Source organism: Urocitellus parryii, chromosome 5 (genome assembly GCF_045843805.1).
Source record: "Urocitellus parryii isolate mUroPar1 chromosome 5, mUroPar1.hap1, whole genome shotgun sequence".
NCBI classification, from domain to species: Eukaryota; Metazoa; Chordata; class Mammalia; order Rodentia; family Sciuridae; genus Urocitellus; species Urocitellus parryii.
In genome coordinates, this window is record NC_135535.1 from 88,893,805 (window position 1) to 89,159,879 (window position 266,075).

At 36.4% G+C, this 266,075-nt stretch overlaps 2 protein-coding genes across 11 annotated transcripts; both read left to right on the forward strand.

Annotated features, from left to right (window-relative positions):
- Positions 1-17,417: 17,417 nt before the first annotated feature.
- On the forward strand, positions 17,418-150,555 carry Abcc9 (ATP binding cassette subfamily C member 9). Of its 10 annotated transcripts, XM_026392352.2 has the most exons (43): positions 17,418-21,337; positions 21,611-22,099; positions 22,446-22,555; positions 24,874-24,933; positions 26,363-26,524; positions 29,113-29,254; positions 33,006-33,127; positions 39,349-39,515; positions 40,460-40,702; positions 42,887-43,081; positions 45,135-45,287; positions 45,830-45,985; positions 47,844-47,978; positions 49,778-49,940; positions 53,750-53,790; positions 54,694-54,836; positions 61,433-61,541; positions 65,510-65,617; positions 72,881-72,953; positions 75,720-75,825; positions 84,176-84,214; positions 85,727-85,828; positions 87,519-87,603; positions 88,859-88,939; positions 96,281-96,418; positions 96,551-96,676; positions 100,830-100,926; positions 103,056-103,285; positions 103,942-104,090; positions 104,303-104,372; positions 106,305-106,462; positions 111,002-111,094; positions 120,300-120,402; positions 129,979-130,080; positions 130,677-130,797; positions 132,233-132,363; positions 133,097-133,175; positions 135,075-135,183; positions 137,318-137,421; positions 139,902-140,035; positions 143,424-143,486; positions 144,147-144,321; positions 148,246-148,332. In XM_026392352.2, the coding sequence occupies exons 5-42, from the start codon at positions 26,383-26,385 to the stop codon at positions 144,282-144,284; spliced, it is 4,650 nt and encodes a 1,549-aa protein (XP_026248137.1). In that variant the 5' UTR covers positions 17,418-21,337; positions 21,611-22,099; positions 22,446-22,555; positions 24,874-24,933; positions 26,363-26,382; the 3' UTR covers positions 144,285-144,321; positions 148,246-148,332. The 10 variants fall into 10 exon arrangements, with proteins under 10 accessions (XP_026248137.1, XP_077654468.1, XP_026248142.1 ...); XM_077798342.1 differs by having other exon boundaries at positions 17,418-22,099; XM_026392357.2 differs by having other exon boundaries at positions 17,418-22,099; positions 40,487-40,702.
- Positions 150,556-164,585: 14,030 nt separating this feature from the next.
- Positions 164,586-171,985, forward strand: Kcnj8 (potassium inwardly rectifying channel subfamily J member 8). The gene is made up of 3 exons (XM_026392377.2): positions 164,586-164,963; positions 165,779-166,221; positions 170,369-171,985. The coding sequence occupies exons 2-3, from the start codon at positions 165,848-165,850 to the stop codon at positions 171,267-171,269; spliced, it is 1,275 nt and encodes a 424-aa protein (XP_026248162.1). The 5' UTR covers positions 164,586-164,963; positions 165,779-165,847; the 3' UTR covers positions 171,270-171,985.
- Positions 171,986-266,075: the final 94,090 nt, after the last annotated feature.

A 266,075-nucleotide genomic window follows, 5' to 3' on the forward strand; every position in this document is an offset into this window, starting at 1 on the left:
GTGTGTGTGTATGGGGGCACAGAGACTGAGAGAAAGGAAATTCAAATTAAAACTGGTCTGGTTCCAACCCTGGGAGGTTTGAGGAAGTTTCAATGAGCTCCCTGAGTGTTGAGATGAGCCGTGCAGGGGAACTGGAGAGAGGGTGCGAAGATTGCTGTGAGATCAAAGAGTTCCAGGAACTGAAGTGGAGGAAAGTTGATGTCTTCAAGGATAAACAGGAAGAACGCATCACTACCATAATCAGAAGATGAAGTGAACATATTTGTGTGTTCTACGGTCTACAGATGTATTTTATTCCAGTAGCCTGAGGAATTGATAGGAAGAATTGCAGGAAAACAGCTTCACTAAAGAAGCCTATGAGAAGTATGTCATAGGTTATATGAAATCAGTTTATACTTTTTTTCCCTAGAAATAATATGGGATATCTAGAATAAACAACAGAAATGTGACTTTCCTTAGTTTTCATTTTATTCCAAAGAAACTGAAAAAAAATCTGATGAATGGTGACAGAAAATGAGACTAAAGTCTTCAATTCTAATTTCACCCCCTGTAATGCTGTCCTTGAATTACTGACTCAATATGACCCCTCTTCATGGTTATTATTAAAAATTTCTATTTTTTCTGTATAACAGTCCAAATACAGCTATATAAGAAGCATTTAGGTTTTCAGTGAGTAAAATTTTAAATGAATGATTCAGATGCAAAAAAATGTGGGATGAACATTGAATTCTTCAAGCTATAGCTCCAAAATATTACAGATTATTTTGACTCTCTTATATGCAAGTAACTGGACTGGAGACAAGCTAGATTGGTATCAGAGTAATAAATAACAAAAACAAATATAGAGAAGGCTCTAGACTCTAAAGAGTATTACATGCCAATTCTCTCCAGTTTAGGCAACAGACTTTTAAGATATAATGGCCACGTAGGGCCTCCCAGCCTCTCAGAAAAAGTTCTTTAATTCTTTATAAAGACAGGAGAAGGACTGGCTGATACACTATTCACCCTGTAGATCATAGTTGTATTCAGTTTTGTAGAGAGATGAACATGATTATTGGTGGTGTTGCTGCTCTTGAGAGTGAAGGTACTGAAAACACAATAATCACTAGTGTTAATTTTGTCATGGACCATCACTTGCAGGAAAACAGCTTCACTAAAGAAGCCCAGGAGAAGTATATCATAGGTTATATGAAGTCAGTTGAAGATGAACTTGAAGAAAGAGTAACCACCTATTATGGCAGCGGCAACAGAACCATTAGATCCCATTTTAAAAAATTTGAAAATGTTTGCTAATTTGAAAAACTACCATTTCTTTTTTTTTTTCTGGTGAAAAACATGAAACCAGACGGCACGATTGCTTTGCTGGAATACCATAAGGATGGAGTGACCTCACACACAAGTTCTTTAAGGATAGTTTAGGAATAGAAAATGTTACACTTGACAGTTCCTTTAATTTATCACCTGGCACATAACTGACAGCTGCTTGTTATCCACACAATACATGTGTTTAGACAAACGGGACTCATGTCATCTTGAGCTCTTCATTTATTTTGACTTTGATTTATTTGGAATGGAGGCATTTTTTTTCTCTTTAAAAAAACCATGAATGCTGTCTAAAAATAAAACATATTTAAGCTCATTTGAAAAAATGCCTCTTGGCTTAGTGCACATTTAAACTAAAAGCATCCTGTAGTGATCCTGGCAAAGCTGGATCCTGGCTAGAGTACTACTAGAATGCTAAGGCAGTCTTCAAATAATGTCTCAGTGAAAACTAATTCTGGAACAGGAATAGAAATCAAAAGTCTTAATTCTGAGTTGAAGTAAAGGGAAAGATCATATTCATAGTAGTGACAACATTTGAAGTGAATCCTGGTACATTTCATCACCTGCAAATAAGAACAACTCTGGAAAAGTGAAGAAAACACATTAAAAAAAAAAAAAAAGACCAGTGCATTTGGAAAATAGAGTTTTGTATATTTTCCTGTCCTTTGACTAAATTTTGTTGTTGTTATTTCTTTTATTTCCTAACTAGGAGGGGTATTAAATATTGGCCTTTATAATTAATAGGTCAATTTCAAAGATGCATTCTGTCCATTGTACTATTTACTGTTTCTTAAAAAGGAGGTGTCACTCCATTTAATTTCCTTTTTGTCTTTTAAAATAATTACTTGAAATATTTTCCCAGGTGTTTTTCCATTGAAACAAAAAAAAATGAGGAAAAAAAAAAAAGAAAGAAAGAAAGGGTGAATTGGAAAAAAAATGTTTTAAGTGAAATTAGTTGTTTTTATGCTTTTTACTTTCCTGGCCGACTTTAAACTCATGAAATCTTGACTAGAGCCTAAATACAGGAAAGCTCCAAACAAACAGAACCTAGTTTAAATACGGTTACACATTCCTATAATATATTTTGAGAAGGGAGCTTTTCCAGCCAAAAGTAGAGTAATAAATAAATATCAAATAAACTAATGTCGTACAATATTATGGTGATTTACAGTTTGCCAGGGGCTTTTACTTTATCTTATGCTAATCTTGTTTAAAGATATCCAAAAGGTAGAGGTTTTAGTCTTTTGATAACAATAGTGAGGAAGGCTGGAAAAGGAAGTTAATGGAATGTTAAAGTGAATCTTTGAATCTTGTTTGAAACCTGAAGACAGTGGAGGCCCGCTGTCCTCCTGGCCTTTCTGGGTGGGTGGGTAACTCCTGAGTAGTCACTAATGGTTGAGTAAACACAGTCAAAGGAGGGAAGCTACTATATTTCTCAAACTTCACCTCTTGATCCAACCTCTCACCCTCCTAATTTATCAAGCATGACGGTTCTTGACTTAGTCCCTCAAACTGCAGGGGACATACCAAACTCACCGACTGATCTCCTTATATCCTCTCTCATGACATGAAGCCGAGAGCAAACATTTCCATTCTTCCCCCTTGGGAGAAGTCTATTTAAAGACTCTTCTTCAAAAGTCTCCTTCAGAAATCATCTTTCACTCACTAGTTCCTGACTCTTGTTGCCTCTGTAGGCCGGGAGACTTAAAGGATGATTTAACTGGTTTCGTTCATCTCATTTTTGCAAATACAGGTTGTTCTGCCTCACGTTGGTACCTGGTATCAGTTGGTCTGAGTCAAAGCTTCTATTTTGGTACACAATGTTTTTGAACAACAGTGGTATGCACGTACTACTTATAGAGGTAAATATATGCCATAAGACCGGGTCCTCTAACAAAATTGATGGACTGTGCTTCAGAATTTATTCCTGATACTAAATAAATGATTTCACATCCCATGAGACCATCACTCAGCATTTTTGAAGACCTATTTATACGTTAACTAATATGACAAAATTCATCACATATTCACTACTATCTGGGTGCCAGAATCAGACAAAACAAAAAATATTTGAAACTATTTCAAATATTTTTAGTAAATATTTGAAGTAATTTCATTTTTTAAATCTTTTTCTTTGTAGTTATATATAACAATAGAATGTATTTTGACATATTATACATACAAGAAATATATCTTTCCATTCTTGTGGTTGTACATGATGTAGAGTTATACTGTTTATATAGTCATATATGAACATAGGAAAGTTATATCTGATTCATTCTACGATTTTTCTTATTCCTCCAATTCCTTCATTCCCCTTTGTCTAATCCAATGAACTTCTATTCTTCCCTACTACCTCCCCTTATTGTGTGTTATATCTGTATATCAGACAGAACATTCAGCCTTTGGTTTTGGGGGATTGCTAATTTCACTGAGCATGATAGTCTCCAGTTCCATCCATTTACCAGCAAATGCCATAATTTCATTTTTCTTTATTTGAAAAGAGCCTGATAGTCACATTTGATAGTCATAAAAAATGGGACTCGGGCAATAACAACATGTGAGGGTTTTTTTTTATGCTTTCTGTGGGAAGACTGTTAGCTGTTCCTCTCTCTATGGCTAGATTATATTTTCTAGCCTCACTTGCAGATACACATGACTGTGCACCTAGTTCTACCCAATGCGACACATGTCCCTTCTGAGATAAGACATTTAGGACGCATGCATCCCGTTCATTCTTTTTTCCTGTCATTACTCAAATCCCTTGCTCCTATCCCAGACATTTTGATTTAACTCATACGAGATACAACCTTGACATTGGGATATTTAAAAGCTCCCAAGTGATTCTGAAGTGCAGTGAAGCTTGGGAATCTCTGTCCTAGGGGGAGACCAGGGCCACCAGCTGGAGGAAATGTGAGACCTTGAGTTACCACACTGAAGCAAGCCCATTCCTGTTCATCAGGAACGTAGGCCTTGAACTATGATATAAATAAAAGATAAACTTTGGGGATCTTTGTGAGAGTATTACAACAATTAATATACACAATGAAAAAGCAAAATGTATAAGAGAAAAATTGTAACACTTTTCAGTTACAGTGAAAATAGTCTGCTCATATGTAGTTGTTTGCATTGATTTTGTTTCTGAAAAGCTATATTAATATATATATATATAGTATAAGAAATTTTATATATATATATATATATATATATATATATATATTTCCATAATTTAAATCAGTAAGTCTATTCTAGTAGTGGCTTCACAGAAAATAATTCAATACAAGATAGTAGATGAGTATAAAGGATCTCTATATAGGTTTATATAAAGTAGAAAAAGAAAGAAAAATAACTGTTTACCTGCTGTCTGGTTGATCTTAAAATAAAACTTAAAATCTTTATTATGGCCAAGGCCTTGCCTGTTCTGTCTCATTGCGTCTTGCTCTCCTACTGAGAACCTATTGGTATCTCAGAGACATGCAATTCCTTTTACTGCAGGGTCTTTGCATGTGTTCTCTTGACTTATGATATGATTCTCTTCCCTAAACGTTCTCACTCCTTCTTACCCTTCAAACCACAGCTCAAATATCATTTCCAGAGGAAAACTTCTCTACTTCTTTCCCATCTTGCAGTAATACTATCATCGCATTCTTTTCTATTCCCTTCTAGTTCTTGTGACAACTTTGAAGTTGGTTTAATGGCTTTATTCTTTATTAGACTTAACGTTTTACAAAGATAAGAGACATGTCTATCCTGCTCAATGCTATCTTCTCTTACCATGTGTGAAGTACATAGTAAGTGCTCAATAAATATTTGTAGAGAAAAGGAGTTGATCCAAGTCTTAATACCTTTGTTTCAAGAAACAAATGTATCGTGAGGCTTGTGGCTGATGGAGCCCAAAACCCCAACCTGTGGATTTTGACTACTTTATTTTCATCAAGATCTGATGAATTGTATTTTTCCTGGCTATAACTGCTATTTGTTTTCCCAAATGAATCATTAAAGAAGGAAATGCACTCTTTAGATGGTTCACATTTGCAATAGAATAAAAAAAATGTTATTACGTGACTGAGCCAATGTAGTCTTCAGTGCTTATCTAAGCTTATTAAATGACCTCAGGATCTGTTTCCCAGATTAGCCTCTGTGATCTGCTATTCCAGGAACAGCATCGTGTTCTTTTTTTTTTTTTTTTTCACTTTAGCCCTATGTCCTTTTATAGCATTTCCTAAGGAAGTTTATCTGTATTCACATCCTCAAGAGGAGCTTTTGAATATTCAGCATTATATGCACGTATATAAGTCTGTATTTCAGGCTTATAAGATATATAATAATGAGGATCTAGATCTTACTTATTTTTTGTTTGTCTTATGTAAATATTATGATAATCTTTTTTTCCCATGAACTGTGATCTTTGGAGAAATTGCTCTCTGGTGTCTTCTGCTTGACTCGCATGACTGTCGCATGATTTGGAACAAAGTGAACTGCTTTAAAAGTAATCCCCCCGGCTCAGAATCCTATTGGATCCTACCTAGAAGAGGTGTCCTCGCTGACGTCTCTTTAGGGCCACAACTCAACTCTTCTACAGTCTCCCCACTTGGATGTCTGCTCTCATTTAAAAAAGACGTAAAGGCAGGAGACTGTCAAGTATTCCATGAAAGTTGCTGTGGGTCAGTGCCAGACAAGACATGATTTGACCAGAGCCCATTAACATCTTGCCTTGTGTCTTCTGGGTTATCTATGCTTTGCACCTGAAGGGGGAAGGTGCAGCAGGCACAGAGATTCCTGCCTTCTAGACTGGGTTGATTTGGGGAGAAGTCTGCTCACGGTACCTGGAATCTATGCTGTGGGGGCAACACTGCAACATCCACATTGAACAGGACTGCTACAGCTGCAGTTACAGAAACAATGGACTGTTGCATCAATTTATAGGGCTTTTTTTTTTTTTCATTATGGTTACATGTAGTAGTTGGGTTTATCTATACAAACTCACATATGCTTGGAAATTGATTTCAGTTCATGATCCCCTCTTTTGCCTCCCCTTTTTCCCTCATGTCCACCCTGCCTCCTCTTCTCCTTCCTCTAGGCTACTAGACTTCCTTTCACTCCTCTATTAATTTGTATTTGATTGAGTCTGTCTGATTGGTTCTTTATGTAACTTTATCCTTTCCTCCCCCTTTCCCTTATTTTATTCTAGCTTCCATGTATGAGAAAAAACATTCAACCACTGAGTTTCTGAGTTTGGCTAATTTCATTTAGCATGATATTCTCCATTTCCACCCATTGCCATCCATTGCCATGATTTCATTCTTTTCTATGGTGAGTAGAACTCCATTTTGTGTGTCTGTGTGTGTGTGTGTGTGCACGTGCATCACAATTTCTTTACCCATTCATCTATTGACAGGCATCTGGATTGATTCCAGAATTTAGCTATTGTGAATTGTGCTGCTACAAATATTCATGTGGCGATAGTATGTTAATTTTAGATTTTTTGGATATATACCAAGGAGTGGGATAGCTGGGTCATATGGTGGTTCCATCCCTAGTTTTTTGGGGACTAGCCTTACTGCTTTTCAGAGTGGTTGTACTAGACTCCAGTCCCACCAACAATGTGCAAGTTTCCTCTTTCCCCAAAACCTTGTCAACATTTATTGTTACTCATATTCTTACTCATCACTATTCTGACTGAAGTGAGATAGAATCTTATTGTAGTTTTGATTTGCATTCCCTCATTGCTAGAGATTTTGAACATTTTTTTTTTCATATATTTGTTGGCCATTAGTGTTACTTCTTTTGAGAAGTTTCTGTTTGGTTCTTTTGCCTATATCTTTTTTTTTGATGTTACATTTTTTGAGTTCTTTGTATATTCTAGATATTAATCTCCTATTGGAGAGGTGGCTGGCCTCTCTGTTACACTGTAGGCTCCCTCTTTATGCTCAGAATCATTTCCTTGACTGTGCAGAAGCATCTTAGTTTGATGGCATCCCATTTATTGATTCTTGGTTTTATTTCTTGACCTTTGGGGTCTTGATGGAGTGTTTACCTTATGTTTTCTTCTAGCAATTGTAAGGTTTCTGGTTTGATTAGTAAGTCTTTGATCCATTCATATTTGAGTTTTATATAGGGTGAAAGATAGGGGTCTAATTTCATCTTTCTACATATAGCTATCCAATTTTCCCAGTTCCATTTGTTCAAAAGACTGTCTTTTCTCCAAGATATATTTTTGGCACTTTTGTTAAATAGAAGATAGCTGTAGGTTTTTGGATTTGTCTCTGTGTCTTCTATTTTATTCCATTGATCTCTATGTCTATTTTGATGCCAATATCAGGTGGCATCAATTTAATACCTATTATATATGGTAGCCACCACTAGACCTGCAGCTGGGTAATGCCTTAAAACAGGACAGAACTCGGAGAGGGTAAAACAGGAAAGTGATCATTTAGGCAGATGGATGAACAAAAATAAGATTATTGAGGGGGTTGGAGGAGGGATGTGCCAGGACTGTAAGTAAGAGAGTTTGGCTAGAATATGAGGAGTCAGTGAGGATGAGGTAAACTTTGTGAGGACTTTAAAGAGCAGAATGACAACATCAGTGAGTCCTGAGAGGTTGGTGATTATGGGAATGCTGTAATGGGAGCTGTATCTTTGGAAGATGAATATACTATGAATATGTAAGTGGTTCAGACATGAGAGACTGATCAAAAGGATGATATAATTACTAGTAAAAATCCAAATGAGAAGGGAGGCAGGGAGAATGGGAAGGAAGAGGTAGAGACAAGTCACTGTTGAGTGTAGCATAACTGATTTAATAACTGTTCGAGAAGAAAGGAGGAGTAAGAGAAAATGAGCAAATGAGTTCAAGGGTTGAACACTGAGTAACCAGTGCAAATAAGTAGGGAAGGAGGGAGTGGTTTAGGAACAGGGAAAGACTCGGGAAAGAGGAGGAATGTATTATGAATAGTTTAAATTTTTATTATGGCACTCTAATAACATATCTTTTGTTCCAGAAAAATTTAGATTTTACCTTAGTCCTAAAGATAGGGGGAAATTTTTTCCTGACTAATACCCATATTCTGAGTTTCTTTCTTCCCCTCCAAAATTATGCCTAACCTTTACTGTAATTCTGAAGCAAACATATTATAATTGCTTGTTTATTTATCTCAAATCTACAATGTTCTCTACATTCCTCAAGGGCATCAGGGAAAATCCTGATCCTATCCCCAACTTGTATTCGTAGTAGGGATGGGGAGGAATATGATTATTTATATTTTAATTAGTTTCTTCACTGACATCAAAGGGGTTATTAAATATTTAGTCTATAGAATAAGTTGAGTACAATACTTTGCCTAGTGTGTGGCACTTGGTATTTGCTCAGATTACCTGCCATTATTGTTACTTTTCATGAGTAGGGAATCCTCATGCCTTCCAGGCACAAAATAGGATTTTCTATTCTCCCTTCTAGGTCCTTCTCCAAATAAATTATGTCATATCTTAACTTTCAACTTTTACTTACGTTATGAGAATTACTGCTTTAGCTTTCAACTTCACAATCTGGGCAAACAAATAAACAAAAAACTAAACTAAAATAAAATGGATTTCCCTAGCTCTTGGCCAACAGAGTAAAGAAACGGAGATCACATTTAAATTGTTTTTACTTTGGCCCAAGAGCTGTATTTGACACCATAACTTAGCACCATTACCTGTATTTTAAAAGTATTTCTGGAAGTTATTCTAGCAAAAATGTTAAGAAGCCATTATGCCACCATGGTTCTAAGTTGGGATGGTTTGCATTGGACAGGTGACACAAAAGGGTAATCATGAAGTGGGTTCTTGGTACATTGATTTTTTAAATTAATTAACTTATTTGTTTGCTCTAATTTGTTATATATGACAGCAGATGCATTTCAATTCATAGTACACATATGGTGCACAATTTTTCATTTTTCTGGTTGTGTTCAAAGTAGAGTCACATCAATCGTGTCTTCATACATGTACCTAGGGTAATGATGTCCATCTCATTCCACCATCTTTCCTACTCCCATGCCCCCTCCCTCCCACTCTTTCCCCTTTACTTGAAGATGTAGGAAGATCTGACTATAAGGTGAGTGGCAATATGAACAGAGAAGGGAAATCAGTGTCATTTGCTGGTGGAAACAATAAGTTTAATTATAGACACAGGAAGTTTAAGGTATTGTATTAGGATTTTTTTTTCTACTAATATTGATAGCAGAATTCCTGTCTGGTAAGGTTGAACAAAATTTGGAATCCATAGGTATCCTGGGACAATTTAAGGAATTTAGGAAGAGTGATTCGAATGCAAATGCTAACTGTACTCTCTTCTGTTTCTAGTTTCTGCAGATCTTCTTCCCTTATTTTGGTATTTTATCTCTCAGATTCAGTCACCTAGAGAGGAGACTGAGCATTCTTTTTATCACTATTTCTACCCCTCCTCCATTTCAAAATATTTTGGGAAGACTGATTGATCTATCTTTGGCCATGTAAGCATTACTTGTCAAATGAACTATGTTTAAGAACCTGGAGTTACAGACCAGCTTTGCAATACCTACAGAAATCATGTAGATCAAGAGAGGCAAAAAGGCCTAAGATAAAGATTTGGGACAGATATATTGTAGTATTTTACCAGAGGTGCTTGTAGAACATCCACTTAGAGAAGTCAAGCTTGACAGAAGAATATCTTAGGAAGATGTAATTTATTGGGTATCTTCAGAATGGCACATATTTTGCTTGAAATATATCTCAACAATTCATCCTCACAATCCCCTGAGGTGGAGAAAAACCCACATTTAAAGTGTAAACATCGAAACAGGAGTCATTGAAGGAACCTACTACTAAACAAACTACTAGAGAAGAAGAGTTTGATGTGTTCAAACTAAAGGAAGCAAAACTTCCCCCCAGAATAACTTAATCAAGAGCATAATGTGGTAGAGAGAAACCAGGGCAAAAAAGCTGCAATAGTGGCAACTGAGAACCTGTTTGGTGTAGTTATGTGTTGAAGAATGTTCTGCACCCTGTCCTACTGCGACGGTTAGTTGAGGCCCTCCCATCCTTCTTTGGGATGATTGTTAAACCTTCTGGTCCCCATCTTATCCCTACTAGTCCATCTTCCACAACCACTGCAGAGCGATCACCTAAAGGCTGAGACCTGATTATAGCATCTTGTTCTTCCTTAGAAAACCTTGGGAAGACATCCTCTAATGTTTGCTTGAAAGATATACCCAGTGTCTAGAAATCCTTTTAGCTCACTGTATTTTCATTTATCACATTAAGCTACTTAGAACCCTTTCAAGTTCTGTTCTTTAGCATATAATATTATTCCTGCTGGAGAGACTTTTTGAAACTTCTTTCCCAACGTTGGCTCGTGATGGAATGATATTCATGTGGAAGAATACATCCACCAGAACTCATAGAACTATCAATCTAACATGGTTAGATTTTACTGTATGTAAATTTTACCTATATAAATCTTACTTTTAAAGAAGACATCTAGATAATCTCCAAATACTTGGTAATTAAATATTTCTAAATAATCAATGACTCAAAAAAGAAATTACAAATAAAAATAAAGAGTTAATTAAACCAAAAGTATTTTTCAGCTAAACAAAATTGATAAATCTCTAACTAAACTTATATATACAAAATAAGGGACAAAGGGCAAATTACCAATATTGGTAATGAAAGAATATCAATAAAAATCCTAGAAACATCAAAATTATGCTAAAGAAACATTCTGAGCAACCTTATGTCCAGACATTAAGTAAATTAAAATAAATGTACAAATTTATTTTTAACCACATTATCTAAACTAACAATAATAAAAAATAGAAAATTTGAGGACCAACATATCTAGTAAAGAAAATATTCTTAAATAATGAGAACTCCAGGCCCAGATAACTTTAGCATTGATCCTATCAAAAATTTAAGGAAGAAACAATAATTTTACAAAATTCTTTCAGAAAACAAAGGAAGAGAGAATACTTTGAATTCATTTTATGAGGACAGCAAAATTCTGATATCAACCAAAATCACAAAAGAAAACTAACAAAAAATAGCCAAGAAGCAGGGGGGAAAAAACTAGACTAATGCCCCTAATTGAGATAAATGCAAAAATTCTAAGTAAGATATTAATAAATTGAATTCAAGAATATATAAAAAAAGCTATGATATCATCACCAGAAAGAATTTATGTCTACTTTGCAAGGTTGATTTAATATGAAAATGTCAAATAATTCATTCAGGCTGATTAAACAGAAAATTCGTGTAATAAATGCAGAATAAACCATCTTAGAAATTCAATACCTATTGGTCATAAACTCTTTCACCAAACTATGATTATCGAGAAAAGTCCTCATCCTGATAAAAATTATATCAAGAAAGTGTGCACATAATATCATACTTCTTAGAGAAAGATGATGTTGTTTCATTACCCATATTGAGAAAAAAAATAATGTGTTCACTGTCATTATAACTATTCAACATCATCCAAAGATGCTAGCTAGTGTTTTAAGACAAGAAAAATAAACAGAACACAGATAAGTAGATGACATGGTCATCTACAAAAGTCCTAGAACTTCTGTTTATTTAGCAATCTATAGGATACAAAGGCATTTCTGTATGCCAATAATGAATAATTTAAAGATGACATTTTAATATACCACTTACAGTAGCAAGTATAAGATAAAATATTTGGGGATAGACTTAATGAACTATATACAAGACCAACATACTGAAAAGATCAAAGTATATCTGAGATATAAAAGAAAATGAAGATAAAAAGAGAGATGCTGTGTTCATGAATTGCAAGATAATATTGCAAAGATGTTTGAATTCTTCTTAAACCAATAATAGATTTTGATACAATCATAGTACAAAAATGTCAACAGGATTTTAAAAAGATAACAAGCTAATTTAAAAATTTATGCAGAAATAAAAGGTGTGTGGAATATCACAAATGATCTTGAAATGAAGATGAACAAAGTTAGAGAACTTATTCCCATGGTTTGAAGGCTTACTGCAAAGCTGCTATGCAAAGCAGATTGTTAATGGTTATGGCAAGAAGACAGACCTATGGAAAAGTGGATAAAAACGTCCAAGAGGGAATGTATGTGTAGGTCCAAGTGATTTTTTAACAAAGGTGCAAAGTAATTCAGTAGGGGAGCAGATCATCTTTTCAACAAAATTTGTATGTGAAAAAATGAAACTTACCCTCTACTTTATCCTATACACAAAGTAAACGCAAAGTAGACCATAGAACCAAATGCAAAAACCAAGGACATAATTTCTAGAAATAGACTGGAGGAGACAATATTCATGATCTTAGAGTAGGCATAGATTTCTTAGAAGTCAGTGCACTAACTAGTAAATCAACAAATAAAAATTGATCACTGTGATGTTGAGCATTTTTTTTAAGTTTAAGTACCCATTAGCTATTTGTAAATTTTCTTCCTTCATGGAAATTTCTGTTATATGTGGGTATTTTTGGCTACATTGTTCCTTACATATTTAGATTATCTATCTATGTATCTATGTATCTATCTATCTATCTGAAACAACTTAACTATAAGGAACCATAATATGTAAAGAACAACTAAATGGTTTGCAGATATTTTCTCCCATTTCATAGTTTCTTTTCTCATTCACTGGTTGTTCTTTTTTTGTGTGTGGGCAGAAGACTTTTAATTTGATGCAATCCTACTTATTTATTTTTGCCCTTAATGTCTGTGGTTTGGAGTCATACTAAAAAAACAACCGTTGCCAGGAGCACTATCAAGGATTCAAGAAGATTTTGCCTTGTTTTCTTCTAGGAGTTTTACAGTTTCAGGTCCTATATTTAATTTTTTAAACATTTTAAGTTAATTTTTGTAAGCAATTCAAGACAAGGATTTCATTTCTTCCCTTTCTTCCTTCCCTTCCTTGCTTCCCTCCCTTCCTCCTTTCTTCCTTTCTTTCTGTTATCTTTTTGGTTTGCATGTGGATATGTCATTTCCCTGGTACCATTTACTAAAGATCCTGTTCTTTCTGCAGGGAGTGCTGTTTACAGCTTGTGGAAGATCAGTTGATCAGTTAACTCTATGGATTTGCTTCTGGGCTTTCTATCTTGTCCATTGACTATTTTGACTAATAATATAATATATTTTAAAATCAAGGAGTGTGGCTCATGTCTGTAATCCCTGATACTCAGGAGGCTGAGATAGGAGGATGGCAAGTTCAAGGCCAACCTTGACTACTTGCTGAGACCCAGACTCAAAATAAAACACAATAGGCTGGGAATGTTACTCAGTTGGTGGAGTCCTTCTGGAGTCAACCGCCACAACTACCTCCACCCCCATTTTTGTTTTTTTGATGCCTCCATCTTTTTTCCTTCTCCAGTCCACCTCAACTATTTGGGATATTTTGTGATTCCAAGCATATTTTATAATTATTTTTTTCTATTTCTGTGAAATGCCATTGGAATTTGATCAGAATTGCATTGAATTAGTGTATTACTTTGGGTAATATGGACATGTTTACAATATTAGTTCTTCCAACCCAAGAACATGCGATATCCTTCCATTATTAGTGTTTTCTTCAATTTCTTTCATCAGTGTTTTAGTTTTCAGTATGCAGATCTTTCACATCTTTGGTTATATTTAGAACTAAATATTTTATTTTATTTTTTTGATGCTGTTACAAATGGGATTGCTTTTGTAATTTCCATTTCAGGTAGTTCATCATTAGTGTATAGAAACCCAACTGATATTTGTATGTTTATCCTGAAACTTTATTGAGTTCTTTTGTCAATTCTAACAGATTTGTTGGTCTCATCTTTGATGTTTTCTACATAAAAGATTACAGCATATGCAAATAGACAATTTTTTCTTAGTTTCTTATGATGTATAGGCTTTATATTTATTTTTCTTGTATAATTGTTCTGGCTAGGCCTTCCAGTATTATTTGCAATAGAGGTGGAAAGAGTGAGCACCCTTGTCTAGTTCCTGATTTTAGAGGAAAAACTTCCAGTTGATTATGATATGAGCTGAAGATTTGTCTTAAATGGATTTTACCCTTTATTTAATCAATGTAGTGAAAAAGCAATGTGCTTTTTCCTGATGGCGAAACATCATTGTATTCTAGTAATAAATTATGTATGATCATTGTGTCTGGTTCTTTTATTTTGCTGTTAAATTCGGTTTACTATTATTTTGATGAGTATTTTTGCATCTATATTTATCAGGATACTTACACCATAATTTTCCTTTCTTAGAGCATCCTTGTCTGACTTTTATATTGGGGTAATGCTAGCCTAGCCTCATAATGAATTTAAAAGTGCTATTTCCTCATCAATTTCTAAAGAAGATTTTAAGAAGCAGTAGCATTATTTTTCTTTAAATGTTTAGTTAATTTCCCTCACAAAGCCATCTGGTCATGAGATTATTATTTTGGGGAAATTTTGATTTCTAATTCAATCTCCTTACTATTTATAGTTCTGTTTTAGGCTTTCCATTCCTTCTTAATTTAGTCCTGGAATGTTGTATGTGTTTAGGAATGTATTTCTTTTAGGTTATCTAAGTTGTAGGCATATAATTATTTGTAGTTGTTTCATGATCCTGAATATTTGTTTGGTATCAATTATGGTGTCTCCTCTTTCATTTCTAATTTTATTTGGGTCATTTCTTTTTCTTAATCTAGCTAAAGATTTGTTATTTTGTTATCTTTTCAAAAAAAAATCAGCTCTTAGTTTTTGTTGTTCTTTTCTATTGTTTTTCCAGACTGGTTTTAATTTATTTCTGCTCTGATCACTATTATTTTCTTCCTTCTGTTAAATTTTGGCTTAGTTTATTCTTCCTTTTACTAATTCCCTGAGGTATAATATTAGACTGTTTATTTTAAATATTTTTTTCCTAATGAAGATGTTCATCACTATAAGTTTTTTTGTCAGTGCTGCTTTTGTTGCAACCCATAAGTTTTGGTGTGTTGTATTCCTATTTTCCATTGTCTCACAAAGTCTTTGGGTTCCCATTTGATTCCTTATTTGATTTGTTGACTGTTTAGGAATGAGTTGTTTCATTTTGACGCTGTTTGAATTTTCCAAGCACCCTCCTGTTGTGGATTCCCTCTTGCTATTTGTACCATTATGATCAGAAAAGATACTTGATGTGATTTTGATCTTCTTAAACTCATTTTTAAAACTTGTTCTTGACTTAATATAATCTCCCCTGGAGAATGTAACGTGTGCTTGAGAATACCTTGCATTCTCCTGCTGTTGGGTGGAGTATTCTGGATATGTCTGTTAGATCCATTTCACTTAATGTAGTTCAATTCCAATGCTCTCTGATTTTCTGTCTGGATGATCTATCTATTGTTGAAAGTGAAACATAGAAATCTTCTACTATTATTATACTACTGTTTATTCTGTCTTCAGATCTATTATCATTTGATCAACATATGATCAAATAATAATTTATATATATATTTACAATTGTTATATTTCTTGAAGAATTTACCACTTTAACAAAATGGCTTTATTTGTCTCTTATTCCAGTGTTTTTTAAGGGAAAGTGCATTTTGTCTACCTCTGCCCTGTTTTGGTTATGATTTGCATGAAATCTCTTTTTCAGCTTAAATGTATACTTGAAGCAAAGTGACTCGTTAATAGAGAATAAACAATTAGGTCTTTTTTTAAAAGTCCAGTTAGTTACTCTATTTTATATTTGGAGAAATTAATTTATTTCCAATTAAAGTAACTAGTGATTGATGGGGACTTACCATTGCTGTCTTGTTTTCTAAATCTTGTGTGAGCCTTTTATTCAAATCTTTCTCTCTTGCTTTCTTTAAAATTTAGTGATTTTCCATATGCTATGTTTTAGTCATTTTCTCTTTCTTTTTATTGTGTATCTACCATAGGTTTTTGATGCATCCTTACAAAAGGATTTAGAAAAAGTATTTCATAATTGTAACAGTCTATTTTAAGTGATTACAACTTAACTTCAACCACATACCCAAACTATGATTTTACTCTCTTCCTATCACACACAACTTATGTTTTAATATCACAATTTATACCTTTTTATACTGTGTATCAGTTAAGAAATTATTGTGGGGGTTGGGGATGTGGCTCAAGTGGTAGCGCACTCACTTAGCATGCGTGAGGCACTGGGTTTGATTCTCAGCACCACATAAAATTAAATAAAGATATTGTGTCCACCTAAAACTAAAAAAAATAAATATTTTTAAAAAAGAAATTATTGTGCCAGGTATGGAGGCATGCACCTGTAATCCCAGAGACTTGGGAACCTGAGGCAGGATGGTCATAAGTATGCGGCCAGCCTCAGCAACTTAGTGAGGCCCTGTCTTAAAATGAAAGTAAAAAAAAAAAAAAAAAAAAAAAAAGGGCTGGGGATGTGGCTCAGGGGTTAAGTGCCCCTGGATTTAACACCTGTTATCATTTAAAAAGTTATTGTACCTATATTTATGTTTCATACTTTTGTCTTTTAATTTTAGATTAAAGTTAAATGATCTACTCGGTACCATTACAGTATTTGAAAATTCTTAATTTGACTATATACTTTCCTTTGTAAGTTTTATAATGTCATGTTAATAATTAGTCTGCTTTCTTTTCATATTAAAGATTCCCTTTAATATTTCTTATAAGGAAATTGAATGGTGATTAACTCATTTAGCATTTCTTTGGGAAATTCTTTATAGCTCCATAATTTCTGAAAGACAGATTTTCTGGTTAAATATTCTTGGTTGGAAGTTTTATTATTATTATTTTATTATTTTAAAATATTATTATTTTTTTCTTTGTTAAGTGCTCCACTCTTCTCTGTTCCTAACGATCTTCAGTTATCATTTAATTGATATCCTCAATGACCCTTCCAGTGCAATTGTTCTCCATTTTTTTCTTCTCTATGTTGTTGGTGTAGGTTATTAACCAAACTTTTGAGCCGTTTCTAAATCATAGATAGCTGTCTAAATGTTGTTTCTTTAGGGAAGGATGAAGGCTGGCCTCTCCTAATTTTGCCTTCAAGCTGATTTAACTCCTAATCAGCCTATTTTAAAGTCAACTGATAAATAATCCTATTCTCATTTGCAAATTTTCTTTTACCATGTAGCATAATGTCAGGATGGGAATAATTATACAGAATGGGAGCCATTTTAATATTATACCTACCACAAGAAGATATACAAATGACCAGTAAACCTATGAAAACATATGCTCAAAGTGATTAGTTATAAGACAGATCCAAATTAAAGTCATAATCAAGAACCAGGCTATACTTAGATCCAATAGGAGAATTAAATCACAAAAATAAAACAATGAAACCAAAGATCTTAAACATTGGTAAACTATGGCATAACTGGAACTGTCACATTTCTGGAGAAAATACAAAATGTTTCAATTGCTTTGGACATCATTTTGGAATTTCTGCGATGTTAAATGTGCAAATACCATATAACCCAGAAAATCCACTGCTTGACATTTATTCAAGAGAAAAGAAAATCTATATGTATAAGGCTGTTCATTGAAGTTTTATTAATTGTTTCCCAAAGTAGAAATAACCCATATGGATATGGACACTTGAATGGATACATATTATGGTATATTTAGTGCACTGAAATACTTCTCAATAATAAAAGACTAGTGATACATGCAACAACATGAATTGATCTAAAAATATTATGCTTACATAAAAAAGCAAGACATAGCAGATTATGTATGACTACATTTATGTGACATTTGTGAACTGATCTCTAGTAATAAACCTCAGATTAATAATTATTCTAGGTGTGAAATGGTTAGATTGACTAGTGAGTGACACGTGGGTTTCCTGGGGAGACAGAAACATTCTTTATCTTTAGGGATCATGGTTATGTCAACACACTTTGAATTTTACACATATGATGAATGTTTTTTATTTAATAAAAATTTTGCTTAACAAAGTTGATTTAAAATAAATTATATATTTCCGACAGAAGTGTTCTTTAATTTAGTAGTGTTCTTTAATTTAGTAGAGAAATACAAATAAGCCATGAGTATTTAAAAGGGAAAAGGAAATGTATCACTGTTGGCAGAAAAAAATCCAAATTTTCTGCAAAGTCAAGGTAATGGGGCTTATTGAGAAACTAGTAAAGTGTGTGGGTATAAGATAAATAAATAGATAATCTATTAGAAAGTATAAATAAATAGTGCATTATTAATAGCGGTATAAAATATGAAAATAAAAATGTGAAATTTGTATGATCAGTCTTTACAATAAATGTACTTATAAATTTAATTTTGAGATAAAAAAGAAGTCTTAAATTGGAAATCACATCTCTGACAGAAAGACTGAACACTAAAAATATTGCAATTCTTTATAAATGCTATTTCTTAAATTTCATAAAATTCCAATAAAATAACAAAACAAGAGTAGCTGAGAAAAATTTAAAGAATAAGAAGTGGACTGGTACTACCAGGGTTAAAATATACAAACATACTTTAAAGCTATAATAATAAAATCAGTCTGATCATAGTAATAGAATTTTAAAAATTGAAAAATAAATCAATTAAAGAAAATAAGTAGCTTAGAAACAGATCTTATTGTAAAGTGATTATAGGTATATGAAAAAGATGGCATTGCACATTAAGACAAAAGAAAAACATTCTTAGTAAATGATGTTGGTATAACAGATATTTACATAGATTCTCACCCATGGCATATGCAAAATAAATTCTAGAATCAAATTTTTTTAAAAAGAAAACCTTTGACAAATATAAACAGAGGTTATTAACTAAAGCTTTGGAATATTGCAGTGACAAAAAGTAACAGATTTGTCTGCGTAAACTTTCCCTTAGGAAGAAGTGCCATGAAAACATAAACTCTGGAGGTCTTTCTCTGGCCTCTGTGTAAATCACATGTGTACTCTTAATAAATCTTTACAAAATGAAAGAAAACAATATTTTTTTAAAATTTTAAAGATGATGGCATTATCATTGTTTTAAAATGATATATGGGGGAAACCTTTGTCATATATATAGGACAGAATTAAAATATTTTCTTATTAAAAGTTCAAAGGAATACAAAGATTAATGGAGAGTTGAAAAAAATGTTGACTTAATGACAAAAAAAATTGTCTATTATCTGTCAAATTATAAAATTTTTATGAGGTGGATACCAGGGATTAAACCAAGAGGGGCTTAATCACTGATTCACATCCCAGCCCATTTATTTTTTATTTTCAGACAGGGTCTAGCTAAGTTGCTGAGGCTAGCTTTGAACTTATGGTTCCTCCTGCCTCAGCCTCTGGAGCTGTTATGATTACAGGCCTGTGTCACTACACCTGGCAAATTTTAAGATTTTTTTTTAAGTGAAAATATCCAATACTGGTTGGGTATAAAATGTAATGTTATCTCACACAGTTGAGAGGATTTAATACAAACTCTTTAGAACAGTTATTTAAGGTTATATCTCTAGCTTTAAAAATATTTACCACTTTTTGTGCTATAATTACTCTTTGGAGTATTCTAAAGAAATTACCTGCTAGAAAGAAAGTTATACAAAATGTTCATCATAAGATCACACATGCTAGTGTAAATTTGGAATTATATATCTAACAAAAGAAAATGCATTTTAAATTGTGGGATAACAACACGATGGAATATTATGCAACCATTTTAATAATTTCTATGAACATTTTAAAGTATCATTGGAAGAAAATTATTTTAAAAGATGCTGTGAGGAGACAAATTATGTTATGAAGCCAATAATACAAATATGCATATAAAGAACCAGAATAGGGGCTGGGGCTATAGCTCAGTGGACGAGAGCTTTCCTAGCATGTGTGAGGCACTGGGTTCTAAACATAAAATAAACATAAAAATAAACAAATAAAATAAAGTCATTCTGTCCTTCTACAATATATATGAATACATATATATTGTGTATAGTCATTATTCTGGATATATATATCCAGAATAATGACTACATACACATTAATGTTTGCCGAAGTGGCAGCGACTCTCTGCACTGAGCAGATGTGATCTCATATATACTCACAGCAAACCTTTAAGACACATGAACCATTACTTGTCTCATTGTACAAAAGAGGGAATTGTTCAAAGTCATTGTGCAGGATTTGAATCAAACAGGGCTGGCTTCCTCGTCCATGTGCTTAATTAATCAATATACTATAAGGCCTGTGTTTGCTAAAATAAAACAAAATATTTTCAGTAGTTTTATGGGTTGTGAGAGGCTCATTGCTATCTCATACTTTCCCACTTCTTCCAAAGTTTCTCCAATAATGATGCTTTCTTATTATTATAAATGACCTTAATAATAGTGATTTTTAAAACTCCTCAAGTTCATTTTGAGTAGCCACACTTCTTGTTTTGGGATTATCTGCAACTCCTTTCTCTCCTCACACGCCCTGGAGAGATTCTGATTCCTCTTCTGACTTGTGCGCGGGCTCTCCCGGTGTTCCACCCACCCTACCCTGATCCCCACTCTTGAGCCACACTCCTTTCTCCCTGCTCCTGAGTCGGGGCAAACAGCTCCAAGGTGCAGTTTCCCGGCCTTCAAAGGCCGCAGGACCAGTCTTCCGGACCCTCCTGGGTGCTGCCTCTAAGTGGCTTGCAGGCCCCTAGCGGCAGGCAAGTTCTGGCCACCGACGCTGGCCAAGGCAGGCACTCACCCGGGAACGCAGCGACTTCCCGGGAGAGAGGCCCTGGCGGGGAAATCCCCTGGGGCTTGCAGGACTGACTGCCCACAAGGTCCGCGAGGCCAGGGGCCACTAGGGTGTAGGGTTCAGGTCCCGGGACCCATGCCCCTTGGGGATCGCGCGCGGAACTTGGGAGGCACCAGCCCGCCTGGCTGACCATCCTTGATTAGATTAGGGCAGTTGCTGAAAACGATGATGATTTCAAGTTGACTCAGAACTGGCCCTTGAGAAAATGGAGTGTTAATTTAAAAGTTGTCGGGGTCAACATTCTCAGCCTGCGATCTTGGAGGAAGTAATGGTGGAGTGACCATATTTTAAACGGGTGATCTGGAGAGTTCATTACGACTCTGGTTGGGAGCAAGGGACCGGGGAGCTGTTCGGGTGGTTCGTGGGAACCACAGTCTCGCTTCCGGGGAGCTTGGGCAAGGGTCGCGGGTCTGCAGCGCGGTGACCCCTCGAGAGGAATGACCAGGTTTTCCAGGTCACTGGGGGAAACGTGCGACTAGAGCCTGCGTGGCGGATGGGAGACCTTCGCACGCACTTACACAGCCCCGCAGCGGGTTTTTATGCCTAAAATGAGCCCTTCGTTTCCCAGGTCCGCTTGGGGACAAATCGGTCAAACCCCCCAATCCGCTTCCTTATGTGGCCAATAAAAGGGTGCTTACAGAGTTCGCGGGGAAAACACAGGCGAGTACCTCCCGTGTTCTGACTTTTGAAAACCCGACTCCGGGGAATCGTCGCATCATTAATTGCAAGTTTCAGTGTCCGATCAAGTCGCGGGGGGTACGCAGATGACTTGGTTTTGTAAACTCTTTACCGCGCTCGCCCCAAGTCTCCTGATCCAGCGCGGAAAGTTGGGCCCAACTGGGGTGGGGAGGGTCCCCAGTCCCAGGCGACGCGCGCGCGGGGCTTCTGCCCAGTTTCCTGCCTCGCAGCCGAAGTGTCCGCCCCGGCCGGAGAAGTAGTTTGTGCAATTTAGAAACTCGATAGGAGGCAGCAGCTGATCTCCCACCACCCTAAAAATAATCTGCTGCGGCGCACTGCGTGCTTCGGCTAGGGGAGGAAAGCTCTGTCATCTGAATGAGTGAGTCCATGTCTTTTACATAACTCTCATTAAAAAAATTTTTAAGAGTAACTGTAAGCTGGTGATTTTTATCTGTTATTTCGGCAATTTAAAGGCGCCTTTGCCCTTTGCAGCGCTTTGCCTTCACATTCGCTATTTCTAGGATTAAGGGACAGGGCCCCATCGTGAGGAGGAGAGGGGGTGGGGATCAGGTTTCCAGTTTTTCTTACAAAACTGCCGGCTCCTACTTAAACCAACTGGAAACAGGAAAAGGTATATTAGTTTTTGTTTTTTCCCTCTTAGACATCTCTTGTATTATTCATGAAGTAGCTATTTCTGCTTAATTTTTGTGACTCTTTGCTTTTAGGAGTTCTGTGTCCTGGTTTGAAATTTACATCTTAAGACAGTGTAGGAAGTTCCTGTTTGGAAGGTAGTACAAGTGCATCCATAGGGGTTTGAAGCACCCTCAAGCCCAAGGTATTTATTTATTTATTTATTTATCTATCTATTTATTTATTTATTTATTTTGCTTTATTTGCTCAGTTTTCATTGCAATGTCTAAGAAATCTTATTTGCCAAGTGGTTCCAACATTTCCTTTCATGTGCGATAGAACTTCACAGTCCCTGAACAGTAAATGGGTGGATTTAAACCAAGCAGTAAATCAAAAGTTAGCCGTCATTTTTGTTAGTAAATTTCTTTTTGGGGGGTCTATGATAGTTGCTAGCCAACAGGTAGCTAGATACATAGCTATCTAGAGGTCTAGTTTTTATTTTATGAGCCATTGACTGAATAACTTCAAAGAAGTTATTGTAGCATTTGTTTTTGCAAGTGATATTTGCCCTGAAAATGTTCTAGATGATGATAAAGCCCTAAATTCTTTAAAATGGCATGTTTCTCTCAGAGCATAACTTAAATAACTAAAGAATGAGTTGTTCTACATGTGAGAACAAGAGGTTGCATATTGAGTCTAGCTTTTTTTTTTTTTTTTCTTCAGGTGTTTTTAGGACTTGAAGTTGGAATTGCTTTTCTGTCATAACTGACACTTTCTGCTTGGTGGACAGGAAAGTGCTAGTTTCCACTTAACTGATATCTACTTTCAGAGGAGAGAGCTGACATAAATAAATGAAGTACCTGATGCTTTAATATACTTTATAACTAAATCAGATAACTGTTCTCTCTTATAGATGAACTATAGGTCAATTATTACATTCATCAACCCAATCCAAATTTTATAAGTCCTAGGGGATGTGGGAATTCATATAAGATGCTTCAAGGAAAAAAGAATACTGATGACACTTTTTAACCATGAAATCCTGTTAGATCATCAAGAAATATTTTCATCATTATGTTTTCTATTCTGTAGACCATCCCTATAATCAAAGTTTCACTTTTGATCTTTGTCTTTATTCAATCAAGTTCTCCAACCCTGTTCACTGTCATAAATACTTGAATGTCTTTCAGAGGTTTATGCTTGTGGAGAAAAAAAAAAATGCTCCTTTCCCTGTGACCCCTCTTTCCTTTCCTTCCTTCTTGATACTAGGGCCTCTGTTAGGGCTTAGTTGAACTTCCACAGCTCCAGAAGGGGTGGCGCTGAAAGATGTCAGGTGACAGAGTTTAACCAGCAAGAGCAGTAGTTTATACATATCCCAGAGCACTCCTAATTTCTTAATGTGGGTTCTGGAAGAGAAACCTGAATGACAATAGGAAATTTAAAAGTTAGTAGCAATCTTGATTGAATAAAATGTCTTTGATGAGCACGGTAATTATTAATGTATTGGCAATAAGTTTACTACTTCCCTTTTTGTCCACGTTAGGTTGTAATGTGGGTTGATTGTTTGTTAGAAGGTACCACAGGCCAGTGGGTTTTGGGGAAGGATGCTAAGGGAGAGAGAGAAAGAATAGAGGAGGCAGTGAATTATGATGGAAGGAAGCAATCATTCTAAATCTCTTTCAGTTAAGAGTGGTTTTAAAGTCGTCCTTATCATTTCTACCAACTAAAGGAAGCAGTCTTAAAAATTCCATTACTATCTGGGTGTTTAAATTTTGTTTTTTTTTTTCATCTTTACCAGAAATATATCAAACATACACTAAGTGAAGTTAGCCAGTCCCAAAAAACCAAATGGCGAATGTTTTCTCTGATATAAGGAGGCTGATTCATAGTAGGGTAGGGAGGGGGAGCATGGGAGGAATAGAGGAACTCTAGATAGGGCAGAGGGGTGGGAAGGGAAGGGAGAGGGCATGGGATTATAAATGATGGTGGAATGTGATGATCATTATTATTCAAAGTACATTTATGAAGACATGAATTGGTGTGAATATACTTTGTATACAGCCAGAGATATGAAAAATTGTGCTCTATATATGTAACAAGAATGGTAATGCATTCTGCTGTTATATATAAATTTAAAAAATACTTTCCATTTTAGTGTTATTTAAAAATCTCAAGTCCTTTAAAAATATTTTATCCCATTTAGAATTCTAATAATTTGTAATAATATACCAAGTATATAACCACATTTTGGTTTTTTTTTTAAAAAAAAACCAACCTTTTTAAAGATGAGACAACATCTTAACTAGAGAGTATATCGAGGATTTTTGAGGAAAAAAAGGGTTTATCAGAAATAATATGTGAAAGGAATTACATACAAGCTTTTTAAATTGTAAATATAGTCTTCCTCACTAGTTATTATATTCATGTAATGCTCTATAAAACCTTTTATTAGAGTTGAATTTCTTCAATAATTAATCTACTTTTGCCAATATTTTCTTGGTAACATTCTTTCTTTTCTTCTAGGAAAAATATTTTTTGTGCCCAAGATTAAGTCAATTGTCCATGAAAGGAAAGAGAGAAAAGGTACTATGTTAATTGAATTTTTTGCCAGACTTTAGTAATCTAACTCAGAATCCAGTCTGACATAATATGGAAAGGAAGCAAAGTCCATTGAGGTTAAAATCTTAAATTGCTACTTGTTTTAATAAGAAGAGATAAGATCATTTATACAAAAAACAGATTGGAGACTGCATGATGCATTGGAAAGAACATGGTTTATGAATCAGACAAGTGGATGTGGATCCCGGATTCTCTGCTGGTTGACAAGTTACTGAAACCCAGTTAAACTCAGTATCTACTGCTGTGAAATGCAAATAACACCTCGATCCTAAAATTCTCCTGAGGCTATAAGATAATATATGCAAAGTTCCCAGAATTTAGTTAAGCTCTAAATAAATAGAAGGCATTATAGAAGAGGTTTTTGGAATGCTGAAACTCTTGCTGGAATTTCATAGTAGTATATTTTGATGGAGCAGTCTCTGGTTCCTCTACCATCTGTTTCAGTACAGCTTTAAGAGGCATCCAATTAAAATCTTAAGTCTGAGCATGTCATTCCCCTGCTCACAAACCCCAAGTGGTTCCATGTCACTCAGAGGAGAAGTCTCAAGGATGACTTCCAAAAAGCCCTGTATGATCTCTCCCTCTCTTTCTTCTCTAACCTTATCTACTTCTACTCTCATGGAATACAGATTTCCAACTTAAAGCTATCTTCTGTTTCAAAACTGGAGTAGAGTGCATTTTATTTAAGAATATTTCTGACTGAGACTGAGTGGTTTCATTGGTTTGTCACCTGAGTTACATGTATTGTATCTTAAGTATTGGAAGTTAATATACTTCAGAGAGATAATGATTACTATTTGCAGCCATGTTGGTCTTTTGAGTATTACTATTTCTTAAAAGTAATAAAATATTTCAACAAATTGTATCCAGCTAGAGTTGCTTAGTGATCATTTTGTTTTATGTATGAATATGGGAAACAATCTGATAATGCACCATTTTGACTTTTCTGTCACTGGATTTTTTTTCTCTCTCTCTCTTTTTGTTATATCACCATTTTTTGTTCTTTGATGTTAAAAAGTCATTCAGACACTCCTTTGAGGTATGTTTCAAATTGAAATAAAATAGTTTTCTGAAAAATAGCTCTGGAGAAAAGGCTTTACAGAATGCATAGGCCATTATAAGAAACCCTTGTGGTGATAGTGGCCAAATTATATTGTTATATTGTGTGCAAATATGATATGTGGCAACAAATCCCATCATTATGTACAACTATAGTGCGCCAATAAAAAATGTGGAGAAAACAAAAAGATGCTACTTGGCCATAGTTTTCTATTTTCTCAACTTCAAAAATAAGGGAGAATGATTTCATGCTAGAACTCCTTATTTGAGGCCATAATTTTATGACAGAAAGTTTAATAATAAAAGGCCGTTTTCTTTCTTCTATCTGTTTCAGAATAAGTCATATAAGAAGAAATGAGTCTTTCATTTTGTGGTAACAACATTTCCTCATATAATATCTATGATGGTGTATTACAAAATCCCTGCTTTGTGGATGCCCTCAACCTGGTCCCTCATGTGTTCCTGTTGTTTATCACTTTTCCAATATTGTTTATTGGTAAGTAAGTAATCTAATGTCTGGTATTATTTTGCTTGATGTTTGTATCTCTTATTAATGGCTGAGATTTGGGATAATGTTGTATGAATTTCAACATGAAAACTGATGTTAAGTCTGTGAGAAAGAAACAAGCAAGTATTTTTGTATTTTCCAATGATATATTTTTGGCATATGATATTCCATAGGCTAAACCGCAGTCGCCTGCCAGCTCAGCAGCAGTAGATTTTAAAAAGAGGAAGATGGCTCTATGAGAGAGATGTAAGGCATTGTTGAGTACTTGCTTTGTGCCAGGTAAAGGGACTAGGAACTGGGTTATACTGAGTGCATGCCTCCTGGGAATAGTGGAGTGGAGCGGATGTTTCAAGAGAAATGATGGCATCATATCGCCAGCCCACTCACAGGTGCAGGAATAAGTTAGCTTGGGCATCAACCTGCCAGGAAGTTGTGTACTTCTTAGGGCTAGTGGGACCTGCTTAGGGGACTTGTAAGAAATAAACCATGCAAGTTAAAATAGGAGTGATGAGTCATGTTTTAGGTAGAAAGAGTAGATGTGGAAACTATTTAGAAAGGAGTTAGTAATATAGTCCCCTATTATTTTACAGTTTACATACATATATAAAGATGCCAATAAATTAGGGAGATTATGTATAATTTATGTAAAACAACCAATAGATTCTTTAATGTTTTTGAAGTTGTGAAATATTTTGATACATAAAATGATTAATATAATAAACATCCATCAAACCTACCACCACTCATTTAAAGGAATATAACAGTAAGAATAAAAGGGACTCCTCGTGTGTACCATTTTCTGATACTTCCCACGCCTTATGTCCTTATCCCTTCTCAAGGTAACCACTATTTTTAATTATTTGGTATTTAATGTTCCCATGCATGATTTTGCCTACAAAGATAAGTTAAAAATTTACTGGGCAGATTTTCTTAGGAAAACTAACATATTTTAATAATCTGCTTTAAGAAGAGGTTTAAAAATAATTTTTGTGATTTTATTTATTCATTTAGCAAATATTGAGGGGAATACCATGTGCTTCATATTCTAAGTGAGATCAAAGTATTTCTGTCATATGGTATATACAGAGGCCAACATAACTCTTGGTACATTGTTATTTATGTTAAGCAAATGTATAGACACTAAATATATTGAGACCAGAGAAGCCATATGTGGAAATACTAGTCATGATTTATATAGCATTATTTGTAAGGCATTAAGAATGCTCCTTAACCAAAAGTAGAAAATGAGTATTTTCACTGCAAGTTTATAATTAAACATTCATTTCTAACATTCAGTAAACCTCTTGAGAGCCAGGACTGTGACATTCCTTTTTTTTTTTTTTTCCTATCCCTAACTTCCAGCACATACCCTGGCAATAAGGAAGGAATTGGAGTGGACACTGGCAGACGGAATTGGAGAAAGATGCAGACTGCTTATTTATGACTGGTTACTTGAGTTAGTGAGGGATCATATATTAGTCTTGAAGAAATATCAGAAAGTTAGGTTGTTGTAAAAAAAGACACACAACTGGCCTGCAAATGTTTATAGCATAAATTCTAGTAGAATACATTAAATGTAACTAACATTCCAATGATGAAGTACATTTGGAAACAAGTAAGATGTGAATCAATTTTCTTTTCAAAGGATGCTTTAGGGATCCCTTTTTTATCTATACAGAAATTTTTTCCTGCAATATTTCAAGCACAGATCTCCATTTATTCTTGAAGTATGTAGGACTTTTCTACAGTCAAAAAATGAGGAAAAGAGAGACAAAAGAAACAAAAGTTGGGTTCTTTCCTAATATCATACATGAGGTGATATTACTATGCCTGTAGTTTTGTAAGAAACACAAAATTTTACTGAAATTTCATCTTGAATTTTTTTTATCCAATAATGAACCGAAAGTGAACCCATAATGTGTTTGATTCTACTTTTGTTCATATAAATGAATACAATTTTAGCTTTCTTTGAGAAAAGTCTAAGTGTATTGAATAGTGGTGGTCCCACTCATAAGTAATCATTTTTCTCATATGTTTCAGAGTTAACTCAACTAACAAGTCCTATATTTTATCATGAATTGTGTCTTTTTTCATTTGATCCTACCCAGATTCCATGTTTTAAAAGAATGTAGACAACAAATTTCTTTTGTTGTTTACTATAATTATTGATTTGTTTGCTCTTGAGTGAATGAGGAAGCTGTGAGAGCTTCTGATGAGTGTAAGAAGGAGCCACATTCCTCAGTGCCTCAGAGTTAGTGTCATTCCTGAACAATGCAGTAAAAGCTCATGTGTCCATCTAGGCAGAGTGGTAAAAATTAATCGAAGTTGTTATTTTGCTTTTTTTTTTTTTTAAAGAGAGAGTTAGAGAGGGGAGAGAGAGAGAGAGAGAGAGAGAGAGAGAGAGAGAGAGAGAGAGAGAGAGAATTTTTAATATTTATTTTATTTAGTTCAAAAGAGACGAGAATTTCCATTGGTGTCCTAGGGAGCACTAAGGTTACAATAATGTAAATAATCTCCATGATTATAATTGATCCTTTTGTTTATCTCTTTTCTCCTTTCTTCTCTTTATTTTTCAGGGTGGGGGAGCCAAAGCTCAAAAGTGCAAATTCATCACAACACATGGCTTCATTTTCCTGGGCATAACCTGAGATGGATTCTTACTTTTGCTCTCCTGTTTGTGCATGTTTGTGAAATAGCAGAAGGCATCGTTTCAGATTCGTAAGTGTCTCAATGCACACAACACCAGTACAGAATACCAGTGGGTACACTACGACACTGATAGAAGTGAAGAGCATACCAAGCCAGGCTTAACTTTAGGGGCGTAACTCATTAGGAAAAAGAGATGTCTCCATCTTCTATGATGATGATGTGTTTCATCTCTACTTACGTGTCGATGCAGGCTTTCTCTGATAACACACGTTTAGATCTCTGTGACTTGTGCTCATTCATGTGTTTATATTTCTTTGCTCCCTGATCCTGGTAGCCCTTGCAGAAAGTTCTGAACTTTTAAACTTTTGATATTTACTTTATCTTTAAAAATAGGTATCAATAGAAAGATGCCTATTAATGATGTCTATCTCTATATAGCTCTAATACCTGTATACTTGTATATTAACATATTGATCAGTTCTCAGGTGTTTCAGTTCCTTCTGTAAAGAAGCAAAAGTAGATGAGGCAGGCATTAAGGCATTGTGAGAACCTGTGACAACAGAGCCACAAATTGAGGCTAAGCGTGAAATTATTTTAAAATCAGGATTTGTCAAAAGATTCATTTTAAAAAATATTTTTAGTTGTATGTGAACACAATATCTTTATTTTATTTATTTCTTGTATGTGATGCTCAGAATCAAACCCAGTGCCTCGCATATGCTAGACAAGCACTTAACCACTGAGCTCAACCCCAGCCCAGAAAAAGATCCATTTTTAAAAGGAATTTTGTCCTTCTTATAAAAAAGTTTTTATTAGGCAATTGGAATAGAGTAAGTTGTATTTGTAAACTTGAACAAAATCTGGGTAAATATTTTTCTCAGAATAAAAGAAAATAAACTCCAATAATAGGAAAATTCTGGTTATGAAATTGTGCTTAATGGTATAACCTAAAGAATTGACATGAGAAGACCTTTAAAGGTTTTGAAAAGAAAGCCTCAAAAATCATTTTCCTCTTATCTAATATAACTTCCCCTGACATCTGTTTATGTTTCTCTGCTGCAGTTAACAAGAAATGAAAACTTCTAAGCTTTGGTCGCGGGGCCAACTATTTTTTAATGTTTTATGATGGTTCTTTGCAGATATGTGCGTGTTTTAATTTCTGATAAAAAGAAAAATCAGAGATTCTAATTTATGGCCTCCCCCAAAGCACTTAGAAGTTTAATTGGCTATTATTGTATGATAGCTATTCAAAACCCCTTTGTGTATTTGTATTGACAGAGCCAATTCTAATCTTCACTTTTTTTTTACTTCCTGAATATATAGTTTGACCCTACATGTTTTTATGTATATTATGAAATGGAAGAAAGATGAACCAAGTATGTTCTAAAACATTGACATTTTTTTGGTTCACCTTTCTTCCCAGCCGCATAGTTGACGTGCAGCTTTAGTCGGAGACAGAAAACTCGAGCCAAGTTGTTATTAGAAGGAGGTGCACTGATGGCAGAAATGTGTTTCGTAGTGGTAGTGATACCAGAGACCCAGCCTAAAAACAAATGGGCAAAAATACAACCTGGGTCTTGTGCTATCCTACTCCTTAGCTATAGATTCCTTCTACAATCCTTTGTGGCCAGGCTTCTTGAAGAGTTAATCATCCAGTGACTTCTTTTTTAATTTGTTCTAATTAATTATACATGACAGTAGACTGCATTTTGATACATCATCAATAAATGGAGTATAACTTCTCATTCTTCTGAGTATACATGATATAGAGTTACATCAATTGTGTGATCACCTATGCACATAGGTTAATAATGTCCTATTCATTTTACTATCATTCCTCCCCCCATATTCCCTCCCCTCCCTTAACTCCCCTCTGTCTAATCCAGAGTATCTCTAGCCACCCCCCTTATTGTGAATTAGCATCCACATGTCAGAGAAAACATTCAGCCTTTGGTTCTTTGGGATTTGCTTATTTTGCTTAGCATGATATTCTCCAGCCCCATCCACTTACCAAATGCCATAATTTCATTCTTCTTTAAGGCAGAGTAATATTCCATTGTGCATATATACCACATTTTCTTTACCCATTCATTTGTTGAAGGACACTTAGCTTGGTTCCACAGTTTGGCCATTGTGAATTGAGCTGCTGTAAACATTGATGTGGATGCATCACTGTAGTATGCTGATTTTAAGTCCTTTAAACTCTTCCAGTGACTTCTAAAAAAATTTACTTTGCCTTTTCTCTTTCTGTATCATGACTGACACTGCCAGATCATTCCTTCCCTTTGTCTTCTTTAAACAAAATCTTCATGAAATATTCATTACTTAAAATATAACAAATACTCATTATAATTTGTGAAACAAGTTATGCAAAGGCTTTCCTAATCAAATCTTTGATTTCTTTTTACTAATGCAATCTCTACATACATGTACCTATGAGACAATTTTCTTTGCATGATTATTAGACACATTCACAGTCTACACATCCCTACTGAAACTTGTTAGCTCCCTTTCTCCTATCTGCTTACCCTCTTAAGGTCCCTCTTCCAGGACTTTGACCTCTTGGTCAAACAGTCATCCACCCGGACACACTAGGATTTGTTTCTACCTCTTCATCTTCATCAGTCTCCAACACCAACACTCTTAAAGTCCTGTCCATTTTAACAAGTAACCTCTTCCAGATACATTGTTTTCTCCCTGTACTGCTGACAAAGCTTGAATCAGGCCTTCACCATTGATATCCTGGCCCCCTACCCATTGTTTATACTTTTAAAAGTGCCTGTCTATCATTTTTCCAATTGGGACATTTCTTTTTGTATTTTAGTCTTCCCTGTCAACTATAGCTCTTCAGAAATGATTTCCTTTCCTTTTCCTGCACTCTTGAACAGGTCACTCTCTTCTCTTGACCCATTCTGTGTACTAATATATTGAAGTAATTTGAGAAAAGTTAAATTTCTTACCATGTGGCAACATGGATGCAGAGTTGAGAGCTTTCTACCATGTACATCTGGGGTCCAGTCATCTCTCCCACACACCTGGAGCTTTTTATTGCCCTCAGAATGAACTAGTCTTCTTGCAGTTGTACTAAATTGTTTGCAATATGCTCTATCACATCTGGATACTACCAGGAACAGTCTTCCTCCCTTCTTTCTCTGGGCAGCAATTCTTCATTCTTAGGGTCTCAGTTAAAAAGTCACTTCCTTCACAAAGCTTTCTCTGATCCAGACACCAATGTTGTATCCTTATGGTCTCTGTCTGTGTTGCTACTAATGTCCCCCAAAGACTCTTTATAACTGGACTCTGTAGCTTACCTTATTGTTACTGCATTCCAGAACCAATACAGCATCTGGACACCAACAAATGCACATACGTTGAAAGAATTAATAAGAATAGAGAAATCCCTGAAGACCACAGAGTTTAGGAAAACTGTCAAAGGAATAAACATACTTTTCACATGCTTTAGAGTTCCAATTTAGTTGATTATTTTAATCATTGAATTATTTCAGCAGTTCTACCCAGCTGAAATATATTTTGTATAGGTCCCTATGTATTATAGTGGTCATATATTTGTTTTGTTGCAAGCATTTTTAGATATCATGTAACTGTGTTTATCCATGCCTCTGTGGTAGAATAAGTCCATTCAGCAGAATCATATCATACAAGATAGTCTTCCTTTCCACATTCTCTTAGCAATTATGATTGCATTCTATATTTTAAATAACTTATAGTTAAAAGTGAGTTTTAATGAAAAAATTGTAAACAAAATGAGAAACTCCAGAGCTGTCATCCTCAGACACTGACCCTGTGACTCTCTCCACAGACGACGAGAGTCCAGGCATCTCCACCTCTTCATGCCGGCAGTAATGGGATTCGTCGCCACTACGACATCAATAGTGTATTATCATAACATTGAAACATCAAATTTCCCTAAACTACTTTTAGGCAAGTATGATCAAGGATATTTTGTTGTTGTTGTTGGGTTCCCCCACCCCAAAAAGAGCTATATTCATTTTTCTTTTCCCACACAGTATACTGGGTGGAGAGTGGGAAGCATGAAAAAAACACTATAATTAATCCCTGTGTCTCCAGGACATTGAGTCTCCAATAATTGGTCTTTGGGGTGTGTCAGCATGTGGCAGGAAAAAAAAAAGTGGATACGTATGTTGGATCTGGGGCTCCCAGGAGTTGTACTCTAAGAATCAGAGAACTTACAAAGAGCTGCTCCCTGTGAACAAGTCGTCTCATCTAGTTCCACATGTTTCTGCTTGTGGCTTGGAGTTCTGTGGCATCTTTCAAAGGCTCCAGCCTTGCCCTGATGCTGTGGGAATGCCACATTTCTTGATGTATGGAAGTGCACCAGGAGTCTTTCTGCAGCAGAGCATGCTGAAGAGTAGGCTGTTCTGAGAAGCAGCTGCCTCCAAAGCCCAGCTTCTCTCATTTGCATTGGGTCTTAGATTGTCCAGTTAACCTCTCTCACCTTCTTGTCCTGTAGAAATCAGAGTCTGTCCAAAATGTTCCTAAGTTCATTTTTGACTTAGGCTAAAGTAATATAACACATTCTTTTTCTTTTATTTATTTATTTTCACAGGAAAATGCATTTTGACATATAGTACACAAGTGGAGCGCAACTTCTCATTCCTCTGGCTGTACATGGTTCAGAGTTATTCCACTAGTGTAATCATATATGTATTTAGGGTAATAAAGTCTTTCTCTTTCTAATGAGATGTATCCAATACTCTTTGCCTCATCTTTGTATTCCATGATATATATTTTCATGAAGAGAGACTAGATGAAAATATAGACCATGGATCATGGATGAGCTGCAGGGGCCCATGAGCCTCCTAAAGTTGTAGGGAGAATTGTGTGTTGGTATGAGTGAAGGCTTACAATTGCTTAAGGTCCACAGATCTCATTCAATTGTTATAATTTTTATATGATGAAAATGATGTCACTGCTGATATAAAAATTAGAAAAAGAAATGATTACAGTGTATTAACAGAGTCTTATTTATTTCTCCATAAGATATTAAAATTTAAAATTGGTGCATGGAAAATAATGATCATTTAATTCTATGCTGTGTCCCACTATATGATTGGACAAGAGTCATTTAATAAAAAAAGGTAGTCAGGGTTAAATGTTAACTTACATGTATTGTCAAAATCTGAATTATCTTAACAAAAAACTCCCCAGTATAAAATGACATGCAGACATTATTGCAGAAATCTGAACATGCTAAAAAGTGAAATTTACAGCTGGCGATAGCCAAGGTTTGGTGATCTTGGTTTATCTGATGTAGCCATGTTGGTGGGTGTATACTAGCAACATATTATGATTTTAATTTGCATTCCCCTGATAACTAATGATGTTGAACATCTTATGATGACTTTACTGGTCATTTGTTATCTTTGTGAGATCTCTATTATCTTTGTGAATTGACTACTGACATATTTTGTGTCTTTTAAAAATTAGGTTTCATTTTATCATTGAGTTGTAGGAGAACTTTGTATATACAGATATTAATATGTCATTGCATATGTGTTCTGAGAATATTTTCTTCCTAGTCTCTGGCGTTCAAATTAATTATTTAAAGGAGTCTTGATGAACAGATGTTTTAATTTTGATGTAGTATAATTTACCTTTTTTGATCTTATGTTCAGTTCCATGTCTTAAGAAATCTTAACTTTTCTCCTGCTTTCTTTTAGAAGTTTTATAGTTTCAAAATTTTTAGGACTATGAGCCACTTTAAATCCATTGTATATGTGGTATAAAGTAAGGTACCATGGTTCTTTTTGTTCCAAATGGATATTAAGATAGTTTTAGCAGCATTTGTGAGATAGGCTTCCCATTTACCATCATCTTGTTTGGATAGCTCTATTGAAAATCAAATAAAAAAAGAAAATCAAATCAAATGACTGTTTAAATATAATCTATTTCTTGACTCTATTTTCTATTCCTTTGATAAATTCATGGATTTTTTATGCCACTGCCATTCTGTGTTGATCACTGTAGCTTTAGAAGTCTTAAAGCCATCCATGTATTGTAAGTTATACAATTTTTTTCCTCCAAATATTGCTTTGGATATTCTGACTCCTTTGCATTTCTTTATATAGCATAGAATCAAGTTGACAATTTGTAAAAAAAAAAAAAAAAAGTCCTGGTGGGGTACTGATGGGAATGATATTGAATGCATAGAACAATTTGGGAGAGAACTGACATCTTGATGACATATCTAGTCTCACAATGTGTTCTTCATTTATTAAGATATTCTTTCATTTCCCTTAGCAATGCTTTGTAGTATTCAGTGTAGAGGTCTTTCATACCTTGTTAAATTTATTATTAGTTTTTTTCCTTGCTGCTATTGTAAATGGAATTATAGTTCAGATATTGCTTTCCAATTACTTCTATCATTGTATTAAAATATAGTTGATTTTGTGACTCAGTCTTGTATCTTACAATCTTGGAAATTCACTTATTACTTCTGGTTATTGCTTGTAGGCTTCTTAGGATTTTCTATAGTAACAAAAATGCCATCTGCAAATAGAGACACTTATACTTACTTCTTTTGGGGGTGTGTGGAGGGTGTTACTCAGGGGCACTCAACCATTGAGCCACATCCAGGGCCTTGTATTTTATTTAGACACAAGGTCTCATTGAGTTGCTTAATGCCTCACTGTTGCTGAGGCTGGCTTTGAATTTGTGGTCCTCCTGTCTCAGCCTCCCCAGCTGCTGGGATTACAGGCGTGTGCCACTGTGTCCAGTTATACTTACTTCTGTTCAAACTTTTTATGCTTTCTTTTTCTTTTTAAACTTTTTTTTTGCCATATTACTTAATAGAACCTTCAGTAAAAAAGTCAGATGGGCATGGTAAGAGTAAAATTTTTGTCTAGTTCCTGATTTTAGGGGAAAAATAGTTTTTAATAGTCGTGATGTTAATTATAAGCTTTTCATAGAAAAACTTCATCTGCTTAGTTTTCTATTTAGAGCTTTCTTTAACGGTTTAAAAAATTATCATAAGGAGGAGTTGAATTGTATTGAATTGTTTTCTCCATCCTTTGGGAAAATTGTACTGTTATTATGCTAAATTGTGCCTATATATTTTTCAAATGATAAATAATGCATTCCTGGGATTGATCACACATATTCATGATATATTATCGCATTTTTAGATTTTGCTAGATTTTATTTGTTAAGACTTTTTACATCTATGTGGTGAAGGATACTGATCTGTTATTTTCTTGTTAATATCTTTGTCAAGTTTTCATATGCTGGGTTATACTGGCTTCATAGATTGAATTGAAAAATATTATATATATTACATATATATTAAGATTTTTGTAATTTTATTTGTTTCTTAGATATTGAATGTAATCACTACTGAAGTTATGAGAGCCTGTGGTTTTAATTCCAAATTAATTAATTTATTACGTATAGACTTCTCAGAGTATCTTTTTTTTTTAATGTCAGTTTTGGTAAGTCAACTTTTAAAGAAAGTTTCAATTTATCTAAGCTTTTGGATATGTTGTCATAAAGTTGTTCATGATATTACCTAGTTATCCTTTTAACATATGTAGAATATATAGAAATAGGTCCTTTTTCATTCCTAATATCAGTCACTTATATTCTCCTTTTCTTGATCAATCTAGCTAGGAATGTACCAGTTTTCTTGATCCTTTCAAATAATCAATCTAGTTGATTGTATTGAATTTATTCCTTTTATCAATTATTTGTTTTCTGTTTTATTGCTTTCTGCTCTTAGCTTTATTTCTTTTTCATCTTTTTATTTATTTTGTTTATTGTTCTTCTTTCCCTAACTTTTAACATAGAAATGTCGGCCATTGATTTTGGCCCTTTTTCTCAAATACATCTCTAAAGCTATATACTTTTCTCTGTATCTTATTTTAGTTGCATTCCTTAATTTTAGAACATAGCGTATTTTCATGATAATTTAGTTAAAATATTTTCTAACTTGCCTGATGATTTCTTCTTCAACATATGGATTATTAGAATGTGTTTTTGAATTTCCAAATATTTGGAAACCACTAGGTACCTTATTGTGTGGAAGGATCCAAAGGTTACCCCCATTATCTCTTGCCTGGTGTTCCTTCCGTGTTGTGCTGTCCCCTTGAGTGGAACCTGTGCCCTGCCTCTAGATGATAGAGTAAGGCAAGGGTGAGAGTGCCACATCACTGTGCCTCTGTTGAGACTACAGCCTCACTCCACACCTGGATTGCAGCCCAATGACACTGTGAAGCAGAGAGCTAAGCCATGATTAGACTTATGACCCATGAGAACTGTGAGATAAGAAATGAATACTAGTTTAAGTTGCTAAGTTTGTTATAGTCCATTAAGGAGCAACAGAAAATTAATAGACTTATTATTTTGATTTTTAAAATTTAATTTCATTTTTATCAGAATGTGATCATATTTTATATGTTTTATTTTAAACTTGTTCTTATTTCTTGAGAGAGCGTATAGTCTGTTAACTAGTACTATATGCAATTAACATGAATGTATGTTTGGAAGATGTTGGGTACATTTTTATAATACCAAAAAGTAAATAATTTAATAAATAGCAAATAGTATAGGTGGTTGCTAGTGTTTGGATCTTCTGAGTCTTCATTAGGCTTATGCATATTTTTAATTGCTTTCTGAGAAACTGACCCTTTTATTATTATTAAAAATATGTTTGTTTTTAAGTTTTACTTTGATACAAATTTAGCTGTTCTAGGATTCTTATACTTATTGTTTTTTGTCATATTTTTTTCTATTGTTTATTTTCAATCTAATTTTTATAATATTTAAGGCAAATCTCTTCAGTCTGCATAATTTGGTCCATTTTCCCCGTAAATACATTCTATTTCTGTATTTTAAGCTAAAACAAGATATATGTTTGAGTTTGTATGCCAAAGCTCAATTATTTTTCAAAAAGGAAGTTGTAATCACCCTTAGCTTTTCTGGCTCTGATAATGTTGTCCATACTGGATTATCTTATGTGTGCTTTAGATTTCCTTTTATCCCATATTCATTTGTACTGATCTTATTTAAAGGTCAATGTAGATTGAATCCTTGCCAACATGTCTCTAGGAATGTCACTGCTTCTAACTCATATTTGTTGAAAAATGTTGGCTATGTTTATGAGTTGGTGTAGATTCCTGCCTTTCTGGCCTGACTACTTGAGGTCTGGGTTTGCTTCGTTAGATCCTTGTTCTTTGCGTTTGTGTAGGGTATGGTGTTTTAAACTATCTGGGTGAAATGAGTCATTTATGCTGGCATGCTGGTCTGTAAAGCAGAAACTCTATTCAGTAGCTACATAACCATGGTAATTCCAGGGAAATAGCAATGGACATATTTATGGGAACTAAAACACACTTACCTATTGGATAACTAACATAGACACCAACTTGTGAATTCTTCACAAGATCAGGGCTCTTAGAAAACAAGGCCAGACATAAAACCACTACGTCTCTTTACAAGCTTCTTTATGACTTACCATCTGTCACATATGACCAGAATGGAAGTCTTCAACATTTTTGAGTTATTTTTAGATGTTCATGGATTAGAACAATTAATATTATTATTAAAATACCCAACACAATTTACAGTTCAATGTAATCTCCATCAAAATACCAATGATATTCTTCAGAACTAAAATTCATGTAGAAGCACAAAAGACACCAAGTGATGTTAAGTTAAAAAAACTAAGCAGGAGATATTAACACTGTGTGGCTTCAATATATACTACAAAGCTATAGTCATCAAAATAGCATGATGTTAACATAAAAACAGACACAGAGGCTAATAGTACAGAATAGTGAGGTTGGAAATAACCCCGCATATTTCCAACCAACTGAATCTAGACAGAGACTCCAATACATATATTGGAGAAAGAATAACCTCTTCAATAAATGGTTCTGGGAAAACTGGATATTCACATGTAGAAGATTAAAACTTTCACTCCATATCATAGTTTTGATTCAAAATCCCCAAAGCACATTAAAACATACACTTCTTTCTTATTAAATAAAATTATGTGCACATAGAATACTTAAAATTGTCATTGCTATTATAAAACATTTTATTTTATTGAAATGTTAGTCAAGTTTTTAAAAATATCAGGAAAAATTGCATCTTTTCTTTTTTTTTTTTTCCTTCTATTTCTGCAGCCTTATTCCTGTATTGGGTAATGGCCTTTATTACAAAAACAATAAAATTGGTCAAGTATTGGCAGTCTGGGTGGGGAGTATCAGACCTGCGTTTCTGCATCACTGGCATGATGGTCATCTTGAATGGGCTTCTGATGGCTGTGGAGATCAATGTCATTCGGGTCAGAGTAAGTATCTAATAATATGAGTTTACTTATTGTGATGCAGGGCCTCAACAATAGAGGTTAAGTCAGCCAGCAGTTATTAGTATTTAAGATGATAAACAAGTGTGTATGATCTGCATTTGTAAATATAAAGTTAAACTCATCACCAACCATCAGGATATTAAAGTTTCAGACATCTCAGTATGACCTCAGAATCTATACAGGTGTTGACTGTGTGCCTTTCCTATGCCAAACGTTAAACTCACTTCCTATTATAGATGACCTTTTCCCCATCATCGGTGATTAGTCCTAAACACAAAATATTGTATTCTAGAAATTTGTAATTGAAAAGAAAGTAGTTTTATCCTTTGTGCCCATTTCAACTGATGAAGCTTCTATGGTGATAACTTTAGGTATATATCCAAAGTAATGTGGTCAAAACTCATACTCGGCCTATAATTACAAATCTGTTGTCCTTTCCACTATCTAATGTTAGTTATGTTGTGTGAGATACTACTGACTGACTTTTCCATATTCATTTTCTATTAGAGAACTCTGAATTTGCTTTGAGTGGACAGTTCTGAGTGCTGCAGCGAATGTGGAGACCATCCAGTTAATAGATCACAGTTCAACAGAGCAACTCAACAATGGTGTTGATAGCACATTTTAAAATATTACTAATATAAAAATCTTAATGAAGGTGATGCTATCAAAGATAATGAAAGATAGGTTCTTTTAAAAGGCTACTTGATTTTTTTTTTTTTTTTTACAATTCTGGCATTTAACTAGTTAGTGAAAACAAAAAGGAAATATTTCAAAGAGTATTTCAGAAAGGGATGAAAAAAGTTATTAAAATATAAAATTTGGTGGCCTAGAATGAAAACATAGAAAAGGTTAAAATTAAATTTTTAATATATATAAAAAAAAATTGGGCTCACGTTACACTGTGGAATTCTTCTTGGCCACAGAGGTATGTATTCTTCATGAACCCTCAGAAAGTCAAGCCTCCTGAAGACCTCCAGGATCTGGGTGTGAGATTTCTTCAGCCATTTGTGAATTTGCTATCAAAAGCGACATACTGGTGGATGAACACCCTTATCATATCTGCACATAAAAAGCCTATTGATCTGAAGGCCATTGGAAAATTGCCAATAGCAATGAGGGCAGTAACAAATTATGTTTGCCTGAAAGATGCATATGAAGAACAAAAGGTAACTGCATGTCCATAATTATAGAGAATTGAATTAAATATAAAAGTGCAAAGCTTAGATAATACCCATGGTTAAGGAAGAGTAGATTTCCTCCATCTGTCTTGCTCAGTGGTTTTGAGTCATCTTAATTGGATCACTGAGGGAAGACTAGAAGAGCCAGTGAAATATAGGTATGTTATTTGCTCAGCCAGCACGTGAGGAAGGACTGAGAGCAGTGTCTTTTCTCTGGGACCTATGACCAAGTGGAAACTAAAAATTAAGTTCAATGAACTGTACAATTAATCTGTTGTACCACATCATATTTATAACTCATGGGATTTTTATTGTCTTTTCTCAAGCATCTTGTGAATAATTTTGTAATATATAGGTAAAATAGATCATATTCACTAGTAACTACTTTTAAGAAATTAAAATTCTTAAACTAATTATCAACTAAAATTTATATTCTGTAGTCTCAACTAGGGAGACTAAATTAAAGGGTGTCACCTACTTATTCCATGTATCATCTCGTATGTCTCCTAAAATTTTATTTCTTCTAATACTTTCCTTGTGCTTTAATAATTGTTTTAAAAATTTAAAGATAAGAGAGAGTCTTTGGATATATATATATATATATATATATATATATATATATATATACATATACACACACACATACACACACACACTTGTGTGTGTGTATCTATCTATATCTATAATTATATCTCTCTATATATATCCAAATTCTTCACTTTGCTTTATAAGGCAGATAGCAACCTGGAACCATGGATAGGCTGGGGTCTGTGTAGGCCTCCATATGGATATTTTCAATTTGACTGGTTATCAATCTGAATAGTCATGTGTGCTACCCACAGTTGTCAATATGGTATATATTGCAACCATTACAAATATCAGGGTCACTTAAAATATTAGTATTCCCAACATCACTGGAAGAGATTAGGTTAGAGTGAATCAATTAAAGAGTTTTTGGCTACTCTAAATCAAGACCAACAAAGCATTTATGGTAAATGATGAAAATGACCTCTTGTGTCAGAAATCTATTATGAAATTATCATTGCAGGAAATGATTACTACAAATGAACCTGAGTCATTTCTCTGGTTTTACCTCTGGGGGAAAGTATTGCATCAAAACTTCTCTGCTAGGAGTTGGAGTTGTGGCTCAGTGGCAGAGCTCTTGCCTAGCCATGTATGAGGCACTGGGTTTGATTCTCAGTACCACATAAAAATAAATAAATAAAATAAAGGTATTTTGTCCATCTATAACTAAAAACATTTAAAAAAACTTCTCTGCTAGAGAAAAAATTTACAATATAAACTAAGAATAGTTTAAGTTTTCTGTGTGTTCTCTACAACATAGACTAGCTTGAACTTGGTGTGTTAATGTCTTGCATCAACAAGATTAAGAAAATAATCAGATTATTCATTCAGAGGGGAATTGGATAGGAAACACAACTGAATTCTGTTTTATTGAGTTGGTTTCTTTGCCACAGTGGAAAAACTTTGTCCACCTCTTTATCAAGACAACTATCAATAGTTATTGTGATGTTTCAGGTCTTAGCATCTTTACAGTCAGCAACTGTAGATTTGTGAAGCCTTGAGTTAATGTAAGCATATATGCCATTCCTCACTTGGCATTTCTTTGATACTTGGCAACCAGAAGCCTACCATAATTTTTTAAAGTATTGGCAACCATTCATGAGGAAGGGGAAAATCTGGAGGAGAAACAAAGTTGAGGTTGGGTAATCTGAATGTGATAGGTAGATCATTACTTATGATCAAGTAATTTCAGAAATATTGACTAGTTTTTCAATAACCTTGATCCTGGTACTTTACAACATTCATGTCAGATGTGTATTTTCCAAATCAAAGGGAATTAAAAATAAATTTGGCCTTAAGAATTTTGTGTTTTCTTTTAACAAGTAAAAATAATACAGAGTCTCAGAAAATCTAGCCTGTGTATTTTTTATTCTATTTCATTAAAGTGCATTAAGTAACTACTATTTGCATGAAATTGCTATATATTATTAAAGGATACAAAATTATGCATGCTGTAATGAAATTTATACATTTGTTTTCAAGTCATTAAAATATCGTTGGAATTAATCAAAAGGAATTTATAGTTGCTGGATGACATTAATCACTACCCTAGGTGATTTCATTTTGTTTTCTTGGCTTTTCTTTCAGAAGAAAGTAGCAGATCATCCAAATCGAACTCCATCTATATGGCTTGCAATGTACAGAGCTTTTGGGCGGCCAATTCTACTGAGTAGCACGTTTCGTTATCTGGCTGATCTGCTGGGTTTTGCTGGACCTCTCTGTATTTCTGGAATAGTACAGCGTGTGAATGAAACTCAGAATATGACAAATAACACAACAGGTGTAAGTTCATGATGCTTTTGAAAAGAAACATATTGTTGACAGTTTTCACTTTAATTATCACTTAAAATTTTTTTTAGTTATTGATTAACCTTTATTTTTATTCGTTTATATCCAGTGTTGAGAATCAGACCCAGTGCCTCATACATTCGAGGCAAGTGCTCTACCACTGAGCCACAACCTCAGCCCTAACTGTCACTTTCTATCAATGCAGTTTTATGAATAATTCAAACAGACTTATTTACAGAGAACTGAAATAAAAAAATAGTAATTCTTGTAGAGAAAAGCATGTGCTCATTCAATGTATCTGTCCAAAAACTTATTTCTCAGATTCAGAGCTGGTAGATAGTTAATAAGCATCTCTCATGCGCTAGTAACGCTGAGCAGAGATTTTTATATTGATTATTTTATCTTTATGGCAATTTTTAAGAATTTTCAAAGTCATGTTTTAAAAAGCCTGTGACCAATAATATTTGCAATGCAGTTTGTAATAGTCTATATTTATGTAATGAAAGCTGTCACATCATTTCACAATGATCGAAACAAGTCTTATGATATTTTATTAGGTATTTTTCTACTGTTTGGGTGATCATATGATATAAAATGCTATGTGTGTTCTGTTATAAATACATAATTTAAAATTTTCTATTCTTCAGAAAGTGCACTATGAACTTCCTGGGTTGTTTTTAAAGATAAGATTCAACTTCCCCAGTTTCACAGATAGAAACTCTAGTTCAGGTGGATTGGCTTTCCTTTTCCATTTTCTCAGTCCTTTTTCTTCACCTATTAAAATTTTATGTGTTATCAAAGCCTACATTGAATGCTGCCTCCTCAGCAAAGCCTTCTCTGTTTGTTTTTGTTGGAATTGGACTCTTCCTGTTGGCAATGACTACATAAGCTGTTCATAAGGAAGCACATTACTGTGGATACTTATCCTTCTGAATCATAAGATCTTTAAGCAGGACTGTGAACTCTTCATACTTGTGCACACAATGGTTAGCCCAGATCTTTGATATGTCAGTGTCCAATTATTATTAAAATGAATCAGATATTTCTAACATTAAATACTTCTGTGATGTTTTGTGCCCACTTAGCTTAATGACATGCAGATATCTCAATTCCTCCCTTTTTCCTTACATGCATTAGCCATGTTGATTTTCTGAGATGGAACAGAACTTGTGTATTTTTATATATCCCCAAGACATATGAGGAATGGACCAGAAGTAGAATTTTATTAGCTCTCAATCATAAAAAGTGACAAGTGTCTTCATTACTAAAATTACTTTATCAAGTGTTATCTTTCCTTCTCTTCTAACAAGTTGCCACATGCTATTGTTACAAACAAAATCAATCTGTTTTGTATATCCAAATGGTGAATTCAGTTATATTTCCACTAAAACAATTTTTCTTAAGTTATGCTTTGTCTCTGGAAGTGTTGCATGGGTGAAATCAATAGTCAAATTGCTTACTTTATAATATATGGTTTGTTAATATAAATTAAGATATATGGAAATTAGAAAAAATGCTATATATTATTAAAGTAATACAATTTACAGGAATTATATTTTTGTACCATTGGTCTTGCTGACTAGTTATCAGTTTTGTGATTTCTACTTTTTTTTCTTCCATGTTTTTTATCGGTGCATTATAATTGTACAAAATGATGAGATTTGTTGTTGTGGTTTCTACATTTAAATTAGATTCTAAATTAATGTTTTTTTTTCACTACTACCCATTTAACTAATGAAAAATACATCTTTGCAAGAAATGAACTCAAAATTTTTTGAAATTAAAAGTTACCTTTTATTCCATAGTTAGGCATTGCAAGCAGTCTTAATAATCAACTAGGGATTTTGTGCATTGAATTAGTTTATATTTGGGTCTTTAGTTATTAGGGGGAAAGCAATACTTGCCTTATTGTGGCTTATTTATTAGCTGCATTATAAGCATTGAGTTTTCATATAGAAAAGTTATGTGTCCTTTTAAAAATTTAAAATATACAACTGATAGATGAAAGGACTCATTTTAATTTTTTCTTTCTTTCTCGTGGGACAAGATTTCAGAAACCCTCTCATCAAAAGAATTTCTTGAAAATGCTTATGTTCTAGCAGTTCTTCTCTTCTTGGCCCTTATTCTGCAAAGGACATTTCTTCAGGCTTCCTACTATGTGACCATAGAGACAGGCATTAATCTTCGTGGAGCTCTGCTGGTATGTACAGGATTTGGTGATTTTTGTTTCTTGAAAATTCCATGCACCAGCCAGTAATAGACACAGTAGTAGCTTCAGTTTTTATTTATTTATTTTCATTTTGTTTTCGCTTTTATATTGCAGCAACAAACATTTCTAAGATCTACTTACTGAAAAAAGAGCTAATTTTAAAAAACCATTGAATTTTTAAAAATTTTAAATTTTAAAAATTAAAAATTAAAATGTTATTTAAAATTACATCAAGAAGAATACTTAGAAACCTTGCACTTACTTTTTACTATTGCTAATTGCGCTTGAGCTTAGGTTTAAATTTGAGTATATATTTTGATTATTTGCTAGAAAAAATGTTTATATTTAATTGAGGACAAAAAGGAACTATACTAAAAAGGAAATTGTGGTTGATTTAAGAAACTGTTCATAGAGAATATTTTTTTACCCTTTCTCTCAAAAAAATCAAAATTGTTTTATTTTCCAATGAAAGTAAATAATTATGATATTGATTTTAAGTTTAGGGTTTCATGTGAATTTTTTTTTTCTTGTAGGCCATGATATACAATAAAATCCTTAGGCTGTCTACATCTAACTTATCCATGGGTGAGATGACTCTGGGACAGATCAATAACTTGGTTGCTATCGAAACCAATCAACTCATGTGGTTCTTATTCCTGTGTCCCAACCTATGGGCTATGCCTGTCCAGGTAAATTATCATAAGTAAGATTCTCATTTGCAGTAGAAAGAAAACAGAAGGAGCATCAGTCAATATTTAAGTAGATAAAGGTTATAATTTTTGCATGTGCTTGATGTTATTATATTCTTTTTGTAGACAAGGAAGCTGAGACTCAAAAATGTTATGGTACAGGTTAAGAAAGTGGAATTTGGAATTATACTGCTTAGGTTCAAACATCTGTTCCACCCCACATTTGCCCAAGTGCTTATCCCTTCAAAAGTGTTACTTCCCTTAACTCTACAATGGAGGTAATAAACATACTTGCCTCATAGATTTGTAGGAATTGTCAAGTTGAAATAATTTGACATATGTAAAGCATTTAGCAATGATACCTAGCATTTTGAGGGCACTTAGTAATTGTTATTTGTGCCGTTGCCCAAATTCATGCAAGTCACAGAGCCAAGATTTGACCCCTTTCATTTTGACAAATTCTCTAATAGCATTTATAAATTATAGCAATTTCTTTACTCCATTCCATGGTTTTGTTAGCTAGTATATTATGAAATGTCAAATTTTATAAGATGGTAGAAACACTGAGAAGCTGGAGGACTGTTTCGAATGTAAAATAGCATTTTCATGAAGACACATGATTATTATCCAATGGGGTAAAAATAACAGAAGAAATAAATTCAGCTTTTTCTTTGCTGTCACAATGGATATTTATACTAAATTTTGCATCCTGTATATGGAGCTTATACTGTGGATCTCATTAGATGTTACCTATCATATGTCCTTGTGCACTATTCCTAATAAAGAATATATGATAATTTTAAAAATTACTATTTGCATTTTTAATTCTTAATAGAAAGTCAAGTCAAATAAAAACATGCACATATTGCCTGTTACAAAAGTAAGATAAAGATATATTTTGTCTCATTTTATTAGGTAGCTGACTATACGGTATAATTTAAAGTGCACCAAAAATCCCAGATTGCACCAAATGATTATATCTTGGGTGATCTTAAGGAATATTTCGTTTGATTGGAATTCCCCAAATACCTAATTGATTATGTGTTGTGAAATTGCCACCAGAAAGCTGTTGTCACTGGCACACATGCATAGATTGAATGTTTGAATTGCATATATATGTTGCATCAGTTGACATTTTTGAGCTATGATAATGGAGCTGCTAAAAAAAAAAAATCAGGGGGAAGAAGAGAGCAGGGTTAAATCCCGAGTCTTCAAAGGAAAAAGAAGACAGTGGCAAACCAGAGAAGGTAGGCATGAATAGTTCAACCTTGAGTTTGGGGAAACATTTAGAAAGAGAAGTGAGTGAGATAAGATGGGGCACCAACGGAGGATTCTTAACAGTTTCAGTTAGTCTCAGTCTTCTTGACATCAAGTGACTTTTTGTATCATTAAGCAAGTGAGAAGCTTAATGATCTATACAGAATCATCGTATACTCACTTATGATGCTGTCCCCTACTTCCCATTCCCATTGCTTTGAAAAGCTAGGACAATCCCCAAAGAATATGGAATGGCAAATTTATGGTGAGTGTCAGCATTTCTGAAATTGTTTTTCATGTTCCTTTAAAAATTTAAGACTATTTTATAAGGTCAGAAGCATCATGGGGCCACTCTGCAACTTCATGCAATAAGTTGGTTTGACACCAATTTTACAAATCATCATACTAAAAATAAATTCTTAGTACTTAGCCTTCCCCAAATAAATCATAGTAAAACCCAACTGTCACAGTTGAGTTGACTTCCAAATAAACTTAATATGATAATTAAGAAATACTATATTTTCACTAAAAATATTTCCTTTCATGCAGTGGCTCCCACAGCTCCATTCATTTTCCATTTTCCATATGTTTTTCTTCCTAGATCATAATGGGAGTGATCCTGCTCTATAATTTACTTGGATCAAGTGCATTGGTTGGTGCAGCTGTCATTGTGCTGCTTGCGCCAATTCAGTACTTCATCGCTACAAAGTTGGCAGAGGCTCAGAAGAGCACTCTTGTAAGTATCATCTTTTGGAAAATTTATTAGGAAAATCTAGTAGTGCTGTTTTATTTTTATAATATAGGAAGTTAATGCATACCACTTGGGATAATTTAGAAATGATTGTATTTCATTTCATTTGTTAGGCAACAAATGTGTACTTTATATGTTGGAAAAACAATTTTTTAAAGTGAGATGGAAATTTGAAGAGTTGATTGTCTTTGACTCAAGATACCAGAATCACATACACACACACACAAATCTTGATCTTTTTAAGGACCACGAAGTGATGAAGCTTTAGATCTGCTATCACTTGTCCAAGAATATTCTTAAGAATGCTTTGAGACCTTTGGATGTCTGTTACTCATGTGGAATCAATAGACAAGTGAAGGGTGGGATTTGGTGCTTCTGAAATTGAATTTCCTTCGGGTTGATTCACACCATGTGCTGACCTATGGGGTTACGTGGAAATGTTTTAGTGGCAGGGGAGAACATTTGTGGTCAACTTGGTGAACAAGGAAAAGCCCAATTATTGACCCACTCTGGCTTCAATTTGCCATGCGATCTCTTTGAGTAAGAATTAGTTTCTTTTGAAAAAATATTTGCAAATAATAAAATTGTTGACAGCATGTTTAGAAGTGAAGTTTGATTAAACATGAGCAAGACTGTGTTAATCAGGTGTGAAATGTAGAGATGCAGCTGCTGATGGAATCCTTTCTCAAGCTGGTGTTTCCACTATGACAAGCAAGCTGTGTGCCACGCTCATGGATTTTATCACTTGTTTTTCTGCTGCTTCTGGTGAGGTTACTCATTATTTCTGTCTAAGCCATCTGCTCTTTTTATTTGAGCACACAAATATAGAAAGGTGTGGAATTGGACCTAAGCGTAGATATGACTATACTCAAACATCTGTCTTTCATTTAGTTGTTTATACCATATTCCTTCACTCATTTAACAATCATTTAATAGGCATTCAAGACCCTGTGGAGACAAAAAGATGATCAGAACACAGCCCATTTCCTACCTTTGCTTTTTCCTATCTGCCTTTTGGCCCCTCCACTATCCCTTTGGATAGTTGATAGGTCAAATTGTACCTTGCTAGAAATTCTACACCCACTCTTTGGTGGTGGAGGGAGCTCAACAGCTGATTAAATTTGGGCATTGGTATCTGCTGAAAATCTCTCTATAATTAATCCCAGTTGTTAGTAGCCGGGGAATCTAATTTAGACTTTAAACAAAAGCTTACAAAGAAGCATGAAGAAATTCCTGAAGTTAAAGACAATAGATTTGGTTTCCATAACCGTATGCTGAAGTTGTAATGTGAATGTCCACATCATTGTACCCTCACATCCCCAAATAAGAAGCAATCTAACTATTCCTAAATTCATTGTTTTTTTTTCTTGTATGTGTGAATGATAGAGTTGAAGAGAGAACAGAATAGTTTAGATGTTGGGAGCCTTTGTAAGTTTATTCATCATTTCTCAACATGTGTGTCAATGTTTTCTGCAGATATTATTCAAGGAAATCATATGAAACCCCAAAATTTCTTTTAATATAGTCTCAAGAAACAGAGACAGACATGTTTTTAGGTGGAGAGAAATTTTGAGGCCATCTCGTTAAACTCTTTCTTCAACAGTCTCCTCAAGTTGAAAAGACTGAAACCCAGAGAAAATTAACTACTTCTGGGAATTTCATAGCCTCATGAGTGGCAGAGATGGTCAGAAATTGAGACCTCCTCAATCTGTGTACACTATTTAGTCCTGCCTTTCTGAATTACGTGGATGAATTGCATTTTACTTTATTCCTCTGTTTTATAGGATTATTCCACTGAAAGACTCAAGAAAACGAATGAAATAATGAAAGGCATCAAGCTTCTCAAGTTGTATGCCTGGGAACACATCTTCTGCAAAAGTGTGGAAGAAACAAGAATGAAAGAATTGTCTAGTCTCAAAACCTTTGCACTTTATACATCACTCTCCAGTAAGTTGCTGTGGCTCTAAGAACCAGTGATGGGAAAAGTGATCAACGAACACAGTCTCCTCAGTTTCCATTACAATCAGTGAAACATTCTAGGCATTAAAGGAAGCCTGTGTATCTTCGAGGAGGCATGTGCTGTTCAGTAGCCCCTACCCATACGAAGCTGTTCACATTTAAATTAAAGACCAGGGCAAACACAAGGTTAGAGTCAAGTAGAACTGATTTTGATTCCTTGTAGTTTGTGTGTCCTGGGCCATTTTACTTTACACACTGAAATCCTTGGTTTCTTCCTCTGTGACATGAGGAAGGTGATGTTATTAGGACCTATGATTAAGACCTCTTATCAGTAAAATTGGTATGGCAAAACTGGTTTTCAGTAAACATTTCTGTAAGTTGATTTGACTACACTACTATTGCTATTTTTAGACCCAAAGATGCTTTGAAATTATCTACAAGATTTTTTTTATCTCTTTGAGAGCTTATGATATGTTTTCTTGAAGACTGTCCTTAAAATACCATTTTTCAAAATTGAGGGGAAAACTATCATTTTCAAGCAAAAGAAGTCAAACTTCATTCACATAAAACTCTTTTTTCCAATGCATTTCAAGAATTTTTAAATACAATGTTTTGTTCTCAAAGTATGATGCAGCACTCTCAAAAATAATGGGCTCATGTTAGTACAATTTACCAAACTTAGACTATCTCTGCTAATATTTTATTTGTGAGTCAGTTTTGCTCATCCCCATTTTCCCCAAAGACCTTTGACAACTGAAAATTTGGAAATTTACATGTTGTTTTTTCTTGAATTATAAATGTCTTCAGATCTTAGAGATGATGCATGCTTCTTTGTGAAATAGGTTTATTGAAATTATCGAGTGTACACTCTATTATAGGCCCTGTGTCAAGTGCTTTGTATTCATATAAACACTGGTAATGGCCTAGTGCTCAGTAGCCCATGTTCAGTTTCCTCATCTAAAAATTGGTGTAATATTAATACCTGCATCATAAGAATGTTGTGAGAACCAAATAAAGCCATAATGTGACACTGCTTAGGAAACGTTAAAGTGTTAGATGGATATTATTCGTAGAGCACCAGGCAAAGACCTTTTAAAAAGAAAGAAAGAAAAAGAAAAAAAACTGACAGTGTAGGATACTGGATACTTTTGGGTCCTTTAGGGCAACTTGACTTGAAATCACATCCAGACTTAGCAAACTGGCAGCTATCCAATCTTGGTCTGTTGCTTGGTGAAGCCTCAGTTTTCTCAATGATAAACTAGGATGTATTAATTCTTTCTTGGGGAATTAAATATGGTAGTATGTGTATAGTGTTTAGAAATGGTATCTGCAAGTATTAAAAAGCAAAGTTAAACAGAACAAATACTAGTAGAACTAAAGATCCATTTCTACTTGTACAATCAGTGCTTTTCTTGCTTGAAACACTAATTGAAGGGGAAAGAAACTGTTGAACAATTTTGTAGTCTCCATTGCCAAAGGTTCACATGCTATTTATGTGTTTAATTCATTGACAAAGGCAAAGAAGACTCTATTTTTCTCTTTCCACTTTGATACAGTTTTATAAGGAGAAGTAGAAAGAAGATGAAGATTTTTGACCAGAAAGATCTGAGTTTTATTCCAAACTCCGTCAGCTCTTAGTTTAGAATCATGCACGTGACTTTTCCTAAGCTATTTCCTCATTATTGTGAATTGTCATTGCAGACATTAAATATGAGAATGGAGAGAGAGAGAATTTTTTAATATTTATTTTTTGGCAGACAAAACATCTTTGTTTGTATGTGGTGCTGAGGATCGAACCCAGGCTGCACGCATGCCAGGCAAGCGCCCTACCGCTTGAGCCACAAATATGAGAATGGGGCCGGACACATTGGTGCATGCCTGTGATCCTAGTGACTTGGAAGGCTGAGGGAGGAGGATCAGAAATTCAAAGTCAGTCTCAGCAACTGCAAGGCACTAAGCAACTCAGTGAGACCCTGTCTCTAAATAAAATACAAAATAGAGCTGGGGATGTGGCTCAGTGGTTGAGTCCTTGAGTTCAATCCCTAATACCAAAAAAAAAAAAAAAAAAGAAAAGAAAAGAAAAAGAAAAAATGAGAATAGGTGTAAAATGACAATCACACCTTAGTTATTGGGAATTGTTTAAATTATAGCAGAGCAAAGTGGTGCCAAGCATAACACTGGGCCACCAGACTGCATGGGTTCAAATCCCAGCCTTGCCGCCATGAACTTATCCTCATCTACATAATGAGACACTAAGGTACCTGCTGCCTGTACCTTGGACAGATTGCTGTCTCAGAAGTTATCAGAAAAATGTTAGATATTTCTCACTCTTTCCCATGAGGAAATTATTTAAAGATGCAGAATTTAAATTAACTCAAAATAATAAGGAAGGTAAAAGAAATAGACTTAGAAATAGGGTAGCAGTAGAGAAAGAAGACTGAGGCAGAACCGTGGCTCCTTGTCTGTGCTAATATGAAACTCGGGTCAGTGTTAGAATCCTAAGTACTGCACAACAACTTATATTTGATAACTAATTTCAGGTTATACTTGAACCTGCAAAAGCAGTGTGATTCTGCTCTGTACAGTGGAAGGGACAGTTCATGAGCTAGGATGCTTTATTTTAAACCAAATCTTCTTCTCTTGAAAAATTGAATTGTAACACTCACTATGCCATTGCCTGGCTCTGTGACACTTCACTTAATCTTTTGGACCCTTGGACCCTAAAATTCTATGGCTTATGAACAATATCACCATAAATCACCAACTTGGCATTTTTATTTTTATTTATTTTTCTTAAAATATTTTTGACACAACACCTTCATTTTATTTATTTATCTTTATGTGGTGCTGAGGATCGAACTCAGTGCCTCACACATGCTAGGCAAGTGCTCTACCGCTGAGCCACAACCCCGGCCCAGGCATTTTTATTTTTACAATGACTTTCAAATGCTAGTATTTTAGCCTAAAATATGAGTTTTCCTTGTTTAAATTATACATACCATGCTCATCAATGATAATGGCATATTTTCTGGAGAGAGATTTAAATAAGCAGAAGGTCTAAGATATGGAGTTAGTTTATTTACTGAAAGATACATAAATAAAATTAATATCACTACTGGTAAGCAAACTTCCAAAGTTTTGTCAAATTCTTTATCTCTTTTTATTTTCATTTTTATTTTTTTTGGTACTGGAGATTGAACCGCAGAGCACTTAACCACTCAGTTACATCCCTAGCCCTTTTTATATTTTATTTAGCGACAGGGTCTCACTAAGTTGCTTAGGGCTTCACGAATTTGCTGAGTCTGGCTTTGAACTCCCAATCCTCCTGCTTCAAATTTCTGAGCTGCTGGGATTAGAGGTATGTGCTATGGTGCCTGGCCAAAATCTCATTTTTAAAATGCATAATAACCCAATTTTCATGTTTAAATTAGGTTAGTAAACCAAACAAAATAAAGTGTAAAGCCTCTCAAGAATGCACATTTGTTAAATTCTAATAATTTGCATCATTAAAGGATTATTTTATCTGAGTTCCATTGTTGTAACATTTCATAAGAAAAAATAATTCTTCAATAAAGAGAAAGAAATAGTTTCTGGTTAAGAATAATATGTGGGAGCTCAAATAACCATAGAAAAGGAGATGCCGACTGGGAAATGTTTGTGGACTCCAGACAAAGTGTTATTTAAACCGCTTTGTCTTCCTGTCTTCAAGGAATAAAGTAATAATAGATGATTAATTAAAATTACTGAAAATGTTTTCACAGCTCAATGAAACTAATGTATTTAATTTCTTTCCACAGTCTTCATGAATGCAGCAATTCCCATAGCAGCTGTTCTTGCTGTAAGACACTTTTTTTTGCTTGTAGAAATGGAACCAAGTCAGTGTTTATAAATGATGTAGGAACAAGAATGTGTGGGTGGTACCATATATTTCTTCACTTCTGCCATTTCCTTCTTTGAAATTTCCATTGCAACAGTTCTAGTCCTGGTTTTCGTAATCATGACACTGTAGACATTTTGGCCCATTTAATTCTTTATTGTAAGGGGGTGTTCTTGGCATTAGGATGTTTAAGAGCATCTCTGACTTCATCTATTGGGTGTCAGAAGCACTCTCAGTTATGACAATCAAAAATGTCCTCGAATGTTGGCAAATGTCCCCTAGGAAGCAAAATTGATAATGGTTGAGAACTGACTGTTCTAATCTCAATGACTTGGTTCCTATACATTTTTACAAAAGATGATGCAGAAAATGTTAAATAATTCCATTATATTGCATGCTAAAATAACAAACCCAACAACTGGTATTATTTTTAAAAATGTTAATAAGTCTTCGTTGGACACCAAAGCTGCAGGCTTAATACAGATCCATAAACCAGGAGAACATTCTTTTTTCTCTAAGAATGTTTAGTGTAGGTTGGAAAAAGCCTGAAAGGCTGTTAACGATTCTGAGTTTTCTATCAAGTTATTCCTCCTACTCAGTAATTTGACAGAAATCAGTTTCCTGTTCTGTAACTAGAATGTGTCCTGACTTCCTCACACATTTATTGCTAAGATGACATGAAAACCAGTAAAACTTCACCAATAGCAGGTATTGTTTCAGTTAGGGAGTTTGGGATAAGGTAATTGTTTTCATAGTTGCAGAGACATATGTTAGTTTTGTAAAATTTTATGTAAGCATGTGTGAAGCTTTCTCCAGCAATCACAAGAGAATTTTTTTTTTTTTTTTTTTTTTTTTTGGGCAAAGACATTTGTGACCCATGCATACGCCAGTGGGAACAACCTAAAACCTGCAGAGGCCTTTGCTTCACTGTCTCTCTTTCATATCCTTGTCACACCACTATTCCTGCTCTCCACTGTGGTCAGATTTGCAGTCAAAGCCATCATAAGGTATGCACTAAAATGTTTGGAATTCTTTGCTTGTTGAATATAGGAACAATATGTGCTCCTGGTAGTAAATTTGAAAAGATGTGAAAAATAACATTAAAATCACTACTCAGAGATAATCATTGTTAAAATGTTGGTATGGTATCTTTCAGTTCTTTATTTATTTCATATAAAAGTGATCATTTTAAAATTTGAAAAATGAACTTCTGTAACTTTTGGCTTCTTCTTTCAGTTGTTGTTTTTATTATGTTCCCTTAGTTTTAGAATACTTGAGGTTTACTGGTTATTCCATAGTCCATTGTTTGTAAGTATTCCTTAATGATGATCTTTATTTTATTTTTAAAAATTTGTTCTTTTTAAATATACATGACTATGTATTATTATACTCTGCTAGAGTGTAATATTCTGACATATTATATGTACATGGAATATAAATTATTGGAATTAGGATCCATTTTGTGGTTATATAATAAGTGGAATTTTATTGGTAGTATGTTCATATATGAACATAGGACAGTTATGTCTGATTGGAAAGACAATGGAATGAGATGACGATCTTTTTAATAGAGATTTAGAATGCTTCTGTTTTCTCCCTAACATATAGCATTGAGATAAACAACTTTGTTTGTCTTTGCACTTTTCCCTGATGGTTTTGGTTAGACTTATGGAAATGATGGTAGCAGTTCCCATAGTATGAACATCTTTAAGGTCCTTGCTGAACATGGCTATGTTGTTCCCACTGAGGAAGTGGTAGTAGGTCAAAAGGTGTGTGTGTATGTGTGTGTGTGTGTGTGTGTGAGAGAGAGAGAGAAGAGAGAGAGAGAGAGAGAGAGAGAATTTATTAATATGTTCATAATGTTTTCTACTGAAGCCATGCCAATTTATGTTGTACTGGCAGTGATGGAAGAAAATATTCCCATCTATACTTCATATTCTGTTTTAATTTTAGTTAAATCAGGCAAAGATACGCAGAACTATTTGGTGTTTTGCTCATTTTAATATGCTTTTAGAGTGTTTACAACCAGTGTATTCTTTGTCTTACTTTTATCTTCCCATAATGCATAACTGTGAATATGGATGTGATGTGATAATGCCCATTTCCTAACCATTTGAAAGCATGTTACCAAGCCATGTGTACTGTGTGTAGTGTAGCTACTATATTCTAGATTCTATTATAAGCAAGGAAGCCTTAAAGTGGTATTTTTACGTTTTGCTATACAATTTTTATAAACTTTATAAAATCTCAGTATGTTATGTAAACAGTCATTATATTTATATCTGGCCTTTGAAAAACATACCTAAATGTTAGAAAACTGGAAAACTGAGGCCTTAAATATATGGAGTATGCTTTTTGCCATTGACAGCAATGTAGATCATCTCTCATAAGATTTTAAAAATGAGATCATTTTCCTGGTATCTATGTATTAGTGAGAAAACTAGTATTTAGTGTTCAAAATACCAGAATCTCCAGTTTTAGGCAATAGTTTACATTGACTTACCAGGGGTTTAATTCTAGATAGCATTTAAATGCATATAAATTATCCTATTATAAATTAAGCTCTGCTAGAATACAGTAGTTATCATAACATAGCTTCAATCCTGTTCTCTAAGTTGTGTCATTAATAACATTTCGGAAGCTGTTAGAGTTTAAAGCTCAGGCCCTCTGGCCTCATCTGCCCTCATTTTCTTTTCTTATTGTTCTGTCTTCTGAACCACTTGCATAGATCACTAGCCGCACTGTGTAGCACCACTTCCAAATTAGGCAGTGCTCTGGAAGAGAAGCTACTTCAAACAATAAAATTGATAAATGGCCAGAGTCTGCTATTTTGGTCCTTATTTTCATTTTCTCCACTTAACTGCTATCCCTTTCATGGTTGCACTATTAATTGGAATTTGACTTTGCACTCTAAGTGGAGATAAAAAGCAGCTGATGACTTACAACAAAAAACTCCTCTGAAACCAGGAGGTTATCAAACATCAAAAGGACTCAAAGAGTTGATTTGAAAAAAAAAAAAGATAAAAGTAATCCAGGAGTGTTTCTCAAATCCACCGTATACGATTCTGCTGTAGTAAATCCTGGTACAGTTGTGAGTGGATAGTGTCCCTTGTGTATTTCTGCATAGCATTCTCCCTTCTGCACATCTCAGAGAAAAGGCATTTGCCAATTTGATAAAGACCAGTCTATGTTCAGGGCTCAGTTCCAGATTACCCAAGCCATAGGCCAAACAGACTCTGCTTATACAAACTTGCTTTTCTAAAATGACCTTCAGTGGTTGATTTACGGGTCCTACAGAGATGGCTGGTCAACAGAGGATGCCAATACTTTTTCCCACTGTGTGTTGGTTCTGGGAACCCAAATGAACATTTTCCTAGTGTTGATTGGGCTCAGCATTTTCCTCTGGGCCTGGGAACCCGTGATCAGTCTTTGATGCCAGTTGGCCCACAGTGAGTTGAAAGGCCTGTTTATAATCGGAGACTTTGGTCAGCTGATTTTGAAATCTCCTCTTCAGGACTGTGGAAGTCATAAGTTCTTTGATGCACTCTTAATATCTGGTGGGTTAGAATGGGCGAAGCATACTCCCAAACTTGTGTCATGCATGCATGTAAGAAACTTGGAATCTTTTTTACCAGAGGAAAATTCCATACCATGTAAAATTCTCTGCTCCCGGGAAATTTTATGTTTTCTTTTGAAAAAGTTTATAATATATTAAATGTATCAGAATATTACATATAGTAAATATATATTTAAATTTAAATAAATATTAAATAAATATTTATTATATACATATATCTGATAAAAGAAAGAGGCAAATATGCCTCAGGCTGTCTTCTTAAACCCACAGTATCCTGTGTTTGAGTTTTCTGGACATTTTATGGTACAGAGTTACAGTCTTTATTTGCAAAACAGACAGAATAAAAGCCACTATTATTTTTAAAACACTTGAACAAGAATGAGGTTTTGTTTATTGTTTTTTGTTTTCCATGATGCTGTCTTACTTCTCTATTTGTTTTATTTGTTAGGAAATAACTTATGTGTTGTGCTTTTCTGGAGGAGAATATGTTGTATCCCATAAAAGAAATTTGAGTTTAAGTATCTGGTACTTGATGTATAATTCAATATCTATGTCCAGAGATATTATTTGCCAAGGAAAAAAAGTATAAAACAAATTCCTCACTTTGTTGGGAAATGACTTTGTGTCCTTTCTCTCATGTACCTCCCAAAGGAATTTATGCTTGGCTTGTCTCCTGCATTACCTTCAGTCAAATAAATTGTTACTGATATTTATCAGATAGCATACTTATGCTTTGGCTGGGTCTCTATATTTCATTTTATAAAATTTCATAAATTCTATTGAAAAACATGCAACTGCCAGCAATGAAATCCATTATTTCTAATGAATAGACACTTGTCCAAAGTGCCCATGTTGTGTTAAACTCCCAAAGTAAACTTTGAGAATTGAAAAAGTAACATGTAAGACTAAAAATCCTTAAATATTTTTGTGAATAATCTAAACAAGTGAGAAATTAGTAAAATACTGACGTATAGTGGCTATGGAGGCAGGATAGCAAATTGGCAATGAATGTACTTGCTTTCCAATCACAACCATGGAATACTCATTGATCAATCACAAGTATATTGTTTAGTGTCTCTATAGTGTAGCTTCCTCTCTTATCAAATGAGAAGGATGATATCACCTGCTTATGGTGATTGAGAAAATTAAACTAGATAGTATATTAAAAAGTACCTAGTGCATTGCCTAAATATTTTAGATATTTTGCATATCTCCATTTATGCATTTACCACCACTGTGCTCATTTCTACTTCATGCCTCTGAGCATCTTCTATAGGTCGGCATTCATTTGCGAATGCTTTAGTTACATTGCTAGGCATTGGGAACTGCCAATGTACAACGAAAATGTACAGGGAGTGCACAGTTTGGTTGGAGAGACTAGGAAGGGAAAGTAATTCTGATACGTTGTGTTTTCTTATAAGCCTTACACAGAATGCCAAGAACCATGTGTGAGGACTCTTGTAGCTTACTGAGAAAGAAGGGAGGGTTAGTGAAGTTTTGAAGAAGATGGTAGCTCTTTCCCAGACTCCTAAAGAATACATAAGACTTGACCAGTTGGAGGAAAAGGGGAAAGGTAATTTATCAGAAGGAGCCAAGATTGAGTAATTAGGTGAGAAATCTTGGTATATTCAGAGGACTAAAAGTGGTTCTGTGTAGCTGGAGAAAAGATTCTGATATGAGAAGGGAAGCAGTGATGAGCTTTTAGATGATGTTAAAGATGCTGAGAGACAAAGGGTGCCATTTGTTATTTTAAGAGAAGGACTGTTACATGATTAGATTTGCATTTTTAAAATATAACCTTGGCAGTGTGGTGAAAATTACTTCACCCTTGGTCAGGATTCATGCATTTTCCATAGTTGTTTTGTCTCTGTGATTCCTGAAAAGATCTCATATGAACAGGAAATGCTTTTTGTATTACCCATTTATTCATTCATCAGGCATTACTTGAGGAATTGTTATGTTATATTTTAGAATTGGGCTAAATTCTAAAAATGAAAATCTTTGCTCGTAAGGAGTTCACAGTCTAATGGGAGATATAGATGTGAAACTAACAACAACAAAATAGCAGCACAGGGACTTTTCAGCCAGCCCTCCTAGGGAAAGGGAAAGGAGAGGCTTAGAGAATGGTTGGTATTGTTCATTGCAAATGGAGTTCCACCATGGTATGTTACCAAGAGGAGAGAAAGTTCTCTCCACCCCAAATTAAGGTCAGGGATCATTGTTTCCTGATGTTCAGCAAGATTGGGGCTCATTTATTCCATAAAAGCATTAGTAAGATTTGTGTGTATACTCAAAAAGTGAACTGAAGAATTGAATCAACCAGTTTTACTGTCTGAATCATTAATTTATTTCTTCTTTGATTCATTGAACAAGCATTCATGGAGAAATGTGTGCCAAATGCCGCTAGACTTAAAGATACAGTGGCACTCGAATTTGGCCTTCTCACTTCTCTTTCTGTGCAGGGGAATAGTGCAAGGTTGTTTACAGTCATGATTGACAAATCTGTGCTCCTTAAAACCAAATCTCTTCAAACCATTAGAACAGAATAACAACTAAAATCTATAAAAGTACAGAAGGGATTTCTGCCATTTAAGACAAATAAAATGCTATTTCAAAAGGCATTTCTAATGCTGAATCTTTCCAGTCTATATGGCCAGACTTTCCTAACAAAGACTCAAAGAGATTGTGCAACTCAAAGTTTTCCTTAATCATCTCTCTTAATTCCCTGGAAGTACAGTTTGGAAGCTAGTGATTAGACTGGCTCAATGGATGTTATCTATCTTTATATTTCTATGATATACAAAGTCAAGGCACTTGAAGATCATGGTTAGCAGACTGAATTAAACTTAATTTATTTTATTATCATGTCACAAAAGCAAACTTGGCAGACCTATCTGGAGGCAGTGAACTTGACTACAAGCTCAAGTGAAATTTTAAAAACCATAAATAAGTGAACCTTTTATTTTGAATATATATTTTCTAGTTTCCTATGAAGGCAACACTTCCCTGGTAGTTGATGCTGTGCCTACTAGTGAGTTTGTTCACTTTCAGTTAGCAAGCAGGCTGGAAGAGCCTTTCTTTTCCTTTGCAACTTCACAGGACTTAAAGTTCTTTTCTTTAGTATAATACTCACTTATAGGAGGATGTTTTCAAATCATGCTATTGTTTTTATTATTACTTATTTTTGTTCCTGATCCTATGATGTTGTTTGAGTAAATTACAGTGAAAAGGGTAAGTGAGTCTTATTCCTGGTTTAAGGAGACCACAGAAAAGAATGTTTGCAAAGTGTTTGCAAACTGTTTGCAAAATGTTTTTAGAACAGGGCCTTTCAAACTGTAAATGTACTTATGAAGCACCTCTGAATATTATTAAAATGCATATTTTGATTCACAGGTTGGAGAGGGACATAAGATTCTGTTTCTAATAAGTTCCCTGGTGATGTTGTTTCTGCAGGTCTTTGGCCAATGCTTCGAGTAAAAAGACTGTAAAAGGCCCACTCATTGCCAGGTTTAGAAAATATGTATAAAATAGTGCTTAAGCCGGATTCCTCAGTGGTCAGGGACCCTAAGTGATTTTTCAGTAGGTTACTTAACTGCTCTATGCTTCATTTCTCTCATGTGTAAAATTAGAATTATAAGAATATTTTCCTTATTGGTGGTATTATTTTTAATCACCCTATTCCGCATTCCTTTTTGGCCCCACTAGTTTTGACAGAGAATATAATTACAAACAACAACAACAATAAAAAGAAAGAAAGAAGTTCTATTAAATTTAGGATGATCAGGGTTCTTGTTTTTCCTGATATTTTTCTGATATTGGCATTGAAAGTCTTGTCCTAAGAATCACTCAGTCCTGGGCAATTTATAACATTTGGTCAATCTAGCTGAATTTCCAGATGTTCTTGAGAAATGATTTAGAGAGCCTGTTCACCAAGGTACTGAGTGAGAGGAAGGTTTGTTTGTTTAGGTATTTTTGTTGGTGGGAGTTTTACTGCTAATCCTTGTTCTGTTTGTTTGCTTTTTGCAGTGTTCAAAAGCTGAATGAGTTTCTCTTGAGTGATGAGATTGGTGACGACAGCTGGCGGACCGGCGAAAGTTCTTTGCCTTTTGAGTCCTGTAAGAAACATACCACAGTGGTAAGTGCTTTTCTCGCTGCAAAAGCTGTGAATGTTCTTGACAGAATGGATGGTTTGATGGGGATGCAATTAGAAAAGTTGTAAGCTTTATTTTTAATCTCTATGAAGAAAAAATTCTACCTGCTTCTACATTAAAAAAAATACCTCCCAAGTATAAAGTCAATAAACAATTGTATAAGGCTATAAAGCTTGTCTTTATATATCATGAAATAATTATCCCAAGAGGGACAACACGAGTTCAACTCAAAAGGAAATTAAGAGAGTGTTTGATCCAAGCTTTATATAAAAACAATATAAAATAAGCCTATACCATATTCTTATTTCTTTTAGTTATATTATACTTTTTAATTTAAAATATGCTTTCTGATCCATTATGTAGTTTTATCTACTTAATATATTACAATACATTGCTACTTTTGTCTACACATATTGAATTTGCACAGTTGTGTAGCTTGAACAAAGTCATAAGATTAGCAAGGGGTGGGATCAGAATTAAAACCTGAATCATTCATCCTTGACACATACATTTACTCAGTTTTACATAAAGTCTGTAAACCCTCAATATTAATTTGACATGTATTACATGCAATACAAATAAACCATTTATTATGTATTTGCCTGGTTTTACAGACTTATTGGCTGCCCTGTGCTTTGTGCCAGGACCTAAAGATGTGGCTATTAACAAGGCACCTGAGAGGCACTGAGATCTTTACTTTCCCAGAGTTTGCTGTCTTAGAGTCAAATCACAAGTTTAAAGCATTATATAAATGCACTGTGTGAAGAAAATAAAAGAACATTACACGAATGGGATACTCAAAACTGGGTGGTCATTTATAAAAGGGCTTCTCTGAAGAGCCATCATTTGAGTTGAGACCTGTGAGACCTGTAGGTACCTGTCCTACAACGGGATATTGGTAAACAAAAGGAACACTTCAGTCAGGAGAACAGGCATGTACAAAGATCTTGAGGTGGGAATTATTTCGACTTATTTTCAGGAGACAAAGATACACTCTGATTGGAGCCTCATGAAGAAGGGAAAGTGAGACAAAGTAATAATAATGACTGAGTCCTGTAGACTAGAAGAGTGTGGAGTTTAGTAGCATGCAAAAAGAAGTTATTGGCAAGGTTTAAAGTAGTGAGGTCAATTCAAAAGGTGTGTTTTATACATGGTTCTGAGACACAGACATCTAGAAAGAGGCATCAGCACTGGAGATGGAAATGTACAAATCACTAGCCATTAGAGAATATTGAAATCAGTGGGACTGGATTATATCACTTTCTTGAAGGGTGTGTCTGAAAAATTCTGAAGAAATTTTTAAAAGTTATATGTATATTTCATAACAGTAAAGTGGAGAGATTTTATTCCAAAATGAGTCATGTTATCAGCTCATATTAGTTACTTGTGTAATTATTGGAAAACTATGAATATATTTACCATTTATGTGGCCCAACAAAAATGTACTTGCTGTCTTCTGACTGGAGAACTTGGAAAGCCTTTACAAAAAAGTCAATCTATATTAAATTTTCTTTTGTATCATGTTTTAAGCTGCTAAAAATAGTTATGGCAGCACTTGGCTATATTTAGCCTTATTGTTTTTTTTTCCTACTTTTTTGCTTTCTTTCAAGTAGTTTTATTGAGCAGGTATGATTTTTGTGTAAGAAGGAACTACCACCGTGCTTACCTGTGGTGTAGTAACAATGCCTCAAAATGCATGTTTGCCATTGGGTGGACATAGACATAGGAACAAGAATACATTACAGAGTGACTGTAGTTTTAGGCATCAGGAAAGTCAAATATTTGATTAGAACCAGCCTCGTCACACTTTGGATGATCTTAGTCTACCAAAGAACCCATTAGATCATCTTTCAGAGATGTGGGGATAAGCAAAGTGAGATGACCTCAATAAAGGGGATGTAGAAGGTTGAGTTCACGAAATTAGGGAAATTTGAGTAATTTTTTTTTGTATGAGATGAAGAATAGGAGAAAAATTGAACTGAGATAGGTTTTTGGAAGGAAAATAGAATCCTCTTCAGATGCATCCAATATCTTCAGGGTTATTGAAACCAGACCGGACTTCTGATGTCTTTCAGGATCATTCATCACTGCTGATGGGCCAAACCACAAACGACCAGCTTTTTTAAATGGAGAGAAAAAAAAAATCTCTGTGTTTGAAAATAACACTCATGGAAACTCCTTCTTGAGCGCGCTTAACATTCTATGTATTCTGTAAAAGCTTAGAGCTAAGTGGTTTTGGCTGTAGAATCTCCATGGAGAGTTAGTGACATTCTAGAGCCAGAGCCTCTTCAAATTACATCTGTGGGACTCCAGCTCAAATCTCTGTCAACACATCTCCTCTTCCCACCCTCTCCTCAGTTTCGTGAAGAGCGTGAAGTCATTCCTCTTGAACCTCTGAGGGCAATGCTAGGATAGAATTAGTGACACCAGCAGACAGTGCATTTTACACATAGGTGGAGACCTGTTGTGTATGGAGAATATATGGATTCTAAAGAATAATGGCTTTCTGCAACATCTCAAGTAACACACTTCTAGAGCTATTTGTGATGGCTGTGGAAAAAAAGAGCAAAACTGGAATAAAATTTCATCAACACACACATACTCTCTTTTCTAAGTTAAATATGTTTAGTATTTTCTATGTGATGTAATCACTGCTAGTATTTTACTCTCAATTTGCTCAGTGACTTTTTAAACTGCGTATTTATTTGTATGAAGCCTGGGATTGTACTATTTGATAGTTTGATGGTCTATTGGGACACCAATTGATGGAAATTGGAAAAGCAATATCTTGTTTGGATTAAATTACTGATTTTTTAAAAGAACATTCCTAATTCCCATAGTAAAATTCAGTGGATTTTTCAAAAAACTAAATCTACAATTCCAAGTAAAAAAATTTTTTTTTAAAGTTTCACTATTCCAGAATCCTTTGCTTTTCTAGGTAATTTAAGTTTTAAAGTATATTACTGTTTAGTTTTCATAATTCCCATGAAGTATTTAAAAAAGGCAGATAGTCATTTATCTTGAAATACTTGTTTGCTAACTTCCTGGAACTAATTTTGAGCTTAGAACTTTTTCCAAGTTAGAGGTTTATGTAGCTAAATTTTTACCTTCTCTTTAGAAATTCATCTCTAGCTAGGTGAAATCAGCACTGGAGATGTAAACGTACAAGTCATTAGCCATGTGACTTTAAACATGTGAAATTAAACTCAAAATTAGAGAATGAGAAATTTCTAGTGAGACTTCAGTTTACTTCACATTTTTGAAGATGGTCTCTCTCACTACAGCAGTCTTCCTCTCTAGAAGGCTTCAGACCATTAACTAGAAATAGTGCAATAATATTGGACACAGAGTAGATCATCCTATAATATGTAGGTATCTCCTTATGAAACACTGGTTATCTTTCAGCAAAAGATCCTGGAGGTTTTTGCTTTTGCCAATCCACAGTAGATCCATGTGTAGAACATTCTGGTTTATGTGAGTGAATCAGACTCTAAATCCTCATGATTCCAAGAATGATCAACAGTACATTGCTGGAATGCTTACAAGCCCAGTGGGCCTAACTGATGTGGATTCTAATTTGACCTGAGTTAATCTGATAACGTTTTGGTAGGACACACAGGTTTTTACTCCCTAGATAGATTCATCCACATTGCTGGAGAAAAAATATCCAGATCCTTATTTGGGATTCAATACTTCACCTCCATCATTTGCAAGTACCACATCTTCTTTTCATTTTTTTTAATAAGAGGCTAGAGAATTAGGTTTCACATCATAGCTCAACATTTTTTCATGATTTGCTTTTATGGAGAAGCCACTGAAAAAATCATAACATGACATTCACTTTACTTGTTTCTTTTTCTTGGAATTGAAGTAGCAATGTGTTAATGTTCAGCAAAACCTCAATTTTTTTTCATAAAGCTTCAACTTGTGTTCTTTTCTATTTGCAATGTAGCAGCCAAAAACTATAAACAGGAAGCAGCCTGGGAGATACCACCTGGACAGCTATGAGCAATCAACAAGAAGACTTCGTCCTGCAGAGACAGAGGATATTGCAATAAAGGTTATTCTATTTCCTAGATTTGTACACAAAGAGAAACATTTATGTTACTCTTTTATGTTGAATTTCTGCAAAAGTGTCCCAAATTGTGTCCTCAAAATCTCTGTACAGTGGTAAGAATCATAATAGTACTTGGAAAAAAATCCCTAGATTTTTTTTCCCTGTTTTTCCTGTTTCCCTAGATGTTTTACTGTTCTCAGTTCTTCCTTGCCTTCCAACCACAGGTGTAGCTCCAGCAGTATGTTTTGGTACCTGGAAAATGAGCCTTTCTGATAAATCTGCATTAAAGCTAGTATCTAACATATCTCTGTGTTGTATGCTGTGGGGAGTGCTCTTGCATACATAGATTTATGGAGAACAGCAATATTATAAACCCAGTCTTTGAGGAAATAAATTGTAATTGTTTTCAACCCAAAAGGCTTAAGCCAGCGTTATATGCCTTCACTCAGCTTCCCATCACGCCATCCTGCCTGTGGTGATCTCATTTCACACTCAGCTCTTTATACCCTCCTTAGGCTTGTGTGCTTAGGTAAATGGAATAGGGGACCCCAGGAATGCAGGCTGAGGGACTGAGTCCCAGATAGAAGTCAGGAATGTGCAGGTCCTAGACCAGCTCCCTGCAGCAGCCAAGGGACTCTGGACATTAGAACCACCAGAGTCCTGGAACTAGCCCTCTTAGAAACCTACGTACCTTGGCTACTCCAAGTTTTCCAGCTCCCCTGCACTGTCCAAGGCAATCAGACAGCAAAGGAGCCTCAGTGGGGTGTATAGTAGAGCCAAGAGTTACATTTACTTCTTGCTCTCCTTGACACCTGACAATACCTGTACCACAATAGGTATGCCACAACTGTAGCAAGTCTGTCACTGGAGGAAGAAACTAGTGCTAATCCTACCTCTAGAGTTTACTGTGCTTCTGAATAGCCACCATAGTTTCAAACTCACCTTCAAACTCCAATTTTTTTATTCCTAGTAAAAACTCTTAGGTCCTAATAATTCATTTATCTTTTTGAGCTGTGTTTTATTGTGAAATACAATATACTAGAGATCATTACATATTTATATTTGCAAACTTCCTCGGAAATGCCTGGAATGTATATCTTCGCACTCTCTCATACCTGCCCCTGCAGATATAAATGCCATTTTGACTTTCATATGTCCTTTTAAAAAAAGCATATTTTTCGTTTTTTAAGTTTAAATAGGTGTGTATATGTGTGTTTTGCTTCTTTTGTTAAATATTATGTATGTCTAATATATTTGTGTTGCTGTGTGAAACCGTAATTCTTTTATTCTCATTACTGCGTAGAATTCCATTGTATGAATGTACCAGCACTTTCTCATCTGTTCTGCTTTGCTGACTTTGAGGTATCTCTCAGTCTGGAGGAACTATTATGAATGATTGCTGAATATTAGGGTACATGCATCTCCAACTTTCCTAGATAATGCAAAATTGTTTTCCAAAGTGATAATGCCAGTGAACATGTCTATCACTATGGACTGAGAGTTCCAGTTCCTCCATGTCTACAAATGCTTCTGATTTGCTGCCGTGTTGTATGCTAGGGGAGAGATGCAACTATATTTTACTGAGGTTTTAATTTGCATTTTTTGTTGTTGCTGCTGACTGTCAGGTAGAGCATTTTTTCATGTAGACGTGCACCTCAACTTATGATGGGGTTCTGTCCTGAAAAAACTATCATAGGTTGAACATATTGTAAGTCAAAAGTACAATTAACACACCTGACTGGCTAAATATTATAGCTTAGTTAGTGACATGGTGCACTGCAGACCATCAGATGTTTTCCCTCCTGATCACATGACTATGGCATGTGCCACGCTGCTGCTGCTGCTGCTGCTGCGTGGCATTGCAAGAAGGCATAGCACTGTGCTTCACTAGCCCAGGAGAAGACCAGATTCAAAGTACTGTTTCTACTGAATGTGTATGGTTTTACATCATCAAAAAGTAGAAAAATAATTATGTCAAACCATCATTAATGGGAGACTCTGTGTGTGTATGTGTGTGTGTGTGTGTGTGTGTGTGTGTGTGTGTGTGTCCCCATTTGGAGTTGGATTTCCTCTTTTGTGAATTGCCTCATTATATTTCCCTCCCCTTTAAAAAAAGAAATTGGCTTCTGCTATGTTGGCAATTATGTATGTGGCAATATTCTCCTACTCTGTAGCTTGGCTTTTCACTCTGTTGTAACTTTCAATGAACAGAAGTTCTTCATTTTTTTCCCCCGGTACCAGGGATTGAACTCAGGGGTACTAAACCACTGAGCCACATCCCCAGCCCTATTTGAATTTTATTAGCAACAGGGTCTCACTGAGTTGCTTAGCACCTCGCCATTGCTGAGGCTGGCTTTGAACTCGTGATTCTCCTGTCTCAACCTCCCAAGCAGCTGGGATTACAGGTGTGTGCCACCACGCCAGGCCAGAAGTTCTTAATTTTAACATAGTCTAGTTTATATAAGTTTCTCTTTATGGTTAATTCTTCTATTTATTTATTTATCTAGTAATTTATTTATTTATTCTCATTTAAGAAAACTTTTCCTACTCAGGGGCTATGGAGATAGTTTACATTAGGTCCTAAAATCTTTGAATCTACACCTTTCACTTTTAGTACTTTTCCCAGGAACACTTAAACAGAACCACATCTCAGCCCTTTTTTATACTTTATTTAGAGACAGGGTCTTGCTAGGTTGTTTTGGGCTTCCCTAAATTGCTGAGACTGGCTTTGAATTGCAGATCCTCCTGCCTTAGCCTCCTGAGCCGCTGGAATTACAGATTTGTGCCACCATGGTCAGATCACTTTTAGTCCTTTAATCCACTTATGATCAATTTTTGTGTTTAATATTAAGTAGGGATGTGATTAGTAGAAAAATTAGTAATAAATAAATTGTAAATTTTGCTGGGCATGGTGGGGCACGCCTGTAATCCCAGTGGCTCTGAAGACTAAAGCAGGAGGATTGTGAGTTCAAAGCCAGCCTCAACAATTTAGTGAGGCCCTATGCAACTTACCAAGAATCTGTCTCAAAATAAAAGCCAAAAAGGGCTGGGATGTCTCTCAGTATTTAAGTATCCCTGGGTTTAATCCCAGAAAAAAAAATCAGTAGGGAATTTAGTACTAGTTATTTCACTACTTTGGGTAATATATCAATAAGATCTTATTTAATTTTAAGTATAATAACTCATTTGCCCTGGCCTTATATATTAACCACTGTCCCTATCTATCTTCAAATACAAATCAAGGATCTATTCATGTATGTATCTATAGCATGCAGGTCTTCATTTTTCTATGGCCTATTTGCCCAGGTTTTCACTGTTTTGGTTATTATAGCTTTCTATTAAATACTGATATCTAGTAGAACCTTATTGCTTAGACCTTATTGCTATTCTTTTTCTTCTGTTTTGGGTTTTTTTTTTTTTTGGTGGGGGAGTGGGGTACTAGGAATTGAACTCAGGGGCACTCAACCACTGAACCACACCCCAGCCCTAATTTTATTTAGAGACAGGATCTCACTGAGTTGCTTAGTGCCTCAATGTTGCTGAGTCTGGCTTTGAACTTGAGATACTCCTGTCTCGGCTTCCTGAGCCACTGAGATTACAGGTGTACACCACCATGCGCAGCATTTTTGCTGTTCTTCTTAGTTATGCTTCACCCTGTGGAGGAAAGAAGTAGACCTCTGGGCCCACATCTCTAAATTTGTATTTTTCCTTATATTTTTGACTTTTGATATTTCCTTACCTCTTGCTTAAATGAGATTTTTCAGAAATTATATTTTATTCATAATTTTTACCCATTTCCAGCAGGAAGAAATAGACAAAGGTCTGTATAATTGCCCTGCCTTTAAAATTAAAAAAAAATCAGATGAAATCCACATATTAACAATTAATCATTTTAAAGTGAACAATTAAATGGCATTTAACATCCAGGATGTTGTGCAATCACCTGTGCCTAGTTCCAAAACATTTGCATCACCCCAAAAGGAGACCTTACACCCATTAAGCAGGTGCTCTCTAGTTCTGCCTGCCCCTTGGCACTGTCAACCACCAATCTGCATTCTGTCTTTATGGATTTGTCAGTTCTGGATAATTCATATAAATGGAAGCATACCATGGGTGACTTTTTTGAGCCTGTTTGGCTCCTGCCTTTAATGCTCCCAGATTTACCCTCCAGCGCCAATGTTGTGGTTCCAGCTCTAATATACTTGACACGAGTGCTTAAACAAGCGTATATCTTTGCAAAATAGGTAGTGTTGCCATAAGCATTTATGTGCTTTCAGCTTGCTTAAGCATTTAAATGTTGTTATGATAGTTTTAAGTGTTTTTATGATCCATCTAACTGCACCCTGGCATTCTGTAGCATGCATGACTGCATTTTACTTATCTTTCCTGATGGTCATGGCTGGCTGGGCAGAGGTTTGAAATCTCCTTCATCCTCCCTCTATCACAAACCCTAGTATAATGATCATTATTGTATCCATCCTTATGTGAAGCTCACATGCAAATTTGATGTGTTAACTGGTTTCCCAAGGTCAAACAGCTAGTTAGAAAGCCAATATTTTAACCCTGCTGGTAGAGAAATGAGTGCATTTTGTGCAAGGCAGGAGGAGATGAAAGTATAAATTTTAGCAGAGGAAATTGACACTGGCCTTCTTCCTGTCTTTCTGGAATGGAGGTTGTGTCCTCTTTTATTTCTGTGTAGCATCAGTACAGGAGGTGATGCTACATATTTAGCTCTTTGCTGTTATTTTCAGACCATGTCTTTCCCTCTGGTGAAGCTATGGCCTTTTTTACCCTTCTCACAGCTGTTAACAGAGGACCTCTCAGTCACTCCCCTACCTTGAATGAGATGTTAACACCTCTTGCTTATTCCATCCTTCTTCCTTTGTATGAACTCACATGGGTGTGATTTAAACTTCTAAATTCACAGCCTATCTTGCATCCAGCTCAGAAATCCTTTATCTACTGTTACTCCACTTGCAGGACCTCCCCTTTGTTCACCCTTGGTCACCACCTGAAACTGCTCCCCCTCTAACATCTTACTCCATGTCACTGACAACAAAATGTTACTAACCAGTCACTGAACAAAATCCTGATCTCGAGCTTTCCCAAGCATTCTCCTTCATACTTATTGTTTTTTGACTTCATTGAAATCTCCAACATCTTCAGCTCCCCCCGCTTTTTTCTTCCAGTCCTTTATTACACTTCTGTAGCCAACTAACTTCATGACTTCTGCACATCTATAACCAGGCTGCTGAGTGCCATGGATAAAATGACACAAAGGCACTGCTTGGCACAGATTTATTATCTCCAGTTTCAGTGACCTTCAGGAGTTCTTGTGATCCTTGCACATGCCTGTCTTCAGCATTATTTTCCACACCTACATTATCTATTCACCTGTCACCATGGTCCTCCCACCTCCTTCTCCCTCTTTTCCTCCTCTTTCTGCAGATAACCTTAGCTTCCAATGCACTGAAAACCTTGACAGTGTCACATGGAGCCTCTCAACTTCATGCTGGCTCTCTTCCAAATGCATCTATTTTGGTACCTCTTTTAGCTTCCTTGCCTGCTCTCTAACAAAGGGCTCCTCCACCTCTGAGGCTATATAATTTCTTTGCATGTCATTTGTCGTTTTGCTACAGAATCTTCAATGCCTGCACCAGCCAGCTCAGTCCCTAATTTCCCACAACATATTTCATTGTTTTCTGATCTTTGGTCAATTCTCACTGTAGTACTTTACCCAGAAATGCATTTGTTGACATTTAGTATGTTTTCCAAAACTAGCTAAAGGGCCTCTTCTTCCAAAATTTTTTTGACTCATCCTAGATAAATGATTTCTTTTCTGAACTGCTATTGCTCTTATTGTCTGTCCTATTTGGTACTGATCCTGTGCTGTCTTGTAGTACACTTATCATATGCATCTTGATGGTGGGATAAGTTTGGAGACATGCATCAAGCAGTTTTGTCCCTGTGGGGACATCATAGAGTATGCAAAACAAGGTGACTACAGCCTCACTAGGCATTATAATTTTACCAGGCTGCCCTTTTCTACACAACCCATCATTAACAGAAGCATCACTACACAGTGCATAACTTGTCTTTCCATGGTCTGTTTACTTAATCAATTGCAAGCTCCAAGGAAGCAGGGATGATGCATTCATTATAACTTCTTTGTAGCCTATACCAGTCCTCACACAAAGCCTCACACAGCAGGTGCATAGCCAATATCTGTAAGGTGATCAACTATTCTGCCTGTCTGTGCTCCCTCCTTCCATGACCAATCCATAAATAACTATGTGATGGTTATTAATGCTGTGCTATACATTGTACAAGCTATAGAAGACCTTCAGAGAAAACCCCAACCTTGCCTTTTCAAAGTTTTTCATCCTTTATTTTACAAAGATCTTTTCTAGGGCAATATTTAGTTACAATTTAGATGGCACCAATTCTTTTCAAAAAGTTCCTAAATAAGAGTGTGCTCAGAAATTTCATCATTTGTGGTTTTGAAATAAAATTCTAACTTAAGAGCTAGGCGTATCTTTAGTTCCCCCTGACTTTTCCAGCACCTTCTTTGCCCTCGTCTTTGTCTGTTTCACCCTCCTCGTCCTTGGGTTCTGTTACATCTCCTTTCATTTCCCATTTTTACAACTGTGAAGGTAATCAAGTCCACATGACCTACTAAAGCAAATAGACTGCTGGGATGAACGTTGGGTCTTGTGGACACTTATACCACCCAGCAGTGTTGCCTCATGTCTGTGTTTATCTCCTGCCCCCTTTACTCTTTATTTTAACTTCGATGAACAATGATCATTCTACATCTTTAGGAATTTCATTAATACAGAGTCTTCCTCAGCCCATAAAGTCATTTTGTGAGAAAAATCTGTGGTTATTTCTGTTCTTCATTTTATATCTTCAGGATTTGGGGAGTTGTCTAGTACTGAGAAAGTAATCGGTGTAAGGATTTCTTTGGATAATATTTGGGATGATTAATTTTAAAGACACTCAGATACAAATGATCCAGTAATCCTAAAATTTCAAAGAAAATCCCTGTAATTTTTAGCATTCTCCAAAATATCACTAATTGAAAGATCCTCCTTTCACTTTGATTCTTCTTTGTTTTTTATTTATACCATTAGTTACAACTTTCTACTAGAATTTTTACCATACCTCATTTTGAAAGTCTCAGCACTATAAAAAGAAAATGCATTGAAATTAGAAATATTCTGTAGTCCACATAGATGACTTAATTTCTGTATTCATATTCTCTAGGTCACAAATGGATACTTTTCATGGGGCAGTGGTTTAGCTACATTATCCAATATAGACATTCGAATTCCAACAGGTAAGAGTCCTTCGTTATACATTGTTATACTTTGTTATACACATGTACATTTGTAATTGTTATTTTTTTAAAAAAATTTATTTTTTTAGTTGTAGTTGGACACAATACCTTTATTTTTATCTATTTATTTTTATGTGGTGCTGAGGATCGAACCCAGGGTCTCACACGTGCAAAGCAAGCGCTCTACCACTGAGCCACAACCCCAGCCCCGTAATTGTTGTTTATAACAATCATAGTTTTCTGAGATAATTGAGCCTCACAAAAAAGGACTTTTAAAGGACACAAGCAGTTGGTTAGGATTATTTATTTGCACCATGTTGCTCATGAGCTGCTATATCACTGGAGGATGACTAGAATGATAAAGCCTGCCTTTCAACACAAAAGACAATCTTTGAACAAGTTATTTACTGCTGGTTAGTGCCACTTAAATAGTGGTATAATTGATTTCTCATTTTGTGTGCAAAAAGCTTTAAAGAAAACACACATGTAAAAAAACTATTTTCTATTTCTGAAGAATACTGATGAAGTTTTCAAGATATTTAAGACTCAGTTACCCCATAATTTTATTAATTTGCCATTTATTTGTTTATTTTTAAAGTAAAATAGAGAAAATGATATTTCTTTTTTTGGTATATTATTACTTGTTTATTACTTATACAGTGTCTTGTTCCAAGAGAAAATAATATTTATTTGTACATAAATACCACATTTTCTTTATCTATTCATCTGTCAGTAAACACCTAACTTGTTTCTCTATCTTGGATATTCTGAATAATGCTACAGTGAACATGGAGAGCAGATATATCTTTAAGGTCCTAATTGTAATTATTTTGCCTCTACACTGAGATCTGAGATTGCTGAATCATATAGTAGGTCTGTTTTTAAATTGAAGAACTGCCATTCTGCTTTCCATAGTGGCTGTACAGTTCTGCATTTCCAGTAACAGTCTATAGGGTTTCCATTTCCCCACATCCTTGCCAACACTTGTTATCTTGTTTTTTACAATAACTATACTAACAGGTGTGAAGTGATATCTCACTGTGATTTTGATCAGCATTTCCTTGATTAGTGGTGTTAAACCTCTTTTTATATACCTGGTTACAATTCCTGTGTCTTCATTGGAGAAATATGTATTAAACTCCTTTGATCATTTTTAAAATTGTGCTATTTTGCCCCCCCCTCCCGCCCAAATATTTTCTCCTATTTTGTCAGTGAATTTTCCCACTGTTGATCATTTCCTTTCCTGGGCAAAAGGTTTCTATTTTGATGTGGTTTTACTTTTCTACTTTTTGTTTTGTTGTTTTTGATTTTGATGTCAAATCCAAGAAATCATTGCCAAATCATTATCAAGAAGTTTTTCCCCTATTTGTCTTCAAGGATTTTTATATTTTTGTGTCTGGCAGTTTAGTCTTAGTGCATTTTGAACTGATTTTTGTGCATCATGCAATCTGTCAGTCTAATTTCATTTGTTTGTGTGTGAATTTTATTTTCCCAACATCACTAGTTGAAGAAACTATGCTTTCCCCATTTCATTATCCTGCTGTCTCTGTTGAGGATCTGTGGTATATGTGGTTTATTTCTGGGCTCTCTCTTTTGTTCCCTTGGTCTCTGTGTTTGTCTTCATGTAGCAAGTACCTCACTGTTTTGAATGCTGCAGCTTTGTAATTGTATTTTGAAGTAAAGAATTATGATGTTTCCAGATGAATTCTTATTTCTGAAGATGGCTTTGGCTATTTGGATCTATTGTGGTTCCATATGAGTTTTAGTTAATTTTTCAATTTTTGTTAAAAATGCCCTTGGGATTTTGATTGAGGTTACATTGAATCTCTAGTTTATGTTCTAAAGTATGGACATTTTAACAATATTAATTCTTCAAATGAGTGAACATGGGATATTTTTCCACTTATACTTGTGTTGTCTACAATTTTTTAAAATTACTGTTTTGTAGTTTTTAGTATATAAGCCTTTCTCCTTGTTGGCCATGTTTATTCCTAACAGTTATATAGGATCAACAAGCTGTCCATAAAGGAAATTTAGAAAACAATACCATTTATACCCGAGTATTAAAGAGAAAAAATAGAAATAAAGCCAATAAATTTATTTGAAATATCTGGATAATTGAATAGAGATATTTATTTGACATGACCTACTAGTCAGTAGGTTAGTACTTCTCCGTAACATCTGCAGGCCCAAGTGAGAATTTAGGGGGAATGTCTTAGTAACTTAGTTCAAATCACTTTCACCTCATTTATCTATTTTACTCAAAACTTCCTTTTTCTCCTGAGTGAATTGAATAATAAATTTAAAACTAATCTAGATGATTTAGGAAATTATTTCATTGCAATCTTTAACAATTTCAGCAATTCCTCATTTTAAGATAATAAGTTAAGACCTACATATTTTAATTTTTCTTTCCTTTTCAACAAAGACAGATACATCAAGAAAGGAGCTATTTAGATGACCTTATTGCTAGAAACCAGACCAGGCCCTTCTTAAATGTGTTTTTATAAATGTGTTTTTTCCCAGTTAGCTGAGTTTTTATTTTTTAATAAATTACAAATCCATTTTGAAATGTGTTTGCCGACTCTTACAACAAATGATGGCATCTGATAATAGTCAGTGGATTTCTAATTTCTGCTGTCAGGTTTGTCTCCTAGATTAAGTTGTCTCTCCTCTTGGGGGGCCATCATTTCTAAATGTGTCTTAATTTATTTTGCTGAAAGTTACCTTCCATCTTCTTTATTATCCTTCGTTTTGTCTCTCTAGGTCAGTTAACCATGATTGTGGGTCAAGTAGGATGTGGGAAGTCCTCTCTCCTCCTCGCCATCCTTGGTGAGATGCAGGCCTTGGAAGGGAAAGTGCACTGGAGCAAGTATGTGTATTTTTCAGTGGTTTCTGTTATATATCTGATAATCTTTCAAGGGAAAGACTTAGAGTAATAGACTCCCATGTTATGAGTGTGAGAACCCCTTACAAATAAGCACAGTTTCTAAAAAAAAATTAGTGGAAACCTTAAATGTCATAAAGAAAAATTTTTAAAATGATTATTATAGAGGTTTATAATGGTATAAACTAGTATGTTGTAGAGATAACAGTAAGGTTGGGGATAAAAAAGACCTTTTAAGGTAAATAAATGGGTAGTACTAAAAGAAAAAACTTAAAATTTTATTTTATAATAAAATAAGTTATGGGAAACTTGCATTATTTATAAAGCTTCTTTGCAAACAAAACTTGAGTGATTCAGTAGTTAGAGAAGAAATATTAAATGATGTTTCTCAGAATCTTCATAAGAGGCTATGAATTAGAAATTTCTCCTCATGCTTAATGTAGACACCAAAAGCATCTGATTAGAGATGTATAGGTCAGACGAGTATGTTGTGCAACTCTAAAAAGGTAAAAACTGAGATATGGTGTGTCATCTCACTATTGAAATGGTTAGTTTTGGGTCTTCAAAGAACATCATGGTAATATAAAATTATTTAGAACCATAATAACATAGAATTGAGTAATTTTAATTTTTTAAAAACTAAATCATATTTATTTACTTTGGCCTACATGGTAGACTTCCTATATGTAGAAACTGGTTATAGCTTATTTAAGAAATCAGACTCTCTGCTATTCACTCTAAATGAGGTGTAATTTGCCTCCAGGGATATTTGGCAGTATTTGGAGACATGCTTGGTTGTTAAACTGGGAAATTGGGCTGCTGTTGTTTAGCTAGTAGGCATCAGAGATGCTGCTAAACATCCTACAATATACAGGGAAGTCCCCACAGCCAGGAATTATCTTGCCCCAAAAGTCAGTTGTGCTGAAGTTGTAAAATTTTGCTCCTAACCTACAAGTATTCTTAGATGTCATTTTGTACCTACTATCATGAGTCCTATTGTGACTTAGTCTGCTGTTTACATATGTAGACATCCCTCAAGGAGTACAGATGATTTATAAGCCTATTTAGAACAGATTCCATTTTAAAGACTAAAGAAAAGAAAGAAATGCATAGATGTAAAATTTGCCCTGGAATCAGTGTAGAACCGTAAAGTTGATTTTTAGTGACTTTGACGGAAGAAAGAGGCTGAGAAACATTGAGTGGACATTGTATCCCTATTGTATAAATCTACAAGATTGTAGCAGTGAAACCGTTTACAGTATGTTCGGCAGAGAGCTCAGAAAGTAATTGCTACCTCAGTTTGCTTCATGGCAGTTTCCTGTCAATCACTAAATTCAGGCCCTCAGAGGTGTTTGCCCTGCCACTGTCATCTCCCTTCTTGGATGAGGAACAAACCCTACCAGATTAAATTGTATTGTGTGACAGAAAATGCTTGAGGTCACATTTTCATAGCTCTATGAAGTTCTCATAATCAGGTCTCCAGTGTTACTTTTATTTCCAGGTCCCAGTGCCAATTACACCAAATTGACTCCCCTTGTTATCATTACTTTATTAATGAATAAACAGATGACATGAGGATATGGAAAATATTTTATGCAATCTAGTTTTTTTTTTTTGCTTTCTTAAGCTTATGTGCCGTTTATTTCCTACCTTGTTTTAAAGATTATATATTTTTTAATTTAAAATACAGTGAACAAAATAAAGGTAAAGAAATCAAGAAGGAAAACAAGGTTTAAATAATAATCTGAGAGCTGTGGATATAGCCCAGTTTGTAGAGTGTTTGCCTCACATGCACAAGGCCCTGGGTGCAATCCCCCACATCAAATCATCATCATCATCATCATCATCATCATCTGATAAGTTAATAGAAATGTGTGAACTGGAGTTTTGTATAATTTAAAAAATGTGAACTACACATTCATTTGAGCTTCATGGAATGAAGCAAAGAAGAAAAGATGAAATAAAAATATACTCAATAAAGATTAAGAATTTTCTCGTTTTGTAAAGAACTATGAAAGAAATCTCTCCCATATTAATTTTTTTAAAGTCAATAAAAATTATTTAATGTTTAATGTTCTCAGTATTCCTAAAGAAATCATTCAAAACCAGATTTCATGTGTCAATTAACTTAAAAATTGAAAATATCACCATAGTTTATTTTGTAAATGCTTTTTGAGGGTTTAGAGGGCACATGGGAAGGAGTGAGGGATATGATAAGACATGTTTTTATATCAGGAATGTTCAGAGGATCCCAACTTTGTTTTAAAGAGTTATTTGTGATTACTCTTTTAATTCTAGAAAAAGAATAGTTATATGTCCAGTTCAATAAGCAAGGGCATATAAATATTAATTAGTATTAATATACAACTAATTTAGAAGTCATCAGTATTGACAAGTTGATGATTTAGATTTTTTAAAAGCTTAACACAAAATCAAGTGAAGCAATTAACTAAATTGTTCTTCTTTCACCATTTCACATATCTCTGATTGCATAAGTTTTATTTTCAATTGTGTCATTATAGAATGGCATCAGCAAACTCCAGCAAAGTTCTCTGACCTATTGCAGTGAGAAATATTTACATTGGCAGGAGAGAAGGCACTGCTGTTCATATAAGACCCATTTACATGGGTAGAACCTGGTACACCAAGACACTCTTAGATGCCTCTTAGATAACTTGGCCCAATCTGGAGTGTTGTAGACCCAGAGGAGAAAGATGAGAGAGAGGAGAGAGGAACTAAAATATTCTTTAACATTGCTGGAATGCCAGTTTGAACATCATTCTTGCATCTGGGTGTGCTTTACATTTGTTGAAAAGCAAGTGTTCTACCTGAATGAAGTTGTCATTTCCTGAGTGTCATGATATACTTTCATACCTAATATTTTTGGACATAGGACTAACATTCCTTATCTGATGGATGGTTCCAGTGAGAGAAACCAGAATGTGTAATAATCATGTGAGAAATAGCTGATGTTTCTGTTTGTTTTTCTTTTCCTTCTCATCCATGCCACCAGCCGTTCTATTCAAGACCCATCTATCCTGATGTTCTATCTTTTAGCACCTTGGTGCAATCTGCTTTATAACAGTGATTCAGCATTTGAAGACAGATGAATTAAAGAGTTATTCTTCTTTGTGTGACTTTGGCTGGCATGAAGGAGTAATAATTCAATAATATATTGAGTCAACTTTCCTGGATCATCATGTTTTTGTCAACATCTAGCTTTCCTTCTTCCAAATACTGTTCCTGACTTAAGTAAGCTTGAAAAAGTCACTTTCCATTCCATAATGTATCAACCATAATACTTGGAAGTTGCTAGTAAACCAACTTTAACTTTAACTTTTAGAAGAAAACACACACAAATTCTACATGGAGAGGCATTCAGAAGTGAAATCTTATTTTCCAGAAGGAGATTTTCCATTTGGCATCTTTGCTGTCTCTTATTGCCTTTGGCGCTGTTCACTACCCCACTATGGTGGAAGATGAGTCTAGACATGGAACAACTGATTTTCATGTTACCAAATAAGGTCCAATTTTGGAATTCAGAGCTGACTCTATTTCTTTGTTTTGGAAGGGGAAAAAATAACCTTCCACATGGATTTTGATTAACATATTGTCTTTTGAGAGGGTAGAAATAGGTGATCTCCAGAAGTAAAGGACTGTAATGTTACTCATGGAAAATGTGAGAGAATAGGATAATTTTTAATTTGCTCATGGAAGATGAATTCTTAGAAATGTATCTATATCTACCTTCTCTTTCTTCCTCTAAAAAGTAGTAGATGTATAGCACATTTTACTTTTATCCTCAAAGAAAAATATACACAGAACTTTGGAGGAAAGTTCTCAGAAATGAAGATCTCCTATGTGCTCTCTTGCCTTTTTAAGAACTGACTACTTTAATTATCACTTTTATCTTTACTTCTTGCTCTTCACACTCCATTATCCTCTATTAAAAAAATGGCTTTGCCTGTCTTTCAAGCAACTGGAACATTTCTCTTTTCAAAAGAGCAGTCTACCACACTCATCTCCTTTCTTTTCTTTCATTCTGTGAGTGGCCATCTGGACAAAGTTCTCACCAGTGCCTGCATAAGGGCTGGGTCCCACTTGTTAGTTCTCAAACCTACTAAACTTCTTCATAGCTTCTAACACTTCACCACTCACGACTCCTGGAAACCAATTCATTTCTTGATTTCCATGACACTTTCATTTATTCACTTACCAAAAATATTTATTGTATATCTATTACATGATATTAGTTGTTAGAGGACAAATAAGTGGATAAGGATAGCCAGGCCCCTATTTTCATGGAAATTTACTGTTTGCCAGAGAAGACCATGAGAAAATAAGAAAAAATATATATATTTAATTATTCTTTTATATAAATACCAAGAAGGAGAAGTACAAGATTTTATAAAAACAAAATGGGTGACCTAACTGAATAGGGAGAAGAAGGAATTTCTTAGGGGGAGGTGAATAAATTAATGACCATTTGACCTTGCATTTTAACTGTAAACCAAATCAATGAGTAAGAAAGTTGGGAGCTGCAATAAAAGTTGTGATGAAAGAAGTGGAAGAATACTCTAATTCTCCTTCCATCCTTTTGACTGCTTTTCTGAGTCTACTATAGACAACAGGAACTCCTTCAATTATCCTTTAAATTATGACTTTGATTCTGATATTCATTCTCTAAGTACTAATAATACCTACTATACATTTTGAGACAATCTTCCTTTTGAAGACCCAATAGCTCTCCAAAAAGGCTTATACAAGCTGCAGATTCAATACCTGCAAACTGAAATTCTATCCCTCATATCTCCAAATCCTGCTTCTCCTCCTGTTTCCTGATTAGGCTATATCCTTATCCCCTAAAATCAGTTGGTGGGGGCCTAAGTCAGAGCTCGATGCATCAACCTAGACTCCACTTTCCATCACCCTCAAAATCTAGCCAATTACTATCTCCATTCTTCCAATTTTCTGATGCCCATCCTTACATTTCTGTATCTATTTTAGTTTCCCTAGTTCAGGTACATACCACTTAATGTGGACTGCTTACTCTACTGGCTTCTTAATTTTTCTGCACACTGTTGGCAGATTTACCTTTCTGACATGAAACTCTAACTACTTCCCTCTAGCTTATAATCTTGTATTGACTGACAGAGAAAAGAATATGGGAAATGTCCCAAACACCTTTCATGACCTGGACCCTGTTTAACTTTTACAGCTGCTCTTCTGCCATTCATTCCACCCACCCTTGACACTGTGCTCCAGGCGCATGAACTGAGGGTAGTCCCTTCAAAGCACATATTCCAGCCTCCTTCTTTCTTCTGTTGTCAAGTCGGGTGTTTATTTCCTTAGCAAAGTCTTCTTTTATCCTACCAGGACTTGAAAATACTTCATTTTCTGGTCTTTCTGCTCCTGATTGAAATTATTAAAATGTAATGTGGTCTCCTTACTAGATTCTGAGACGCTGAAGCCACAGCTTGCTGTCTTTCTTTCCTTATCTGCTTCATACATGGTCCAGTTTCTAGCTTTTACCCCATTTCTGTTTGTAGCTAAGAAGACTCTTGCATCTATCTATCTATCTATCTATCTATCTATCTATCTATCTGTCATCTATCCACCTATCTACCATCTATCTTTTTAATTTTGACCCAAAGCCTACTGCAGCTACCCTCCATTCCTTTCCTTTGGTAGATAAAGCAACATCATATCCAATTCTTCATTTTCTATTTTCACCTTAGTCCACTGCAGTCTGTTTCTACTTCTACTACTCCAATAAAACTACTCTTATCCAAGCCATCAATGGCATCTTGGCATGTAGCTCATTGAAACCTTTCTAGCCATTATCTTCCTTGACCTCTGGCCACTGACATCATTACCAATACCTTTCTTCTCAAAAGGTCTCCTTGCTTCGTTTCCAATAAAATTTACAGTCCAATTTACCTCTTAAAATTTTGCCTACTCCTCTTGATTTCTTCTCCAGATTTCTCTTGGTGAGCCATTTTGATGAGCAGTGACATTTTTTCAGGATTCAGTATTTATCCTTTTCTACTTCTGCACATACTGGGTACACACACTTCCTCTGATTTTAGTTTTCACTCTCTGCTCCTGATCTTTTATTCTCTTATGAAACAAGAGCCATTACACGAGCTTTTTACTAATAAAGGATGGAATCCAAAGTTTTAGTATCCAAGATATATATTGTGAAAGAAAATCACTCCAAAGTTTTTCATTTGCCTCTCAGATCTCTTTCTTGAGTTTGAAATTCTGCTTCCCGGCAGTGGTCATTTGGTTGTTTCTTAGGCACTGAACAAGTTAAATGCTGCTCTATCACCTTCTCTTACCACCATGGATACTTTCTCTTTTTTCTCTTGACTCCTTGTTCTTCTTCAGTCTCTCCCTCCAATCAGTCGCAATGCTAGCTTTCTCAGTGTGGTCTCCCTCCCTCCATTGCTCTGATCAGGGGCACTGCCTTCTTATCCTCATACCCTGACAGCCTCCAGTGGTCTCTGCATCACCTCCAGTCTTATTCCCTCCAATTCACTTGTTACCTTCCGCAATGGGAGTAATGTCTCTCAACAGAACCTTTCTCTCTCTCTCCTGATTAAGCCTTTCCAGTGATTTACTGTTGCTCTGAGGAAAAGCTCAAGTCTTCTAAAATGGTTTAAAAGCACCTTCATTATCTGGCTTGCTTAACTTTTTAAGTTTATTAATTCCTTTTCTTTACTTAAACACACATTTTAGCCATGCTGAATTTATATCCATTCCTTGTCTGAGCAGGAAACCTGATGGCCATCCAATATGTATTTTCTCTAGCCTAAAGTACTATGGATCTTTTATTCATCTAACCCACTCTGAATTATTCCTCTGCCATTAGTTCTGCTATTTACCCTGATGAGTCAGAAGTGGCTTGGGTATCTGTGATCCAGTACTGCCCTGTACCTCACCTATCTTAGTGTTTCTTCCTTAGTGTTTGGAGGGAGTTGGACTTCCCCCCAAAAGTGAAATAGCAAGAAAGAAGGAATGGTCCTCCTAGCCCACTGTATTTCTAGTATTCTTTATACAAGGTGGAGATTAATAAATATTTTAATTAGTATTGAAAATAGCTGGACTTTAATCAGTCATTATTGAGTAAGTTCATGACTTTCAAATCCATGTCTCCAGCCTGGGATGACATTTTCAAATGTGGGATGAGCCTTTCTACCTGGTTAATCAATATGCAAACCAACCCATTAATTTCTGTTACACGCCTGCTCTTCCTCCTTACTTCTCTCTCTTCTTCAGATTAGCTAAAACTATTGAGGCTTTTTATAGCTTTTTAAAAAATAAAATCTAAATGTCTTTGTCTCTAAAGCATATTCTGTAGAAAATATTGCTAGGGAATTGAGTATTTCATTACTTGATTTTTTATGGATAACCTGAAAAAGGGAATAATCATTATTGATAGGAATTTTTAGTCTGAGATAGTTTCTTCCTGTCTCCATCATCTATACCAAGATGTCATTAGTAGTATGCAATAGGGAAAATAGTCCTTAAAAATTCTAAACCAAATATCACTACATAATGCCATTAGGTAAATTTTCATCACATAAAGCATATGATATTTTCCACAAATAGGATTTATTTTTGTAGTTCCTATAGGCTTAAACATATGTGTGATTATTAAATTCATATCCTTCAGAATGATACAACTCAACAGAATCTGTTATTAAAATTAGGATAATAAAACAAATAAATTTTTTCCTCATAGGTATAACTAAATGCAATTAGTCCGACCTGACTTTTTACATAAGTCATATAATTATGATATTCAGATATTGTAGTTAGACATACCATATATATCTGTTTTTCTTACAAGCTTCTGTGAGCCAGCTGTGTTTTTTTGTATCTTCTATGGTTAAACACCCCAAATATTTCTTCTATTCATGCCTTAAGGTAGTTACTTATAAATTTAAACATATTAAATTCAAAATTTAAAAGTAGGGGAATGCTGGAAATGTAGAGTCCTTATGAAACTAGAAACCTTTATTCTACAGAGATTACCCAAATTTCCACAACTAATTATAACAGAGTTGGAATTGTATGCACCAGAATTTTTACAAAGGATAACATTGTTATCTATGTTTTGGAAACTTATTAAATAGTTTTTTCCTAGCTGAAGAAGACATAAAAGAAGAAGTTTTTTTTTTGTTGTTGTTGTTGTTGTTGTTTTAAATCTGGTTTGTCTGTAAGCTGTTTAATATTTCCAATGTTTATTTTATCCCTTGCCTGATATGTACACATATTCATTCTGTATTTATACTTCATAATTAATGAACATTGTTTGCCATACTTGCAGTGTAAATGAATCTGAGCCTTCTTTTGAAGCAACCAGAAGGTATTATTTCTATTTTAACCTGAGTTTAATAAGAATAACTTCCTTCCTTAGTCTTTACTTTAATCCCTTACTCCTCGTCATTGTTCTTTCTGATGACATACAGTTCTTCTAATGTGCCAGCATATTTGCAACAGCAGTGGTTCCCAACCTTACAGGCTACTAAAAGAATTCACTGATGAAACAAAATGGCTCCTTGTGGCCTTGTTTTCATCTCAGTGAGCCACATGATGTCTACTTTGGCTAAAACTCAAACTGTCCTTGTTAAATTAGGTTTGAGAGTTCATAAAATAAAAATGTGGGAATTAATGCATATGTTGACTGTGGGAGTCAAACAATGATAAGGTCTGCCTAAAAGTAGAGATGTTGAGCAAGTGCTGTATCTACTTAAAAAACAAACTAAAAAGCCCCAGGAAGCTCAGGGCTGAGCTCAGTGCTGAAGTACATGCTTAGCATGCATGAGACTCTGGGTTTAATCCCCATCCAGGAAAAAAAAAAAAAACAAAATAAAACGAAAACTAAAACATACCTTGAAGACCAGGGGAAAGGGTGGCTGACATGTCAGAGTTTGGGAACCGCTGTTTCACTGTATATATAATCGTCTGAAAGACGGCTAGCATACCATGCATTATCATGTCTTCTAATCCTAAAATGGTCCATGATGATCACTGAGCATTTGTAATGTCTCTTTTTTAACCTTACTCTCCTTTAACTTTAATTCCTTCATTAGTACTTACAGATCATGAACTAACTGTGGAAGTCTGACTTGTAAGCTGATCTGATCCCTTCCCCACCTCGTCCCACCATCCTCTTTATCTTTAGCTCATATGTATTTTCCTAATTATTGCAAATTAAAGTCTGATGTATAGACATCTGGTACAATTTTCAAGCAAAAAAAAATGGAAAGGAGAGGAGGAAGTTATTTTTTAAAATAAACTATTTCAATATGTTTTGAAATATGTACTTTTAAAATGTATAATTTCAATGCTGAAATGGGCTCTTCAATCTATTATTCTTTATTATATATAACCTATTACCTTAAAATATGTTAGTGTAATTAAGCAACAAATACATACTATAATTATAACATTAATTAATGCCTTTTTAAAGGTCTACATATAAAATTCACAGTTCTATAAAGTACTTCTAATGTAAAGTAAAATATCTGTGGCTTTTGGAGAGTGAATTGTTATTAATCTTTTAATTATTTAAAAATTATAAGCATCTTAGAAAAGACAATTTCAATTAGTAGTTCATTCCTTAAAACACTTCATCAGTATAGTACAGTCAATTTTTATACATTAGATGACAATTTGGTTAAATTATAATCCCTTTAATTTAGGTGGCTTATTTAATCATATCTTCATAAGATTGGTGGTCTTTGAAATTTTCTCTTTTAAAAATTTCCCATTTCTGGGTCTGAGATGTTTTGTCAACTTTTCTTTTTCTTAGTTATGCTAAAATCTTTGCACCTTGCATAATTTCAGTGTTTTATTTTTCTTTTCCATTTTCCAGTAGGAACAGGTATTCTGTAGCTTATGCAGCACAAAAGCCTTGGTTATTAAATGCTACAGTAGAAGAAAATATTACCTTTGGAAGTCCTTTCAACAAACAGAGGTAATTTTGCATGTTTACAATTTAGAACTGAAAGTACAATTATTTCTAATCCATGCATTTGATCCATGGTTTCTAGAACCTTCTTGTTTGGGACTGCTTGCCCCACTTTCATTCCCACCAAAGTCTTTTGAATCAGTTCTTTTAAGAACATCCTCTTTGGAAGTTCCAACCTATCCTAGAACCTGATCAGGAACAGTTAATACACCAAGACTAAATAAAGATATTAAGTGTGTGTCGGATAGGGGACTTGCTTAGGTTATGGAAGCAAATAACAGTGAAGGGAAAATCCCGGTAAGGTGCAGAAGGGGAGTTAACAGTGGACAGAAGGGTTTGGGATGAGAATCTAGTGACAGGAACAGCCAGAATATTCTCTCTCTCAAACATATTCCCTGAAACATATAACCCTTTACTGAGTCACCTTCAGAGGTGAAGGTGGGTGGGTCTGAAGATAAGGGGAGGGAAGGAAAAGGCAGGCAGTGGAAGAACAAATTACATGGGTTTTCTGGGGGCCTGGGAGTAAGGCAGACAGATGGGGATTCCGAAGGCTGAGATTTGCTCCTAGAGGACATAAAAGCTAAGTGGCTATCATTGTGTGTATTCTGGGGAGGCTCCGTAAGCTTTAGGTAGGGGGATAGCAAGGTGAATATGATGTTTAATCTGGAAGTAAAACATGACAGATGCAGACACAGATTTATTCTGAACTGGAAGCAAGGAAACATTTCAAAATTAGTGGGAATAATCACCCAGGCATGCAGCGTGGCACCTGAATTTAGGGGTGATAAAAGAAATGTGAAAGAATGGATGGTTGAGAAAAAAACATTCTAGAGTAAGAATAGACAAACACGAGGAGACATGGGAGATGGAATAACCAAGAATGACCTAAATGTTTTAAGACTCGGGACTAAGAAAACAAAACAATCCATGTTTCCCCAACCATCTCCAACTCCCAGGCTCTCCTACCCTTCCAACTCATCCGCTTCCCTGTTGCAGCCTCAAATCAGCTTGAGTGCTATCTATCAATCCTCCTTGCTTTCTACTTCTGCTCCCTTCAGTGTACATGACAAACGCATGGACACCCACTTGCAGCCTCAGCTCTAGCCACAGTGACCCTCCTGTTGTCCCTAGTGTGTATCCGTAACCTTTTTACCTTATGAAATCCCTTGATCTTCCTTCACCACATTGTCTTCCTGGAGGATTACTGCTCACCTTTCTGGATATTGTTTAAGCGTTACTTCCTGTATCTTCTAAAATCATTTAGTTGTTTCTTCCTTATATTCTAGGAATGATAAGGACCCACCTCCACTAATTGTACTTCACAAGGCACATTTTATTAAGTTTTTGTGTCAGTCTTCTGCTCTGTACTCTAGCTTTGAACATTTTTTTTAATTAGCAGAGTTATATGTGCTTGTCGTGTACAACATGAAATCTCAAAGTATGTACATATTGTGGGATGACTAAATCTAACTATTTAACATATGCATTATTAATTCCATTGCTATTATTTTTGTGATGAGAAGAATAGGAACCTATGCCTGTTTATCTTTGTATCCACAAACCGTGCCTAGAGGCTAGTATATATTAAATTGTTCAGTAAATGGTCTATTATGGCTTCTACATTATTGAACCTGAGAGTTTGTTTATGGGCAATGTATTAAAAATGGTTAAAAATTCAAAACCATTTCCCCCAAAGGTACAAAGCTGTCACGGATGCCTGTTCTCTTCAGCCAGATATTGACTTATTACCATTTGGAGACCAAACTGAAATTGGAGAGAGGGTAAGCTATGTATAGTTTGTTTAATCAATGGACAAATTTCTAGAAAAGCCTTTTGTTTCTTAGTGGAGCATAATGAACTTTGAGAGCTTAGGAATTGCTTGTTGTCCTACTGACAAATTCCAAAATGTGAGGACAGGAATCCTTTGATGCCACTGTCCCTTAAGTATTTATTAAGTAACCAAACAATGTTGTGCTAACCACTCGGGAATTCTCAAGGAAAGTAAAAGACATCCCTGCTTTGACCAAATGTGTTTTTCCTTACTTGGAGTTTACTCTCATTGCTTTGGAAACTGAGATTGCTTCCGACAGCTTCTTCCACTCTTGTCAACATCTATTTATTCTTATTGAAGTGTTCTTTTTTCTTCCTGTAAACATACTTTACATTGACGTCATGCTATTTTGACCTCCTGAAAAATGTTTATACCTGCAATATTTGTGACATTATTGGCTAAAAGTTTTTAACCCTCAGAGGTATCAAGTGCTGGGTAAATGCATTATCAACTTTGACAACAAATCTGTGTTATGGGTGTTAATGTTCTCTACATTTTACAGCTGAGAAAACCAAGACTGAGAAGAGTTAAGGAACTTGCCCAAGTGCAAAGTTAGGAGTGCTGCCAGGATTATTGTAACTTTGTCATCTTTATTCTTAATGACTATTCTTTATTGCGGTATAATACAGTATTTAAGAGGATTGACTGAACTTTTCTGAGCCTCAGTTTCAACATGTGTAATGTGAGAACAAGATGTACATGTTGAAATTGCTATAAGGAAAAAAAGACATAGGAAATGTAAAGCCATTTATACAAGTCTGGTGCATACTAACTGCTAAATGAATGCAAGTTTTTTAAATGTTTATAATTAATACTTAATTATGAAAGAATGTTGATGTATAGTGCTGTTTAACATAACTTATAATATCAAATTTAAGAGGTATGTATTAAGTAGACTACAGAAACAACTCAGGAAACTAGAAAAAAATTTTGAAATGGCTTGTAATCTTTGGCACTTGCCAAGTGTTTTGGTTATTAATGCTTCTGTACAGCAGAGCTCTCTGTCAAGAGTGAAAGGAGGATTATAACAGTCAAAAACTATCTTGAAATAATTCAATCATTTACCACTAGGCAGTTTTCATTTTTTCTTACCAATGCAACCACAATTAAAATATTTAGAGGCTTTTGTATTCTAAGGATATTTTTTTGCTAACAAATTTTTTTTCTTTTTTTACTAATAAAAAAAATGGGTGTTTCTTCACTAGGGCATCAACCTGAGTGGGGGGCAGAGGCAAAGAATCTGTGTGGCACGAGCTCTCTATCAAAACACCAACATTGTCTTCTTGGTAAGAAAATAGTCCTATCTTTTATTTATATTTCATTTTTCCATCTAAACCAATGAGAGTCTTTGCAAAGAAAAGTCCAGTAACTTAAGAGAAAATGGTTTAACTTGTGAAATCATAGAGCATACAAGTGAACCAAATCCGTATGGCACAAATCAGTGCAAGATTGACATGGAGAGTTGAGATTTGGGAATTCAGCTTGGTGTCCAAGGACTGTGGTGCTCTAAGTGGGGTTTATCTGAGTTTCTTGACCAGGAGGATCATTAATGAGGGAATTTGAATGATATTGGATACACTGGGCAGAATCACACGTCTTCTCATTTATATTCAATGACAAAGAAAGAAAGGCTAAAAAATATATCCTTGATGGGCACGGGGTGATTAAGCACAGTACTGCATTCCAGTGGTATGCAACTCAGGCTATAGGTAAGATTGTCTTTGATGCCGCCTCAAACTATAGAAATCTTGGCTCTACCTGAATCATAAGCAGTAAAGGAAGAGTCTAAAATCTGTCTTTAAAAATCTCCGTGGATGATTCTCATGATTATCCTGGGTTCATAGTTTGTCTCTAACCACAGATTCTCAAAACTTTGTGATTATGTTGATTATAGTTTTGGTCTATTTTTGTTCCTCCAGGAGGCAGTAGGTAAAATAACTAAGTTGATAGGTAGTGAATATATGTTAGAGACAAGTAGAGTATGTAAATACATCCTTCCCTGGGCAACTGTTAACCATTTATAAATCTGAGTTTTAGACCTTATTTAGAGTCCTCATTCCATCTTATCTTTAGAACCTATTCAAAATGTAGATTAACTTTGGGGTTTCTCACTGAATTTACATTACTTGAGAGAGTTGAAGAATTGGGACACTCTGGATATTCATTTCAGCGTAAGCCTCTAAAAACACCTGTCTCTGAAATTTAAAATAAATAAATAAGTAAATGCCACAGCAGGATCTAGCAGCTACCTAGGTAGTTGTACATCCTTTGTATAATGGCTGGACCCACAATTGGAAATGAGTTTTTAAAACTTGGGATCAGTACCATATGAGGATTGCAGACTTGGAAATCAAAAGGTCCTCTGGGTATGATCTTATATCCCAGTTCATTCTATTGCCTGAAATTTAATAACACTGACATCAGTTGTCAAATTATTGAACTTAAAGTTGTCAAAAGGTTAATTTATTTTGGATTCCCAAACATTCATTGCAGGATACTTTTAGCATTCATCTTTACCAGCTTCTTGATCACTCTGAAGATACACTGCTTATCTTTCAGGCATCCTTTCCCTTGTTGGACAGTATATATATTTCCTAGTGATGCTATAACTAATTACTATAACGGATGACTTAAATAGCACAAATCTTGCATCTTACAGTTCTGTAGTGTAGAAGTCCAACCAAGTGTCAGCAGGTCTGTGTTCTTTCTGGAGGCTCTAGAAGAGAATTCGTTTCCTTGGCTTTTGTAGTGTCTAGAGGCCGCTTGTATTCTTCAGCTCATAGTTGCCTTCCTCTGGTTTCAAAGTCAGCATGATTGTATCTTGCTGACCACTCACATATCCCTCTCTCCCCATGCAGAAAAATTCTCTACTTTAAGGAATCCTGTAGTTGGTTTGGGTTCATCTGGATAATCTCCCTATCTTAAGGTCTTTCATCTTCATCACATCTATAATGTAGCCCCAGGTTTTAAGAAGTAGGACATGGGCATCGACAGGGGCCATTATCCCAAAACAGACAGTTCTTATTATTGGAAAGTTATAATGTGATTTAAATTTGCTTCTGAATATTTTCCATTTATTGATTCTCTTTATGCTTTTGCAATAACAAATGTAACAATTTCATGCAGCCATGGTTCAACATTTTAATATTCTTGTCATAGTTTGCCTTAATTTACATTCTTCTAGATTTACCTATTCCCTCTCTTCTTCCCTTCCTCCTTTCTCTTTTCCATCAATCAGTTTCATCTTCTATGCTGGGTGAGAGGAAACAAAGGCAATAAAGTCATTATTCTCTCTTTAAGGATCTTATTTGTAAAATAATCATTTAAATAGTTTTATATTTTTCTCTAAATAAACTGTGTCGTGTTAGCTTTAACACATCATCAAAGCCATATGAAAACATCTGAATTATGTATCTAGATTATTAGTTATTTTTGAAAACTTATGGCATCTGCAAATATGCTGTGTATATCAATTAATATATTTCATAAAAAAAATTTTAAAAATCCATATCCATAAAAATATTTTGCTTAAATATATTAATTGAATACTGAAGAGAATACATTTATAAAAAGTATATATATATATATATATATATATATATATATATATATATATATTAAAATAAAATACTCTTGGGCTGGGGTTGTGGCTCAGCCTTAGAGCACTTGCTAGCACATGTGAGGCCCTGGGTTCAATCCTCAGCACAACATAAAAAACAAATAAGTAAAAGCATTGTGTCTAACTACACCTAAAAAATAATCATTAAAAAACATTTTAAAAATACTCTTGAAAATGAAGAATGGGACATTCATAGAATTGGCCATTTAGCAAATTTCCTTGCCTTCTTTAAAGGAAGTATCTCCCCAAGATATGAATATACAGACAACCTTGAGATATGCTTCTCAATCCATCAAGCCTGAGTTTTCATTAAGTTGTTCAAAAGGTTACATTTGACTACAATGCCAAGATGTGCCACAATGAAGCCATGGAGTAGAGATGATACCTGTCATTACTAATGACTGTCTATCACCTGGGTATGATCCTCAGTACTTGATACACATTAGCTCACTTGATGTATGCAATAACCCCATTAGATTTGGTTATTATTTGTTGTCAGTATTGTTACTTCTCTGTATTGGTAATGGTAACAAGGCTTTTGGGGGTACATGTATCCAAGGTCACACAGATGGTAATAGTGATGCAGGGATATAAATCTGGGGGTGGGGGCTTGATTTCATGGTACATTTTAAAAAAGTTTTTTAAATTATATATTCATGGAGGTGAAAGTCCCTGTGGTATATTCACATATGTACCTAGAAAAGTTTGGTCAGGTTAATTCCAAAGTTCTTCCCTTTTCCTATCCCACCAGGCTCCCCTTCAGTCCCCTTCCTCTACTCCACTGATCTACTTTCTGTTTTCATGGGAACCTCCCACTTTTGTTTTTCCTTATTTTGGTCTAGATTTCACATATGAGAGAAAACATTCAACCCTTGACTGTATGAATCTAGCTTATTTCACTTAGCATAATGTTCTCCAATTCTATCCATTTATCAGCAAAGGACAATTTCATTTTTTTCTTTATAGCTGAGTAGAACTCTATTGTGTATACATACCACATTTTTAAATTCATTTATCTGTTGATGGGCACCTGGGCTGGTTTCATAACTTATCGTTATTGTGACTTGTGCTGCTTTAAACATTGATGTGGCTGCATCCCTATAGTATGCTGATTTTAGTTCTTTAGCATTAATAAAGAGTGGAGTAGTTAGGTCCTATGGTGGTTCTATTCTGAGCCTTTTGAGGAATCTCCATATTGCTTTCCAGAGTGATTATATTAATGTGCAGTCCCACCAAGAATGTATGAGTGTGCCTTTTCCCCCACCCACATCCTCACCAGCGTTTATTGTTATTTGTATTCTTGATGATTGCCATTCTAACAGGAGTGAGATGAAATCTCAATGTAGATTTGATTTGCATTTCCCTGATCGCTAAAGATGTTGAACGATTCTTTATATATTTGTCGGCCATTTCTATTTCTTCTTTTGAAAAGTGTCTGTTTAGTTGGGTTATTAGTTTTTTTTGTTGTTGTTGGACTTTTTGAATTCTTTTTATATTTTAGATATTAATCCCTTATCAGAGGATCAGCTGGCAAAGATCTTCTCTTCTCTAGGTTCTCTCTTCACTCTCTTATTATTTATTTCCTTCTCTGTTCAGGTCATAGCTTGTGCTCTTAATCACCACACTTTCTTTTTAAATGATTCTCAGAAGACAAAAGTCTTACTGTGATGCATTGAAGGAATAAGCACAATATTAATCCACTGTGGCTTTATTTATCAGAAAGTAAAACTAAAAAAAACAGTCTTAAAATTATTTGTAGAGACTTTTACTACAATATTTTATTGAATCTCTTTTTTTGTGGGGTGGAGGTACCAAGGATTGAACTCAGGGGCACTCAATCCCTGAACCACATTCCCCAGCCCATTTTTATATTTTATTTATAGACAGGGGCTCACTGAGTTGCTTAGTGCCTCTCTGTTGCTGAGGCTGGCTTTGAACTCTCAATCCTCCTATCTCAGCCCCCTGAGCCACTGGGATTTCAGGTGTATACCACCACACTACACTATTTTATTGGCTCTTTGTAGTGATCTGATGTACTTTCTCCCTAGTCTCTTCATTATTATTTGTTTGCATAATAATATATCTCTTATTCATTATACTAATGAAATGACAGTTTGAAGCATTACCCAGTGTAGAACTACAATTTAGGGTCCTTTAATTTAGAAATAATGAACTTTTCATTACCCCTTGCTAGCTTATAACATTTAAAGCCAGAATTTTATGAAAACCAAATTAAATTATAAAAACTCATTTATAATTCATGTCTTATTTTTAGTATATGTGAGAAATTCTCAGAAAGAATTATAGTTTGGCCTGTATCAACAAGGTTCCTAGGGTTTTTTTTTTTTAATGAGAAACTAAAATGTGTCTCAAAAGCAGTCAAGTTACCCCATGATGATTATCTGATTTCCTAAAAGCAGTAATTTGCTGTAAAACAAATCTTAGTAGCAAAACCTTGCTGCATTGTTGTGGATGGAGATGAATGCATTGTTTGAGCTTGAAACAGTGATAACTATTTTATACTGCTGTGAAAATATCTTACCCTGCAACACTTTGTACTGATGCCTGAATTTTCATTTTTAAGTAATTCAGAAGTTCCATTATGACTGCTGTGTTAAAAGAAAAGCCATATATTTAAGCAGTAGAATTCTATCACTTACCCAAAATCTAACAATAAGAAAATTCATATATTTTGTTTTCATCATAATTAGGAGTTAAATGATGAGGAGCTAGTGTCTGAGATGATTTTAAAAAGCAATGCACTGAGCAGTAAAAAGTCAACTCAATCTTTTATACATACTACTTCTTGGAACATTCTGAAGATAATTGATAACTGATATATCTAGAGGGTCTGATCTGTATCATCCAAATAAATTTCAGATCAAGATAACTGTCCTTAAGTCAATTTTGTTTTGTTATCATTTTTAAGTACAAAGAAAGTAAAATTATATATGTGTATGAGTGTGCAGCTATAATGACAATTTTCTTCAACTCTCACATTATCACAATAGTCCATGATATAAATGGATTAAATCAGCCAAATAATTACAAGTATCTCTCTGTTGCTAAATGTATTTCTTTATATATAATATTTTAATTTGTTATTTTTAGATATACATGACATTAGAGTATATTCAGACATATTATACATACATGGAACATACATATTCTAATTAGGATTTCATTCTTGTGGTTGTACATAATGTGGAGTTTCACTGGTCATGTATTCATATATGAACATAGGAAAGTTATGTCCAACTTCTGTTGCTGAATGTATTTCTATAAAAGCCTTTTGTGGACATTAGTTATGTCACCCATTTAACTAGCATTGTAACTATGATATCCAGTAGATTTGATTTTTTTTTCTGTCTGCAGTACTGGGGATCAAACCCAGAGATGCTCTACCAATGAGCCATATCCCCAGCCCTAGACAGACAGATTTTTAAAAGGCTATTATCAATTTTGAATCACCCTTTAACTATCTAAATGCTTTACTCCTATTTATTTTTATAAGGCTTCTCCTAAATACTTTAATAAGGCCACATTGCTTAAAGATTCTGTCTATACAGGCAGAGATTGGTGGAGAGTTGAAAAACTATTGAGCTGATTATGTCACTACCAGTAATGACCACCTGCATACATTTATTCTTTTTAAAAATATTTTTAGTTGTCAATGGACCTTCATTTTATTTATTTATATGCAGTGCTGAGATTCTAACCCAGTGCCTCACGCAGTACTCCACCACTGAGCCACAACCCCAGCCCCTACATAAATTTATACTAACTTCCAAATATCAATTTCCATCTAATTAGAAATTGCTTTTATTTGGCATTGTCTACATAATGAGCCAATAGTATCTATCTATATAGAGAATATACTGGTGCCAAATTGTTTCCAAATTTTTCCAGGATTATAATTTATAAATATTGAAATAGGTAACCTATCTGCATTAGAATGAAAATCCAACCACTATTTTCTTGGGACCACATGACAAAGTAGAAATTTGCATATTATTACAGCAATGAAATAGGTGTGAGGCGATGAAAAAGACAAGATTGCAGTCACTCTTCTCAGTTCCTTACCAAAAACCTCTCTCATTTTGTACTGCTCTGTTCCTTCAGCCACCCCTCAGCTTCCTTCATCCCTTTCCATTACTGGTGCTTCTGACAGTTAATTATATATTTCTGCACCATCATCCATCCATACAGATCATTTTGCTTTGCAATTCATTGTTTTGAGAAAACTAGAAAGTTTTCTTTAGAAAAAAAATGATTTAAAAAAAAAGAAGAAAGTTTTCTTCAGTGATTTCTAATTTTCTTCTTTTAAATTCCTCAACAAATGAAACCATGCAATCCAATGCTATCACATTATAGGAATAAAATGTTATTCATAGGTAACGTCATCACTAAAGTCAATAACCATAATTTCCTAAATCGTTTTTTAAATGTCTTTATCACTTAGTGCATGAAAACTCTTCCCCGTATGATTGGCATTAATTCAGTGTTAAGCATATTACTTTTGTACCTAATAATGACTGACATTTGTCTAGTGTTTATTATACTCTTAGTACAAAGAATTTAATGTGTATCACCTTATTTGGTCATAAAAGCAACCCCATTAAGTCCAGTTGTGTACAATTAGCATTTTCTATGCCCATCTTAATTATCTAGAACTCAGATGCTCCAATTATCTTTTCAGTCTTTGCTTTGGTCTATTGTTGTTGGTTGCTGAGTAATGTGGTTTTTTAACTTGAAGATTCTATCAGATATCAAATCACTTAGAACATCCTTGCTTACTTTTTAAGTGTTTTTTAAAGTGAAAGAGAAAATGAAAGCCCCGTTTGTAAGTTAATATATTTTTCTGACTAAAGTCATACAAGGTCTATTTTTTATAAATTTGCTTTGGAGATAATTGGTCCTTTGTTATTTGTATGTCTACTCTAGAGAGGAACTGAGTTACATAAAGAGTGTGGAAAATGTTCATCTTCCTCCATTTACTTGATTGCAGGATGACCCATTTTCTGCCCTGGACATTCACTTGAGTGATCACTTAATGCAGGAAGGGATTTTGAAATTTCTCCAAGATGACAAAAGGACACTTGTTCTCGTGACTCACAAATTACAATACCTGACACATGCTGACTGGGTGAGAATTGCGTTATATTCATATTACAGACACGTAACAGAGATGTGAAGAAATGCTTTCTGAAATAAAGCCATTTATGCGGTCATTTAAAGCTTTTTTCCTCCCATGTCTGCTTATATGCACTCTCCTTAGATCATAGCCATGAAGGATGGCAGTGTGCTGAGAGAAGGAACTTTGAAAGACATTCAGACCAAAGATGTTGAGCTTTATGAGCACTGGAAAACACTTATGAATCGGCAAGATCAAGAATTAGAAAAGGTAAATGCTCACTTGAGAAGAGTGAGACATGCACTGTATAATTACTAACACTGCTTTTAAAGTGGCATCACATTTAATGCTTGATATTATAATGGTTCCCATCTCATATCCCAAATAATTGTCTTTATCATTCATGAACAGGCTACTTTGAACCCATAAAATTTTAATGCTATCTTTTGGATGAAGCACTGTCAGGTTTGATAGGTTTTCATTTAAATTTGAATTGAGATGATTTTAAAAGGAAGAAAAGCTGTGAGCTGTGGGTGAGAGCTGAGAAATGTGGGAAGGTGATGAAAAGGAAATAAATTTTAAAAATTTTACTCTCAAAAATTGTTTACAGTCCACAAAATCTTTTATTTTAACACAATTTTACTTACCTTCACAAAACGCTGAGAAGTAAACATGGAAAAATGTTATCTCACTTTTACAGATGAGTAAACCAAGGCTCAGAGAGATCAAATAATCCGCCTAAATCTGTACAGCATGTGTAAGTGACACCAGTGAAATTTAAACTCAGGTCCCATATCCAAATTAATTGCCCTACAATGCTACAGCATTAAATGAAGCAATAAAAGAGGTGGGAACCAGATTGAGTACAACTAAGGTTAAGAGAAGAAATTGCAAATTAAATTTGTAAATTTTCAAAATGTTTTACTTTTTGAGTTTGGGTTAGAATGAATCCAGAATTTGGTATTGCTGATCAGAAATGAACTTTACCAAATGAAATATTTGTATCGGCAAATTTCTTTTTAAAATCAGGAAATTAAACTGAATTACTTTAGAAAGAAAAGAAAAACGATGTTTCCATAGAGAGGAAGAGAAGAAAATCAGACATATTTTGGATATTTCTCTTTCTTTGTGGATTTGCTGAAGAGCCCAGAGCAAACCACAATAAGAAGAAAAGATACATATAAAAATTTACACATGAGATAGGACAAATCACAGAGCCATTGAAATTTTCTGTGCTTATTTCTCAGAGTTTTGAGATTTAAGTGAGATTGTGTAAATCCATTACAGGGTACAGTCAGTAAGTGACCACTTAGGAATTGTGCTATGGGAAACTTGATTATAAACATACTGGGGATGGCTCCAAATGACATTTTTTCAGTGATCTAAATGCCAGGGACAAAGGAATATGATGTAAGCTTAAGGAGTGGGACAATTTATGGTTTACTTTGGAAAGAAGATCTGGAAAAAAAATGAGAGCTGTTGGCTTGATATTATAGTAATGCTGTTAAGCAAGCCAGGAAGAAAGTCCATTAAGTTGTATTTAGAATGAAGTGATCACTTGAGATAGAATAACTGTGTAATTAAAGACAGATAACAGGAGTATAAATCAACTGTGGGGCTATGCAGCAAGTGAGGGTATGGTCACGACAGATCCAGCTGTGAGATGGATAGCAGCTAGGAGAAGCTAGAATAACCAAGCACCTGCCCAGAGTCCCCATCTGGGCATGGAGGGAGATTACTGCCACATAATGAAAGGCAGGCACCTGAAGCCAGAGAAAGACATATTTGGAGAACAAGACCACTTCAGTTCCTCAGGGAAGGTTTTGTGGGCACAGCTTTCTGTTTAGCTTGGTATATGGTGGTACAGGGTGTTTACCTATCAGCCAGGGCCAGTTTTGCCTCCCAGGAGACACTTGGCAGCATCTGAAGACATTTTTGCTACTAGGATCTAGTGGGTGGGATACTGTTCAGCATTTTGCAGTGTGCAGAGCAATCCCACAACAAAGTCATCCATCCCAAATGGCAGCAGTGATAAGCTGAGCAAGCCTGGCCTGGAGGTGGAACAAGTGAAGCAAGTTCAGAAGGAACATGAGACCAAAGGACACGCAAAACCTCCTACTGCAGGGCTTGAGGAAGAACTGTCAGCTTAACAGCCAAGGGGTAAAATAAGAAGGAATGTTTAAAAGATAGTCGTAATGAAAACTACAAAGAAAGGCAAGGGGACAGCATGGCTAACTGGTTTAAATATTAAAACTTCTAGCATGGATGACATCCACCATCATTTTCATGATGTTATTAAGTAAAATCAACATTTTTTTGTGTGGGGGGTGCTGGGGATTGAACCCAGGGCCTTGTGCGTGGGAGGCAGGGACTCTACCAACTGCGCTATTACCCCAGCCCAAAATCAATATTTGATGTTCCCTCACTAGCTCTCCCCTACCCTCACCGTGGCTAGATCCAGTCAATATTTATTGGACAAATAAAACTGTATTTATTTAATCCAAACATCAACATAATTTAAAATATTTATCCTTCAATGAGCTTAATTTTGAGCATTTACTCTTAAGAAAATTTGCTTTAAAGGATTTTTGTGGTTTTAAGTCTCCAAGATAAAACTTATGCTCACACCTAGGAGGGAATCAAACCAGTCAAATCTGTTTTTCAGGATTCAGGTTGATTTCATTCCCTTACGTGCTACACAAAGGATAGGAATTCTTTTTTCACTTTGTGTTTTATTTAGACTCATTGACAAATGTTAGTTTTTATATCAAAGTTAATCTCTAATGTGGAATTGTCTTTGTAAAAATATTATTCAAGAAACACTTTTGCTTTTACCCTTTTTTAAAAAAATTCACTTTTTAGTTGTAGTTGGACACAATATCTTTATTTTATTTATTTATTTATTTATTTATTTATTTATTTATTTATTTATTTTTTATGTGGTGCTGAGGATCGAAAGAAACCAGGGTCTCACACATGCGAGGCGAGTCCTCTGCCGCTGAGCTATAACCCAGCCCTGCTTTTACCCTTTTGACTAAGAATCTGGAAGTAATAGAGACTTACAGAAGAGCAAGTTTCATAAATCCCACATGTGACATGAGGCCCAAAGAACCCAAGATCACTACCTATGTATTGAGTGCCAAAAGTTTATTGACCCACTGATGTAACAAACTGTGTTTTCTGTTGTTGGTGATAGTATTTGTATTTTTATGTACAGGAAGCTCACAATTTGTCATGGGTTCCAAAAGTTTGTGGGTAAGTTTTTTGAGACACAGAGTGCACTTGCCACACAAAAGCAGGGTGATGGTCATTTTTCCAGACTGGGCTACAGAACCTGGTTAAACCTACCAAGTAACTGAACCATTACTACCACCTCAGGTCTGAAGTTAGGGGACAGGAGCTGAGAGATTGGAAGCCAGGAAATGGAAAAAGTGGAATGCTTTCCCTTTCTTGGCCATAGGACATGTCTGAATCAACCCTTAAAAAATTAGTTTGGTTTTGTTACTTTTCCCTTCTCTTTCTCCATATTTCCTCTTCCGAAGTCCTTTTTCTCTTAAACTGCTAAGCACCTAATTTCTTGTTTCCTTCAAAATTACCTTCTTTCCTTCAAATCCTATTGAAGTCCCTTTCTTCTGTGCAACTCCCTCAATGAGATGCTAAAGAAATTCATTCTGATTTAATAACACATATTAATAGTAGATGCCTGATAGGAATTCAGCCAACCCAGAATGACATGCATTTTCTTTTTTTTTTTCCTTGATTTTTTAAATTTGTTCATTTTAGACATATATGACAGTAGAGTGCATTTTGACATATTATACATACATGGATTATAATTTCCCATCTTTGGTTGTACATGATTTAGAGTTACACTGGTTGTGTACATGCATTTTCTTTTTTAAAAAAATATTATTTTAGTTGTAGATGGACACAATATCTTTATTTTATTTATTTAATTTTATGTGACACTGAAGACTGAACCTAGGGCCTCATACATGCTAGGCAAGCGCTCTACCACTGAGCCACAACCACAACCCCTACACGCATTTTCTTAAGGAAGATATTTATGTTAATAAATATAAGTCCTTAGAAAAATGAGTGTGTTTGAAATTGATGTGAAAATAAAACAAGTAGCAGTGGTGAAGCTATGCTTTAGGGTGAGTGGAGTTACTTCCCTGCCCCTGGGATTGGTGCCATCAAATTGTTTCTGTTTTCCTGGCTCCCCGCTGCCCTCTGGGAGCTGAAGTGTTTTGTACAAACCTGACATTTCTACAACTGCTCCTGTGCCTGGAGTCCTGGGTCTCCAGAATGAGCAGAGAATCCTTGAGACTGGCATAAAACCATCTGCATGTGTCATTCATTGGAAAGTCAAAGCCCTCTTCTGCGGGGAGCTCCTTGAATGATGGCACAATGTTTGCTGTAGGATATGGAAACTGACCAGACCACTTTAGAGAGGAAAACTCTCCGAAGAGCCATGTACTCAAGAGAGGCTAAAGCCCAAATGGAGGATGAAGACGAAGGTAGATCTTTTCATTTTTAATAATTTTTCTTGTGTCTGAAATGTGCAAATGAGGTAATAGAATGTTAGGGGTTTACCTTGTCAGTTGATGTGTGAGTTCCTTCATAAGGAATGACAGGCCACTTGGTGTGGGGGGGGGGGGGGAGGGAAGCTAAATCAAATGCCCAATGCCAAAAATCAAAAGAATAAAAGTGAAGGAAAGGTGTACACAACCCATCCAAAAGCACTGTGAGGAGCTGCACACAGTGTGTCTTATTACATCTGTGCCATGTGTGACAGAGAACTGAAAGAAAAAGGCAGTGGTCTGTAAGCATTTCTGAACCTTTGTTCAGAAAAAAAATGGAATGGTCTAGCATAATAATCAAATCAAAATATTTATTTAATAGAATATCAACTCTTCAGAAATGTACAATTAGTGGGAAATATGGGAAAGATACTTTGGAAGTACCTACATTTGATTCACTCATTCATGATACTTTCATGGCAGTAAAACAATGAAAGATAAGAAAATTAGCCATTTGTCATGCTTCCCTATTCTGGATCTAATATGGGAAGCTGGGGAAAAGGATTCACTGTAAATCTGAATAACAAAATACAATAATTATATTATCTTGACATTTGCTGTCAAATAAGTAAGGACCACCTCACAAGACCACCTAGTAAACCCATCACCTATGTAGCTTTTACTTACAATTGCATTTCAATAAACCAATTAAGTAGTGAAGAAAAATTGAAATTGGAAGCCAGAGAACAGCAAAACATGCTTTCTTTATGTTTCATATGACTATTCAGTGTTTCAGCAGGTGTTCATGGAGTAAATGAATGAATGAAAAACTGAATTCTTCATTTCAGTTTCTAAGATTTAAAAAAAAAAGTGTTCTTAAAAACACTCATTAGTTTCTGGAATTCTAAGCCGATTATTTCTGATCCACTGTAAAAATGGAGCTATGCTGAGTTATTTCCTCCTTCTTTCCAGGGGGAAGTATACCACTGGGGAGGCTGATTCTGCTCTGGGCTTGCTGGCTTGATTCATTTTCTCAGATATAAAAAAATAATGTGCTACTTAGGAAAGGAGATGATATACATTAAAGAGCTCATTATAGTCCATGTTCCTTCCAAGGCTGCTGCTCAGGTCCTATGCCTGTTCAAGTAATCAGGAGAGGAAAAAGGAAACAGTGGGCACCTCCTTTCCTTTAAGGAACTTGGAGTTGCATGTACTGCTTGTACCACCTATTGGCCAGTTCATTACATGGACAGACTAGGTACTGGGAGAATCAAGAAATGTTGTCTTTATGTGCAACCTTGGGCAACCTGAAATTTCAGTTAATATAGAAGTAGAGAGTGGATGCTGGAGAGACAGCTAGCAGTGAGCAGATGTTCACCTTTTTGGTCGTGCAAACCTCCATTCCTGTCATCCACCCAGAGAACACACTTACTTGCTGCATTCAGTTCAAACATATTCATACTTGGATCCCTGTGGTCTGATAACCTGTAAAGCAGAGACATGTCATCTGTCCTTCTGACCCTGTGGAATATGCACAGAATAGGAGTAATGAAAACTGCCTTTGGAGAAGGAAAGGAGGGGAAATACTGCAGTCACTGGACCATACAGAAGACCAAATTTTGCTGGACAATAAAGTTCTTGCCCTAGCAGTGGAGTCCATTCTTAGGATAGCCCGACTTGAAGTACCCAAGCAGTTTCAATATTTGAAAGAACCCTTTTGACCATTGTTCTCTGTGGCCACCGACTTTACCTCTAGAAACTTCCTCTTTGTCAACTTATCACCATGACCATTCTAAAATGGAACAGAGAAAGCATGGGTTCCCCTTCCTGAGCTATACAAAACTTCTGTTTTAAACTTATAGTCAATTTGATCTGGAAATCAGCAAATGGTCCTATCCAAATATAGACTTTATGTTTATTTAGTCCTTCCTTCATTCATTTTTCACCTTTTTTTTTTTTAAATTGAGGTTTGTCTTGCTAAACACATTTAAAGCTTCCAAGACTAAATATATATCTATAAAGTTTGAGGGAAACTTATATATAGTTTTGTGTTACACAATAAAAATTCCATCCTTATGGTGCCCATCTAAAGCTTAAACAAGTTTCTTTTTGATGTCTGTGTGTAGAGGAAGAAGAGGAGGAAGATGAGGATGATAACATGTCTACTGTAATGAGGCTCAGAACGAAAATGCCATGGAAAACCTGTTGGTGGTACCTCACTTCTGGAGGATTCTTCTTACTCTGCCTGATGATTTTCTCTAAGCTTTTGAAGCATTCAGTTATTGTGGCTATAGACTATTGGCTGGCTACATGGACATCTGAGTATAATATAAACAATACTGGAAAAGCTGACCAGGTACAGTGGGTTCAGTTCTGCTCTAAAATCATCAGGAAACTATTGAGATTAAACAGTGATGCCAGTAGTTACATGCTAACAGCCCACATGCCAGTGGGTTTCTGCAATGATTTCATAAGTTAGTAATTAGAATAGAACCTGAAATAGAATGAACTCAGTAATGTAAAAATCACATCTATTAATACTACTTTTATCTTTAAAGTTTATCATAAGAAATATGAAAAGATGATGTTTGGATTTGGATTTAAGGAAGTTCTATAAACACAAATGTGCAGCACTTTTTGTTGTACTTGTGATGGTTATTTGATTTTAACTCCTTATTTCAGCGTCTTAGCTAATCATTCTGTGGATAGGGATGTGAAGAATGAACTCCACAAAAGTAGAAAACCAAGAATATGCTCAAAACTGAAAACTAACTCTCTATCTTCACTTGGCCTTAGACAAATCCTGAAAGAGAGTGAAGGAAGTGGACAGGCCCTTGGCCTAGTGGGACTGTGGTTGGGGTACTATCCTGGATCTGCAAAAACTGCTCTCCTTCAACTATTAAAGTGTGCAAGATGCCAACCATCTTGTCTGACTTTGACATTTGGTTTTCTAGTAAAAGAAAAACCAAATTGATGATTTCTTATGAAAGTTTCATGTTGGTTGCCTTGTAGACCTACTATGTGGCTGGATTTAGCATACTTTGTGGAGCAGGTATTTTCCTTTGCCTGGTTACATCTCTCACTGTAGAATGGATGGGTCTCACAGCTGCCAAAAATCTTCACCACAATCTTCTCAATAAGATAATTCTTGGACCAATAAGGTAAAGTGAGGTCTTTTTGCTCCTACAAAAAAAAAAAAATGATAAAATACGCATTTTTAAATTTTAAGTGAAATGTGAAAGTTTAAAGAATTTCTTCAGTCTGAGCAAATGAATAGGACAATGGCATTTTCCCGACTCTAGACATTCCTTAACACTGCTCAGGTTCCAGTTAGTTTAGTATTATCATGTTCTCCAATCTGTTCACTGCCTAGGTTCTTTGATACCACTCCCCTGGGGCTAATTCTCAATCGATTCTCAGCTGATACTAATATCATCGACCAGGTGAGTGCCTGAGTTACTTCCACGTTCAAAAATAAGCTTCTCTGTAAGCTGAACTACATTTTAAGATAAAGCATGATTACTATTAACAGTAAAGAATGCTAAAATGTAAAGCCTGTTTACAATGATTTGTAGCATAAAATCTTAATGGAAAACTTTAATTCAAACTAACTTGTGCATGTAGCAGAGGATACTTACAAACCAGTGTAATATGACATAGCAAAGAATGAACCAATATTTTAAAGTTTTTTATTATAAAAAGAATGATTTTGGTTAATGTTGTATAGCTATTCATAAAAAAAATATTTCTTAAAAGTTTAATATCCATGTAGAGTATCTCCCAGAAATGACAGGTGGAATGCCAAACTATCTTAGATGTTCTTTACTTTTATTAGATTGGCTCTTGGGGCTTTAGATGGCGTGATTCATATTCAGGGAATATTCTAAGAATTATAGTTTAGTGTAAGATCCTTAGGTCTCAAGAAGTTTGTCTTGAAATTAAAGATGTCAGATTCAACAGAGAATCATTGCAAGAGCAGAATCCTTAGGATAATTGAGGGAGGAATTCATTAAATCCAGATCTGGCCTTTCTGACATTCCAGAGTAGCATTGGAAACTCACAGATTATCTTAGATTTAAAAAAAAGAATGCTTGATGCATGTAGCTGACGAGAAGCATGCTGAGACATTTTGAGGGATACATGGCATACATGTTGGAAAAGAAGAGACAGAATAGTCACTAGTTAAAAGGTAATAAGATTGCTTCCTAGAAAATTCAAAATAATTAGCAAAATAAAAAGAAAAACAACTGGAAAGTTCAGCAGAATATCTGGATGAGACATATCGTATGAAGATTGGTAACTTTCTCTACATACCAATTAATAAATTGTGTGAAAAATAGATTCCATTTATAGTAACAACAAAAACTAGGAACTAGAAATCACCTAATATGAAGAAAAGATATCCAGGAATTTCAGAAGTCATTAAAATTCTGTGTGTGTTATATTCTGTGTATATTCCTTTGTCAGATATCTAAAAACTATAATAAAATTAAAATGCTCCATTGATTACAGAAGACAAGATGACCAAAAGAACAGAATGGAGAAATCAAAACCACTAGCATATATAGAAATTTAATGTAGAATAACTGTGGCATCTTGAATCAGTAAAAAGGACTTATTTTGATAAAGTATATTGTAATGATTAACTATTCATAATATACAAAACATATGCATATAGAATAAATATGGTGACATAAAGCCATAAATTATAAAATTAAATATAAATTAATAGTTTAGAATCTGGGGAAGAGAAAGATATAAAATTCAGAAACAATAAAACCCAATAGATTTGACTGTTTGAATTAACTTTTATAGAGCTAAAAGCATCAAAGACAAATTTAAAATGTAAAATCCCAAACAAAGCCACTCAAAGAATATAAGCAAGGAATTGTAGAGAACTAATTTTAATGTCTTCTAGCAGAAGTATACCTAAAAAAAAAGTATACTTTTAAAAGCTATTTAGCTTTTAAAAGTACTATACATCCATTAAAAGGAAATAGATTTATATACACTTTATATACCCTTACTTGGGAAGATTTATATACACTTACTTGGGAAGATTTACAATCCATCTTATCGGGCAAAGTAAAACAAGCACATGAATGAATAAAATTTATACTACAGTGCCATTTTACATAAAATACCAAGATAAATAGGTAGACAACTAATCAATGATATGTAGATATATAGGTAAATAGCTATACTAAACTATGGGTAGTGAGTAAAGAATTGCTTACAGTGAACATGAATGTATACTATTGTGTAACTGACTCTATAACTTACCATTAATATAAAATGAATATTTTTTGTTGCATTGTAATCAGTGCTTCATTTGAACTAAGATACATTTTTCTTTAAAATGACCTTTTCAATAGCATATCCCTCCAACTCTGGAATCTCTAACTCGCTCAACACTGCTTTGCCTGTCTGCCATTGGGATGATCTCCTATGCCACTCCCGTGTTCCTTGTTGCTCTTGTGCCTCTTGGAGTTGCCTTTTATTTCATCCAGAAATATTTCCGAGTTGCCTCTAAGTAAGTACAAGTGTTCTACTCATTTTCAAAAGCCTGTGTATTTGATTGACTGTGAATTACATTTGCTGCAGTGTTTTTTCAAGATAAGGTATGGAATTTAGAAATGCAGCCAATTTTTTATGTGCTTATGCCTATTCTTAGATGTAGTATAAATGTTCTTGCAAATTTTTGTTTGAGCCTTATACATAGCACTAGATATACACTAACATGTGTATTGATCTGTTGAGTTCCGAGTCTGCTAAATTTTTCATCTACTAGTTCTTTTTCTGAACATGACATTGGCAGAAAACTTACTAAATCAAACATAGTCCCCAAGAAAGTAATTTAATATCATTATATTCCAAAGTGTAGAAAAATTTAAAAATTTTTAAACTTTAAAGTAATGGTGTGAAATATTAGAAGTAAAAAAATCAAAGTGATAAATCAGCCCTGACTATAAATGTAGATAATCTTGAATGTCTGACAAGAGTGCTATAACTTTAAGAGGTTGGAAAATTTGGGGTTGGATCATTTTACCCACATTTGAATATCCAGATAAATAAATGAAGGGTAGCCACGAATTTAAAATTCTTCAATTAATATAGAAATTGTCATTTGCCAAGATCATGAATAGTTAATAAAATGTAATATCAGTGGTTTTAAAATTTGCAGTTTCACCATGAAGATTTGCTATAAATAGTATAGTAAAATCTGTTATTGCAAGAACCACTTTATTTCAACAAACACTTATTAAGCACTTACTGTGTTGCAAATATCTGTGCTAATCTAGGTGAGGCAACCAACATGAGAAAAACCTGTTCTCAAAGAAACTTAGTCTCCCCTTAATATAGAACCTATACAAAGTAATCCTAATATGTGGATTTAGTGATAGAATAAAAGGCAGATATTGAATTCATATAGAAAATCAAAAATATTTAATATGACTTGAATGCCCAGAAGATGAAGGAGAGCAGGGAAGGTAAGTAGAAAAATGAGGGGTTCCAGATGGGAACTTCTGAACATATATAACACTTCATAATTTAAAAAATATAATTGTGTCTTCCCCTAGCCTATGAGCAAGTGTCTTTTAAATATCACGTGTTCATAGTAAATAGATTTTTCTTTTTTTTGGTAGCAATTCAGACTGAAAGGGAGAAGTTAGTGATCAAATTCCCCTTTATTTCCTCTGATGTTGCTGGAGGACTTACCCATTTGAAAAAGTCCAGGGAACTTAACAGACTATTTTTGTATACATGAAAGAGAATGTAAGTGGGGAGCTAGCTACTGGAAATGCCTTGGGGTTTTGAATACCTAATTCAAAGGTCTAACAAACAGGTAGTTAGTTTTTTCTTCTTATAAGAATTATATTTGATAAAGGGGCTAAAAGCATGCAATGGAGGAAGGATAGCATCTTCAACAAATGGTGCTGGGAAAATTGGAAATCCATCTGCATCAAAATGAATCTGAATCCCTATCTCTCACCATGCACAAAAGTTAACTCAAAATGGATCAAGGAGCTTGATATTAAATCAGAGACACGGCATCTGATAGAAGAAAAAGTTGGTTATGATCTACATACTGTGGGATCAGCCTCCAAATTCCTCAATAGGACACCCATAGCGCAAGAGTTAACAACTAGAATCAACAAATGGGACTTACTCAAACTAAAAAGTTTTTTCTCAGCAAAAGAAACAATAAGAGAGATAAACAGGGAGCCTACATCCTGGGAACAAATCTTTACTCCACACACTTCAGATAGAGCCCTAATAACCAGAATATATAAAGAACTCAAAAAATTAGACAATAAGATAACAAATCAATCAATAAATGGGCAAAGGACCTAAACAGACACTTCTCAGAGGAGGACATACAATCAATCAATAAGTACATGAAAAAATGCTCACCATCGCTAGCAGTCAGAGAAATGCAAATCAAAACTACCCTAAGATACCATCTCACTCCAGTAAGATTGGCAGCCATTAGGAAGTCAAACAACAATAAGTGCTGGAGAGGATGTGGGGAAAAGGGCACTCTTGTTCATTGCTGGTGGGACTGCAAACTGGTGCAGCCAATTTGGAAAGCAGTATGGAAATTTCTTGGAAAGCTGGGAATGGAACCACCATTTGACCCAGCTATCCCCCTTCTCGGTCTATTCCCTAAAGACCTAATAAGAGCATGCTACAGGGACACTGCTACATCGATGTTCATAGCAGCACAATTCACGATAGCAAGATTGTGGAATCAGCCTAGATGCCCTTCAATAGATGAATGGATAAAAAAATGTGGCATTTATACACAATGGAGTATTACTCTGCATTAAAAAATGACAAAATCATAGAATTTGGAGGGAAATGGATGGCATTAGAGCAGATTATGCTAAGTGAAGCTAGTCAATCTTTAAAAAACAAATACCAAATGACTCCTTTGATATAAGGGGAGGAAACAAGGACAGGGTAGGGACGAAGAGCTTGAGAAGAAGATTTACATTAACAGGGTTGAGAGGTGGGAGGGAAAGGAAGTGAGAAGGGAAATCACATGGAAATGGAAGGCGATCCTCAGGGTTATACAAAATGACATATAAGAGGAAAGGAGGGGTAAGACAAGATAATACAAATGGAAGAAATGATTTACAGTAGAAGGGGTAGAGAGAGAAAAGGGGAGGGGAGGGGAGGGGAGGGGAGGGGAGGGGGGATAGTAGAGAGTAGAACGGGCAGCAGAATACATCAGACACTAGAAAGGCAATATGTCAATAAATGGAAGGGTAACTGATGTGATACAGCAATCTGTATATGGGGTATAATTGGGAGTTCATAACCCACTTGAATCAAACTGTGAAATATGATGTATTAAGAACTATGTAACGTTTTGAACGACCAACAATAAAAAAAAAAAGAATACAAGACAAGCTGTATCCTCACCTTTTTGATTCCACAAAACACATTCCTGTAAACAAAATTTACTCTGTCCTTTTTTTCTTCTCCACTAACCTCAATGTAGTGACCATTTCATTGCTTGTGTGAGATGTACCAATAGTCATTTGGTTTCATGTTTAAAAATAAGAAACTATTTACAAATCTTCATTTTTTTGGTTCTCCTTCCCTCTGTCTTTCCCTCCTCCACCTGTAATTTCTGAACTAAACAAGTCCATTTTAGAAATACCAAATTGCAAAGACTTTGCATTTGTTTGTGGGGTTACAGAGGAGCCAAGAACGGCCTAATTGTTGAACATTGTGTAACAGTGTTTATCAGTTCAGTTGACTCTGGCAGGTGAATGTTGATGCTGCTTCTCTAATGTTCTCTCAACCCTGATGACCCAAAGAAGGGCAGAAAAAAAGATGGAAATAAAATCTTTGAAATAAGTGCTTTGAAATAAGTGGTATAATTCTTGGCCTGTCTTCTAGAAATGCTAACTCATAAGGTTTAAAGAAAAGTTCTCAAAAGTATGCATCTTTTTGAAAAAAGTCAGATTCTAGCAATTCCATTCAGTGAATACTTTTCACATACATACACATACACACACACGCACGCACAATACCACACATTTATAAATGTATATGTCTATACATATAGTTCCTTGGGGAAGTCAATGGAAGCTCCATGAAGACATTATGTCCAAAGCCAAACTCTTGATCTATTTTCACCAAATCTCTTTCTCTTTGTCACCCCCACCCTGGTAAATAGCACTGTCATATTTTGATTATGCTAAACCACAAATAGCCATGCCATATTATATTTCACTTTTCTTTACCTTGATACAACTAATTAGTCATATTATATTTGACTCTTCTTTTCCTTGATACAACGAACTTTATATTCATTACAGAATATAAAGTTATTCTAGTAGGCTATCTCACAGTCTTGACCCCATCCTTTATTTTAAATCTAATCGGCATCATATTAACTTAGAATTTTAAATATCTGTTATGCAGACTATCCTAACTGTTCCCCGCTCACTCGTTTTCTTTTATCCCTCACACTCTGTCTCCAAGTAATGTTGATCAGGCACAGCTCTGGTCATTTCATCTGTAGTCTTCAGTGTTGTTGTTTTTTTTTTTTTTTTCTTCCCAATCTCTTAAGAATTCTCTGCAGTCTAGTCCAGGCTTACAAGGCCATTTCCCACTACAGAGCCCCAAGGCCTTCTGGGCCTCAGCCAGAGTGAACTGGCCAGGTTTTCCAGACTTCTGTGCTTGCTCTTGTTATTCCTTTAGCTAATATTCACTTGTCTACTCCGTTGAAGCCTTCATCATTCTTAAGGTTTGACCTAAATTTCACCTGCCTAAAAAAACATACCATTCATTTCTGAGGTATGAATTAACTGCTCTTTCCCTGGGTTCCTACAGCAGTTTACATCAGCTCTGACACAAAGCTGAGAGTTTTGTTCAAAACATGTTCCCATAATGTATCCATCTTTTTCTTCCTCTCTAATGTGTAAGCTATTGAAGTTTTTTGTTAATTGAGAGCTAGGGGAAATAAATATAATGACAAAGTGACCTTGATTTAGAAGCATGTGGCCCTTGAGCTGGGTAGCATGTGGAGCTTACAGTGGCTTGTCCTTCCTAGGGACCTCCAGGAACTTGATGACAGTACCCAGCTCCCTCTGCTCTGCCACTTCTCAGAAACCGCTGAAGGACTCACTACCATACGGGCCTTTAGGTGAGTAAATGTGCTCATGTTGCTGATTAGGAGATTGCATCAGCAACAGATGCTTATCTTCAAATAATACATAATAGCTGACATTTTTTGAATGCCTACTGTGTGCCAAATAGTGAACTAAACCAGGAGTAAGAATAATGTGGCCATAAATGATCAGAATCAGAGCTTAACCCTCTGAAATTTTAATAAGAGTAAAGAAAAGATGAAGCAACATATTGGAAAGGTGTTAGCTTTGCATCTTAGATGAGGTTTTCAAAATTCTCTGGCCTTTATTTACTCAGCTGTGAAATGGGGAAATCAGTCTTGCTCATTAGGGTGCTTGGACTGTTGAAGAAGCTCCCAATCAGCAAGTTAAAATAAATGTATGGATGATAACAGTAACAATAATTCTAACAAAAGTAATACTGTTGCACCAAAGTTATTTTAGAGTTGAATCAACATTTTTCAACGTTTGCAAACAGAGTAATAACACAGGTTTCTGAGGAACGCTGTTTCCTTGACCCTCAAATTTCTTGCCCTGTTTTCCTTTTCAAGTAAAATCAGAAAAGAAGACATTGCAGAATATTTCATTTGATCAGGAAAACTGACATTTTATAATGCTGTCTTTCTATCACCATTATTGCAAGTATGCTTTGATTTTTAACGAGAGATTTTTCTAACATAAGAAATTTATTTTAAAAATGCAGAATTGGGTGTGAGAGTAGAATATAAAGACACAACTTTCTGAAACATTATGTATCACAGAATTTCTGCATAAATCTGTGCAGGTTTCATCACACAGCATTCACACTTCCTGTCCTGAGATGCTTTCCCCTTTCATTGAGGATGTTAAACTGTTTATTGGCACCAAATATAGATTTTAACATAAAATTTATATTTGAATTATAGCTAGCAGTGACAACAATTAAAAGATTACCATTTTCACTAAAGTCCTTTCAAGTTAATTTACAAAAAAATATTTATTTAAAAACTGAACACATACCAAGAACTATTCTTTCTTTTCTTCTCCACATTTTTTATTGGTACATTATAGTTGTTCATAATGGTAGGATTTGTTGTCACATATTCATGCATGTACACAATATAACAATATATTTTGGCCAGTATCAGTACCCCAGTACTCCCGCCATGTACTATTCTTGTAGATAAAGACTGAAAATATATGGCCTTTTCATTTCCATCCCAGCTAAAGGGAACACTTTTGCCACCTACTTACCTGCCATGTTATCCTGTTTATTTCTCTTTTAGTGTTACCAGAGTATTTAAAAATTCAACTTTCTCTATTTTTAAATTGTTTACATGCTTATTATCCATCCTTTCCAACTAGAATGTAAGCTAAGAGCAGGCCTTTTTCTTCCCCCATTGTTATATCATCAATACCTGGGAAAAATGTCCAGCATTTAATAAGTACTTAAGAAATTTATATTGAATACTAGGAGACACGAGCTCTATCCTAAGGAGCTCATAGTCTAGAAGGAGAAATGATTTAAAAAAAAAAACAAAACATAGCAGGATAATAAGTTACACAGTCTAATATGCATACCACAAGAATCCATTGCATTAGAGAACAGGGTAGCATTTAGCCTCAAAACAGCTGGGAGATAATTATTAAAGAGTAAGTCTTTTAATAAATAGCTAACCTGGACTTAAAAGGGATAGAATATTCAGAGTGGAATAATACAAAAGCACAAAGATTTCTATTTTATGTAGAAATTGAAAGAATCCCATGTTGTAGGAATGGAGAGGGTGACTCTCACCATGAAGCTTAAAAGCATGAATGCAGAGTGTACATGAAGCATATTGGATCAGTACCTTAAGGAGCTTAGAGCTCGTTCTTTTCATGTTGGGGAGCCACTGAAGGATTCTTAAGAGAACAATGACACAACCAGAGTTATGTTCATCAGAATAACACTGCTGTACTGTGAAAAATGAATGAGGATGGTTGAGGCTAAAGGTAATAAGATGCTGTTGCAAGTGATCCAGATGATGTGGCCAGAGCTAGCTAGAGCAGGTACTAAGCATCTGGACAGAGAGTATATATTTTAGCAGGACGTGGGACCAGTGAGAGTTAGGGTTTGAACGTAAGGAGAATGAAGGAGAAATTGAATGAAGGAGAAATTGAAGATGATTCCTTCCAGGTCCCTGATCCCCATAAGTGAGTACAGTTTTCCAAGCTAGGAAATTGAAGACATTGTGGAGGATCGGGGAAGGAGATGGTGACTCTGGTTATGAGTAGATCAAGCTGCTGATGTGATACCCACTTAAGATTTGGGGAGTTACTTGTGTATATAGGTCTGGTGTTTAAAGAAATATCTCAGAGAAAAAGATTGAAGGTTTAAGTGTTATCCTCTTAACAGATATTATTTAACATTTTGGCTTTCTTCTTACGCGGGACAGCATGTAGACAAAGAAATGCTAGGGTAAATTCTTATATTACTAGCAAGTGGACAACAAAGGTATCATGGAAAATACTATCTGTCAAGCAAAGCTGATCCTCCTAGGTTCATGCTTCTGGGTAGGGCAGGCTCTATTGCCTGTCCCTCCTAACCTTCTTTTATTTTGGTGAATTAGTGCTTTTCTCATTGCTGAAATATCAGTGTTTATCATCTGCTCTGGGAAGCCTTCCCTGACTGTCAGAATCTAGATTCCATGCCTTCTTACTGTCTCTATACTAACTAGTATCCTAAACTTATTGCACTGTGTCAGATGCATCTGTTTTTTTTTTTTTAAGAGATGAGATGAGAGAGAGAGAGAGAAAGAAAGAGAGAGAGGATTTTTTAATATTTATTTTTTAGTTTTCGACGGACACAACATCTTTCTTTATATGTGGTGCTGAGGATCGAACCCGGGCCGCACGCATGCCAGGCGAGCGCCCTACCGCTTGAGCCACATCCCCAGCCCCAGATGCATCTGTTTCTGTGTTTGAATTGCTCCACAAGATTGGGAGTTCCTGGGGAGCTGGTAATGTGGTTTTTATATTTACCTTCAGAATACGAAGAGTCAGAAACATTGCAGGTGTTCAAAGGTTTCATGAATGATTAAAGGACGTTCCATTACTCTGTGTATTACTTCCTGCTAATATCTTCATGACTCTTTATCTCATATGCTTCCTTCCCTCTGCACTTGGGCAGCCTGCTTGAACTCTTTCTCCAGTCAACTTTCTCAGGAAGGGGAAGTGCTAGTATGGCTCCTTGTCATGGCTTTAGTCTTCTTGTTATGGTGATATTCTAAAATTCCCAAAAAATAAAAAACCTCTGGGTCTTTTTGATGAAAAAACAAAGGATTTATTCTGACTAGGGCCAAAGGAGCAGAAAGCAGACAGTTCTGCAGCCCAAGACCCTGAATACAGGTGGAGGGTCCATTTAAACAGAAAAAAAAAAAAAAAGCACAAAGAAGGGAGCCATAAAAGTCATAAAAGTGGAAAGTACCAACTAACAGAACATTCTGAGAGTTGACACTTCTTATATCTACTCAGAACAGCTCCATAGTTTAAAGGCATTGCGGTCAGGGTGCAAGTGGGTGAGGGTGTCAGCTTCTGTGCAAAAGTGGGCCCTTATAGGAAGGGGTCCAATTCCCCGTGCAGGGTGAGATGTCTGAGTCGAATGAAGTCAGCCTGGCTTAACTTTCAAATCAGCCCATAATAGTCTAACTAACAATCCCTTTGTGTGCTTCCTGATTCTGGCCAACCTCCACGTAAGCCAGCCTGATGCTACCAAATCCAAACCAACGCCTTCTGTATGGAAGAAGCAATCTTGATCTTGTGAGTGCTGGTTGAGCAAGTTGATTCCTGTAAAAATCAACTGCCCAATGAGTGAGAAGTTAATGGCAGTTTTAAAGACTGAATTTACGGAGACCTCCCGTCACGTTGGGTATATATGCAGATAGAAAAAGGCTAGCACACAAGCACTTTGTCTACCTGATGGCTTCCAAAGATGACTACTTAAGTAGTCAGCTGAAAGTTTTGATAGCCCTTCATTCAAATGACACCTACTAATAAGCAAACAGTTACTTTAATAACTCTACCCAGGTCAAGGACAGATCCAGAGGTCCGACTGTCACTGTCTGATCCAAATGTACCACAGACCACTTATTATAATGGACTTGGATTTAGCCTTATCCTCTTCTCAAGATTACAGTGATGTAATAGGGTCAGATGTTGCCACTTAGGAGAATAGACCTCACCTCCCACCAAGCAAGAAGAACCCAGACCAGTTAAGAAAACAAGCTATCTGAGTGGTAGTCAAAGAATCAGGGTGGAGTATAATCACCTGCAATTTCAATGAGAATGAAGAGTCATATTGAAAGTTCTAGCTGTGAACAAGGATAATGCTGTCATTGAAGTGAAACAACTGAGCATTTTAAGAAGAAATTAAATGGTCAAGGGGAATAAAAATGGAAATGAAAAGTTAATAAAATAAAAAGTTTCCTTTGTATATGGAAACCTTGAAGCTGTTGGTAACTTTACCAAGAACAGAAATGGTAAAGTGGAAGAGGGATTGAAGTCAGAATTCAAGGGGCTGAAGAATTAGCTGGAAATCAGGACCTGAAGGCAGCCAGGAAAATTACTCTTCAGTGAGCTTCACAGAGATAGGAAGGAGTGGAGGGGGCTGAATAATTAAAGGAAGGAGTTCTTAACTGTCTTTTTTTTATTTTTCAAGGGGGTAAAAAGCTAGACATTTTTAAAGGCTAAAGGGAAGAAGTGGAGATATAGGCAAAAATGGAATGATTAGTGGAGCAGATATTCATGGCAGGTGGCAGGGATGGGTTCAAGGGACCAAATAGAGAGAAGAACTCCACTTGAAGAGGATTTTTGACAGAGCTCCTCTGTGAAGGTAAGAAAAAGGATGTGTACAAATTCAGACAAGCCTCTGGGTGGATGTATTGGTCAGCTTTCTGTTGCTGTGACCAAAAGTCCTGACAAGAACAATGTAGCCAATCATTCAGTCCATGGTCACCTGACCCTAGTGCTCTGGGCCCAAGTGGTGGTGAAGGAAGGCTGCTCAGCTTCTGGTAGGCAGGAAGGGCAGGGAGAAGGAGAGGAGAGAGGGGACAGGGAGAGAGGGAAAGAAGAAGGAGGTTGGGGAAGGGAGAGAGGGAAAGCAAACCAGGCACCAGAAACAAAATATAAATCCCAAAGGCACGACCCCAGTGACCTGCTTCCTCCAACCACACCCTATCTGTCCACAGTTCAGATAGTGCAGTAGTCCTTTGAAGTTATTAATCCATCAAATGGATTAATCCACTGATTAGGTTATAGCTCTCATATTCTGATCATTTCAGTTCTGAACATTTCTTCATTAACACAGGAGCTTTTTGCAGAGGGTGGTAAGGAAAGGCTTATATCTAAACCATCACCATGAAGCAGCAAAAAGTTGCTGAATTCAACATATAACAGTCTTTATTTTCTCCCTGAAGGACAAGGTAAGGTCATCTTCTGACAGTGCTGGGGACAAGAAGTAGGTAGAGCATTTGAAGGGATTGAGGAAGATTTAGAATGAAAGAGGATATTGACCAAGAGTCAAGGTTCACATTTTCATTTACCTTCTTTACGAGGTATACAAACAGAATTTAGCACTAGCATTGGTAACTTTAAATTTTGGAAAATTCTAGGTAGCCATAAGAAGAACTACATATTACATGTGAACCTTCCATGCTTGCATTATAGTTGGAGGGAATAAAGAATTCAACTTCTAACTGGGAGTATACTGCCTATGTCTAGAACCAGATTTAGATCTTCAAGAACTCTTTAAAAAGTGAATATAAACATAATTTTCCCATATAGGTATATGAAAACAACAAAATGAATTTCACTATTTTGTATGTCCATAAGAATGGCATCCTAACTACTAGAATAATATATATTTCATGCTTGCATAATATATAAAAAATGGATTCTGCTGTCATATATAAATAAAAATTTTTAAAAAAAGAAAATGAAGAGAATAAATATAAAAGGCCAGGTGTGGTCTTGCACACCTATAATCCCAGCAACTCAGGAGGCTGAGGTAGATCACAAATTCAAAGCCAGCCTAAGTAACTAAGTGAGGCTTCAGCAAATTAGAAAGACCCTGTGTTCAAATAAAAAATAAAAAGGACTGGGGATGTTGCTCAGTGGTTAAGTGTCCCTGGGTTCAATCTCTAGTACAAAACAAACAAACAAACAAACAAACAAAAAATGTAATTATAAAATATCATAAATATCAGCTTTTTTTTAAAAAACCAGGACAAATCTTGAAAATGTGGGGATGGTCCTGCTGCCATGGATGAAATTCTAGAATCTGTATGTTTGGTATTTGTGGTCAAGAACCAAACATGTTCTTTTCCATCCATCTGTTCCTTTCTTTTGAGCTACTTGGAGTCCCTAGAGTCTTGAGCTCTTTTGGAAAGTTGGTAGTTACTGATTAGGTTGCTTTTCCCTCTCTGAGTTCAGGGTTCATGGTGTCCTCACTCAGAGCAATGAACTCCCTCAAGTAGTTCACCGCAAAAGTAACACAGTTAAATTGACTGAGATTTCAGTGACCTTTCCTTTCTTTTCTTTCTTTCCTTCTTCCTCCTCCTCCTCCTCCTCCTTTTTTTTTTTTTTTTTTTTTTTTTTTTTTTTTTTTTTGGTCTGACAGAATAAAGGTCTAAGAATGTTCAGAAGATGAGCTGGATGTGGATGAAAAGATACAGACTGAGTGTGTCAAAGTTTCCATTAGGAAAACAGAAGGTTTCTTGCCAAATAGAAACACACAGAAAGAATGTTCACTGCATTTCACCCCTCCCCGCTCACTGCGGCCTCAGACTCTTGCCAGCTCCATTTACAAACTCTCTAAGAGCACGTCTGAAACAGGACCCCACAAATGAGGGAAGAGGAGGAAGATTCCCCGACAAAACCCTGTGTCAGAATCAAGTGTTCCATGTTCCTCTCAAACGCAGTTCTCAGGCCATGCTCCAGCTGGCCTGGTCTCTGGACTCTCTCACCCCAAGTCCAACAGGGCGAAAACCTGTGTCCAGCCTCCGGAACATGCTGGGCTTTCTCATTTCTATGCTTTTGCTCTTGTTGTTCCTGCTCCTTAGAATGCTTGGTTCACCTGAAAACATTTAGCTCACTCCCTAAAACCATGCGCAGGTCATCTTTCCAGTCCTTTGGGAAACCTGGCCAGACACTCTGTCCCCTCCCACTCCCCATTCCCCACCTCTTGAGTAGTCTGCTCTGTAGGGGCCATCTGTTTCCTTTGTGTCCATGTGGCGTTTTCTTCATTATAACTAGATACTGTGCTTCACCATATTTACTGTTGAATACTCTTTTCCTCCTTCATTAGACTGGGGACTCCTCTAGGAAGGAGGGGTGCATCTTGTTGATATGCATGTGCCCAAAGTTTAGCTTAATGTCTCGCTTCGAGTCCTGCTTGCTAAATGTTTCTGAATGGACAGATGAACATGTGCCTAATATGTACCTAGCAGTTACAGAAAGAATGAGGCTCCCATGAATACTTACAGTTCACATCCACTATCTCAGTAAACCCTATTATCTTATAAGACCCTGTGCCCAATAGTTATTCAGTATTTTCCTTCCTCAGAGGATCACCTGGAGGGTCAATGTGTCCTTCACAGTGCTTAGCCCACACTATGTGTTGCCATTCAGCTCAGCAGTGTGCCTGTTGTCAAGGTCAAGGCTACATAACTAAAAGTGAAGCAATTATTTGGCTCTGATTGCCAAATCCTTGGTATTTGTAGATCAGATGTTGCTGTCTGATTAAATTATCTATTTGATTTGGCATATTAGAATGATCAGATTGACTGGAGAAGTATCAAGTATCTACTTTATATGGGTCTATATGGATTGTGGGCCATTTGAACACCCCACTCGGGATTTCTTTGTTCTTTGATACAACTGATGGTTTACTAAAAAGTTGTGCTATTTTATTTGAAGATTTTGGGGGGAATTGGGGCCCTCTTTTACCAAACAGGAATCAGTATCAGGCTGTCAGACGAAATTTGGCTCTTCTTTGCAAAAGGGTTATATAAGACAAGCCATGCCCACAGAGTGAATAAACTGCATTTGATTTGGCCTTTCCCCTAGTTTCAATCCAGTGATTTTCCAGCTTTCATTGTTTCTGTTATTCAGGGGAAATAACTGCAAAATGAAAATACACTTTTGGAATTTAGATAGGAGGTTCTGTGAGATAGTAGCTCGCATGTTCAAAGAGATAAAGTTTTTTTTAATTAGCAGTTTCACTTATAAAACATGTTTCATTTATAAAACACTTATAAATTGGTCTATTTTATAAGCACAGAGGCTGGGGATAAAACTCAGTAGTAGAGTGCTCACCCAGTATGCATGAAGCCCTGGGATCAATCCCCTAACACCACCAGAAAAATATTAATTTCTTTTTTTTTTTTTTTTTGCACAAGATTTGGTGATTTTGTAGAGCACTAAGAATGAACAAATTTAACTTGTCCAGGATAAATATCCAAACTAAATCTATGGATATAGAACTAAATATAGGTTCTAAATCAATGGATTATAGAACCCCTTAAGTACCAGAGACCAAGATCTCCTTTTATGCAGTGACCTTCCTTACAAATAGTTTAGAAATTTGGGGTGCACATATCTTAACTAACAGGTACATTTGCCATCTGCAAAACCCCTCCTCCTCTACTTCTTGCCACTCCACTTTCCTTCTTTAGTTCCCAGTAACACCAGGCAAAACAAAATTTTTGAAACTATCTATTCACCTGTTCCAAATGCATAGCTTCCTGTCTTCCCTGGTTCTCACCCAACACCATTCACTCAACCCTAGTCATGTCATTTGGAAAATTAAAATAAATGCCATAAAAGAAGGCAGAAAATATTGCATTTCTCTACCATTTATTAAGGTTTTCCTAGGGCCCTTACCACATAGGTCATGCCTTATTTTCCTGGCCACAATAATTAGGTGGAAATTCATGAAATGATGTTTAATGAAAATTTGTCATCAGAAAGACTCCTTTCCTAGGAGGGGTGTGAAAACCAAGCAAACACTTGGCCTCTGTGCCTCTACTAACAATGCAGCAGAGCAGCAGCAGCTGGTCTTTATTTTGAAGTGGGAGTCCATTTACCAGTCATCCTATCTTCTCAGTTTGTCACTGTTTTGAGTAAATTGTGTAGTAGTAAGTGTGACTGTTTTTTATTACTTCTTCTGTTGTGTGGCTAACATCATAATATTTTTGTTTTCTGCAGGCATGAAACCAGATTTAAGCAACGTATGCTGGAACTGACGGACACAAACAACATTGCCTACTTATTTCTCTCAGCTGCCAACAGATGGCTGGAGGTCAGGACGGTACGTTCATTTCATGATTTCGAAATGGAAACCAAGCCGAGGAGTCCTGATGCAGAGAGGCAGACAGTTGTAAAAATTAGTCTTCCACTGAGATTCAGTGCTAGCCTCACATTTTCTGGACTTTAAAATAGCTCAGGTTTGTTTATGTTACAGATGAAATTTGTCATAATGTTTTAGCTAATGGCAAGACAAATAGCCCCAAAAGCAAAAAATTCATTTTGTGTTCATTACGGTCTCTGGACTACATAGGTTAATGGAATGGCAAATATTTATATAACTGCCATTTTTTTTAAAGAACAAATCTTGTAAGTGTCCAGATGTATTCATTTTTTTCACTGAGTGGGATAGACCTGGAAGAGATGCAGCTTTCTATGTTTTAAGCCAGTGGAGGATCATATTAGCCCAAAATTTTAAAAAATTAAAAAAAAAATAACTTTAATTAGTCATCTACTACTTTCTCCTGTTTGATGTGAAAAAGCAAGCACAAATTTTGACCCTACACAGACTTGGTCCAGCAAATGAATTTATTTGAGTCCCAGTTCCTCATCTATAAAACAGGAATAAGAATATGTGCTTCATGGGAGTATTAGGATTGAAAATAATAAATATGCCCTTATATGCTGATTATCAAAGGCACTAAAAATGTCTTCTGAATGGAAGGATGAATGAATGGAGATAGTATTTACCCTGGTAAGTGTTTCATAAACTGATCAGCTAAAGGATGAAGTAGGAGAAAGTTGAGATAGTTGTTCTGGAGAAGAAGGAACACAGTCTGTGAGATTTGCAGCATGAATAAGTGACTTTTGGAGTAATGATGACATTAGATGGTGTTTTCTTATGGTTAACTCTCAGTTTTATTCTGTTGGAAGAACCTTACTCCAATGGATTGTCTCCACCCATGCAGACTTTTATTTTTTTATTGCTGCATTATAATTATACATAATAGTGGGATTCATGATGGCGTATTTGTACATGCACAAAACAGTCTGATTGCCCTAATTCCCTAGGAGCTTCCCTTTCTGTCCCTTCCTCTTTCTCCCATCTACTTGTTCTACTCTATGATTTCCTTTCTTTATTATTATTGTTACTTTAATTAGGGCATCATAATTGTACATGTACAATTATAATTGTGGAATTTTTTGGCATATTCATATGTAGCCAGTTATTTAAATTCAATAATCAGAGAGGACAGATGAAAATAGGAATTTTATAACATTGAAATGAAGTGTCCAAGTTAAAACCGGAGCTGTTGATTGGTGGATATGGATTGATATGGCATCTTGGATGCTTTTTTTTTTTTTTACATGTGTGTGCTTTAGTTATGATTTCTCAGTGGTTTACGGAGATTATCCACCCACTATTATTAGTTATTATGCAGAAACTATTCAGCAATATAACACAATTATATCTCCCAAGTTTTTGAAAGAAGCATTGGTTGTTGATAAAAAATTCCTTCTAGGTGACAGTGAAGGCAGATAGCAAGTTGCATAAGATCTGTAACAAAACCAAAACATTTTTTCTAGACTCCATCCAATCCATAAATCCTTGCTTTAAACTTCTGTTTGTTGTGTCTTTTTCAAATTTGCATTTTTCTCTAAGGGAAAACATTGTATCTGAATAATAGAATTAGCAATGGAATAGCTAAATGAAAGAATGTTGCAGAATCGTAAGGGGGAAATGGTCGTATTTGCCCATGTGTTTGATTTTCCTCCACTTGAAGAGCAAGCGTGTCTTTTAGGGGGCGAGTGCATTTACTTTGGACTTGAGGTGCAGTGCATGTCCGCCTGTGACTCCTGTTTCTGCTCTTTAGCACTTCCTACTGTCAGGTTCATGGACAAGTGTTGAACAAGAATCTTCAAACAAACCATATGTTCAGTTCTCATAGCCAAAACACAAGACTTCGGAGCCTTAAGGCTGCCAAGAAAGGGAAGGTCAGGACAAATTAGAAAGGAACAGCAGCCAAGCTCAAAGTGGTTTCATTTGACCCAATACTTTAACCCCCACTCGGAAAAGTAGCTAAACACACCTGTACTGACATTTTAAACAGGAAGAACAGAATCTGCCATTCATGCCATTATTTTATAGTACATTTGTTATTATACTTTCTCTGTGCTGTGTAATTATGATCCTTCCAAGATTTGCCAAACTAGTCTCACTGCTAGATCCCTCCTTTAAAAGTTGATACAAGCTGGGCACGATGGCACCCACCAGTAATCCCAGTGGCTCAGGAGGCTGAGGCAGGAGGATTGCAAATTCAAAGCCAGCCTCAACAATAGCAAGGCACTAAGAAACTCAGTGAGACCCTATTTCTAAATAAAATACAATATCGGGCTGGGGATGTGGCTCAGTGGTCAGGTGCCTCTGAGTTCAATCCCTGGTACAAAAAAAAAAAAAAAATACAAAACAATAAGGATAATTCACTCCTGAGTTTTGGTATCCTCCTCAAATTAAAACATCTTTTGCTTCTGTTTCTAACAGGTAAAGGGGAATTTTGGTAGAAACTTTTGTTTGTTTACTGAAAAGTTCCAGACACATCCATTACACTTAAGTGTCAATATGTTTATGTGGATATGTACATGCACACCACACACAACCCTCTAGACAACTCCAGAGATCCAACATAAGACCAGTTGGCTTCCCTCTCATTCTATTCTTCTGAATACACTGAGCATTTTCATTAAAACCAGATATATTAAAATGCAAGTGCTATCTTCTAAGAATATATGGCACAGTAAGAGCACTGAGTAAATTAAGTAGATGATTTCTGTTGGGAAATCATCTTCCCTTCTAATTGTGTACATATCCATGACCTTATTATTACCATGCTTCTGTGGATGTATCCACATCACTGGAGACATAAATTCAGTTGAAATGACTGATCTTTTGTCAGAAGTATGAATATTGAGATATAGGACCTTGGAGACTGGGGTGTGAACTATTCTCTGAACACTGCAGCTGCACATATCCTGCTATGTAAGTCATTTGGGGAAAAAAAAGTAATGAGAACTTCTATTTGACCCCCTAAATCAGCCATCAATCTTATTTGCAATATCAACAAACCTTCCCCTTATATATATATATATATATATATATATATATATATATATATATATATATACTATCAATTTTGCATTTCTTTATTACTGTACTATCCTTTGCCATATTACTCAGGAAATTAAAATATCTGCTCTTAGCAAATATTCTTAGAGTTCTTAGAGCAGAAACATGATGAAAATGATACAAGGAGGGTCACTGCCTTGGGCATCAAGTGGAAGAGGCAGCAGGATTTCCTGACGCAGATGCTGAGATTTCACAAACTCACATTCAGGGACTCAGAACCTCAATGGAAACAGAAGAAAACATAATTTTACAGCTTGCTGTGACTGTTTTTCTCTTCCCTTTCTCTTCATTTCCAGTTCTAGCTTTTTCAAACTAATGTCCCTGCTATTGACAGAAAATCCTAAAGAGAGAAAAGGAGGGAAACCAGAGCAAAACCAGCGTATTGAGTTTGGCAGGGTCTCTGAGCCCCATACAATGTGCGTTTGCTATCATTGTGGTTTGGGTTTGGGTTTGTAAACACGTGACTTTTGCATGGCAATCACAATACATTCTCTTTCTCTGGGTGAAGTTGTCCTCATGGAGGATTCACTCTTGCCTACCATATATATATATCCTATTTATTTTGAATTGGGAAAAAAAATAAGGGCCATAATAACACACTCACATCAACAAAGGACAAAGGTCTAAAAGGATAAAATTATTTGGCTGGTATAAAAGTAGCCAGACAGGGGCCACCCGGGTAGCTTTGGCAGCAGAGGGGACTGTTTTTCCCCCCGGGTGCCAAGTGAAGTGATCCTGTGCGATGTGTCGCTGCAGCCTAACCTTTGAGTGCTGCCTACGCTCTGGTTCAGCACAGCGTTTTTCTCTGCACTAAACAATTCCAGTTCTTTGGCACCAGTGTTTCCACTTGCAAAAGTTGTGTAATTCTATTTCAAGGCTGTCTTTCCAAGGCTTTGTCTTGCTATGTGGTGAAAGGATAAAAGAAAATTCACATCAGGAAGCCAAAAAGAAAAAAAAAGGCGGGGGGGATTGGAATCCGCATGCTAAAGTGAAAATAGTCTTCAGGGTGAACTTGCACAAGAGCATACTTTGTGAAATAGCACCGAGCTTTTTGTGTGTTCACAACTCCACAGTAGACAGGTGTGAAGTGATCTTTCAATTTGGAGGAAATATATTCTCCTCCACCTGCAGTGGTGCCATAAACATACTCCTGAGGGGTATATACATTTTGGTTACTGTTAACTTTTTGCAAGTCTGTTTTATAGAGATTTAGAATTCTCATTATAATCCCACATATAGACTGAATCACTTGTTAGGAATTTGACGAGAGGCTTCTCTTTTGACATGGAAATCCAAGGCTTCTATTCTGGGGGAGAGTGTTGGATTCATAAAATTGATAGAAGTTATAATTTAGCAATATACAAGTAAAATGTCCTATGATTGGTTTTTTGGGGGGAGTACTAATGTATTTAGGATTAATATACTAAGTTTCTTAAATTGAATCTTATGCCATTTTATCATTTTGACAGATGCTTGTCATTGAATAAATTGGTTAGGCTATATAAGGTCTTAATAGAAAAAGTGTTGTGCTTTCTAAGTATTTACTGTCCTATGGGTGAGTTGTTCAGTGTGCCTGCTTCCCACTTCTTAATTTATTGCTCTTAAGCCATTTTTCTGTTTATATATTTGCAGAGAAGTAGAAACCATAGGGCTATTTTGAAATTCATTAAACTTGTTAACACTAAAGGAAGTAGAAAATTGATAGCTAGTGTAAGTTTTTATATTATCTCTCAATTTCATATTTATATACCACTGTACTATTTGAAGGGAAGTAATTAAAATTTAGTGATTATGCTATGAAATTTTCTTGTTAAAAGTTGTGCACAAAGGAGCTTTGTCCCTTACATAGATCAAGATAAAATTCTGATCAAATGCTTCCCCCAAAATTCCAATTCCTTAGAAAACACATTTTTGTGCAGTAGTAATAATATAGAAGTGAGCTGGAAAATAGTATTAATTAAATGACATTGTGAACAGCACTTTCTAAAAAAGAGCATAATTGGGAATGGAACCACCATTTGACCCAGCTATTCCCCTTCTCGGTCTATTCCCTAAAGCCCTAACAAGAGCATGCTACAGGGACACTGCTACATCGATGTTCATAGCAGCTCAATTCACGATAGCAAGACTGTGGAACCAGCCTAGATGCCCTTCAATAGATGAATGGATAAAAAAAATGTGGCATTTATACACTATGGAGTATTACTCTGCATTAAAAAATGACAAAATTATAGAATTTGGAGGGAAATGGATGGCATTAGAGCAGATTATGCTAAGTGAAGCTAGTCAATCTTTAAAAAACAAATACCAAATGACTCCTTTGATATAAGGGGTGTAAACTAGGACAGGGTAGGGACGAAGAGCTTGAGAAGAATATTTACAGTAAACAGGGATGAGAGGTGGGAGGGAAAGGGAGTGAGAAGGGAAATTGCATGGAAATGGAAGGCGATCCTCAGGGTTATACAAAATGTCATATAAGAGGTAAGGAGGGGTAAGTCAAGAGAATACAAATGGAAGACATGATTTACAGTAGAAGGGGTAGAGAGAGAAAAGGGGAGGGGAGGGGAGGGGAGGGGAGGGGGGATAGTAGAGAATAGGACAGACAGCAGAATACATCAGACACTAGAAAGGCAATATGTCAATCAATGGAAGGGTAACTGATGTGATACAGCAATTTGTATACGGGGTAAAAGCGGGAGTTCATAATCCACTTGAATCAAACCGTGTAATATGATGTATTAAGAACTATGTAATGTTATGAACAACCAATTAAAAAAAAAATAAAAATAAAAAAAAAATAAAAAAGAACATAAAAGGAATATTTAATGATAAATAATTTTGTTACAGATCCTAGTGACATATTAGCTTTCAAGTTATATCTATTTGAATCTGACTATAAATTTTGATCATGGGTTCATCTGAAAATTTGCCTATAAAATGTACCTCAAAAAGCTATGCCTTCTTTTTACTGAAGTCTAAAAAACATTATCTCTATAATATCTTTACATTGGAGACTCATTAATTACTGAACTAATAACGCCTAGTCGTAACACTGACAAATTTCACAGGTCATTTTGAAAACATTAGCTATGTGGAAGCAGATTAGAAAATATATGACTATAATGTATTGATCAGCCTTCTCCCTTTACTTCCTTATTCTGGTTTCACTTCTCTTTCTGAATCTTTTCCCAGAGTAAGACTCTATGTGTTCCCAGAAGTTATTTTACTTCAAGAAAAAGTAATTAAAATTGTCATCTCGTCGAATCTGCCATTTAGTTCTATGCTGCGTGTGAATCCAGGAGCCCAAGATAGAATACAGAGTTTTCTGTATTAAACTAAATTGAGAGAGAGTGTGTGTCTCTGTGTGTGTAATGTTTTACATTTCCTTTGTCCTATTAATATTGGGCCTATGGCTTAATTTTCATTTATATAAACTCAGTGATTATTTTGTTGCTTCAGTATCTCGTATGTGGCCCTGTTCTATTTTAGCCCTGTTCTTATCTGCTCTCTGTAATGAATACAGCAACACAGCAATTTATGAGCCTCCCAATTGAAATAATAAAAAATAATAATGATTTGGAATTGAATGGTCAAGTAAGAGTGGTTTTCACTTTAGGAAAGCAAAGAACCCCTAACCCTTATGCCTGGCAAAGCTTAGTAGGAGATGGTCATAGCACAGTTCAAAATGGGGGCAAAAAGTTCATAAAACTTGGTGTAGAATTCCTTACTTCATCAAATATTGCATTCTTGTAGTAGCTTTCCATGTTCAACTCTAAAAATTGGGAAAAGAAGCTGGTAGAGAATTAAATGATTCACAGGATCTCTAAAAGCAAAGATGTTTGATGTCCTAATTTAGAAGATATTCGAGTCATAGAAATACTCAGTAAATGTTTTATGAAGAGGTGAATGTACCCAATCATTTCTTCCATAAAGAACCTCTAGACCTTTACAATGTACTTAGAATAGAAACTAATACACCAAGTGTCTTGCTCTTGCTAGATGTAATAAATGGAAAATATTGAAAGACCCTGTCCTTATGGAGCTTGGATTCTAGTGAGAGTAGATAGACAAAGAACTTTTTTAAAAATAAGCAAATAAGATCATTTCAGGTATCTCTAAGTTTTTTGAGGAAAATAAAACAGGGCAGTGAGATAGAGATCAGCTCTAAGGCTAGAGTTGGGGGCCAAGAAAGGAAGGCCTCTCCAAAGAGTTGTCATTTGATTGACACTTTAACAGTGAGGAGAAGCCAGGTGTCAGCGACCTGTGGACAAACATTCAAGGAAGCCATTAGCAGCAACAAAGTCGGTGGGTGTACTTCCAAGAACAGGAAACAGCTAGTGGGGTTGAAGCATGAAAGCAATTCAGATAGGGTCTGAGTAAGGAGGATATAGAATTCATACTTTATGTCATGTAAAGCTTTGTAATCCATCATTGTTTGAAGTTATTATAGGTGCTGTAGGAAGGCATTGATAGTTCTATAGAGAGAAGCGATATTATCTGACTTACACTTTTAGAAGAATATATGAATGAATGAGTGAGGCTGTTCTTCCCAAAGAAGTCAACACAAAAATCAGAGAATAGAAATTGATAACAAAGAGCCTTGCTCCTAACATTTAATGTATACATCCTCACAGAAATTTCTCAGGAGCTGAGTAATGTGTTTCTTTACATACTGCTAGGAATACCTTGTTGTAAATATCCTCTTGTACTCATTTACTTTTTACAACTTATCGCAGAAAATTCTTGTGAGTATTTTTGGGAAAGATAATATGGAAATAACAAATGTATCACATGATTTTGAAAGTATGCACTTTACATGAGGGCTAAGAAGGAAAAAAATCATTGCTACAAATGTTTTAGAAGTATTTGGGGGCTCATATAGACATTTATAAACCATGAAAAAAATAATCCAGACTGGTTAGATTCTGCCTCCATCCAGTTATTGCTTCAAATAAAGGGGAAAAGAAGAAGAACTGTCTGGTTGGAATGTGGTAAATCCTTAGCAATGACTACATCAAAAAAAGTGAATGAGTATTTACTACCTTTGTGGAACTCTTTATCTCAAGGGATGAACTCTACATGATTAATTTTTTTAATCCTTTATAACAATTACGGGAATCAATATAGAATTAAATGTTAGTGCCTCTTTTGATCTTTGATGTCTTATAATGGATGCACATGTTTAAGCTGGCTTCAAATGTTTGAAAATCATTCAGGAGAAGAAAGACATCTGATGAATGGAGATGAGGAAATCTAGCTGGTACTTAACTTATTTATTCTTTTAAAATCTCTGTGAATTAGGCACTATTTATATTTTTTGAAGAAAAATTGAGAATCAAGGGGGTTTAAATTACTTGTCTGAGTCCACTAGCTAGTAACTGGCAAAGCCAACATTTGAACCCAGGTTTGGATTCCAAGGCTGAGATACTGTTTGTTCTCCAACAGCTTGATCTTTAGAACTCTTTTTTCAAAGACTCAACAATGCACATGTGTGAACTGATTGGAGAAGTTTCATTCATTTATTTCAGCACATTAAACATTCCATTACTGTTAATAAAGTCTTATCACCAAGTTGCTAGTTTGTTTTGTTTTGTTTTGTTTTTTGAGGATCACAGATATGTCAAGCTAGAGAAGGGGTTCACCAGTGGGGTGAAACTTGAGATTATTCTAGGGAATCCAAGTCTGAAATTCTACCTGCTTCTGGGACTTGTGACACATCAGCATGAGAAGTTTTTTGGATTTATTTTTCAAATAAGAGGACAGACCAATACCTAAGAATATTGGGAAATGGGGAATGAAGAGGGTGTTAGGAAATAAACAGATGTCTGCTGACTCCCATTTGAGTCTAAGATTGACCTTCGTGAATTTTTAAAGTTTTGCAATAGAGTTTATCATTGAATCATGGAAAATTTAGGTACTCTGAGACATGTGCATACTTTATGAGCACATATAGAATTTATTCTCATTTACATAGATCAGCAGATCTAATGTCCCAGACTCTGAGCACAGTTGGCAAAAAGTTAAGATACAATTGCCAACAAGTTAAATAGAGGGACATTTCTGCAAGGATCTCACTCTACCATACAGAGAAGCTATTGCAATCCCGACAAAAGCACATGTGAAATATAAGCTAGAAAATCAGGTCCAAAAATGTGGCTTGTCTGGCAACACAATGTATATAAATGTGGGGTGGGGACAAGGTCTTGTTTCTGACACCAATTGCAGCTTAACTTCTGAGAAGGTAAAAGGTATTTAACTTCTGAAAACCCCTATCTTATATAATGAGAGTGTGGCACCACTCTCCTTTCCAGTTGTAATATTGCAAGTTCTCGTTATTCCATATCTTAGGTATCCTTCCTCTGAAATGTAACAGAACACATGGTGATCACCTTAGTTGAGATTTTTGGTTTAAGAACTTGGGAATAATTTTGTGACTTTTTGCTTGCTCTTTTTCAGGATTACCTGGGAGCTTGCATTGTCCTTACTGCATCTATTGCTTCCATTAGTGGGTCGTCCAATTCTGGATTGGTGGGCTTGGGTCTCCTCTATGCACTTACGGTAGGTATGAATATGAATGAAAATATCTCTTTCTGTGCAGCAGTGGAGGAACATTCTGTAGTTATTGCTAACTCTTATTCATGGACATAAGAGGATAAGTTTGAAATAGATAACAAAATGACATCTTACCAAGAATGATAGTTTGGAACCAAAATCTAACATTTTAGACAGGTTGGCTCCATTTTTGAAATTGCAAACTGATTTTTAAAAGCTTCTCAAGTTCTATGATGAGTGCTCTTCATGTTGCTTGAAATCCCTATCCTAAGTTGTTCACAATCCAGTTGGGGACACTAAAATGAGTGTGGAAATAAATGAGATTCATGCAAACAGTAATGTATACAATTACCCACTGTGTGAGGGATGTCAGAAGACAGTTCACAGAACAGTGACAAGGGAGAACCTTGAAGAAGAGCAGACATCTTCTTTGCCAACATCTCCCATGATGTCCTCCCTGGTCTCTGATGACTTACAGCAAGTACAGATTATACCACATGATGAACACCAGCATCTAAGTCATCCAGTCCCCAAATATCCTATAAATATGAAAATTGTTTACCTTAACTTTAAATATGTGAATTTTTTGTCACCTGACGCAGATTACCAATTATTTGAACTGGGTTGTGAGGAATTTGGCTGACCTAGAGGTGCAGATGGGTGCAGTCAAGAAAGTGAACAGCTTCTTGAGTATGGAGTCTGAGAACTATGAAGGCACCATGGGTATTTTTTTTCAATTAAATATTATTTTAAGCAAATATTACATGTGTGTCAGGCATATTGTTGTTTAGCTTTTGTTTACCACTTTAATATTCTTATCTTGATTTTGCTTGATTGAACACCTGAAAAAAGGACTGTTTAGACCTGAAAAGTCTTGGGCTCAATTAGAGTCCAAGTAGATGTTATTTTATAATATTTAAAGAGTTGTAAAAATATTGGGGCTTTATTGCATTAATTGCCAATCTAAACTACGAGTTCTTGAATTTTCTTCCTTAAGACCTTTTTAACTTAGAAGTCAAGAAACTTAGATCTTAAAATACTAAATGAGATTCTCAATTCTGTTGGAATAAAACTGGCAGGAAATTCAATACTGAGAACAGAATAATCTTTATTAAATGCAAATCTCAAACTTAAAATGCATATCTTTGTCTAAATCCTTTCATGACTTTATAGCTCTCCAAGGACAAAAACCTAGATAACTTAGCTAAGACCACCAGACCCTGCATAAGTTAACTCTTGCCACCAACCTAGTCTCATTTCTCATTGTCACTTGCACAACTTCTACTCTGGCCTCACTAGCATGCTATGCTTCCTTTTCATCTTTTTTCTTCTCTTAGACATATTTGAACAGAGCTCCCCATCTCTTATCTTCTAAGATTCTTATCTTCTTGGAGCCTCGTGGAATGCTCAGATTGCCACCATCTGTGCTCCCAGTGTGCCTTTGGTTTCCCTGCACCATGTGGCTCTCCATATAATAGTGTAAATGCCTCATGTCCCTCCCCAGGACACAGAAGGCACCTCAAGCCACATCTTTCATCTCCATATCCAGCACCATGCATAGCACTCTCACATCTTAAGCACTCCTATGTTTGATGATTAACTAACTGAACAAATAAATCAGTTCAAAAATAATCTCTCTGTATTCACTGTGAATAGAATTGAATGATGAAAGACTGAAGAGCCATGATCCTAGTTAATGCCCTAAAAACAAACATATAAAAAATTTTAAAATTCTTAACCAAGACATGTTTACTTCCAATGTGACTTAATTTTTAAAAATATAAACTATTATAGATTTGGATTCAATAATATTTTAAGTTTAGGAAAGATCATATATATTAAAATCATTATTAAAATTGCATATAGACAGGCCAGGCGTGGTGGCACACACCTGTAATTCCATCGGCTTAGGAGGTGAAGCAGGAGGATCATGAGTTCAAAGCTAGCCTCAGCAATGGCGAGGCATTAAGCAAATCAATGAGACCCTGTCTCTAAATAAAATGCAGAATAGGGCTGGGATGTGGCTCAGTGGTCGGGTGCCCCTGAATTCAATCCCCAGAACCAAAAAAAAACAATGCATATAGACATATTTAAGCTTGTGTATGTTTCTCCATATATATCTATTTACCTATTATCTATCTGTCCTTCCAACCCCTAGATCCTTCTCAGGTTCCAGAACATTGGCCACAGGAAGGAGAGATCAAGATTCATGATCTGTGTGTCAGATATGAAAACAATCTGAAGCCTGTTCTTAAACATGTCAAGGCTTACATCAAACCTGGGCAAAAGGTATGGAATTCAATGCTATTTGATTTGTTTTATACCTTAAAAACTTTGATGAAGCTCATTGTCACTCCTTAAGCTCTTTGAACATCGAAGCCTAGTAAATGTAGTCTCACTGGGCTCTGATCGTATTCCCTGCATGGTGTAGATACAAGAACCTGTAAAAGGAGAGAGGGAGAGACAGGATCAGAGTACAATACATGTTCTCTAGGTCAGATTGCCATTCATTCATCTCCCATGAAAATCAGAAATGTTAACAGTAGGTGTTTTGTTTAAAATCTATGGCTTCTGGCTATGACCATATCAGACATTTCCTTGGGAACCTTTGCCAAGGAAAAGGTCTTGCTCTAGTCCCCAAATGACCTCTTTCAATATTGTAAAAAGAATAAGTGTTCGGGGGGGAAAAAATGGACTCATTCTACTTTTTGTTATAAACTCATCATTTCTAAGATAAAATAAAATGACAGGCTATATGCAAAAATTGCATCATGAAGGAAAAACAATACAACCATGTGGAAAGGAAAAGAGTTTGAATGTATTCATTGAGGATCAGGTGAGGACTTCATGCTTTTATTTTAATAATGATAGCTCGTAAGATCTAAGGAGAAAATGAGATTGTAATGAGACTACTCAAATAGTCTGTGTTTTTGTCATATCGTTTCTAAGCCAATTATACTTTTGTCCATTTTCTGTTCTTTCTCTGAGTCCTCTTCTCTTTGAGTGACAGTTGTTTTTTCAGGTGGGCATCTGTGGTCGCACGGGCAGCGGAAAGTCTTCCTTATCTCTGGCTTTCTTCAGAATGGTTGACATATTTGATGGTAAGTTGTTAATTAATTTTTTAAATCAGTTATATGGTGCTTTCCTTTCAAAAACATTTTCAAGTTATCGAATTCTGCAAAAATAAAAAGCAAATATTTATAAGGACTTTGTGCCCTCACGTGGTTCAAAGCAGATGTCCCAAATAAATAACCCAAAGATAAAGAAAGAACATAGAATTGGGAAAATAAAATGATTAGCCCTAAGCCAAAGTGTAGAGATTGCTGCTAAAGAGTTCTAATGAACTGGTAAAATGAAGATGGCTGTCCACTTTGAAGAGCAGTAGATGTAGGTTGCATTTCAAGAGGAAGAAAGATGGAAATGTTGTCTTGCTTTCCTCAAACTAAAAATATATGTTTTTCTATCAAAGAAAGAAATTTTACAAGGAAATGAATAATGTGTATTTTAAATTTTGGTGCATGACTCGTGCCTCATCTTCTGACTAACATGGATTAATAACGTCAAATATCTTTGCTATGAAGTGCTGAGTTCATGTAAATAACATACAAAAATATTTATTCATCTATGGTAAGAGCATAGAAATAATTTAATTTAATCTGTATTTTAGAAAAAAATACGTCACACTATTTAGTTTGTCAAGTGGCCTATAAATAGGTCAGCAGAAAAGACATAGAAGACACCTCAAATTAAAGGGAATCTAAGAATGAACTTGACCCCCACCCCAAGGAAGAGCTTACTATTATTACCTACAATGACTGTGACGACTATAGTACTTTACATTTTTATTGTACTTGAAAGATTACAGTTTTTAATTTCATCTACATGACATAAAAAGATCTGCATATAAACAACAACATTCAACTGTGGTATCTGGAATTGGTGGTGGTGTGTTAAATTCCAGAGCAATGTAGGCATCCATCCCTGGGTTAGCAGTGTTACAAGACAAGTACACAATCAAAATGCCATTGACTGAAAGTTTTCATAAAAACCTGTGGTTCTGACCAATCATATTAGGACAGCCTGATGCCCACGTGTCTAGAACATGATTTCAGGCTCCATGTGAACTCTCAGTGACTTGTTCACTTTTTAGTAGCCCTAGGTAATTAATAGTTTAATAAATAACATATTATTCCTGAAAGACACAGTTTAAGCTTCTCACCCATACCTGCCCTCGAGTCTAGATCTAACCAGGTGAAAGGACTGCGCCTGCCATTTTGAGCTTAGCATACTTATCTCCCAGGGTGATGTTGTCTTTGCATACAAATGAGATGATAAAATAATTCTATCTAAAGTTGAGGAAAGAAGATCAAGATTGCATAATTTGCAAAGAAAAAATGATATCTCTATCATAGAATTCACTTTCCTATTTGTAATGCATTGTGCTAGTCAATCGATACAGGAGTGAATGAAGACAAAAAAAAGTCAAAAAAAGCTTTGTCTTCAAGAAAATTTTGTTTTAATTTGGAGAGAGAACATTAAAGAAATAAGTGAGTATATAATATATATACATACACACACACATACACATACACATAAATAATCATATATATATTATATATATATATATATTATATGGAGAGAGAAAGAGAGAATGAATATGAATATGTCAGATCAGATTCTGGTCAATCCCAAGAAGATAAATCAAGCAAGGAAGGGGTATAAGGGAACAGTAGAAAAGAAAGGGCCCTGAAAGTTATAAAACTATTTTGGGCTTATAAGGCCATATAAACTGAATAAAAACTGAAAATTTCCTTAAGAGAAGTACATATAAGAAAGGGAAACTATTACCCTTTTCAGAAACATGTCATAATGTTTCCTAAATGGAAAGCTTTATTTTCAGAATTTAATTGGTGCTAGGAAAAAACCTTTAATTTGTAAACAAATGAAAATTTTACTTGTGAGTTTACCACATGCCTGTAATTTTTGTTTCTCCTTCACAGGAAAGATTGTCATCGATGGGATAGACATTTCTAAACTGCCACTGCATACGCTACGTTCTAGGCTTTCTATCATTCTGCAGGATCCAATACTATTCAGTGGTTCTATTAGGTGGGTAACATTCAACAAAAATCTGTGGGCCTTAGTATTCCTCCTTCAGGTCATAGGTTGGTTTTGTTTTGTGAGTTATTTTTCAGGTAGATGTGAAAAAATTATCAAAATGTTAAAATCAAATAGACTGTCCAAAGATTTGAGTTGGGAAATCCTAGAGTTGGTAAATTAACCCATAAAAGCCAAATCCCTGTGTTTCCAAGAGCTCTTTTCTTTTAGTTTGATTATAGTTCAGAGGAAAAATTGGTAGCAGTGATTCTTGGAAGACATTTCTTAGGTATTCTAACCTACAGATACCTGCCTAACTCTTGTGTGCCTGGCCTATCCTGAACTGATAACTCTGAACTTATTTTCTTTGCTTGTCTCGCTATCCTTCACAACCTTACTTTCGGCCACAAACTAATGGGAAGAGGTTGCTACAGTCTTCTTTATTTCTGGATCATGGTTTAACACATACACACACAAAACAACAACAACAACAACAAACAACAATAACAACAACGAAAACTGGAAGTATTTTCTAACTGTTAAGTACTTTAAATAGACCTGTCCGATGAAGTTCGTAAAACGTTGTTCTAGATTGTTGTTATCCCCATTTTACAAATGAGTATTTTGAAACACAAAGAAGCTATAACTTGTTCATACATCTAGGAAGTGGTGAAACTGAGATCTCACCTGAAGTTTGCCTGATTTCCAAGCGCACCGGCCTGAGATCACATTTGTCATTTCATTCATCTTGTGTCCTTTCTTCTCTACCATTCACTAATCACAAAGAAGTACTTGCCACCTCCTTTTAATTGTTGTTTATATTGAAGAGAAAATGTATGTAAGATTTCTCAATACTCACCTGTAAAGTTACTTTGATATAAAGTTCTAGATTATCAAGCTGTTTAACAATACCATGGTCAATTTATATCTCTGAGTGTATTTATTCTGAATACCACTATTATTGTTGGTGCAACCCAGCTTATCTAAAGTTGCATATGTTCCCATATTGACTTATGTATTTAACATCATTTCTTCAGGAATATTAGTAAGACATTAATCAAGTTATACTAAGTATAATATAGAGTAGGTAAATCCAAGGAACAAAATTAATTGTATTTCAAATGGCTGACATGTGTATGAAAAAGTATTCAATATCTATAATAATCAGGGAAATGCAAATCAAAACTACATTGAGATGCCATCTCATTCCAGTTAGAATGGCAGTCATCAAGAACACAAATAATATGCTGGAGAGGATATGGGGGGAAGAACACTTCTACATTGCCGGTGTGATTGTAAATTAGTACCACCACTAAGGAAATTAATATGGAGGTTGCTCAAAAAACCAGGAATGGAACCACCATATGACCCAGATATATCCACTCCCTGGTATTTATACTAAAGTTAGCATACTATAGTGATATATGTGTACATGTGTTTATAGAGACACAATTCACAATAGCCAAATTATGGAACAAGCTTAGATCATCTGTCTGTCAGCAGATGAATAGATGAAGAAAATGTGGGATATATAAACAATGGAGTTTTATTCAGAAAAAAAAGAAGAATGAAATTATGTCATTTGTAGGAAAGTAGATGGAACTTGTGAATTTATTTTAAGTGAAATATTCCAGACTCAGAAAGTCAAGGGTTCTGTTTTCTCATATTGTAGAAGCTAGAGAGAAAAAAAAAGAAGTGTATGCCATGAAAATAAAAGGGGGATCAGTAGAGTAGAGAAAAGGGACCAGGATGGGGGAGGAAGGGAGAGAAAAGGAAGGTCCTAGGGAATGAAACTGACCAAATCATGTGCATGTATGAATATGTAAACAACAAACCCACTCTTGTGTAAAATTACAATGCACCAATAAAAATTTATATTAAAAATTGTAATTATGTATGCAAATCTACCTAATGATGTCATCAAAACGTTTTTGATAACCCTAAGTTTATTCATTCATTCATTCATTAAGCATGAATTCAGGGCTTGCTCTATCCTGAGCACTGTTCTAGGTGCTAAATAAAAAGCAGAAACAAAAACATATATGAAAATTGCATTTTAAGGAAAGTAAAGCAGTGGGCAAATATATATTGAAATTTCTCTTTTATTTTATATATTTTTATTATTTTAAACTATTTTTCCCTACAGGTTTAATTTAGATCCAGAGTGCAAATGCACAGATGACAGACTCTGGGAGGCTCTAGAAATTGCCCAGCTGAAGAATATGGTCAAATCTCTACCAGGAGGTCTAGGTATATTTTCTAAATTGTACATTTGCTTTTTCAATATGCAATTAATTCTGCATGCTAGAATCACATAATTAGTGTTAAATTCTCTCATTCATTGATGCTGAGTATTAAACCCAGGGCCTTGTGCATACTATGCACACACTTTACCACTAGGATACACCCCAAGCCCGATGTTAAATCCTCTTATACTTAAAATAATCTACTGAATGTCATTAAGACGTTTTAAAATCTAGTGAGCTATTTTGCATAGAATATAAGAGGATAAACCTTAGAATAAATTCTGTTCCAAGTGTGCAGTCCGAAATATCCCAATTAATATGTTTACCTCTTCAGTCTTCTCATTACCTTCACTTTAACCAGGTATTTCCTTGTGCTCATTCTTGTTCAGGACCACTTATCCTCAGAAAATGGATAAGTTATTTCAGAAGCTATTTAGAGTCCTTAATACCTCCTAAGAGAAGTTAATTTCCCAGCCATTTTCTTTGCTGCCAACAGGGAATATTAGTTTGATTTACATTACATAATTTTCATCTTGTTTGAAGACATTATTTTGCGTTATCTTGTTTAGTACTGGTTTGGGCCATTGTTGTGAGGAATGAAACATGTATTCAAATAATCATGGATAAAAACTCAATCCCAGCGGTAACATAATTTCTAACAAAGAATGATAATGAGATGAAAGAATAACCTGTTAATGAAACAACAGAGAATTCATATTGTCTCTATAAAACTGAACACCTATAGTTACAGACTTTTGTTTTATTAAATTCTGCACTAATATAGGAAAATAAAAGTTTAGTTTTTTGATATTCTAATTTTAATACACATTATGTAGTTTCCAAGTTGATTGTGTTGTTTGGCATCTAGGTTTTTTGTTGTTTTTAAGGAAGACTTCCTGAAAAGCAATACATTTTTTCTGATTTTAATTAAGTCCTAAATAGAAGCATCCCCAAAACAAAAATTAAGACAGCATGTTGTTTTTTTTTTTTAGTTGTTGACAGACCTTTATTTTATTCATTTATTTATATGCAGAGCTGAGAATTGAACCTAGTGCCTCACACATGCAAGGCAAGTGCTCTACCACTGAGTCAAATCCCAGCCCAGGATAGCATGTTTTTTGAAAAAAAGTTTTATTGACCTTGCCAGTATCAGGTTGCAAGAATAATTTCAGAAATTTGGATGAACTTTCCAATAATAATTCTTGATTATTTGTCCCCACCACCATTAATAGCTGGAAAGACAGACATTTAAAACCATATAATCCTTTTCACTAACATGAGAGCTGAATGCACCTACTCTAAATTGTGGCCATAGAGCTTGTAGGTTATGGTATGGTGTAAGCAACAAAGGATTATTTTTATACCATATAATTTATTGAACATTGTACTTATTATCTCAATATAGATGACACCAATTGCTTAATGAAGATCTGGTTCAGGCCAGCTCTGATAAAGAACATTCATCATCCTGAGAATCATTCTTATTTATTATGTAAATTAAAATTTGATGATTAAATACACAGCTTTCAAGCAGGGGGAGTATAAGAATTTGATGCATGGGAATAAAATAAATTGACATTTGGCCCAGGACCATACTAAAAAGTGTTTGAATTCTAATAAAAGAGATATTTTGGAAACAGGATTTTTATTATATTCATAGTAGCAGTTTATGAAACGTGGATGGAAATGAATAAAAAAGAAGTAAAGCACAATGAGACACATTCAGTTATCTGCACAGTGGTATTTTATTCAGCTGCTATCATCATACTAGAAATATACTGGCCAACAGAAACAAGCCCAGTCCTGTCCACTTGGTAGTTCCAGTCTATGGGAATGGTAGAATGGAAAGAGAACTGGAATTAGTATTGTGAATATTCTGTTTCTTATCAGGTCCTACTATATATTAGTTTGGACAAACCACGTCCTCTTTCTGAGCCTTAGATAATCATATTAAAGAATCATTTTAAAGAATTATAGTAAATAAATAATCCTCAAGGCCTTCTAGTCTTCAAAATGCTTAACAATATTTTATATTCTACTCTTAGTAGGTAATTCACCATATGTTGTCAAAATTAGGAATGACCTGCTGAGTGTGGTGACGTACCCTTGTAATACCAGCTACTCAGGAAGCTGAGGCAGGAGAACTACAAGTTTGAGGCAAACCTGGGCAACTTATCAAGCCCCGTCTTGAAGTAAAATAAGAATGGGCCAGGGGTGTATCTTAGTGGTTAAGCACTTGCCTAGCCCCTGCAAAGCTCTGGGTTCGATCCCCAGTATGACAAAAAAGGAAAAGGAAAAGAAAAACAGGATGCCTGCCATCATATTCACTTTCCAAAAGTCAAGTTCCACTTTGCGTTTCAGAAGGAAATACTTACACCAGCACAAAGTGATACCAGCATGATTTATTTTTTAATTACTTTTTTGTCCATGGAAAATATTAATATAATTTCTTCAATTAAATCTTTGCTTCTTCTTCTGACTTAGATGCAGTTGTCACTGAAGGTGGGGAGAACTTTAGCGTTGGACAGAGACAGCTGTTTTGCCTGGCTAGAGCCTTTGTCCGAAAGAGCAGCATTCTCATTATGGACGAAGCAACGGCTTCCATTGACATGGCGACAGTGAGTGCATATCCAAACTCTGAAAATAATGAATTGGAGAAGTGTGCATGAAAATTACATTTTTTGATTGGGTTCTGAATCCTCGATACTGTTGTTTTAAGTGATTCCTCAATCTCTTTGATCCACTGAGAATCATACTGAGATTTATGAGAAATGAGACACTGCGTATACTTTAAAGGAGTTTCCACTGCCATTAAACATAAATAAATTCACCTTTTTTTCCTTTTTATAACATTATAATTTTTTTAATTTTTTAATTTTTTTCAATATTTATTTTTTACTTGTAGTTGGACACAATACCTTTATTTCACTTATTTATTTTTTTTATGTGGTGCTGAGAATTGAACCCAGGGTCTCGTGCCTGCAAGGCAAGCGCTCTACCGCTGAGCTACTACCTCAGCCCCACATTTTTATTTTGACATAATTTCAGATATGCAGAAATTTTGTAAGGAAAGGAAAAATAAATTTCAGATACTCTTTACTATATTCCTTATTTATTTTGTTTCATTGCTTAATTATTTTTTGATGTTTAGTTGGTACATAGTAATGGTGTTTGTTTATGGGTTCAATGGTCAATGTGATGCTTTGCTCTGCATATACATTATAGAAAGACTCAATCAATGCAATTAACATATTGATAACCTCAGCAATTTATCATTTTTTGTAGTGAGAATATAAAAAAATATCTATTTTTACAGTTTTTAAATATATCGTACATTATGAGTGACCATGCTATTCTGCAGCATGATTTGGTTTTTAATTACTTCCTTGTCCAAGTTAAATGTTTGCTTGTTCTTTTGACTTACTAAAGTCACCATGCAGTACAATATATCTCTGCCACTTAATGATTATTATCAAAAAGACAAGAAATGGCAAGTGTTGGTGAGAATATGGGGGAAAGGGAATCTTTGTACATTATTGGGTGAAAATATAAACTAGTACAGTCATTTTGGAAAGAGTGTAAAGTTTCCTCAAAAACTAAAAATAGCCAGGTGCAGTGATGCATGTTTGTAATCCCAGCAGCTTGAGAGACTGAGGCAGGAGGATCACAAGTTCAAGGTCAATCTCAGCACCTTAGCAAAGACCTTAACAATTTAGTGAGACCCTGTCTAAAAATAAAAAATAAAAAAGTTGGGGATGTGACTCAGTGGTAAGTGCCCCTGAGTTCAGTCCCTGGTACCAACAACGAACAAACTCCCTAAAAATAGATCTACCATATGATCCAGCAATCCTTATACTGAATATATATCCAAAGAAATTTAAATCATTATGTCAAAGAGATATCTGCACTCTCATGTTCATTTTGGCATCATCCACAATAGCCAATATATGAACATAACTAAGTACCCAAGGTGATGGGGTAAAGAAAATATGATATATATAGATAATGGAATACTATAAAGCCTTTAAAAAGAAAGAAATTCTGTCATTTGTAACAACATAGATGGAACCAGAGGATGTTGTACTAAGTAAAATACTATATGATAACAGGAAGACAATTATGCTATGATCTCACTATATATTCAATATAAAAACATTAATCTTAGCCAAGTGTGGTGGCACACGCCTGTAATCCCAGCAGCTCAGGAGGCTGAGGCAGGAGGAATGAGTTCAAAGCCAACCTCAGCAACTATGAGGCACTAAATAACTCAGTGGGACCCTGTCTCTAAATAAAATACAAAATAGGGCTGGGGATATGGCTCAATGGTCAAGTGCCCCTGAGTTCAATCCCTGGTACCAAAAAATGAAACAAAAAAACATTGATCTCATAGAAACGGAGTAGAAGGCTGTTACTAGAGGCCAGGGGCAAGGGAGAGAAAAGGAATGGAGAAATAAAAGACATTAATCAAATCAGTTTAGACTGGAGGAATAAGTTTTAGTGATTTCTTACACTGTATGATGCCATCACTTTTTGATAAAGTTTCAAATCAGTGTAATTTTAGGGCTTGGCTGATGAGACCTCTGTACAGTGTTCAAGAACTAGGCCGTGGATGTTCATTTACAGAATGTAAATCTTTTTTGAATAAGCTATTTATAACCAAAACCAATCATTTTCTGAAGCAATTTGAAGAGAGATCTACTAGGATTAATAATGTCTAGAATTAATAATGGCTTTCTTCATGTGCTCATGGTACAAAGCTAGAAACTTTGCCATTTGAAAGGAATCATTTTAAAAAGTGTCAAATATGTCCAAGAAATATCTGTCTAGAAGGCTGTGATTAAATGAGGGCAGTGTCACATGAAACCAGAGACGATGTATTGAGTTAGCAATTGATGTTATTCTTTTGAAAGTCAATTTGATATTTAAAGTTTGGCATCAGAAAGGGCATCAATTAAAAAAAAATCAACAGCCTCATGTTACTTTCTTGCTGAACACTTTAGATTGAGTGAAGCTATCCAGAGAAGTGAAACAATTTCAAGAGTAAGAGCCAATTATAAATGGAGATGCTATTTCACATGTTTTCTATTAAGACTAATCAAAATACCTATCCAAAGGTAGATAACCTCAAAGTGAACATGATTTAAAGCTATCAAGTAGTCTCTAATGAATCCATTTCTCTAAGCACAAGTACATCAAAATTGGTATTAATTACTAAGGATTTAAAATATTGAAGGTTACTATAAAGATAATACTGCCTCTACAGAAAGAGAGAGGGACACGGAGAAAATATGAATTAAGCAGCAGTAAGTCAGTTGACTGGAAGAAAGAACTCCTCCACTGTTAAGATTTAGGTGAATCAAGTTTTCCCCTAGGAGAAAGGTGAAATCTTTACCCAGAACATCTTTTAAAATATTGGGTGGGGTTGTGGCTCAGTGATAGAGCACTTGCCTGGCATGTGTGCGGCTCTGGGTTTGATCTTCAGCACCGCATATAAATAAATAAATAAGTAAATAGAAGATACATTGACAACAAAAAATATTTTTAAAAAATATAATGATAATGCAGTTTGTTGTGGGAATTAATATAGTTTCTTTCTGATATATTGTATTATAGGTAAAAAATAAAATCTAAAATTTTGACATGGATTTCAGTTTTTCCATTTTCTGACTCAAAGGTTAACACCATTTGAGGGTTTGGTTAGTTTTGAATACATGAGCATTTTGATACCCAAGAGGTTGAATTTTCCTCTTTGGATTCCCTAGCAATAAATACATCAGTCACTTCAGGTTGATTGCTGAGCTTACCTGCATTTTGAAGACACCTTCAGAATCCAATAGGAGCTGGCTGCTGGGAACTGCTCCCTCCTATCTTCCACAGAAGACCTGGGGACAGAGCACTCTGAAGGGATTGGGCATAATGGGATATTGTTCTTGAGGGCAAGATATTATGGTAAGAGAAAGTAGTCCCAAGAAAATTTACACTTTATTTTTTAAATTCTTTTGCCAGGAAAATATCTTGCAGAAAGTCGTGATGACAGCCTTTGCAGACCGCACTGTTGTCACCATAGCTGTGAGTATGGGAGATGGGGTCACGTACTCCTCCTGAGTTCTTAGTCTAAGATTTTATGATCTTTAAACTTGTGCAGTTGAAATGTACTTATGATGAATTATGTATTTCTCTGATGTTTCTGTATCTGTGCAAAAGGAGACAAAATAATATCTATATTTCAAAAGCTTTGTTCTTTTCCACACTGTCTGCTCTACCCAGTGCTTCTGAGTTGCAGTGAAATCTAAGGATTTCAGCAGGTCATGGCCTGTGCTAATTCTGTTTTCAGTGATCTGATGATTTGATGAGAAGTTTCTGGAACCAAATTCCTAAATTTAGTTATCAATTCTGTTACTACTTATTTATTCTTATTTTCTATCATTCTATTCTTAATTTATCTGTTTTTAAGAGGAAGACAGATATATCACAGAAGGGGCAGGTCATTTCTCTGTTTTAGGTAGCACCAATCAAATAGAAGAGTTGCTGACACTCTTGTAATTCATGTTATGGCTTACTAAAACTAGGCCTTCGATTTCTGTCTCTTCCTCTTCGCACTTAGGTGCATTCCTGCTTACTTTTAAGTTTACAAATTAACAAAAACTATGAGTCACTTAGACATTTTAATGAGTCACTTAGACATTTTCCTCCTGCTGATCCTTCTTTTCTTTCTATTTTTCTCTCCAGCACCGTGTCTCCTCTATTATGGATGCAGGCCTTGTGTTAGTCTTTTCTGAGGGTATTTTAGTGGAGTGTGACAGTGGTCCAAACTTACTCGCCCACAAGAATGGCCTCTTTTCTACTTTGGTGATGACCAACAAGTAGACCGTCATGATCTACTCGCCAAGTATCTCATTCTCTGGTAGTTATCTTAGCAGTGTCCCCCCACAAAGCAAGGCCAATGCTGTGGTTCAGGGGGACAACTAAGGGAGGGAACTAACTACAGAACATTATTACTCAAAGCAGCTCAACCAAGTGCTTCTGTTATGGACAATACTGAAAAGAGGCATGTATATGTTTTCAAATATACATGTACCAGAGAGTGTTTATGAAACCCAAAAATCAGATTCACCTCTATCCTTAGAATCAATTTCATTATTCCTTGAGGGTGTTTTGTGGGAATCCTTTAAAAAACCCCGTAAGGCATCATCGTTACTGGTCCTGAAGAATGCATTGGTTAAAATAGTGACTTGAGTTTAGCTGCTGAGTAATGGGAATTACATGTGGAGTGCATTCTATGCTTCCATTTTTGTGAATGATGCATGGGAGAAAGAGCCCCCTCTGAAGTGCTGCTTTTTCAAGGTGACAGGAAAGGACTCTCCATCATGGTTCAGGTAAAGAAAGACGCACTTCTTTCATGTTCCCAGTGAATTCTTTGGTTTCTCTGCCCTGAGAGAGAGTCACCCAATTAATTCATTCACACTAACGTGTAAATGACTTGTGGGGGTGAGAGAATTGGCTAACTTGAACAACAGTTCTTGAAGATTTCAAAGATTTTTCTTGGGACTGGAGATGTGGCTCAATGGTATAGTGCTTGCCTAACATGCATGAGGCCCTGGCTTGGGTCCCAGCCCCCACAAAATTAAATAAATAAAAATTAAAAAGTAATTTTCTCACTGTGGCAAGTGGAGAAATCTTTGGGGAGAGAGATCTTGTTGCCCTTATATGAGATGGGGGTGGGGAGGTTTACTCAAAAGACTAATTGTCTCTGCTATGCATGAAGCATGATGTTGTTGAATGAATGATCTCATAGAGTCTACATCTGGATTATTTGAGAATAATTTACATATTTAACCAAAAAATTATATTCTTTGACCTGATTGCTATATTTATTGAACACTTTTCTATAAGTACTTTTCATCCATTCTTCAAGACTTCTAGTACAAAGTTGGCCACTGGGACACCTAGTAAAATACATACATAAAGCTTCCAGCAGTGCTGGGAAGAAGCATCGCTGGAGGATTCTCCTGAGGACCAATTTCTCATAAAAGGCTCATAAAAGAGAGAGTAGCAGCATATTTGTGGTGGACCCCTTGCAAGAGTGATCCTCAGCTCTATTGCTCTGTTATTTTGATTAACTGCCATTGAAAATTACAGAGTATCTTTTAAAAAGATAACTTTCTCCAGCTTCTAAAAAGAAGCTCTCACACCCCAAAACAGTCCATGGTGTTTATTTATGAAAATGGTTTCTTCTTCACTCTTGATTAGATTAGCTTCTCTTAAGAATTCTGAAAATTTCATCAACTCTGTTACATTGACACTGCACTTAGTCACAAAAGAAAATAATTTGGATTCATGAAATAAACACCAGTAATATTTATTTCTGTTGGCCACGATTTTTTGAATTTTTATTTAGTAAACATTATTTTAGAATATCAGCTCAATGTTTATGAGATTATACTTATGAATTTAGACATAAATTTGTTGTGTTATTGATTTAAACATCTATGATATGGTTATTAAAAAACTAATATTTCTCTGGAAAGAAAATGCACAGCAGATGTTAAACAATTCATTAAGCTTCTGTTTTTGTTTTTCTTTGTTTTTTGTTTGTTTGTTTGGGCACTAGGGATTGAACTCAGGGGTGCTTAATCACTAAGCCACATCCCCAACCCCTTTTCATTTTTTATTTTGAGACAGAGTCTGCCTGAATTATTTAGGGCCTCACTAAATTGCCGAGGCTGGCTGTGAACTTGCGATTCCCCTGCCTTAGCCTCCTAAGCTGCTGGGATTACAAGCATGCACCACCACACCTGCATGTTCATTTTTTTCTAAATGCACAGTATGCAAATGGCTCTGTTATGTTCTCAAAGATAAATAGACACTTTCCTCCAAGTTTTGATAATTCTTAAGTACCACTTGCTACCAATCTTCAGTGAATGGTAGCCTTGTCTATGGGTGATGAAAACAGTAGGGCAGACTCTCAGCTGGCTTCACTGTCACACTGCATGTGTGTGTTCCTTTTCCCCTCTAGTCATGAGTCACAACTATGACTACTTTCTCTTCTGAGTATATCAACACTGAGACTACTTCATCTTCCTGGCCTAGGTCTGGGGATGGCTTTAGATTGGACTTTTGATTGTTAGGGGAAAGAAAGACTGTGAATCAGCTGAGTAGATGGTCTTTATAGTTTTAGAGTTCTGGACAAGAATGCCCATCAGCACTCTAATGTTTTGACTTGCACAGCTACTGTCACATGGTAGCCCCAGCCATGTGTGTCTATAGAGCATTTGATATGTGGGGAGTATGAATTGCGAATTACTTTAAATGTAAAATACGTACTAGATTCCAAAACTTAGTACTAACAGAAGAGTGCAAAAGATCTCATGAATAATTTTATATTGGTTGCATGTCAAAATGATGAATTTTGGATATATTGGTTTAAAATATGTTATTATGATTGCTTTCACCTGCTTAATTTTACTTTCAAAATGTAGTCCCTAGAAAACTTTTAAAATTGAAAGTAGCTCATGTTTAATTGAACAGCACTGATCTCAGCAAGAGTATTAGCCTACCACACAGATTTTTTTCCCTTCTAAATTATAAAAAAAAATGAATAATAGTAGCTTATATGGATGAAAGTGCTGGGTTTGGTTCATGGATTATCTTATTTGATGCTTATCATCACTCTCCAAGACAGGTATTAATATTATGAAAGATAGGCTGCTCAAGATGCACAAATAATTGATGGGAAAGCCAAAATCTGACCCTAATCTAAGGTCCATGCCTGTGCTCTTAACCATAACACCAGTTGGACAGGTGAACTTTCCTCAGAGATCCCAAATCCTCCCTATGAAATGGTTCCTTAGCAAGGTGGAAGTATCTCACACTTTGGAGGTCACCTGATTTTATTTTTTTTTTCAAAAATTAAGGTAAATAATATTTTAATGCAATATTTTGAGAAATAAAAACTGACAAAAAATATGTGGCAAGCAAAATATCACAAATTTGAATAAAGTGGGATCTGGTAGAGCTGAGGTTACCTGATTTTGATGCTGGTTCGACTACTTATTATCTATGTGCTCTCTTGATTTTTCTTGCTCTCCATGAATCCCAGTGTTTCCCCCTTTGAAGTGGGCAGGAAAAACACCCATTGCTAAGGAAGGTTGCGGTGACTCACAAGTATGTGTGTGGAGCACTCAATGTATGGCAAATGCTCAATAAGTGGTAGCGTTAATTATTATCAATTACTAACACCAAAGCCTCTCTCCCAATAGCACCATGTGGAAAGAGAAAGAGTGAGTGGTAGTGATCCCCAACCTTCAGGACACTGCACGTCCAGAGACTGGAAACTCATTCTAATTCTGCTTGTTAGAGTGGACTTCCTCCTGGTGCCTTCCCAGGATTGCACTACTTTCCAGGGCTCTTCAAATTGTGTGTCAGCTCATGGAATTAGTTGACTCACACAAGAGAGAAATGTATCTGAGAATAAAATATAACCCAACCGGTTCAAGATGGACTCATCTTAGCATTTAATTATCTGACAAATGATGGTTAGCTTACTTATATAGAAACTCCACAAAAAAAGATGACACAGATACATTAGATCCACTAAACTTAATACAGCCCAAATAAAATCCAGTTGTATTTACTAAAATTGAAGAATATGTAAATTTATAATGCTTGAATTAATGGGAAAAGTGGGGAAGAGGCCGTGTTTCCTGCATTGTCTGGGCATGCCAAAGTAAATGTCCCCATATTACCTGCGAAATATACATTTTCCATTCCTTTGTCTTGTGACCTGAAAGTCATAACAAATGCATGGATTTTTTTTTCTCATTCACAGCATCGGGTTCACACCATTCTGACGGCAGATCTGGTTATTGTGATGAAGAGAGGAAATATTTTGGAATATGACACTCCAGAAAGCCTCTTGGCCAGGGAAGATGGAGTATTTGCTTCTTTTGTTCGTGCAGACATGTGAAGAAGGGGTGTCTAAAAATGATATGTGTGTATTAAACAAGGCAGTTATGACCTACTTGACCTTTGTAGAGTGGCACCTTAAATTTTTACAAACTTCTGTACAAGAAAAGAAGCTGACATTCCTTTTTCCTGTTTTTTTTTTTTTTTTTGCCTAATAGTTTTTCAAGGTATCACCACTAAATATGTTCATTACTGTATTGTCTTCCTGATGGCAAGCCACTATATCTTTAGGAATAACAGGGTGTATTAAAACATATAAGCTACTTTAAATGGTAAATCAACAGCTTACGTTTTCTCATAGCTTTAAGTCTGGTAAATAACTTTCAAGCATAGATGTTGCAATGAGTAGTCAGTATTATTACACTCTTCCTTGTAACACATTTTCCTTGTTGGAATCTCCAAATGTTATTCTAATAGAATAAAGGAAGGATGTGTTTTCTAATGAAACACTCAAATTCATAATCTACTTTATGAGAATATTTTGTGTTCATTAACATACTGATGCTGTTTTAACAGTCTCTTTTTTCCCCCTCTAAATAGTGTCACCAAGAAGTTATCACATGTATAATAGTTCCATGAAGCCAATGCCTGAAATGGAAAGATCATGAAAAGAAAAACATATTTGAAAAATTATGCTCATTTCTACTCTTCTTTGTCCAGTAATGAGAGAATTCTTAAGGGCTCAGGCATAACATGCCTTTCCCAGACTGAAGTTCAAAGAGTGATTAGGGTCAATCCTTTAATGGGAGGCCAAATATGCTTTTGAGGGAGTAATTCTTCATTAGTTGTGGTTATGACCTGAAACCTAAAATTCTTTGTGATTCAAAGGAACACAGGCCTTTGGCCTTTCTTCTTTTACACCTGTGCCATACCTTAACCATATGCTAATCATGGCCAGTGAACATTCCTTTAAGATACCAGTATTCCCTGTGAAACAGTTTGATATCAGGGTGGAAATATCTCACACTTTGAAGTTTTACATATATAACAAGTTATCTATTTCTAGTTGGAAGATTTACCTCTGGACATTTGTGCCACACATGTATCTATTGTTCCTGCTCTAATTTTAATGTGTATGTAAAGAATACATTAAAAATTGATAGGCTATGGTTGGTTTTGCTTAAATTGAAATTTTAAAATTTAAATTACTGAAAGTTTCCATCACTGTTATGCTCACAACATAGTTTATATGGAATTCTGTACCCATTCCATATAAACATTATTGATTTTCATAGGATCCACATACAATGTAAGATCTTGAAAACTTCTAATTGACAGGCAAAGAAATTGTGCTCTCTCTCCATAGTTCTTGTGTTCAGTTTATTGCATTGTCTATTAACTCTTTAAAAAATTTTGTATCAGAATATGTGTATCAGAATATATACACATATACAGAATATCACGATACTTTTACCCAAATATAGAATCCTAATGTTGTAAAAAAAATATCTTCTACAAGGATGGATAAAAATGGTCCATGAGAAGCTTAAATTGCTTCTCATTGTTGTATACATAAAACTAAATTGGAAAAAAAATTATTGTTTTCCAAAGCTACACAAAACAGAATTGGTACCCCTAAATAAATTCTCGAAAATATTTTCTAACATTTTAACCAATCTCCTAAAATATTGCTGGCATGACAATGTTTTGTGGAGATTAATATGCATTATGCTTATTACCAAGTTATACCTCATTGTCACAGAGGAGTATATTTTCACTATAGAAATAATCCCTTTTGATACTTGTGGATTATACTCTTAAATGCTGCCAGGTCAGTGGCAGAAAATATCATTACACTAAACTGAGAATCATAGTTCCATTTTTATACCAAAGTGGCTTTTGGTCCCCTCCCTCATCACTTTTACTTAAATTTAGTAAATGTTTAATTGTTTACAAAACTAAATTGACTGAAAAAAGTAAAGAATGATGCTTTCAATCAATCATTTATGATATCATGTATTATCTACTGACTATAAAAATGACTTATCTTGAAATAATTTTTGCTATAGGAATACATATTTGTAAAACATGACCTGCTTGACCTTATTAATTTTTTTACATTTATGGCTTTTACATTTGACTAACCAAATCAATTTTAGGAATGTTAATTCCTTAATGTTTGAAAAAGCAATAAATTCACAAAACCTTGTATTTACATAACAACAAGGTAACTGTTGTCATTGAAAAGAAATTTCTCTTAAAGGATTGTGTATGGCCCACTTTTATAATATTATTCATGACCCATTCAGCTCTAGATTAGATACTAGATAACCCAAAAAATGGGCACATGAATTCTGGGACCATGTCTTGTTTGTCTTTGTTCCCTGACACTAAATACTAATGCCTAGCCCACAACAAGCCCTAATAAATACAGTTGATTACTCCATTGATTAATTTTACTGCTAGCCATGTGCTAATAACTATGGGTTATTCTCTTTGGTTTTCTGTGCTGTTTATTCTACTATTTATTCTCTACAATATATGAAATATGTTTATTCTCTACAATAAAGGTGTTTATTCTCTATAAAATATGAAAACATTGGCTTGCATTACATAATAAATTACTCCTGTGGTTTGCTCAATTTAAACAGGGTGGTTTCACATGTACTTGTAATTCCCCTGGATATCAACAAAGGCTAAACAATGAATGTAAATCAGCCCATTTACAAGATGGTTGGTACCTGGCTCTAGTTAAATGACTTTTGCTCTACATTGTCAAGAGTCACACATTCTATTCCATTTATAAATAGGCTTTAGGGATGTTTCCATTAGTGGAACAGCAACCTTAATAATTTTTTTACATCTCTAAATGGCTCAATGTCTAAACTTTTCCGCAAGGTTTATTGATCAATTTTAATGGTTGTCTTCCAGTATATCTTTTATCACTTATTTTGTAACATATTCTTTGGAGATCTGCGATTGATAGTACTGTGATAATTCCCTTATCGACCCATAGTCAAAGTTAATTGCAATTTTCTAATTTTAGCCTTTTAGCCTAAGAAACGATAGCCAGGGGCTGTATCCTGGTACTTTTTAAATTTTTTCTTTACTAACTACATATCAACTTGATGTTTATGTCATTTCCTCAAGCATTAATAGGATTCACCTGGGTCAAACTCAACAATAAAAGATTTTCTGTCAACCAGGTGCTTATGGCACATGCCTGTAATCCCAGCTGCTCCGGAGGCTGAGGCAGAAGGATCACAAGTTGAAAGCCACCCTCAGCAACTTAGCAAGACCCTGACTCAAAAAAAAAAAAAAAAAAAAAAAAGATTATATATATACCTAGACACATACATACACACATGGGGATGTGGCTTAGTGGCTAGGCAGCCCTGGGTTCAATCCCAGGTACAAAAAAAAAAAAAAAAAAAAAAGAATGCCTTTGCCAAATTTCAAGGGACTATTATAGATGATATTTATAATTAATCAAGTTTGCGAATTTCTCTGTTATGCATACATGGAACCTTAAAATACTGAAGGTGATTTCCACATGCTTCCTATCTTTGCTGACATTACTTAATCCCAAATTGCTAAAACAAGTTTTTCAGTGTCATAGAATGAATTGCCTTAGCTCAAAATAAAGGAAAGTTTGTTTAGCGAACTGAATCTTGTTTGAAAAGATATCAATAGAGACTCGAAACACTGTTTTCTTTTGGCTGGTCATTTAATCAGCAGTGAGTCATCTAAGGATGAGCATTTTCCACCAAGATGCAGAGGGTTTCATCTTTTTACTTCTGAATTAGGTGTTGAATCATTTTCATATTCTGCTGAGTTTGAGTTTGTATTCCAAACTCTATTACGATGCAAATGTGACCAATTTGGGGAGGATCACACTATGGCTATTCACAATCTGGAATGAGGTAAGTTGTCAGCCATCATTATTCTCCTTTCTACTTCCACATTTGTTCTGCAGGTGTTATCACTGATTATGAAAGTTGGTATATTTATTCTCCATGTTGATTACCTAAGAGTTAAATTCCTTCTTTTTCTATGAGTTGTTGAAAATTGCCATTAGCCATTTACTCTATGGTCTCCAATGCCCCATTTCTATGATGACAAAGACCAAAGGAGCTGTCTCTGTATTGGAATCTAGAAAAATCAGAATTGTCAGGACTCCAAGAGTGAGATCTGGGTCAAATCTAGGGATCTGTCTAGAGATGATCCACTCCATCAATTTCATCTCTCTCTCATTTCTCTTTCTTTCTGCCCTTTTCCTATGTCTGCCTGCTTCTTTTCCATCTTGTACACATCCTGTATGAATGACCCCCATCTCTGAGACTAAGGCGTGTAGATCCTAGGACCACAACTATCTCCATTTCTCACATTATCTGTTTCAAAGTATCAAGCAAGTAGTCTACTCTTTTTTTGGGGGGGACTAGACAACTCTGCATTAGGTCACCTTGGAGCAAGCAAGGACCTGGAACATAAAAGAACTGTGGCCAGGTAGTATAAGCCGGTTCAAAGTAACACTTTGTGCTAGAAATTCCAAATCATAGCCAATGGTTTCAGAAAAAGGATGATGAGATTGTGCTGGCTCCTGACTATTCTTCCTTTGTGGGGAGGAATAGGAGAGAAAACCATTCCTCTGTCACATGAGCACTAAAAGAAGCTGCTTAACTAAAACTCATGACCATTCTTGAGTTCCCCCACCCTACCTTTGCTCCAGAGGGAGGAAAAATCCACAGAAGGATGCAATTTTCTTTTAAAACAAGAAAATAAAACAAAATCTCCTGCCATAAGCAATTACCTCCAAATACTGACTTTTTAAGCCCGAGTTTTATTTCCCTATGGAAATGACTGCATAATATACAGCCTCAGAGGCATTTTCTCATACCACTCATTCAAAACAAGCAGTAACACCCACTGGAATTGCACTAACCCATCCATTTTAGGATCCTTGACACACATGACTTTATATGTATATTCCACTTCTCCTGAGTGATCTTCAATCTCAGATCCTTAAAAATGTGAAACATTTGTTTTGGGCACTATGTCTCCTATGTCCTTGGCAAACTGAGAAGGGAAGATGGTGAAAGGCAATGATTAGGGGTGATAAGTTTTCCTCTGAAAATGGGAGCTTCTCTTCTTTGTTCCCACTTGAATGAGCTTCTAGCATATATTCCATGCAATAAAATATATTGAAAACACAAGGCTTCTAGGCCTTTGGCCAAAAATGTAGGGGAAAAAATTAGCCAGCCTAATATTCCATTAGGGAAATTCTTGGCTTAAATAATATTTTAATAAAGCTTAGCTTTAGTGTGCCAATAAAGCATAGAGATGACATAATGATTTATGATTTAAATATCATATAATCTCTGTAATGTCTAGTACCATCTTCTATCAAACAACATGATAGAAGTAAAATAACTATGGAAAAGAGAAGCTCTGTAAAAAAAAGTTTAATATTAATGGAATACATAATACATAAGCTATCTCATTAAAAATTGCTATAGGGATAATAGTTAACATGTATTTAGCACTTATGATATGTACACTACAAGTACAATCTAACTTAATCTTCTAAAAAATTCTATGCAATGCTAAGTAAAATAAGCCAGTCTCAAAAAACCAAAGACCAATGTTCTCTCTGACATACAGATGCTAACACACATTGTTTAGAATAGAAGTACTTTGGACTGGACATATCTTTCCTATGTTCATTTATGAATACACAACCAGTGTAACTCTACATCATATATGACCACAAGAATGGGAAGTTACACTCCATGTAAGTAGAATATGTACATTCTGCTGTCATGTATAACTAAAAAGAACAAATACAAATTTTTTAAAAAATTTATGAGATAAATACTGTTATTCACATTTTATAATTGGGGTTCAGAGGGGCAAATTTGCTCAAGGTTTAGTAAAACTGAGACACAAATTCAGGCAATTTGATTTCAAGCCCCACATTCTACGCCCTGTCTACAGTAAACTAAAGATTAAATTAGTGAGTTGATTCACTTCTCTTGAGAATAAATGATTTTTCTGGTTGTGATATATAATAAAAAATAATAATTATATGAGTCTATATGGAATACTACTGAAAAGAAAACTGGACCAGGAATTAGAAGACTTGAGTTTTAGTCCTGGTTCTACCACATATTATAGATAAAGCCATAGATTTATCAGTTAACGTCAGAGTCCTTATTTGTAAAAAGGAGAACTAGCCACAACACCCTGCCCCCACTTCTCATTGAATTTTTATCAATTTCAAATAATGGCAAAGGACTGTATAATTGGAAATCATATCCAGTTCTCCCAACATGTACCATATTTTAGTGGATACTATGTGATTATGTTCTTTTAATTGGAAAATAATTTTTTCTTTAAAAGCAAATTAGTAATCCAATTTTGCCATGGTAAATTATATATTAAAAATGAAAAATTCTGTTAAAATGGCCCCAGAACATTGATATCCCTGTTGTTCTGGAGAGGACTAATGCAAAATCAATGTGTTGGGTGTTTCACTCAGCTTTTTCACCGCTGGGACCAAAAGACTTAACAAGAACAGTATTAGTGGAGGAAAGTTTATTTGAGGCTCACAATTTCAGAAGCCTCAGTTCACAGACTACAGATTCCATTGCTCTGGGCCTGAGGTGAGGCACAACATCATGGCAGAAGGGTGTGGCAGGGAAAAGCAGCTCAGGACAAGGCTATGAGGAAGCAGAAAGAGCTTTGCTCAGCAGGGACAAAATATATACCCCAAAGGCACACCCTTGGTGATCTGCCTCTTCTAGCCACACCTGCCTGCTTACAGTTATCATCCTGTTAATCCATTCAAGTGAATGAATGTACTGATTATTTTTAAAGGCTCTCAAAACCCAGTCATTTCACCTCTAAGCTTTCTTGTATTGTCTCACGCAATGAGACAATAGGGGATTCTTCATATCTAAACCATAACATTGGGGTACCACCTAGATTCCTTAGAGAGGAAAAAAACAATAAAATTAACTCTTATTCAAAATTAAAACCACATAAGAAAAATGAACCACTATGGTTTTAAGAAAGATGTGGGAGAACCAGGACTAAAACAAACAATAGGAATGTTATCATGAGAAATAGAAATAATAATAACCTACAAGAGATTTTAAAGTATGTGTTTGTCAGTAAGAATGTGTAAATATGCTCAACATCATTCTTTACCACAGTGCAAATAAAAACAACTATCTACCCACCAAAATAGCTAAAAATAACCAAGATTAACAATACTAAGGGTGATGAGAGTGGAACTCTAATCTACTGTGGAAGAGAGTTTGAGTGGCACAGCCAGCATGGAAAACTGGCAGTTTCTACCATGGCTAACTGTGTGCCTGTACCAGGACTCAACAATTCCATTTCTGGGCATGTGTCCAAGAACTGAATTCATGAATCTGAGAAATGAATGGCTATGACCACAAAAGGGCTTGTACAGAAATGTCCATAGCAGCTTTATTCATAAGAGTCAAAGAAACAAAACAGCCTGCATACTCATCAGAAGAAGGACAGATAAATAAATGATGTAAAACTAACACAGTAAGCTACTATGCCTGGTATACAGAACAACTTGAACAGATCTCACAGACCATGTTGAGTGAGAGAAGGCAGATGCTGCAGAGAACCTACCAAGGGATTCCATGCATAAAAAACTCACCAACAAGGGAACCAAACTGATGATGAACTACATCAAACTAGGGGAAGCTCTGGCAGGGAGTGGTTACTCTCTGAGAAAGGGTAAACTTGACCTGCGATCTGTATGGTGGTTGCATAATTGAAGATACAGATTTTTTTAAAGGTAATTTAAAAGAGCAAATTAATTTAATATAGCTAAATAGACTTTCTAGAAAAGAAAAAAATCACTAAAACTTTAATTAAAATTTTAATAGATGGATTATACAGTAATTAAGCTTAGATAGTGTTTCCCAATTCTTCCCATTGAAAATATCTAGAATGCAGTACAGAATAAGCAGATAGAAAATATGCAACAATCAGAAGACATGGAAGATAAAATGAGAAGACCAGAAACACACAACCCTGTGGGGGTATGCACAGGTAGAATGAAGAGGGTTCAATGAGCCAAGAACCATTCCTAAAAAATTCAGATTTAGATGCCATTAAAATTATTGCAAACTTTCAAGGAATAGATAATCCCTGTTCTATTTAAACTAGCTTAATCCAAGGAAAAAGAGCATTGAAAGACTCATGACATTTATCCAAAACCAGACAGAGATAACCAGAAAGGATACAGACCAATTTCACTCATAAATACTTTTTCAAATATTCTAAACAAGCCAGGTGGGGTGGTGCATGCCTGTAATCCCAGAGGCTCAGGAGTCTGAGGCAAGAGGATCTCAAGTTCAAAACCAGCCTCAGCAACAGCGAGGCTTGCTAAGCAAACTCAGTGCGACCTGTTTCTAAATAAAATATAAAATAGGGCTGGGGATGTGGCTCAGTGGTTGAGTGCCCCTAAGTTCAATCCCTGGTACCCCCCAAAGAAAATTCTAAACAAATTAGTTTTTAGCAAAAATTACCCAGTATTATATTAAAATAACAGCTCACATGACCAAGTGGAGTTTATTTCTGGAATGTAAAAACAGTTCAACATTTTTGTAATCTAGTGATTTAATTCATCTCATTAACTAACCAAAGAAGAAAAAAATCACCTTAATAAGTGCTAAAAAGGCATTTTGTATAATTCACTATTCATCACTGATTTAAAAATAGAGAAGTAGAAAAACACACTACCTCAAAATGACAAATGTGTAAATTATTTACTGGAAGCATTCTATTAAAATCGCTAAAAAGGAAAGCATGCCAGTTATCATCATTATTATTTTCCATTGATTTAAAAATGATAAAAAAATACAGGCTAAGAAAGGGAAAATATAAAAATTATAAGTAATACAGTGACTACAGTCTATTATTTTAGAAAAGATTATGTTTTAGATGTCCTGGTTATGTGCTATACCTTTTATGTATTCAATTTCTTAAATTTGTCTATACATCTCTGAGGGGTAGATGTTAGCACTTTGCACAGAGAGGAAACTGAGGCTCAGAGTGATTACATGCATTGTTCAAAACCACCAACCAAGTAACTGAAAGAACTCATATTTGATCCCAAATTTTTCTGACTCTAAAGCTCTGTGAACTTCAACAGAAAGTTAAGGAATATCTCATGCAGCTTTCATAATTTCTCAATTTTTTAAAAAGAATTGCTTTAAATTATATAATAAATTTCTGTAAGTTTTCAGAGGATCATTTTATTACCCTATTTATTCTGACAATAAGATAATTTGACCCAATTAAATTAGCAAAAAAAAAAACTCAAATATTTAATTTCAGCATGAACCTATTGAGAAAAAAATTACCAGGTGAAAACTTTGTTGGCACAGATAATTTTTACCGAAAGGAAAATTTACTGGGCCCAACAAGCCCAAATATCACTTTAAAACTTTCAACTTCTAAAATCTCTTCTGCAGCTTGCATTTTTGAAAGGTGTCAATAAGAAGCCACTCTACAGAGAGTTTTGGAAAAATTCAGGTTTCTCTTTCCAAGCATTTCATGCGTCACTGATTTTGCAAAACATAGAGATGTGAAAGCATAGCAATGGATCAGGACGTCTTTGAGAATTTCTCTTCCCCTAACAACTAAAAGTTTCTATAGCAGAACAGATACCAGGCTCATACAAACTTAGCTTTCTTTGGCACTAGAATATCAAGGCACAATTTTAAGCCCTGGAAAAATCAACAGTGACAATAACTATTCCTCATTTTCTCCTGGGAGGGCCCTACCAGCTTTATTTATAACTAGCATTTTACAGCCCAGCAGTAGAAAAATAATTACCATGGATACACTCCTTGACTGAAGGAATCTCTTTTCTCTTGGAGACAGTTTTCCTGTAAAACAGAAGTGTTGATTTCTGGGTCCTTGTTTCATTACCAAGATCTTGGGTGACTCTCTTTCAGAACGAAGTGCCTTGATTAAACTTAAGAGTTGAGGAGATGCCAGTATTGTTTAGTGAATACTCTGAAGGTTGGTAAGATCTCAAAAATAATACTCAAGTCTAGAAAGTGATATTATCATGTGTTTTATTTTCTTAGTCTTAGATGAAGAAGAGAGTTAAAAAATAGTTAAAGGAATATGTTGGCTGCACTTTCACCCCTTCCTACCCCAACCTTCTGCTCCTCAGACCTTTTAGACCATCACCAAACCCAAACATCATATATTAATAAGAGCTGACATTTACCAAGTACTTATTACAGGCCTGGCACTATTCAAAGTATTTTATGTGAATTGTTATGTTTTGCCCTTTGTATTAGTCTGTTTACTTTTGCTATAATAAAATACCTGACGCTAAGTACTTTACAAGGGTAAGAGATTTATTTGGCTCACAGTTTGGGAAGCTGAAAACAGAAGATGGGGCACTTTGGTTCAGTCTCTAGTGAGGGCTTCATGGCAGATGGCATCATGGTGGAAGCATGTGATCACATTGTGAGCAAGAAGTCAGAAAGAACCAGGCATTACGCTTGCTCTTTTCTAACATCCACTCTCTTGGGAACTAACTCAAGACCAGCATTGATCCTTCTGAAGGCTATGCCTTCTTGACCTAATTAGCCTCCATTAGGTCCCACCTCTGAAAGGATTCCACTACCTCTCACTGACGATGCCAGAGACCGAGTTTCTAGCACAGGAGCCCTTTAAGGACATACTCAAATCATATCTAAGCTTATCGTACCTTCATAATAATTCTATAGGGTTCTCATACACAGATGGGCAAGAAATCCCTCCAGTAATCTGCTTTACTATATTGGGAGAATTTATACTTTTTTACTAAAAATATTTTCATTTCTAGGCCAAAGATTTTATGTCTTATTCTATCATTGTTCAACAAAAGCCCAGAGGAGCATAAAATAATATTTCCAGGCATTTTTCATGAAGTTGATCATGGATGAAGAATCATCCCTTAAAATATTGTCCTGTGGGAAAAGCATGATATAAGATCAGATGTTCTGAGTTTGTCATAGCTTCCAACTACTGTGTAGGTAGGTGGTTTTTGATAAGTCAGTTTGCTACACTCCAATCAACTCATGTATACAATGAAGGAAGCAACCTAATTCTTATGCACTGCCTCAAGAATTGGGTCAATGATTTTTATAGCTTAGTACCTTGCAGACCATCATCATTTATTAAGTAAATGATAGAATGGATGAATCAGTGAATTCACTTCCCAGTTTTCCTGCTATTCTGTCTTTCCTGTTTCAAAGCTTTTACACATTTTTCTGAGAGCCCTAAACCCAGGTAATAACCAGACTGATTCTTCATTAATCTTAACACTACCGATGATTACATCTAGTATTAGTTCTCTACCTACTTGTTAACAGCTTTTTACAAAAAAAAAAAAAAGTCTTGTAGCAGAAGGCATTTTGCTTTATTCACCTGAATGCAAATTAAAGGGAAGTCACTGTTACTAATGGCCCCCATTCAGACCTTATTGATTCATACCTGTCAGCTGTTTGAGCTGAGTATGCAACACAGATTGAGGTCTTTTTCTTTAGTAGTTCTGATGGATAACTTTGAAGAGATGGGATAACTGCATGTAAAGAAGAGAAATACTTTTTTGCGAATAAATATAAGCAATGTTCTCTGAACTTATTGGAACAGATAACTAGGAAGAGTTATACTATCATTCTCAATTCATGATAACTCCAAAAAAAGTGAGTTTATAACATGTTGTTTTGATTACTAGTTTATGTAACAGTTTTATTAAGCTGATTCCAAAGCAATATGTTCCAAAGTGGTTTATATGAGGACACTAATAAATGCAGCATCCCAAGCAAATAGACCAACCAACATTTGGACTGATAATATGAATCATTTCCATTGTCATTTGGAAGACTCTCCAAATTCTTAAGTCTCACATGGCTCAGAAAATCCGAGAGTTCAAAAGTCAAGTCAAAGGCAAAGTCAACAAATACAGACACTTCACCCTTGATCTCAAGAGTAATTTCAAAGACTTCACTGATTTGCATTTGGTAATCAAAGCAACAGAGAACTGAGAAAATCTGCCTAATTACTTTCTCCACTGGCCCAAAAGCACCCGAAAGCCCTTGTTTCTTAGGGGAAATGAGAATTTCAAAAATCTCTTTATTCACAAATAAAATCCTCATAGGGTCTAAAAGGAACCTGATAGAGGCTGATTTACAATTGAACTGATATCCTTGAATTGCTTCCCAGTCAATATATTTCTTTGGTAAGGAACATGAACAGATTCTATCATGATTCCCAAATAATCAAAAAAACACACACAAAAAAAACCCATAATATTTAAACAAAGTCATCTCTGTTCTAAACTTATTACTTGTCTTTTTTAGGAGTCATGCACAAATCAATCCTCACCCTTGAAAGAACAATTAGAAAAATAATTAGCTATAAGCACATGTAACTTTTAGTGACAGTAGCAAAATAATGATTAAATAAATAAACCAATTAAATAAACCTAAGTAGTAAATGTGTTCTTGAAAAATTACTTGATTATCTTTGCCTATTTCTTACCAAGGGAAGATTCAATATGTATGATTTGGACAGTAATGTAAGAAAAGGAAGATCAAAAGAGGCAAGGAAGGGGTCAATTAATGATAAACATTTATTGAGCAGCTCTGTGTGTCCAGGAAAACTCTGTAGGAACAGAAGTATGTTTCCATTAACTAAAAATCAAGTTGTAAAGAGTAACATAACCAGCAAATGCCAAGCAAAAATTTAGTATTACTGACTTGGAGTCATTAGGGAAGTTGCTCATGAAGAGAAGAATGGATAGTTTGAAGGGAAAAGATTGACAAAGTAAAGAAAGAAGGGAGAGGTGAGGAATAAGAGAATCTTTGTGGGCAGGTACAGTCATAAACCTCCAAAACCTCCAAATGTCAAATTTTTCATGCGGGTTCTAAGAACTTATTGCAAAAACAGTGTTAGTCAATTTCTGTCACAGTGACAAAAAAAAAAAAAAACGAGAAAAACAACTTAAAGGAGAAAAGATTAAGTTTAGCTCACAGTTTTTTAGAAGTTTCATTCCATGTTTAGTCGGATCCATTGTTTCTGGGACTGAGGTAGAAAGGAATGGCTAAAAGAAAGCGGTTTAGCTCATGGCAGCCTAAAGCAGAGAGACAGGAATGGGTCGGGGAAAGGCTATAGTCCCAAGGGCACACCCACAAAACCCACTCCCTCCAACTAGGTCCCACCTCATGAATAGACCATTCAGCTAAAAATCCCTTAATGGAGTAATAATCCATTGATGAAGTCAGAGCCCTCACGATCCAATCACTTTCCCCAAATTCCCACCTCTTAACATTCTTACCTTGGGAACCAAGACTTCCCACAGGAGCCTTTGGGGTTGTTTCATATCCAACCCATAACAGAAACCATGAAGGGAGAAGAGATGAGAGAGTAAATGTAGGAAAGTAATACCATGTTTTAAGCACTGTTCCTTCTTTCCTTCATTTGACAAATATTATTGAGTTCTACTCCTAGGAGCTTTGAACAATTCCAGACCCTGGGCTTGTGGTGATACCAATAAACAATGTACCCAATGCAGAAAAACAGGTTAAAGAAAAAACAGATATACTATTTAAGGAAAATGGCAGTAGGAAATAAAAAGAAAAAAGATTTTTTTTTCTGAAAGGCCTCTATTTATTTTTAGGTCTATTATCAACAAAAACTTACATATGAATTTCTTAAATTTGACATTTATTTTGTGTGCTTATTTTGAATGAAAATCAATCTTTATTATTGACTAATAAAAAGTACAGCATAACTTGTTATACTTGTCAAAACAAGTCAAAACTTACTTAAAATGGAATGCTTAAAAGTATATGTCTCATTGGAGGAAAAAGGTGTCTGTGCTATAGCAAGAGAACAGAATTTTCAGAGGATTCAGATACAGATTTATTTGTTACAAATCTCATAATCCTTTTCTGTTCACTTTTTATTGTGCCAATTTTTTTTTTACCATTTCTCCATCTCTACTATCTTACATGTTTATAATCTTACATGATTGCCTCTGACTTTTCCCTCTCCCTACATTGACTCTGTATACCATTCCTTTTGTTGATATCTGATTATTATTACCCACTGACATTATCTGTCATCCCCAGGCCTCATTCCTTCTCTAATTAATATAATAGTTTCCAGTGTTTCCTTCTGCCAGGCATAGAAATTGAGGCTCCAAGATTGGAACTCCACTTGGAAAGGCAACACTTCAATCCTTTCTTCTTGATCAGTTCTACTAAAATGGGCTCTTACTACTTTGCACTCTGATTCAAATCCTTCCCCAGTTCACTGGATACTACTACATATAGAGTCTGTCCAGTCTCCTTCCATTGAGCACTTCGGCTGTTGTTATTATTTTTTTTTCCAAGAGTCCAACATGCTTTTTGATCTTATGTTTTTCTTTCATTGATTCAAAAAAAAATTGAGCATCTCTGTAATTAAAACTGTACAAGAGGTTTAATAGGGTAAAGAGGTCTAGGAGTGGAGGGAACAGGACAAATAAATGAATAATTCATTATGTTTTGAAAGTGGGTGCTGACAGAGTCTTGCCCAGGGAGCCTTGGACTCAGGCATCCCATCCTGCTGTGTGGCTGACTCATTTATCAATCTGAAGAAATTCATTTATGCCACTACAAAATGGTCCACTTTTGTCCATACCCCAAGATTTCATTCATGCTGTCCCTTTTCCTTTTCAGTATTCCCCAATATGCCTAGATCACATGCCAAATAATAATGAAGTTGTCCTTTTTCTCCTTGCCCTAAACATCTCCTATTTCAATTCCCATGGCACTTTGTTATAGATCTTTTCCCAATTTAATCACATCCTTGTTTGTATCAAGAGTTTATTATCAATATCTTATCTCTTTTACAATGATCTGCCTCTTAAGATGAGCAAATATGACATATATGTATTATTTATATTTCTTTATATTCACAAAATAGATGTTTAATGTTCTCCAAGCTAAAGTAATGGATAATAAGTTGAAAAAATAAGTTGAACAAATAATAATAATAATAATAATAATAATAAGTTGAACAAATAATAAGTTGACAAACAAACTGAATTTTAAAATCAAACAATAGAGAGGATTGACTACACAAATTGATTCCTGCACTCTTGTGACAAAATAACTACATCAACTACTACAAAAATTAATGATGTAGGAAGGAAAATTGCCACTAACAGACCAGGACCCCCAGCTTTGAAAGGGTTAAGCAGATCTGCCCATAAAGGGGAAAAAAAATTGTTCTTCATTTGCCTTCATTAAAGACTAATTTTAGGTCTTTGGGTAATTAAATGAACACATTGTTTATGCTCCATGCACTTTCGGCCCTGAGTCTTGGAAAACACATGAAATTTCCAAGAATTAAAGTTTCCATTAACACAAGTGCCAAAATAAGGAGGATTGACTTGTGGGAGAAAGCACATTTGTCTCTTCTGGCTTCTTTTCAAAAGCTATAGAAAGATATTTACTGTATAATCTTTCTTGTGCGCAATTGCTCTGTTTTATCATCCAGACAATCTGGACAAGAGGGAGAAGTTGCAACATTTCAGAAAGCAACCAATTACTGTGGACCAAAGACTGTTCTGGTGCTGAAGTGCTGACAGCGGTCCCTGTTTGGGGTAAAATTTCTTCATTGAAAAAGACTGCTGATGGTTCCACTTTGTCTATTTTTCTTTCTGTTTCTTTGGTTGTTGTTTTGGGGGTGTATGTGTGTGTGTGTGTTTGTGTGTGTGTGTGTGCGCGCGCGCGCCTGTGATTCTTTAAGAATTGGCTTTAGCTTGTGAAGAAACAGTCTACTTTGGTGGCTTTCGGAATGTCTTCCACCTGTACCGTTCCTTCTATATGGAAATATAAGGTAAATAAATGTGTGTGCACACCGCTTGAACACCTCGGAAGAATATTTCCTGATCTCTATATCTGGTTTTATTCATTCTGAAGTAGCCCAGTGATCTAACCAGGTTACAAAATAAAATAAAATGAAAAATCTTTTTACGTCAGTGAACTTGGACAGAGCGCCTTTTAAAGACTTGTGTTTCCCACTGGAGGCAGGGGGTCGCCGCTACTGGAAAAACAGCTGGCTCTACGGGTCCCGCCCTCCCGGGTGGTCCCTCCCCCTGGCCCGCTCTCTACCTCCAGGGGACTCGCCTTCGCCCCTACTCCCACCCCCCTACCCGGTCCCCATCTCTGCGATAATCGTGGCCTCTGAGGTCTGGCGCGCGTCAAAGCCCTAACTGGAAGGCTGATTTGTGGAGTATCACCATCAAGCTCCTCTCGCGGCAGCGCTCCTCCGCCCACTGCAGCGGCCAAGGGAGTTGAGCTCAGCCCGGGGGAGGGTAAGATCAACATCCACCCCCCCTTCCTCCGGACCTCCCGGCGTTTGATTCAATTGCACCTTTTATTATTTTAACTCTTCTCGGGAGGACAAGCATCCCACGGATCGGTCCCCGCGGCATGGGCAGCCCTGCTCCCGCGCGCCGGGAGCGAGGAACCTGCCCGAGTTCGGTCAGCGCGTGCGGGGAGGTTGAGCAGCGCTGTCTGCTGCTGCGGCGAGTCTGTAAGTTCAACTCTCCTCTCGGGGACGGGAGGGGGAGACCTCCGCATCCCCGCAAATGATTTAAAATGCAGAATGCAGCAGAGGCTTACCGTGCAGCTTGAACTTTTCGGAGCACACTCCCTGTAACTCTAATCCCAGTCCTCACGCTATTGTCCGGGGTTACCTTGTATGTTTGACCCCTTCGTTGTAAGGAAGTTTTCAATATACCATGAATTCCGTGGAAAGTTTTTGGCTGTTTTAAAAAATGCATCTTGAAATTTCTTCAACTTTAAAATAATTCCTCAAAATATTCAAGTTCTATAGTTCTGTCAGATTACATTTAGCCTGCTATTCATCGTGCGCAAGAAGCCGTGGCCTTTTCTTTGCCTGCTTCTAAAAACAAAGAAGGAAGAATTTCCCTTCTTTACTTTAAACATTGCTAACTCATCTAAATACTTTAACAAGTAGATCTTGTACCCAGCTGCTTTTAATTTTTGTCTTTGACGCCCGGTGAATATTTCCTTGCACTAATCTACAGATGCTGTTAATCGCAGAGAATTATCTTTAAACCTGCTATTTACAAGGAGGCTCCGGATTTTGTTTAACTAAGGCGATGCCCATGTATATTCAGAGAACAAATCTCTTGATTCAGACCAAAGTTTTCTCTGGGATCCCAGAACTCCAAGCACAAGCTAGATTCGTGTTTGTATTATTAAAAATCATGCCTTTAGTCGCACACATCCCTTTGCATGTATAAACATATCCCTGAATACAAGGACTAACGACCTAATAAAATGAAAATTTAAAAAGTCTTAATCAACGTTTCCCTCGTGCAGGAGGACAGGCTGGAGGGAAGGAGAGGCAGGTGAAAGGCAGGTGGCTAGTCTGGGTATGGTGACAGGACGATGTTGGCCAGAAAGAGCATCATCCCGGAGGAGTATGTGTTGGCTCGCATCGCCGCGGAGAATCTGCGCAAGCCGCGCATCCGCGACCGCCTCCCGAAAGCCCGCTTCATCGCTAAGAGCGGGGCCTGCAACCTGGCGCACAAGAATATCCGTGAGCAAGGGCGCTTCCTGCAGGACATCTTCACCACCTTGGTAGACCTGAAATGGCGCCACACGCTGGTCATCTTTACAATGTCCTTCCTCTGCAGTTGGCTGCTCTTCGCTATCATGTGGTGGTTGGTGGCTTTTGCCCATGGGGACATCTACGCTTACATGGAGAAGAGTGGAATGGAGAAAAGTGGTTTGGAGTCTGCTGTGTGTGTGACTAACGTCAGGTAAGAATGCAGTGGGATGAGGCAGGAATTGTAAGCTGTACAGAAAGAAAAAAATAAAAAAGTAAAAATGCCCTTTCTCTATCTTCTCTCATTTGTTGAAAATGAAATAGTTTGTTTTAGACCCTTCAGAAAGAAAACAAAATAAAGAAAAAACCTAACACATTAAAAATACATGATTGTAGCTTATGTATAAAGAGTCTCTGAAAAGGTGGAGCTTCTATCCTTTGGGCTAACCTTGAAAATATTACATTAGTTATTTAAAAGCTGTTTTAGATCAAAGGATTTCTTACTCCAAAAGCATGCATTTCATTTTCAGTATAAACAAGTTATTGTCCATAGTTTCAAGGTCCACAAGTTAATCTCCATCAACCAAAAGTAATGTGCAAATGTAAGTAGTGTCTTTCCATGACTTTTCTTATTTGTAACATTTTCAGAAATTAAGAGGAAGCACTGGGGAAAAGGAAGAAATATCTTAAAATTTAAAATATGCTAAAAATAAAATAAATATTATTTATTTATTTTATTCTTTATCAAGATTATCTTAAAATAGGTAATTGCTTGTATTGGATTCATAAATTAAAAGGTATTCTAAGATTCAGGACTAGAAAATACTAAATTTTAATGGAAATTGGTCCAAATTTTTTATGGAAGGAATTACATAAGAACAATTTAGTATTTCAGTCCTTTTTCAAAGCTCTAATAGAACAGACACAAGACAGTTCTTAAATTACCTTGCTTTGACTTCTTCTTATAAGTATTTCAAAGACAGGTAGAGTACATTTAATATTCAAGGTTCTCCTCTCTTACTTTCACATGGTTGAAAACCATTTAGTTTGAGTGATTTTTTTCTTAATTTATTTTATTGGAAGATGAAAATACATAATTCATAGTGATGCAAAAGATGTTCACTCTGAACTGAAATATAATAGTACTGCAAAAATTTCTAGAACATTTTCTGAATAATGTTCCAAATTCACATAATACACAAAGCAAAGACACTTGAACAAGTACCATACGGCCAGGAAACTATAAAGAATGAGATCTTTAGTGACCCTGAAATCTTATGAAACTAGTCTACTACTCCAAGAAGCAAACCCCCAGACTATGGACTTGTCCATTGTTCCATTTGTTAATTAGCTGCAGTGTCAGCCATTTAAAGAGAAATGCAGCATTAGCTTTGAGATTGCACTTCACAGATTTCATCTCAGATTTTGAGGAGGGAACAGTGTATTGAATTGATCCTCTGCTTTTACCATTGTGTAGGTATTATTTTCTTTTCTCAGACTTGTCACAAACTTTTGCCTCAAAGAAAATATGGGTGAAAAACAGGTAATCATCAGTACACTAGATGTAAAGGACACAAAATTTTGTGTTCCACAGGTATTTGAAGATGAAATACCATCTGTAATATTGCATCTCTCTTTAAGAAACTTATTGGCACTGATATTGGTGAATCATTTCATATCAAAATGAATTTGATAAATATTAAGTAGGAACTAAATAAAAGAAATAATGATAAACCTTGAAAATATATGACAGATTTTACTCACAAGAAAAACATATTATCTTTTTCTATGAAAAAGATGCAATTTAGTAATCTTTAAAAAGAAATATTATCAAAAGAACTATCATTAAAAGAATTTTACAGAGTGCACTGATTATTAAAACTGTTCTCTGCTGTATTCTAATTTTCAAATAAGTTGTTCTGAAGAATGTTCATTTTCTTGGTGCATTCCTGTTGGTGTGAACTATGAGAAACGTGTCAAAAAATTCAATAGAGCAAAGTTAATTTTATCAACCTAACAAGGTTTGTATTTTAAATGACATTTCTTACTTTAAATTATTTGACTTTTTTTTAACATTCAAGATGTTTTAAATTTTGAACACCTTAGAAGGAAATTAGTTGCTATCTTAGCAGTTTTTCCACCTGAATTATTTGACATCGTTTCTGTTCTTACTGATGTTAATGTTATGTTACTATTTAGGCTTTCACCTCAACAGTTTAATCATAACTAACCATACATTAAATTTTATTTCATTAAAAATAGAAAAATATTTATTCTCTCCTGCATGGAACTTAAAAGATGACTAATAATAATTTTAATTGTTTGAATTTCCTTTCCTTTCATAAGTTCAGTGTTCAGCCATAGCATCAAAATTCAAACTTTTTTCAATGGATATTCACCAGAATTTCCAAACACCATTTGACCATTCTCATTTTAGGATTACCCACTTTCTTCTTCATGTAGATGACTTTCTAATGAGTCTAAAATAGAAAATTTATTTTCTTTATTATTATTATTCAGTCTAACTCTCTCTGTAGAGAACAAAGAAGCAACGAACTGCTTTCATCTCTTGGGACTGTTTAGCATGACAGATGTCCACAAAAGATTGGGTCTTGTACCATACATTTGTTTAAAATTAAATTTTTTTCATAAAATAAACAATAAGAAAACAAGGTCCATGAATAATTTGTATTAAAATAGGACATTTAGGGATATTCATCATTAGACTATTTCCTGAAGCATGGACCATTGTTAATAATCAATATTGTATCCACACCTCTCCTCTGGGGTCCATTTCTATTCTTTGCCATATTTTTGGACTACACTGTATATCTTGTGGTATGTAGCTAGTGCAATAGACTATTATTATAGTTTTCTATGAGTCCTCTTAGAAACAACGGAGAAAAAAAGAGCAAATTTCACACTCCATTTAAAAGCTAATCAATTTCTGTATAATTGCTTACCTCTCCTGGTTTCCTGCCAAAATACACAGTGCATACGAAGTACTCAAACCTTTTGCTCATTCACTGTGCCTGGTATTGATAGATAATACCTTGACAGATGGCTGATGTATGGCTAGTCTTCTATTAAAATTAGAAAAGTTTAAAGTTGGGGTGGGTTGCAAAAATAGAACTCTTGTTCCTATGAAGAGGTCATGGCAATATTGGATATGTAGTGAAGTAAATTAATAATAACTAAATATGGTGCTTCTCAATGGGGGAAAGGGGTTGGTAAATAAATCAGAATTACCTGAGAGCTTCTCTGTCTTACTCAGGGTCTATGCTGAGCCTGTCAAATCCACGTCTATTCACTAAGATGTGGAGGAAATGAACAATTTGAAAAAGCTCCTCAAGGAAATTCTGACACTTGTTGGCATCTTCCTTTTTCTCCTTTCAGAACACTGGGCCAGAATTGAGAGGATTCAAGTTTGCATTGATCACATAATCTTCACATAGTCATTTACTAACCTCAGCCTCAAATTCTTCCTTTAATACCTTCAATATTCCCTAGATCACTTCCAGAGATAGCCAATAAGGAACAGTTTTCTTTTAAAGTAGGGAAATGTTTTCTATTTTTTAAAAAATGCTAGTATTTTGGAAAATACTTTGTGTGGCTTCTTTAGCACAGTGTTTTCTCTATATAAAGTACACAATATGTGTTAGCTTACAATTATGATTTTAAGGGTTATAAATAATAAAAAAGTTTACTTATTACTTGGTACCTTCCATATGACTCAAGTCTCTCTTAAACATGGATATGCAATAAATAATAAACTTCTGCTGGGCATGGTACACATGCCTATAATCCTAGTGGCTGGGAGGCTGAGTCAGGAGGATTGCAAATTCAAAGCCAGCCTCAGCAACCTAGCAAGTCCTTAAGAAACTTAGTAAGACTCTGTCTCAAAATAAAAGATAAAAAGGGCTAGGGATGTGGCTTAGTGGATAAGCACCCCTCAGTTCAATCCTTGGTACCAAAAAAAAAAAAAAAAAACTTCTACCTGATAGAAAGTTTCATCAAGTAAATTAAACTTTTTTGATAGTAAAGCATTTCACAAAGTAAAATATGCCTATAATATAATTGATATTTATTGTATATATTTATTGTATTAATGCTTTCACACAGGCACATGTCCTAGACAACAGAATTATAGAGGTAGATGCATAAATAGATGCAAGAGAGAGAGAGGAGAGAGAGAGAGAGAGAGCAGTCTTGTTTTTAAAATTAAGCATTTGACAAGTAAAGATGGCTACTCTTTCTAAAAACTTTTAATAGCCTTTAGGGTCTAAAAAAAAAATTTTCAGGTTGGGATATTATTCAAACTTTGACCTGATGGCATTTTCTTCCGATATCATCCCTTGCAGGTCATTCACCTCTGCTTTTCTCTTCTCCATTGAGGTTCAAGTGACAATTGGATTTGGAGGGAGGATGATGACAGAGGAATGCCCTCTGGCCATCACCGTTTTGATTCTCCAAAACATTGTGGGTTTGATCATCAATGCCGTCATGTTAGGCTGCATTTTCATGAAGACAGCTCAGGCTCACAGAAGGGCAGAGACTTTGATTTTCAGCCGCCATGCTGTGATTGCTGTCCGAAATGGTAAGCTGTGCTTCATGTTCCGAGTGGGCGACCTGAGGAAGAGCATGATCATTAGTGCCTCAGTGCGCATCCAGGTGGTCAAGAAAACAACTACACCTGAAGGGGAGGTGGTACCCATTCACCAACTGGACATACCTGTTGATAACCCTATTGAGAGTAATAACATCTTCCTCGTGGCCCCTTTGATCATCTGCCATGTGATTGATAAGCGCAGTCCCCTGTATGATATCTCAGCAACTGACCTTGTCAACCAGGACCTGGAGGTCATTGTTATTCTGGAAGGAGTGGTCGAAACCACCGGCATCACCACGCAAGCGCGAACCTCCTACATCGCAGAGGAGATCCAGTGGGGCCACCGCTTTGTGTCCATTGTGACCGAAGAGGAAGGAGTGTATTCTGTGGATTACTCCAAGTTTGGCAACACTGTTAAGGTGGCAGCTCCACGGTGCAGTGCCCGGGAACTGGATGAGAAGCCTTCCATCCTCATTCAGACCCTCCAAAAGAGTGAACTGTCCCATCAAAACTCTCTGAGGAAGCGCAATTCCATGAGGAGAAACAATTCCATGAGAAGGAGCAACTCCATTCGAAGGAACAATTCTTCCCTCATTGTGCCAAAGGTGCAGTTTATGACTCCAGAAGGAAATCAGAACACATCTGAATCATGACAGCAGGGCAACCTCATGACCGGAGTTTTACTGTGAGTGGCGGATGCCCTGTCACACTAAACCAGAGCTATAGCACAACGACGTGGCTTACGTTTTAATGCACTAAGAGATTTTCTTATTCAAGAAATTGCACTTTCTGTATTAATAAACAACACAACACAGAGGACTTGTGGCTTACACTGTTTCACACATGCAGAATCTGCAGCAGTAGACTCAAGTTATGCACAGAAAGTGGTCTGCCCTCATTTCTCTTGGTATGAAACACAAGAACTCCGTTAATAGTTATGGACCTTGAATATAAAATTTGGCCAAGGAATGAGTCTGTTTGAAATGCTTAGTTGGTGAAAACAAATGTCTCTGTTTCTATTGTTCGATCTGGGAATGTAAATGAAATAGGAGGGGGAAAAAACCAAAATCATGTTAAATACCATTTGTATTCTAATGTTCTCCTTTCTTCATGATACTGTATCTGGTAAGAAACCTAGAGCAAGTTTCTTAGGTCTCTATGTCTATGAGCAATCCAGGTCTTCAAAATGACTCCGGGAGATTTCCTGATTCTCCTGACGGCCTGTTGGGCAGAACTGGGCAAGGGATCTGAGGAAAAGCTGACTCCTGTCTCAAGTAGGACTGGATTTCCAAATAGTGACAGTCATTTCCTTCAGCTTCTCACTTCTTACCAGCCCCCCCACAGAAAAATACTGTATTGAATATTTTATTAAAATATTTTCCTTGTACTCTCTGTAGTTTTGTATTCCTCTTTCACAAAATCACCTCAAAAAAAGCATTTTCAGAGGATAGAAAGATGTCTTAATAGTAATGACACTCTCCTGAGATTCTTTCCTTGGAGCTCTTGCTCCAAGAGAAATGTGGTTTTTGTTGGGTTTTATATCATTTTGAGTTTTAAAATGTTCTCTTGGTTTTTCTTTCTGAGCCTGACATGAAAATCCTGTAAGGTATTTTTCTTTGAATCTCCCACCTTAGATCTAAAACAATACTTCCTTTCCAGCAATATCTGAATTCAGGTCTGGTGTACATAGATTTACCACAATCTCATTTGTTAAAAAAGATTTTCTATCAAAGTTTGCCTTCTTCATCCTTAGTCTATCTCATTCGATAAAGTGATATTTTCTATGGAAGCTTGATATGATCATCCTTAGCTCCTGCTTCTTCATGGAAGGATTGAGAAGAGAAAAGTACTAGGTTAATAAGATATGTATGGCTTAGTCTTGTAACTCATGTAGCTGTATCTGAAAGCTGAGCTATTATGTAGGCTTTTACACAGAGTTTTGAGTTGAAATTATTTCATTTCATTTATAAATATGGAACCAGACAGGTAATCATGAGTATGTCCAAATTTTGTCTTAAACAAAAGACTTGAGATTCTAACCAGGTGAATGGGAAACATTTATCAGAGTATTCACCTGATCATACCTGAAAAAGTTCTGTTAACTAAATCTATAGGCCAAACATACTTGAAACTCTGCTAGGATACCTAAAAGCATTTGAATTTGTTTATGTGTAAAACCCAGTGCTTCATCTCTACTCACAAAACTGTGCCCTCTCCCTGTCTTTCTCCTAATCACTCAGGCCAACACTTAAGAGTCACATTGGACACCTTGTATACCATTCATTAGCAAATCTTAGCTCTGCTTTCAATATATTTTCAGAATAGATCAATGCCATCTACCACTTCCTTCTTGGTCCAAGCAGGGTGACTTATGCCCCAGTATATAATATGAATATCATATATTCATGTTATATCATATTATTCAGCTATATCATTCTTAGAATATTGAAAGAGTTCCATATAAGTTGCTAAAGAACATCTATTTCAAAAAGATCCAGACCTATAGCCACAAAAGAAATGGCTATCAGACTTCCTAGCAATTCTGGAACAGACACAAGTGCTGCCTCCCCATCGCCTGGTGGCTGAGCAGATCTAGAAAGCAGCTGTCGAACTAGCAATAAGAATGCATAGTGCCCATCCACTCCTCAGCAGCAGCCCAACCACATAAGGTGATCCCACTGCAGGGCAGGAAATATTGGACATGGTCAATGGGGCTGAGATGTAAGATTCCTGAATCCAGGTGGTAGAGAATGTCCTGGCATCAGGACCAAAGCCAGCTGTGGAATATGGGCAGTCCCCACCCTTGGTGCCAGTGGGGCACCAAGAACCTGGTGACCATCAGCCTAATGCAAAAGTCAATAGAAAGGTTTAATGGGGCTCCCTAGGTCAAGTCATGACTCACACGGGGACAAAATTTAGGTAGTGATAGTCACATCCAACAAGATCACATCACCAACTTCTAAAAATCCACAAATATTTTAGAAACATAAAATAATATTATAGCCTATTTTTGGTAAATTATGTTTATTTCACTAGGTAAATGATTTGAGAACTATATAATTTAGTTTTAGAAAATGAGAAGACCATCTATGTGCATGTTTCTCTCTCTCTCTCTCTATATATATATAAATATATGTGTAAGTATGCACACACATTTGGTTTTATATATGATTGTTACTTATATGTTGAATTTAAATGTAACTTTATATTCCATATTTAGTTTCTCTTCTTTCACCACAGTCTTCTCACTGTAGCCACAATAGTCTTTGAAATCACAAATCCCATTATACCATGCCTTTTCTTTAAACTATGGTTTTTCGTTCTTCACAAATGAAAACCAAAATCCTTACCTCAGCCAATAGTGACTGCATTTTATTGTAACCCCCACTCCCCTTTTCTCCTAGTCATTCCCACACTTTACCACAGTGGAGCTTTTGATCCTTGAAATAGAAACAGAAGTACTTCTCCTGTATCATAGATTTGCTTCTACCTGGGGCATTTCTCCCAGAAAACCCCAAGGTTCTCTCCTGTCATCATTTAGGTCTCTGATCTAGTGTCATTTTATGTGGCAATATAGTATAGTGGTTAAGAAAATAGACTCTATAGGTTTAAATTTAAATTTTGACATTTAGCATCTGTGAGACCTTGACAAAATTAATGTCCTTGTGCCTCTGTCTCCCCATATATAAAAACAAAATGATAATAGTATCTACCTCACAAGTTATTGTGACGATTAAGTGAATTGGCATGTATCAAGGGCTTTAAAGAGTTTAATTCATTCTTCCAGGGCATATTCTTGAAATAAAGGACTGCCTAGAAATAAATTGTTTTCTTATTAAATGAATAATTCATTACATTTAATCTCTAGGACAGAGATAAAAGGCTTTTGTAACATGAATCTGATCTAAACTCTGTAGCAGAGGCTATAACTGCCCGCTCTCAGTTTCTTTTCCTAATTCGTTGACACCTGGCACTTGCCTCTTTCCAAATATTGTCATGTGTGACATACTACACTGTATAGAGGAAAACATTTTGCATACAGAGGAGATTTCTGGCTCCACATGTCTATCATTTATTTATTCACTTAGTGATATGTATGAAACATCTGCCTTGTCTCACATTGACCATCTGGCAAAAAGAGCCAGGCGTGTTTATTCTCTTGAAGGAGGATCAGAAATTGATATAGCCAAGGGCTGGGCTGATTCTACACCCAAGTAAGCAGAGATAGAAAGGACTGGGTGTGAAAAGCTGTATTACATGCCAGAATAGAAGAAAAGTCATTTAAATCTCAAAATCCAAATCAAAACCTACCCTTGGTTACTGAGCAGGCATGAGAAGATGGTGGGTGTTGGGAACAGAACTATTGTGCAGTTGGCTTTGCTGAAAGCTGGGTAAGAAAATAGAACATGACTCTCCTTTGAACTGTCATCTTTCCCTGTCCTAAATTGTCCCAATCCCACAGATCTAGTACACAATTCCCTGTTATTTGCCACTTAGCTCAAGACTCTCTGGGAGGGAAAATCCTGTTACCCATGCCCACAGATATTTCTAAACATCCCTGGCCAAGTGTTCTGACACATGCATGTGTCTCAGAACCCATGATGTCCCAGTGACTTAAGGAAATGCCCTTAGTTCTCAAAGAAAGTCTAACTCCCAGAGAAGAAGTTGTCCACTTAGTGACATGAGACAGCATTTTCTCCCTCCAATAGTTGGAATTATGCTGCTGTTGTTAAATGATTTGGGGTTCATGGAGCAAAAATTTCCTCTTTGACAATAAATCATTCATAGATAAAGGAGGAAGAATGAAAAGATATCTACATCTCCCAGGGCTCCCATCCCCAAATTTTGTTATTTTGAGCATGTAGAAGGTAGAGGCCGATCTGAAATTTGTGTCTCCAAGGACCAGTGCACTAAAGTAATCACAACAAATCCTACAGGCTGTTGAGGAGGAAACTCAAGGGCCATGCTCTTCCCATGATCTTTATACACAATTCTCGTCAATGGTAATGGGAATTTCCCCACAGACCTAGGAAGGATGTGACTCCAATTACACCCTTGATAATTTACCGCACGGATTCAAGTTCAAGTTCATGAAGACCTTAATCAGCTTTTAACCTCGGATCAAAATATCACACTGAAGTCCAAATTCATTTTAGACTATTTACTTCTTCATTATTACACATTTTCAAGAGGTGTCCCTGTTCTCACGAGGACTTTCTTGGCTGTACTGAATGCTAGCCCTCCCTCCACTCCAATACTCTCGAGAGGAGCTGAAATAAAATTATTGCATTACAAAGTGTGGGAGGGGAGTTAATTACTTGAAAAAAAATTAGGGCTGAATTTCCAGGTACAACTGAGTTGCCTCAGTATGTATAACAAAGTGAAGGATAAAATTATCTCTAAAGTTGAAGATCCCCTTCTCACTGAAACAGTACAGATTGTCAAATTAATTAATTTCAAAAGCCTTCAGTTATTTGCCACTGACTGTTGGGAAAAGTCCATACTCTAAGAATGATAGTCAATGATAGTCTTATGGCTTAATTCCAACACATCTCTGCAGCTTCATTTTCTAACCCTACCCCCAATACTTTACAATGTGTCAAGTTCCTTGAATGCTTCATTAACAGTCAGTCTCTTATTCAATTCTGCAAATTTGGGGGGTTGAAATTCCTCACTTTCTTATACCAAAATTATACTTTTCCAAACCTTTCTGACATTTCCCACATGAATCATCCCTTCTTCTTCCTCATATCATGTGCCTCTGTATATTCATTATTTCATAATAACTGGTTTTATATAATTTTCTGATACCATATACATATCTCCGCACTAGATTATCTTTTCTCCAAGCTGCTAATCACAGTGCTTGCATAAAATAGATGATATTAGAAGCCTGATAGTTGTCCCCCTCAAATCCATTCTTCCTTTTCTTCATAGCAATAGCATGTTAGATGGACATGGGACCATTTAGCTAGAGACTATACATTCACCAATCACTGTGTTAGTCATGGCCATGTGCCCCATTGGGTTGACTGATAGTCTTTGAACAGCAGCCAATGGACTACCTCCAGTTCCTGATTTTAAAACCCCTGAGCTTGTGTGTCTGTACCTGATTCCCCTCCCCATGGACTGATCACATATGTGATAGAGATCCAGGTTTGACCAAGCTGACAAAGACAAAAATCTCTAGAGCCAAAAGATGGAAGCAACCTTGCATGCCAAGTAACTTTGTGCAATAGAGCTGCACCAGAACTGCCTATATCTAGACAGTTATCTGAAAGAGAAATAAACATCTATTTGATTTTAGGTATTTTGGGGGGGGGGGAGGAGGATTTTTTAACATTTATTCACATTTTTTTTACTATAGTATAGTTTAGACTTTATCCTGAATAATACAACACTAAATTGGATCAAATGGAAATGTAAGTCTGAGTGGCAGAAAATATCTGCAATTTTCTTACACTACAAAAGACTCATATCTATAATTTTTAAAGAACTCTTACAAATTAATAAGAAAATGCAAGCAACCAAATAAAAAATAATTGACAAACAACATGAAAAATATATCATAAAGGAGAAAACCCCAAAAGCCAACCCATTTATCAAAAGGTACTCAATTTTGCTAGTAATCCAAAAATATAAATTAAAATCACAATGTAATATCATTATACAGCAACCAGAATCATCAAAGTGACAAAAAAAAAATCAAGGCAAGGGTTGAAGAGGATGAGGAGAAACTAGAATTAAACATACCACAAATGGGAAAATCTATTGCCAAAACCACTTTGAAAAACTGTTGGGCTGAATTTTATAAACCAAAACACAAGAATTCCTATTACTTAGCAATTCTACCTTAATTTTATACTCAAAAGCCTTATATAAGAATATTCATAATGATACTGTTATTATTGGCCCAAACTGGAAACAACCCCAAATGTTCATCAATTGTAATTTATTTATACAAGGGGATACTACAAAGCAGTAAAATTGATAATTTGCAACTACTCACAAAATCATTGCATCATTGCTATATCTCACACAATACTGAACATTCAAAATATACTGTGTAAACTTTGTTTTCTATCAGTATTCTCAATTGCAATTAAGGATGGGCATTAATCTGGTTGTGGCAATAAAAGAAACTGGAGCACAATGCACTGGTGACAACAACAGCTTGTTGGCTTTAATACCTAGTAGAATATTTGCAGAGGAAAGTGTTTTGTTTCTCTGAAATCATGAGATAAGGAAATGTGTGGAGGTAAAAGAAGAAAAATAATTGGCTACAAATCAGTTGTTATGGAGGTGGGTGAATTCACCTGATCTCTCCACTTTTGTATTAGTTTGAAATTCTCTTTAGTGAAAGATTTAAAAAAGGAAAGAATGACATGAAAGACAGTTGGTTTTCATGGTGATTTGATAAAGAACTTCAGGGTCAGAAGCATTTCATTTTGAATAATCACACACATTTTATTCAAATGCTGGAAATTTTATTTAAATTTGGGAAGTTTCCTTGTTTATTGAACACAAGGTGCTTAGTTGTACTTACTCCATTTACCATGCCAGCATTCCAGACTAAGCTTTCCACATGTGTTTCTCTGGACATTTCACAGATTTTGAAACACTTCCACAGTGACTGCAGTGTTCCCCATAATCTAGTTCCATTCTTGAAATCAGCTTGTTCTTTCTTCCAAATCCAGAGTTAACACATTCAACTGCAAAGTCCAAAGGCATGCCAGAAATCCTGCCCGATGGCAGCTTCACCTAAAATGGAAATACTGTAAGTGCAATGATGTCCCTGGTTTATTGTTTTGTTTTAAAGATTTAATACCTATGTCAGATCAGGCCCCCTTAGAGAAAGCCAAACTTTGGATCTGTCAAAAAAGTTTATCAGCATAGGTCATTAAAGAACATAATTGTGACCAAATGTTACGAGACTTCAAAGAGCATTGAATAAAACTTTAATTCAAATGCTATACTCAACTGTGTCCCTCCTCTGCTTCTCTCTCTCACGCTTGGTGACCCAAATCTGTGGGCTGGAAGCCCCACTGTCCTTCCCAGAAGCTGCAGGCTCCAGATCCTTGGTCACTTGCAAGGACAACTATTGCCTGTCCTCAGATTGGCACATGGCTACCTGGGCCTTCAAAGTCCCTCCATCACTGTCAGCTTCTGTTATCCATCTCTGAACTTGGGCCACTTCCTGACCTTGGTCATGAAACCACTTGTCTAGCCACTGTATATCCTCTTTTGAGTGAATCTGTGTAAGAGTTCTCGGCTCTGATGCTTTTACCGGCAATTCTTATCTTCTTTATCTTTTCTAAAAGTTCTTCAGAATTTCTTTCCCACTGATAGAAACCTGTCCTGTTTACCAGGGCTGTAGTAGACTAATTCTGATTGTAAATTTTATTTTAAAAAAAATATTTGGGGGTTATTTCAAAGGCATGGGGATCAGCTAATGGCATGGCTTATCGTTTGAGCTAGAAATCCTACTAATCCTCAGACTTGCTGTCAGTTTTACGGTTCTTTCATTCTAAACTGCTTAAGGTTTACATGTGGCTTATTGGCCTTCGCTATTACAGAGAAGAGTGATGTCAAAAAAGATTTGATAGTCCTTTTATCTCCTTCCCTGATTTAAACTATTCAGTTTTGAAATACTTAACAGTGTTTGAGAAATGAGACTCGTGACTTGGGGGAGGACCTGGGGAGGGACTTTAAGGAAGGATGACCGGGGAGCAGTTGTTAACATCTTTAGTGGAAGACAGGGACCAATCTTCATTGTCCTCCTGTGTAATCCCAGCACTTGCCTTAGGAATCTTGGGGACAATCTAGAACAAATTCACTGGCTGCCCCAGTATCATTGACCCCTCTCTGTTAAAGAGTCTGTTTGTTTTCTGCCCTTTGGTTAATACTATTGCGAGGTGTCTCCAGGATACCTCTGCTATATAGCTAAAATAACAATAATGGTTGTAATTGAGGCAATAATAATTAAGCATTATAGAAGACAGTAATGTGTTCCAGACACTATGCTGATGATAGATTCTCACTAAATCTTCAGAATGACCAAATATGTAGATAGATAACAAGATAGTTTCTGAGAAATGTGCCCTTACGTGATTTCAGTGTGTTGGAACATCACAGAGCATACTTACATGAACCTCGATGGTATGGTCAAACACTCAGCAGAACCTCTGGAGGCAATCAAGACACATGATAAACACAAGATGAGTTACTACTGCCAGTGTAACACAGAAAACTTTAAAAAACAAGAAAAGTAGAAGGAGTACACTCTAAAATGTTAATTTTTTAAAAAGCATAGTAAGGTAACATAGTCACTTATTATCATTATCACATATTGTGTACTATACATAATTACATGTGCTGTACTTGTAGACAGATGGGGTGATGTGATTGATTGATTGATTGAAGGCGTGAATGAGAAGTTGTTTAGGTGAGAATATGTGAAAAAGCATAATTTGAATTTAAGCCTGTAGGACCAGAGGTCAGCAGGGGAAGGACAAGGAGAAGCACAGTACTCAGAGGCAGAGCTTGCTAGAGGAAGGAGACCAAGGCCATATACCTGAGGGGAAGGAGAAGGGCCTCCACGCCTGCACTTTAACTCTAGAAGCAATGGGGATTGCCACTATCGTGTGTGTGTGTGTGTGTGTGTGTGTGAGAGAGAGAGAGAGAGAGAGAGAGAGAGAGAGAGAGAGAGAGAGAGAGAAAGCTGACTGTGACAGCTGGTGGCAATGTGAAGAAGAAAAGCAAACAGACATAGATGTAGTCTGTCTAAAGAAAATCAATGAGTAAAGGGAGGGAGATAAATCCAGAAAGTAGATTAGGATGATATTATAGAAGGTTATGAGTGTCAGGGGGAGGAATATGAATTTAATTTAGAAGGAAAGAGAAAGTTATTGAACTTTTTAAAGAAAGGTCATGGTTGTGGTTTCAGTCTTATGAAAATCATTTCAACAACAATATGTTAAATGGGTCAGAGGAAGGAGAGGTATGAAGATCCGAGTGGAAGAAACCGTACTGGCTTAGGCAAGAGGGGCTAGGGCTTGGACTAGAGTGATGAGAGTGTGGAGAAAGATGTGCAGGGCATTCTGCTGGAGGAAACCTGTGGAGTTTGGAAACTGATTTACTGGGGAATAAAAACAAGGAACAACAAGGAGGTGGGGGGGAAAGCAATCATAATTCCATAGTGGGTTTCTCCATCAAGAGGTCCAGGATGAGGACCAAGACCACGAAGAAATAGAGAAATTTTGGTTTTCAATGTGTTAAGTGTGATTTCCAACAGAATTTTTATGGTGTTGAGTTAGAGCATGTGTGTGTGTGTGTGTGTGTGTGTGTGTGTGTGTGTGTCCTGCTAGGGGAAAGAAGAGAAAGCATGCCAAGTAAAGATGGGAAACAAATTTGTTAAACCTACAGAGGAGAGAAGAGGGATAAGTCGATGAAGACAATAGAGACATAATCAGAAAGGCAGGAAAAGGGCTTGGAAAACAGATCACAGAAGTACTAAGACCAGAACTCCCCAAAAGGCTGGGTGTGGTGGTGCACACCTGTAATCCCAGCAGCTAGGGAGGCTGAGGCAAGAGGATTGGAAATTCAAAGCCAGCCTCAACTCAATGAGGCCCTAAGCAAGACCCTATCTCAAAATATAAAAAAAAAAAGCTGGGGATGTTGCTCAATGGTTAAGCACCCCTGGGTTCAAGCCCCCAACCCCCCCCCCAAATAAAGAAAGAAAGAACACCTCAAAGAATGAAGAGTGATCAGTGGTATTCAAGTGACAAAGAACATTAGGAGAATGTCTCCTTACATCATTGTTGTTATTTTCAAATCATTTTTCAAGTTAAATCAATATCCTTATTAGAGCCATTCTAGATAGGCTTCTTCAGAAATCCACATACAGGTAAGGACAAACTGCTGTCAAAGTTTTGGGAACTTTAATGTTAAATTGATTGGTTGTACATTAGTAGACAAAGGAAGCTTGGTGCCTCTCGGGTGTTGAAGGATTTTCTTACACTTAAGAGATTAAAACTCTGTTTCCACAGCATCTTCCAGTTTCTGGAGCCCCAATCTCCTTTTTGTCTGTGCTGATGTATAACTCATTTAATAAAGCCTAAATTTGGTGGCAGTATATACAAGAAACAGACTGATTTTTCTTCAAGTCTTGTCCTAAGTACACTGTGTCAAACTTCCCCTCTTGGTTGAGAAGGAAAATTTCTTGACTCAGGTCACTTTTAAAAACTGTGTCCACTTAAAAATTCCAATCACATGTCAGAAAATTTCCACTCTGCAGTCACTGGAAAGGTTGTAGCCCAAAAGATTTGAAATGAGTGGGTCACCTGCTCTTTTCATTTTCCTCCCCTTTCCTCACCCTGGAGGAATGGCTTATTGCTACAACATCTTTTCCCTCTTCCTTTTAGACATTGTGGGTGTCAGGGAGACGAGAGGCAATGAGAGATGGTAGAAAATATCTTACACAACTTGAACCCAGTACGTTTTCATCTGGCGATAGTGGCCTCCACCGATGCCATGTTCTTCACCCGCAAGACACGTTTGTTTATATTAGCATTGTTTTAGCATAATTATGACATTGCTAAGTAGATCCTTCCTACTCTCCATCATCTTTTGCCAGTGACCATGCCTTTACTGTCTCTGTACTAGTTAGCTATTGCTGTGCAACAAATTACCACAGTGCAATGGCTTAAAACAACACACATCTATTATCCCACGGGTTCGGGGGTTCAGAAATCCGGGCATGACTTAGCCACGTCCTCCGCTTTAGGCGTTCTCATCAGGTTCAGATAAGTTTCAGCCATGGTCTTTCAGGAGGCCTAAAAAATTCTCATCTGAATACTGGGCTGAGAAAAGATTTGCTTCTGAGCTCCTGTGGTTTGGGGCAGGATGCATTTCCTTGAAACTTTTCATTCCTAGCTGATTTATAGCCAGAGGCTACCCACAGTTCCTTGCCACGTGGGTCTCCCTCTGTGCTGCTTGCTTCATCAGAGTCTGCAAACCAAGAAAGCAAAGGGGAGTGTCATCTGCAAAGATGTCAAGTATGATCCTAGTAATGAAGTCCTGGAAGTGACACCCCATCACCTTCACCACATTTGAATCATTAGGAGAGGACTCTTCAGAGTGTGACTTCGAGGAAGATCACTGGAGATCATCTGAGACCCAACTTGCAATAGTTTCCTTTGGGTAAGTCTGGGTCACCCCATCTCCTGCCCAGTCCTCTGTCCTTCAGCATCTCTGCTCCTCCACTTGGAGCTTCAGAAGAACCAAGTCCTCTTCTACATCCTGTAAACACCATAGACTACTCATCTATGTATGTAGTAAGGGGTTGCTCCTATTTTCCCAGGCACACTATACTGCAATTTCTTCTCTCTGTTGTCACAATTAGTTCCAGCAAGGCTTATATAACTTCAGACCTCTCCGAGTGAAAAGCACAGGCTAGACTTTATGTTCATACCGGTCTTAGAGATTCTAGGGGACACAGTGAAGTTTTGTCAAAAAGTGACCTCCTATTCCATCTGAAAGGAACTGAACATTCTATAAATTAATAAGTATCCAATCAGCACACAAGATAGCAGTCCTCACATTTCCCAGGTACCCCAAACCTTCTTAGTGCTGAGTGTGGTGGTGCACACCTGTAATCCCAGCAGCTCAAGAGTCTGAGGCAGGAGGATCACAAATTCAAAGCCAGCCTCAGCAACTTAGTGAGGCCCTAAGCAACTTAGCAAGATTCTGTCTCAAAATATAAATAAATAAATAAATAAATAAATAAATAGGGCTGGAGATGTGGCTCAGTTGTTAAGTGCCCCTGGGTTCAATCCCTGGTGAAAAAAAAAAAAAAACACCCAAACAAAACAACAACAAAAAAGCCTTAGTGATGCTCTTGGAGCTTGTCTCATTAGGAGTGGGAGAAACAACACCAGGTGAGTGGATGGTGGTACCTGACTATCACTCTGCTCTGTTTTCTTGTACTGGCACAGAAAATGCAGGAAGTTTTGCAGCTGTAGCAAATGATCAGAGATGATCATTTTGCTGTCTCTTATAAATACTAGGGAGTTGGGAATAAAGAAGCTATAGGGTTGCCATTGCTCAATAGAACATGAGGATAAGCAGAACTCTTTGACCCCAGGGTTTTATCCTAATTGCTAATTCTGGGAAAATAGAAAAGTCCCTCCAAGTATTATCTTATGCATGCAAGACTAAGAACAATAGGTGGGGATTTCCTGAAGCCCTCTCTGCATCATAACCTGTCATCCAGGACCCTTTGTCAATCCAAGTTCTGGTCCCATAGTCCCACTTTACTTTCATTCTACCGTAGCCCATCTTCAGTTGGCATTTTTTGGTCACTGTGTATTGTCCTCGTGAAATTTTAGGTTTTTCACTCTCAGCTACCTCCTCCCTATCCTATGTCTTTTCATGCTCCACAAGCAAGACAATCTCATCCTCCTCCAGAGCATCAATTACTATATTATGCTGAAATCTGAGCCATGTGTCCAGATCACATCTTCATTTCATTTCCCTATGTTTAAACGCCCACTAGGAAGGCAGGCATAATAGAGACTCCTCAGAATGCTGGGTCATTCCTCACCTTCCAGAAATAAACTTTATATAGATTTTTTAGACTGTTAGCCTTAGAAGGAATCTCTGATATCGTATACCTTAAAAGGAATCTCTGATACCATATAAGTCAACTCTGTTTTGCAGATGAGGATACTACAGGTAAGTTGTTTAGGAGAGGGCCAACCCAGTTGCCTGGCTCACTGTGGGCTGCTCTGTCTACTGTATGATACAATTTCTTGGGAAAAGGACAAAAATATGAAAACCACACCATGCTTATCACAATGACATCTATACACAGAAAGCCCAGTGAAAATCCTATCATACATGTGAGTGGCTACATTTATTTAAAACTTACTTGAAAGCCTGTCCTAACATTGCAGGTTTCAAATGAAGTGTATGTCTTTGTTTAATGAGCATTGAAATCAGACCTCTTAAGCAATGCTGAAGGAAAGTACTTGCTTCTCTTGTTACGATGTTTAGTGACCCATGATGGGGGCGAGAGGGCAATTAATTGAGTCTTCCAGAATTAGCAAAGAAGCTTTCCTATTGCATCTGCCAACAGCAAGACTCCATTTTAGCTCATAAGAACTTTGCATTAATTCGACATTTGGATGAGGTCCCAAGTCAGTTGCAATAAATCTTGATAACTACTGCTTGTTTCAAGCAAGAGCCAGGCAGTTTGTTTATTTTAAATGCTTGCTCCATGGGTTACTCCCCTGGGAAAATGACCTTGTTTTCATCTCAAGCCCCAGGGAAGCTTCTGATACTGTGGAATCTTGTTCTAGAATGTGTCTGGAAAGACAAAATTTGCAACTCATACTCAGCTAGCATCATTTCATTCACTTTGTTAACAAAGGCTTTTTTTTTTTTTAAAAGTAACAGGGGACTGGAAAATCTTGATCCTTCCTCATTTTCCCTATCCCTGGTAATCTGAAATCACAATCGAGAACCATTCCTTGTTCCCTAAATTACTTCAAAACCCCCTTACAGTAAAAGGAAGCTTAGGTGAGTCCATGGACCCTGAGTAAGTGAGAAGCAATGGGATCAAGTAGGCCCACTAAAAACAATGTGGGCGCAGGAGTAGGCAGAAATCTGGCGTGGACTGATCTATGTAAATGTGGAGCCTCTTGTCACACTGAAAGTCCTCTTCCTTCTTTTCCTCACTCTCCAACATAGCAGCAAAGCAGGCCTTTTCTGGTGCAAACCTTTGGTGAGGAACCAGACCTCTCCTGCACAGGCTTCTAACTTACAAATACTGGTCCAGGAGACAGCACAGAATGATATCTCAGTCATTAACATAATTCTCTGCATTCATTAGTTCAATGGCTTTATCTTAGATACCTACCTGAAGACAGAAAACTATAGAAAAAGAGCTTTGTAGCCAGGGGGAAAACACTATAGGGTCAATTTTGTAACAACTGGCTTTACTTTTCTCAAAAGACTTATTAGGACAGTGATGAAAACATAGATGTAAGTAAGCCATGGTGTCACCATCCCTAGGAAACTGAGTTTGAAGAAGGGGGGAAGGGAAGGGAAATATCAGAAGAGAAAAGAAAAAGGTGAAAGAAAACAGGTGTCGCATTCACACACAGCAGAATCACTCTGATTCTGGGAGCCAGTCTTCCTCCGGGTCTCTGCACATGGTCTTATGCTCCATCTGGGGTCATGTGAACATCACTTTAACCAGGATGCTTCCTGAAGCTTCTTTAAGACTGCAACAGCTTGTCCTGGAACACAAGAGCAGGTTCCTCAGGTGACTTCTATCTCTGGAAGACAGAGTCCGTCAGGGACATCAGACCACACGGCTGCTTGAGCAGTGAACTATTGCAGGGCAGAATAGAAGAGGGGGATGAGAACCACAGGCAGCCCCCAAAACTCTATTCCCAGATTCATAGACTGATCTCCCTATTCCTCTTTAGATAGCCAGACACAAACTAGAACAAAAACAAAATCCCTGATCTGAATGGGAAAAGGGGCCTGTTTACTTGAGACCGTCTGACTGGAATAATAATTGGGGGAGGGAAGAAGGCTAGTGCAAATTTCATCTTCTCTTGTTCAAAAAGAATAATGGGGCTGACCCACACAGAAGTGCTGCGCCTCTCCCACCTTTGCTGCAGGGCCAGGGGAGGCAGGGTTTTCTTGGCAGGTCAGAGGTTCAAAGGCAGCTGTTGTCGTCTCTGATGTTCTATATGCACAGCACTGGTGTTTATTAGTGTAACGGCGTTAATAGGAACAGCACAACAGAAAAATAGCTCCCAAAGAGAGATACCAAATCCTTTCAGAGTCTGAGGAAATTGCTTAATACTCTACAATTTGCTCTCTGATAACTGAGATAACAAATAAGTTTTTGCAAGAATCTAAGAACCAGGAATCTATTACTTAGGCCTCAATCATATCTACTTATCAAATAATAGTAGAAGACAGCAAACTCATTTCTAATTCATAAGACTGGTAGCATAAGAGCTCAATAAGAAAAATCCCCAGAGAGAGAGAGAGAGAGAGATGAGAATAGAAAGAAAGAAAAGCTTTCCAGGTAAACAAAATCTAAGGGCATTTGTTGTTACCACTAGAAATGCTCTATAATAAATGCTAAAGGGAGTCCTTCAAATTGAAACAAACAGATGGTACACAGAAATTCAAAGCCATACAAAAACATAAGGTTCTCCAGTAAAGCTAAATACATGAACTAATATAATATATTATAGTATGGCCAACTTGGTACATATAATTTAAATGAAAAAAAAATCCCGTAAATCTATGTTAATGGATATGCACTATAAAAAGGTATATTTTATGATGTCAATAACACAAGGTGGAGGTGAAGTTGTAAAGGAGTGGTTTTTATGCAATTTGCTTCAGTTTAAAGTAAAATGTGTGAATTGAAGATGTTTTATGTAAATGAAAAAGTAAGGACTAATGAAATACCCATAAAATATACATGAAAGGAAATGAAAAAGGAATCAAAGCATCACACACACACACACACACACACACACACATACACACACTTCAATGAAATATAAAGGAAGCCAGCAAGAGAAGAAAGTCTCTCCTTTAAAAAAATTATTTATTTTTTAGTTATAGGCAGACACAATATTTTTATTTTATTTTTATATGGTGCTGAGGATTGAACCTAGTACCTCATGCATGCTAGGTGAGCACTCTACCTCTGAGCCACAACCCCAGCTCCAAGGCTCTCCTTTCTTATTTCCAAAAAGATTTAAGACACAGGAAGCAATTAACATAATAGCACTAGTAAGTCCTTCCCTATCAGTAATTCCTTTAAATATAAATGAACTAAAATTTCCAACCAGGAGACATAGATTGGATGAATGTATTTTTTAAAAAACCCAACATGTTCCCTCAAGAGATTCACTTTAGACCTAAGGATATACAAAGGCTGGAAATTAAATGAGGGAAAGAGATATTCTCCACAAATAGTTGCAAAAAGTGAGCAAGGGTAACTATCTAACAAAATAGATGCTAAGTCAAAACCTGTCAAAAAAGAAAAAAAAAGGATACTAAATAATGATAAAAGGGTTAGTTCACCAAAGAGCTATAACAACTATAAATATTTATGCATCTAACTTAAGAGCTCCTAAATATACGAAGAAAATTTTGACAGCATTGAAGGGAAAATAAATGGCAATGCAATAATTACAGGGAATTTTAATATTCCACTTTGAATCATACAGAAGATCAATAAGGAAATAGAAGTCTTGAACAACACTGTGAACCAGTTAAAACAAACAGACACATATGGAACACTCTACCCAACAACAAGAGAATATATATTTTTCTTAAGGGTACATGATACATTGTCCAGGACAGACTACATGTTAGACCACTAAACAAGTCTCAACAAATTCAGGAAGACTTAAATAATTCAACTCAAAGTATCTTTTCCAATCACAGTAGAATGAGAGTAGAAATCAATAACAGAATAAAAAAATTGAAAATGCATAAATACCTGAAAAAATATACAACAAACACATAAATAACCAATAAACAAAGAACTAGTCACAAGGGAAATTAAAAAATACCTTGATAGAAGTGAAAATGAAAATACAACATACCTAAACTTATGGGATACAGTAAAAGCAGTGCTAAAAGGGAAGTTTATACCTATAAACTGTACATTAAAAAAAAAGAAGAAGAAGGATTTGAAACTCATGACCTAATGCAAGAAAATACAAAAAGAAGGACCAGGATGCTGGAGCTACCATCATGGCTAGGAGCTGATGGAATTCTAATTTCTCTGTCTGGCAGTTGAGAAGTGTAGGAAAGACGCTCATCTCAGTAGAGAGAGAATAGCATGACAACTCTTCCAAATATAACATCTAAATGTATGGTCTCAAACAAATACTATTATTCTCATAGTTTAAATTCCATATTGTTAGAAACCTTGTGCTGGGAGTGTATGTAGCTCACTGTAAATGCTTGCCTAGCATGTGTAAGACCTGAGTTCAGTTCCTCACACAGTAGCTAATTGGATGTATCAGGTTGTCATTGGTGCCTTGCTCAGATTCCCTTAACTGAGAGCAGGTACCCATTCTCACCAACTGGGAATTGCTGCTGAAAGCTTGTAGCTAAACCTCCCACCACCACCTCCAGAACTGCCACAGGCCCCCGGGATCTACCTTGTATGAAAATGCCTGAGCAGGTACAATATCCCTCCATAATGGTGCCTTTGGCAGATGATTGACTAATGCTGGGCTACAAACATCCAGTCCCCTTTCTTCCATTTGGGACAATACTGTGGCATATTCTATGCCATAGAGCTCCCAATGGATGGGTAATCCAGACTTTAGTCAACTTTCATCAGTTTTTTTCCTGTACTATGCTTCCTCAGAGTCTTCATAGGTTTCTCTTGAGAGCTCTTCCTCAATGAAAAATTTGCAAAGGAATCCTAGTGTCAAGTTTTGCTTTTTTTTTTTTTTTTTAATTTCCTAGGGAAACAAATTCAAGATATGGAGAAAATAGACCATTTTATAAGTGGGCCTGAGAGTCTAATTAGCATATAGCTTTTTATATAGAAACATGCATTTCAAATTCAAAGAACCAAATTACATTTGTGAGAAGCCACCCGTGAAGCTACTTGAGGAGTCTTTACCATGGTACTGAGCCATGGGGGACTTAGGTCCTTCCTGGCTTTCCCCATGTGTATCAGACCACCCAAGGCGTGACATCTCTGCCCCTGCTCTAGTAGTGGGACAGCTCTGGGAGCTCCTGAGCTGAGCGTAACCCTCTGGGAACTGGACAGCCCACCCCCTACCTTATTTGGCAAAGAAAATTCCATCAAAAACCTTTGATGTTCCCCCCAAATAAATAAAACAAGCGCAGGCTCCAGCCCTCTCTCTTTCCAGTGTGGAGCTCCATCCCTATCCTGCTTTAAAAGATTATTTCCTATGTACTGTGGTTTGTTTTGCCGTTTTCTTCTTTTCACTTTTATTCCACAGCCAGCCTACCTCAGGCAGAGGAATCCCAATTCTACCCCCCACACAGGACGTGGGCGGGACACATTTATGAAAATAATTTTATTTATTCATCTAAGACTAGCTACATATAAAAATACATATTTTAAAAAACAACTCTATAAAATAAACCAGATAAACACACATGCAGAAAAATCACTAGTATTGGGTTATAGTACAATAAAGAATTCAGGGCTATTCTCCTGGTGAAAGCCATAGAAAATTTCTCAAAGTAATGGTGCTTAAAATTATCAGTGTTTCCTGCAGATGGAGGCTGAAGGAGGTGAGCTGAAATTTGGTACAACTCTTCTCCTAAGGGAAATTCACCAATTCTGAAGGTACTCCTAAAAAAAAAAAAAAAAAAAAAAAAAAAAAAAGAACTTTCCAAAGTCCCTGGGGGTTAAGGGAACAAATAATGTACAACAGAACCTGCTGAGGGAAAAAAGTCATATTAACCTCCTGGAAGTAAGTATGAACCAAAAATAGAGAGTAAACTGCAAATACTTTGAATATTTGAACCTGAACTTATAAGATCCTGCACTACTAGTATCACTAGCCACCTACCTGAAATAAAAGGAAGAAAACCTCATTCTCTGTCCCAAATTATTTGGATGAATAATTTGCAAATGCAAGATGTCAGAATCAGAGGTCTCACTCCACCCTCATGACTTAATCTCCTCCTGAAGTCCACGCCTACCTCTCCATCTCCTTAGGGATGACTATTTCAGCATAGGAATTCTGTGAGGACACAAACATGCAGTTCATAACTCAGGGTCTGACATACAATAAAAAGTAATCAAGACACCAGAAGACAAAATGACATGAACAAACCAGCAGAAACAACAGTAGAACCAGACCCACAAATGCTCCAGATCACAGTTTAAAATAACAATGCTCATTAGGTTCAAGAAGAGGTGAAAATCAAATATTTAAGCAATAATTAGAAATGAATAGATATGATGGTAGATCAGAACTCAATGGATAGTACAATGAAAAACTATAATAGGAAAAAAATAAGAGAAAATTACTGAATTACAAGAAAGATCAGAAAGACCAAAAACCTATTCTGAAGAACATAGAGAAAAATGGATGGCAAACCTCAAAGAGAAGGTAAAATAACATAAAAGGATAGGGTCACAGTGCCATAAGTAACAATACTTTTACTTGGAGTCCCAGTGAAATAGGAAAGAGAGAAAATAATCCACACAATATTTGAAGAGATAATGGTTCAGAATATCTCAAAATTGACAAAACCATACATTATAGAATCTCCTACAAAACCTAACCTACAAAAATAATAAATTAGCTTCAACTTTCTGAGAATAAATTTGGGAAATTAATTTTTAATTTATTTTATTTTTTTAAAATACATGACAGAATATATTACAATTCTTATTACACATATGAAGCACAATTTTTCATAACCTTGTATATAAAGTATGTTCACACCAGTTCATGTCTTTATACATGTTCTTTGTTTTGGGTTTTTTTTTTGCATTACAATTCTTATTACACATAAATACCACAATTTTTCATATCTCTGTTTGTATATAAAATATGGTGAAATTTAAACATACTTTTAGAAGTAGCATCTGGAGCCAGGCATAATTCCTGTAATCATGCCTATAATTCCAGCTACTTGGGAGGCTGAGACAGGAGGATGCAAGTATATTGTCAGCCTCAGCAACTTAGCAAGACCCTGTCTTAAAAAAGAAAAGAAAAGAAAAGAGTTGGGCTGTACTCAGTAATGGAGCACCCATACAATTAATGGATTAACTCACATAAGACTCATTACAATGCATGAGTTATGATTTATTATTCTCCCTCTTGGCCTTTATAGTTCTTAAGTAAAATATTTATCAATCTTAAGAAGCTGCTGGAATAATTTTGAATTACCAGAGCCAAGTAGGGTTTTTCAGGCAACAAGGAAGTTAACATGGAAGAAATCAGCAGGTCAAAGTGATTCAAAGTGGAGTATTAAAATTCCCTGTAATTATTGTGTTGCCATTGATTTTCCCCTCAATGCTGTCAAAAATGCAGACCAAACTTGCCACCAAAATTCCTTGACTGTGGTATGGGATCAATAGTTACTTACATGCATGCAAAGATAAAGATCATGAAAGTTCCTGGGCTTACATCATGCCTGAAAAAGTCTATTTTAAAAATCTCTATCTAATTTTCAAAAACCACTATTAGAATTATAGAAAGTATAGCTAGGAAGCAGAAAGCTTGGAAGTAGTGCATAAACATTTCAATGACCTAGCATTATTTTCCCCTATGGATATTGATTAAACTCCATAATAGGATAGTCTTCAGCCAAGTTTGCTATCCTTACATGACCTATCTTAGCTTTTTTGCCCTCAGCAGAAGTTCTAATCAAGTATATCATAGTAAAGTAGAAGGATGCTTTATTAAGTGAATTAAAGGAACTGGCTTCCAGAGCTAAATAGGAAAGGGGGCACTAAAGCTGTAAATTTTTGGGGGGGATGTTTACTTCCAAAATTCTAAATACATGTCGTTGTAAATTGGGATTCTTCAACCAGTAGAAATTAGTCCACCACAGTTTAACCATCAAAGCAAATTCCTCTCAGTGAGGTAGGAAATGTTTTCCTCCTCATATCAGATTTGATCATTGCCTCCTTACATCAAATGCCATGGCAATGTTTTCAGCTGAGCCAAGATTTTTTTTCTTAAATTGTGTGTGTGTGTGTGTTATTTTTAGTTGTGGATGCACCTTTATTTTTATTTATTTATTATTATGTGGTACTGAGAATCGAACCCAGTGCCTCACACATGCTATGCAAGTGCTATACCACTGAGCCACAACCCCAACCCTGAGCCAAGATTTTAAAAAATAAAGTACAACAACCTAGAAAGCACACAATTACAACTATAGAAAATTAACAATAAATTTTAATTTGGTCATCTGGCACAGTGGAGTATGCCTGTAATACCATCAGCTTGGGAGCCTGAGGCAGTAGGATCTCAAGTTCAAAGCCAGCCTCAGCAACTCAGTGAGACCCTGTCTCAAAATAAAAAATAAAAGGACTAGGGATGTGACTCAGTGGTAAAGAACTACTGGGAGTTTATACTGTAGAAGTGCAATCCACAATTACAGAATTGTTCAGAAACTACCAAGACACACAAAGTTTGTGTGAGATATTTTGAAACTATAGATGCATAGTGAAGGCGATCCCCCACTCACTGTCTTGACAGGGTCACAGTGAGAAAAAGTGTTGGCAAAGCCACTCTCCCACTGTCTTGACAGGGTCACAGTGAGGATGAATGCTGGCAAAGCCACGCTGGTTGGTGGGAAACCGAAACCATGAGACCCTTTTTTATGTAATTGGGACTTTTCATTTTCATGCTTATGTTTCTGACAGGAGGCATGAGTATGTTAAATGCCAAACAAATTAAATTTCAGATGGCTAGAACAGAACAGGTAGTTCATGCCTTGGAGGCTGTTCTACTACCCCTCAGCATATCAAGGACAAAGTAGAAGGCTGTTCTTCTATCTCAGTACATTGTGGACAAACCTGATAACGGACAACAATCATCCTTCGAAAGGTCATGAGAATTTTAGGCACCACATTGATTATATCAACTAGAACCCAAGCCCATATTTCTGGCCTCTTAGAAAATCTAATCATTATGCTTATTTTACAAAGTTCACCACATGCAGTTTCATTTTTGATTAAGGAAAGTTATATTATACATTTAGGAAAGTTAAAACATATAAAGATATATTCTTCTCTTTTTATAAACTCTTTCTTACTTTACATAGGGATATATGATGAGCATAGTTAATATTGGTGGAAAGTGGATTGATTTTTAGAACTTACTTTCTATTGAGAAAGATTATAAAGATATGAGGACTAGTGCACCTTGACTGAGAAACAAAGAAACTCTTTGAGAAAGCAGCTCAACCAGTTTTATGAGAATAAATTTAGGAATTAATTAAAATAGCTTTATAAGACACAGTTTTAGAATAATGTTAGAAATATTATTTTATTTAGATTCTTAAGTTTAGAAATTCTTTAGTTTTTAGTTATATAGGTTTCTGATATGTTTTAAGAATGATTCATAAACTTTAGGATATTTTAAATATAAGATTTAAAGGGACTTTTTTAGATGGGAATTTTAGATTAGAAATAAAGTACAAGTGTACTTTAGGTTAATGATTGGTTAGGAGACTTAGAGTCTGGTTCCATAGTTTGGCATTAGTTAATAAGAAAATAACATATCTTGGGAAAAATAGTAAATCTTGGGAAAATCTGAAAAATGTAAATTAGTGACGTATTTTATTAATGATTCTGTACTTTTAATAATTATATAACTGAAGGACATATCCTGGAAAAATGTAAATTAATGTTACATTTTTTGTACCCCCAATCATGGTTAAGGAAATGTCATGTCTTGGCAAAGTTTTAAATTATATAATCAATGACATATTCTGAATCTATAATGATGAGGAAAATGGTAATAAAAGATGACCCAGAGAAAGCTGCATTAGCTCTCTCTGGAGATTGCTCAAACGGGACGACTCCTGTCTCATCTTTTCGCCGACGCCACTCATCCTTCAGGACTCCCTGGACCCCGCTAGGGCAGGACCCCGGCAGATGCAGGTGCTTCTAAGTGTTCTTGGAGAATTGTGAAAGGCTTCATAGGTACATCAGAAAGTTGGGGAGAAGAAAGGCTTAAAATAAAAGATATACATTCTAGTCCATGAGACTAGCTTGTGCAAGTGAATTATAACTCGATGAAAACATAACTGGCCCTAAAAATCACAACATTCAGTGCTGTTGAAGCATAAAAACCAAAAACGAGGTAGAAAGTGAGAGTTTTTAGGTAGGTAGGGACCAGATAAGGAGAGCTGAGATTTGATCTAATAGACTAGTTATATATATATATATATTTTTTTTTTTTAAAAATGTTAGGTAGATTTTCTTAAGAACTGAACACTCAAAGTGTTTCAGAGTATTAACTCAAATTATTTCAATATAGGCCTATTTTGAAAGCCATTTTATCAATTTTTAAAAGACAAAAAATATGAAAGGAAATCAGAGGTGAGAATTGGAAAGATATTTGAAGGCAGCAACTGAATTCTAATAAACAATTTTTTGTGTGTGTTGAATCATCTTTGAAGCAGTTGGTAACATCCTTTGTGTGGCATGTGTAATCCTTGTTTCTCTTACAGTTGTCACATCTTATTTGACATCTACATTTGAATGAGTGAGATCTTTACATATCATAGTTTTCCTTAAATACAGGAAGAAAAAAATAAGAATAGAATTTTCTGGCTTTGGAATTGAGAAACGATAATTGTGAATTCCAAACATTATGCAAAACTAATTTGTGTGCCCTTTAAATAAAAACTGAATTCTTGTTTACCCAGCAGAGGGTCCATTATGTGAGGGTAGCCCAGGCAGTAATCATTACACAGAACCAAAGGGGAGAGATAGCAATTGCTAATTGCCAGATGTTGATTCCAGAGAGACTGCATTTGTTAAAATCTAGTTGATATAAAAGTGACACTTGAAGCCCTCTAAGCTAATCAGAACATTTTCAAAAATATCTGTTATAAAATATGACTCCTAGAATGGTTCACACATGATTATTTTGAGAAGTTGTGATTTAAAAAAAAAAAAGAATGTACATATAAACCTCAAAATTCACTCTGCTATCATTGATGAAAAATGGAAACAAGAACAACTGTACCACATGGAAGATTGTCTAGACAAGAATGTTTGGGGTTATGACTGATATAATTTATTATTTGCTAAGAGTCAACAGTGTACTTAGTGTTAGTCAAGACAGCCAGAGATGAGAATCCCAGCCATTGGACTCACAATCTAAGCCAGACACACAAACAATGAAACCATAAATCACAACAGCTAAGAAAATGGCGTCAGTTTTCACAGGCATGAATTTTGGTGTTGATTTACTTGCTTAGCAATAGAAAAATAAGAGGTGCCAGAAATAATCATCATACAGATTGTCAATGCATGTCATTAATCCAGTCCCAGAATCAACTACCTGAGTGAATTTTAAAATACAGATTTTTGCCACTTTGCAATCATGATATTTAGCAGGAGCATTTATAAAACATTTTATTGCATGACATTATAAAAAGCAAATTATATATTTTGTTCCTGCCTTCTTCATGGACATATATTCATTCTCTTCCATTTTCCATTCTTTCCTGCCTTCATGATCTTGCTCTTGTTTAATGAAGAGGAATAGTAAGCCAGTGAGATTAATTTCAACTTTTTTCTCTTAAGATAAACTTTTATATGCACTTACATGCATCTAAATGTCACCCTTCTTCAGTAAACAAGAAAACCAGCAACCCCGTGTATATTTCTTCTTTTTACCTTCCCAGAGTGCTAAACACCTTAGTCAGTAATCAGCTTTTGAGATCAGAAACCTACACGAGGCTACAATTCCTACACAGGGCTTAGTGTCCGCCCTGCTATAAAAGTTAGATGGTATTTAGGCTTTGGCCAACATAACATCTCTGAAACTTTGCTCTCTCACCTGTAAAATAGAAGTGATGCACAAGGCCTTTGTGAGAACTAAATGAGTTAATGTCTGAATTTTATGAAACAGATGACCTTAATAAACATCCAAGACAGGAATTTGTTTAGAGTCTACTTAATTCCACGAACACTACTAAGAACTTACTGGGTGTTAGGGACCCCTTCCAGGTACTGGAAATACAAAAGAAACAGAACAGTGAGTATTATTTTTATCTAATACTATATATATTTAAAGAAAAAAATAATCACATTTCTACATGTATTAGTTTATCATGCTAGAGAAATATAATGAAAAGCAGAGCTAGCAAAATGACATATTTTAGAATTGCCCACAGTGAAATCTCAGGGAAATTAAAGTATTCATTTTATTTATGTTTTTGGAGAAAGGAAATATAAGAATTAAGGAAGAAATCTCCAAAAGAGCACATCTCCATTTAGGAGTCACTCAACCAAAAGTGTCCCTGTTGAGCAGGAGTGGATGCAGATTTGGATGAGCACTTTTCAGTGAGTTATGGAAACCCATGAAGGTGATGTCCCTCTGCAAGTGTGCAGCCAACAAGTTCATGTACTGACAATGTAATGTGGGCACATGCATGCAGTGAAAATAAGGTCCTGGGAAAATCATAGTCTATAAAGGTGCTGCTGGGTAGGTGCTGTGATGTACCCTTGTAATCCCAGATTCTTGGGAGGTTGGCTCAAGGAAATCCTAGGCAATTTAGTGAGACCCTATCTCAAAAAAAATAAAGAAAGAAAGAAAGTTTAGTGGCATAGCACTTGCCTTACATTCACAAAGCCCTGGATTTCATTCACAATAATACACACACACACACACACACACACACACACTGCTGCTGACCTGGCTTTATACACCAAAAGCTCTAGTATCAAGACAAGGGTCATAAATAGGACTCACATAGCTCAGACACACAGAAGAATCCCTGCACAGGTTCTTTAACACTAAAATTTAGAATACCGAGGCATTTCTTAGAGTCTACTTAATTTCATTCCATTTTTTTTTTTTTTTTTTTGGTTCTGGGGTTTGAACCCAGGGTCTTGTGCATGCAGGGACAAGGCAAGCACTCTACCAACTGAGCTATATCCCCAGCCCATCCACAAATATTTATTGGGAACTTATCACATGCCAGGGACTCTTCCAGCTACTGGGGATAGAACTGAAACAGAACAGGAAAAAGAATAAAAACAAATAAGACAAACACTCTTACAATGTTTACCTTCTTGTTCGAGAACATAGAAAATAAACAGCACAAATACGTAAATCACCTCGCATTCAAAAGTGGTGTGAGCTATGGAATTTAGAGCAGGGAAAGAGATGGGAATGGGCTAGGGGAGTGACGGTTATAATTCTAAAGGTCCAGGTCAGAAAAGGCCTCACTGAGAATGTGATATTTGAATAAAATACTTGAAGGAGTAAAGACTTAAAGCACCAAGTCATTCATACATCTAAGACCACACATTCTAAGCAGAGGAAAGAACAAGTTCAAATTGTCTAGAACAGTGCCTGCCACACAACACATATCTACCAATGTTTATTCAATAAAAAGAAAATTGAGTTGGGCTAAGCAAGACAAGGTGGGGGTTGGGGCGTGATTTGGTGCAGAAGGCCATTTTTTCCCCGTTAGAAGGTGCTATGGTTCTTCAGCACCAAGTGCCACCATGGCCACTCATAGTCACTGTAGTATTTACTTGCAATGGAGCATCTGGTCTGTAGTCCTGTCTTGTCTCTCAGCATAGCTGTGACATTGCTCTCTTCAGTACCAAATCATTGGCTCTTTACTGCCTCATGTGCTCCCCAACTCCTAGAAAGGAGCTCCTGGGGTTCTCCTCAAGGCCATGGACTCAGAGTCATTGCATTCCTGCTGTGTGTGAGTAAGCTTTCCATGACTATGAAAAAATACCTGGAAAAATCAACTAAAAAGGAGGAAAGATTTATTTTGGATCACTTGGCCCTGTTGCCTTTGGGCCTATGGCAAGGCAGCACATCATGGTGGAAGGGCATGGCAGAGGAAAGCTGCTGATCCCACCGTGCCCAAGAAGCAGAGAGAGAGAAAAGAAGGAAGGGACAGAGTTCTAATATTTCTTCAAGAGCATGTCCCCAATAACCTAATTTCCTCCAAACTCCTAACGGTTCTATAGCCTCCCAATAGAGCCATCATCTGGGGACCATTCCTAGGGGATATTTAAGATTGAAACCATAATATTCCAGTCACTTGCTTTCAACCTCAGTTTCAGGTTCCTCAACTCACATCTCTTCTTTATTATCCACAGTAATGGTGCTACCATTTTATAATGGCAACTGGTACAAATCAGTCAATGTGACCAGAGCAAAAACAGTACTCATCTTTTCATCATAACAAGCTAAAGTTATAAAGCAGACTGTACAGTCAATTAAGTGAATCAAATAAGAAGATGGAGAAAGTTGTTTATAACTATGTAAGAAAACCCTTATATATCACACTGGTAAAGAACACAATTTTAGGACCCAACTTCCTTAACAAAACTCCTAAAGTGCAAAAATTAAATCAAGAATTAATAAATGGGATGGATTCAAAGTAAAAAGCTTCTTCTTCTTCTCTGCAAAAGAAACAATCAATTGGGTGAAGACAGAGCCTAAATTTTGGGCAAACTTTTGCCACACACACAACAGATACAGCACTAATCTCCAGGATATATAAAGAACTCAAAAAACTTAATACCAAAAAAAAAAGAAAAAGAAAAGAAAAGAAACAACCTAATCAATAAATGGGCTAAGGAGCCAAACAGACACTTCTCAAAAGAAGATATACAATTGATAAACAAATATATGAAAAAATGTTCAACATCTCTAGTAATTAGAGAAATGAAAATCAAAACTAAGATTTCATCTCATTTTAGTCAGTATGGCAGTTATCAAGAATACAAACAACAATAAGTGTTGGCGAGGATGTGGGGGGAAAGGCACACTCATATATTGCTGGTGGGACTGCAAATTGGTGCAGCCACTTTGGAAAGTAATATGGAGATTCCTTGGAAAACTTGTAATGGAACCAACATTTGACCCAGCTATCCCCCTCCTCTGTCTATACTTCAAAGGCTTAAAATCAGAGTACTATAGTAACGAAGCCATATCAATGTTTGTAGCAGCTCAATTCACAATAGCTAAACTATAGAAGCAACATAGATGCCCTTCAGTAAATGGATAAGGAAAGTGTGGTATATATAGACAATGAAATATTATTCAGCATTAAAAGAGAATAAAATTATGGCATTTGCAGGTAAATGGATGGAGTTTGAGAATACCATTCTAAGTGAAGTAAGACAATCCCAAAAAACCAAAGGCTGGATGTTCTCTCTGATAAGTGGATGCTGATCCATAATTGGGGAGAGATGGGGTGGAGCGGGGTATGGGAAAAAATGGAGTGCATTGATTGGGTATGGGGCAGGAAAGATGGTGGAATGAGATGGACATTATTGCCTTAGGTATATGTATGACAGTACATATGATGCAATGCTACATTGTATATAATCAGAAAAATGAAAAGTTGTCCTGCAGTTGTGTACAATGAATCAAAATGCATCCTGCTGTCATATATACCTAATTAAAATAAAGAAAGAATGTAATTCATGGAATATCCCAACCATTTACTGCATGCACATTACCATACATAAATCTCTTTTACTCACTGCAACTCCTCCTGAGTTTTAGTTCATTTTCATTGGCTCACATGAATGTTCAAGTCTGTAGAGTTTAGAAAACTAGACTGGAAAGAATTTGCCAGCATATACAACTATAATAATTTGAGAGATTGCAACAAATTGTGGATCAGCCTACATTTTAGTACTGTATCTCATCAGGGTTGTTTCTAATAGCCATCCTGAAGACACTTCTCACTTCCCTTCTCTGGGACAGATCTCAATGACTAAAGTCCAAGTCTCTCATTTATAGAGTACCTGCCCTGCTGAAGGAAGCCCCTGAAGGAAGGGTGTCATTTATGGTGCCTCATCTAAAATCACCAATAATCTGGGAAAGAAGGTCATATTATTGTCTTTGTTTACACTTAGGAAAAGTAAAATGCAGATAGGTAAGTTCTTCAAGGTCACATAGCTTATAACTGCCAAACACAGGACAAAATTGTAGGGCATTTGTATCCTTGAGTTTGAGATTTTCACTATATTCGCCCCCTGCTCAAATAGTCAAACAGGACTCAGGCAGGACAATGGTCGCAACAGATTGAGAATTGAAAAAGGCTTCCCAAGGCCCTACTGGAGGCAGTCACTGGTCTTCCTCCCTCTCCAGAACAGGATTGATGGGTGGGGGGTTAGGGGAACGGACCTAGCTAAACACCTTTTTCCCCCCATCATTTTTATTAAAGCAAGAATTTTATAATCTAGATTATATTTCCTTGATAGTTATCTTCAAGTCTGTTAAGCTGACATTCTGTGATATTCCTCAGTTTAAAAAAAAAGCAAAATAAAGAAAAGAATGCTTTAAATTTTTCTACTTCACTGAAAACTGTTTTACAGGTTCTATAAAACATTAATTTGCTTTTATATTATACTATTTTTTGTGAGGATTTTGTTTGTTTGTTTTTAGGATTAGCATTTTTTGCTAGACCTGACATTTGCTTGGTACATAAGGTTGACAATTTCTTTCCTTTTAAAATGTACTTTATATTTTGCAATAGTTTTCTATAATGTTTAAGCTTTTTTAATGTTTAGATACTTTTCTTCAGTAAAACACATGTTTATTTGATGGTTTCTGGCCAATTTTAAACAGTGGTGCTGTTAACTGCTTTCTGGGCAGTCTGGCTAAATACCTTTTTTTTATCACCCCTTATAGTAGAGCCAGCCATATGACATGGTCAATAATATGCAAATGAAATTCTACACAGAGGTTCTGGGAAAGATTGTGTTGTCCTGATAAATGGGGATATGTTTAACTAGAATCTTTCCTCTTTTCTTCCTTTCTCAACTGTGGGCAAGAGACCTGGTAGAACTGCAGCTACCATCTTGAGACCATCAGAAAAAGTCAGAAAAGAAAACAATAAAACCACAGCTAGACTGTGAAACCAACCTAGATGTCCCTGAATAGATGAATGGATAAAGAAAATGTGGTATATATACTCAATGGAATATTATTCAGCTTTAAAGAAGAGTGAAATTATGGCATTTGCCAGTAAATGGTTGAAGTTGGAGAATATCATGCTAAGTGAAATAAGCCAATTCCACAAAACCAAAGGCCAAATGTTTTCTCTAATATGTGGATGCTAATTCACAATAAGGCCGGGGCACTAGGGAAGAATAGTGTTACCTTAGATTAGGTAGAGGAAAGTGATGGGAGGGGAGGAGAGGGGAGCGGATATGGGGATAGGAAAGATAGTAAAATGAAACAGACATTATTACTGTATGTATATATGTGACTACATGATCAATATGATTCTGCAACATGTACACTCAGAAAAATGAGAAATTATATCCCATCTATGTATCAAAGTGCATAAGTGCATTCTACTGTTTATAACTAATTAGTATAACTAATTAAATTAAATAGTATAACTAAATTAAATAGTATAACTAATTAAATTAAATAACTAATTATTAGTTATATAGTATAACTAACTAAAACAAATGAAAAATTAAAGGCAAAAAACAGAAATCTTGGAAATGAATTTGTGCAATTGAGTCACATCAGACCACCTACCCCAAGTCATCTTCTTACAAAAGAAAACTAAGTCTTCATTTGTCCTTGCTGTCATTGGAGGGGTGTTCCGTCACTTGTAGACAGGTATGCTGGCTGCTGGTACAGGCCCTTAGAGCTCATCTGTTCCAGGGCTCCAGAGTTCTCTATCTGGTCCACCTGTATCCCAAACACTCACAATTAACCAAAGATTGAAATATTGCATAAATTGTGGGACCAATGTTCATCTTGGTGTTCTGAGGCCAGCTACTTGGATACTCCACCTAAAATGTAATGTTTTCTCTTTGTACCATTTGTTCACTCTCCTTCTTAAAAAAAAAAAAATGAATATATTTTCTCCACTAAATTTTATGTTCTCTCCAAGATAGGAAAGTACTCTGCATATTCTAGGAAATGATAAATACTTGTGAAATAAAATACAAGAAATCAAAGGATAATTCTATAGCTTGGATCCTAAATGTGCCCCCATCGCATTATCCCCAGCAAGTAGCACTACTGAGAGGTGATGAAACCTTTAGAAAGTGGAGCCTAGTAAAAGGAAGTTAGTTCGCTGAGGGCTTGCCCTTGAAGGAGATGTTAAACTACTGGCCCTTTCTTCTTTCCTTTCCCCTCCCCACCCCCTCTCTATCTCTACCTCTTTCTCTATTTTTTCCCCAGCTTCCATAAAGTGAGCAGCTTTGTCTCACCACATGTTTCCCCCAACGATTTTTGCCTCACCATATGACCAAAAGTGATGGGGCCAACTGACTGTGGCTAAAGTTATCAGCAAAATAAATCCTTTCTCTTTTTCAGTTGATTATCTCAAGTGTTTTGTCATAGGAATGGAAAACAGAGGACCTGAACACTGAGAGATATTTTGCTGGATTTTACCACGTATTTAATTCTAAGCACTTGCTTTCAAGCTGAAGATTTATTTTTCAAATGAATAAAAGTTCATACTAGTCAGTACTGTCATGTGGCAAACTAATATTAAAAATCATGTAGTGATTCTTACTCTATCACTATCTTTACTTTGTTCTCATATACCTAATTAAATCAAGGAGTATGTTATAAATCTTTTTTTTTTTGTAAATTCTAATCAGGGTAGAGGATTACATTCAGTCTTAGTGAAAAGAAACATTCTTTAACAAAGTTACTGGAACTGCCTTACTGAAACCATCTATCTGTATTTGTCCTTGTGATATTAATAGAGGGATGAAATCACCTGAAAGTTCAAGAAATGATTTATTGAGATACATTATGTGACAACTGAAAGTCAAGCTTCTTAACGTGTGGCCCCCAGATCAGCAGCAGCAGCAGCATCTGGGAACATTTTAGGAATGAAAATTGTCACATCCCAGAAATCTGTGTTTTAACGAGCCCTTTAAGTGATTGACTAATGCTAAGTTCTAAGAACCACTAAACTTGCTATGGTATAGTCAAAAGACTTTTTTTAAAAAGTGTTTTTAAGTAGATTAAAAGTAACAGAAGGAAATACCTGAAGTTTCTGGGTAAAATATCTAGAAAAATAAAGAAGAAATGAGGAGGAAGAAAGGAGAGAAGGAACGATAATGATAATGAACAAATGAGGGTTGATTATGCTCCCCCACTGACCTTTCCAATTTTTCCATAAAATCTATAAAAGATGACAAATTTGCTATGGTTGTTTTTTTTTAAAAAAAAAAAAACATGTCTGACTGAATTTTCTTGTGTATAGAAACTGGTAAGAGGCTGAGTTCTGGATACAAGTTGACATGGGGAAAAAATAAATTATCTAGATTAACATAATGCATCTGGATCACATGGTCTCTCTCTAAAGAAGTTCTCCTAGGGACATTTGACATAGAAGCTAAGTCTGTGGTAAGCACGCATCTTTTCCTGTCTTCCATCCTGGCACCCCTGCAGAAGCACACCACTGACCTCACACATATAAACACACAGACCTTTCTAGACTCAGGGAAATCTCCATAGTACTGAAGGTACTTTCTTAATTGGACTCTTTTATCAATTTCACTACTTGCTCTCAGGCCTTGGTGTGACATCCTGATATTGTTTTCTCTCCCTGCTCACTGATTAGGTTCAATGTACTTCCGGGCAATGGATTTCCTGTTATCTTTAAGGAATCTTTGCAGGAAAACATCCGTTTCAAAGCAGCTGCTGGAATCGTCCTTCAAAAGTTTTTTTCATTTATTTGGAATTTTTACCTTTCACTTACATAGAAATTTCACTCTCATGTGTATTTGTGATTCTCTCCATCTGACCTATGAGCTCCTTTATTGGGGAGACTTTGTTTTATTCATCTTTTTTATCTCAATGACTAATAACAGAGCCTGACGTGCAGTATTCAGGAAACGTTTGGGGTGCAAATTAACAGCATAATCAATAAACATTAACCTTTTCAAAGCCTCAGCTTCATCTTCTCTGTTCCTGTACTAAATCTCTCTGCTCCCGGGATCTACTCTATTCTGCTCTACTCCTCTGCACTCTGATTTCTTCTTAGGGTTGGCCAGTGGGGAATATGATAGAGATGGGACCAAGGAAGGAGAGTGAAGTCAGAGTATGTATATATTTTTCTTCTGTCTCCCTACCTGTTTTATTCAGGTTTTTTTTTTTTTTTTTCATCATGACCAAAAGACCCGACAAGAACAATTTTAGGAGAGGAAAAGATTATTTGTGTCTCATGGTTTCAGAGGTCTCACTCCATAGATGGCCAACTCCATTGCTCTGGGCCTAAGATGAGGCAGAAGGGTCTAGCAGAGGAAAGCAGTTCAGAATGTGGCAACAAGAAAGTAGAGCGCTGTGCTCACCAGGTATAAAATACGTACCCCAAAGGCACACCTCCAATGAACCACCTCCTCCAGCCACACTCTAACTGCCTACAGTTCCACTCAGTTAAAGTATTCAAGTGGATTAATACAGTGATTAGGTGAAGACTTACAACCCAATCATTTTACCTCTAAACTTTCTAGCACTGTCTCGCACATGACCTTTTGGTGAACACCTCACATCTAAACCATAACACTCCCCATGTGGTCAGCTTGAGTTGGCTTCATTCCTTGACCTAAAGTCCAAACTCCTTTCAAGGTGACCTTCTCCACCCACCTCCTCTCCCCATTATAGTAACCTTTCTTGCCCTCACTTCTTGGGAGAAGTGATAGCAATAGCTTTGCTGACACTAGTCATATTGACTGCCACACTTTGCCCACATGCATGTGAATGAACTCATTACTAAATCATCCTGGAGTGGTCCTACTTTGCAAGTGCATCTTTTTACCATTGGAACAATAACTCTTATAGCCAGATATAGAAATATTGAAAAATATTACATAACTTCAAATATTCACCAGCAACTGGGTTTTTTCATTGTACATGTTTTTACATAAATATGCTATTTTTATTATTTAATAAGTACAATATTTTACATTAGGGGAGTTTTAAGACTCCCACCCTCAACTCCTCTCTGGAGACAGTGCAGGAAGGCTCTGAGCCAATCTGTGTCTGTCTGTAAAATGCCCCAGTAGAGCCAGTATTCCTGCAAATAACTTCACACAAGCAAAGAATTTCAGAAAACTGCAAATATACATATAAAAATATGTTCTGTTTGGTTTTCACAAACATCGTACAATTTTCCTGTGGGTATAATATCCTTGATTTATTGCTTCTGCTTTAGGATGTTTACATGTTAAACTGTTCTTGTCAGCAATAAAATCACTTTTGGAACTTTAAAAATATACTTTGAAATCTTTATTTCTGAAAAAGCTCATCCAGTAGTTCTGACTAGAAGCCTGGATGGACCCTCAACTTATGTTATAGTGGTATGGAGTTAGCATGGGACATTTTTACCTGTTTAACTTTTTAATATCCCTCTGAAGATGTAGTATTACAGTCTGGGATTATAGATGATGCACATTTCTGTCTTTTCACCCAAGAATGGTGATGAAAATATCCACAGGGATCCAAGGTCTCAAGAGTGAAGCTACCAGTACTCTGTTACTTTGAGGAGGTCATTCATTCTCTGTCCTTCACTATTCTCTCTTGTAAAATGGAAGCATTCAAGTAAATTATCTCTACAGTCTTTTTCAATCTGGAGTTTTAAATACTGGCATCATTACCAAAAAGTAAAACAAAGGGAGGAAGGGAAGAAAAAAGGGGGAAAAGAGAAGGTACATTTCTTTTCAAAATTCAGTCTCGTGACTACATACTTGGTGAATATAACCCAAGTGATTTGAAGTCTTATATGCATATTCAACTACAACTCAGCAAATTCTCTGAATTCTTCCTGCCCATAACTTCTGCTTTGTTCTCTGCTATTACCACAGCCAATCTAGTCATTTCTATAAATACTGAAACAACCTCCTCTTCATATCTTAATCTCCAGCATTCCCTTCTTATCCTCTCACTCTGTAGAATGACAATAGCCCAGACCACCTACTGTGTGCCTTGTCTATGATACCAAGATACATTCTTACAAATTTAGACCAAAATGTTTCACTGTGCCTTACCATACTACTTCACTTCTTTTGTTTTAAATTTAAATCTGCAGAAGACTCTCCTGGATCTGTTCAGTCCCAGTTCTCTTCAACTTTACACTTCTTAATTTAAACTTACCTGCTAAGTACATATCCACAACCAATTTTTGCTGTTGTTTCTTTTTGCTGTTGCTACTGCTCGATCCATAAAGTCTGGGCTAAAAGACGAATCGACTTCTGTGTTTCACCTTCAATGACAGCATGACCTTACCAGCTTCTCTCTCTCTGGTCTTTAGACATTCAACTAACATTTGCTGAGTACCTATGCAGTTCTACCACTCCATACCCCACTCACAAATGCTGTATGTCCTTTCAAATATGAGCATTAAATCTGATCTATTTCATCACTGTCATTACTAAAATGGATACATAGGTGCTTGTGCATCAAAATAAAACCTGCATTAGAACAAACCCCACAATGAATAAAGTGCCACATAGTGTAGCTAAGACACTGTAGTGTAGCTAAGACTTCAGCTGTCAGGATCACTCTGCTGGCTCCTTGAAGGCATCCCAGACTTCTAAAAACTTCCTTGGGGGATGGGGGTGTGACTCAGGAGTAGAGTGTTTTTCTAGCATGCCCAAGGCCCTGGATTTGATTCCTAGAACTAAACAAACAAACAAACAAAACCCATAAAATCCTCCTTGCATAGGTGCAGATACTCACTAGTGGACACTGAAATACTGTTCAGACATCAAATAAGTAAGAAACAAAGGACTTAGAATACGACAGAGGATAAACAAATGAAAATTTAACTTAAAGTTCTCTTTTCCGCAGGACCTTTTAACACAAGATTTAGAAAAGGTTTATACTCTGACTCAGATGGGATCTGTGTTATTGAGCTTACATTCCTTGCTGTGCCAGAGGCTCCCACCAGTTCTTGGTTAGGCCTGGAGTGCAGTCAGCCCTTCATGCCCTTTTGTCTTTTATATACTCAGAAGAACAAGACCTTTCTTGTTCTGATGATGGAAATATATCAATTTAGCAAGAACACAATAATATTGGTATATATTGAGTGATTCTGAGAAATACAATGTCTTAGTAATAAAGAAAATAAAAGAAGACGTCAAATCATCTTTCCCTTAGGCCAACATATTGCTTCTCAGGCTCATTGTGTCAAAAACCACCTTAGCAATAAGCTATTTAAACTCTAGTGAACTCCTACTTAATTTACAGCCCAGAGAAACATGTTAAGTAGTACAGAATGGTGCCAGGAGGCTGTTTAACTGTCTTATTGTCAACTGACCTGAAATTTTCTGGGCCTTTTATGAGACTTGAAATTTTCAAACTGGATTTATATGTGCTTGTTACATAATCATCAGAAAAGTCAAAGTGGAAGGGATAAACATAAATAAGTAACACTTCCAGAGTGAAGGCCTCCTCCTCATGTAGATGGTTTATAGTTTTCTGTGGAATAGTACTATGCTGTGAAAGGTACCTTTGGAGGGCCTGTTCCCCCATGCATCCCTGGGCTCCCAGAGTATTCTGTCTGTTGCTATTGGATCATCACCACAGCTAGGAAGCCTTTGGAATCTGGCAAAACTGGCTCTCTGTGACTATAGCAAATTCACATTCAGCAAATTGTAAGAAGGGATAATTGTCTCATTAAAAAAAAAATCCATAGATAGAACTCTGTCTTAGTTAATTTCATGTGAAACAACTTATTTTGAACACATATGGAGCAATTCATCTTTTCTAGTTTTTATTTTTTTTCAATTTCCTGTCAAGCTCTTTATCAGAGGAAATTAAATATGTGTCCTTGCAAGTATGTCCTGAGTAAACAAGTGTCAGGAAAACTGTCAAAAATCATGCAAAACAATTTTTCTAATATTAGAAATGTGCGTATTTCCTGATTAACTTGTCTATAAAATGATGAATAATGATAGCAACCATTTATTGAATATGTACTAACCCTCCCTATGGGCCAGTTACTGATTTATGCAGGTGGCACATGAATTATCTCAACAATCCTAAAGGGAGATTCAGAGAAGTAAACTAAAAGGCAATATAACAAAATTTCTCTCTCCCTTCTCCAACAATATTTACCATCGTCTCACAAGGCAAGAGTAGATGAGGAGCTTGATGCCGTCATATTGTATCATAAAATGAAGATAAGAGCAATGAACCCAGCTTCAATGTGGCCAAGCCTCATGCACACTGGACATATAGCTTCTTGTCTTGTCATCTAATTTGAATGATGATACAGATGGACCCCAGCTTAGGACAGTTTGACTTATGATTTTTCAACTTTATGAAAGTATGGAAGCAATGCAGGTTTCCTAGAAATTGTACTTCAAATTTTGAATTTTGATCTCTTCCCCAGCTATCAGTGTGCACTATGACACTCTCTGATAGTGCTGGCCAGCAGCTCCAGGTCAAGCACATGATCACGAGGGGAAGCGACAACACTGCAGGTGATGGTGTTGCTAAGTATAAGGCTTAATTGGTCAGGTGTATACAGTGGATTTTTAACTTATAATATTTTCAAATTAAAATGGGTTTATCTGTATGTAAATCAAGGGTCCTTCATATAGCCATATATATATATATATATATATATATATATATATATATATATATATATATATATATATATATATATATATGTTATATTTATATTAATTATTTTTAACTTATATAATCATGTTTAACAAATGTAAGTTAAATCTGCATATATGAACAAGTACACAAAAAATCTATAATAAAAGAACATTACATAAATTTATGGGGAAAATACAAAAATGTTTTCAAAAGAGGAATTTACATTTATGGAGGGTGCTCTGTCAAAGCATTCATATTCTGCCAATAACTGAAGGATGAATATTTTGATCCCATTTAACAAATGAAGAGGCTGAGGACAGAATTAAGGACCTGACACAAACCCCTTCAGCTATTAAAGCCATCATCCGAACTACATCAGCCCTCACAAATTGTCAACTTTCTTGTCACAATAACTTCGCCATTTCTGGCTGATTTTCAACAGTTGTTTTTGTTATTGTCCTCAATGTTGTTTTCATTTTCTGCTCTCCGTTTACACAGAGATAGTTCTGCCTTATAGCCAAGGCCAGCTTGTCTTACTTTAATTCCCACCGAATGGTAAAGTAGGGGGCTGACCCCACAGCAACAGTTCTCAAACTGCTGACCCTGAAGTCATCTAGTGACCTTAAGAACACCCCTCAGTGTTCCCAACCTCAGACATTCTGATTTAATTGCCATGGGCTGTGACCTGGGTTTGGGGGGGGGGTGTTAGGGCTTCCTAGGGAGTTCTAATGTGCAATAAAATTTGGGAGCCACTGCTCTGTGAGTTCTTCAGTCTTCTCTTGGGCTGAATCTCCAAAGCTCGCAGCTCCTACCATTAGACTATATTATTTACTATTTCTGCTTCTTCTAGTCATCTGATTTCCAGGACCTTCCCCCGTTCCTTGCAGATGTTAGCAATGGTCATGCCAGAACAATCACGTCCAGAGTTCTTGGAAATTTCCACATGCACACAGACAATTCTTCCAATATCTTGTCCTTTCAGTCCGTGCCTCCTGTGAACTGGGGTTGTCCTTCACTCTTCCTAAGTCACCTCTTGAATGGTTAGACCACGAATGCTTTTATCAATAGCTGCATCATTCCCCGACCTTAGTTGCCTCTTTCCAGTCACCACATCCTATGGTTCCAGATCATTTGCTCTTGTATCCTACTCTAATAATTACTCAGTTTTGGATCTCCAGTTACGCTATTGCCTCTTCACTGTGAGAATACTTTGTATTCTCACCTCCTTATCCAGCCTAGATTCTTGAATTCATCAGTATCACCCACTCTCAACTCCCTTGCCCATTTCCCTGTTCATAGAAACCCTGTAGAAAACTCCAAAGCTTTGGTACATACAAGGCAAGCACTCTACCAACTGAGCTATATTCCCAGCCCTAAATACAGTTCTCTAAGTAGTTCTCAACCATGCTCCCTGCACGCACTGCTAGAACCATGAACCTCAAGTGGGTCCTTAGTGCTCAGACAGTTCTAGGCATTTCCCTGATCCATTCACTTGCCCACTTTCCTAGCACCTCATTTCGAGTTATGCACCTAAACCCTCAGTCTACTGAAAATAAGAATCAATTCACATAGGTCTACCAAAAGGCCTATCACACCATCTTTTATCCATGTCTGTGTGCTTGATCTTACCTCCTGTTCTGTGGATGAATCCTCATGCACTTACCTAAGACCACACTTTCACTTGCACATTTTATTCTACCCTCTCACTTAAGATAATCTACCTCAATACCCCCACCTCACTGAGGTCATCTGCATTGCCATACCTAGACCCCCATCTCTCTCTCTAGCTACTGCCTCATTTCCCAGGTTGTCTTTAGCTGAAAAACACTTCTCATAAGAGTTATGTACCCACTTTCTCTCCATTTGCTCCACAGTTACATTACTGACCTCAGCATTTTCCCCCTCTTGAACTCACTCTAATTGATTTATTATCCCTGTCTTCAAACAAACGACCTAATCTAAGGATCAAGTCTGAGTCCTCCTCTTATGGACTTCAGCAGCATTAGCAGCAATCCACCCCTCCTTCCACCTTCAATCAAATTCTTCACTTGGCTTCCAGACACCATGTTGTCTCAGTTCCCTTCCCACCTTTCCAGTTGTACCTTCTGTTTTTTATTGTTCCTTCCTTGTGATCATAAACATAAAAGGTTGGGCTTCTTTCCCCCCATTTTTCTATATGTGTTCTCAGGTCATCTCAGGTCATCTCTGTCCATGGCTTACAATGACTATGCCAAAGCCATTCCCCAATTTTTGTTTTCAACCCAGGCTACTTCCCAGAACTCATCGCCAATATCTCTGGCTGCCAATACTAGGGTACTAACAGCTACCTCAAATTTTGTATGTTCAAAAACAAATTCTCAACAGCTGCATCCTGGAGGCCCACCTTGCTGCCCCTGGACTCAAAGGGTAAAGGACAGAAAAAAGAGATGTTAGCTTAAAACAAGAGAGAAGAAAAGATGAGGCAGAGATCCAGGTGAAGCATCTTGAAACTGATGAGAAGCCATGGAGAAGTGAATAAATCATTGCTTCTGGTAACTTCATCTACTGAAAGAAGTCAGGTTTTTTGGTAAATATCTCTTCTTGACTTATTAAACTTAAAATAAAAGCTCTGGAAAGATATAAACAAACAAAAAAAGCCCAAAACTGTTGGGCTCGGTGGCACAAAATTTTTAAATAAATTGGAATGTTACAAAAACCTATTTCTCTTTTAGTCCCATTTTTGTAATTGTTCCATTTCTTTCCATGATGTTCCACCATGGGTTAATCAGTACCAGATGATATCGTTCATTGCTCAAGAGGCAACCTGTAATCCCAGTGGCTTGGGAGGCTGAGACAGAAGGATTGCGAGTTCAAAGCCAGCCTCAGCAACTGTGAGGTGCTAAGCAACTCAGGGAGACCCTGTCTCTAAATAAAATACAAAATAGGGCTGGGGATTTGGCTCAGTGGTTGAATGCCCCTGAGTTCAATGCCGGGTACCAAAAAAAAAAAAAAAAGTTCAAAACTTTCATTCTTCAGTGTGGCCCTATGGTAAATTACACCTTGTTTCTTTAAGTTGCTTAGAACAAAATCTTTGGAACCATTCTTGACTGTTTTCCTCTCTCACAAATCATATCCAGTCCATCAGCAAATCCCAATGGCTACCTCTAAACATGCATCTTATGTCCAAACACTTATTACCTGGGCTGCCTCTGCTGCAGGGTTAAGGAACCCACAGCTGGAGGTCACTCCTCAACTCTGTCCCCTGTCCCCCAAGTGACTTCCTGACTCAGAGTAAAAACAAAATTTCTACAGTGGGTCCTCCTTGCTGCCCTCTGCTGTCTCTAACAGCATTTCTCACCACTACTACCCCCTTCAATAAATACACTGGAGGCTTCCTGGCCTCCTGCTGCTCCTCAGACGGGACAAGCAGGCCCCATCTCACTTGCACATCCTGTTCCCCTTTGTCTGGATTCTTTTCTCCCAAACAGGTAGGGCTTTCATCCTAACTTTCCTCTAGTCTATTCAGAGGCCACCATCTCGGAAAGCATTTTCCTGATGACTTTATATGAAAATTCGCCTTGCCCCTCTAAAATCACCCCTGCCATCAACCTGTTATACCAGAAATTAACCAATCTTGCTGTGAAGGCACAGATAATAAATATTCTAGCCAATGGGGGCCAAAGATCTCTGCTCTGACTATTCAACTCTGTCACTATAGTGCAAAATCAGCTAGAGATGACGTACAAAGGAATGAGCATAACTGTGTTCTAATAAAACTGCATTTACACTAATGGGCAGTGGGCCAGCTAGGTCTGAGAGCCATAGTTTGTTGCCACCTGCATTGTATAATACAGTTTCTTTCCCAAACTCTCTCTATAGAATGAAAGTTCTGGATGGGGAAAAAAATTTTTTTTTTGTTTAGTAACAGATGATCAATTAACAGACCAAATAGATAATCAGTTAAAATTTTATATAAATTGGAATGTTACATAAATCTATTTCTCTTTTAGTCCCATATTTGTAATTGTTCCGTTTTTTTCCATGATGTTCCACCATGGGTTAAGCAGTATGAGATGATATCGTTCATTGCTCAAGAGGCAACTAACCTTGTTTGGGTGAAAAATTCCAGCAGTTTCCACCATATAATTATATTGATGAAAAAAGAAAAATCCAACTAGTAGACACTGGTTGGTTTTCTTTTTTCTTTTTTTTTTTTTATTAGTTGCTGATGACAATACAATGATCTTGACATATCATACATTTGAATCAAAATGGGGTATAATTTCTCATTTTTCCAAGTGTGCAGGTTGCAGAATCACATTGGTTTTCTTTATAAAAAAAAAAAAAAAAACTAAAGTAGGGCTGGAGGTGTGTGTGGCTCAGTGGTAGAGCACTTGCCTAGCATGTGTGAAGCCATGGATTCCCCATCCTCAGCACTGGGGTGGGGGAGACCCTAAAATTACCATCTGAATGTTCTGTGGTAAGGCACATCATTATTTTATCTGGCACCTTTGAATTGAATTTTCTTAAAAAACAAAAACAAAATTGAACTGAATCTGAATCACATTGACTGTTAACCTGATCTATGTTTAATGATTTAAAACAGAGTAAAATTAGCTGGGTGTGGTGGCTGTAATCTCAGCCTCTCATGCACCTAATCTGTTTCAAAATTAAAAATTAAAAAGGACTGGAAATGTAGCTCAGGGGGAGTGCCACTGGGTTCAATCCCCAGTACTGCAAACAAACAAACAAATAAACAAACAAATAAAACATTAGAGTAAAATTAAAATTAAGTATTTATAATACCAATCCATTTTTCAGAAACAAGTTGTTTTCTCTCTCAACTTTGTGAAATGATCATTTCACAACCATAGAAAATTGTACATGTGCTCCAGTTTGCCCACTTTAATTCTTTTCTAGGTGTTTCAGTTGCAAGAATGCTCCAGATATCATCAGAATCTTACTGCCATGATTCTCTAAAGTTGACAACTTAAAAACAGATTAAAAATGGGTGATCCCAGTAAACCATCTTAGAGCATGTGTCTATATTCACCCTTTGATTCTAGGATGTGTTTAAGACAAAGTGTCAGTATCTATAATATACTCATTTCACATAAAAGTTTTCCGTTTTACAGTTTATATTGAAATTAAAGCAAAATATTATCTTCTCATCTTTCAAGTGTCCCTAAATTATATCTTAAACCTATCAAACTGGTATTCTTGAAAAAAGTTGTTAAGGGTAAATGTTAAGGTTTCTTCTTTCCCTAAATGCCACAGAAAATGCAGGACATTTCATAGACTGCTGAGCTTCCTAGCATTTGCAGACACCATCATTTTGACATTTTTGATTTATTATTAGATAATTAGTCTAAGAACACAAAGTAAAAATTAAGAAACATTATTTACAAAAAAATTCAAAATTGTTGATCAAAAGCTAAACAAATAAATAGAATTATCCAAGCAAATTGAATTTTTTTCCCATATAAAGATATAGCTCTCCATGGCGAGTTTTGGAAAATAAGGCTACACTTCTTGCACTTGCTCTGAACATAAAAATCTTGTGTCTATACAGGATTTGAATTATCACCTTGTACTTTTCTAAAAATGAAATACACTCAATTTACAATGTGTATTTCCAAAAGAAAATAAACAGATTTCATTCAGATGTTTGTGAAACCAAACAAGGACACTGTCATCTGAGAAGCAGAATTTATGGGAAAAAAAGGAGAGAAAAGATGGTTCTGGGATAATTCAAATCCCAAAGGAAGAGAGAAATACATAACACTTAGCAAGAATTCCCACCAGAAACAAGGACACATGTATTTAAGAGAGGAGAAAAAAATAAAAAGAAAGAAAGAAAAAAATTTTTTGAATGGAACCCAAAAACAATAGACAGATAAGGTGGTTTAGATGAGTGAAAACTATTTTTTCATTGTTTATATAAAGGTCTTACAAATAGTTTTAGGACCATTCTTTAGTGATAAATTTTTAAATGTCATTCAAAATATGAAAGTTGTATAAGATATTTATTTTAATATTTTAGTAAATATGGCTTTAAAAGGGCTACCAATGGGCTTCAAAATCAGGATTAACATATTTACCTAAGGTTTACTGACAGAAAATTTATGTTTGCATTTGGAGGAGAGATGTCTGATAAGTAAAATCAGAGTTGTCAGAGCTATTTTGAAAAGTCTTTTCTTAAAATCTTCTTTGTGGATATCAAACACCTTACCTCTTGCACAATTGCATGAGGGCCCAGACTGGAAGTTAGTCATCTTTCAGCACAGGATGAGTGTTAGTCCAATTGAAGAGAATATTCTGAACATAGTATGTTTATTGCTGTTGCATCTCAAAAAATCTTAAGGATTAGTACAATTTCATGCAAAATACCAAATAGATATTTTTAACTTGGCAAGTATTTCTAAATTTTTCTAAGGTGGAAATGGTCAAGAAAATCCAATGAATTTTTGTAAAGAACAAAATAGTAGCATGAAGAATTTGTCTTACCAGATGTTAAAATTAAAAGGTACATTTATTCACTGTGGGTGGGACTGCAAATTTGTGCAGCCAATATGGAAAGCAGTATGAGATTTCTTGGAAATTGGGAATGGAACCACCATTTGACCCAGCTGTCCCTCTCCTCTGTCTATACCCAAAGGACTTAAAAAGAGCATACTACAGGGACACAGCCATATCACTGTTTTTAGCAGCACAATTCACAATAGCTAAACTGTGGAACCAACCTAGATGCCCTTCAATAGATGAATGGATAAAAAAAAATGTGCCATATATACACAATGGCATACTACTCAGCAATAAAAGAGAATAAAATCATGGCATTTGCAGGTAAATGGATGGAGTTATAGAAGATAATGTTAAGTGAAGTTAGCCAATTCCAGAAAAACAAATGCCGAATGGTTCCTTTGATATAAGGAGGCTGATTCATAGTGGGATAGGGAGCGGGAGCATGGGAGGAAAAAATGAACTCTAGATAGGGCAGAGGGATGGGAGGGGAAGGGAGAGAGGGCATCGGGTGATTAATGATGGTGGAAGTTGATGATCATTACTATCCAAAGTACATGTATAAAGACACAAATTAGTGTGACTATGTTATGCATATAACCAGAGATATGAAAAAATGTGCTCTATATATGTATTAAGAATTGTAATGCATTCTGCTGTTATATATAAATTAAAAAATATTACATAAAAAATTTTACTGAAAAGCTATAATAATCATATCCATGTGCGGTGGTACAGGGCTGTAAACCTAGCTTCTTGAGAGGCTGAAGCAGGAGGAACACGAGCTTGAGGCCAGCCAGGACAATTTAGCAAGGCCCTGGATCAAAACAAAAAATAAAAAGGGTTGGGGATCAGTGGTAGAGAGCTCCTGAATTCAATCCCCAGTACCACCAAAAAGAGTAACTTCTAGGCTTAGGTGATCCTCCTTCCTCATCTTTCCAAGTAGTTGAGAATCAAAACACTTTTAATAATATGATCAAAACAGAAACAAGTTGAAAGTCCAACAATTGGTAATTAACTAAAAAAAATGATGACTAGTAAGATTATGCATTTGGGTAAAATTCATAATGGCTTATTAAAGGAACAAATATCAAAACCATATATAACATGATCCCAGTTTTTTATTTCTTTCTCTCTCTCTCTCTCTCTCTCTCTCTCTCTCTCTCTCTCTCTCTCACACACACACACACACACACACACACACACTGTAATTTTTTCTTGCATTTTTTTATCATTTCAGTCTTGCTTTATTATATTGGTATTTCTCAGAATGTCTACAAAGGCTATGTATTACTATTTTTAGCAATTTAAAGTAACAGGTGTCCACGATCATCAGTTCTATCTGGATTTTAGTAGAATTGTATGAAATAGACCTCGTTTTCACAGAGTATGTAGTTTTATGCCACACAAGTGCATACATATAAGAATTCAAGTACACATGACAGGATATGTTCAAGTACCAAAATATGGACTAATAATATATTTGAACTCAGAAGCATTATGGATTAGAGCAATCAAGGAAAGTTTCCTAGTCTGGGTCCTGAAGGAAGATAAAAATTTGTCCAATGAAAACTACAGGTGATTTTCACTGGGTATGACATAGACAATGACAGCACATGTCTAGCAACATATTTTATGGTCTCTATCCTTTCAATGGTTAATTGGAAGTTGGAAGTTGGAAAAACATCAACTTACATATACTCTCATATAGAGCATTTGAAAACTTGCATTTTCTTACAGGGATTCTATAATAACCTGTCTCTTTGATAAAAGAGAAAACTCAAGGGACCATTCAGTTCTTTAAATGAATGAACAGTCTACCATTTTTTTTTCATAATTATAGATTGACAACAATTTTTGTTGTCACTACATCTGCATTCCTTAGAGACAAATGGAACTGCCCTCCACTAAGCAGTGGCTGTATGGGCAGGGCTCCTATATGAGCTACTCAGGAAAGACAGAACTTTCCCATGACCCACAGAGACTCTGCAAAATGACCACAGATGGTTTATACCAGAAAAGCTGGAAAAATTATATGAAGTCCTGTGAAAAATCTTAGTTTGGAAAAAAAAAAAAAGTACGAGAAAGCAAACAAATAAGAGGTCACCAGCAAGCTCCAAATTAAAGGGGGGTCTCTCTGAATCAGCCCTTCTGAGAGTTTAACATATGGACTTTCTAAATCACTAAGGTCTGGAGAGAAGATGAGAACCAAAGTGAGTTCCAAATCCTGGGGTTTTATTGTCCCATTGTTACTCACTAGAGAGATTTATGGAGCCTCTCCCACAAACGTTTGAGTGCACTCAAGAAATGACTTGTTCTTGCTGAACCTTTGTATAACGAAGCAAGGCAGTGAGCCAGGAAGAATGCTGAGTGCATGTTGGTGAATAGAACTCCAGATCACTGCCTCAGAGCAATGGCATATCACACTCAATCTCACAGGGGTTTTCACCTTTGCTAAATGCAATGGGAAGACAAGGAAAGCAGAGAAACAGAATCAGTCCTAAGCAAGCTGGGAAGATTTCTGCTCCAGGAGCACTCTCAGAACATTCAAAAATAAAAGCTGCCTGCTGATTCCATATGAATTCTAAATAGCGTTGATATCCTGTAGACCACTGGGGCAAAGCCCTTTCCAGGGTGATAGACATTCCAATATTAGATCTGCAAACCCGGCTTGCTCCTTTCGTTTTATAGTAACAACACCTGATGTATTTAATTGCAAGTTAAAATCAGGATTGAAGTTAAAAATATCTTTAAGGTAAATAAGTTCAGATACATGATATCTTCATCTCCATGAAATATAATTTTTCCAGATTAAAAAAAAACCTCAACTCATAGAGAAACTAAGTGACTTATTAGAAATGAGACAGTTAAGTAAGTGGCAGAGTTGGAATTGAACATAAGGTCACCCATTCCAGCATCAAGCTCTTAAGCAGTTTGGTCTCCTTCCTCCAATAGGAAGGAGCTGATATCTGGATGGGACCAGGAATGGTTAAGCACTTTCAAATAAGCACTTGAAAGGATCTATCTAATATGGTAAAAATTAAAAACAAGCACATCAAGTTGCCCATCAGAATGAGACATGCCCAAAAAATAATTTATCAAAATATCCATACTTTAATACTGTTTTTAATTTCACTAATATGTTCTAAATAATTGAAGATGCAGCCTCAAGATATTAGTATTTATTCCTTTTATGCTAAATGTTGGTGTGAAAGCAATGACACAATTTTTTTTTCTTTTACCAGTAATAAAAAACAATTCATGATAGTTTCATGTACAGGAAGATTTTAAGAGGCATTGATTAAGAGAGAAGACTCATGATGGCTGCCTGCATTGAATCCTTGTCCAAGATTTCACAGACTCTGCAGTATGCTGTCTTTGTCACTGCCGAATCCTGAATGCATAGCAAAGGGTCTGATGCTTAATAAACTGGTAACAAAAGTTTATTGGATTTTTAGCACTTAGTCATTTTTTTCTATCATCATCATCATCACCTATTTCTCTCTCTAACACACACAGACAAACACACACACACACACACAGTCAAGACACCTTTGAGAGGTTGACACAGCATACTCTTTTTCTTTCTCTTTCTTGATCATTTGTGAATAACTGATTTTCCTAGGACAGTGACCTTTGCAGGATTTCAGCATGAAAGCTGCATTGTGAATATTGTAATCATGGATGAAAATAGGACCAATGAGCCCAAATTGGAGGCTTGCATTTTAAAGTCTGAAATAGGCAATCTACTTGGATCACATGAAATGAAATATTTTACTCCCCGTGGACTTGTGTAATTAGGGTGTCTCTGGTTAGGATATTCTCTGAAAGAAGCAAGAAGCAAGAGAAATTGAAGAACTTCTTCAGATGGTCCCTCAGACTACCTGAGAAGCAGAGTTCCTGGCTCGGTTTTGATGTCTGCTCCCCTGAGCCTGTGGGTAAACACAACACCTTGGCAGCATTCAGGAGAAAATAAAAAAATGATGGAAACTGGACACTTCAAGGAATCTGTAGCCACCAAAATGAGTAACAAATGCGACGCCCAGAGTAATATGGAAGACAGGAAATGAGGAACATGGTGGGAAATTCTGATTAGTGGACCATGAGTTGCCTAAAAGATTTCAGATTGCCTACTTTAAATTTTATTTTCTCTTGATTGTAAGCCCAGTTATAACTAGAGCGTCCAGTTCCACTCAAACATAAGGACAAAGAGGTCAACAAACAAGCTTTATTGCTACCAGCCTGGACCGCTTGGTAATTTTTCCTGCTTCAATTTTATTTCTCATATATAACTGTAGCAGTTGGGATAGATAATTTTTTTAGCTCCAAAACACTAAGAATTATCACATTAATGATAAAAATGACAAAAATGAGATCTCCTGGACAACTCAGCAAAACCTTGTCTCAAAAATAAAATTAAATTAAAAGGTTGAGAATGTGGCTCAGAGGTGTAGGCCTCCTAGGTTCAATCCCCAGTACCACACCAAAAGACAGACAGAGTTCAGAGAGAGATCTAGAAGATAGACTATGCTATACATACCCATTTTATGTTTTTATTCATTTATTTGATAATAATGATCAACATTTATTGAGCCAGGCACTTTCGAATCCTTCATATGTATAAACCATTTTTTAAAATTTTGGTACTGGGGATTAAACCCAGGGCACTTTAACACTTCTACCACTGAGTGACATCCTTCAACCCTTTTTCTTTTTTTCTTTTTTGAGACAAGTTCTAAGTTGCTTAGGACTTCACTAAGTTGCTGAGGTTAATGTCAAATTTGCAATCCTCCTGCTCAGCCTCCCAGATCTTTGGGATTATAGGTGTGCTCCACTGTATCCAAAGGTATAAATTTTTAATTCTTCCAATATTTCAATAAAATAAGCACTAGTTTTATCTCGATTTTATAATTGAGAAGAACAAAAATAAAATAAAAATTTTTTAAACCTAGTGATAGAAAAACTAGTGGCCAAGCAATGTAACTGGGATTCAAACCCAAACACTCTAGCTCAGAATGCATGTCTTGAAGAACTTCTCAATCCCATTAGTACAAATTTCAAAATATTCATTCAGATCCAGGGCCAGAAAAGGGAAGACCTCACTTCTGACCATCATAGTAGTTGGTAATAATTCCATTAATGCAGAATGTTGTATCTTCTTAGAAATGCTTTTTCCCCCCTTTTCTTTCTTTCTTTTTATTATTTTTTTTCTTTTTTCTGGTAGAGAAAGGAATTTTGAAGGCTAAAGTTTTTTTTTTTTTTCCTCCCAGAGAACTATGTACATATCCCTAGCTCCTCCAACTTTTAAATATTCCCCTTTGTTTTTAAATTACTTAGTTTGTTTGCTGGGATATAAAAGTGATGCCGATTTGTCAATATTTTGTTATTTGTCTCAGACATGTAGGATTGAATGCTGCATAAATAACTCATTCCAAAAATAGACATAATTAGCAGATTCCTTTGTTAAATATGAGAAGTTATTCCATAAAATGCACCTGCTATTCATCCTAGTCCTTGAAATCATAAAATATGGAAAAAAAGATTTTTTAAAATGTACAAATGGTTATTTAAGTATGCCTGTAGGTGTTGTGTGAACGTGTGTCTGTATTAAATATGAGTTAATAAAACTAGAAGTCAATGATAAAATAACTCTGAGTTTAATCCCCAGTACCAAATAAATAAATAAGTGAACACATAAACAAACTGTGGCATGCCCATACTTCTTAAAAATAAAAAAAAAACTGTTGATATACACAACATAGATAAATCTCAAATGCATAATGTTAAGCCAGTTTCAAAGCTTACACATTATAAAACTACTTCGTAAAAGACAACGTTGTAGGATTTATTCTATCTGGCATTAAACTCATAAAAATCTACAATGATAAAGTATACTATTGGCAACAAGGTAGATGAACAGGACAGTGGGACAGAATGAAGAGTCCAGAAAAGCTGTACAATCATAAATGGTCAATTTTTAACAAAGTTGGAAAGGAATTAAGTGGATAAAGGATAGTCTTTTTCAAAAAGGATGTAGGGCAAACCAAGGTAGCAAATGTCTATAATCCCAGCTACTCTGTAGACTGTGGCAGGAGGATTGTGAATTCAAGGCCAGCTTGGAACTATAGCTCTTGTAGAGAAAAAAATCTTTGTGGTTTTGGGTTAGGCAAATGCTTATTATATATGACACCAAGTGCACCGTGTATAGAAGAACAAATGATGTTAGACTTCATCAAAACTTAGAATTTCTGTTCTTCCAGGTATCCTACTAATGGAATGAAATAATAACCCACAGACCAAAAGAAAATATTTGTAAAACACATAGAGGGTTCCAATTCAGAATATATACTACAAATTTCAAAAAGCTTGTAATAAGAATATAAATAACTCAATTAAACTTGTGGGCAAAATATTTGAACAAACACTTTACTAAATAAAGATATACAGATGGCAAATAAGCACATGACAAGAGGATCCACCTTAATATCCATTAGTGACCAGGAGATTAGCATCACATTGGGATATCACTACATATCTATTAAAATGTCTAAAATTTTAGACACTGACAATGTCAAGTGTTGATCAGAATGTGGAGTATCTGGAATTCTCATAAGTAGCTGCTGAAGATGTAAAGTTGTACAACCATTCTGGATTTTAAAAAAAGTCTTTAATTTTTTATAAGTTAAACATACAGTCCAAACTCAGTGGCACACGCCAATAATCCCAGCAATTTGGCAAGAGAGAGGCAGAAGGATCACCAGTTCAAGTTGAGCCTTATCAAGTTAGAAGGGTCCTGTCTCAAAATAAAAAAAAAATTAAAAAGGATTGGGGATATGGCTGAGTGGTAAAGTGCCCCTGGTTCAATCCTGAGTACCAGAAAAAATAAATAAAAGTGAAACATATAACTGTGATACGACTAAGACATTCTACTCCTAGGTACTTCCTCATGAGAAATGCAAATATATGCTTGAACAAAAACAGATCCATAAATGTGCATAGCATTTTTATTTATAATAGCTAAGAACTTGAAACAACCCAAATGTGTGTATCAACAGTTGAATAAATAAGTTGTTACAAATATAATCAATGACTGCTTTGACATATAAAAGAATGCTATTGAAATACACAAGAACAAAGACAAATCTCAAAATAATTATGATGAGAGAAACAAGACAAATAAAAAGGTGCACATACGGCATGACTCTAGTCATTAAAAAGTGTAAGGCTGCTTCAACAGATGAATGGATAAAGAAACTGTGATATATACACAGTAGAATATTACTCAGCCTTAAAAAAGAATGGATCCCCACCTACCGTCAACTCCCAACAAACTACTCGGAATGTTGTAGCCTCCAGCAAAATAATTCAGAGTTCGGATGGGAGGGGTAGATCTGTGTCAGGTATAGCAAGAGTCCATTGTTATAAGTCTCTCCTGGTAGATACATATAAATAAGTGGTCTATTGGCCTCCAAGGTAGGTGATCCTTCTTAAAATGTGTCCTAGGACTTTGTGCTGTCAGAACCCTCTAGAAATAGATCATCTACAATGGAGAAGAATACCATAATTCCTGACCTTTTCCCACTAGTCCATTTAGCTTTGTTTTCCTAACTTAGCCTGGAGGGGAGAGATTAATATTCCCCTCAAGGGTAGTTGCCCAGAGAAGCATTGACCAAGGAAGCATTTTTAGGGGGAGAGAAATAAAGCATAGTTTGACCAAAAAAAAAAAAAAAAAGCATGGAATTATGGCATTTGCTGGCAAATGGATGGAACTGGAGAATATTACGCTAAGCTAAGTAAGTCCATCCCAAAGAACCAAAGGCTTAATGTTTTGTCTGCTAAGTCACAATGAGGGTATGGGGGGCAGGGAGGATAAAGGTAATTTGGACTAGACAGAGGGGAGTGAAGACACGGGAGCATGGGAGAAGGAATGATAGGAGAATGAATCAGACATTATTACCCTATGCACATATATGATTATACGACCTGTGTAACTCCACATCCTGTACGACCAGAAGAATAAGAAATAATACTCCATTTATGTATGATGTGTCAAAATGCATTCTACTGTCACCTATAACTGATTAGAACAAATACACACACAAACACACACACACGGAGCATAGGGCTGAGAACAGTGGCTTATGCCTATAATCCAAGCTACTCAGAAAGTTAAGTAGGAGGAGTTGCAGGCCAAGCTGGGCAATGTAGCAAGATCTTTTTTTTTTTCTTTTTTTTATTAGTTGTTCAAAACATTACAAAGCTCTTGACATATCATATTTCATACATTAGATTCAAGTGGGTTATGAACTCCCATTTTTAACCCAAATACAGATTTCAGAATCACATCTGTTACACATTCACAATTTTTACATAATGCCATATTAGTGACTGTTGTATTCCGCTACCTTTCCTATCCCCTACTATCCCCCCTCCCCTCCCCTCCCATCTTTCCTCTCTACCCCATCTACTTTAATTCATTTCTCTCCCTGTTTATTTTCCCATTCCCCTCACAACATCTTATATGTAATTTTGTATAACAATGAGGGTCTCCCTCCATTTCCAGGCAATTTCCCTTTTCTCTCCCTTTCCCTCCCACCTCATGTCTCTGTTTAATGTTAATCTTTTCTTCCTGCTCTTCCTCCCTGCTCTGTTCTTAGTTGCTCTCATTATATCAAGGAAGACATTTGGTATTTGTTTTTTAGGGATTGGCTAGCTTCACTAAGCATAATCTGCTCTAGTGCCATCCATTTCCCTGCGAATTCCATGATTTTGTCATATTTTAGTGCTACATAATACTCCATGGTGTATAAATGCCACATTTTTTTTTATCCATTCTTCTATTGAAGGGCATCTGGGTTGGTTCCACAATCTAGCAATTGCTATGAACATCGATGTGGCAGTATCCCTGTAGTACACTCTTTTAAGGTCTTCAGGGAATAGTCCGAGAACGGCAATAGCTGGGTCAAATGGTGGTTCCATTCCCAGCTTTCCCAGGAATCTCCATACTGCTTTCCAAATTGGCCACACCAGTTTGCAGTCCTACCAGCAATGTACAAGAGTACCCTTTTCCCCACATCCTCGCCAGCACTTGTTGTTGTTTGACTTCATACTGGCTGCCAATCTTCCTGGAGTGAGATGGTATCTTAGGGTGGTTTTGATTTGCATTTCTCTGACTGCTAGAGATGGTGAGCATTTTTTCATGTACTTGTTGATTGATTGAATGTCCTCCTCTGTGAAGTGTCTGTTCAGGTCCTTGGCCCATTTGTTGATTGGGTTATTTGTTGTCTTATTGTCTAATTTTTTGAGTTCTTTGTATACTCTGGATATTAGGGCTCTATCTGAAGTGTGAGGAGTAAAAAATTTGTTCCCATGATGTAGGCTCCCTATTTACCTCTCTTATTGTTTCTCTTGCTGAGAAAAAACTTTTCAGTTTAAGTAAGTCCCATTTGTTGATTCTTGTTATTAACTCTTGTGCTATGGGTGTCCTATTAAGGAATTTGGAGCCCAACCCCACAATTTGTAGATCGGAGCCAACTTTTTCTTCTATCAGACGCAGAGTCTCTGATTTGATATCTAGCTCCTTGATCCACTTTGAGTTAACTTTTGTGCATGGCGAGAGGAGGGGATTCAGTTTCATTGTGTTGCATATGGATTTCCAGTTTTCCCAACACCATTTGTTGAAGATGCTATCCTTCCTCCATTGCATGCTTTTAGCTCCTTTATCAAATATAAGATAGTTGCAGCTTTGTGGATTAGTCTCTGTGTCCTCTATTCTGTACCATTGGTCCACCCGCCTGTTTTGGTACCAGTACCATGATGTTTTTGTTACTATTGATCTGTAATATAGTTTGAAATCTGGTATCGCTATACCGCCTGATTCACACTGCCTGCTTTTGCTATTCTGGGTCTTTTATTTTTCCATATGAATTTCATGATTTCTTTATCTATTTCTACAAGAAATGCCATTGGGATTTTGATTGGCATTGCATTAAACCTATAGAGAGCTTTTGGTAATATCGCCATTTCGATGATGTTGGTTCTGCCTATCCATGAACAGGGTATATTTTTCCGTCTTCTAAGATCTTCTTCTACTTCTCTTTTTAGGGTTCTGTAGTTTTCATTGTATAAATCTTTCACCTCTTTTGTTAGGTTGATTCCCAAGTATTTTTTTTTTTTTTTGAGGATATTGTGAATGGAGTGTTTTTCCTCATTTCCGTTTCAGAAGTTTTGTCACTGATATACAGAAATGCCTTTGATTTATGCGTGTTGATTTTATATCCTGCCACTTTGCTGAATTCATTTATTAGTTCTAGTAGTTTTTTTGTAGACCCTTTTGGTTCTTCTAGGTATAGAATCATGGCATCCGCAAATAGTGATAATTTAAGTTCTTCTTTTCCTATTTTTATGCCTTTAATTTCTTTCATCTGTCTAATTGCTCTGGCCAGTGTTTCGAGAACTATATTGAATAGAAGTGGTGATAGAGGGCATCCCTGTCTTGTTCCAGATTTTAGAGGGAATGCCTTCAATTTTTCTCCATTCAGAATGATGCTAGCCTGAGGCTTAGCATAGATAGCTTTTACAATGTTGAGGAAAGTTCCTGTTATCCCTAGTTTTTCTAATGTTTTGAACATAAACGGATGCTGTACTTTGTCAAATGCTTTTTCTGCATCTATCGAGATGATCATATGGTTCTTATCTTTAAGTCTATTGATGTGGTGAATAACATTTATTGATTTCCATATATTGAACCATCCTTGCATCCCAGGGATGAATCCTACTTGATCATGGTGCACAATTTTTTTGATGTGCCTTTGTATCCGATTCACCAGAATTTTATTGAGGATTTTCGCATCTAGGTTCATCAGAGATATTGGTCTGTAGTTTTCTTTCTTTGAGGTGTCTTTGTCTGGTTTCGGAATCAGGGTGATGTTGGCCTCATAGAATGAATTTGGAAGAGCTCCCTCTTTTTCTATTTCCTGAAATAGCTTGAAAAGTATTGGTATTAATTCTTCTTTAAAAGTTTTGTAAAACTCCACTTTATACCCATCTGGTCCTGGGCTTTTCTTGGTTGGTAGTCTTTTGATTGCTTCTTATATTTCACCCATTGATATTGGTCTGTTCAAATTGTGTGTATCCTCCTGACTCAGCCTAGGCAAATCATATGACTTAAGAAATTTATCGATGTCTTCACTATCTTCTATTTTATTGGAATATAGGTTTTCAAAATAATTTCTAATTGTCTTCTGTATTACTGTAGCATCTGTTGTGATATTGCCTTTTTCATCCCGTATGTTAGTAATTTGAGTTCTCTCTCTTCTTCTCTTTGTTAGCATGGCTAAGGGTCTGTCGATCTTATTTATTTTTTCGAAGAACCAACTTTTAGTTTTGTTAATTTTTTCAATAGTTTCTTTTGTTTCAATTTCGTTGATTTCCACTCTGATTTTAATTATTTCTTGCCTTCTGCTACATTTGCTGTTGTTTTTCTCTTCCTTTTCTAGGGCTTTGAGATGAAGTATGAGCTCATTTATTTGTTGGTTTTTCCTTTTTTTGAGGAATGACCTCCAGGTGATGAATTTCCCTCTTAAAACTGCTCTCATTGTGTCCCATAGATTCCTATATGTTGTGTCTGTATTTTCATTTATCTCTAAGAATTTTTTGATTTCCTCCTTTATGTCTTCTGTTACCCATTGGTCATTCAGTAACATATTTTTCATTTTCTATGTGATGTAGGATTTTTCCTTCCTTCTTTTATCATTGCTTTCCAGTTTCATTCCATTATGATCAGATAAAATGCAGGGTATTATCTCCACCCCTTTATATTTACTGAGGGTTGCCCTATGGCATAATATATGGTCTATTTTTGAGAAGGATCCATGTCCTGCTGAGAAAAAAGTATATCCACTTGATGATGGTTGATATATTCTATATATGTCAGTTAAGTCTAGGTTATTGATTGTGATATTGAGTTCTATAGTTTCTTTATTCAACTTTTGTTTGGAGGATCTCTCCAATGGTGAGCGAGGTGTGTTGAAGTCACCCATAATTATTGTGTTGTGGTCTATTTGATTCTTGAACTTGAGGAGAATTTGTTTTATGAACATTGCAGCACCATTATTTGGTGCATAAATATTGATAATTGTTATGTCTTGTTGGTGAATTGTTCCTTTTAACAGTATATAATGTCCTTCCTTATCCCTTTTGATTAACTTAGTCTTGAAGTCGATTTTATTCAATATGAGGATGGCCACCCCTGCTTGCTTAAGAGGACCGTGTGCATGGTATATTTTTTCCCAACCTTTCACCTTCAGCCTGTGTATGTCTTTTCCAATCAGATGTGTCTCCTGGAGGCAACATATTGTTGGATTTGTTTTTTTAATCCATGTTACAGCCTATGTCGCTTTATTGGAGAGTTTAAGCCATTAACGTTTAGAGTTACTATTGATATATGGTTTGTACTTCCAGCCATGTTTGATTATTTATCTTTTTTTTTTAATTTAGTTTGTTTCTCCCTGATTAGCTTTCCCCCCCCGCCCTCTGTCATTACCGAGGCACTTCCCACTGATGGTTTTGGTTGTTGTTTTTCATTTCTTCCTCATGTAGTGTTTTGCTCAAGATGCTTTGCAATGCTGGTTTTCTGGCTGCAAATTCTTTTAGTTTTTGTTTATCATGAAAGATTTTTATTTTGTTGTCATACCTGAAGCTTAATTTTGCTGGATACAGAATTCTTGGTTGGCATCCATTGTCTTTCAGTGTTTGAAATACATTGTTCCATGACCTTCTTGCTTTCAGTGTCTGTGATGAAAAATCCATTGTTAACCTTATTGGTTTACCCCTGAATGTAATCTGCCTCCTTTCTCTTGTAGCTTTTAATATTTTCTCTTTGTTCTATATATTGGCTATCTTCATAACAATGTGTCTTGGCATTGGTGTACTGTGATTTTGTGTGCTCGGTGTCCTGTATGCATCTACAATTTGTATATCTGTTTCCTTTTTTATTTCTGGAAAGTTTTCTGTAATTATTTCATTCAGCAGGTTACTCATTCCCTTGGTTTGAATCTCTGTACCTTCCTCTATCCCGATGACTCGTAAGTTTGTTTTTTTTTTATGTAATCCCATATCTCTTGGATGTTTTTCTCGTGATTTTTTACCAGCCTTTCTGAGTTGGCTAGACTCTTTTCAAGATGATATATTTTGTCTTCATTATCTGACGTTCTGGCTTCTACTTGCTCCACTCTGTTAGTGATACTCTCAATTGAGTTTTTAATTTGGTTTATTGTTTCCTTCATTTCTAGAATTATTGTTTGATTTTTTTAATAATCTCTATCTCCTGATAAAGATGCTTAACTTCTTCTTTTATCTGTTTATGTAATTCATTTTCAATGTGTTCTTTCACTGTTTGGGTTTGCTGTCTCGTATTCTCTTTAAGGTTCCATTCCATCTGCCTAAGGTATTCCTTGAGTTCTTTATATGACCATTTTTCTGATGGCTCTAGGTCCTCCTGAATATTTAGGCTGTCCTTCATTGTTTGTACTCCTTTTCTTCCTTTCTTTTTTATGCTGCTCATGTTACTTCTTGTTCTGTTTGACTTCTGAGTTACTGTTTACTCTTATAAATTTATTTGATGCTTGGGAGGAAAGATATTAGAAGGGAAGGAAAGAAGTCACTAAAGAGAATGAGAGTAAGCAGGTAGAATTCAAGGAAGGGGGAATAAGAAATTGAAAAGAAATGAAAAGACAAAAGAGAAAAAAATAGAAAATAAATAAAGAAAGAAAAAATTTTAAAAAAATAATAATGATAATAAAAAAATGAAAATTAAAATTTAAAAAAATAATAATAATAAAATAAAAATTTTTTAAATTAAAAACATTTTTAAAAGTTAAAGAACAACAACAAAAAAGAAAATGAAATAAAAAAAACCTAAATTAAAAATAATAATAATAATAATAAATGCAGTCATAGAGTTCGATTAACTTCTCTTCCAATAGGTGGAGCTGTGCCCACTGGGCCAAGCTTCTCCTCTCAATAGGTGGGAACCAATCACTGTGCAGCAGCTCTTCCTCCCAGACTGGGCGGGTCTCCAATCCTGAGCATCTAGGGCCTTCTCTTGTGTTTCCTCAATCCAGGCCCCGCTCACCTGTGCCGCTCACCACAATACTGGCTACACGCCAGGTCTGCTGCTCCTGGGAGCACTGTTTTCATGAATGCCTGGGCACACTCTCCCTGTTTGCCTCCCTCAGACCCTAAGTTTGCAGAACTTGGGGCTGAGAACCCCCAGCGAATTTGCTTGCCCTCCGGTAGCCACGCCCCAGTACCTGGTGCAAGAGACCTCAGTTGTCAGCACTGGTGGGAGCGGTAGCCGGGAGTTCCGCGGCGTGAGTCCCGCACCACTCCTGATTCCCTTGGTCTGGTTATTGTGCTCACAGGAGAGCTGGAGGGACCCTTAAGGTTTCCTTGCTGTGTGGAGAGGGATGGCTCGGGGATTACACACCTGTCGCCGCTGGTTTCAATGAAGTTATCTCCTTCACCCGTGATGTCAGTTCTCTGCCATGGTGGTATCCCATGCAAATGGTGACTGTTCGTTCCCTTTGCCAGGTGACCAATGCAACAGGTGGGTCCTGATTGTCTCTCCCAAGCCCCATTTCAATCCTGTGGCCACTGCCTATGAAGGCTTGGTTGGCTTTTACCTCTATAAGTTCAGAAGGGCCGACCAGTTATTTCAGCGGGATCATTAGTGCTGAGTCACAAGAAGCAGGCGAACCGGCGCTTGAATGCAGCCGATCCGGGCTCGGTGTGTGTTCTGAGAGGCCCAAACTGTTCGCCCCAGATCCGCGTCAGCTCAGCATTGCCTAGTGATCCTGAGCAAACAGCATTTAGACAGTTTATGACTCCCTATGCCCGCGCAGCTGAAGAGGTCAGAGACTTGATCTCTCCGCGCCTGCTGCCATGTTGGATCTCCCCTTTTTCTTCTATAAGCTCTTCAAAATGTCAGGTATTTTGGTCACAGTGATGCAAAAGCTGACTGACTTTAGCAGAGTCCTCCGGCAAATAGGTTCCTTCCTCTTGGGCAGCTCAGGTTTAGAAATGAAACCAAAGTGTCCAGATCCTGGGAATGCCCTGTCACTGGTCTCTGTGGGCAGCTGAAGACCACACACAGGGACGCTGGCCCTGAAAAGGTCTCTCACTTTTAGAATCTAGAACACAGTCGCAAGATCTTGTCTCTATAACAAAACAAAACCAAAACTAGGGGGGAAAAACATAGTAAATCTACATGAAGAAAAATAGCAGTTCAGTACTTGCCTGGGAATAGGGGAGATTGCGGTAGGAATGGAAAGTCAGGATTATTAAAGGGTGCAAGGAAATACAAGGAAGAGATGATAAGCCATAAACATATGGCTTTGTACATGTATGTGCACATCAAATTTTTATTTATTTATTTATTTTTATTGGTTGTTCAAAACATTACAAAGCTCATGACATATCATCTTTCATACATTTGATTCAAGTGAGTTATGAACTCCCATTTTTACCCCAAGTACAAATTGCAGAATCACATCAGTTACACATGCACATTTTTACATAGTGCCATATTAGTGACTGTTGTATTCTGCTGCCTTTCCTGTCCCCTACTATCCCCCCTCCCCTCCCCCCATCTTCCCTCTCTACCTCATCTGTTGTTGTTCAGTTCTCTCCCTTGTTTTTTCCCCCTTTCCCCTCACAACCTCTTATATGTGATTTCGTATAACGTTGAGGGTTTCCTTCCGTTTCCATGCGATTTCCCTTCTCTCTTTCTCTCCCACCACTCGTCTCTGTTTCATGTTAATCTTTTCCTCATGCTCTTCCTCCCTAAATTTTATTAAATTATATCCAATTAGTTTTCTATCACTGTGTAGTAAATTATCCCAAACCTAGTGGTTTAAAATATCACTAATTTATTGTCTCACCATTTTTATGCGTCAGGCATCCAAGCATGGATTGAGTCCTAAGCTCAGGATCTCTCTAGGCCAAAATCAAGGTGTCTGCTAGGGACGTGGTCTTCTCTGAGAACTCAGACTTGTCTTTTAGAACTTCATGTCTTGTGGTTGTAGGACTAAAATTCCCATTTTCTTGATGATTCCCAGCCAGAATTCATTCAGCTCCAAAAGACTGCCCATGGGGCCTAGCCATGAGGCCATGGAAGTTTGCTTCATCAAAGTCAGGAGGAGAAGTTGGCTAGGATGGAGTTTTTCATAACTTAACCTAATCATGGGAGCAATGATCCCATTGTATTCACAGGTCACGGTTCTGGAGGCTGGAAGTCCCGTCTAGGTGCCAGCAGGGTTAATTTCTGGTGAGGATTCTCTCTCTTCCTGGCTTACAGATGGTTGCCTTCTTGCCATGGCATTTCCACCGTGTGCCCGTTGGTGGGATTCTCTTTTTCTTTCTCTTCTTATATGGGTACTAATCTCATCATGAGGGTCTCACCTTTGTGACCTAATCTAGATCTCATTATCTCCCAAAAGTCCCACCTCCAAATTCCATCACGTTGGGGGTTAGGGCTTCAACATCCAAAGTTGAGAGGGATGCCAACACTCATCCATAGCAGAGGGGATTATACAGTGGAAACCTTGGGGGACATCGCAGAATCCCACCTACCACGTTCTCTTTACACATGCACAGTTTGTTATATGTGTACACAAAACTTCAATATAAAAGGAGTGGAAGTGACAGGGGAAAAATTATGTTATTACAAGATTTGGAGAAAATGTTTTATGATAGAAAAAAATAAAAGTAGCATTTAAGATATTTAGAGTATGTGAGCCATACATTTTATATTCAACAAAATATTTTATCAACTATAAAGGACAAAGGCACAGATGAATTTTTTTTTTGGTACCATGGATTGAACTCTGAGCCACATCCCCAGCTTTATTTTGTATTTTATTTAGAGACAGGGTCTCACTGAGTTGCTAAGTGTCTCGCCATTGCTGAGGCTGGCTTTGAACTTTTGATTCTCCTGTCTCAGCCTCCCAAGCTGGTGGGATGGCACAGATGAATTTTTATTAACATGCAATAACTCAGGGAATATTGTCCCTATTTTCTTCCTTAGAAGCCTACAGAAGGTACTCTAGACAACCAAAGTGAGCACAGAATTATCAACACAAGGACTGATGATAGGCAGTAAACATACTGTAACCTGTAGAACTGAAACCAAGTGAGAGTCAAAGGAAAAGTCTACAGTATACACAATGACTTCATATTCATGCTTATTGGTAAGGTAGTGAAGTTATAAAAAATGACAACAAAATATTTTAACAGTTCTCAGCCATTTTTAATAGTGGTGATTTATATATGATTATTTTAAGACCTTTGTGTGGGCTGAGAGTGTAGCTCAGTAGAAAAGCAACTGCCTATCATGTGAAGGATAGGTCCTGGGTTTGATCCTTTATGTTTGCAACATGGGATAAAATGATAGAATTACCACATAAAATTATAATTATTATATTTATTATCTTATGCATTCATGAGAGCCATGATTCTTGATGTGGAAGAAAGTCATTACAGTTTAAGTAAAAATGGACTAACCGGGCGCGATGGCACACACCTGTAATCCCAGCAGATCTGGAGGCTGAGGTAGGAGGATAGTTCAAAGCCAGCCTCAGCAACAGTGAGGTGCTAAGCAACTCAGTGAGACCCTGTCTCTAAATAAAATACAAAATAAGGCTGGGGATATAGCTTAGTGGTCGAGCACCCCTGAGTTCAATAACATATATACACATATATAAAATACATTCATATATTTCTCCCCTTTTCTACTCCTTTGCTGGGTACTGGATACATGGTTCTGACAAGACAATCACAAGTCAGCAATTCATCATTTCTGTGTCAGAAGGATGCTTAGGGTCCTTTCCTCCAAGCTCAGTCCATCTCCTCTCCTTGGGCTTCCTTCATGAAATGGCAATCAGGCTTCATATCCCCCAGTGGTAATGTTCTTAGCTCTCCACTCTTGTGAAGAAATTCTTTGGAGGAAAAACATCCGCATGCCTCTCTAAAATAAAAAGTATTTTCCAGGTTTTTGGCAGTCTAAATTTAAATGGGAAGAGGTGTGATTTCTAACTGCAGAGACAAAATTCAACCAATGCATACAAATTCTTATGCTAAATAATATACTCCCTGCCTCAATCCGAAGATAGCACATTTTGGTTCTTTTGCTGGATTTCAGAGCTTCTTGAAGAACAATGGGTAGTTGGTTGATTTGCCTAAGTAGGGTATATAGGCTACATTTTTAGCATCAGAAAACTCTGGGGTGAAAAGGAAGATATGCTACAAAGGCAAATTTCTGTATTGTTTCTGGAAGACTGAAAATAATCACTACTCCCCAAATGGAAAGTTTTACAACTTCACCACGTGAAGGTCAGGAAGCTCTTGAGTATTCAACATTGTGCACTAAGACAACCCATGGTTTTTTATTGAACAGTTATAATTTGATCACACAGGTCTGCCAAAATACCATGTGGTTTTTGAATTCTTAATACCTCAAATGTCCCCAAGCAAAACAGAAATTATTCCTTCAGAATGGCAAGATTCCACGGGAACATTATCCTCTGTTTCAAAATGAAGTTTAAAGCTGTTTGAAAATAATGTCAATTGGTCAATGCTGAAACTGCAGCAAGGACTGTGCATGTTGCCTGCCTTTAGAAATCTGTGACATTCCAGAATGTAAGGGCTGTGAAGCCAGCTCACAGATGTGCACAGAAATATGAGGCCAGATTTGAAGCTGTTTAGCAGAGACAGATCTCAGAGTCTCCTTCATGATGTAGGTTTCCAGAAACCATCTGTATTAAAGCATTCATCGAGTCAGTCCTACAGGAGTCAGAACACAACCTTTCAAAGAACTGACCTGTTAAGTACCTCATTTAACCCTCACTAAGATACACTAATTAGTGCTGTTTTTTTCTTCCTCAATTAAAGAAAGAAGCTTAACATCTTTAGCTCTGTCAGCTTCTATTTCTCCCACCTCCCATTTCACAAATTCATTCCAACTCTGAACACGCACTGAGCAGGGAGATGTTCCATGAAGGTGTTTTAAAATGCCACAAAAAGTGTAAGAATTAAAAACTCCTTTCCCTATTAGATTGTCATTAGGAAACTTCCAGACCAAAAGGAGGCATGGAAGTGGGGAAACTTCTGGGAGCAACAAATAGAGCAAATAGAGCCTTGCCTCTTGGTCATTTAAGCCAGAATCAGCCTACTTTTGTTCTGGGGCTATATCAGGAAACACACACTGTAAACTCTCCCATATTGAGTATGCTGCCAGCACATCATAATGCAGGCATTACCATCCCCATTTTATAATGAGAATAAAAAACGTGCCCACATCCATGGATCTGTCCTGTGAAAGTATACAGTTAAACCCAGACCTATGGATTAAAATGACAAGGCCCCTTTACCTTGCCATGGTCTCTCAGTAATTGTCAACACAAACCTCACCAACTAATTGATCAGCAGCAACAAAAACAAAAATACATCCATTATCAAGCCAAATTTAAAGGAATATGTGCAAGTAGTCTTTTTGTTCAGCCTAATTATAGTTTTTATTTTTCAATCTTTAGAAGATTTTTATACCTATTTTTAAGAAATGAAAATAAAGTTTGTTAAGAAATTAAAGTTCAACAAATTTTGCTTCCCAAGTTGAAACATGTACTTGTGAATCCAGGATAATTGAACAAGAAAACTTTTCTTGGGAAAAATACCTGAAAAAAATGAATTGTGCCATATTAAGGTATGATGAGTAAGGACAGGAGATGAAATGGAACAGAGATCAGGTTGGGTAAGTCTGTGTTATGGGACAGGCACTTGACCTTTGCCAGCCTCTCTCCCTCCTCCTCCCACTACATAGAGCTGCACCTAAGACCTGAAAATGGTTGCTAAAGACAGGTGATTTTTTGAAGTCATATATACATAATAACCCTGCAGCACAAATCCAAAGGACCCCTCCCACCCATACACACACTCTCTCTTTCTTACACACACACACAGACATTTATTACTTAACGGTATTCCAACTCCCACATGAGATCATATTTCCTTTACTTATGGTTTCCATAGGAAACTACGACTCTAACATTCTGACATATCATAGGAAATGGAGAAGTTTTAACCATCACTTCTAACTGAGAGCCATTTGTTCACTTCTAGAATAGTCTTAAGCAGGAAAACAATAAACAATGGAGAAATAAATGAATGGGTCATTACTGCCATCTGGTGACCAGGTTGCAAAAATACACCCACTATACTCTGGGAGATCAAAGTACAATTAGGGATATGAGGGAAGATGGCGGCGGGGAGTGAGTGAGCCGCTCTGTGCTCCGCGCCACCGCGACCGCAGCGTATGTTGCTGCTTCTTAAAAGAAGAAGTAAAGATCATTAAAGGAGATCTGTTGACAAGGATTCAGCACTGTGTCAAGAAAAGGGCCTAGATGGAGTGAATCCGCCACAACTTCAGCGCGAGCAGTAAGGCTGCAGCCCCCGAGCTGCCCGGCTCCCTGGGCCCCTTCTCATTCCCCTCTCCGCCTCTCCGCTTCGCTTCTCCCCCGCCATCTCTCCTCCCACGCTCACTCCCTAAATCTAGATCTCAATCTCTTTCCCCCACCCCACCTGCTCTCTCGCGTGCCCAGTACCCGGCCCGCGAGGGCCCCGAGGCACTGCCTCCTCTCCCGCAGCCCGCACCCCCTCCACGGGGGTCCCAAAGGCCACAGCTTGGCCGCTGCTGCCGCCGCCGCCACCACTTTCCGCGGAGCACTTTAGAACAGACTCTTAACCGCGAGAGTGAGCTGCAGAGTAAAATGGAACAGCTGATAAGATGAGTGAAAATTTAAAATCTAAATGATCCAACATGGCGGCGGACGCGGAGAGATCAAGTCTCTAACCCCTTCAGCTGCACTGGCATAGGGAGAAGTAAACTGTCAAAATACTGTTCGGTCAGGACCACTAGGCACGGTTGAGCTGAAGTGGACCCCAGGCAAAAGGTCTAGCCTTCTCAGAACACACCGAGCCCGAATTGGCTGCATTCTAGCTCCGGTTCGCCTGCTTCATGTGACTCAGCACTAATGATCCCACTGAAATAACTAGTCGGCCCACCTGAACTCAAAGAGGTAAAAGCCAACTGAGCACCACAGCCAGACCCAGGGAATCAGGAGTGACGCAGGACTAGCGGCGCAGAACTCCCAGCTATCCCTATCACCAGTGCTGACAACAGGTCCCTTGCACCAGTTATCAGGGGAGTTGCTGCTACCTGAGGGCAAACAAATTCGCTGGGGGCCCTCAGCCCCAAGCCCTACAAACTTAGGGTCTGAGGGAGGCAAACAGAAAGGGTGTGCCCAGGCACCCATGAAAACAGGGCTCCCAGGAGCAGCAGACCTGGCGTGTAGTCAGTATTGTGGTGAGTGTCACAGGTGAGCGGGGCCTGGCTTAGGAACCACAAGAGAAGGCCCTAGGCACTCAGGATTGGAGACCCGCACAGTCTGGGAAGAAGAGCTGAGCACAGTGATTGGTTCCCACCTATCAAGAAGAGAAGCCTGGCCCAGTGGGCATAGCTCCACCAACTGGAAGAGAAATTAATCGAGCTATATGACTGCATTAATTATTATTATTTTTTTTAATGATTATTATTAGTATTTTATTTATTTTTTTTATTTTATTTTCACTTTTTGTTATTGATGTAGTTGTTGTTCTTTAACTTTCTTATTAATGGTTTCAATTTTTTTAAATTCTTTTTATTTTATTAGTATTACTATTATTTTTTAAACTTTAATTTCCATTTTTTACTATCATTATAAAATTTTTTCTTTTTTTTGTTTTAAATTTTTATTTTTTTCGTTTCTTCTTTCTTTCTTTTCACTTTTTTTTTCTTTTGTCTTCTCACTTCTTTTCAATTTTCCTATTCCCCCTTCCTTGAATTCTACCTGCCTACACTCATTCTCTTTAGTGACTTCTTCCCTCCCCTTCTAATATCTCTCCTCCCCAGTGCCTGCAAGCTAGGCAAACCTGCAACCCACGGGCGGGTCAGGTCCAGCAACCTGCCGAGTGACAGAACAGCTACACATGCCTGCAGGGAACGTGGACAGGACCCACAAGTAGGACAGGGCCGGTGGCTTGCTGAGGGGCAGGCCCGTCCCCTCCCCCAGTGTCTGCAAGGTAGGCGGGAATGTGACCACCGGCAGATGGGCCGAGCGGCCTGCTGAGGGGCGGAACCGGCCACTCCCCCAGTGCCTGCAAGCTAGGCGAACCTTCGACCCATCGGGAGGTTAGGCCCAGCAACCTGCGGAGTGACAGAGGTGCCCCTCGTGCCTGCTGGGTAGGCGGACCTTTGACCGACCAGCAGAGCAGACCTAGGGCCTGCCAGCGTGGTAGACGGATCACACCAATTGGAGGAGGATCACAGCCACTACCTGCCCTGCAAGGGTGATTTTTCAACTATACAAGAGCAATATAAATAAATAGAGAGAAAATTTCAAAACACAACAGTTTCACCAAGCAGAAAGAAACGCCAGCAGTATGAAAAGACAAGGAAAGAAAGGATCACAGGCAATGCAGGTCAACTCAACTTTAGAAGAGGTAATAGGTCAGGTGCAACAGATGGAATGTCAGATAGAGAGGTCAGGATATACATGCTTCAGATGATCTGGAGTCTCAAGGAAGACATGAGACAGCAAAATCAGATAATGAAAGATCACATTGACAAACAAATCCAGGAAGTAAAAGATCAATTTCACAGGGAGATAGAGGTAATAAAAAACAAACAAATAGAAATCCTAGAAATGCAGGAAACAATAAACCAACTCAAAAACTCAATTGAGAATACTACCAGCAGAGTAGATCACTTAGAAGAGAGAACATCAGACAATGAAGACAAAGTATTTCAACTGGAAAAGAACATAGACAGCTCAGCAAGTCTGCTAAGAAACCATGAGCAGAACATCCAAGAATTATGGGACAATATCAAAAGACCAAATTTAAGAGTCATTGGGATACAGGAAGGCACAGAGCTCCATACCAAAGGAATAAACAGTCTATTCAGTGAAATAGTACGAGAAAACTTCCCAGACTTGAAGAATGAGACAGAATCCCAAATCCTAGAAGCCTACAGGACGCCGAATGTGCAAAATCATAAGAGATCCACACCTAGACACATTATAATGAAGATGTCCAACATACAGAATAAGGAGAGAATTTTAAAAGCTGCAAGAGAAAGAAAGCAGATTACATTTAGGGGTAAACCAATCAGGATAACAGCTGATCTCTCAACACAGACTCCGAAAGCTAGAAGATCCTGGAATAACATATTTCAAACACTGAAAGAAAATGGGTTCCAACCAAGAATCGTGTATCCGGCGAAATTAAGCTTCAGGATAGAAGATGAAATTAAAACCTTCCACGATAAACAAAAGTTAAAAGAATTCGCAGCTAGAAAACCATCTCTTCAAAAAATCCTTGGCAAAACATTACAGGAAGAGGAAATGGAAAATAACATTGAAAACCAACTATGGGAGGAAGGACAGTAAAGGGGGGAAAGTAGTCAAAGAGGATAACAAATCAGGTTTAGTAACATTAGTAAACAAATATGGCTAGAAGAACAAACCATATCTCAATAATAACCCTAAATGTTAATGGCTTAAACTCACCAATTAAGAGACACAGGCTAGTAGAATGCATCACAAAACAAGACCCAACAATATGCTGCCTACAGGAGACGCATCTGATAGGAAAAGATATTCATAGACTGAAGGTGAAAGGTTGGGAAAAATCATACCACTCATATGGACTGAGGAAACAAGCAGGAGTGTCCATACTCATATCTAATAAAATAGATTTCAAGCCAAAGTTAATCAAAAGGGATAAAGAAGGACACTTCATACTGCTCAAGGGAACCATACACCAACAAGACATAACAATCATAAATATATATGCCCCAAATAATGGTGCAGCTGTGTTCATCAAGCAAACTCTTCTCAAGTTCAAGAGTCTAATAGACCACCATACAATAATCATGGGAGACTTCAACTCACCTCTCTCACCACTCGACAGATCTACCAAACAAAAGTTAAATAAGGAAACTATAGAACTCAACAACACAATTAACAACCTAGACTTAATTGACATATATGGACTATACCACCCAACATCAAGTAGTTACACTTTTTTCTCAGCAGCACATGGAACCTTCTCAAAAATAGACCATATATTATGTCACAGGGCAAGTCTTAGACAATACAAAGGGGTAGAGATAATACCATGCATCTTATCTGATCATAATGGAATGAAACTGAAAATCAATGATAAAAGAAGGAAGGAAAAATCAAGCATCACTTGGAGAATGAACAATAGGTTGCTGAATGATCAATGGGTTTTAGAAGACATCAAGGAGGAAATTAAAAACTTCCTAGAGTTAAATGAAAACACAGACACAACATATCGGAATCTATGGGACACATTGAAAGCAGTTCTAAGAGGAAAATTCATTGCTTGGAGTTCATTCCTCAAAAAAAGAAAAAACCAACAAATAAATGATCTCATACTTCATCTCAAAATCCTAGAAAAAGAAGAGCAAAACAACAGCAAAAGAAGTAGAAGGCAAGAAATAATTAAAATCAGAGCTGAAATTAATGAAATTGAAACAAAAGAAACAATTGAAAAAATTGACAAAACTAAAAGCTGGTTCTTTGAAAAAATAAATAAAATTGACAGACCCTTAGCCATGCTAACGAAGAGAAGAAGAGAGAGAACCCAAATTACTAGCATACGGGATGAAAAAGGCAATATCACAACAGACACTTCAGAAATACAGAAGATAATCAGAAATTATTTTGAATCCTTATACTCCAATAAAATAGAAGATAGTGAAGGCATAGATAAATTCCTTAAGTCTTATGATCTGCCCAGATTGAGTCAGGAGGATATAGACAACCTAAACAGACCAATAACAATAGAAGAAATAGAAGAAACCATCAAAAGATTACCAACTAAGAAAAGCCCAGGACCAGATGGGTATACAGCAGAGTTTTACAAAACCTTTAAAGAGGAACTAACACCAATACTTTTCAAGCTATTTCAGGAAATAGAAAAAGAGGGAAAACTTCCAAATTCATTCTAAGAGGCCAACATCACCCTGATTCCGAAACCAGACAAAGACACCTCAAAGAAAGAAAACTACAGACCAATATCTCTAATGAACCTTGACGCAAAAATCCTCAATAAAATTCTGGCGAATCGGATTCAAATACATATCAAAAAAATTATACACCATGATCAAGTAGGATTCATCCCTGGGATGCAAGGATGGTTCAATATACGGAAATCAATAAATGTTATTCACCACATCAATAGACTTAAAAATAAGAACCATATGATCATCTCAATAGATGCAGAAAAAGCATTAGACAAAGTACAGCATCCCTTTATGTTCAAAACTCTAGAAAAATTAGGGATACCTGGATCATACCTCAACATTGTAAAAGCAATCTATGATAAGCCACAGGCCAGCATCATTCTGAATGGAGAAAAATTGAAGGCATTCCCTCTAAGATCTGGTACAAGACAGGGATGCCCTCTCTCACCACTTCTGTTCAACATAGTCCTCGAAACACTGGCCAGAGCAATTAGAAAGACGAAAGAAATTAAAGGCATAAAAATAGGAAAAGAAGAACTTAAATTATCACTATTTGCAGATGATATGATTCTATACCTAGCAGACCCAAAAGGGTCCACAAAGAAACTATTAGAGCTAATAAATGAATTCAGCAAAGTGGCAGGATATAAGATCAACACGCATAAATCAAAGGCATTCCTGTATATCAGCGACAAACCCTCTGACAGGGAAATGAGGACAACTACTCCATTCACAATATCCCCCAAAAAAATAAAATACTTGGGAATCAACCTAACAAAAGAGGTGAAAGATTTATACAATGAAAATTACAGAACCCTAAAGAAAGATATAGAAGAAGACCTTAGAAGATGGAAAAACATACCCTGCTCATGGATAGGCAGAACTAACATCATCAAAATGGCGATATTACCAAAAGTTCTCTATAAGTTCAATGCAATGCCAATCAAAATCCCAACAGCATTTCTTGTAGAAATAGATAAAAGAATCATGAAATTCATATGGAATAATAAAAGACCCAGAATAGCAAAAACAATACTAAGCAGGAAGTGTGAATCAGGCGGTATAGCGATACCAGACTTCAAACTATACTACAGAGCAATAGTAACAAAAACAGCATGGTACTGGTACCAAAACAGGCGGGTGGACCAATGGTACAGAATAGAGGACACAGTAACCAATCCACAAAACTACAACTATGTTATATTTGATAAAGGGGCTAAAAGCATGCAATGGAGGAAGGATAGCATCTTCAACAAATGGTGCTGGGAAAACTGGAAATCCATTTGCATCAAAATGAATCTGAATCCCTATCTCTCGCCATGCACAAAAGTTAACTCAAAATGGATCAAGGAGCTTGATATTAAATCAGAGACACGGCATCTGATAGAAGAAAAAGTTGGTTATGATCTACATACTGTGGGATCAGGCTCCAAATTCCTCAATAGGACACCCATAGCGCAAGAGTTAACAACTAGAATCAACAAATGGGACTTACTCAAACTAAAAAGTTTTTTCTCAGCAAAAGAAACAATAAGAGAGATAAACAGGGAGCCTACATCCTGGGAACAAATCTTTACTCCACACACTTCAGATAGAGCCCTAATAACCAGAATATATAAAGAACTCAAAAAATTAGACAATAAGATAACAAATAACCCAATCAATAAATGGGCAAAGGACCTGAACAGACACTTCTCAGAGGAGGACATACAATCAATCAATAAGTACATGAAAAAATGCTCACCATCGCTAGCAGTCAGAGAAATGCAAATCAAAACTACCCTAAGATACCATCTCACTCCAGTAAGATTGGCAGCCATTAGGAAGTCAAACAACAATAAGTGCTGGAGAGGATGCGGGGAAAAGGGCACTCTTGTTCATTGCTGGTGGGACTGCAAATTGGTGCAGCCAATTTGGAAAGCAGTATGGAGATTTCTTGGAAAGCTGGGAATGGAACCACCATTTGACCCAGCTATTGCCGTTCTCGGTCTATTCCCTAAAGACCTAACAAGAGCATGCTACAGGGACACTGCTACATCGATGTTCATAGCAGCACAATTCACGATAGCAAGATTGTGGAACCAGCCTAGATGCCCTTCAATAGATGAATGGATAAAAAAAATGTGGCATTTATACACAATGGAGTATTACTCTGCATTAAAAAATGACAAAATCATAGAATTTGGAGGGAAATGGATGGCATTAGAGCAGATTATGCTAAGTGAAGCTAGTCAATCTTTAAAAAACAAATACCAAATGACTCCTTTGATATAAGGGGAGGAAACAAGGACAGGGTAGGGACGAAGAGCTTGAGAAGAAGATTTACATTAACAGGGGTGAGAGGTGGGAGGGAAAGGAAGTGAGAAGGGAAATCGCATGGAAATGGAAGGCGATCCTCAGGGTTATACAAAATGACATATAAGAGGAAAGGAGGGGTAAGACAAGATAATACAAATGGAAGAAATGATTTACAGTAGAAGGGGTAGAGAGAGAAAAGGGGAGGGGAGGGGAGGGGAGGGGAGGGGAGGGGGGATAGTAGAGAATAAGACAGACAGCAGAATACATCAGACACTAGAAAGGCAATATGTCAATCAATGGAAGGGTAACTGATGTGATACAGCAATCTGTATACGGGGTAAAATTGGGAGTTCATAATCCACTTGAATCAAACTGTGAAATATGATGTATTAAGAACTATGTAATGTTTTGAACGACCAACAATAAAAAAAAATAAGGTATTTCAAAAAAAAATACAATTAGGAAATTCATGTTTTAGACTACATCAAAAATGCTAATGTAATGCACTCCTCTATTGTGATGTATGTAAGAAATAATTTAAAAAACTCTTATTAAAAAATAAATTCCGGGCTGGGGATGTGGCTCAAGCGGTAACGCGCTTGCCTGGCATGTGTGCAACCCCGGTTCGATCCTCAGCACCACATACAAACAAAGATGTTGCGTCCTCTGACCACTAAACAATAAAAGTTAAAAAAAATTAAAAAATTTAAAAAATAAATTCTTCAGTAAAAAATAAAAATAAATTCAGTATAAAAAAATGGTAAAATGACTAATTCATTTAACAAGCGTTTGTTACTGATTTGACCCAGACCTTTTCCAGTTTGAGCTGTTCTAGTTCACCAACATTGTTCTCTCTCTCTCTCTTTTTTTTTTGAGAGAGAGAATATATATATATATATATATATATATATATATATATATATATTAGTTTTTGATGGACACAACATCTTTTTTTTTAAATTTTTATGTGGTGTTGAGGACCGAACCCAGCACCCCGTGCATGCCAGGCGAGCGCGTTACCACTTGAGCCACATCCCCAGCCCACCAACATTGTTCTTAATATCCAGGAATATAGAGGTGTTCCCAGTTTTCAAAATAATCATGGAAAAGGTTTAATGATCATTGCACCCATTTCACCTCCCCACTCTGTCCCTCAGACTCTTATTCCAGAACTCAAAGTTAAAAAGATGCTATGCATGGGCGTGGCATTTCAAGGGACACCTCTCCACCTGTTCGCCTCTAGAAGTTACTTAAACTATACTTCCTAGGAAATTGTCTACTTAATTAAATCAGTAAATTTGAGGACATCTTGCTTTGACAGTGTGGACTTGAAAAATGACTGATTATGACTAAGCACGGGAATTCCAAGTCCCTCTCATCTAAGCTTCCCCTACCATACCATGCTTTGATGGCACACTCAGCAACATAATATCTCACTCCACAGCAATCTGAACTCTTTGCATAGATGATCAAACTTTGTTAATGTTGCACACATGCACAATTTGTTCCGCAAACTTGATTGCCTTCTGGTCTTCATACCTCTTCCCTACCCAAACCTTCTCCTCCTCCTCTTCCCTCTTCTTCCTTCTTCTTCATCATATCCTTCTTCTGTGTTACGGTGCTAGGGATCCAATTCTGACTCTTGAGCATGCTAGGCTAAGAATTTACCCTGGTTTACACCCCTGGCCTCTTTTCTTCTCACTTGTATCATCTACTGTGCTCTCTTTGGGTCCTTTCGAAACTTCAAAATTCACCACCTTGAAAATGCTTCAAAGATTAGCTACACATCATCATTTTAGGGGTTGATTTTCATGTGTCAGACATTGTTTTAAACATGTATGCACATATTATTTCCAAATCCTCAGAAAACATTTATGATATATTATTTCCACCTCCTCAGAAAAACTTGAGGGAACTGCTATCCTATTTAAGAGTTGACAAAACTTGATTTAGAGCAGTAAATAACATACTCAAGTCTACATGGGGAGTTGAGTGAAGAAACCAGAGTTTGAAGAAACTCAGCCTAATTTAAAAATCAAATTTTCCTTCCTTTCTAGTAATTTTGTCAACTGTCTAGTATACACACGTGTACCCAAACATGCACACACAGGTGCATGCACAGGCAGCTTTGTATAACTGATACAACAAATGATACATTTCCATTTAATAATAATAGTGGCAGATACATATTCTCATGTCACCTTCCTGTGCAATTAAATTCATTTTCTTTAGGAGAATATGAAATATTTGTGGTTAGAAATAACACCTGACACTTCCTTTTAGCAACTCCTCAGCCCATGTTAGCCACTTGTGTGGTCTTTTTGTTAATATGGTAGATTCTGAAAATAGACCACATTCTACCACATACCAACTATATGGTATTGAGAAAGTTGCTTGGCCTCAAGGAGATGCTAATAAGAAGACCTTCCAAATTTTTGGTGAGATAATCTATGAAAAGAGCCTAATTAGCATCATGCTGTTACATGTAATCACTCAATAAAAATTAGTTTTTATAATTTTTGTCTCTTATACACACTGGATCTTCAATGCATATTGTTGAATAACTGTGTTCAGAGATACATCTATGCTTTCATGAAAGGAAAAGAACTCTTATTTAGCCTCAGAATATCGTATTGGTTGACTCTCAATGACAACTCTAGTATAACAGAGTTTTTATGAGCTATGCCATCAATCATGTGAAACCTGCTTAGAGCATCTTTAGATATTGGAAAAAGCAGAAGGCACCATGCTTCTGGGTTTTCTAGCTAGGCAGGGACCACATGGAAAACTGTAAATGTGAAAACAGCAGATTTGTCAGTTTTCTCCTTGAGGCCAAAGACCATCATATTACCTATCTCTAGTAAATCTCAGTGGCTCATTCAGCACCTCTCAATTTTGTCTTCTTTGTAACCTTTCCCTAATTTACAAAACCACAAAGAAAGAGCAATACAAAGCCACATAAGCTCCCCAAATTGTATCCAGATTAACTTCATAATTTCTTCATTTTTATTTTGCCAGCCATCAAGAAGTAAAACGCAATCACTGAGAGGGGATTCTTGCATTTTTGGAAAAATAATTTTGAAGTTACTTTTAAGGGGAAGAACATTTATCTTTCATCCTAAGGAACAACAAGAACTTTCCTAAACTACTGCTAAAACTGCTGTTAAATTAGGTACATAGGCACACCCCTGTAATCCCAGCAATTTAGGAGGCTGAGGCAGGAAGATTGCGAGTTCAAAGCCAGCCTTAGCAACTTAATGAAGCTCTAAGCAACTTAGTGGAACTCTGTCTCTAAATAAATATGCAAACAAACAAATAAGGCTGGGGATGTGCTCAGTGGTTAGGTATCCCTGGGTTCAATTCCTGGTATCCAAAAGAAAAAAAAAAGTATCCCATTGTTAAGAAGGGTTATAATTTTTCAAAAGTCAGAAAGGTGATATCATTTCTTAAACCATTGTCACACTGCAATGGCATTGAGTTAAGAACCCCTGCTATGCTCTGGCAAGAGTTACGCACCTCAGAAGTTCTCACTGAGATTAGAAAAATACACAAAATCCTTTAAGTTTTAACTCAGCAATACTCATTCTAGGACTCAACACTAAAGATACATTAGGCAAAAATGAAAAAAATATATCTACACAAAACTATTTTTTGCACCATTGTTTATAAAATTAGCAGACTAGAAACAACTCAATGTCCACAAAGGTAAGTGATGTTGGTCAAATTATGCTGTTATATTGTAGGCAAGTAAAAAAAAAAATTGTAAAAACAAATCCCAGCATTATGTACAACTATAATGCACCAATTAAAAAAAAAAAGCAGGGGCAACGATCATTTTCAAGTTGGAAGGGCTTACAATAGTTTCTTATTCTTAATAAATATGCAAAGAATAAATTACTGCTACTCAACAAATGTCCACCAAGAAAAGACTAGTTGATTTTAAAACATCTTTATACAATGAAGAATACTTAGATGTAAAAAAGAATGAGAAAAACCTCCATGCATTGCTATGGGTTATGCAAAATATATTATTGAGTAAGAAGAATCAAAGCAGAGAAAAAGTTATATACTATGCTGCCATCTATCTGAAAACAGGATGTGACAGCCAGGTATAGTGGGGCATGCCTATAATGCCAGTGACTCAGGAGGCTGAGGGAAGTTCAAAGCCAGCCTGAAGAATTTAGTGAGGCCTTGTCTCAAAATTAAACATTAAAAAAAAAAAAAGGTTGAGGTTGTGGCTCAGTGGTTCAAAATTAAACATTAAAAAAAAAGTGGTTGGGGATGTGGCTAAGTGATCCTGGGTTCAATTCCTGGTATCGAATCAAATAAAAACAGGAATGTGTGTGTGTGTGTGTGTGTGTGTGTGTGTGTGTGTGTGTGTGTGTGTGTGCACGCTTTGTTATACTAAAAAAATTGTCACATGCCTATAATCCAGCAACTCAGTAGGCTGAGGCAGGAGGATTGCAAGTTCTAGGCCAGCCTGTGCAATTTAGTGAGACCCTATCTCAAAATTAAGAAAAATAAAAAGGGCCGGGGATGTGGCTCAGTGGTAGAGTACCCCTGGGTCCAATCTCCAGTAAAACACACACACACACAATACACACACACACACACACACACACACACACATACACACTCACACATATGCACATCAATTGAAGGATAAATCACACACACAAATAATGTATAAACCAAGAGTTTAAGAGGAAAGATGAAATAGGAGGAACAGAAATGGACGCTGGTCTTCTTTTAATACCTTCTCCCCCATACCCTTTTACTGGGGATCAAACTAAGGGGTGCCTTACCGTTGAGCTACACACTTAGCCCTTTTTTTTTTTTTTTTTTGAGACATGGTCTTGCTAAGTTTCTGAGGCTGGCCACAATCTTGAGATCCTCCTGCCTCAGTCCCCAAGTCACTGACATTACATATCCATGCTACCACACCTGGCTGCTAGTCTTCTGTATAGAGCTTATTTTAAATTTTTGAACGAGGAACCATGTGCACATTTTAATTTAAATATTTCATACATATCTAAATCATCTTTATATTAGTTACAGTAATAGGTAAAAGTAGTTTTAAACAGTAATCTTTTCTGTGTGTACTTAATTGCATATACTATAAGGACAAAAAATAATCTTTGAAAATAAAACCTTGACAGATGATAGGGAACCTGTCATTATTTGGAAAACTAGTAAATAAAGGGAAAGACTCAAACTTCATTCTGCTCTTTACATATAAATTATACTTTTGGATATCTAAATGTCTAATGTCTGGTCTTTATAGAAATATTTGTCTAATAAAATTTAAAAATAGACTCTTCTATATCATTCTCTTGTAAACTCTCAGGAATTAATGGATTTAGACAATGATCATTAAGGGATTGTAAAAGAGAGAGAGAGAGAGGAGAGAGAGAGAGAGAGAATGAGAATGAATGAATATGAATGAATATCTGCCAGGTATTATGTGTCTCCATAGAAATGCACAAGATCTACCAAGTATTCTTGCCAAAATATTAATTCCAAGTCACATCATGACTCTTAATCTAACTACCAATATGCTAAATTTTCAGAAATATACAAAATGATGTCATAGAAATAAAATCAGCAAATTCAGATTTCTTTAACAAATAAATTCTGGGGAGGAGAACATAATGAAGAGAGGTCTCCAAGGATTAAAAAAGCATTTGATAAACATTTCAACAATTGCTGTGATCAAGCTTCTTTTAAAGCCAGGTGTGATGATGCATATCTATAATCCCAGCTACTAGGGAAGCTGGCAGAAGGATCATTGGTTTGAGTAATAAGGACAGAGGATGTTTAGTAGAGCAACTCTAGGTCCAATCCCCAGTACCACCAAAAAAAAAATAAAAAAATAAAAAGCTTATTATAAATGTCATCCAAACCTGGGTTGGTGGTACACACCTGAAATTCCAGCTACTCAGGAGGCTGGAGGATTGCAAATTCAAGGCCAGCCTACAGAAGTTAGTAAGATCTGTTCTCAAAAATAAAATAAAAAGAATTGGGGATGTGGCTCAGTGGTAGAGTATTTGCCTAGCATGTGCTAGGGGTTAAAAAAAAATAAAAAATAAAAAGTGATTCAAAACTAAAATTAAAAATAGATTGAAACAAGGGTAAAAAATTGATCACTGACAGAATGTTTAATGATATTAAGGAATTAGTTTTTAATATCATTAATGTTATATTTAATACAAACATAAGATATAACAAGTATACCACTAATAGATATAATACAGCATTAATATGGGGTGTAAAAATGGTATTGTGGCTATGTTAAGAAGTCTATCTTCAGTAATACTGAAATATTCACAAGTAAAATTTTGTCTCAAAATATAAAAATAAAATAAAGCAAAAAAAATTGTGTTGGAGCTTTCTATACAATCATCTGGTGGTGTATAGGAGGAAAGCAGGTGCATAAAGGAAAATATCTGAGCATGAATAAGTAATTGTTTTAAACTGGTAAGGAATTATGGGAAACAAGAATACAATTTTATTTTTGAACTTCTGTGTAATAAAAAGGAAACAAAATTAGAATTTTTGTATAGACCTATAAGGATCCATATAACCTGGCCCACACCTGCCTCTCTAATCTCATCTCTCACTAGCTCCACAATTTGTGCCAGTAACTCCAACTGCCTTTCTTTTCTGATTACATCAAGCTCTTTTGCCAGAGAGAAAGGAACAGAAGAAATATTTGAAGAGAGAATGGCCAAGGATTTTTTTCGAAAATTATGAAGGGCATCAAACATTGACACAATAAATAAGAGGAAGGCGTTATTTTTTATCTACTTGTTTTCTTTCTATTAGAACTAATACTCCCAGCCCATTACAGGGCCTCTATTCCATGGTGATCTTACACCCCAAAGAAAATCTAAATCTAAGCTAGGCCACTGAGGTGGGCTCCATCGGAGAGAATTCCTCCAGTCCCACCTGGAATGATTTGATAGTCACTGAGTGACCCCAGGTGGCAGCATTAGCAAGCTCCAGCTTTGAGCTCTAGCAAATGTAAGTTGGTTGTGATGCCTTTAGTGCCAGGGTGCATCTGGATGATAAGAAAATAATAGTTCTTTTCCATTTAATTTGATGTAGAAATGAGAATAGAATGAAGCAGTCAACAAATTTTCAAGGTCTTCTAAAGGCACTATCTTCCCCAGTGATTTTTATTGCAAGACAGATGGTCTGAGGTAGACCGAAAGGGGAGGTTATGACCAAAGACAGATTTAAAAAGTGGAAATATCTCAGAAACATAACAGTGAAGAAGCAAGTCTACTCCAGTAGAAAAGGACCACAAAAAGGGGGGTAAAGGGACTAGAGAGAACAGCAGCAAACCAAGGAGGTCATTTCTCCGCAAGTATTCCTTCATATGGACACCAAATAAACTCCATTGCTGAGGGCCAGCTATAAAAATACAGCCTCAAAATAAACAGTATGAAACAAAGGGCACATTGCAACACTAAGATACACTCAACAGGGATGGTTATACAATTTTGCAATAGTTCTACACACCTTGGCAAGAGCAGATCATTCCCAAACCCAGGAATAGCTGCACATGTGATTCCTGACTGGGCTGAGCAATGCACCTGTCAGAGCCAGGGGAAAGCCATCCCAGTCAAGTGACGACTAAGGAAATCATTCTCCCAGATAGAATAAGGTCAGACAAGTTTAGATTGAAAAGATCTGGGCACTAGGAGATCTTCTTAGTTTACATTTTAAAGGGTGAAAAGTATCATTTCATTGTGGCATGCACTTTTTTTTTTTTAAAGAATAAACATTTATTTATTTTTTTTTAAGAGAGAGTGAGAGGAGAGAGAGAGAGAGAGAGAGAGAGAGAGAGAGAGAATTTTTTTTTAATATTTATTTTTTAGTTCTCGGCAGACACAACATCTTTGTTGGTATGTGGTGCTGAGGATCGAACCCGGGCCGCACGCATGCCAGGTGAGCGCGCTACCGCTTGAGCCACATCCCCAGCCCGTATGCACTTTTTTAAGAAATATTTTTTTAGTTGTTGATGGACCTTGATTTTATTCATTTATTTATATGTGGTACTGAGAATTGAACCCAGGGCTTCACATATGTGAGGCAAAGGCTCTACCACTGAGGCCCAGCCCCAGCCCTTGTGGCATGAACTTTATCTAACACTTTTAAAGGATTATCAACAGCAGTTAAGAATCAGAGCATGTATCATTGTTTATTTCCTTGAAACTATGTCCACCTGAGAGTTGTTAAATTTTAGTCTGAGCCTATGACTGAAAGACGATTTAATGAAACTTCCTTGTCTATCAGATAAAGTAAACAAGATAGAGCCAGGTGGAGGGGCCTAGTCTAGCTCACTGAGCTGGGCAGGGCATGGAACCCTGGGACTTGTCCACTGACTTGTGGCCCAGTGTTCTCTATGTCCATGCCCTTCACATCTTATTCCATATCACCATTGCCAAGGGAGATGCTGGCATATCTACCTTACTTTCATTCTAGGTATTTTTTCTAGAATGATCTGTCTCTTATTTTATTACAAGGAGTGGATCCGTGAGAATAAAATATAATTTTATCAGATATTTCCCCTAAGAATCAAGTCAAGAGGAAACTACTGCATTTGAAAAGTGAACTTTAAATCCTGTTTTTCTTGTTTCACAGCTCACCTTTACTTATCAAGTTGCACTGGTATACAATGGAACAAATAACATTAAACAAAGATTAATATTTTCCAATTTTCTGCTTCACCCGTGATAGAAAGCTGGGGCTGAGATGGAGCTCAGGGGCACAGGCTTGCCTAGCATGCAAGAGGCCCTGGTTTCATCCCCAGCACCCACCTTCCCTCACAGAGATAATGGAAACTCTAATTTAAATTGAGCACATTTCTTCAAAACTTCCAGTAGGTGGCAGTGTTTAAGAACATAACCAGTAGTCAAAACTTCAGGGCAGCTACTGCCACAAAGAAATTGGATGTTTTAAGGTTTTTGGGGGGTGTGAGAATGGAACCCAGGGCTTAATGTGTACTGAGCCAGTGCTCTGCCACTCAATTGCATTCCCAGACCTCAAACAAGAGTTTTTAAACTTTGGCCTAAACTTGCATTTCCTGTTGTATTTGTCCTCGGAAAGATTCAGAAGCTAAAGTGCTACCATTTCCTGATAATTATTTAATTTGAGTTTTACCCTTCAATTTACAGATATAATCCTTGTTAATCTTATTTTGCTAATTCTGTGTAAGTTCCTTGAAGTTGTTCCAAATACCCATTTATTCCCTGGAATTTTGTGGGCTAAGCAACAAAGTCAATTTTATCTTTTTTTTAATTAGTTTTTTTTGGGGGGGGAGAGGGATTGGGGTTGCTGGGTATTAAACACCCAGGGATGCTTTACCATTGATCTACATCTTCAGTCCTTTTTATTTTTCTATTTTGAAAAAGGGTCTTGCTAATTTGTTGAGGCTGGCCTGGAACTTGTGATCCTCCTGCCTCAGCCTCCCCAGTTGTTAGGATTACAGGTACAAGGGATTTAAAAATGATTATTATTTTATTTTAATTAATTTTTCTTTTTAAATTTTTTTGTTATATATGACAGAAGAATGTATTTTGACATACATATGGAGTATAAATTTCCGTTTTTGTGGTTGTACATGATGTTGGAGTTATGCTGGTCATGTATTCATACATGTACTAGGAAAGTTATGTCTGATTCATACTACCGTCTTTCCTATTCCCAACCCCCCTCCCTTCCCCCCAATTCCCCCTGTCCAATCCAGTGAACCTCCACTACCCCCCAACCCCTCCCACCCTATCCCATCTATTGTGAATCAGCATTGGCATATCAGAGAGAGAACATTTGGCCTTTGGTTTTTGGGGATTGGTTTATTTCACTTAACAAGATAGTCTCCAGTTCCATCCATTTACCTGCAAGTGCCAAAATTTCATTCTTCTTTATGGCTGAGTAATATTGCATTGTATATATGTACCACATTTTCATTATTCATTCATCTGTTGAAGGGCCCATAGGTTGGTTCCATAGCTTAGCTTAAGTGGCTATTATTTTATATTATATCTGAAATCTAGGCTATGTGTGGAATACAAGATCCAGCTTTGTTGACATGCATACGAATTGTTCAAAATGCTTACAGTAGGTACTTTGCCTAGAAACAAACATAACTGCATGCCACGTTTCCCCAACAGGGCCTTTTACAAACTGTGGGAACGTCATCCTTTCTCTTTTCTTTGCAGCACTCATTCCTCGATTCAGCTGAACAAACCATAAATGTCTTCTGGGATCAACTATCATTCCTATCTCTATACTTCACACTCGTTCTATCAGAAATTCCTGGCTTCATGCCTTCTTAGGTCTGTACCTGCCTTGGTTCAAAACGCTCCTCACAAGGCATCGTCTAGGCATCATCCCTTGACCGGTTCTGCATTCTTCTTTGCCATTTTCACTGTGCATTTTTTTCAGAAAATTTGAAACCAATTTTTCCATAATTATTTAAAGTTGGTATATGTGTATCCTGCAGCATTTTATTCAATGTACATTGAAAACTCTTTTTATTTTTATTTAATTTTGGGGGGTGTTAAGTATTGAATCCAGGGCATGGGCTCCACCGCTGAGCTCACCCCTCAGCCTGCTTTTAGAGATCTGCACATACAATGAGTCAGTCATCTATGGTCACTTCCACTTCTCATGTTAAATCTCTTTAGAATTCACACTCCTGAGCCAGGTGTGGTGGCACATGCCTGTAATTCTAGGAGTTCAGGAGGCTAAGGCAGAAGGATTATAAATTTGAGGCCAGCTTCAGCAACTTAGCAAGGCCCTAAGCAACATAGTGAGACCCTGTCTCAAAATTTAAAAAATGAAAAGGGACGGAAATGTGGCCCAGTGTTTTAGCACCCCTGGGTTCAATCCCTGGTATGAAAAAGAAAGAAAGAAAGAAAGAAAGAAAGAAAGAAAGAAAGAAAGAAAGAAAGAAAGAGAGAGAGAGAGAGAGAGAGAGAGAGAGAGAGAGAGAGAGAGAGAGAGAGGAAGGAAGGAAGGAAGGAAGGAAGGAAGGAAGGAAGGAAGGAAGAAAGAAAGGGGGAGGGAGAAAAGAAAAGAAAAGAAAAGAATTCAAGCTTCTTATGCTCCTTTTAGAATAGAGGCCTTTGCCTTTTTCCAAAGAGGGTAATTTGTGTTTTTTGTTTGTTGGTTGGTACGAGGAATTGAATCCAAGTATGTTTAACAACTGAGCCACATCCCAGCCCTTTTTTGTATTTTATTTAGTGACAAGGTCTCACTAAGTTGCTTAGGGCCTCCCTAAATTACTGAGGTTGGCTTTGAACTTACAATCCTTCTGCCTCAGCCTCCCAAGCTACTGGGATTACAGGCACATGCCTATTGCGCCCAGCAAGGGTTGCTCATGTTTGCAGAATACTTCAAATCAAATGTGCATAACATTTATGTTATTTTTAATGCTAATCTTTGTGTAAGGTAATAACTTCTTTGTCAAAGGAAAGTGCACAAATCAGCATACAATGATACATTCTCACAAAGTCAACATATACAGCTAAATTTACCTCTAGAAACAACATTATCAGAACACAGGAGCCCATCATGATCTCTTGTTGTCAGAGTCTCTCATAACCACTATCCTGACTTCTAACACCATAGATCCGCATCTTATTTAAAATGTACAAATCATCTGGCACACTTGTGATGCACAGAAACATAAATATAGAGAGAATAAACATAACAGTAACTGGTAGCAACTGCATAGTCACTATGCTAATGAATCCCTCTCTTTTGCTTTGCTCAGAACAACCCTGTGAGTCATGGCCTCCCCTTTTCCGGATTTTCAGCTTAGCAAACTGAATTTTTTTTTTTTTTTAAAGAGAGAGTGAGAGAGAGATGGGGACAGAGAGAGAGAGAGAATTTTAACATTTATTTATTTTTTCCTTAGTTCTCGGCGGACACAACATCTTTGTTGGTGTGTGGTGCTGAGGATCGAACCTGGGCCGCACGCATGCCAGGCAAGCGCGCTACCGCTTGAGCCACATCCCCAGCCCAGCAAACTGAATTTTAGAGAGATGAAGGCCTTCTCTTAGACCACACCTCCAGTGAGTGACAGTACTGAAAACAAGATGCAATTTCTTGTATCCCAGAGACACAGTTCTTAATCACTGTGCTCTACAGAAAGAAAAATATATTCATAAAAATAAATATAATCAATGACATGATATTTATTCTTGGGGTGTTTTGGAAGACGAAAGAAAATTAAACTAATAATAAGGCAAGGCAAGCAAGAAAGAGAGAATTTAACAAAGAAGAGAGATTAAGATAAAGTCTAGGGAGGAAGAAGGGAAGGGAAAGGGGAAGTCCCGGAGAATGAAACTGACTGAATTATATGGTTACATCATGTGTATGTACAAATACGTAACAATAAATCCTCTTATTTTGTATAACTATAAGGCACCGATAAAAAAATGTCTGGAGAAAAATAAAATAGTCTATAGTCTCCTTTTTTTATATATCTTCTCAAATTAAATCCATCCGTTGTATTCTTTTCTTCTGTCACCTTCATTGCCAAATTCAGTCATTGTTATGGTTTGGAAGTACAGTGTTCTCCAAAAAGCTCTTGTATTAATGTAGAAATATTCAGAGGTGAATGATTTGAATATGAGAGCTAGAACGTAAGTAGTGGATTAATCCATTTGATGGATTAATAATTTGCAAGGACGACTGTACTGGGTGATAACTGTGGACAGGTAAGGTGTGTTTGGAGGAAGTAGGTCACCGAAGGAGGAAGTATTTGGCCCCTGGCTCCTCCCTCATTCTCTACTTCTTGTTTGCCATGAACTCAGCAGCTTTTGCCACCAAGGCCTTCTACCATTATGATCTGCCTCCCCTCAGGCCCCGAACAATGGAGATGACCAACCCTAGGCTAAGACCTGAGCCCAGATCAAACTTTTTCTCCTCTAAATTGTTCTTATCCAATGTTTTGGTCACAGTTCTAAAAGGTGTTTAACACATAGCAAACTTGAAATGCTCTGACACAGTCAACTACCAGAATAAAGGAAGAACGTGAAGAGCAATTAATGAAATCACCATGTTTTTATTTGTCTCAGATAACACCTCACATGCATTCTGATTTCTCTTTCTTTGTCAATGTACCCAGTCAGGTATAAAAATCCAACTCCCCATTATAACTGGTTCTATGACTTTTTTTTCCAAATAAACAAATTTTTAAAAAGACCTTAAAAATTGAAAGAAATTAAGTGTGGTCTAGGCATAAAGAAAATAAATTTATGACCTGAATCACATAATACAGTTTTTCCCTAACATGACCTATCCATTTTCAAAGGCATGTAAACAAACTGAGTTTATATAGGTCGTGCAAAACTATACATGAAAAGATTACACAGGAAACTTCTCAGCTTCACAGAGGGCTGGTGGCCCAGCAAAAATGACAGAGGGTCTCTTTAGAACCATGTAGCTGTATACCCTAAACACCCCCAAATCCAAAGCTTTACATGGATTTATGTAGTAGCTATAAGGTACGAAAATATTATTATCTGTATACCCTGGCATTCATAAACAACATACATGGAGCCACCAGAAATGTATTTAGCTGGAGACTAAATAAATTTATTTACCTGGGTAAAGTGACATTCATGCATTGATAGCAGGTTGCGCAGTGTTTAGGGATGGTTGGAATAAATGTCTAAGGGTTCCTTTAACCCTACCAGAGTTATCCGTGTTTTACAAGTTTATAACTGCAAAAGTATCTATGTCTTGAGTTTGTGGTGGTAGGGGGTTGAGGAGGGAGGTATCATTGTGAAACCATCAATGAGATGTCTGGATTATCTTTCTTGGAAAATACACATGTGCATATATACACACTTTTACATAAAAATTCAGAAGTTGTATGGGTCCAAAGACTAGAAAGGTTAAGAAAAGTTTTAGCAGCCTGATGTCAATGCATATGATTGCAAGGCAATGTAAAAGGTAACTAAACTTTTCAGAAAATATAGAGTATTAAGAACATAGGGCAGGGCTGGGGATGTGGCTCAAGTGGTAGCGCGCTCGCCTGGCATGCGTGCAGCCCGGGTTCGATCCTCAGCACCACATACAGACAAAGATGCTGTGTCCGCCAAATACTGAAAAATAAATATTAAAGTTCTCTCTCTCTCTCTCTCCCTCTTAAAAAAAAAAAAAAAAAAGAACATAGGGCATTTCCTGGTTAAACACACCCACACCCACACAGCCTGAATTTGAATTAAGTTAGGGAAGATTATGTATCTAAAGTCATCATTAGCTACTTTGCACATGCTCTGATAACTCAGAACTTCTTGTCTCTCATATGGTCTCTGTGTCTTCACTCTTGTTTGCCCTCTCTCTCCCTCCTGTCTAATTCAGCTCAACACTTTGAAGTACAGACTTCCTTTTTTAAAAAGCCTTCCCTGACTGCCTAAATCCATCCATTCAAAAGCAAGGTCAGGTACCACAAATATCTCATGCTCCTTAGCACATCACTTTATAATGATCTTCAGACTCTAGGCAATCTGAGCACGGAAGTGTGAATTATTTAACTCTGGGTCCTCAAGTCTTAACAGTGCCTGGCACTCAAAAAATGTTTTCACATGAATGCATAAATTTACATGAGCATATGATATAGGCTTAGTATTGAAATTCAGGAAGCTTGAGGTTCACAAAGCTTGAACTTGTATTCAAGAGAACTTGAAACAGTATCGCAGCCTTTTAACAAGCTTGTTTAAAAGGAGCAAGTGCCCATGAATAAATTATCTTCTTTCACTTTCAGCAAGCTATACTTCGAAAGGGTATGGGGCAGATCCTTTGTGGATGAATTCTCAAGTGGTTTGCTTCTTGGTGAGTAAATTTTTTTAGTAAAAATTTCTCATTGCTCTTCATTACACTTTTAATTATTATTGCTTAAAATATGTATACAGGTGTATAGTATAAAATTTAAAAGTCACCAAAAGTTGTACAATGAAAAGTAAATTTTCTTCCCATGCCATCCCAGGTTACTCCCCTCTCTCCCCCAGAAACAGCTGCCATTAGGATTATTAATGAGCTTTTAAAGGAAAGGCTAGGCATACAGATTTTTTTTTCCACCACATTGTAGGACATGCATTCAAGAGAAACAAGTTTCTGTGGCTTAAACACTCTCAATTTTGACAGCTGCCAAAAGGAAGAAACTGCATGCTACGGCAGTGCTGCTTCATAGACAGTCTGAATAGGAGGTGCCCATAAGGTCTCCAGGAGAATCATCCAGGAAATAGCTGGAAATAGAAGCCTGAGACTCAGTGGAAAGGTCTGGGCAGGAGGTAGAGATCAAAGGCAATCCACTGTGGATGCCATTGGGATGAGGCAACAGCCCACACAGGGCTGGTAGAGGGGGTGAGAGGCTGGCATCACAATGGATCCTGGCACCAATGTTAAGGACAGAAGAAAGAAGAGCTAATAACCAAACCCAGGAAGGATAAGTTAGAGGAGAATTCATGATGGTAGATTTTTCGCATCAAAGAGCTGATTTCATACCTTGAACTCTAAGCTAATGTGTACCAGAAAGGCAGCTCTAAGGATATTGAAAAGAGAGGATTCAGAAAAGTATTACAGCAAGGTGAGAGAGTAAAAATGAACAAGTATCCCTCAGATACCTACTAATGGTGACATTGTGGTACCAGGAACAATACAGATACGTCTTTTTATAGGGTCCTATTTTGGTGCAATTGTAAGTCTGGAGGAGTGTCCTCGGATGACTTTTCCTCTTCAAGGGCTGGTGGAACATTTAAAGTGGAGACATCAGTCTCAGGTTGCCCTGATATGTAAATCACCCACTTGAGCTTAGGAGGATTTTGGAAGCCCTGTGAACCTCTGTTGCCAAGTCTGCTCAAAATTGTGCCTAGAAAGAGAGGTCAGGAGTGCAATAGAGGAACCATTAAACCACCTCAAAGAAGAATTTAAAAAAAAAAAAAAAAGAGGAAGAAGAAAAGGGGGAAAGGAGAAAGAGGTAGAACAAAGGGTCTGAGACTTCCATATTGTTTCTTTCTTTCTTTCTTTTCTTTTTTTTTTTTTTTTTTTTTTGTTTTTCTTTTTTTGGTGTTGTAGTGCTGGGGATTGAACCCAGGGCCTTGTGATGAGGCAAGCACTCTACGAACTGAGCTATATCCCCAGCCCCCTGCCCCAGTTTTTTGTGTTTTTTTGGTTTTTTGGGGGGATCGAACCCAGGGGCACTTAACCGTGCCACATTCCCATTCCTTTTTATGTTTATTTTGAAACAGGGTCTTGCTAAGTAGCTGAGCACCTTGCTAAATTGCTGAGGCTGGCTTTGAACTCGTGATCCCCCTGCCTCAGCCTCCTGAGCTTCTGGGATTATAGGGGTACACCATCATATGGTCTTAATTTATTAAGTCACTTAAAAGAGGAAACGAATCATTGTAAGGGTATAGAAATAACCAACTTTTTCCTCCTCTCTACTCACCAGAGTACAGTATATATTACTTCAGCCACCAACATGTGTGGAGATTTCTCCCCACCAGCAATCAAGCAATTTTTTTTTTTTTTTTTTGGTACCAGGAATTGAAGTCATGGGCACTTAACCACTGAGCCACATCCCCAGCCCTGTTTTGTAGTTTGTTTAGAGACAGGGTCTCACGGAGTTGCTTAGGGTCTCACTAAATTGCTGAGGCTGGCTTTGAACTGGCTGCAATCAAGCAATTCTGACACCCAGATGTAGGAAGTGATTTCTCCCTCCCACAAGCTAGCAAACGGTTCTGCAGGGGTCACCGATGGTGTTCTCTAACCGAACACTACAGCATTCTATCAATAGCCTCAGTTTTACCTGCTTCTGGGTAATCAGCCATAAATCAGGGTTCCCACAACCTCCTTCTTGGTTTGGATTGATTTGCTTGAGTGGCTCACAGAACTCAGGAAACAGTCTAATTACATTTACTAGTTTATTATAAAGGATATTACAAAGGACACAGATGAAGAGATTTGTAGGGTTGGGTAGGAGAGAAGGGACACATAACTTGACCTTCTGAGAGGCAAACCACCCTCTAGACACCTTCCAGTCTTCAGCTCTCCAGAAGCTCAGTCCTTTGGGTGTTTATGGAAGCTTCCTTACATATGTGTAAGTGAGTGATCATTGGCCACTGGTGATAAACTGGGCCTCAGCTCCTCTTCTAGGAGGTTGGGTGGAGGTGGAAAAGTCTCCACCCTCTAATCTTGCCTTGGTCTTTCCTGTGACGGCCTGGTAACCTGAAGCTATCTAGGGACTGCCAGTTATCAGTCATTCATTAGCATACCATAGGCACTTATCAATTAGGAGATTCCAAGGATTTCAGGAGTTGGGAATGAAGACTAAGAACAAATATCTATTCTACAATATTATAACCCTTAAATTATTTTTTTACAAAGTACCTTCACCTGTTTTAGGCATTGAAAATTCAGAAATAAAAGATGAGCCTCTAGGGGCTGGAGATGTGGCTCAGCGGTAGCGCGCTCGCCTGGCATGCGTGCGGCCCGGGTTCGATCCTCAGCACCACATACCAACAAAGATGTTGTGTCCGCCGAGAACTAAAAAATAAATATTAAAAATTCTCAAAAAAAAAAAAAAAAAGATGAGCCTCTATAAGTTCAGTCTACACGTAAATTAACAGACTGTCGATGTGAGCAGATGTTATGTCTGTCCACTCCAAGGAACTCTTTCACATGCACAGTTCTACAGGTTGTAGCCTAAATAAATATATGTATGAAAAGCTTTGGAAGCAAAAAGATGGATCCTTCCCCCTGCCCGGGTAAAGAAAATATTTCAGGGGCTTATTTGTTTAATATCTATATTTTTTAAAATTAACACAAATTAATTGCACGTAGTAAAGTGAGTCACTGCCATAGTTCCATACTTGTGGACAATATGCATGGTTCCTATTCGTCCACCATTCTTCTCCCCACCATCCTGCCCCTGTCCCTCGAAATCACTGTTGTATTTTCAGTTGGACTTTTTTTCCCTTGGTTTCCACATATGAGAAAGTACAAAGTGCAATACTTGTTCTTTAGGGTCTGGTTTATTTCACTTCACATCATGTCCTCCAGTTCCATCCATTTTGCTGCAAATGGATGGATTTCATCCTTCTTCATGGCTAAATACTCCCTTGTGTATACATACACATTTTCTATAGCCATTCATCTGTTGATGAGCACCTAGTCTGATTCCATATCTTAACCATTGGTAATAGTACCATGGTAAACATGGGCATCCACTTTTTTTTTTTTTTTTGTATGTTGATTTCATTTTCTTTGGATACATACCCAGGAGTGGGATAGTAGATAGTGGTAGTTCTATTTCTAGAGTTTTTCTTTTTTTTTTTTTTTCTGTTGTTATGGATACTGGGGATTGAACCCAGAGGCACTTTACCACTGAGCCACATTCCCAGCCCTTTTTTACATTGTATTTAGAGACAGGGACTCACTGAGTTGCTTAGTGTCTGCCTAAGTTCCTGAGGCTGGCTTTGAACTTGCAATCCTCCTGCCTCAGCCTCCTGAGCCACTGGGATTACAGGTGTGCGACACCACACCCAGCTATTTTTAGTTTTTTGAAGAAATTCTATAGAGTGTTCCATATTGGCTATACTAATTTATATTTCTACCAACAGTGTATCAGTATTTCTTTTTCTTCACAACCTCACCAGCATTTTTTGTTGTTGTTGTTTGTTTGATAATGAACCATTCTAACTGAGGTGAATGGTATCCTGTTGCAGTTTAGATTTGCATTTCCCTGATGGCTAATGATACTGAGCATTTCTTCTTGTCTTTTGCATTCGCATTTTTTCTCCAGGAATTTTAGATGAGGGATAATCGGGTGCACAAATGACAGAGGCAGAAGCAAACCTGGGATCAGTAAGCTCTTCTTTATTCAGCAGCAAGGTCAATCTGTCAAACATCTGACGTGGCTTTTTTTCAGGGCTAAAATGGCTGTTGCCCACTTGAGGTTCTGGGCTTTATATACAGCCTTAGCAGAGCCAGGCCATGGGAGGAGTTTTGTTTTCTTAGGGCGGATCAGGAGGACAGGTAGGTAACCATATTCTTCAATAATTAGTCCTTTCTTGGTGAAGTTTCAGGGCATATGTTGTACATGCTTTATCTAATTTGAGCTTTGCCAGCCATCATCCAGTGCTATTTTTTATGTCCATTTTATAGATGAAAAATATTTACTGTGACACAACCAACAGTGGGACCATCTTTAACCCATGCAATCTGACCAAGATGGTACCCTTGTGTAAGATCATCATCTTACTGCTATTGTATTTGCCTATCATCTTGACCAAAACATCTGCCATTGAACTGTGTGTGTCTTCTTAAAGGGTTGGCACAAAGGAAGTGAGACTAGGGAGCCAAAGGTAAGCTTTGAGATTCTCCAGAGATTTAAAATGTTTTTTTTTTTAAGTTTTATTTTGTTTATTTATTTTTTGGTGGTGCTGAGGATCGAACCCAGTGCTTTACGCATGTGAGGAAAGCACTCTACCGCTGAGCCACAACCCTGTCCCTAAAACAGTTTTGAACAAAGTGTGTATTTGGGAAACCTGTATGAGAATCACTTGCATATTTATCATCAAAAGTCAACATTGCAATAAATCTAAATATCTCTGTTGGCTTCATTTTTGGTTTGGAGTCAGACAAGACTTCTTATTATAAAATAGGATAAGTGTTCCAATAGGCTGAGAAAAATTGAGAATTATCCTTAAGGCTTGGTCATGAAAAGAGTTTCTGCAGCCTTACTCGAGTAAACAATGCTGGGCTTGCCAATAGAAACAATTAGAAAACTAACCAAGACAGGAGAGTCAACAGTGTTTACATGTTGGAAAATAAGTACAACTATAATCCCTGAAAAATAGAAAAGAAGATGAGCCTTAGAATTGCCTTGACTTCCTTCCTGGAGGCATTTTGGGGTCACATCTCAGGTGGGAGTCCAAGAGAGACTGCAACCTCACTGAGCTGAAAAGATAGACTGGGATTCAGGAAAGTTTAGGCTTCTGGAACATTCAGGGTGCACATAAGATATGGGGTCAGCGAAGAATAACTTGAGGAACTGTAAACTAAGTCTAAGAAAAAGGGAAAGATAAAAGGACAATGTGTCTATCTATCCCTTGGACCTGGAGTATACTCTTCCTCTTCTGTCTGTGGACATCAGATCCCCAGGAGGCTCCCTGGCCTTTGTACTCCAGGATCTATACCAGTAGCCCTCCACCCCTTCCGCTTTGTTCTTGAATGGAGTTACACCGTCTGCTTCCTTGGTTCTGAGGGTTTGGATTTGAGCCACTCCACCCACATACCAGAGTTTCTGATATCAGAGTTTCTGATATCTTTACTTTTGTTTGTTATTGATATTTTTCTTTTTTCTTTTTTTTCCTACAGAAAAAAAGATCAGAGAAAACAAAATAAGACACTATTATAACAGGATTTTTAAGGTGGGAGATATAGCTCAGTGGTAGATTGCTTGCCATGTGCATGGCCCTGTGTTCAATCCTCAGCACCCTCCAAAAAATAAAATAAGTTTTTAAAAAATATTTGAATGCAGATGAGTAAAGTATTTCCTATTATATATTTGCTTAGAAGTACCAACAAAGAGAAGGGTAAACATAGCTGCAGGGAAATTGCTTTCAGAAATCCATTAAACTGGTTTCAGCCACTGGTGATGGATGAGTAGTAAGAAATTAATTCTCTTGTGGTATACAAGCACACTGCACAAAGTTATGTTTTAACCTATCTTAAATAATGAGCAAGACATAATAACTAACTTAAACACAGCACACACTCCATCACCAAGATGCCTGAGGCAAATGTTCTCTGCAACATTTTCTATTCTAAAAGTAAAATAAATTCCTTGAATCCATTGACATTGCTTAAAAGCCTAGATGGGGGTGCATGTTGCTCAGAGGCTGAGCATGTGCTTAGCATGTGCAAGGCCCTGGGATCAACCCACAGGGGGAAAAGAAAGAAAGAAGGACAGAAAGAAAGAAAACTTGGGTTGGGTTTCATATATTTGTAAATATTTTTTAATCCTTATTTTATAGTTAGAAAAATAATCAGTGCACATTGCACAAATTGTTCAATGTAAGAACATTTTAAAAAATACTCGTATGTATATAAAAAGTGAAATCTGGACAAGGTTCACAGTTTGCTCACTAGGGTATGAAGATCTATTTTCTGGTTGTAAGAAGCATAATGTCCAAGTAAGTTGTCACTACTGGTTGGAGCTGAGTAATGGGTATATATGAACTCTGCAAATAATTTTTGCAAGCCTAAAATTATTTCAAAATAAATTTTTAAAAAATCACCCATACTTCATCTTGGGAAGCTGAGGCAGAAGGAGCACAAGTTTCAGACCAGCTTGGGCAACTTAGTGAGAACCTGTCTCAAAATAAACAGGGCCAGGCATAGTGTCACAGCTACTTGGGAGGCCAAGGCTAGAGGACCTCAAGCCCAAGGCCAACCTCAGCAATTTAGTTAGACCCTATCTCAAATTAAAAAATAAAGAGGGCAGTAAATCACCCTGGGTTCAATTCCTAGTACTATTAAGAAAAACAAAATCACAACCAAAAACCCCATATTTGAGTATTTTGGTGTTGAAATAATAAGAACATTGGAATTTAAAAATGGGCAAAAGAATATGTCACTGAGGATTGTTTCTGTGGCCAGTGATGTGCTTACCAGAAGCAGCCCAGGACAGAGGCTGGCTCAGGTTAGTCTTGGTGCCAAGCTCAAATGTCATAACCTGGCTTCTGTCTTGCCAGCTCTCAGGTTTCATTCCATTGATTAGCTCCAGTTTCAGACAGGTTTTTCCCTTGCGAAACTTCAATGTATTTGAGAGGATGAAGAAATGGATGAAAAAAGGATAGAAAGCCCCATCGCTCTTTTCAGGGGTAAAGTGAATAGTTTGTTAATAGACAAAAAACAAAATGAGACAAATGTTCTCTCGAATAAGTGAGCAGATGATAGAAAGTTAAAAAGATATATAAATAGCCAGGCACAGTGGCACATGCTGTAATCTGAGTGATTTGGGAGGCTGAGGCAGGAGGCTTATGAGTTCAAGACCAGCCTCAACAATTTAGCAAGACCCTAAGCAACTTAGGAGACCCTGTCTCCTTAAAAGTATAACACAATGATGTCTGTATAAATCTGTGTCTCTAGAACCCGTGCTGTGTAAGGGCATTCTTCCTCATGCTGTTATATACTTCCGCACCATTCAGACTTGTTAGAGTAGATGTGGGTTTATGACTGCCAAGTTTGCCCAGTACCGTAGATTTTTATCACTAAAAGTTGGACTTGTTGATGGAATCCTATAGTAGTTTCAGTGTTAGATACAATTTTTTCCACCATACATCTGTGCATTTTCTCTTTAGGTGACTGAATGTTTAAGATATTTGTGTGCATAGTTAACTCAATTTTTATGAACTGTTGTATCCTGTTAATGCATATTGCTCTGTGACTCCAGTATATCTTACCTGTACTGACCAAACCTAAATAAAGATTTTTATTGTAACTCTTTAAAAAAAAAATAAAATAAAAGGGCTGGGGATGTGGCTCAGTGGTTAGGTACCCTTGGGTTCAATCCTTGGTACTAATAAATAAATAAATAAATAAATAAACAAACAAACAGGTAGATGATAAGAAGGCATATATCTTTACTAATAATCATAGTTATTCAAATGGCCAGTAGGTTCCAGACAAAGTAATTCATGTTTTACCTACCCAAAGAATGGCTGATTACAAAATAATTATTTTTCTTTTTTTGAGGGTGGGGAGGGTACTGGGGGTTGAATTAAGGGGCAATCGAACATTGAGCCACATCCCCAGACCTATTTATGTAATTTAGGTCTCACTAAGTTGCTTAGTGCCTCACTTTTGCTGAGGCTGGCTTTGAACTCATGATCCTTGTGTCCCAGCCTCTGGAGCTGCTGGGATTATAGGTGTGTACCACCACACCTAGCACAATCCAATTATTTTTCAAATGTTTTCTTTCCCTACTAGTGTTGGTTTCTCCCTCTGGCTCCTTTTTCTCCTTGTGGTTAGTGATACCCATCAACTCCAGTTGCTCTCTATTTAAAAAAAATTATATTCCACTGAAGTAATACCTCACCTACCTATACTCAACTTCAAGGAACTTCACCTCTTTGAAATATACCTGGGAATTGGGA

What these genes read in the sequence shown, in the direction of transcription:
- Abcc9 (XM_026392356.2), top strand. Translation starts at nt 26,383, where the DNA reads ATGAGTCTTTCATTTTGTGGTAACAACATTTCCTCATATAATATCTAT. An exon ending in AGGCTCAGAAGAGCACTCTT is followed by an intron (nt 47,979 to 49,777) that starts GTAAGTATCATC and finishes TCTGTTTTATAG; the next exon opens with GATTATTCCACTGAAAGACT. An exon ending in AGTCCTTTCAACAAACAGAG is followed by an intron (nt 85,829 to 87,518) that starts GTAATTTTGCAT and finishes TTTCCCCCAAAG; the next exon opens with GTACAAAGCTGTCACGGATG.
- Kcnj8 (XM_026392377.2), top strand. Translation starts at nt 165,848, where the DNA reads ATGTTGGCCAGAAAGAGCATCATCCCGGAGGAGTATGTGTTGGCTCGC. An exon ending in GTGTGTGTGACTAACGTCAG is followed by an intron (nt 166,222 to 170,368) that starts GTAAGAATGCAG and finishes CATCCCTTGCAG; the next exon opens with GTCATTCACCTCTGCTTTTC.